The 288,358-nt window shown below is 39.7% G+C and overlaps 4 protein-coding genes across 10 annotated transcripts; 1 reads left to right on the forward strand and 3 right to left on the reverse strand.

Annotated features, from left to right (window-relative positions):
* The first annotated feature begins 17,319 nt into the window (after positions 1–17,319).
* Positions 17,320–37,341, forward strand: B3GAT2 (beta-1,3-glucuronyltransferase 2). Its single transcript, XM_050894101.1, is given in 5 exon segments — positions 17,320–17,482; positions 17,485–17,870; positions 29,507–29,651; positions 36,531–36,679; positions 36,760–37,341. Coding segments are annotated over 5 exon segments (930 nt in total). The 3' UTR covers positions 36,847–37,341.
* Positions 37,337–142,438, reverse strand: SMAP1 (small ArfGAP 1). 3 transcript variants are annotated; one of them, XM_050894100.1, is made up of 11 exons: positions 141,822–141,849; positions 114,513–114,646; positions 113,719–113,804; positions 109,689–109,764; positions 94,287–94,364; positions 90,501–90,581; positions 65,086–65,170; positions 54,230–54,357; positions 41,715–41,883; positions 40,746–41,074; positions 37,337–38,317 (listed from the first exon to the last, which is right to left on the reverse strand). In XM_050894100.1, the coding sequence occupies exons 3-11, from the start codon at positions 113,799–113,801 to the stop codon at positions 38,183–38,185; spliced, it is 1,164 nt and encodes a 387-aa protein (XP_050750057.1). In that variant the 5' UTR covers positions 113,802–113,804; positions 114,513–114,646; positions 141,822–141,849; the 3' UTR covers positions 37,337–38,182. The 3 variants fall into 3 exon arrangements, with proteins under 3 accessions (XP_050750057.1, XP_050750054.1, XP_050750056.1); XM_050894097.1 differs by lacking the exon at positions 141,822–141,849 and adding an exon at positions 142,259–142,438 and having other exon boundaries at positions 37,807–38,317; XM_050894099.1 differs by lacking the exons at positions 94,287–94,364; positions 141,822–141,849 and adding an exon at positions 142,259–142,438 and having other exon boundaries at positions 37,807–38,317.
* Positions 142,439–165,334: 22,896 nt separating this feature from the next.
* On the reverse strand, positions 165,335–171,108 carry SDHAF4 (succinate dehydrogenase complex assembly factor 4). The gene is made up of 3 exons (XM_050894854.1): positions 171,069–171,108; positions 168,312–168,464; positions 165,335–165,609 (listed from the first exon to the last, which is right to left on the reverse strand). The coding sequence occupies exons 1-3, from the start codon at positions 171,106–171,108 to the stop codon at positions 165,500–165,502; spliced, it is 303 nt and encodes a 100-aa protein (XP_050750811.1). The 3' UTR covers positions 165,335–165,499.
* A 3,700-nt stretch (positions 171,109–174,808) lies between these two features.
* Positions 174,809–249,811, reverse strand: FAM135A (family with sequence similarity 135 member A). 5 transcript variants are annotated; one of them, XM_050893811.1, is made up of 20 exons: positions 249,691–249,811; positions 228,014–228,093; positions 223,713–223,852; positions 223,526–223,596; positions 223,038–223,211; positions 220,245–220,371; positions 219,717–219,870; positions 217,141–217,218; positions 214,808–214,857; positions 212,922–213,077; positions 206,654–206,727; positions 206,211–206,365; positions 203,642–205,955; positions 201,439–201,599; positions 199,045–199,136; positions 196,891–196,988; positions 191,058–191,209; positions 188,932–189,042; positions 177,115–177,228; positions 174,809–176,366 (listed from the first exon to the last, which is right to left on the reverse strand). In XM_050893811.1, the coding sequence occupies exons 1-20, from the start codon at positions 249,765–249,767 to the stop codon at positions 176,161–176,163; spliced, it is 4,584 nt and encodes a 1,527-aa protein (XP_050749768.1). In that variant the 5' UTR covers positions 249,768–249,811; the 3' UTR covers positions 174,809–176,160. The 5 variants fall into 5 exon arrangements, with proteins under 5 accessions (XP_050749768.1, XP_050749770.1, XP_050749772.1 ...); XM_050893813.1 differs by having other exon boundaries at positions 203,642–205,390; positions 206,195–206,365; positions 249,691–249,793; XM_050893815.1 differs by lacking the exon at positions 228,014–228,093 and having other exon boundaries at positions 203,642–205,390; positions 206,195–206,365; positions 223,713–223,803; positions 249,691–249,793.
* Between the last annotated feature and the right edge of the window lie 38,547 nt (positions 249,812–288,358).

A 288,358-nucleotide genomic window follows, 5' to 3' on the forward strand; every position in this document is an offset into this window, starting at 1 on the left:
TACTTCTGAAGGAGGCGTGAGGGTGAGTGGCAGCTTCGTTTCCAAGAGCTGCCTTTTGCTCCAGCTGTTTGTTGGACTTGCCACTGGCAGGATTTGGGCTTGCATGCTGTTTTCTCTTTTGATTTTTGCTAGCTCACCGTGCCCTGGGGGAGCCTTGGAGAGCTGTTTCCCTTCCCTGTGCCCTTATTGCTGCTGCTCTCTATTTTCCTGCAAATTGTTTTCTCTGCTGCTGCAATGGGTTTTCACACTTTGAGTTTCTTTCTAAGGTTTTCAAGGCTGCGACGGCCCCCAGTACGAGGTCTCTGGAAGCAAATTAGTTTGTATCAACCAAACCTGGACAAAAGGAAGTGTAATTAACACTTAAAGTCATCAATACCCAGCTCATAGCAGCGTGGTGGTAAAGCCAGACTTTTAATCCTCAGATCATCATAGGGCTCTGCTGTAGGGCTGACCTAACTGAGCCCCCTCATAGAGTACATGGATGCCATCAAGTTGTGTGGACCATGAGGGTCCTGGTGCCGGCAGTGGGCCCTGCAGCCGGTGGTGTGGTCACCCCCTCCTCCGCTGTGCTCCTGGCCAGCCTGGCCCCTCGAAAGGCTGCTCAGAGAGGAACGGACAAGGATGCGAAGCGGCATGGTGCAAGAGGATGACTCCTTCTAGACAGGCTGTGGACATTTGGGCCGTCTCCCAAGAGAAGCACTAGAACTATTGGTTCATAAACTGAGGAAAAAAATTAAAATGGCTGGAGAAAGCAGACCCCATATTTTATTTAATATCCTCACAATTAGTGAACACCTCACTTCTAGAAAGAGAGAAACGCAGGGTCAGCACTTCCACAGCCTCAGGGAGCTCCAAGCAATACCTGCTGCCATCCCAGGTGGGAGCGCCAGGTGACATGAAATCCCTTTTTTCTCCCTCTCTGGCCCTATGATTCCTGCCTTCACTGCCGTCCCTCCGCTGGCATCACTTCAGTCAGTGTACAGAAATCACAATTTCTTTCTTCCCCTCGTTTCTGGCATGACTAGCATATATCTTCATGGAGAGGGTATGCTTCTGGAAGGTGACAAATGTGGGCTTAAGCCATCCCAGCTGGGTTTGGCCTGAAGGTAATTGCTGAGCTACTCAGTCAAGGAGAGGCCAGGGCAAAACGAGCCTGGCGAACACTGGAATCAGCACACAGGGATGTGTCCCCAGTTTAGGTGCCTGCAGGATGGTGCTGCAGCTGAAAAGAAAGGTTTGGGGGTGGCGTTGGGTCACAAAATTGGGCTTAAGAGAATCAGACCTTTCATAAGCTCTAGTCTTAATAGTAGATGGTAAAAGGGGAAGAATCCCTGGTGTGCTTTTCAACTGACTGTATGGTGGTATAGCCTCTATATTTAATTCTCCTCCAGTTAAGCTTAAGCTTGAGGAGAAACACCTGAAAACAAGTAAACAAGAAGTGACAGAATCCAGACGTTAAACACCTACCCCAATAGCCTAAAAGAAAGCTTTTAATAAAGGGGGAAATAATACTCTGACAGAAAATAAACCTTAGGGGAAAAAAACATAGGCAAAAGCTGAATATATGCTGAGATTCAAGGGAGGCAGAAGAGAGTTTTCCTTTGGGATCAGAATGGGATCCAGAAATCATACTTGAAAAAAAATAACCCTCAAACCTCCTCCCGAAATTGTGCAAGCATTTTGCAGTCCCTGAACGCCTCCAGCTTCCCCGTCCTGCAGTGCATGATGTTCTCACTATATGGCCTTCTTTGCTACGAAATTTAAATTACTTAACTATAAATTGCTTTCCAAACAGTGTTTGGCACCTTGTATTTTAGTCAAAGTCACTGGTGATGTGTCCAGGTTTCCTGGAAATGCATTCAGAAAGACTTCTATTGATTTAGACCTTCACGCAGATCTATTATTCCCAGCAAAATTCTCCAGGGGGTGAAGTTTGTTTTTTCATACCATGCTCGTGCCAAACAATCCTGTAGCACCAGTCAGACAGGGCACTTGACAAAAGTGGTTTGGGGAAGATAGAGATATTTCATTTGATGGAGAAAAAAATGTAAGAAAATTCTATTATTCTGGATGTTTAATTTGATTTTCTTCCTCCTACTTTCACCTCACCCCTAGACCTTGTTCTGGTGTGAGGCTGGGATGAGTAACTGAGCCTGACTATGGCACACAGTAGAGCTGTGAATTATTTTGGCCTCAGCCTTGCAATGAACCTTGTGCAGGTGTAGAAGTCTATCTGCATTGCTGGATTAATGAATCCATGTAAGACGAACCCCTGTGCAAGCTGACGCAAGGAGCCTGTCAGTTACCTCTGAGGGTCCTCAGTTGCTGGAGGAAAGAGCGGAGCTATGCGGAGCTGCAGGGGAGAGAAGTCCTACAGAGGAGGGAGCTCTTTGCCAGCCTCTGCTGGAGTTGGAGGAGAAGAAATGGGCTTGCCCAGGACCCATTTGCCTTTTATTTTTAAGACTGGTAGGACTGCTCCTGGTAAGATGCAGATACATTTTAAATTTGGGGTTAAGAAAATTCTATTGTCCCTTTATGCTCTGCATTAAACAAGAGCACTGAGCACAACTCTCGTTTGAACAGGTTTGATAATGAGACCTCAGGCAAACAAGGATGGGAAATTGCAAAGGAAAAAGCTTCTCCTTGGGAAGGTGTCCCTTAGGCAGGGCTGTGTGTCTGTCTGAGTGCTCTGCACCCAGGCATCACCTCTGGGTCACCACCAGTGATGAAGCAAGAGGCAGCACAACTGGACCTGGTGCTGCAGCCGTGTCTGAAGAGCCCGCCTTTGGCCAGGGCTCACTGAAGGAGGCAGAGGTGAGATGTAGGCAAAGCCCTGCAAAGCTTTGGGTTTTGTCTTTGAATATTTTTTTTTTCTGTGACTGGGGAGACTTGCTTATCGAGGGGACGCAGATAAAGCAATCGGGTCTCCTGGGCTGGACCTTGAGCCAGTGCTGTTTAGATTATTCAGGGGGTAGCACTTAGGTAATTTTACTCCATGCAAACTTCTGCAAACAGCTCCTGTCAGAAAAGTAACATCACTCCCCCTATACTTACTCTATCTAATCTTTATTTTTTGAAATCTAGGAGACTGGACAACCTTTATTTCTTGTTTGTTCTTATTTAATACTTCACACGTTCCTTACATCACTTTAGCGTCTGCTTCTTTTTTTTTTGTTGTTTTCTCCCAGTTGCAATGTTAAGAAATCAGGCAAGCAAGTTTTATTTTCCAGAAAGCTATAAGCAGTTGAAGTAAAGGTTTTAATAATGAAAATGCCTGTTTTATTGCATTGCTGTCTAGAACAGCAATATCTAGAAGGTATAAAAAGCATGTAGCTCCCTATTGAGGAGAAAAGGTCTGTTTATCACAAAAAAGCCTATTTAGCATTGAAGGAAGTATCTTCGTTTTCCATAAGAGCTTAAAAACCTCTCACGCTTCCTTTAGTTTTCTACCTCTGCGCTATAGTCACTTATTGTCTCTGAAATGAGATCATGATTTCTTCGTGACTGGAGCTTCTTTATGTGCAGCCAGTGCTGCGAGACCTTCATCCTGGTGCATTCTGTGTGATTATCTGTTCCCTGCAAAGAGGTAGTGCGCAAATGAGGACGAATGCCTTTATTTACCCTGTAGTCATATGAATTACACAATAGGAATGTTCTGCTGAAAGCTTTGGACAAACAGTGGCTCATGCTCTAACCCTGTTAAAGTCAGTGGCACAGCTACCACCAAGCTACCAAACAGTGAAAATTTCATTTAGAAATTCTAACGACCCTTAACACCTGACCTGACATTGTGAACGGGTGAATCTGCATCGGTACGGAGAGCCTGTGTGTGAGTCAAAGGAGCACACCCAGGATTTCAGGTGATGTTTTGCATCTATCACAGAAAAACAGTCTGGCATAAGAAGGAGGAGCGGTGTTAAAAAAAAAATTCTGCATAAAAAAAATGTAGAAGTGTAAATTTGACATCAGTCACAGAAAGCTGGAAGAACAAGACGAATCTGAAAAAATAAGTATGATCGTGGCTACGTGATGCATCCAAGTACAGATATTAACTAGCTTTCAAAAGTATTTTTATCTTGTGTTCTGCTTGGGCAAACTTCATTCATGCACGCTGTAACTACAGGTAGAGGTGAAGGCAATGAATTATGAGGAGAGAAAGGACTAGCAAACCCAGCTCTTAAAATGATATATAATTTAACACTTAATCCTTTAAAGGATTCTGAGAAAGAGAAATGATTCAGACTTTACAATAAATAGTGATCTACAAAGGACTGATCTTCTCATGGAATGACTTTGGTGACTGTGACTCCATCTCTACATTTTAATCTAGCCAGCAACTGTTATAATAGTGAAGTTAATATATTTGTCATATGGAGCTCAGGGTGGAATTTGAAATCACTGTGCTGCTCTTGGTCCATGGGGGTTTATATATTGCACTGTAGGTGAGGTTTTCTGAAAAGTCTATCCAAATATGCATAGCATTTTAAAAGCGATATGCATGACTGATCTTCCATGAAGTTCCTTTTTTTCCTTTATTAATAACAAAAAAAGTTATTTTTGACCAGATATTTCATGCAATTAATTTCAACAAGAGCACAGGAGCAGAGGACGGACTATCTAGACAGGCTAACTGTATTCATGTCAGCTGGCTTTGAGGAAATTTCTCCAAGAGTGTTTTAGGACTTATTCTGAGCAGCCTCTGAACCGTTAACAATCATTTCTGAAATTTGCAGGTGGACAGGGAGTCCCAGAGGGCTGGAAAAATTCAAACAAAATCTATCTTAAGAGCAAGACTAGGAAGAAATCCATGGGACATACAATAATGGATAAGTTTACCTTCCGTACCTGGAAATGCTCTCACTGAACAGTCACTTAATAACCAATAAAACAGGCAATATACAGTTCTGTTAAGCGCAAATCACATGACACCATTCTAACAAAATTCCTTAACATGGTTAGAAACCTAGGAAAACCACGGAGAACCACAGACAGAATTTATATTGACCGTACCACAACTCTTGACAATCCATCTCACACAATTTTCTCATAAGCAAGCTGAAGGAAAATGACCCCGAAAAAACTGAGGTGGATGTACAACTGACTGTGAACCACTATTTGAGTTTATCATTCAGTGGGTTACTTAAATGCTATGATACAAGAGGTGGGGCCCTGTAGAAGTTTGTCCTGAACTGTTTGGTTTTATTCTGCTGCAGAAAAGGATCCAGAAGATGACAATGGTTTGCAATTGAAAGTGCAAAATAGCTCTGTTGCAAGACATTCAAATGCCCTTCTGGGATGCATTAACAGGTATAAAATATAGGAAGCTGTTCTTTTCCTCAGCTTGGCACTAGTGACCTCAGCTGGAAAACTGTGTCCATTTTGGGGCTGGGTATTTTTAGAAGAATGTAGCTCTATGAATCAGGCAGCTCAGAGGTGAGCAACACAAATGGTAAGAAATGTGACTTCTTGGGAATGGCTGAAAGAATTGAGTCTGTCTTTTCCAGAAAGAAGACAAGGATGATGTGAGTCTTCACATGCAAAAAATACGTACTCTTCCTCCAAAATCAGCAGGAAAACAAGTAATCTCAGTTGCTGAGAGCAAAGGTTATTTAGATTAGACATTGTCCTTTTAATTGAAAAGACAATTGAGCATTGGTTACCACGGGCACTGCCGGCATCCTCTACACTGAAAGATTTTAAGAGCAGCAGAGGATGGTATAAATCTGTTCGATTTTGTCTCAAGGATGGGGATAGACTAAATCAGGGCTGCTTGTTCTGCCGACTGTCCGTAGATTGCTTGGACAATTTGCCCAGCCTGCTGCCAGCAAGAAGCCAGCGTGACCTGGGTGAGATCTTTGGGGCTGGCAGCCTCTGCCCGGCTCACAGCTTCACAGAAAGATCTCGTATATGGTGGGTGCATGTCACCTTCCTGACCAGAGAAGGACCAGAGCCATTCGAGGAGGATGGTAGTTGGGAGCAGGCTGTTGCCAGTGCTGTTTGTCTGCTTGGAGCTCATTCTCTGCTCAAGTCTGAGGATTACCTTAAAAAAGGGAAGCCAAGTATAGGTTGTGTGAAATACAAGGGTGGCAGCATTATACACTCCGAACAGAAGGAGATGACTGAGCAGCTGTTCCTGGTATCAAGATATCCATACTGAGGTCCTGGGACACCTGGTGGTCCATGAGCCTGGGGTTCAGTGGTCCATAACTGACCTACAGAATCATGATGCAGTTATTCCCCATTAAAGATGTGCCAATAAAGCTGGATGGTAGCCTGGGAAATATTCTGAACTTCAGCACTGATCCACTGGTTGCAAATGTGTGGAAATCATTAGATGAAATGACCTCTTGAGGTCATTTTCAACTTTACACTACAGAGATTTCTGTGAAGTAGTGGAATAATTGCACTCCTCTTTGGAATAACAGCAGGACTAAAAATGGAAGAACAAATAATAGATAAAAAATGGTATAGTTCCGGTATCCACTACTGATAGAGCAAGTTCATGAGGCTTTTCTCTTTATGCTATACTTAATAGAACGTCAATGCAGATTTGGAAGAGCTGGTGTGTTAAACTATGCTATTTGAGAATTATACAATATCTCATCTTCAGTGAAAACTTCTGGCAAATAGCTAAGTTTGGAACTTATGTTAAACTGGATTACTTGAGAATTACAAATAGTGTAATTTGAGAGGAAGGTTGTGACAGGTACAACTACTTGCCTTGTCCTTCCACAAAGGATGAGATGCCTTACTCTTCTCAAATGCCAAAACTGGTTAAGGATTTCTGAAAGAATAATATTCCTTAAAACAATATGATAAACCCAAATCCTTAAAGTTCCATCTGCCAGGGAAGAAAAGAAATGAAAGTTTCTGCATATGGTATCTATCTCACTGATACGTACTGAATTTCAAGCTGCAGGGCAAGAAATCTGCTGTGGAAAGACCTAATTTTCATGCTTTGGGACTTCACGTCTGTGAAAGGCATAGTATCGTTACACTGACACATAGAGTTGGATAAGGGCATTTTTTTACTTGGGACCTGCTACTTGTGCTTATCAGAGGAATCCCCTGGCATACAAACACCTGGCACAGCCCCGTTGTCTGAAGGAGGGGACTGATCTGGCTGACAATATGCCCCAAGGGCTATCTGAAGTTACAGTCCTACGTGCAAGCCTCAGCAAAGCATGGCAGGGGTGGCCCATCCCTAATGCAGGATGGTGCTTCAGTCCAGCCCTAATTATTAAATTGCGGTGTATGCTACCATGTTTCTGTATCCAGCCTTCACCCTTAAAAAGATAAGAAATCAAAGTGTTTGAACACGGTGAATAGGAGTGTAAGCTGTTTACATAATCACTGTTTACATTCTGTTAGAGGTGACAAATCATCACGAAAAAAATTGTCAGTGTTGATAAAGAGCATATCAGTAAACACCAGATTAAGCAGGACACAGAGCACCTTACAGCCCAATTATACGTAATTTGCCACGGACATGGTTTGAGAAAGAAATGCACACAATGACTTAGAGAAAATTGCTTAGCTTGGCCACATCCTTATTAACAGAACAACAGTGCCTGAGGGCAAATTGTCCTTGAAAAATAACTCCTGGGAATAATAGCGTGTCCTCATCCTTTGCCTTGTGATGAAGAAGAGCACTTTCCTCCCATTCCTGATCCCCTCTAAGGGATGAGGCATGCCCCCTCTCCCTTGGAGAGCCAGGATCTACACCGCTAATCTGTTATGGGCCTTCAGCAGCTTGTTTTTTGGGATCTATGTAGTGATTTCCTCCTATCTGGCAGCCAGGGTACCATGGATTTGGGAGGCTGTGATACCTTTCCCATCCCTGGTCTGCTCTTTTAACCAACGAGCATTCCTGCATCCTGCCCAAAGTCTTATTCTCACCTTTTCCTGCGCTCATGCATTGACTGCAAGCACAAAGTCAAATCAAATGGCCAGAGAAGTGAGTGTATGAGCCTACCAGCAGCCTAAGGAAAGTGTCTCTGCTGCTGTATTTTATCACAGCTGCTCATGAAAAATGTGCTTTTTGTTCCACCACACCTTCAGCAATGATGCCGTGGGGCATTTTGTTGATCATATTTCAGAGTGACAGTCAGCTTACAACAAGTTTTCAAAATCAGAACTTATCAAGGAGGAGAAAGATGGTGACTTGTTGTCCATTGTTTTCACATAATGAAAAGGGGATTTTAGAAAACTTTTATAATTCCATTAAACTAACATGAATATTAAGGACAGATTGTCAAGAATGACAGCCTAAAGAAGACTGAAAGGTGCAACGTCTTTTCTCATGACTTAATCTTTCCTAAAGAGATGACCTATGATCTATTGCCTAACGATCTTTAAAATTAATAACAAGAGAACAGGCTAGAATAGGAAAAGAATCTTTTAAGGAATATTTGGATGAGCTGGAATTACTCAAATTACCATTCCTGTGACAAAATCTCAGAAATCACTGAGCACTTTGTGAGTTTGTGGGGAACGGGGAAAATCCTGAAGAACAAGAGCAAGAGCAAGAGCAAGAGCAAGAGCTAGAACAAGAACAAGAACAAGAACAAGAACAAGAAGAATCCCGAGAAGGACAGGCATATTATCACCTTTAGAAAGGAGGGAGTAGGATTACGTACAGAATACCTGGCTAGGGAACAGTACCATAGAAATGGACCTATAATAGATAACAAAATGAATCTAACTGTTCCAAGTATCCTATGGAAGGCATGGGTGGTAAATACTGTCCTTCACATGACACTGGTAAGATCTTGATCAGAGCAATATTTCTTGTGTTGGAGTCCACATTTTAAGAAATATACAGATGTAATTAGAAAACTTTATTTATTATGAATTAAAAAAAGAATAGGAAAAAAATGCTTTTTGTAGAAAAGCAGAGATGAAGGGGAGGTATTGGTGCTAGTTGTGTAAAAGGTTGCTATAAATGGGAAAGCGGTCAGTTATTCTCCATTTGCACTGAGACAGTAACCTGTGAACATATAGTAACAGCAAGGCTTATGTTAAATATCAGGAGGACTTTCTTACCATCAGGACAGTTAGGTACTACATCAGGAGATGGCTGGATTGTCATCACGGGAAGTTTAGACAAATGTCTCCTGGCTTGAGATCAGTGGTTGGACTACATGACCTTTTGTGCCTGGCATTTCTAAAATTTGTTTCTTCCTAGCACACACCTTGGTTTTTAAAGCAATTCAGTTTGTGCCACATTCAAATTCCAGCTGCAAGCTCTTTGTTTTGTTGGCCATATGCTTTTGAGCACAGAGCAGTGTGCTGTACTTGACAAGCTGGAAGGCTCCAGGGACATCCTGCTGGAACAATGCAGAGAAGAAATACTGGGAAGGTGAATGAAGAGGGAAGGAGGAATACATTAGCTCTGCGGCTCGGCGGCAGTGTTACAAGTACCATCAATGTAGAGCCAGTTCCTCAGTGTCATTGAGCCCAGCTAATCATGGGCTGAGTTTGCAAGCTCAGCGCAAGGGTACTGTGCAACATATATATTTATGGTATCATGACCACTGCTAGAGTTTAATGAGAATTTCAGTGTGGGAGGAGACACCATGAACAGATGGAAAGGCAGCAGTAATCCGCAGACATATTGACGAGGCATGCAGGCCAACTGGGTGCTGACCAAGCCCAGCTGTCCCTCTCTCTGGTCTAGTCTATCTGAAAGGAAAAAAAGAGGCAGAGTTTCAAGTAACACTCCCAGTGCATGAGTTTCTGGTTGGTGTTGATATAGCATGATCCTTTTTCCACTACCTGTCTTATTTATAACAAAGATGCCATCTTCACCGCCTTGGAAGTACCACCGTTCACAGCCTGCACCAGGATCCAGCAAACTCCTCTTTCTTTTTGGTATTGGATCTGTACAGGCAAGCCTGTCTCAAGGAGAAAAATGTGAGCTTAGGGAGGAGATGGTTTGGAAAGGCGCCTGCTCTCCCCTAGCCATGATAAATCCTCAGCTGTTCTGGGACTGTAAGGTTATTGGACAGACCACACCTTCATACGTGCCTTTTCATGTTGCCTGCCTAATGCCTCCTAAAATCTTATACAATTACTGTATACAACACATATAATAGTATATGGTAAGGAAATATCCCTAATTTGGCCAGCTAGCTCCCCAAACTCCCTGGAGGTTTGGGGAGGCAGGTATATGCTCTAGAGTCTTTGAAGTGATCTGCCAGTCTCCAACTGCTCAGACACTACAGTGCCATAAAACGCTCATCAGCTCAGAGATGCCATAAACCACTTATCACCTCAGAGATGCACTCTGAACACCAGTTTTCAAAATACATCTTTATAAAAACCAGAGCAGTGTCAGACAGTTACTTCCATACAGTAAGGGCCAACCCAGAACTAAATATTATGTTATGAAACCAAGTCCCCAGCCAAGACCAAGAAACTTTCCTATCTGCTGGTTCACAATGAGGTGTCACCCAGCTGCCTTGCAAGACAGTTTGCAAGCCTTGTCATACAATACCCACTTACCATGGTGATTGCCAGCTGTCTCAGTGTCACTGCTGTCAGCCCAGGTGGGGTTTTGGACAGTAAGATAGAAGAGAATAGATTCACACAGGGCTGATTTAGTCTTCCGGCAGGGCGAAGCGTGCTCGCAGAGAAGTTTGCTTGCATTTGGTAATGCTGGTTTAAGTCCACATCTGGTTATGCTAAAACCATTTATTCTGTCAACAAGGCCTCACGTAGGTCTGAAACATAAAGGTGTGGGAGGTTCCTTTATGGTTTCAAGAGAAACTGGAGCGGATCCTTTGACTTCTCAAGGACAAAAAAAAAAAAAACAAACCCTTTCATCACTTGAGGGTCTTACAAAAAATCACAGCACAGTGAAAGAAAACATTTTCTTTATGCGGAATAACTCCAGGGAGTAACCTGGAGCTGTTCCTTTTTTGAGGGCATTTCAGTAAGTTGCTGTTTCAGACCCGAAATAAAGCTTGTATGCCTGAACACTTGTCTGCTTGGGGTTTTTTTACTGTATCATGTAGTCTACTAGAAGATGTGTCTCCTTACAAGCTTGCCTGACATATGCTAGGACACTGGTGCTACAACAACATTACCTCATTAATATAACATTACATTACAAACAAAACATGGAATAAAACATTCAACCCTCTTTGTATCAGGACCAAGGGTCAAATAGCCTTTTTCAACCATACGGCATTTAACTTTCATTTTTTCATACCCAGGCCCTGCTCAAAATACAAGCAAACTGACCAGGTACCAGGACTCAGGGAGAGCTCATGCGCTTCTGATACGAGTTATACGAATACAGGGGAGGGACAGGCAAACAGCAGAAAGACGATCCTCTTCATACTATCTGAAAAGCTAGATTTAAAAGAAGATTGAAGGTGCAAAGGCTGAATCATAAGGCAAGTGCTCGAAGAGACCACTTTAAGGTTCAACAGGCAATCTTAATTGCAGTACTTCTAATCCTTGAATGCCTGAGTTTGCATTTCTGCTAATGTTCTTGTAACATAGTTTTTTTTGTGCATGTCCTTTTCTAGGCTGAAAAGCAAATAAGCACGTTCCCTTCTGTGTAATTATGTTACCCCCAAAAGTTATCTCCAGAGATTACATCTCTCGCTCTGCCCCACCGACCTTTGCCCCTTGAGCAAATGCCGTAGTTGTGAGATGTCACCTGGATCGTGGCTCAGCACCAGCAGAATACTCACTGGCACAGGTTTCAGGGGTGTTTGCTGGCAGCAGATGTTTGGTGAGAGCGTTGATTTCCATCTGTACCCGTGCCTGGAGGACCTCCTCCGAGCAGATTCTTTGTATATCTGTTTCCCACCTCCTCCAGCCTTCATCCCTGAAGCCTCTGGCACGGAGGGGTAATTGAATCTTTTCGCCATTGAGGATTCAGCTCTGCATTTCAAACTTACTTTGCCTTACGTATATCGCATTTATTTTCAATTAAAACACTGTTTATTTTTGTGATGGCTTCCATCAAGCTATGCATAGCCCTGTTTGCTCTGCACGTCCCCCTCGCACTACGTCACACCATGTCACGCCTGCCTCAACCCGCTCTGCCCCTACGTGGCATTTCAGAGCCCTGGGAGGCAGGTATGACACCTTGCTCGTACCAGCTGCCTGTGACCACAGAGGTCCAAATGGGCATTTGCAGTTCTTCTTTCCAGGAATCTGTTGCTGGTTGCTATAGTGATAAACAAGTTGGCTTATTAGGAAAAGGAACAAAGCACTAGAGAAAATTATTTCAAAATGGCCTATGTGCATACATAAACATGCAATCTTGTTCTTCATTGTTAGCTCGGGCAGCTGGTTTCTTGTTTCTGGAACAGCACAGACCCCATATACATTATTTTAGCAAGCCCGGCCCAGTCTCCACTGCCTGTCTTTTCTGACACACAGCGTCCTGTGTGCGAGTGCAGGGCCTTCGCTTCCGAGCTGGATGATTAAATTTCTTGGGGGCTTCCACAACTGGATAGTGTAGGAAAATGTGCTCTCTTAGAAAAAGTGTTCGGTGATCTAATGAGGCTGAAATAAGTCTAAAGGAGCAGAAGAGGACAGAAGAAATTATGCTTTTGCTGCATCCTGCGCTGCTGCTTCCTTTTTTTTTTCCTTTCTTCCCCCCTTGCTGATACCAAGATACCTCTATGCAGACACTTAGGGTGGCGATCTGTGCCTGTCAGATGGCAGAACATTACTTTCTCTGTAGGATGCTTGGCTTAAGCATTGGTCTTTTTGGCCTTCACTAACGTATAATAAACCTGTTCTCATTTGAATCCCTAGATACACAGTGACTCCACTGAGATCAGGCTTGTGCCATTGAGTGTGCAGTAGACAGTGGATGTTCTTTGACACTCCTGTGAGATGCAGCCCCATCGCTCTTTTTTTGGCTAATCACACATTTTGATTGACTGAGCGATGCCAAAAGGTGTAAATTCAAACACGAGAAATTACACTGCATATATTTAATTTAGACAGGCAGGCTAGTCTTTTGCCTGCTATGATTTGAGTCACCTGGTATCTGGTTTTACCCATCACAGAAACTAGGCTGATGAGCCACCTTTACATGCCAGAGCTCATTACCCACCTTCAGTTATCACCAGTGGCTGCTGTTGAAAGAAAACCACTAAACAGTGCAAAGAAATGAACCATCCTTGGGTTTAATCTATTCATTTACAGCCATGTGAAATAGGAACTATTTCTATGCCATTTTATCCACTAGTTAAAAATAATTGCACATTTTTATATGTTTATCCAACTGGTTTTGCTTCTGCTTCCCACAAGACTGTAATAGTTCCATCAGCCGCAGAACCTACAAAACAATAAATTTTAATAGCTTTATTTCAAATGCTGTCCATAACTGTGATCATCTTTCCAATACCTGAAAAAGAACAGTCTGTAATGTTGTACCTAGCTTGAGCAAATCCTGGTGTTCGGAAACTAAGGGGAAATTCAAATGGAGCAAGCAAAAGGCTTGGCCAGCTTGTCCCTCCCCCCGGGCACGTCTAGCTGAGAGACTGGGTGGGTAGGCTGGGTCGCAGCAGAAGCCCCTAGACGGAGCCGCCTGATGGGTGGGTGACCCCGAGTGGTGAGGGTGAGAAAAGCAAAAAGAACTGAGTTGTTTTAGAGAAAGTGGAACAGTACATCTATGGCACAGCTATAGCAACTCTCCCGCCATGCCTATCCTTTTCTACAGATGTTGGAAGGACTGAAACCAATGAAGAAGAAAGAAACCAGGGCACACAACTGCTGGCTAGCATTACAATCCCTTACGACTGCGTCCAGCCAGTGCAAGACGGAGAGTCTGCAGTGTGCTCCAATTTGAAAAAAGCCTCTGTGGGCCTGTAGAGAATGTTCCCAGGGATGAGATTTCTTTTGTATGTACGTGCATATGCACACTTGCACACACACACTGCTTTCTAGCACTATGTCAAGCATTCTCCTGCCAGAGCCAGGCATCCTCCGCTGGTAAGAAGCACAAGAAACTGAAGTAGAGGTATTTTTTTAAAAAACAAATGAAAAATTGGATGCCAAGTCCTGACACATCTCTGACAAAAATCTTTGGAGAACAGGGGCAGCAATCAGCAATACCATAATAGATGAGCCAAGCCATAAACTACTGCAAACAAACAATTTTGGACCAGATCCTGAAGAGAAATGCCTGCCCACACACTCTGATACAACCCAGAATATGCACTGTACTGCATATTGTGTGTGAAACCATAGGAACAGCCTGAGTCACACAATGATTGGTACCATCCATCACAAGTTAGAAATTCATCCTTTGTTTCAGAGTTGCACCTGAGGTCTCAAATCAAATGTGACAATTTCTATAATAACCAGAGCTAAGGTGTTTGGCAGAAAAAACTATCTCTGTAGACAGTTTGTCCCCGCAAATGGAGTGGCTATTTGACGGGGTTCCTCCAATTTCCAAAGGAAGAACATTTTGCTTTGCTTATCAAGAAACAACAGTTTGATAAATAACATTTGGCTTGTACGTAGTGCCTTCATTATCTTTTACCTTTCCATCGAAGATAATCTATACCTAAACTAACAGAAAATGCTGCTGCATTATTTGATACCACACCTGATGTACCTGACTCATGACCTCCGAGTCTGTTCTGTGGCACGTGAAAGCATGTTACAACAGTTCTGAGGTAAAAATATAGTTATTGCAATTTGTTATCAAACAGCCGAGTGTCTCATATCGTTACGTTACAGATCTTGTGTACAGTTAGAAGCAGTAAATACTATGTTAGCAAGTGTACAGAAACATGTAGTTACCAGCTTTCAGGAACACAATTAAAGAGATGGAAGAACACCAAATAGTTCACCTCCCTGGTGCTGAGTTAGTGTTTGTGCTCCTTCCTAAACTGCTGCTATTACATTTAGCTATTCTTACTGCTGCCTTTATTAAGGTCTTATAGCCATAAACTATTAAGCATTCTCTCTAGGCTAAGCTCTGAATATGACATGCAAGTCCACTAAAGATAATATTTTTGGATGAAAAATAACATAAAGATAAAACCAGTATTTTTTAATATTATAATATTCTGGCTATAAAGAACATCAATTAAACACATCCTTTTGTAACCCTTAGTTTCTGGGTTCTGCCCCAATAGCCTTTTAGGGTCCTGACATGGTATCATGTAATATCTAGAAGTAACTAGCTTTGAATTAACTTTTCCAAATGACTACTGACTTTCAAACGAGGACAAGCAACAGCTTCTTGGTATGTTGCTTTGATACATATGTTTGCATTATTTGAACGAATTATCTCTGTAAATAGGATTGTGCTGTAAATGAGAAAACAATGGTATGTTCATTCATCAGACAGAGACGGTGTTTAGATGATTGTCCTCTAGATAAACTGCATCAGCACAAAATGGGCAACTGTAATTTCATGTCTGCGATGTTTTTGGATATATTGAACAATTTACGCTCACTGCATTCCTCCATATTATTTTATTAATCACATAACAACCCTTCCACTCCTCCACTAAACATGCTAACTCTAATTAGCTCTCCGCTACACAGATGTTTCCTCATTTAGATGTTCAGTGCCTGGTCATGTGTCACCCTCACTTTCAGATGGATTTCAGCTTATATTACATCACTTCAATGTCCTTTCTGTGTGTGAGCCCTCTGGGTTAATACGTCCTTTTGAATAACAAATTGATTGCAGATAGATATGAATGATAGATATACACGGTGTCCACATATTATCTGCATTTGTTATACACACACAAATGTGAAGGATGCGTATAAAACAGAAACCAAAGCAGCAGTTTAAGGCAAGGAGGCTGGTGCGAAGACATGACCGATTTCTCTAACCTGCGCTATTCCTACCAATAAGTCAATGTATCAGTGATGAATCACTCTATTTCTGAGCTCAAATAAATACTCCACAAGTCGGTGAGACCATCATTTGATCTATACGAGGGTAAATGTTTTAACCAGAGAATTACGGAGAATGCAGTAATTCGTAAATACTAATGCTGTGCCTCTCTGTTTTTATGCAACATGAAGTTTTAAAAGCATAATTCAAGCTGTAAGTAAGTGTTTAGTTATGACAGCAGGGAGCGTTGAAAAATGCATCGGAAACTTCCCTGGTAGGAAAGGATTCGTAAGAGGTTTTAGATTGTGCATTTCATGTGTGTTGCGGCACCTGATGAATGCCTTTTTCTCAAAATAAAGACAGGTGGATTATTATGAAATTCTCATATACGAATGCTTTTTAAAAAAGAACTCTCAAGTCCGTCTGATCTATAGGGAAGCAGCACGGTAGAAAAACGGGGAAAATGCGGTTCAGAAGAGCTCAGGCACACAAGGCAGTACGTGCTGTGTACACCGCGGGCCCTGGTGCCTCCGTCGGGGGGCAGGGGACGGGAGGGCGACACCGAGTGACAGACACCGAGGAAAAACGAGGGGAACCACACAAACCGGCCGCCGTGTTTACAACTTCTTACTTCTGCGGAGCTCCAAAAATATTCCTCCGTTAAAAAAAAAACAACAAAAATGAAGCGAGCGGCTGCTCACCGCTACGAGGGGTAAGTACTCCGGCCCGTACCCCTCCGTCTCCCCCAGCCCAGCCCGGCCCGGCTCGGCCCGGCCCGTCGGGCGGCCGGCGCCGTCCCGGTGGCGTCCCGGCCGCCGGCCGAAGTTGGCGGCCGCCGCAGTGCCAGCCGCCGAGGGAAGGAGCCCCCGCCGCCGCCGCCAGCCGGGCCCCGGGGCCGCCCCCCGAGGGCGCCGAGCGCGGAGCTCCGCCGACCGCCGCCCCCTCCCCGCGGCGCCCGGGGGCGGCAGCCGGAGCGGAGCGGGGCGGGGCGGGAGCCCCCTCCCGGCCCCCGCCCGCGGGGACCCTCCCTCCCGCCTCCCCGCCCGCCCTCCCCTCCCCGCCCCCGCGCACCGCCAGAGCCGCCCGGGGAAGCGGAGGAGAAGGAGCGTCTCCCCAGAGCCCCCCGCCGAGCCCCGGCCGCGACGGCGCGGCGCCCCCCGGCCCGGCGATGCTGAGGGTGAAGGAGGAGGAGGAGGAGGAAGGGCGGCCGCTCGCGGAATAGAGGCGCGGCGGGAGCGGGGCCAGGCACCTGCCCCGCCGGGCTGCCGCGGGGCGCCCCGACCCGCCCCGCCGGCGGGCCCCCGCGCCCGCAGGAGGGAGCGCCGCTCTCCCCGGCCGCCGCCGCCCGGCCGCCCCGCGGAGGAGCGCGGGCGGGCGAAGGGGCAGCTCCGCCGCCCCCCTCGGCCATGCGCTGAGCGCCGCCGCGCCCGTCCATGGGGCGGCGCTGAGGGGCGGCGCGGCGGGAGGGCGCCGGGGGCAGGATGAAGTCCCTGCTCTTCAGCCGCTTCCTCCTGCTGCTGCCCTGGGTGCTCATCGTCATCATCGTGCTGGACATCGACAGCAGCCGGCCGCCGCTGCCCGCCCTGGCCCCCCGCGGCGGGGGCGGGGGCGGTAGCGGGGGGCCCGGCCGGCGGCGGCGCGGGCGCCCCCCCAGCGGCGGCCCGAGGCGGCGCTGCCCACCATCTATGCCATCACGCCCACGTACAGCCGCCCGGTGCAGAAGGCCGAGCTCACCCGCCTGGCCAACACCTTCCGGCAGGTGGCGCGGCTCCACTGGATCCTGGTGGAGGACGCGGCGGCGCGCAGCGAGCTGGTGAGCCGCTTCGTGGCGGGCGCCGGCCTGCCCTGCACGCACCTCCACGTCCCCACGCCGCGCCGCTACAAGCGGCCGGGGCTGCCCCGCGCCACCGAGCAGCGCAACGCCGGCCTGGCCTGGCTGCGGCAGCGGCACCAGCACCTGCAGCCCCCGCAGCCCGGGGTGCTCTTCTTCGCCGACGACGACAACACCTACAGTCTGGAGCTTTTCCAGGAGGTGCGTGCGGGGCGCGGGGCGCGCGCGGCCGCGACGCTCCGCCGCCGGCCTCCCCTCAGGCGCCCGCCCTTTCCCGCCTCTCCTCGCCTCCCCTCAGGCACCTGCCGTTTCCCGCCTCCCCTCTCCTCCGCTCAGGCGCCCGCCGTTCCCGCCTCTCCTCGCCCCCTCGGGTGCCCGCCGCTGCCCGTCCCGCCTCGCTGCGCGGGGCTGTGCCCCATCCCAGCTTTGCGGCGCGCTCGGTGCCCCTCACCCAAAACCCGGGCACGGATGAGTGTCAAGCCTGCTCCCCGGCGCGGACACCTTGCCGCGCACCGTCCCTCACCGGGGCTTCCCAGCGCTGCCTGTGTGTGACCACCCTCCGCTTGATTTTAAGTTTCTTGTCCCTCCCCTCCACGTCCCCCGTCCCGTCCCCCCCGCCCCCAACTTTTTACTGCTGTTTTCTCGCTTTCCTGCCGAGCAAGGCAAGTTTAGGGTTTACATAAGGGATCCTCTGTTTTTGTTAAAACTGGGATGAAAAGCGCTCTTTGATATTTATGTTTTTCAGGCTGCATCCCTCTCCCTGTAGGGCAAACTGGCATCAAGAGTTGCCATCCTTCACAGTTTTTTCTTGGTGCGAATGAATTAATCCAGAGCCGGCTCCTTCACGTGGAGTTGCCCAGTCTTTTTGAAGCCTTTCGCTCTTAGAAGCCGCAAATCATTTGTGTAATGACTGAACACCCTTTCAGGAGTCTCTTTTGTGAAGGGACCTGTTTTGGTCTTTATTGCAGCCCCTTGGTGAAGGGCTTTGCTCCTTTTCGGTGGGAAATGGCAAGCGCTTGGGGGACAGGGTATCCACCTTTCTGGGTTCCCTCTGGCAGGAAGGAGGGGTGTTTAATAAGTGGACATCAAACAGCAGAAAAAAAGATCATGTACATCTTCTGTGACAGCTAGAAGAGTAACCTTGGCAGGGAAACGAGGGAGGGAAATGGCAAAGTAGATTGGCAGCAGATAGGGAACGTACAGGACTTCAGACAAACTGCGGTCTGTGTCTTCCGCTGGTGGACAGTACTGTATTTAGTGGTGTACACCCACATTCTGTGGTTTGGAAGCATTGCGCTTCCTCATGTGCTTTACAGTCAGTAGGTTAAAATGAAGACATACACAGAAATGTGAAGCACGTGAAATTCCCTAGAGCAAGTTATTTTAGGAACGCTTATGTTCGTTTGTGTTTAGATTCGTAATGCATCCCTTACCATTTCCAGTATGTGGGCAGGTGCAGGGTCCCCGTTCAGCAGGGATGCTCTACTTCCTTTGCTCATTTGGCATTCAGCATTGAAGCTGCTAATTTGAAGACCTTTGCCTGGAGGCTAAACCTTTGTTGTAATTGATTTTCTTAAAATCTCATGGCTGTGCTTAGCACATTATAATGAAGAGTAATTCCACGTACCCATCTTTGATGTGATGGGAGTGTCCACCTCTGTTCAGGGATATAAAACTAATCTGATTCAGTCTTAGGGAGTCTGTAAATTGATAGAGAAAATACACTTCGACAAAATGCGTAGTGTGGGACAAAAGATATTTGGAGACCAATCTCTACTTTCTTTTTTTTTTTTTGGAGTACCAACGTTAGGGACAAGCTAAAGGCACAGTATTGGCAGGCGTATCACTTGAGTCACCCACAGCTACTGAAGGGGGGTCCAGACAGGTTTATTCTTTTATCATTTCCTGTATTATTCTTCCAGTTGCTGTGAGTGATGAAACAAAAAGGTACAAATTACCTCTCTGATCAGCTACGAAATGCAGGAGAGCAAGGGGATAAATGTGTCTGAAGGGTTAACCTTGAAAATGGCAAGCACAACAGGCAGTCTGTGTTTCCTTTTGCTAACAAGAATTGTAATCTCCAGCATGCAGCTCCGCAGTCCTAAGGCTTCTCTTTCACCTCTTCTGGGGAAGAGGTGTTTATTCTGAACCCTGTGTTCGCAGGCAAACACACGTGCATGAATGAGTTTTCCCTGTGAAATGTGGTGGTTGGAAAGCTCTGTTACAGGAGCAGAGAAGGAGCTTTTGCTTCGGTTACCACTGCAAGTTCCCATGACTCTTTTCTGGAGTCACTAAGGAGCTGTATGCAAGGTCTCTGGGATGCCGCTGGTAGTAACACAGGGAATGCCTTGTCGACCTGGCAAAGTTAACTGCTTGAGGGTTGGTTTTTTTTTTTTTTCTTGTTAAAAAAACTTCTCTGTCTTTATGGATTCTGGCTTGACAGCTCTGTAGTAAATCCTGATCTCCCCTTCAGGAATTGATTGATTTATGAGGGTAAACTATGCTCGTCTTCTCCAAGCATGAAGAGAACAGCTTCAGAATGTGTTGTGTGCAGATGAAATCTGGTAGTAATTCCTGTCATGAAAGTGGTGGTAACGATACCTGAGAGGGAGTTTTTTTCAGTTTGTTACCCTGCCAGGAACAATTCTCCAGACCTGCAGTCGCATAATCCCGAAGGAGCTCTGATAAACTGTAGTCTGCTCACTGGGGAGGGTAGTATAAATGTAGAGGGACGAGACAGGAGCTCTGAATTCTGGTCCTACTGCCATCCGTGCTGGCTGGGTGACCTTCAGCGTGTCACTGATGCGGGCCCGGGGACATGTGTGTCCCAAACTGCCAGCAGCAATGTCTGCTAGCATCTGCCCGCAAGTAGTTATGTACATTTGCTGGCTTATGAAATAGTAGGTCTGTCTTCTTTGTAATGGCTTTCTTCTGAGTCAAAGTTGGTTTCAGTAATAGCAGTGAGGGCTTGGCGGGGTGGGAACCAAGGCCAGTTAGGACCGTAAAACCAACGTGAGAGAAGCATTGGCGTTAGGGGTGCATTTTGCTCAGAGGTCAAAAAAGCATTACTACGGAGCGGAAGGCATGCCAGGGAACTGCATGTCAGTGAAGGATTATGTTTAAGGCAGCTCCTTTGCTGTGGGTTTCCCTAGTGCCCTGACAGAAGACGGAGCCTTTTTAACAAAGCAAAATCAGCAAAGGTGTTACTGTGAGTGGAGGTGTATAAACCATAAGGGCATGATCAAAAAGGAGCGTGCTTTGACATGAAATGCCATGGGATACTTCTGAGAGTTTTTGATGAGGAAATTCTAATCTCTGTCCAAGTCCTTCTGTCTGGTACTTATAGGAATGAGTACCTTGTATTTGATATGGAGTGAGCTGGGCCCAATAGACCTGGACAAAACGTGTTTCATGGAAATCAGGAAAAAAAACCCCCAGCTTACAGTAGTGTTTTGCTGGAAGATGTCACCATCTGTAGTAAATCTGGAACCCCTGGTGCTGTTTATAATTGTCTTTTTCCCTAAGACATACTATGGCATATGGGTGTATAGCTTAGTTTTTGACTGGCAAAACTGTGTCCTCAAAGTCAAACTGGGAAGGGTCTGAGCAGGTATAGTTGTCGTTTCTAGAAGAGGGTGGAGAGCCTGGTTTGTCTTTCTGCTGCTACAGTGTATTCAGCATTGGCTCAGCTGAGCATTTTCTTAGGGAAGGCTGACCTTCCCTGGAAAGGCTTCAGGGAAAGGACCTATTTGTTCAGTGATTGTGAAATTCTTTAGAGTACTAAGTGGGGCTGCAGCAATGATGAAGAAATATTTCCAGGAGTGGAGGTGTGGCCTTTAAGTTATTTCCAGCTCTTTCCACTTGAGAATATAATAGTGGTCAGGTGAAAAATCATGCTTTTACTTTAATGCTGGTGGTTCTGGCATACTGTATTTTGCCATTTATTATTTTGGGATCCAGACCTTGAAAATAATTCATATTTTTTTCTGCTCAGGTATGATCTGTTCACCTGGAGGTGTCCATCTGCATCTCTCCATTAAAAACAACATTCCGCTTTCTGAAAATATCTTTTATCAGTTGAATGTCAGCCTGCATTCCTAACAAAGCCACTGAAAGGCCTGAAATCCCAACTACTGTATTTGATATGTTTTACAGACGTTTCTACATGAATCATCTTAACTTCTATTTTTTACTATTGTCATGGTTTAACCGCAGCCAGCAACTAAGCACCACGAAGCCACTCCCCCCTCCCCCCTCCCAGTGGGGTGGGGAGGAGGATTGGGAAAAAAAAGTGTAAAACTCATGGGTTGAGATAAGAACAGTTTAATAACTAAAGTAAAATAAAATATACTACTACTAATAATAAAAATATAATAATAATTGTAATGAAAAGGAATATAACAAAACAAAAAAAAAAGAGAGAAATAAAACCCAAGAAAAGACAAGTGATGCACAATGTAATTGCTCACCACCCACTGACCGATGCCCCAGCAGTGATCCGCCCCTCCTGGCCAACTCTGCCCAGCTTATATACTGAGCATGACGTTCTATGGTATGGAATACCCCTTTGGCTAGTTCAGGTCAGGTGCCCCGGCTATGCTCCCTCCCAGCTTCTTGCACACCTGCTTGCTGGCAGAGCATGGGAAACTGAAAAGTCCTTGCTTAGGATAAGCACTACTTAGCCACAACTAAAACATCATCATGTTATCAACATTATTCTCACACTAAATCCAAAACCCAGCACTGTACCAGCTACTAAGAAGAGAGTTAACTCTGTCCCAGCCGAAACCAGGACAACTATAGGCTGTTCTTTTTGGAGTGCCTCTGTTATAGTTTCTGTTGCGTTTGTGCTTCATCTTATTCCTGAATGCAAGTTATTGTAATATTGTGACTGATGCCTAGCAACTGCCAATTTCATATTTTTAGACTTCCAGAAAGAAAACCTTAGATAAAGCTGGCATTGCACCTTCATAGAGAGATTTTAAAAACAAGATTAGCCTAAGCACTGGAAACCGAAGACAGACATAGCTAAGTTCCACTTCCCTTAACTCTTCACATCATTCATGTGTTTCTATGTCTCAGCCATTTTCTCTGCCCTTTCTGTATTTCGAGTAGTTGGCCAAAGGCCACCACTTTTTTGATCCATGTATGGATATGTATGCAAGTTGGAGGAATTAGTGTTGGAGGTCCACTCTGCTGTTGATGATTGTGCAGACTCCCCTGAAACTTTTAAGGGTGAGGGGTGAGCTGCTTAAGGAGTACAAAGAACAGGAGTAAAGGTCTTCAACATGTGTGAAAAAGTGAGCTTGCTGCATTCACAAATACATTGGTTTTTAGAGATTCCTGTCTAGGTTATATCTGTCACCTTTGCTTGTATTTTGCTCAGACACCTAAACTGAGATGTATGTGAAATTAAAATGCTCATATTTAAAACTATGATCTCCCTCACTGCCACCCCTAGCCCTTTGGTCATTGGTGTCTAAAGCAGCAAGATTTGCTAGGTGCCTAGAGCATGCAGGTATGGCATATACCGCTATCTCATTTGAGTGCAAGTTGAGGATTTGCAGACTGAGTCTCCTTAGAGGAACGCATGCTATAAGGTGTGATCTGAATACAGCCTTGTAGCATGGAGTTCAGAGTAAATCACAGTGTTAATTGTCATTTCTAAGGAGAAAAAAACCCCAAACTTTAATAGTTTAGCAGTTAGCCCTGTTGCCCACTGAGTTGGGGACCAGAATTCAATTTGCTGTAGCTATTGCCTGCACAAGAATGCCCTGACTATGATGGTAGAGTTGAAGCTGGAAAGGAGGTAGGAGGAGAGAGAGCTCAACCCCTTCTCCTGAAGTTGAGGTAGTCTTTACAGGTAGCTCAAGATTCATGGAGCCACAGAGAAGGTAAGAATATGATCAGCCAGATGGGAACAAAGATTCATGAAGAACAGAGGGCAAATAGGAAACATTTTGTCTTGGCTAATGGACGTGACCTTCTCATTGAAGGTTAGGGCTGTCCAACTCTGGTAATTTGTGGCACTGTAGAGCAGAGGGCAAGTTGTGTGAGTGATTCAGACTGAAAACGTTTTCTTATGCCCCTACCCTTCACTCTCCCAAAAGGTGTGTATGAAGGTAGCAGATACTCTAATGGCTCTTAACAGGCTGTAGCCTGAAAAAATAAATCCTTGTTATTAAAAATAGAACAGAAATACTTGCAGGCATTGCATGTCACACAGGCTTCAGTTTTCCCATGATCATCTTTGTAAAATATTTTGAGAGCAACTCAAAAAAGACATTACAGAAGAGGTGAATATTTACTATTTATTCCAGCTTTGAATAGGGAAGGGTTAGTGCTCCTTCGATAACTTTTACATAACTGTCCTGATCTTTATACACTGTATTAAGCTAACTTCTGTGTATTTTTTTAATGGATGTATTTGTACAAAAGATTTAAAAGTAGTATCAGTGAATCTGTTTGTCTTTGAAAACATGAAGATCTTTTGTTGTATCTCTTGGAGCTGTTTGGAAAAATCAAATTTTTACTGTAGTCTTAAAAATAACATTCAGTAGTCTAGACAGAAATATTAGCTGGCAGTCATCAGTTATTTTCTTCGTAATAAAAAAGGATCTAAATATGAGTTAGCAGTGCATTAAATACCTTTCTAGTATATAAATGATTTAAGAATACATGACAGTTTTTAAATGCACACTGACATTCCCTTTGCACATAGACATGTAATACCTATGCTAAAGAGGCTGGATTAGAAAAGACTGGTAGAGAAACAATGGAATAGCTTAAAAATGAGAGAAAACAGTGACAAAAAAAGCTATTTGAAATGGATTTATCCAAGTGAGGGACTCTGGGTTACAAAGTACCAAGCACTGCCTGTTTCTGCACTTTGACAGCAATCTTTTTCTTACCTGTGAAACTGATACTGTTACTATGAAATTAATTACGAATGGTGGGCAGCTCTTCAGAGGTATAGTGAACACAACCTAGCAGAATAACAGAAAGAAGGATGAGAAAAAGAATTAGTAAGTAAAAGGGCCAAAAGGAAACATGAATAGCAAATGTTTTGGAAGTCTTCCCAATCTGAAGAAATTGGCTCCTAACTGCTTTAGTTAAATTTAGTACAGTTTTCTCCTGTAGGGAAGCAATATTGACATTTGTGCCCAAGTATGCTGGTATATTTTAGAAGCATTAATCGTTGTATCTGATATGTAAAATGTTGCTTGAGAGAAGGGAGAATTAATCTGTCCTCCCTCTGCAGTGTAGATTGGGTATGAATCAGCAGAAGAGGTTTAAGGCAGGTGTTTGGAAAAAAGCTTTCTAATAGTGAGGACGGTGAAGCACTAAATCAGATCACCTGTGAGGATTGCGGAGCAGGCTAGATCAGTGATTGACAATTTTTTTTATTTGTAGACCCTTTCTGCAAGTTTTCCCATGGAGACATACCCTTTACAGTCAAGTTTACCAACAACAAACTGCTTTTTGAAGTTACTATCCCCTAAGCGTCACAGTCCCTGAACCACAAAAACCACTGGCACAGATTTTCTGTGACTCAGTACCTCCTTTGAGGTAATGGTGAGTAGGGGCAGAAGCTCCATTTAATGCTTAAGTAGACAGGCATAGCATCGCTGCAGCTGAGCTATCCCTCTGACTTGTAGTGCAGTCACGTAAGTTTTGTTGAAGCAGCATTTGGCTTTAAATGACCTGTGAGTAATGCAGGATGCCTGTGTGAGAACTGATAGGGAACCTGGCTGTGCTCGTGCTTTAACCCATAACATTTTCCCCTGTGGAAGAGTTGTAGTGAAGGAGCTCTTGATCCCGTCTTTGGGAATAATAAATCAGAATTTTGCATAGAAATCTGCTTGAGTCTTGCTGGGATGAGGGCAGCAAGCCTGGACGATAAACCTGACTGGTACAGATCACGAATTACACAGGGGTTGAAGTGATAGAGAACGGGGGAGGTAAAAAGCTTACTACGTGTGGTAGCCGGGTTTGCATTTGCTGAGAGCTTTGAATCCTGAATAGAAACGCATCAACATCATGCTGCAAAGACACTAGGATGGTTGTTCCAGTCTGGAAGCCTTTTCACTGTAGGAAGTATGGCCATGTTTCCTTCTGTCTGTCATTTGCCTTCATTCCCCTTGGGCTTTTATATTTTGTTACTGGCTTGGTATCTTCCCTATCCATCAGTCTGGTGCATCCCATTAAGCAGCTTTTCTTGATTGACTAATGAGATGCTATTTTTGGCAATGCTTTTATCACTGTCTTTTATTGCTCAACTACATTTTCTGCATTTTCACTTCTTATTCTTCAGTGGTTCCTCTATTGCTACTGTATTTACTGTTATATGCCCATCACCTCACTGGGATTTCTTACTGGTCAGTTGTTACTCCTCTCTCCTGTCATTTCCTTGCCCACTCCTTCCTAATTGTGTTTCCCCTACTTCATTAGGGTTTGTTCTACCATTTTAGTCCTTTTCTCATCTTCCCCCATCCAGTACATCACTCTCCTCCTATGCCCAAGACCCCTTTCAAATAATCAAAAAGTAAATAGAGGACAAAAGCATTTCCAGAGGGAGATTCATCCTACCTTAAGACAGCTGTCTAAGCCAGGCAGGATGAATCATGTCAGTAGGTTCCTATCTCTGTTCATTAACTATAGAAGTCTAGCTAGGATAGACCAGATGCCTACCTTACAGAGAGTTAAGTGTAAGAAAGATGAATACCATTCATGTAAGCTACTAGGATTAAAATGCTGAGTACTAAGACAGCATGTGCTACTGCACATTAAAATGACAGATAAAGTGTAATTTAGGAAGCTGTTTGTAAGTTACAGGATTTTGGCAGTTGTTTAACCCGTAGCAATAAAGCTATTTAGAATTAACATGTTTTTGAATCACCTTTTTGTGTCCCAGTGATTACCAGCATCAAATTCCAGATGCAAGCTGGCCTTTTAATCGAAATTGTAGCTTTCTCCCCATCATACATAAATACAGCCTTAACACATCAGCATGTTAACTGCAGTAATGCTATTCTCAGAAGATTAAAAGAAATATTCCTGCTTTCATCTGCCTAGCATATCCTGAGGCTGTAAGGTATTTCAGAATTAGCATAAATACCGGTCTAGATGTGCTCTTTCAGTTTTTACTTAAAGGCATTGCTGTATTTTTGACACCCGCTTATTTCATTCGCCAAAAATGTAACCTGTGAGAATAAAGAAAGTAACCCAAGGACAAAATAAAGAGCTCTGTAAAGGGTTACTTACTTCCTTCTGATGTATGGTAGCTTTACTGACTTAACTCATAGACGCTGAGATGGACCCAGGACTGTAATAATTAAAACTTCATTTCATGCTGGTTTCATGAGGTCAGTGAGATACTTTTCATTGACAAGATCTTCCTACACATTGTGTATGGTGAAGTATTAATGTAAATCAGTCTGGTTCTGCTAGCATAAATGCTGTGGTCGCTATTGACCCAATTCAGAAATCTCGTGTGATCTGGCTCATTTTGCAGTACAGCTGCCCAAATGCTTGCTGTGAGAAAAGGCAGCGTGTGGGCTTACCATGCATTAGCTACTCTCTTGTAGTAGAGAGCGTGCCTGCCCCTGTCTTGTGGCATTTTATGTTTACCATGGGTACAGGCAGTTGGCACAGGGTAGCTAAAATGCTGTAAATCGGTACACGAGTAATTTGTTCAGGTATCCGTACCCTCCAGAAGGTATTAATGGCAACACAAAAAAGTTAGTGGGCATCTGTGTTCGTCCTGCGGTTAGTACTGGTGTAGCACAGTTGGGTGTATATGGCTTGATCATGCCCTTGGAAATCTATTGGAAACCTGCCTGTGTAGACAAGCCCAGCAGGGTGATGCCCTGTGTCCATGTCTGATGTGTTTGGATGTTAATATAAATACACTGTTAGAAAAATTTGCAAAATGGATGTATCATTAAAAACAGGGCTAAAAGATCTTCATAAGGTTTGACTGATTTCCATATCCAAATAGTTAATTGCTGACTCTGCATTTCCTAAATGGAGGAGTGGGAGAGATCGGAAAAATAACCTTAAGCAGGGAGAACAGTTACAGACAAACACATTTAACAACCTGTGGAGAGATTCATGGCAGTCTCTCACTGGCAACTAAATAGTCAATGGTTTGGACAGAATCCTTATCACGAGAAATCCCTATATTGCCAATTGTATACATACCCTGTTCTTATACAGTATGAACAGCTGCTACTGAGTGAGATGGTCTGACTTGCTGCAACAGTTATTAGGGTAGAAGTGAGAAAATTTTGCTAAACAAATTTAAAGATGCACAAAGAATTGGAGGGAGAGAAGGTGCATGCCTCTCTTCTGTGTGTACATACGTATTTGTGGATTTTAAAATATGTATTTTATTCCTTCCCTATATGAAAGTTCTCCTAAGAATCTGCTCGTGTTTCTAGCTTAGAAATGTGAACCAGAGTGACGTGACGTCTTTGTTTTTTCTGGTGCATCTTCTGGGAGTCTAGATGATACGCATGATAAATCTTTCACCTTGGCAGAAAGAGAGGGAAGTGTTTAATATTTAACCAAGGTTGTCTTTTACTTCAACATCTATCGATAGGGGACTGCAGTTACAAATATGTAAAACTGTGTTTGTTTTTGCTAAGAGGAGTGCTTGGAAGGAGAAAGGGATAACCTTTCCCTAAGGAATAGGCCTCAACTACAACAGAAGATTAGATTGTTTTAAAAATCAATCAAATGAAGCCCACGTTACACTGAAATAGTTTAATACTTGCTTAAACAGGACCATATTTAAGCACAGTGGCTTTTGAATTGGTGTGGTTAAATTGTGCAAGTTGCTGTGTCCGTGCACTCGTCTTCTCGAGTTCTCATGCCAGACTGTCAGTGATTTTCCCATGGGGAGCAGTGCATCAGGGTTCATGTCATGTTATCTCCTGTTTACTGAAGAAAATGGTCTACTAACCAGTGAACTAAATTCACTGACTCCCAGTCATGCACGCATTTTGCTAAAGAAAGAGTAATTTTTTAGTATCTATAGATTCCTTTAGGTTAGATGAGGACGACGTTTCCAGAATGGCATTTACTTACATTTACACCATTGGGAAAAACTCCCATTACTGATAGCAAACTAGCAGAAGCATCCTGCCCGACCTGCTTTGTGTCCTTCTCAGAAACTTAGCAGAGCTTTTCAAGAGACAATATAAAGTTAAAAAGGCTTAGCCCAAACTTAATCTTTTTTTGTGAGCCTTTAATAGATCTGAGCTGCATCTGTTGTACAAATCTGGTGTGTTGCAGGTAGGGGAAGAGTTGTGTGTCACAATTTCCTGTACTCAGTGTATTTGTTACCAGTCTCAAACTAATTGTACTTGTCTTAATGAAGTGGGTATTTGTTAATCATTATTACAATATTCTCTCTCGCTGGGCTTGTATAATACCTCAGCAATCTATAGAAATAAGCCTACTGCAAGAATGCTATAGTCTTGCAGATAAAAAAGACCTAACAAACCCAAACAGACCAGAAAAAAACCCAAACAAACAAGAAAACAAATACTGTTTTTTCATGGCTTTTAGAATTTTTGTTATAAAAAATAATATCAATAGGATATTTTCAGTAGAATTGAGATGCCTATGGGCTAGAGAGCTGGAGATTTCACAGAAAATGAGTGGGCACATGCAGCTTTCAAATACTTACTCTGTTGGGCTGAAATCTGTAAGCTAGAATTGCTTTTAAATACCTAGTCTTGATGATTAATGTGTAGGCTTTGCACCAACACTTACAAGAAAAGCCTCCTAGGAAAACATGCATGCAGTCATGCTGTGCCTGCCTCTTGCAGATGCGTACAACCCGCAAAGTGTCGGTATGGCCCGTGGGACTGGTAGGAGGACGACGATATGAGCGCCCAGTCGTGGAAAACGGCAAAGTTGTTGGCTGGTACACTGGCTGGAGAGCTGACAGGCCCTTTGCTATTGACATGGCAGGTAAGGTACCAAGTTTCATGATACATGAATGTTTCTCATAATAACTGTTCTTACCTTTTTTATGAGTGGGACAGAAACAGATGTCTCGGTGTAAGCAGCTTTTAAAACTTCTGAAGCACATCCGCTGTATGTAGCCCTTCAGCACTAAAAATCCTGGAAGCCTTAGCTGGCCCATCTTGTCTAATTAAGCTGCTGCTTGGTGGTATCTGAACTTACTTTCACTTGTTTTTAATTTTATGCGGCAACTTGGCTTTTATGTTGTATAAATTGTTTGTCTGAAATAATTGTAAATTAATTCATCCAATTAATTTTTGCAAGGAGCCCCTGCCTTTCATTGTGTCATCAGTCTACACCAGGCAGTGTAAATGCAGACCCTTCTTAGATCTCATGTTGTAAAATGCTACTTTATCATTAAAATATTCATTTTTTTATTGGTTATTTGGAATGATGGTGATAACGGTAGATGGATATAGTTTGAAACACTGGGCTTAGGGGAAAAATCACTGACAGCTATAGCCTAGTAGATGAAGGCAGAAAAGCTTCAAAATGGATCTAATCAATCTTCTGCTGTGAAGTTAGCACACTACATAGCTCTGTCTTGCTGTCAGTCCATGCATAGACAATCTTTTATATATATTCACACCTGGCACATGAATCACCACTGTGCAGAAGTCCGATCTCTGATGTAGCAGCAGCTGGTTTCCCAGCAAATAATACAATATTTGCACTTAAGCATCTTCTGTATTCAGGAAGGAGAAAAGTAGGAATACAAGGGCAAGAACAGGGTAGAAATAGCAAGCCATTTTCTTTTTTCTGATACCCTTATGTTTTGGGAGAGGGAAAAGGACAGTGCTTCCTCATCTCAACAGAGTATTTTTATATGGATTGAAATGTTTGATGAAAAATATGTATTTACAGTACAATTGGTTAAAAAGAGTAAAGGAGAACTAATAGTTGTTAACACCTCAAAGACAGAAACATCAACAGGTGAATTTTTCTGCACTGTAGAAGCATTTCAAGTTAACAGTATCACCTGACATGAAAATAAGTATCTGAGTGTCCAGGTAGAGGCATTCCTCAGGGAAGAAGTAGGTATGTCAGTCCCCAAACCCGTGCAGCCTCTTGAGGAGTGCAGCTGTGCATTTTAACGGTGTCTGCCTGTGGATTTATAGCTACATATTGATACTGTGCTGTAGAAGTGGTTACTTATGGGCACTATAAAGATGATAGCATGGTTCATAATTCATTAGCAGCAGGCAAAAAGCCATTACACAACATTGGCCAAGGGACTCTAACCCAGACATGAAGAGATACATGGAAAGTTCTTAAGTTGTTGTTTACACTTTGCAGTTGCTGGCTGAAACACTGGCATGAGGGAAAAGCAGCTCCATTAGGAGCATTACCTGCTTGTACTTTTACCAAAGTCACGGAAGGGAGGGTTATAGAGACAAAGATACAAGCATTGAGAGTATAGGAAGTTATTGCAGATCCACAAACAAGGATTTACTGCTTTGTGAGAGAACTTTTATCAGTCTTCAAAAAATAACTGATTAAATTACATTTTTAATTTCAGCAAGGAGAGAAATGGATGCTATGTAGGCTGGTAAAAAATTATGTTAAGTTTGCATCTTCATTCCCCTCAGGAATATGGTGGAAGGGCACAGACAAACGGAACAGAACCTGTAAATCCAGAACTGCATAGGTGTCTGAACAGGTGCAGTCTACAGGATGACGTGTTAACGCTCAGTTTTCTGCCCTTGCTCCCCCTGGCTCCCCAGCATACCCCTGGGGACTTGGAAGACTTGCTAACAAACCTATGTCTGTGCTGTAGTACATCACGGGCATTCCTCTATCTGCTGGCACCAAATATACAAGCAACTTAGATTATACCATACACTGCACATAAAGAAGATCAAGGATCTCTTTTGAAAATATTACTATGAAAAAAAAATAGGTGCATGTATTAAACTGCTCAGCTGTCTATAGCTGTTTATAATTAATGTTCTGATTCCCAAGGCACTGGTAAGGAGGCTCTCTGTGGTTTACAGAACTATCTTTTCGTAGTGATTTTCACAAGAATTTGATCATGAGGCTGGGTGTGAAAAGAATGACTGTTTAAAAGGTTTGGGACCACTGATTTAACTTGCGGCTATTCAGAGGATGCACATAAACTTGTTATTCTAGACTTCAAAATACAGGGCCAAATTCAAATCTACTGCAAGTGGAGACAGGTCCTGCTGATTTCATTGGGATCAGCTCAAAGGCCCTAGCTGGCCAACTTCCCTAGATCTTCTCTGAAATACACTCACACACTGCAATCACATTAGATCAGTTCAGTAAACCGGTTATTTCTTTTGCAAAGTTTGTGGTTGACACTGCTATTCTCCAATGCCAAACTGCATTCAGAAAGCAGAGCAGCTGTTTCTTGTGTTGCTTCTTGTCTGGCAACCAACACACCATATGAATTCATTCTGGTGTTTTTTAAGTTCCGCCTCAGTTTTAACTGTAGGTGGGTTCTAGAGTTTGACACAGACTTCCTTACCCTCAGGGAAGAAAAGCGAGAGAGAATTGGGTGTTTTAAGCAAAAAGTGACATTGATTCTGAGGTAAGCACTGTTGTTTATTATAGACCTGATTTAAAATCTTCGGTATTAAATGATGCTGTTAGTGTTTACTTTTGGCTTGTTCCCAGTGCCAGTTTTTGACCACCCATGGGAACAAGTTAGATCGTGATTCTCCTAACGTCAGGATTGTTCAAGGAAAACAGATGCATGCTTTACGTTAGCATTCCAGGAGCTACTTCAGTCATAGAGATTAATCCATGCCTGTGAATCACTGGACAAGCAGATTTTGGTCTTGTGGTCCAGAGCTCATCCACTGTGTCCCAAGTTCCTCTGCTAGGGCCTGAGCAACCACCTTTTTTTTGGATTTTGCTATAGTTATGAGATCTTTAGTACATCTCATCTTTCTGACGGTTCCCTGAGAAAAAAGCTAGTCTGTTAATGACACTGCAAAACATGGCATATTTTGTCTGAATCTGAAAGAGCCACTGCTGGAAGTCACAAGTGCAAACAAATTTCAAGTAAGTGGCTATGGCAGACACCACACTCAAAAAAACCCCCAACCACTCCTCCATCAAAGGGTAACAACTATTTTAAATGTTGAGTTTAAAATCCTCTTTCATGGTGAATTAACTGTCAGCAGATGCCTTTGTTCTGAACTACAGAAACTCCTGGTTGAGCATCTCTGCCTTATTGCAACCCAAATAGTATGTCACAGGGAAAAGATAACTTGAAAGAAGCGGACCTCAAGCCATGGCATTTTCAACAAGCCAAAGGTAGTACCTTGAACTGTGTGGAAACCAGTGTATTCCTTTCAACATCAGCACTGAACATTAGCATTTATACACTCCAGAAATGATAAACGCTCTCAGTTTCTAGCTTGCCTTCAGCTACTATCCTATCTAGAGCATTCAGGAAGCAAAGACATTAATCACGGCAACAAAATCTTTAAAGACCGGCTTAGTCTAATTGGATGAAAAAAAATGGTTCTGGCTTTTAACAGAAGCCATTGATCTAGCACAAGTCAAGGTGTGAATTAACAGAAACAGCTTCTGTAGAAAGAAGCACAGATGTAATCTTTGCCATGTCTCCCAGGTATCTTGTCCTCCAACAAATTAATTCTTATCTAGGTGGCTCTTCAGCCAATTAGATTTAATTTACAGCCTTGCATTAAACACAAAAAAACCAAAACACCTCTTCACACTCTGGCTGTGAAATTGTCCTGTGGCATTTCATGTGAACTTAAGCCCAATATGACCTTGTAGGAATAAGGATTAAGTAAAAGAATTGTATGCGTGTAGCACTGTTCAGTTATGCTATGCTGGAGACGGTAATCCCAGATTAATCCCTGTTTGGGGACAGAATTCAAAATAACATTGTCTTTTCATCTATTACCACAGGATCATTATCTACTGAGAGAAATAACTAGTACCAGTCTGGTCAAAACCTGAGGCATCTCCTCTCTTTTTTATGCCAAAATGATTCATCTGTGATAAAAAGTCAACTGAAAGTTGTCACTAGAAAATGGTTTTCCCTCAAGTCCATCCAAAGTCTATCTACATAAATGCAAAATGTCATACATGTGAAATTAAAGCAGTTATAAAGCAGAGCTGAAGAACTAGAGAGCCAGGAGATAAGTCTCCTTGAATTACTTTATCTCTTCAAGTTGCTGCTTTATTGGATTCTTTTAGGAAACAAAGACTGCATGACCACTGATCAAGGAAACAAACCTCAGGCCACAGGCCAGTCAGAGCGCAGTAGTCCATGTCCTTGCCGTGTACAACACTCAGTTTAATAATTTGACTTTTATTTGATGCCTGAAAACATGGGGGATTTTTGATAGTACCCTAAAATGGCAGTTTGCAATAGCATGGTAGCAAGGGCACTTGTTACATGCAGGGGGCATGGCACATCTGAAGATCTGTGCGTAGGTGAAATCCACCCTCAGAGCTGAATCCGATTTTCTCAACAGAGGAGCAAGCTTTGCAACAAGAGAACCTAGGAGAAATTAACGTATGGATAAGTATGGGCTATGGGGGCCAGGGAGCCAAGCTGAGACACACAAAGATAGGCAGCAGAAAAATCTGTGTGTCTCTTCTGCTTAAAATGGGATTCCTTCTCCACTCTAAAAACTAGGACACATTAATTTTGGTGTTTACGTCATTTTCTCCTTTATGGATGACCAGCTTAAATCTTAACAATTAAATCTTAAATCTCTTTAAAAAGAAACAGCAGCTCACACAGCCGATCAGGGCTCCAACAATGCCTTCCCTTGCAAAGCAAACTGGGGGCGGGGGGCAAAATATCAACCACACTAAAGCCCGGTTGCACCAAAAATTGTTTGTTCTAATTGAGGGGGAAAAAAAACCCCACCAACCCCTAACCAAAAATACTGAACTGAACCAGGCCAATTTGTTCATCAGTGATAAGTCTATAGTCATCTTTCAAGGTGCAGAAAGCTGGCTGTATGCGCCTCAGCTGTCTCTTGCTGAGGGAGTTTAAACTCTCAACCTCAGCTCTTCACAAATGATTACACTTGGCTACAAACGGCACTGGGATGGAGCCCCCCTTGTGCTCCCTTGCAGCCAGGCTACAAGTCATAGGAAGCAAGAAAGGCCCGTACCCTGCTGCAGACAAGCCCCTACCTCAGAAGAAAAGTCCAAACTGCCATTCTTTTGCCTGGTACGGCTTGCCTAAACCCAGCAGCTACAGCAGAGAGCAGCTGGATCCCAGCATTGCTGGTGGTGCAGTCTGCAGAGCGGGAGCTGCAGAGCTTAACCACAGAGAGTGAGGACAGGGTACAGCCGAAGTCTCACACCTCCTGGAGGTCTTTTATTCACTAGAGTGCTCTGCAAGGTGTGGATAAGCCCTTTCCATCTAGACACCTATTCTTCATCTTAGACAGCATATAAAGTTAAACGTGTTTTCTTCAACCGCATCTGTCAGTGAATTGGGACCTCAGTTTACATCCCACCCATAGTCTGTATCTGCACGGTCCAAATCTTTGGTTTTTTTTAAAAAAAAAAAAAAAATCAGTTTCTGGTGTCTTCCTGTGCTTTGCTACAAGCAAGAGCACAATAGTTAAGATAAAAGTGGTTTCAGTGTGCCTTCTTTACATGTGATGTAGTAATTACTTCCTTATATTTTCCTCTTTCAAAGGCTCCCATAAAAGCCACAAATACTTTCAAGGAAAATACAGTAGCAAGATAATTCTAGTAAAAAAGGGGACAGATCTATATTCCATTAGAGAAAGTTATACTCATTTTTAAATGAGAAAATTTTAATACTGGCTTTAGAATTAAATGTTCTTGTAGTTTTCCAGAACAGATGTCAAAACTGTTACTACTGCTGTCATAAAGGGACAGCTGGAACCACTCTGAACTGACAAAAAAAGGTTTTCTTTGGTAGGCTTGGCAATTAGACATAAGGAGTCACAAATGTAATTTTTCTTTACAAGTATATCAGTTGAGTTTTGAGTCATACTTAAAGAAGCATACATGCGACTGAACCTTGCTGCATGAAAACTGGAGAGTTCTATAAATAATGGCAAATTGGAGATTCATGAGAATTGCTTCAGAGAGGATGAGTTTGTTCAAACTAGTGATTTCTCAGTTTGCAGTCTCCCTTTGAGGGAGCTAACGTATGTTACGAGAGGAACGCATTGGAAAGAGAGGCATGGGCACTGATGAAGCCCTTTCAGTCGTGCTGTGCAATGCACAGATCAGCTGCAGACTGTCTTGCAGACCACCGTTGATGAAAATGATTCCCAAGTCCACAATAACTACACGGTGTACAAGGCAAAACATCAGTATGACTTCTCTTTCATCAACAATAATGTTAAAACTCTCTAAAGGCTAAAAATCTCTAAAGACCACAGTTGTTAGGTCTAAGTAACGTATTTTAACCTTTTTTTCTGCCTCTCACCTTTAAACCTAGAAGTTTTTGTACAGTATAAATTTTATACATTTTATTTTACCTAAAATTCAGTTTTATTTCTTAATTAAAAGTAGAAAGGAAGGATAGTCCAAGATCTTAGCAATACCTGACTTTTCAGGCAAAAAAGCATATGTTCTCTACACGATGGGAAATTGATGAAACATGTTGAAAACATGGTGCAATTAAAAAAATGTGATTGCACCTTCAGGGCAAAACAAAACAATGTAGGATGTACAAACCTACCAAATATTGTCTATCCATATAATCAAATTTACACATTTTTAAAAAGAACATGGGGGATTTCTAGGCTTAAGGGTAACTTGCACAAACATGTAAAGCCTAAAGGTTTGTCTTAACATTTTTTCCCCCTCCCTCTCTCCAAGGATTTGCTGTGAGTCTTCAAGTGATTCTGTCGCATCCAAAAGCCGTATTCAAGCGTCGTGGTTCTCAACCAGGAATGCAAGAGTCTGACTTTCTGAAACAGATAACAACAGTGGAGGAACTGGAGCCAAAAGCAAACAACTGCACAAAGGTACCGATTTCCACACTTAACTAAAACACTTTCATATCATCTCTGTAGGTGACCATACTAACACAAATGTTATTTTATAGGTTCTTGTATGGCACACACGAACAGAAAAAGTAAATCTAGCTAATGAGCCAAAATACCATCTGGACACAGTCAATATTGAGGTATGACCTGGAGACAGAGTTACACAGGACATACAGTACACCGGATGTGTCAGAATAGTCTGCTTCTGCGTGAGACCTTTTAATAGTCATCTGATGGACTTCTGTGGAAACAAAAGGAAGTTGTCAGATACTCTAACAAGCAAATCAAGTGGGTGTGCTTTGTTCTAACTTGTCTGCATGCATTTCTGAACTCTCGTCCTAATAAACTGACACTTACCTTTGTTTTAAGGCTGTTTCCACATAGTAAAAACAATCAAAGAGAAACATGGCTGCAATGGAGTATTTTCAAAATCATCATTTATGTATATAGTTTTTGTATTTATCCAGCTTAATGGTGTAATTATAAACTGATTTTAAATCACGAACTGTTGATCTAAATATTTGCATAAATGGATCCTCCAAATGGAACAGGTTTTCCTTCATTAAAAGTAGACTTCTTGAAGAAATAGCAGTCAAATAGGTCATACAATAACGAAATAAAAACCCACAATCATTTATGGATTTATCCTTTTAATATAGGGAAATAACATTTTATCATTACGAGGCACCATAAAATGTAAACACAATCACTTTCATAAACCTGGATATCTCTGCAAGGAAAAATACATCTGTTCACACTGAGTTACCTTGTATACATATTGTGCCGCTAGTTCTCAGCATTAATACTGTGTACGTGCCTCATGAGCCAGATTGGATACTTCATCACAGGAAACTCAAATGGATCAAATGCTCATTTTTAAAAGAATAAACTATTGATTTGTAGAACTACAGTAACATCCAGGTTTATCTTTCTTTCAATAACCATATTCCCTGTTATGCACACCATAATAACATCACAGTGAAATGTATGATGAAACAAAATTTGTTTGATACACTAGAAAACATTGCTCAGTGATACATTTACATTCTATTTATATATGATTAAACATTTGTTCATACAGTACCTTCTACAGGATTACTGGGTAATTTTGGGGGGTCAGGGTTCATATTTTTGGATATTACTAACATGATAGCTACATCCCTTATATGCAAACATTTGATCTAGAATTTTGAGGGAAAAAAATCAGTATGTGGTTAAGCAGCTTCTTAAATATACGGTCTATGAAATCATATGCATTGTATGAAAACGCTGCCAAGGATGTATAAATGTATTCTTGATCTGCTTTTCACTACATCAAATTTAAATCAATATAGACCACAACACGGTCAGTCAGTTATATTCTTAATCTGAACAGCTGGGGAAAAAGAAAAAGAATATGTACATGGAAGGAACAGCGAAAGTAAATGCATTTGAACAAGGAATGTTAGGTGGCTGTTCGGGGTGAGACTTCTATTGCAACTTTCATTTCCACAGTTGTGTGCTGAGAGTCTGACCAGAGGAGCTTCCAGTCCACCCTGCCGCTGTGCTGGGGGGCTGCCCAAAGCCCATCACGTTGCTGGAACTGCTGAGGTTCATTCCAGCCATTTGCTGATTCATCTGTGAAGCATACACACGAGCCTGGTTAGCACTGGTGCCGAGACACAACACACCGTTAGCCAAAAAGCAGTCGTGCCTCCAGCATGACTAACTAGCAACCCAGTTAAAGTACGCGTCCCTGAAATGAATATTTCTCATTAAATAAAAATACTGACTCAATGCAAGTTTCTAAGCATTTTTCAAGATAGCAGCTTTTCTGGAACCATTCAATCACCAGTATACATCAGCTGACTGGCTGTAGCACTTGGTGTATATGTCCAGTCTGTGTAAACACTCCACTAGCGAATTTACAGAGTGTGTGACAAAGGAGTCTGATGTGTCTCGGTTGATAAGAGCTTGCTTTCAAAGTTTCAAAGCTAACCAACAAAATTGTGGCAACTGTGATAAGAAACACCACAGCAAGTAATATAGCCTTGTCTACATTTGCAACTCCGGATGTTTTTTGTTCCAGCAGTATTTCTTTGGAGACCTCAAAATCTTGAATACACAAGTTTTTATAGAACTTGTCCATTTAGGTGGTGATCAACAAAGAATGAGGCGGATTTATAAACTTGGGTATTATCTAAATCTAACCGTTCTTGCTAAAGAATCTACTCAAGATACCATAATTTCTCAAAAACAAGTGAAATCATTCACATGAAATTAAAGATGACATCTAGTTAAAGGTGGGAAAGAGTTCAAAATTCAGCACGTTCACTTCAGGGATGGTGCAAAAATATTTCTACTCTCTACAAATATTATCTAGTCACTGGAATTTTCAGTGCTCAATGAAAAAACGTTCTTCAGGTTACTCTCCCTTGCCTTCTAAAAAATGAACACTTACTGACAAGCCAAAAACCTAGCTGTATAGACAGAGTAAAGATGTCCCCGCTCATGAGTTTGAGAGCAAAAGGGCATTTGGAGCAATTAATAATCAGAGCTGATGAACAGGGATGTTGGACAGGCAACATTAGATCCAAGTTAGAGACAGCATTAGGTAAAAATCAGAGTTCATGGAAACATGAGCAACAATACCGGGTTGCAAAATGAAACCGAAACACTGGTGAAAAAAATCGTTAAGTAAATTGCAAACTAATATTTCAGGGTAAAATTCAGTACTGGGTGCTTTCACGTGTGTATCCGCAAAAACAACCCATCACTGAACATGGAAATTTAAAAAAAGGTGATGAAAACATGCCTTATCTAGCTGTTAATCTCTTCTGGAGTAGAATTCTTAAGAAGTAGACTATATAAAGCATGCTATTCTGGTAAGTAAAGCAAGCTCTCCCCCTTTCAACTGGAGCCAGAGATTAGATTGCAGTTCCCCTACAAACTGTGGAATGTCAGCATACTGATAACATCTGATGTGCAAGGAGTACAGAAACGTTAAGAGCTTGTTCTATGAGCCAACTTTTAACATATATTTAATAAGAAGCATGATTTTAATTTCAAAGCTGATATGGGTCTTTTTAAAGTTAGATACCTAGAAAAAGACTGTTAGTAAATCCACAGATTTTTTTGGTTTGACATTTTGAAATTCTCACCTTTTAAAAATTACTTTTCAAAGCAGAATGACAGCCTGTATTTTCAAATTGGGGCTGTTTTATCCATGTAAGAAATGCTGCTTACCTTCATAAATGTTCACGCCACAGGACTGAGCAGAACAGTAAAAATTAATATAATCCAATCTAAATAAGTCACTAAGGTTCACTTCCTGAATTACTAGAGTAGGCAGCATGGAATTATTATATTGTTCTTATAATTCAAACAATAGCTATCATCCATACTGAACTCCAAGTGAATCATTAGGTTTGTTCCTCCCCGCCCCCATAACCTCTCCAATACCTGATTTCAAGATGGATACATTGGAGGTACCTTGGATAATGTACAAACATAGTACTAAGTGTACACTAACACTTTTAGAGAACCTTTTAAATATGTTTAAGAAATTTTAAAAAATAGCACAGAAATGCTACAGATAATAGATTAGCCTAAGCAAATTATCTACAGGAGAATGTCAGAGTGCGAAGCACTGCACATTCCACTGAAATTTATCCTGAAGTCTGTAAATGAAAGAATTAATTGTTAATGGCTACCCTCAAGCAATTAAATGCTGCTTTTAGTTATAAGGCTGTGTTTACATTTCAGTATTTTGTAACTACAGCTAAGCTAGCTTTTTACCTGGCTAGTTCAGATGCCAGGATGAGAGTAGCTACGTAAGCAGAGAACTGAGTTAGGTCCACTGTGGCAAAATTTATTCTCTGCTTATGTATTAGTTATCTTTAATTGAATTATTCACTGTTTTTTTTCCATGTGCCTCTGAGCAGTTCACAGTCCAGCAGTCTGTAACTTGGCTACCCTGCAACTTTCCTCCTACAGCCAAACATTTTGTATCTGAAAAGCAGCATCTTTTCTAAAGCACTCTTGTCTGGGAAGAGCAAGTCTTTACCTGAGGGAGGTTCCATTGAGCTTGTTGGTTTTGTTGCAATCCATACTTATTTTGTGGCGTGACCATCTGTCCCACCATTCCACTTTGAGGTCCAACGACATTTTGAGGAAGTCCCATCACACCAGTTTGTGTAGTACCAGTAAATCCATTGGGCATTCCCATTCCTACCATCACGCCTGTGCTCTGTCCCATGACTGGCACCGATTGTCCCATCATGTTTCCCATCATCCCAGTTGCTGCAGGCACAGGAACTCCCATGGCTGGAAAACCTTGAAAATGAGTTGATGGTTGTGTGGTAAATGGCATAGAAGACGACCCCATGAACATACCTGTACCAGAGAAGGGAAGATTTCAGCAAAAGTGTTTTGTGATTTTCTCCCCCATCCCCATAAACTCAGAAGTGCACCAAAATAATTTTGAAGGATAACTTTGTCCGGTTGTACGCCAGTGCTGTTAATTTAGTTTCCGGTAAAAGCACAAAATTCCTTAAAACTCCCAAAGGAAAGGGACTCACCACCAGAGGCTAACTGCCAAAAAGAGTTTGGCAAATCCCTGTGGTGAACCAGAATCTTTTTATCGCTGTATTGGAGGTCTTCGTTTTCATACAACCATAGCTAAAATCAAGATATGACAGCTCTGTACTGATCCTGGCAGCCTGCTGTTTGCGCAGCAGAGACTCGGACCTTAAGGAACGAATTAGACGGCACAAGCTGAATTCACAAATCTTTCAGTAAATTGTACACTTGATAATTTGAACAGCTATAAAGAAATTAAAATCACATACTACTTTTTTCTTTAGCTTCTGTATTACATGTCAGTATTTCTCATTTTTACAAATGGTAAAAATAAAAATCTGCATTTGAATATAGGTAGCAGGGTACCCAACCTTAGTTTTATTCTTGTAGGAGATAACTATTCTAGAGGAAGCTTAAAATAGGACTGCATCGAAACCTTTACAAAATGATTTACCCGGAGCATTTTGCTGCTGCATGGTTCCTGTGCCATACAGTGATAGGATGGAGTCTTTGGAGAGTTGTTTCTTTGCCGACTCTTCGGATTTTGTTGTTTGCTCAGTGAACAGATCAAGATCCCCGGATGCCGCAGACAAGGTGGCAGCTGCTGGTTTAGTGGAAGTGCTCTGGGAAATAAAGGTCAAGACAGACTACTGAATGAAAGCGGCAAATGATGTTACGTTAAATATTTACTGCACATCCTCACTCCTGAACCAAATAAAACCCAGTTCATTTACAGAAATTAACTTTAAGTAAATCAGGATTTAAAAAGATGCAGTATGACCAAAGACAAAAAAGCAGTACATACGATATGGAAAGAAGACCAGACGGAAGTTACAAAACACGCAAAACTAAAACCCCAACCAGCTCCAGGGCGTACGCATACAGATTATTCATTCCTGTTGCTCCTACGTTTTTCATCAGTGAGAAGCATAAATCATGAGCTGTAGTTAGATTATGAAAAATAATTAGGAAATCAATAAGGAGATTACAATTCGCATCTCATTAATCCTCTCATAGGCAGAACAGATTAGAGAAGAGCTAAAACAGAAGATTAAGTGCTTTGGAATATACGACTACAACTAAGATGAACAGTATTTTTGGAGAAAAGGCAAAAGTAAAATTTCAGTTGATCTACTTAAAAGTAAAAACATTTCTAAAATACCTTGTTTATAATTGGCTTAGAGTTCTTTAAGCACATTTCCTTTATTGAGAAAGCATAATTATCTAAAACTTACTGTAGTCTACAACTGAAAAACTAAAATACACGCAGGCTGTCAGGCTTTTAGGCTTTTTATTGCTCTTGCACCAAAATGTTTTGTAAACAAATTACATCCAGGTGTCTTTCAGTGCTGTTATTTTGCTGCTCATACGCATACAGTTCCGTATGGGGGCTGGCTTAGGTAACTAGCCAATACACTGCGTTCTTGTTACATTTCTTAAAATACACAACTCATCCTGTTACCAGTGGGAACTTTTAATGCAAATCACCTGTATATGCATTGAAAAAGAGCCAGGATTGCAATGCATACCTAAATTATGGCCTTATTTTAGTCCAGCTAAATGATCCCCAACTGCTTAGCATACACCTGCCTAATCCCACAGCACGTGCGAGTTTCAACTCTTTCCTACACTGAAGGAAAATCCTCCTTGCACTACCACCATGAACCGACTGGATCTGCAACCAGGTCCGTTTGTTTGCTGTCATTGCATACCAAACTTTATCAGACAGACAAGAAACCACCACAACATACGCAGATACGATCACACACCTATATTGTTGCTTAAAGCAACAACCTCCAAACTTTTCCTGGTTTTGCTGGCAGGCTGCTGACTAGGCCCTGAAAGTCCACTACGGTCACACTGGATTTGTACAAACACCACAATACAAACATTCAAGATGCAGCTTCAGAAAACACATCTGACTCCTGAAGTGCTAAAAACCTCTGGAAACACTAAAAAGCTCAGTGTTACAAATTGGAGGGAAAAAAGCTCTGCAAAACCATTCCGGTACCAACTAAATTGGCCAGAAACCATCAGGAGAAAGGAGTGCAGATTCACATGGTTGATGGTGAAAAATCTCCAAAACTGCTGTGGAAAGGGAAGAGAAAAAGAACAAGAAAGGGAAACTCGGTGGCAACTGAAAACCTTGCATTTATACAACAGCTGATTTGGGCCAAGGTCACTAGACCTTAGTAAGCAACAAAAGGTAGGGTGATGGCACTACAAAGGGAAAGCAGACAGAACAAGACCAGGAATTGTTCAACTCCCGTGAGACCTCCTCTCTGGCCAATGTACACTTAAGCTATCAACTTCCTTAGGTAAATATTATAAAAGCTACTGCCTCTTGCTTATTACTGACAAAAATTTCTGATTACAAAGCAAAATCAAAGCTTTTTAATGGGTAGTAGGAAGCCCTCCCCATTTGAGACAACTCTTTTGTCAGTGTGGCATAACCAGTCTTTGAAAGTACCAGAGTCACATTTAATAATAGATAAAAGCCCATCCTGAATAGCAGTATTTGTTTTACCGTGCATATACCTAGGAAGTCCCATTATTGGATTATTCCATATTGACATGGTCCTCCTACCATGGCATCTGCCTGAGACAGCCTCTGTACGGCAGCCGTGCTCAGCAGATTGGAGAAGTACATGTAAGCAGTGGATGCGAGTTAACAGAGGCGGCTTCCTCTGCTGCTTGCACTGCAGTAAGGAAGGGTTTTGCGTTTCTCTAGAAGGGAGAAGAGCAGACATGTCTGGGTTTGTTGTTGGGGTTTTTTTAAATAAATAATAGCGTCAGAGAAGCTGTTTGCATCTGGGATGAACCACAGTTTGGAGTGTCTCCAGGTCTATGAAATACTGTTACTATAGGTGCTTTAACGAAATAAAGCAAATCGCTACATGTGTGCACAGAAGAGAAGGGAGAGCCGAAGAGCTGGAGGACTGATCATCTATTATGTTTACGTCACAAGATAAATGTTCATTTAACGTCTCTTCATTCAGTTTGTTTTTGGAAGATTCTGAGAGGAGCCAAAGCACTGAACAAGCACTCCCTGAAGTGTTCATCAGCTAAATAAATGGAAGGTAATGCAAAATACATGGCAAGAAAACAGCAGGTGGCATTCAAGCAAAAACAAAAAACATTGACATGATTTTCACATATCTAACATTCTCGTGCTACGCAAGACCTCTGTAAAAACACGCCTGGCATACATATAATAGTTTTCCTTTAAGAAAGGCTACTCGTAGTGCTCTCAAACAGTCATTACACCAAAACTAAACGCTCATCAGGTGGTTAGGGAACATACTGCTGAGCGGTTTCATGATGTTACTGTAACAGAATTTTTCAGAACTACTGGAAGTAATCTCCAATATGCTTCATGTTTAAACATAAATAATTTTTGTCATCGATAGCTTCTGTATTACCTGTAAAAGGTAATACCTATCCAAAGGAAGTTTTCACTCCAAAATATTGGTCAGATGTGTCAGGACCACAAATATGGTAGCTGAATCCATCACTTCAACACTTGCCATCTGACTACACCAATAGTATGTGGCTGACAAGAAGTTTAGATCAATGCATGAGACTAAAAATAAGTATTTTCATTTTGGCTTTTAATTCCCAAAAGACTGCAAAACAGCAGATAAAGATCATGACATCCTCAATATTTTAAGTTGGTCTGACAGTTGTAGCAGTCCAGATGGCTTTTGTCCATTGCCTGTGGTCCTGTCACTGGGCACCACTGGAAAGAGCCTGGCTCCGTCCTCTTTGTGCCCTCCCATCAGGTATTTATATACATTGATGAGATCCCCGTGAGCCTCCACGCTGCACAGTGCCAGCTCTCTCAGCCTCTCCTCATAGGAGAGATGCTCCAGTCCCTTAATCCTCTTAGTGGCCCTCTGTTGGACTCTCTCCAGTATGTCTGTCTCTCTTGTACTGGGGAGCCCAGAACTGGACATAGCACCCCAGGGACTGAGGTGAGGCTGCCTGGCCTGTAGTTCCCTGGGCCCTCCTTCTGGTCCTTCTTGAAGACAGGAGTGACATTTGCTTTCCTCCAATCCTAAGGCGCACTTCTCCCAGTCACCACAGTCATTCAAAGATTATCAAAAGTGGCCTCATAAAGACATCAGCCAGCTCCCTCTGCACTTGTGGGTGCATCCCATCAGGGCCATGATCTATACCCAGTTTGCCTAAGTATTCCTTGACCTGATCCTCTTCCACCAAGGGTATGTGTTCCTTGCTCCAGCCTTTTCCCCTAGTCTCTGGGGCCTGAGACTCCTGAATGCTGGTCTTCCTAGTAAAGACTGAGGCAAAGGTGGCATTCAGTACCTCAGCCTTTATGTTTACATGTCCTGTTGTCACCAGGACGACTGCCCCTTTCAGCAATGGGCCCACATTTTCCATACTCTTCCTCTTGTCACCTGTGTACTTATAAGTTCTTCTGTTGCCTTTGACATCCCTCGCCAGATTCCACTCCAGTTGGGCTTTGGCTTTCCTAACCCCATCCCTGCATGCTCGGATAGTGTCTCTGTATTCCTTCCAGGTTACCTCTCCCTGCTTCCACCTTCTGTAGGCTTCCTTTTTGTGTTGGGAGTTTGGCAGGAGCTCCTTGTTCGTCCATGCAGGCCTCCTGCCATCTTTTGCCTGACTTCCTGCTCATTGGGATGGACCGCTCTTGAGCTTGGAGGAGGTGATCCTTGAATATCAATCAGCTTTCTTGGGTCCGTCTTCCTTCCAGGGCCTTATCCCATCGGACTCTGTCAAGCAGATCCCTGAAGAGGCCGAAGTCTGTTCTACTGAAGGCCACGGTTGTGATTTTGCTTTTTGCCCTGCTCCCTTCTCTCAGGATCCTCAACTCCACCATCTCATGGTCACTGCAGCCAACACTGCCTGTGATCTTGACATCCCCAATGACCCCTGTCTTGTTTGTGAGTGTGAGGTCGAGCAGAGCACCCTTTTTCATTGGCTCCTCTATCAGTTGGGTCAGGAAGTTGTCACTGATGCTCTCCAGGAACTTCCTGGATTGCTTACGTCCTGCTGTGTTGTCCCTCCAACAGATACCGGGGTGGCTGAAGTCCCCCATGAGGACCAGGCCCTGTGAGTGTGAGGCTGCTCCTAGCTGTCTGTAGAAGACCTCATCTGCTTGTTCTTCCTGGTCAGGCAGCCTATAGCAGACACCCAATACAAGTGTCACCCATTCCTGTCTGCTCTGAAGTCCTTACCCATAAGCTCTCAGCTGGCTCATCATCCATTCCCAGGCAGAGCTCCAGGCATTTCAGCTGTTCTCTCACATCAAGGACAACTCCACCTGTCTTCCCAGCCTGTCCTTCCTAAAGAGCCTGTGTCCCTCCACTGCAGGACTCCAGTCATGGGAGCCATCTCACCATGTCTCCGTGATCCCAACAAGATCATAGCCCTGTAACAGCACACAGATCTCCAATTTCTCATGCTGATTCCCCATGCTGTGTGCATTAGTGTACAGACACTTCAGTGTGCCTGTACAGATGCCCCACCATGCTGATTTCCCCAAAGGGGTCTGCTGGCTTTTTCCATAATGGTGCCTTATAGGCACTTCCTTGCTTACATGCAAATGTTTGAGGTGACACCACTTAAGACCTGTTTTGTTGATTTTGCATTCCTTTTTGTTCACATCACTGCAGGCCCTTTGCTTATTGACCCTGTCCATCACTTCCTCACAGGGCTGCTCGTAAATTCCTGACTGGCCATAGTTTAAAGGCCTCCTTACCAGGCCAGCCACCCTACTGGCAAAGATGGCTTCGCCCTGCTTGATGAGGTGGATCCCATTTCTCCCAAGCAGATGCTAATCCTCAAACAGGGTCCCACAGTCAGAGAAACTAAACCCCTCTTGCCATCACCAGCTCTGCAAGCAATTGTTGACACGGAGCATCAGTGCTCTCCTCTTTACACTCCTTCCCTTCACCAGCATGATTGAGGAGCACACCACCTGGGCCCCTGTACCCCTCATTAACCACCCCCAGAGCTCTGTAGTCAACTCTTCCCTTCAGATTATCCCTGGCAGTGCTCACATGGAAGAACGGCAAGGGGTAACAGGGGGCTGGACAAGCTTCAGCAATCCCTTCACAACATCCCAGATCCAAGCCCCTGGCAGGCAGCAAAATTCTCTAGACAACAGGTCAGGTGAGCAGATGGCTGCCTCTGTCCCCTGCACCAGGGAGTTGCCCACTACTATTACTCGCCGCTTCATCCTGGTGGCCTTGCATGGCTCAGCATCAGTTGCCTCAGGTGCTTCACTCTTCAGCTTTGAGGGCTGTGAACCAGTTCTGTAGTTGGAAGTCTTCAGGTGGAGCTGGAGCCACTTCCTCGGTGCCAGAAGTCACGAGCTTCCATTCTTCGCCTTCCCCAGAGCTTGCACTTACCGCTCCACCAGGAGCAGACTCTGCCTGTGTCTCCAGTACAGTCAGGGGCCGGGGCTCTTGAAGGAGCTGCATCTCTGAGAAGATCCCGTCTGTCTCTCATCCTCTCCGATGCTGCACAGCCTGCTCACTTCCTGCCATAACTCCTCCACCTGCTGACACAGCTCTTGAAGAACAGCACACCTCCTGCAGGAAAGAAGACCATCTCTCGTGGCCTCAGGGAGAGGCTCCAGGCACTCCCCGCAGCCTGCGACTTGCAGGGCTGTGTCCACCATCTAAAGCTCTGTCGGGGTCGAAGCCTCTGCCCTGGCAGGGACAGCTGCTCCAACACCTGCAAATTGAAAGAGAGGTGGCAGCAGTGGAAATGAAAGAGGGAAGTGGACGGTGGGACACGTGCAGTTGAGTGAAGGACTGCAGAAGAGAAAATGGCACACGTGCACTTTCCTGCTACCTGCAGGTCTCTGGCACTGGCTGGTATCTTGCAGGTAAGCAGGGATGGGCTGTAGAAAAGCCAGGCCTCTACAGTTTCTCGTTTATATGGTGATAAGTAATGGCACCACATACCATTTTTTATTTCTCCCTGCTGACTGGAAAAGCTACCTGCATTCCAAGGAAGCCAGGAAAATACAGCCTAGCACATCATTATTCTTATGTAAGCAAGTAAGGCAGTACACTATTAAGGTCTTAAATTCTGTGTACAATTCTTATCCTCTTTATCTTTGCACTGTGAATAGACTTGCTGGTTATTTCAACTCTTCCTGTTTTCGATTTTGCATATTTTGTTTTTAGGCATCTAGACAGTTCCACTAAAAAACATCAACTGTTATTTCCTGGTAATAACTGATGAGGAAATGAGCACTCAACTATATTCAGTTCACAGAATCAAAGAAAAACACTAAGAAATCTCATCTGTTCTCTTGCTTTAAGGAATTATCAGCAATACCTGAAAAAGTCAGATGAATATTTCTATCACTGTCTCAGGTAATACACAAGAACATAATTATCCTTACAGTAAGATAAAAAATTAAAATTTATTTCTTGCTCTATGTCCAGTCCTCATGGCAAACAATGTAGCCTTTTCTTTGCAATCAATCTTTTCTAGGCTTGAAAACATTTATCTCCCCTGCAGTCTCATTTCTAACTCTTTCTTCAGATTTCCCTTCTCTAGAACTTAAAATATTTTTCCTTTCCTCTAGACTCTGTCCAGCTGGTCCCTTCTGGTTCTCAAGTATGATGCCTGCTCTTCCACTGTGCTCCACTTAAGGCATTTCCAGCACCAAAGAGACGATAATCATAGAATCATAGAATGTTTTGGGTTGGAAGGGACCTTCAAAGACCATCTAGCCCAACCCCTCTGCCACGGACAGGGATACCTTCCACTAGATCAGGTTGCTCAAAGCCCCGTCCAACCTGGCCTTGAACACTTCCAGGGAGGGGGCATCCCCAACTTCTCTGGGCAGCCTGTTCCAGTGCCTCACCACCCTCACAGTAAAGAATTTCTTCCTAATATCTAATCTAAATCTACCCTCTTTCAGTTTAAAACTGTTACCCCTTGTCCTATCACTACACTCCCTGATAAAGAGTCCCTCCCCATCTTTCCTGTAGGCCCCCTTTAAGTATTGAAAGGCCACTATAAGGTCTCCCCAGAGCCTTCTCTTCTCCAGGCTGAACAACCCCAACTCTCTCAGCCTGTCCTCATACAGGAGGTGCTCCAGCCCCCTGATCATCTTTGTGGCCTTCCTCTGGACTCGCTCCAACAGGTCCATGTCTTTCTTGTACTGAGGACTCCAGAGCTGGACGCAGTACTCCAGGTGGGGTCTCAGCAGAGTGGAGTAAGACGGGCAGAATCACCTCCCTCAACCTGCTGGCCACACTTCTTCTGATGCAGCCCAGGATACGGTTGGCCTTCTGGGCTGCGAGCACACATTGCTGGCTCATGTCCAGTTTTTCATCCAGCAGTACCCCCAAGTCCTTCTCCACAGGGCTGCTCTCAATCCACTCATTGCCCAGCCTCTATCTATGTCTGGGATTGCCCTGACCCAAATGAAGGAATTAAACTTCAGCTTTCAGATACCTCAAAATTTAGAGAGGGGTAAAATAAACATAAGCAGAAGCTACAAACAATTCAACCGATCATATTAGAATAGGACTAAATAGCTCTCCAGTAAGACCCTGCTTAAAGAACATTCACAATAAAGCAAACTTCCGAAATAACTCATTTTTACATAAAAACTGAGGACTTTGACACATTATCATCACCACAATTTGTTAACAAGTTGAAGCTTGTCTGCTGATCTATGACAACCATGCTAGGTACACACACCTGGCCTCGGGGAAAATGAGTATTTAAGAACATCTAGTTATCTAAAACATACTACTACTTCACATGAAACTTTGTCAGACATGAATCATGAAGAACATATACGATCTCTATAAAAATATATTTTTGTAGCCACTGAACCAATTCTCAGCTCCCAATACAATATAATTCAAATCAGGCACACACACACACACAAAAAATCCAAAAAAGTTTAAGTTGACTGGATTTTAGTATCCTGCTTGGAGAAAGACTTACATTAAATGTTTCAGTGAATTAATACTTTCAAACTTAATACCTCACAGTTCTCCCCTTCTCCACCTCCGTACAAGTTTTAGTGAAGAACGAAGGTCACACTTTTGCTGGAAGACATACCCACACAAAGCCTGAAATTAAAATCTGGCTAAAACAATTTAGGAAATTGTTTTAAGTATAGCTAAGAATGATTGACCTTTGCTCAGCTCCTGTACAATGTCTGGCAACAAAAAACCTGTTCTAATAGCTATAATTTAGCTATGTTCACTTCACATGAAAAAGTGTCACTAAACATACAAAATGTCTTTTTTTCCTTTTTTCTGTCCATGAATACTGCATAATGGGTATATTTATAGCGTATGCCTTTTATCTAGCTTTATAATAGGAGCTGGTTAAGTTAACTCTTCTTAAAACCCCCTGAGTTAGCTAATAGGCAAAATTCTACAAAAAAAGTTACTCATTCACATATTGTTCTTTACCAGTCCTTTACAAATTCAACAGTTTTTATTAGCATCTAGCTATACAGAACAGTAGGAAGAAATATTCTAAGTGTTTTTGAAAACTGTAATAAAGACACATATCTGAAAGTGGAGAAGAAGTGCATATGAACCTGAATGCTCAAGTCACGTTTGAAAAAGGAAAAACAAATGCTTTTGTTTTTATTTGAAAACCATGTCTTGGCTATGTCAATGGTCATAAATCCTAAGGTTTGCAGACATGGTGTTGTTTCAGTCTCATAATAAAACATTCAAACAGACATTTCTGTGCTCCACAGTGCCATAAAAACATGTGCGTTTAGCACTAAATGCTGCCTTGCAGGTTAAGCTGGAACAGAATGTGAAAAATCAACAGTCATACATTGCTTCTACAAATCAGGTTGAGGAGCACCATTAAATTCCCTTCTCTGACGATGTTCACAAATCCCACTGTGGTATCTCAGAAGCACCCAATATGCACAACATCATGGTAAATATCTCCGAGTGAGAAAGCAAGCCACACTATTCCACATGCGATCCCTTCTACTTCATTTTTTTAATTTCAATGCATTCTGTTAATAGATATTCAAACAAGTGCTACTCATCTCAACGTAAAGGTTGGCCGTGGATTTCTACTCTAAATTTTCCAATTTCAAATGTAGGAACTGAATGTTAGGGTTACTCAACTGCTGGACTGAGTTCTAATTTATGTTCACTTTCCCATTTGCAGTCTTGCACAAAATAATTACACAACATAATCACACCACTTTTTTACTTCGAGAAATTAAACAGACTGAGTCCTTAAAATCTCTAACTATGAAGAACCCTTTCCGGTCTCCAATATTCTCCTGACTCTTCTCTGAATCCATACAACTTTTATCCATATTACAAAGTGAAAGATCTTAGAAAATACTCATACCACTGCCAAATGAGAGACACCCTCAACTCCTGTCCAGCATCAGTTCCCAGACTAGACAGCACCATCCTGAAATGCAAGGCCTGCAAGGCCTTGTTAATCCTAAAGCAAAACAGATTATTCCCTTTGCTCCAGTTTACCAAGCAATCCATGTAATCAGCATCAGAAACCTATCTTCTGCTACCTACCCATGTCCCTGTCTCTTATCTGGGGAAATTATCTGATTATATTACATTTTCTTTGAGATTACTGATTAAAAATGGAAGATAACCAAGAATTAAATCTTACAATATGCCATAAGGACCATGTGTTTCATAAAAGTTCTGTTTGCTGCTCCTGATTATGGCACTCAGAAAAAAGCAAAATGTCACTAAAAATCTGGTTTGTTAACAGCAAGTAAATATATTCATGCTTCTAGTATACAAACGAGGTGATACTTGCCAGATATTGAGAAAAATATTATCCTTTCTACCACTTTTTAATCCATTTAGTAAGTGCCATACTTGGTCTAGAAACTAGTACAATAAAAGATAAACTACATTTCAAAACATTTCTCTCACAGAAGGTCCAGTGACCAAATCTTTGTCATAGAAACGCACTTTAAATGATCTATGTTCTTTAATTGCTAATACATATAATTCTATATGCTTTAGCAGTCACTCCATTATTTTACCCATCACCAATCATCACCATCCAGGGAATCACCCTTCACTTTGCTTTTTCTCACTCGTAAATATTTATCCTTCTTTTGGATTTCCTGTATCATACAGCTAAATCACTCGTTTAACCAGCAGATCACGTCACTTGTTCATGGAATAGACACAAGAGAAGGCTTTTCTCTTGTTTCTCAGGCTGCTCTTTTCTCCTGAGCAGACAGTAACTACATACAGAAGTCACTTCCAGCTTCAGAAAGGCAGGAAAGGTGGAAAACCAGAATTCAACCCTATCCATTATGTGCATTACTACCACTGGCCCATTTATTTTGGGGCCAAGTGGAAACTTCATGATTCTAGATTTGAATTTACTCAATCTACACCCAAATTGGATACATTAAAAAACTCAGTGAAGCTGGAAATGGGCTACTGCTTTTCACATCTAGCTCTACAGGTAGGTTCATCTAGATCAATTTTGACATAAGGCAGTAGAATAGCAGATAACAAGCACTCAGATACTGTTCTTGCTGGTACTTTCAACAGAGACTTCCACAAGAGACAAGAAAATCTATACCAACACTTTCCTTTGCAATTTTAGCTAAGACATCCAAACCTAAATGCATGTATACAGCTCATTTCCCTCACCATTTACAGGTGGCTTAAGGCATGGTGGGAAGCTTGCTCTATCTGTAGTTTTATGTTTAAAAAGAAATGTGGTTTCAGTCTCTAAAACCCTACCTAGCATGTTGCACAGTCAGCCCTCAGCAGCAAGTAGGGGAAGGGAGACTAAAGGATAAAGAATAAAAATTACAATCAAATCTGGTGAACAACACGGATATGCTTTGAGGTGACCACAATGATCAACAGAACATTTGGAAACAAAATTACAATATGCCAGTTCAATCAGAATTCCTTTCCATCATCATCCCTTCCGTTTTATATATTATGAAAACTACTGGATAAAGAGAAACAAGTACAGATCACAGGTCCCAAACCATAAATTTAAGAATATATACAGTTCTTTCCAGTTCAGCTGAGTGAGACAGAAAGCCTTCTGCAAAAACAAGCTTCTGAATTACCTTAAAAGGGCCCCACAGATGGGGAGGTTAGCTGGGAGGAGGCTCCAAAGCCTCCCTCTCAGAAGCCAGTCTGGGTAAGGAAGCCTGCACATGTGCATTCTGATCCGCACCAGCCACGTTCATCACCAACACCTCGTTCTTTGAGGCTGACAGCTACTTTCAGAGAGCTGCAGCTTTAATCAGTTTCTTTGTGTGTCCCAACGCTGCCTTTCTCAGCTACAACATGCATGGCACTGGGGTTGCTTCCAAACTATCATGGCTATACGAGAGGAAGCAGGCCAGGTGCAGGGGTTATGTTACCCTTCCTTGAGGAAGGAAAGGCATACAAGTTCCAAGATGAGACAAAAGACAGATCAGCCCAGGTAGCAATATTAGTTTTTCTTGATATCCATTCTTGATTTTGAATATGAAGCTTAAGACCCCAAATTTTTAGCAGCTCTAAGATAGAAGCATCTGCTGTAGCCTATCCTAAATATCATCATCACAAAGCAGTAAGAGGTCTTAAAAAGTATGACTTAAAGCCCAATAACCTGAGAACATAAAGTAAAAATATATTCAGCAATACCTATTAAAAAAAGAACAAGACAAAAGAATATAAATTAAAAGAAAACGTGACTACCATCACCAGGGTAAGACAGAATCCAATTTAGCTGGATAACCAGGGGGAATCAGAAGGGAAGGCCACACTATCTCCTAATGCTATATCCAAGCAGTACGGAAGCTTGAAGAGGTGAGAAAAATACAGCCATTACAGCTAAAGGGCCTCCAGCCATAAGTGTTGAGAAGTATGCATTCCTTTTGTGTGAATGAAAAATTCCCCGAAGGAAAATATGAACGTGCACACACATATTTACACACACATATGAGTAAATAAATTTTACCTGAGCAGGAGGTACAGCAGCTGCTGGTAAAGGATTAGAGATCATTGGACCGAAGATATCCAGGTCATCATTCAGCGCTGTGACAGCAGCAGTGCCTCCATTTGTAACAGATGCTTCAGCTGGACCCTCTTAAAAAGACAACAGAATCACATTGAAGTGAAAATTGTTAATATTTTAACAGCATGAGAATATTTAAAGCTGCCCATTCTCTCCTACCCTGCCCCCATCAAGGATGTATTCAATTCCTGAGATAAGACATTTTTCAGACTGTGATATTGTTCAGATTTTTTAAGGACTTCTTTCCTGAAAAAGATGGTATACTAGTGTGCTTCAGAGAAAAAAAAAAACCAACAAAAAACCCCCCCCACAAAACAAAACACTTAAAGACTTCCCTAAGGACAGCCACACCAACATATCAGTACACATTACTCATTTTTCAAGTGTCTTTTTCAAGCACCCTAAAGTTTTTAGTGAGAATTTAAACAGATGTCTTACTGAGAAGGCCCAAACTTGGTAGCCATGTATCAGACAAAATAAACTCATCTGTGCTCTTAAATCAAAATTTTTATTTTAGAATCCACAAAGTTATTCTTGATATGGTAATTTACTCAAGGGTACATAATTAAACTTTGCATTAGGAAAAAAGTCCATCTTTCCCCCTTTTTCAAAAGTACTTTGCACCGACGTTATTCTATAGCTCCACAGGAACACCCCTACCAGGCACACTCAGCTAATTATCTGTAAGAACCTACTGCTCTTGCTCTGTACAGAGTTAACCTTCTACAGCCTTGGTGCTTGTAACCACTTTAACACAGGAATACATTTAGTGCTCTAGGTGAAAGTGGACATGTGCAGGACAACAAAAGGGCCGAAAAATTACGCTTTAAGGAGAATTGCAAGAAAATACTTTAAAAGATGTAGAGACAAAAATATCACAAAATGTTTTTAAGGAATAGAGCAACCATTCCTCATTTGATTTTAAGCTGTCCGAGAACAAGTGGAAAGAATTGGCTAATAAATTTTATTCCTAAGCATATTACAAGTGGGCTGCCATTACACAGAGCTCAACAAACACAAAGGTGAGTCTAGATTCTGCTGAAGACTACAATGACTGCATAGTGTTAACAGCAAATTTAAGAAAGCTTTTTTAAGCAAAAGAAGAAGTCTCAAGGTATCCAATACTCACTGCAGAAGTCGGACTTCTCTGGCAGAACAAACTAGCTGAACTAAGTCAAAACTTTCTCTCCAAATGAAACACTGCTACGACAACTGGCATGGCTGTTTACATATCACAGAAGGATCAGTATTCTAAAATCCTTAGATTTAAGAAAAAACTACTACTAACATCATAAAACAATTTCTACCTGATGCTTTAGCATGTTTAAAGAACAAACTTCCTTCTAGCTGCATGTGTTGTATCCACTGTTCTCATTATTCAGCGTAAGTTTCTGTAAAGCAAATTTTAACTTACCTAGGATCCTAATTAAAGGATTTGGGTTGTTTTGTTTGTTTGTTTTTAAAGTCACACAATTACACATAGGTAGCTAACTTCAAATATATCCATCAGAAACTTCAGACATATATTTACAAACTAACATAGCAACGTATTACAAATTTTAAACACAACAGAATACAGATCACCACCTTTAGACTTTACAAAGCATCAAGGACATTAAAAAATAGTTGCTATGTATTTCAGAAAAACAGTCACTTCCTCCTTTTACTAAACTGTAAGAAGTTATTTTCCAGTGTCCTACACCCATGACAGTTATCTACCTGAGTGAAAAGATCCATCTCAAGAGCAGAGGTCAATCACTGGAATATCAGCATTAACAGTTTAGTGATAACACGTGAAACATATGTCTTACTACCCTAGAGAAACATGTAAGGTTGAAGACAGATGTGAGGTTTAGACACTTTAAAGTTTCTAGAACTCTAATGTGGACAGAGAAGTGGTCTGATCAGTAAAGAGCACGGTCGAGATTCAGTATTTAATTAAAATCAAGTCATAGAAAGCTTCCAACACTTATTTAAAACAATACAATGCCATCTCTCACGTAATTGCAACATTCTTTCCCACCTGCTACAGAATCATCACAGAAGAATCGGTATTTTATTTTTCTAGGAAAAAAGACGTAACAGAACAAAAGAGTAAGTTTATTACTTAGAAAGAAGGTCTCTCTTTGCTCTCCTCTACTTTTTTATTTAAGAACACAAATAACTGGCAGACTAAGCAAGATTTGTCTCCCTGCACGTCGAATATTATAATTTGTCATTACTCTGTTCTGCCACATGCAAACTCACTGCAGTTGGAGACTACCCTTCCCGGTAGCCCAGGACATTGACAAATTGGAACAAAATAGCAGAAACAGTAAGAAGCACCAGTCACTTCACCAGTCTGGGAATCACTTGACTGAGGAAACTATCACAGAAGACCGAAAACGTTTTTGGTTAACTCATACAAGAAGGCACTGCATTCTGAAACGATCCATTCAGAAGATCACCACTCAGAGATGCCTTCTCATTTCTGTCTGCCTTCCAACTCCAATGGAAGGTGGCCCCCTTTAGCTGCCTTGCATGAAAGTATTTATTTATTCTAAAGACCGTCACTGCTGTATATTTGAAACCTTGACACAGAAGTCATGAATGTCAAAATCCGACAACATGGAACATGTCAGAAGCTACCACCATCCATGCATATCTGAATCCAGTCTTACTGTAGAGACCATAAACTTTGTGCCTTAGTATGTATAGGAAATGTGGCACAGCTATAGCTGCTACAGAAACTACAACTTTGAACTTGCTTCAGTATATGTAAAATGCCCAGCATATTTTCTAAGCACCTTTTTCATACAAGAAATTATGAAACAACCAAGCAGAAGGGTGCTGGTTTGCAATTCTTTGGGAGCTATATGCTTGCTTTCGTGACTATTTCAGATACACAAATTATTTTATACTCTAATTTAGTATCAAACATGAACATTAATAGGTTGGTATTTGCTAGTTCTCAAGTCCACTTCATGTCAATGGGAAATTGAGACCAAATTGTGCATGCTAGCAATGGTAAGCAGACCCAATAACAAGGACCAAAATACCTTGAAGGCAGGGATATGAGAAGGATAAAGTGAGTGGCACTCGCAAGAAACTGAACCTCAGCAAGTATATTTATTGTCCAAACTTGTGTGAAGTTCGTGAGGATAACTGTGCTGTCTGCAAGAACTAAGAAAGACCTAACAACTCCACAAAGGCAAAATGGCCATGGGAATGGCTTGGCAATATTAGATCTTCTATGCTGAGTAAACAGTGAGTGGCTTGAACAATGACCATAGGAGTGAAGTAGCCACCTCAGCCATTTTTATTACTATGTCGTGATTTGACTTTGCTGGGAGGATTGCCGTTCCAACAATTCTGAAAAGCAAAGTTACAAACTCATCTATGATTATACATACATATATGTATGTGTATATATGTGTGTATATATACATATACAAACCCAACTTACATCTTAGTGCAAAGGTCTCCTTCCCTTATTTCTGTTCTGATGAATGGAAGTCAGTGGACAGCAAAATGACTGTATATATAATCTGCTCCACCATTCCATCCACACCAGTGCTTTAAGATGCATGTAAATAAATACACCAGCAAGTTAAGTAACAAGCTTCTTTTGAGGTCGCTCCACAGACAGGCAGTTCCAAAAACATCTCCCCAAAGGTTCACTGCTTCAGATAAATTTAGGAATGAACCGTGCATAATTTTCATGCAAAAGGATTGTCTGGAATTAATAATTTAATGTTCTCATTGTCTCAGTGAGACACGTATTAAAAAAATATCTCTCGTCATATTCCAAAGTGATTCAGTTTCCCTGAATTTAAAAAAGTTTAACATATAAGACTGAAAATTTAAATGTAATCATTTACTAAAACAAGCATTTCACATATTTAGAACATTCACGAGAGAACACATTTGCAAGAACGTAGTATTTTTCAAGTATTTAATATGCTGCTTATAAATTAATACTATGAAAACCCAGTTTTTTGCTAGATCACTTCTGTAAGAGTGTTATTTGGTAATGTACATGCCTTTCATCTCTTACTGAATTTTACACTAAAAATAAGTATTTCCCTGTCTGTATCAGTGCAGAAACCAGACATTTTGAATTACTGTTTCCAACACAGTTTTAAGCCTGTATGAATAGTATTAACAGATGATCCTGTCTTACTGATTTCTCAAAAATGTAATAGTTGGAATATTTATATGTATTAAAAAGCAATTTCAAAAACATTCCCCCCAAACTAAAAGATTCCATAAAGAACTGAATTTCAGAATACAGAAGAAACCTAACAGTGTTTTCACTCCAGTTTATTACTTGTAGCCATATTAGTATCTTTATTTAAATATATATATTTAAATAAATATATAAATATATGCATGCGGGCATACACAGACTTGTATTTCAACACAATAGTTCACACTTCCTATATAGAGTTTACGGATATTCTCAACTTCAATGCACCAGGTCATGGAGTAGGAAGCACTTCCTCCTTTCCCTCCTCATTTTAAAATATTTCTGTAGTATAAGAAAGATAGTCCAGTGGAGTTCTGAGTTCTAAATTATTCTAAGTATATTACTTTTCATTCAACTTGTGCTGCCCACCATTAAAAACCTGTTTAGAAGAGGTGGCATGTATTTGACAGAAGGAAACATGGCTATAGTCTTTCCAGGGAACAGGTAAAAATCAGATTAAGTTATATAGGCCTGCCTGAATATTTTGAAAAATTTATAGCTTCAACCATCACAGAATTACTTGAAACAACTAACTTTTGATCAACAGTACTTCCATCACTTTTCTGGAGAATGCACCCGTAGCTAGGAATGAAGTATTAGATGTGGCAGAAGCCATTGCAACGAGAGCGTAGGCAAGGCAGAGCTTCCACACTCAGTCAGAGAAGGCAATGTGGAAAGTCAATAGATGCTGTTCTTCATCATTGCTCCTAGCTGTGGTCCCAAAGCTTCTCTTACAATTTATGACAATATGACAGATAATATGTGACTGCTGTCTGCCACACTGTCCAACAGCAGATGCTGCTTCTGATTTCAGATTAGGAAGTCCTGTTTAAATTTGATAGCAGAAACAAAAGCTATTTACCAGGATATATTTAGTAAGTGAAGGGTTCCAGTGAAGTTTACCTTTACAGTGCTTTTCTGTATATATTTTATTAATGCCTGACATGACAATTTCCAATTCAGTGCTGCCTTTTGTTATGAAAGCTTTCATATACACCATTAATCCTTAGTATATTTATCTGTACCAATGGTGAGAATGACCAGCAGAAGAGCTTCAAAGGGACAGCAAGAAAAGGAAACAGGAAGAAAGAAGATCTGCTCTTAAACTTTGCATTATGTTTCTGAAACTCATTTTCTATGGGGCAAACTATTTACAAGAACTTTGTTACTAAGCTGCCATGTATTTTTACGTATACAATCATTTATGACAGCCATACCAAGACTTGCAATAGAACGAAAATATGCATATGATTATTACACCAAATTACTACAAAGGCAGAACTGAGAGAAATACTTCAATACTTTTAAACAAAATCTGGGGCAAAGATACAAACAAGGTTTGTCTGTCCAAAATTATTGTGGAATTATTTACTGCATTAGTAAAATATTATATACTGCTAAAACCTTTGCAGAAGTGAAAAAGCATTCATAGAGAGGCCATTTCTATATAATACATCTTAAAATAAAATGTGGAAAGCCGGAAAGCTAACAGTGCTGTATGCTTCAAGTGGTTGTAAATGTTTTCATTTTGGGTAGATACATTGCTTACCTAAGCATAATCTTAACATAGCAGCAATACTATAAATGTTAACATGTTTACAAGCTCAAGAAGCGTGCCCATGCAAACCTCATGAGGCTCAACAAGGCCAAGTGCAAGGTCCTGCACCTGGGTCAGGGCAACCCTCAGTATCAATACAGGCTGGGGGATGAAGGGATTGAGAGCAGCCCTGTGGGGAAGGACTTGGGGGTACTGGTGGATGAAAAGCTGGACATGAGCCCACAATGTGTGCTCGCATCCAAAAAAGCCAACTGTATCCTGGGCTGCATCAAAAGAAGAGTGGCCAGCAGGTCAAGGGAGGTGATTCTACCCCTCTACCCCGCTCTGCTGAGACCCCACCTGCAGTACTGCGTCCAGCTCTGGAGTCTTCAGCACAGGAAAGACATGGACCTGTTGGAGCGAGTCCAGAGGAAAGCCACGAAGATGATCAGGAGGCTGGAGCACCTCCTGTATGAGGACAGGCTGAGAGAGTTGGGGTTGTTCAGCCTGGAGAAGAGAAGGCTCTGGGGAGACCTCATAATGGCCTTTCAGTACATAAAGGGGGCTTATAAGAAAGATGGGGACAGACTTGTTAGGCGGGCCTGTAGCGATAGGACAAGGGGTAATGGTTTTAAACTAGAAGAGTGTAGATTCAGACTAGACATAAGGAAGACAATTTTCACAATGAAGGTGGTGAAACACTGGAACAAATTGCCCAGAGAGGTGGTAGATGCCCCATCCCTGGAAACATTCAAGGTCAGGCTGGACAGGGCTCTGAGCAACCTGATCTAGTGGAAGATGTCCCTGCACGCTGCAGGGGGTTGGACTAGATGACCCTTCCAACCCAAACTATTCTATGATTCTACGAGTTTATGATCTATATATGCATATATGATATTTATGTACTTATAAATGTATCTTTATTATTTCCTAAATGCAGCTTTCCAACTTATAACCAACCATGCTGCTTTGGTACTTACCAAACAGTACTGACAAAAGTACATTTCTCAGTTATGCAACATTCAGCTACATTTCATGCCATGATTAAGCTCTCAAAACTTCACAGAATTCCTTCAGAGAGTATTTCCCCCACACAAGCAGATAAGCAGCTTTTAGCATATCATACTTTACCTCCAACCATTCTGGATGAATGCCCCACACATCACATTCAGTTAATAATAAGACAATAAAACTCTTTTCTTCTGGTCATTCATTGTAACTTACTACAACGGTTATTCCAGAATATGCAATTGTCTATTTTATGAAGGGCACATCTAAACATGGTAAATTATGCAGAGTATGTAAAATGCACTTCCCTTCTTTCTGATAATTCTGTAAGGTAATATAGTTTAAAAATATATATATATAGTTTAATTTGTCATTTTTTTCTGTATGTTGAAATAATTTTGAAGTGACATACCTTGACAAACAGAATGATCCAAAATTGCCTGTGTAATATTCCAAGAAAAGAATCCCACTATCGTACATAGCTATCATACAATTTTTTGCAAGTATTTTAAAAAATTGTATTTACATCAATCTGGCATAAGTGGAGACATTTACCTTGTAAGACGAAACCCCCAAAAGGAACACAGAGCGCAAGGTTAACAGCAGAGAGATGAAAATACAGCACTGCCAATGACTTAAGTGCTGAAGAACTATGGTTTACACACTGTGACTTTCAAACTGAAAAATGTTTCCTGTAATTCTCCTATTAAAAATTAATGTTATAAAATCCCATATTATTGATTTTAGCATCAATTTTAAGTCCCCACATTTTCAATAGGGCACTCTTTCAGTGTGGACAAGATCCAAATAATTGTAGAGATCACTAAAACGGCAGCTTCAGTTTTAGCCTACAGAAATAGGCTGTGATTTCTCACAGCTTGGGAAGAGAGGGAAGGAATTTCGGGTTGCACAGCAAGAACACTAACACTATTGGCTTGTGGAGAACATAAGAATATTTAGCTTGTACATGTCCATTTCCCCACCTTTCTGTGTGTGGAGTACTGAACTAAAATCTACTCTGAATCAAAAGGCCAAAAGCCACAAATGTTGTTGGATCATCAAAAAGTGAATATCCAAACAGCATCTCAATAACCCCCTGAACAGGAACTTGAGGGAACCACATGAATCTATTTTAAAAGGCTCAGAAGAAATACAAACATGATAGTACAGTCACTGAAGATATTATGCCTATTCTGCTATTACAAGATTTAAAGGTACAATTTGCCTAGGCATATTATCTTGAAAATTCGTAAAGAAAAACAAAAACCAGTTTATTTTTAGAAAATTATCTTGTTTAGCTACAATTTTCACTGGGTAAGTCCTATCTCACAGGATGTTTACCTTCTGATGAGGTCGCTATTACAAACCCAACTGAGACAAAAAGAGGAATGACCCAAACGTTAACCCCATACCCAAAGCTAGCACTGAGGCTTACTCAAGAAAATACTTTGCAAGAAGCTGGGCTGTTTTGAAAGCCAAAATTATTCTAGCATGAATTGTGATCCATTAAAATTACTTAATCTGCTATCACAAGCAATTCTGATCTGCCCTAGTAAAAGCTACTACTGTTCTTCATTTGCAGAAATGAAGTCCTAAGAGAATGACTCCTCATTAGAAACGTGTCCACTCAGTAAAAAGAATGAGCTATGCAATCATATCCATTTTAATATTGTTTGATATGACATATCAAACATTTTAATCAGCAGTGCGCCGCTGCAGCAACAAAGGCAAATGGGATTCTGGCTGCATCCGCAGGGGCATTACTAGCTGAGACCGAGACATGATCACCCTACTCTACTCAGCGCTTGTCAGGCCGCACCTGGAGTCTGTGCACAGTTCTGGTCCCCGCAATTCAAGAAAGACACGGACAGACTGGAGAGGGTCCAAAGGAGGGCCACGAAGATGGTGAAAGGGCTGGAGAACCTGTCCTATGAGGAAAGACTGAAGGAGTTAGGTCTTTTCTCTCTGGAGAAGAGAAGGCTCACGGGGGATCTCATCCCAGTATGCCAGTACTTAAAAGGCAGCTACAAAGAGTACAGAGGCTCTCTCTTCACAAGGAGCCACACGGACAAGACAAGGGGCAATGGGTACAAGTTGTACCAGGAGAGGTTTCATCTCGACATAAGAAAGAAGTTTTTTGCAGTGAGATCAATTACTGGAACAACCTCCCCATGGATGTAGTAGAGTCCCCATCACTGGAGGTTTTCAAGACGCAATCGGACAGGATGCTAGATAATCTCATCTAGGCTCCCCTTCCCATAGGCTGGACCAGATGGTCTTTCAAGGTCCCTTCCAACCTGGGCTATTCCATGGTTCTATGATATATTGGGTTGAAGTGATCTTTCTTTTAATACTATCTGAAGTAGTCTACTGCAGGCATTAACTAAAAGACAACTCTCCAAATGAAATATGCAGGTCTGCTCTCATTAACGCATCTCATTTGGAGCTCAGTGGATTCCAAGTGCTACTAGCTTATTACACTGCCTTTCAATTTGTTACTGAAAAGATCTTTAAACACTCCCTCCTCTAAAATTATGGGGTTTTAACATACAAATTATAAACTTTGCCCTTTGTATATCTCACTGAAGAAGCACAGCTGTTGAACACCAATTATAATATTCTATTGCATATGACATCTCAAGTTAGCCTATGTAATCTGAGTTCATTATCATATCATAAAACAGTGTTACCAAGATTCTTTTCAAATCATGACTAAAAGGATACAGAAGCCTAGCAATCTCAGAACCACATATTGATTAAATTTTAGTTCTTAATTAGGTTGTTGGTCTGCTAAAGGAAAATAAAGGAGAATCAGCTTTCCATCAAGTCTAAATTACCTTTTTTTTTTTTAATAGGTTCATTCTACATCCATAATCTAACTTCTACTGTGTTAATTAAGATTTGCTTGCCTATGGTAGCAGATTACTTGGAATGAGATATGGACCAGAAAACATACATAACCGGTACAAAAACAGCATTTTACAGCTACTCTACATCCAGAGGGAAAATAACATACATTTTGAATGACAGTGTGAATTCTAAAACAGAGATGATGTTTATTGTTTTGTTGCAACATTATTCATACCTTAAAACCGAAAATTAAAAAACAACAGAAAATTTTTCTACAAAGCCAAGTTTCTAGAATAATTACATTTAACAGACTTATCAGCCTCGTCCAATATCCTGTAAAAATTATGTAGAAATTTAAGAATAACCATTATATTGATATAAATTGAATACTCTTAATATCCACTCACAACTCCTAGAAAATTTTCCTAACACTGAACAAAAAAAGGAAATAAAAATAGTTACTGTAATATTTCATTCTTCCAGTGCCATTTTAAGATTCTATCAAATGGAAAAAACACACTTACAGTAACACTAGATAAATGAAAGACAGATTTTATGAATATGGCCTTCAACAAGCAGAGAAAAAGCATAAAACCACAACAGTATAGCCAGACAGTGCAAATGAAATGATTCAGGTCCAAACTGGTTTATTTACAAGACAAATACAGTTACCTGCCAGTCAGAAAACAAAAAGGTATATTAGATAAAAATGAATGATAGTCACAGTCAGTACACAACACTGAAATGCCCAATGGATTAAGTTTTACAAAACACTAGTCAGCTGCAGTCAGACAGTTTACTGTTCTTTTAACTAATACAGGAATTTTATAATATAAGGTATTTTACAGATAGACAATTCAGATGACCTCAGCATTTTCATTAAGAAGTACACTTGTACCATAAACACTGAAACACCACAGTCCACAAGCCCTTTGAAGATCACTTTGATAACTTCCCCTTCCCACAGGAGCTCATTACTTTCCTTAGCAAAACACAAGTATTGATATACCCAGATCCCTATGGCATTTTCCTTTATAGTTTCAAATTCATAGACTCAATCTTACGGTTTTCAAATTCATCTATCAGTAAGCACAGAGAAAATAAAAGTATATCTATTAAAATATGAAACGGCGTATCTGTGTTTGATTTAAAAACAGGTAATTATGTATTGCTTACCAAGTCCTAAAAGGTCAATAGTGGGTTCTGATGACTTTTTTGGACTTGCTTTAGCTTCTGATTGCTGATCCTCTCTCTTCTGTGGCTTTAACGGAAAAAAAACAAACACAAGTAACCTTTCTGAAAAAGACACAGTGCTTAAAAAAATTCTCATTAAAGATGCTGCTCCAGTATCCAAAGTAAAAGGCCTTTTCTGTATTTGTTTATCATAATGAATTTCATTTGTAGTGAAGTAAGTTGCAGTTATGGTCATAAGGGACATGGCACATGACCGTAAAAAATTATCCTTATACCTTCACTGGTATGTAATCAATTTTTAAATAAATCTAAGTTCCACGATAGGTTAAAAATAAGCTGAAATCTTAAACTGAACCACTGCATATCATGCACTAGGCAAAAAACTGTCTATAATTCGATTTATTGACTAATTTCAGCATTCAAACTATACAGTTCTGCAGCATTAAAGAGAAAAATCTTCAAGTTTTTAAAAGCTTAAATTTAAAAATTAGAAGCAGACTAATGACTTTATTTAGCCTTCCTGAAAAGAGCATCTACAGAACATGCAGACTTTATAGATACTAAGCACTGATCGACACAATCTGTGTTCATGATCTTTTCTTTGTAAGCCTGAAGGCAAATAACAGCATTCTTCTCCTTTGGAAAAGAGAACTCCTAGTCTTTTCTTGCCTAGAGACTTCAAAATGTAAGATGGTATTGACATGAAATTTGATTATGAAAATTACTTCATAAATCTGTTTATAGTTCTTCTCATACTAGTATCAGGCTGATCACCGGAATCCATCAAAACTTCAATTTTTAAATGAATACAAACTGGTTTATAGTAGTGACATGACAAATGCGTTCTCTTGCATGCATTTAATATGCATTTACTCCATACTTATCACAAAAACATGAAGTGGATTGGTTGATCAATGAGTAGAGCACTGTCAGGCTGGGCACTGGGCTGACACCAACAGAATCTGCTTCACTCCCACCTTTATCACCCCCGTAACGTGGCTTTGACAGAGTCACCGAGGCTCCTGAGGTTGCTGAAGTCATTAAATCTCAGTATTTAGTATTAGGAGAACTTTATAGTTCAACACATAGGTATAAAGTTCTCCTTATTTGGGTAATCCTTTACTTTCCTCTCCTGCAAACTGGAGATAAAGAGTAACGAGCCTGGTGTTTGTAAAGAGTAATGAGGAAACTCAAGAGTATTCAAAGATGGCCCAAGTGAACAGAAACCTATCATACTACTGACACTCCTCTTACGCGAGCAAGCCCCCAGTGAAAACCTCCAGGAAAGAGTTGAACTTCATTTCTGCAGCTACAGGGAACAGGTATCTTCACACTCAAACTGATCCTTGCTGATCTCTCAGAGAAATACTTGCTTCCTCTTGCCAAAAATCCTTATGTTGACTTTACATATCTTGTTCAAGACCAAAATTGTTTGGGAAACCACCTGCTAGAAAAACATTCCATGGATTCCCTGATTCTATATTGTATTACAACTTCCATCTTTGAGTATGTGATCTGAAGAATAGCACACTGATTCCAAATGCTACTCAATATTGCAGAGAAAAAAACCCTTGTATTTGGTATGAGAAAAAGTATGTTTTTTGAAAGCAAATTTTTGCATATCAAGAATTTTTTAAAAGTGACCACTCAAAATAAAGTTTTCTACAACTGACCATACCTCCGTAAATATGCCATAAAATTTAAATTATTATGAACATCAATCAGAATTAACAGTAAGTATTTCAGAACAGAATTTATTATAAAAATTAGCACATTTGGTTCTTCTCCAACTCTGTAAGGAATATCACGGGTCACAGAAGCTGTAAAAAGAAGCGTTTCTGACATGTTGCTTGACCTCATGAAACTGACTTTTTTTTGCTTAAACAGTTTAACAATTCTGAATATAGAACAACTTCTTTAAACGGAAAAGCAAAACTGTTAGAACTATATTAAATGTGCAATTTTTCATTACTCCAGATTAGATTTATGATAACTACCTAAAAGCACAAGTTTGAAATAAATTAAAGCTTGACAGGGTTGATTTAGAATGCAAACTTTTCACAGAAATCAAAACACTTTTGCATACATTAGTAAGAACTAAACAGATAGAGTTCAAATAGCACTCTCTTTTATTTAGTACTTATTACTGTAGCAAATTAATCTCATTACCTGAACTAAAAATTTAAAAATATAGAAGGAATAATCTACTTAGGTCCTCTACTTTGTCAAATGAACATTTTCAGTAATTATTAAATGCATATTTCTGTTTCATCACTCTCTAAATAAGAAAGGCAATGAAGATACAAGGTATAAAAATATGAATTTCTATAAAAATAAGATCCTTTAAGATACCCTTTTCCAATATCATTACTGTATTTCTTGATCAGCAGTTTCTTTCCCATTTTGCTCCCTTGCCAGTACGTAAACTAATAGGCCTTAAGGTTACTTCATAGTAATTACTTTAAGAAAGACTGCAAAAATTATTTTCAAGCTTGTTAGTACAGCAAATATTTCTAGACATTAATACTGCATTCGTTTCCTCGATGGAGATTTTCTCCTTAAAGCACTATTCAGCTCCTTTACAGCTACACAGTTTTCACCAACACACTAACCTTCAGTCTGAAAAATGGAAAAAAAGCTATTAGTCATCTAACAATTTACCAATACTTCATCTGTACAATAGTGGTCACACAAAGCAATATTCAGCAGCTATCTGGAACAAAAAAACCCTTCCTCTTAGCCTTAATTTTACCTGCAATACTATGTTGTTCCCCCCATTCTCTCACCATAACAAACACCAGTTGCTGGAATTTCCTATCCTTCTGTCTGAGATTTCAAACAATTTTAAAATTTGGTATACCTTTATTTCTGGTGAAGATATTTCATGCCACATATGAGGGCTTTTGTGCAAATTCAGAAGACACTTGTTTGGTGCTTAAGGTCTGCCATGATTCAGAGATGGACAGGGACTTCTCTAAAGTCACCTACACTTAGGTATAAATTAAGTAAGGTTGGCACTAACAGGAAGAGTGAGAACAAGAAACTTGCATGCACGCAATTATTCTTAATTTAAGAATACCTAAATAACCCCCTTTTACCATGCTGTTTCTTAAGACAGTCTTGTTCTCTCTTTGGCCCCATGGATTTTGGGCTACCTGAATGTACTGTGGTCCACTTGAAGAAAGTATAATGAAAAGCAATACCTTACTAAAGCGTTCTTTAGTAGAGATCATGCCATATTTCTGGGTCTGGAGCAGAGGACCTCCAGAGGTCCCTTCCAGCTTATATAATTCTGGCGTAAACAAGGTGTTGAAACTTTCAGAAAAGAACAAAAAGGGAAGTCACACTGGAGCCACTTGAAAATTTTATTCCAAATCATAAAGAGAAATGTGATGTTTAATTTCTTTTTAGTCGTTTTGTTCCAACAGGACTCACACATGACTAAGCTTTTTGTAGAGAGTGGTCTTTTGAGATGTTAAAGCTAACTATTGCACACAGTGAGCACAGAATGTGCAACAGGCAAAAACGTGCATAACAAGGCAGCAACACTTCTTAAACTTAACGTTTAATTTAGTGTAGTGCTTTATCTAAAAATTACCACATTTTGTAGAGGTGCAATATAGCATGACAAATGCTTGGGAATCCTGCTGCACTAAGATTCATCTCAGTTTCTATTACTAGTCTGCTTGACTCCCACAGCAATTATTTTTAAGTATTGACACCAGTACTAGATAAACTATTCTTTGTCGAGTCCTTTGGAAAAAGGCTGCATATAAACACGAGACTAAGCAGCACTAAATAAACTAAAAATGGCATTAAAAATCCGCTATGAAAAAGCCAAGTAGAAGGGAACAGGTACACAATTTTGTGCATTTATTTTCAAGTGGAGCCTTCAAGGTTACGGGGGCTACTATTTTTTTTACAACATTCAAGGTTGGCTTAGCAATATACGTGGTTTTATTAAGTGAGGTATGTGGTTATAACAATTCCTAGATATATGTACTTCGGGTCGTATATTAACAGCTTCTCATTCAAAATCATCTTTATGGTACTAGTACATTCTTCTAAAACACTGTCCTCAGAAACAGCAGAGCATCAAAACATCTTTGATATGCAGGCCTTACATTGCCATTTTTCACAGTTGTCACTAATGGCTACTACACTATTCTTCAAGGTTGTTCTCACGTTGGAGTATCTATTGAAAGCAAGCAATGTCCTCTGCCTTAAATTATTCTGAGACTACTAAACACAGTTTATTTGCAAATATCACTGAAAGAAACTGAGGCCAGAACAAGCTTCTAGGAAGTCAATTCTTTTGCATCCTCCACATGATCAACTTATTATCTAGCATGACTTAGAATTTTCTGCCTTAAGAAAAACTGAGCCCCTGTTTTGAAAAGAGCCACAATAACCTTGTGTTATCCCTTGTTCAGCAGATATTAGGTACTTCTACCAACTTAAGGAGGCAAATAAAAAATTAACCTTGCAACCTCTTACAAATATTTTCACCTATAAAGCACATCTCTTCAGTAGCGGAGCAGGGACACACTCGTTATTCAGATCCAGTATGAGCATCATAAATTTTTGCAATCACATAGATGACAGGTAACTGGGATACAGTAACCCTTTATTGTTTTTCTTCCAATGCTGTCCTTTTAACCTTTTACTTAAGTATATTCTTTTGTCACTCCTATCTTCAAGGGCAAGAAGGAAGATCCAGGCAACTACCGGCTACTCAATCTCACCTCGATACCTAGGAAGGTGATGGAACAACTAATCCTGGAAACCATTTCCAGGCACATGAAAGACAAGAAGGTGATTGGGAGGAACCAGCATGGCTTCACCAAGAGGAAGTCATGCTTGACCAACCCGATAACTTTCCACAATGTCATGACTGGCTTGGTAGACAAGGGGAGAGCAGTGTCTACCTTGACTTCAATAAGGATTTTGACACTGTCTCCCATAATATCCTCATAGAGAAGCTGATGAAGTATGGGCTAGATGAGCAGGCAGTGAGGTGGATTGAAAACTAACTGAATGGCCAGATCCAGAGGGTGGTGATTAGTCTAGCTGGAGGCCAGTGACTAGTGGTGTACGCCAGGGGTCAATACTGGGTCCAGTCCTGTTCAACATCTTCATTAATGATCAGGACGATGGGGCAGAGTGTACCCTCAGCAAGTTTGCAGGTGACGCAAAACTGGGAGGAGTGGCTGATCTGCCAGAAGGTTGTGCTGCCATCCAGAGAGACCTCAGCAGGTTGGAGAAATGGGCTGAGAGGAATCTCATGCAGTTCAGCAAGGGGAAGTACAAAGTCCTGCTCCTGGGTAGGAGCAACCCCAGGCACCAGTACATGCTGGGGAACCACCAGCTGGAAAGCAGCTTTGCAAAAAGGGATCTGGAGGTCCTGGTGGACACCAAGTTGATGATGAACCAGTAATTTGCCCTTGCAGCTAAGAAGGCTAATGGTATCCCCTGTGCTGCATCAGGAAGATTATTTATTGCCAGCAGGTCGAGGGAGGTGATCCCTTCCCTCTTACTCAGCAGTGGTGAAGCCACACCTGGAGTGCTATGTCCAATTCTGGGTTCTGCAGCAGAAGAGAGACATGGACATACTGGAGCAAGTCCAGCGATGGGCCACAAAGATAATGAAGGCACTGGAGCATTTCTCATATGGGCTGAGACATCTGGTACGGTTCAGCCTAGAGAAGAGGGGTTGCATCAATGTATATAGATACATGAAGGGACGGAGTGCAAAAACTCCAGCCAGGCTCTTTTCAGCGGTGCCCAGTGACAGGACCAGAGGCAATGGGCACAAGCTGAAACACAGGTGGTTCCGTCTGAACATCAGGAAACACTTTTTCACTGTGAGGGTGACCGAGTACTGGCACAGGTTACCCAAGGAGGTTGTGGAGTCTCCCTCCTTGGAGATATTCAAAAGCTGTCTGGATATGGGCCTGGGCAACTTGCTCTAGGTGACGCCTGCTTGAGCAGGGAGCTGGACCAGACAACCTCCAGAGGTCCTTTCCAACCCCAACCATTTTGCGATTCTGTGATTCTCTCAAGTGACAGAGCACACAGAAATTGTCAGCTATTTTATTCACTCTTGGCAGACGTTTTTGCCAAGGCTGAAGGCCTTTCATACTTTCTGGCACCCTAAGAATCTCTTCATTTTCTCACTGGAAGGGGCTAAAGCTATCTTCTCTGGAATACTGTGATTTCTCAGGGGCTCATCCATCTTGGCTGGTGCAATGCCCAATGCATAGAAACACTGTTTCAGTTTGGTTTTGTAGTAACGAGCCCTTTCCTCTACGAGTAATCATTCCTCCTTACTGGATTTTGTCTCATCTGTATCTACCATAGCCTCTTCCTGAAGCTCTCTCAGAGATCATTTTAGTAGCAGCTCTTTAGATTGCTTCAGCAATTAAGTGCAAGTAAAAAATAATCAAGTACTACTGCAGGAGAGGTAACAATTGCTATGAGGATCCTCTGAGAGGCATGCCATGCTGATAGTATGGCAAGGTGAGTACTGAACCGGAGTCAAGAAAGAATGGACTAAGGTCAAGAGCAGTTTTTTTCTTCTATTGTCTGATCAGAACTTCTACTTTTTATTCTTCTGAAAAGACTGTGTGTGATACATAGAGGACTAATAAAAATGCTACTCCTTCATAAAATATCTGAATTTTGGCTTAATATTTAGAAGGTAGACTAATTACCAAAATATTAGATAATCACATGGATAACATTTCCTTAAGACCTGTGTTGACTGTATTTTATTAAAAGTATATAAGACAAACATATGTGGCTGTGTGCTAAAAATTGATAAAGGTGCTATCACAGAAACAATTCCCTCTTCAAGTTTCTACTCTCATTCAATTCTCTGTTTAGTATCCAGTGATGACTGACTCCCAATTTTATACCCCAATCAAGCTACATCTAAATCCTGCCTGCTGTACATCTACAATACAACAAAAACATAATGTGACATCATGGTACTAATACCTTATCCATAAGTAGTCTTAGGTAACAAGATTAATCATCTTTCAGTATCTAAAGAGCAAATATTTTAAAATAGTTAGGAACTTGCCATAACTTTACCTCTAACAAAATGAACAGTTGAGAAATTATGTCTACAGATAAGCAGCAGCATCTCTTTCCTATTTAAATAAAATGAAAATACAGAAATGAATATTTAGATCTTCACTTAATTTCCACACACTCTCACTGGAGTCAATTGGCTTGAAATTAGTGGATAGAACTATATATGCTGGCAATCTGCATATATCTCCACATTGCACCTTGGTCAACTTTAATGTTTTGTGCTAAGAAACCATCACAAACAAAATTCAAAAGCAGACAACTGTGGAGAAGATCAGGCCACCTGTAATTTATTACAATTTTAAAGCAAGCAAGTGCATAAGCCTGCTTTAATATTTTTATGTAATGTAAGTTTCTTAGACTCACATTGAGCTGATGCCTTCATTAGTGGAAGCTGCACCAGTCTGCTTGTAATTCATAAAGATACTGACTATGATTTAATCAATCTTGTTCATTTTCCTACCATTAGGAAATGGTAGGATTAATCACTTATCAACCTTGTTCATTTTCGTACCATTTCATCTCTAAGATTTTAAAGTAATTTCCAGTCCATCAGGTTTTGGTGGAAAAGTTACAAAAATTTGTACCAAAGTTTTTGAGTTTTATTTTGCTCAAATTCTGACTACATCCTTAAAGAACAGAAGAACATCGTTGTAGAAAACTTCCCAATTTACATAAAATGAGAAGGTTTTCCATTCCATCTTTAAAGACTATCTTTTAATTCAGCAACCTGCATTTAATGTTGCATTGCTGTGGTCCCCCCATTTATTCTTTCTTTACTTATTCTGTGCAACAACAAAAGTTATCTCAGGTTTAATTTGAAAAATAGGGTAAGAACACTAGCTTAGGCCAGGAAAAAAAAAAAAAAATTATTTGTCCCTACTAGGTCTCAATTTAAAAAATAAAGCTCAGTTTTATACAAACCAATATTACCTTTTATTGAACTCTCACAATGCATTGCTCTCAATATACCACTAGTAACACCATTCTAGTTCAATCTAATTTATGTGAAACACTTTTCTTGAGTTAAATGAAACCAAATAAATTAGCAAGTAACAGTGTTAATTACTCCATTCACACATTAAGTTATAGAGTTGATTTTACAGACTTGTTTCTTATATGTTCCTCTAAAGCAAATTATCTAGTAAATAAGGACGTTTCTTTGACAAGGACAAGAGAACTGATATCTACTTTATACCATATATTTTGCGAACTAATTGCCTGTATGAGTCTGGCTGGGATGGAGTTAACTTTCTTCATAGCAGCCGGTATGGTGCTACGTTTTGGATTTGTGGCTAAAACACTGTTGATAACACACTAGTGTTTTGGCTGTTGCTGAGTAGTGCTTGCACAGCATCAAGGCTTTTTCTTTTTCCCCACTCTACCTTCGCAGCAAGTAGGCTGGGAGTGAGTAAGAAGTTGGGAGGAGACATAGCTGGGACAGCTGACCTGAACTGATGGAAGGGATATTCCATACCATGTGATGTTGTGCCCTCTGAACTTCACCCCATCGACACATGCGTTATTGACGTAATACTTTTGATAACTGTATCATTTTAGTTTTGCTAGTTTTGCACAACCGTATTTCTCGTTTTGCTAATTAAGGCAAGCCAACCTCTGAGCACCTCGTTTAATAAATTCAAGGACTATATACGCACACACACACACACACACACACACACACACACAGAGCCAGCAATACTTCACCACTGTTGGTCCATTTTCTTCATAACCACCTTCTCTTCCCTTTCTCTAGCGTTCTATAGACTTTGCCAAGCAGGTACAAGGAGCACATTAGTCAAGTGAATCAACCTATATATGGAACTCACCCTACAAACCACAGTGAATTCCCAAGTTCTGTTTTCCCATTGAAGCTTAGCATACACAAGACTTAAAGCCCTGAATCTGAGCGTTATAGTTTTGCAGTAGACTCATCCAAAGGTAAACTTCCACTCCCTGGAACAGACAGCTATGTTTTCTCACAGAGACTTAGACAGCTAGTCTGCAGGAGATGGGATTGTGAAGAACATTAAGGAACACCTGAAGCATAAGTCACATACTGTAGGAAGTCCAGTGTCTCAGTCAGGCATTTCATGAGATTTTGTTCAGCCAGCTATTTTTGGAGATAACTATTAAATGAGTAATTCATTCTGCCTCAGAGAAAGAAAAATAATGAAAGCATTGCCAAGTCAATCCTCCTCCTTCCTCTGTACAAAGATTACAGTACAGCACATACAATGTTGTCTAAAAGGGATACAGTTATCTATGGGCAAGACAAAAAGGAGGGTCAGTACCACCATGACTGACAGTCACACACCTATATAAATTCACATACATAACAGGATGATATGAGGTCTGTTGCTGGTGTTACCGATGCTCCCTTTCTGCGAAACAACAGCTTGTCCTTCCCCGACTCTCAGCACTGTGCCCATACACCTGTCTGGCTACTAGGCGTAGAAGATGGGTAGAGGAAGTGGAAAGCTTTACACCAGCTTGCTTGGTTGACAGAACAGACAACATACATGAGGTCTTCTGATAAGTGTTAGACTTTGAAGGAGAAAAAAATAAGAATATTCACATCTAGCAGCAACTACATTGCTCGGCAGTTAACTCCATTCTCTTTTTTTAATTACGATAGCAAAATAGGAAAATAATCCAAGTTTGTGAAATGATTAAGGACACCACAATCCTTTCAGAACACTTTTTAATATAAGCATACACTCCAGAGCCTATGGTCAGTCTAAACTCTGCATTTATGGGCTACTCTTCTGCACATCCCTCTTCACCAGATTACTCTCCTCTGACAGAGGCAGCTGAGGGCATTTTGCACTGGAATTGACAATGGTGAAACAAACTTGTTTGGTAAGGCCTGGTTCAAAAGTGCCAGCACGCAGTGAAAATATTGTGGTTATTTTTCATTGTAAATGAGTGACTTTGGGAAAAAAGAATAATGTTAGGTAATTCAAGTTTCTATTTTCTGCTTCTGTAACCTTATGCGAATTATCTTCATATGTACAAACTTTAAGGGTTTAACAGTTCTAAAAGACATATGACACCCAATAGAAATGTAAACACCCCAAAATACTTTAAAAATAAGTGGAACTTTTGCTGAATTCACTACTACAAAATATTAATGTAAATAATTTAGCAGGTTTCAACACCAGCATTTAGGATTAACGTTGACCTTATTCTCATTTACATTACCTGAGAGCATTAGAAAGGGGAGCATACATGGTGCAAGACATAAGTCACCTGACTAATAGCTCTGGAGTAGAAAAACTCTCCAGTCAGAGTAGTCACAAGTTACTACTGTAAAAATCTCTCCTACTCTGAAGCAAGACATCAGTCACTGTCAAAAATCTGATCCATCAGCTATCCAGTCCAGTTATCTGCTTCTATTTTGTTTCATACTTTAACATTACACACAAAAAAATACTTCTCTGCACGTTTTCCTCAATTTTCTACTTCAATGAAGAATTCATATGAATCTAGAATTCAGTCTGTTTCATACATATCTGAATACCCATACATTTCTTATTTCTACACCCTACCTTAACTACAAGAAGCTTTATAAAAGCTGAAGATCCATCGAATAATTTAGTGAAAAGCACTTCTAACTTACTTAAAAGCAATTTCCAGTTTACTCACTAGAGCTCAGAGACGCTTCTATGGTTACTGAACCAAAGTCTTCCTTTGCTCTTATTAGATAGGAACTGTATGCCTTGTGCATAAAGTAACTGGATTCCTTCCCTCTTCATTACCTGCTTGCAATAAAATTTGCAAGACAGCATCAACATTTGAGAATTCTCATATGAGAAAATAATGTTAGTAATTTACTATAAGCTTGCAATAGGTTTGTAGATATGATTTTTCCTGACAGCTCATATACTTCTACTATAGAAGTTAATTTAGTCCATATCTATTTAAAGCATTACTAATGTAAGTATCCTAGAATTTTTAAAGAATGTTTTTACAGCTTTTGCATCTGACATATAAGTAAAAACTAATGCTTTCATAATATTGAATTTTAATCACATTAAAGATAAAACGTGTTATTCTGTTTACCCTCCTATAAGATACCAGCGTTTTTCTTCAGACTTGCAACTAAATATGAAGAAACTTAGAAATCAGACTAACTCTTCAAAACTTAGGATACTTTTAGCAAGTGATGAACTTCTATTTTGCCTAACTGGCAAAAAAGCCAGAAAACAAGTATACTATATTGAACCACAAGATATACTACAGTGGTATCATTATGAAGTTGTACAGACTACAGTGACTCTGCAAGCAAACTCTGATGCATTTCTAATCAAGAGAAAAAACTGCATGTCAACAACAAAAAAAAAGCTGCCACTCTTATTTATAAAACTAGAACTACCTCAAACAAACAGCTAACCCAAGGGGAAAATATAAGTTTATTATTTAAGAGTCTATTGTGATTATTCCAATGAATCGCTCTCAGACACTGAACTACTCGCAATGATGTAGGTAAGCTAACTTAAGGCATTTACACAAAGCAAACCAACAAAACCAAATTGCCTTTTTTTTTGTTGTTAAATAGGATTCTGTACACATGAAGGTCATTCAGTTGAAACACGCTACCGAAGGAAAACATTTTTAAGTAGTCCTTTATCTACATCTCCACTTTAAAAACCTGGGTATATGGATTTCATCAGATTTTCATAGTTAGGGCAAGGTACTTGTACAAGATACGTAAACATGTGTTATATCTTTAGTCATTTGAATTAAAAACTTCATGGCAGATCTAACAAGACAGCTGCACCGTAATCTTATTCCATTAATATAATTTTATCTAGGTCTAGGCTAATATGCTAATAATTTCTATGGAAAGTGGATTAAGACTATTCCTTTGTTAGTACTTATTGGCCACCCAGTACTACTATTTTATTTTAACTGAGTTTAAAACGTTAGCTCAGATCTCATTTACTTTAGTCAATGTATTCCAAGAAGGCTTAAAACCTTTCATGTCTCGTACTTAGCTGAATCAGTTTAGCTTCTTTCTAATGCATCAGATGTTCTCAGAGGCCCTTTTACCTTGCTCAAAACAAGGTATGCAACTGTAGAAGCACAATTTCCTAAAATGAAGTTGTCTTTCTTTTTATACTTACTGCTGAGATGACGGCAAAATATCAACGATTAAATCTTTCTCTTTAAATTCTTATATTCATGTATTAAATCTATATAACAACCACCATATTTGCAATACTAGTTGTATGCATTCATTTTCAAATATATTATGTTCTTAAAGCTGACAAGTTCAGAATAAGGTCTGAAAAAAGAGAGCAAGCTCTTTCTCCTAAGTTTGGCACTTGAAGAAAAGAGTCAAAAGATTGCAAGATGATTGGTAGGTAACAGTCACAACAAGAAGTAGGAACCTGAAGCCAAGCTAGAGATGGCAAGACTGCAGAGAAGGATAGGCACATAGTCTGAGTGCAGAGGTATCAAAGTTTTCTAGGGACTCTGGGGGCAAGGATTTGAGCAGAGTTTGATGCAGCTCTAAATCTTTGAAATGACTGCATTTGAGCCCAGAAGCAAGGACTTGTTTACAAGGACACAAAAGGCAGAGGGAAAAGCTGTTTATCAACCCTTTTCCTATTTTGTATTATCTTGTCATGGAACTTGATTTAGATAAAACACAAGCATTCTACTTTTAATCCAATAAAACCTGTTTTTTAAATCTTTTAGAAGAAATCGTTATGAAGTAGAAAATCTAGACAGATCCATCTTAAAGCTGTAGCTGATCCAGTGTCCCACTACGACATCTATAAATGGGATTAGGGTCATTGTGTTTTAATGCATCTCAGTTTGCAAGCTGTGAAATGCAATAAACATGGTTTGTATTTTTATAAGCTGTTTTAAATACATCTTCAGTTTTAGAACCACATATTATAGTTATATGAACTCAGCTTACATATTTCTACTCCATTTCTATTGAGCTCATTAGCCTGGGCAAGATTACAATAATGCAGCTATATTAGTTCCAGTTCCTCATTAAACTGTTTTCTTTTATAACTTTCCTTCTAAAAACCTTTTGAGTCATATATAATACAACATCAGTGTACCCAATCAGAACTAAGGGATATATATTTGTAATTCCTTCTTCATACATCGCCAGACAAGAATGAGCTATTTCAGGCACAGCAACTGACTGAGCTCATAGTGAAAAACCAATCCAATACAAGCATTGCTTTCCATCCCTATCTGTGAAGGTATGCTTTGCAATCTTTTCCTTAACTATAGCAAAAGTGCTTTTTTTTGCTGAAAAATGCTTAAGTTCATCCAATATCAAGACCCTACACCCTCAGCCAGTCACCAGCTCAGACCTTGGATCTTTCCAGATGCTGATATCCTACTCACTGGCTAGTCCAGCATGAAATTTGCTAGCTGTTACACACACGTGTGAGCACAATATGGGTGTCTCCAGTAGCTGGTCTTAGACATGCTGCCTTTGCAATAGTTCGCTTCTAGGTCCTGGTCTCTGCAGTTGCTGACCCTTAGGGTTCTTCAAACGTGCAGTCTGTTTCCAGTGCGCGACACCAACCTTTTATCCTATTTGTCTCGTAGTCCAATTTAAAGTTTGCTAGTATTCACACACACACACAGAAGAGACAACGCACTCAAACACAACATGGTTGCAAATAGAATTTGGCAAGAATATAGGATAGCCTGCAGTGATCAAGTGCGGGGCTCAGACAAGCATACTGCCCATCAACCTGCATATATGTGACTGCCCCTTTTTATCCCCTTCCCCCCTGCTTCCTCCTGCTTGTTCCACCCCAATCCACCTTGATTCTTCCATTTCCCTGCTTTTGGTCTGTCACCTAAACGTCCCATAATAAGCTTCATACAGTATTCTCTGCCCTATCCCTGAATTCTTTCTCTCTGCATCCCATAAGTCCTATAGCTTGGTATGCAATCACCCCTTACTTGCCTGGGGTTCCTGGGAGAGAATCTCTTTCCATGACCCACCTCACCACTCTCCTTTGATGGACCTAGGAGAAGCAGATCACTGTGCTCTGTTTTCACTCATTAGATTACTCCGGTTGTCCTCCCTATTGTTGTTCCTCTGATTCTTGCAGTCTTTATGTTTTAGTCACATAGTCTTACAGCATCACACTGAATATTGTTTCATATAAACCGCCTCTTTATTAGGACTTTTCCTAATAGAGTTCTGTTTCTTAAGTGTTAGACTGATACTCTGTACTGGCATCTTTTCTATCATTATGGCAAGCAGTACCGTACAAACACTTTATGAAGTCTAAGCGTACTATGTCTATAGAGATGCATTTTAAAAAAGCCTCTCAATTAGCTCCATGGACATTCAGTCCTGTCACTGACAGCTAATTAGACTGAAATAACCCCACAGGTTAATTTTTCTTACTTCTATATCAGCTTGTTGCTTTTCTTTTGCTGCTATAGAAGTTAGGCACAAATTGACGAGTACTTTATCATCCTCATATACAAGTACGTAATTCTGTTTCACAAATGCAGAACTTAGTAAGAGGGAGAATGTTTAATAAATACTTATGCATCATTAGCTGTTCATGTCTACGACCATTAGCTGTATTAGTTTCTTCTGCCAGTCAGGTTTTTTTTCCTCAGTTTTGTTCTCATTTCAAAGTTAACCAGTTTGAAACAATTACTTTAGAAGCTAATTAATTTTAACCTATCACATGCAATACCAAAATGGATTTCCCTTTACTTGAGTAAACTCCATTTTCTTTGTCTTCACCCTCCATATCATCGTAATCTTTAACACCAACTATCAAGAAGCATTCTAGCCACAATCCAGTCTAGCAGTCTACATCTCAACTGGAAATGAGTCAAACTTCTTTCTGCTTTTATTACTCCAGTTTAAATAATGTGAACCTATATGAAATTTCTGGGTATTCTAAAAATGCATACTTAAATCATCCTTACAAAACGTAAGGATCACTAAAACTTTTTAGATTCACAGCTTCAAAGATTCTGAAATTTTACAACTGACCCTTCAAAGTGACATTACAAGGGCTCTGACTTGCTTGTTCAGGCACCCATTTCAACATTTATGCTGAAATTCAACCAAACCAATTTCTTTTACACCACTAAAATAGTCTATGTTTAAAGAAAGGAAAAATATATTGATACCTACTTACAGTGTAAACTGAGGATTAAGTATATAAGAAAAAAAAATCTGTAGGTTATTTCAGGCAGAAGTTAACCATGTTACTACACAGTGTAAAATACACTATCTGCCTAGCAGACGAGCCTGCAGTACCTTACTCTGACATGCAGTACAATACCCTCAAGCTGAGAGAGACCATACTTGCTGAGCAGAAAGGCAAACATTTATTTTTCAACAGTACACTGACATGCATGGGGACCAACCTCAGAACTGCCCTCATTTTCTGGCTGCAGGTGCCAATTTTATAAAGGAAAAATTTCAAGTAAAACTGAAAGACAAGCTCATCCAGTTGCAACCCTTTTTTCAACAGAGACAGGAGGCAACTGACTGCAGATGGGTTAACAGTGTTGACTGATATATAAGGAATTTAGCATTAAAGAGATGCTAGTTAGTTGAACTAGGTAACTGGTGACTTAATTTTGTACCATACTTACCATCTCACAAAATTATCTAGAGCTAGAAACTTGTCCATTTCCTTCAAATTGTGTTAAAAGATCCTGCCTCTACCTTATCTTGCTTTTATCTCTACCACAGCTACAGTGCTATCTTCCAAACACCTTTGAGTTAATTTTGTGAAGACATAATTATGTAACAGGATGAATGCCAGAGCCATAAAGTTTTCTATGCAACTGTTCTAGTGCCATGAGCAACTATCAAAACATAATAAATTCAACAGTCCAAATAAATACTCTTATTCCTTTTAGTAAAAAGCCACGTAATCAATACTTATGTCAACTACGAATTTAAACCGGAAGACACTGAAAGTTGCATGACAGTGTATGGAAGCTTGTTGAAACCTCTTATGGCATTTTTTTTTTTTTTTTAAACAATTTAAAGCATAAGCTAATGTTGGAGCTTTTAATATTGTCAGTGGCATCTAAAATTATTTTTTATGGAAAACAGAGTTACTATCTTTACTCTTAAGTAAGATTTGCACATCTGACAGTGCCTCCCACCACCCCATTGCCCTATCTTGTTGGTCACAGACTGGAGTGAGATCTCTCCCCTGAGGAGTTTAAGCACGTTCTAGCTTAAGCACAGTAAAATGAAACAGAACACACAAACACACTTGATTGCTTTGCCCGTGCTCCAATACTTGCATTATTAATAGAAAACAAAGTAAGTTTATTATTCAAAACAAGATAGATTATTATTTTGAGTGACATTATTTAAATTAAATGTCTTTTTCCTGTTATCAACTTCATCTCATCCAATCCTTACACAGAACTGAATGTAAAGAAGGGTATCAGTACCACTTCTGTAAAAATGTCATGCTTTTTGTTCTTGCACATTTGATTGATTGTACACAGTCTCCTAATTAGCACTATAATTTTTATAAAACTTTTTAGATGAGACTGTATACTTGCACTTTCAATCATGCATGCTCCTGTGGTTTCAAATGTCTCAGAATGAATGAGTCTTGGTCATACAGATGTTTTTATCTAAAGATAGCATCCATCCATGAATAAGGCTGATTTAGTTCACGCTTATTTAAATGTGCCCACTTTTTTTTGTTCGACATACACATAAGTATATGTAGATGTTGCCTTCCTAATTGTCTCAAAGTCACCAGGAAAAAAGGTGCAGCTTATCACAAGCAAGCAGGAGAAACCTGAAAATGCCATTTGTTAATAAATATTACCAACTGAAAACCCAGGGTAGTTTTAGGTTTTGACCCTGCATGGAGCAAAAATATAACTGAGGATCAACTGAAACTAAGTACACTTAACAGTACCTTTTTGTTAAAAATAGTTTGGCAAGTTAAACAAAGGCCAATTTAACCAAAGCAGTCCAAACCTAAGCCTGTTCTCATAGTTTTAAGATTCCATTTCTATAGAATTAAAAAAAAAATACATTAAAATACCGTTCTGCTGCAGACTAGAGTTGAGAGGATCAAGCTGATACAGAGAATACGCACTGGGCTGAGGAAAAAAATGTGATACCCTTCGTGTAGGTTGACTCCTTTTCCAACACTAAAAAGACAAATACCCTTCTTCCCATCTGACAAAAAAAGGGTTTTCTTTCAGTTGCTTCTACCTGCAATATCTATTCCTTAATTTCTTTGTCTACAACTCCCAATACGTAATAAGAGCCATGACAGATTAATTTCATTAAGTAAGACTATTTTTCAAGGCAATCCCCAAACATAAGGAGTCCTTTGTTACGTGCAAAAGGAATGAATTGCACAGTTTCAGGAAGAATCTAATTTGATTTGCCTTTCTTCAGATTAGCATTAGAAGCAACCAAAGAACCCAAAATAATCTGATCTCTTCCATAAGACTGAAAAGGTATGATTAGAAACGTAAAACCAGGCTGGGACAGGTCCATAAAATGCAGACTGAGAGAACAAGAAGCCTTAAAACCCTTCACCCTCTGTGGGGGTAGGAGGCAGGGAAACAGGTTGTCCTATGTCTTATCACATACTCCTAAATCCTGAGCTTTAACTCATATCTACTTAGTCAGAATTTGTGAAAACAAGGACTAAGAGTAAAAATAAGACTATGTATTCAGCCAGAGGGCAAAACATGTTTCTGTTTTTCTGTTCCTGTGATAAACACTTGATTACTTATATATTATAATTTAAATTTATATTACATTTTATATAAAATATTTTTAAAAAAACATTTAAAAATTAAATCACTCAGAAAGGCAAATAATTTTTTAGAAGTCTAGGGAAACATATTAACAACTACTCAAATGATTTAGCAAATATATCATCAATACGGTATCAAAATAAAGAAAAAAATTTAGAATATTTATAATGTAATTCTGTATTTAAATTATCATTCAGGTCAATATTTGTGAGTCGACTTATTCCTACAACTTAAAAGTAAACACCTAAATATATCACTTCCACCTAACTGGTGTTCAAGTGGATACCAAAAATTTTGCGGGCTTTCATTCTTCCACGCATTCTCACAACGCTACTCAGTTTTAAAGTGAAGAATACTACAGCACTATTTGCTCCAACTCATTTCTCCTTGTACAAAATGATTAGGATGATAATTTGGAATACTTTGGGTAAGTAAAAACCATGCCCAGAGCACTAATGGGGACTAATAGTTCGTCTTCTCTCTCTTGCCCAGACAGGTTGATTTTTGTGGGAGTTTTAGCTGTCTTTGGGGTCAAAGAAAACAAACAAACAAACAAACACCCCACCCTAATAAGCTACATTAAGTTCTTCCTATTTGGTTAAATGAATATTTGACACATTGTTTTTCCTATATGAAGGGGAAAAGCTGCTAATATGATCTGCCCTCACTTTTATTTGAGGGGTTCTCTTGCACTTTTTCAATGCAAATAAACTTATGCCAGTACCTCCGTAATGCAGGCCATCTGGTGCTGGTTGGTACCAGCTGACTGAGAGGCAGCAGTTCACTTTTATTGCTGAGTTTAAGCTGGCAATTTAGTCTCCAGTTTGGGGAAGAAAAACAGCATTTGATATACTACCAGTGAAAGATAACCTCTAACTAACCCATTCCTGTCATTTAAATCAACTCTACACACAAAAAACAGCCAATTTCAAACTCAAAATGCAATATAATAAAACAAACTAAACTTACAGTGTCAAATAGTACTTCAGTTAATCAAGTTTAACTGCTGCAATCCTTCGGAAACATTAATCATCCTGATATGTTCAGCAGAAAGAAAAAAGTCTTAACTTTGAATGTCAATATTAGTTTGCAAAAGCACAAGTAGTTTGCAAAGAAAAAATAGTTTGTTCTTTACATCCTAACCATTTCACTTTACTGTCCCAATACAACACAATCTGTCGTAAAAGGGCTTACTTCCAATAAATTAGATGTGGTTTCACGATAACTACGGCCTTCAATATGCAGTATTTTACAGTGAAACCATCACAATCCTTTCATGAAAGTCTTCAACTGATGCAAAACCTCTAAAATAAACACCACAGAAAGCTACACAGTGCTGAATCCAAGCACTGTCAAAGCATTCAGTGCCATAGACTTAGCTGAACTTTGTAATTTTGGGTATCAGAAATACTTGTCAAGTTTTCCAGGGACAGTTTTCCAAAACACTGCTGGCTTAATTCTGGATTGCTAGCACTGAAGCACATCAAGATTTTCTTTATTTAAAAATTAAAACTATATAAGAAGTTGAACTCCACAAAAATCTGAAAGTTTTAGGCACGTGAACTCTCTCCTCCTTTACTTTTGGAGCATGCCAAAGCCTCAAGACGTCATACCTAGTTATGCCTTTTGTTGTCTGAATTTGTACTGCAGATGGACATAACAAGGTATGTTTTGAAAAAAACTAGAATTGTCCTAGTTGCTCTGAAACTCATGAAGTCTCATTCATACAACTCAATCCAAGTTCTCTGTTCTAAATCAAATATTGTGCAATGGAAGTACTTTACTAAGTGAAGTACCTAATGCAACCCACTTTTATTAGCAGTCTTCCCAAATGCATGAAGAGTTTCCTGTCCATTCCGTAGAGAGCATACCATTTGATCATCCGCAAACACAGTCTTTCTCAATCCCTTCTTTGCAGCTCTAATGGCCTCATTTATCCTTGGGGCACCCAAACTCCACAGCTGACACACCAGCCATTTCCCTCACAGTCCTGATCCTTCAGCCCAGATGACTAGACCGCACCCCATCTCCTTCCCTTCTATGCTTCCTTTCAGAGGAAAACAGGTACAAGGTGGATGGAGTGCACACAGACCCTGCTCCAACATGCTGCACGAAGAAGCAGCGTGGAGCTTACCTAAAGTGCTCCTCTGTGCTATGAGCAGAAACTCTACCTAAAACAACCTCACAGTTTAAATGTTAGTTCAGAAAACTACTATGAGGTTCGGTAACTCCCTCACACACCAGTAGAACATGTAGGCTACATATTCTTTTTAAAGTCACCAAATGACTGTAAATTGAGCACATTCAATTACCTAAGGATGAACAAAAATCCTACTCAGTAGACACACTAGAAATAAAAAGGAGTTCAATGTTTTACTCTCTTCCCAAATGGAGAACTCGTTCAGTCAGCTTAGGCAGAAGAAAAAAAAAAAAAAAAGAAAATCATAGCTGATTTGGGAAATTTCACCAACTTCAGTTGTGCAAAGGAGTAATTAATAAAAAGGGAAAGCTCCTCAGCAGTTGATGAAAGGGTGGGCAGGATGATGAAGTTTAAAAAACAGCTATTAAAAGCCTAGCTGGTTTTTCTTACCTACAAACTAAAAATTTTTATGTGTTACTATCAATGAAACAGGTAAGATTGGTGGTCAAACTACCAACTTTCTTCCCTCCTCACTACTGAAATGGGCTGTTAAAGTATTCAGATTTATTTTTTTAGTCAATTTCAAATCTCTTAATCTTAGTTGGGTGTACAGAACATCTAAAAATTGCTTTCATTGCATGACAGTCTGCCTTGTGCTATTATTCTTGCTACTGGCCCATAAGAAGCATTAAGAAGCATGCGATTAGCTCAGTTTGATTATTTACTCTTGCAATTCAACACATTTTATATCGCTAGAATTGGCATTTCTGTTGCTTGCAAACAAGCTGGGCTTTGACTGGACATCTCAGCTCCACGTAACCTGGCCCTAGTTTTCATGTCATGAAGAACTGTATAAAATTGTTCCAGCAGTTTTCTTGCAATTTGTTTTTTCCCCGAAGTAACTGTAAGGGTAAGGTTATTTTAAGCATGAGCACTGACAAAACTTGAGATCTGTAATTGTGGAAATGGCACAGGGAGAGGGGGAGGAGGGACCGTGGGTAAGTTATGCAAGTTTCTCAACTTTCTTCAATTGGACTGAAAAAAAACATTACAGCTGCCAGTAGTTTCGCAATGTCACTTATTTTATTTTATTAAAGAATACTGCAGATCTGATGTGGAACATCACACTGTTGGCTGCTTCCAATAAAACGCTCATCACCAGACTAGACTCAGTCTCTAGCTGACATAGTAAGATCTTGTTATATTAAAAATTACCCATTAATTTTGTCACAGAAAGTGGAAAAGCCCAGAAAAATAGAGTCAAACAAGTATCCTTGCTACTCACTGTTCTGCAGTAGATCTCTCTGATCTTGAGGAAATTCTACTCTACATCTGAACTCAGTGTCTCCAACTCAAACGTTCATAAAAAATGTTTCCCATGAAACCCACTTCAAGGACATGATGATTCTTACTGAAAAGCCATTTCAGTAAGAAAGCCCACTATTGTTAAATCAGTTAAAAGATGATTTTCTGTTCTTTTTACTTACGAAAGCATGCTAATCAACTAAGTAACTTTTATGCTGTAATTACCTGACACATTAATGCAATATTGGAATAATGCAGTTTACTAAATCAATGCTACAAGCTTTCAGCAATATTTGAAAATGCAACAGAAATCATGCTAGACATTCAGCTTGTTAAAGGCTAAAGATCAGTTAGTCACCGGAGAAAGGCTCTTACGTACATGTAGCAGATTAGTCAGTTCTGTGAAGCAGAGATCAGAACATGAGAACTGAACTTGAACATTTTAATTTTTTAGGATGCATATTCTTGTTTTAAGAGCTAAGAAACTTAAACTCAATATACGATATAAAAAAGAAGACACCAGGAACCTAAGACCTCTAGGAGTACATGACACTTGTAAAGAGATCTGAAGTTTTCTATAGCTTCATTTTCAACTTTTTACTAGTTTAAAGCCTGTCATTTTTTCCATCTTTACTGATTCCTCTACAGGATGGCTAAAACACTGCTTGAATTACCTTAATCAAGAGAAATCTCAAAATTGTGGTAGAACTGCCAATTGCTTGGTGTGCTGGTTTCGGCTGGGATAGAGTTAATTTTCTTCATAGTAGCTAGTATGGGGCTATGTTTTGGATTTGTGCTGGAAGCAGTGTTGATAATACAGGGATGTTTCCGTTATTGCTGAGCAGTGCTTACACAGAGTCAAGGCCTTTTCTGCTCCTCATACTGCCCCGCCAGCGAGTAGGCTGGGGGTGCACAAGAAGTTGGGAGGGGACACAGCCGGGACAGCTGACCCCAACTGACCAAAGGGATATTCCATACCATATGACATCATGCTCAGCATATAAAGCTGGGGGAAGAAGAAGGAAGGGGGGGGGACGTTCAGGGTGATGGCATTTGTCTTCCCAAGCAACTGTTATGCATGATGGAGCCCTGCTTTCCTGGAGATGGCTGAACACCTGCCTGCCGATGGGAAGTGGTGAATGAATTCCTTGTTTTGCTTTGCTTGTGTGCACAGCTTTTGTTTTCCCTGTTAAACTGTCTTTATCTCAACCCACGAGTTTTCTCACTTTTACCCTTCCGATTCTCTCCCCCATCCCACCAGGGGGGAGTGAGCAAGCGGCTGTGTGGTGCTTAGTTGCTGGTTGGGGTTAAACCACGACACTTGGTCACATATTTTTAATTCATTAGCTTCCCAAGCCTGGGATGTCTAGACTGGAGGTATACCATGCCTGCAATAGAGGCGACCAGTGACTTCACATATGAAGTGTCCAAAGAATTCTCATATTCTGTTTCCTTCTCCAGAAAGCTGAGAACTGGGACAAATAGCAATCTACTGCTTGATGTGGTTGCTGAAAACATGATACTACAGTCAACATGCCAGCATTCCCCCAGTGATTCAACATACAATATTTAAAATATCCTATAGACAGTCTCTAACCAGATGTGAAGTGTATCATTATTAGTCAAACTAAGAAGAATATTAATTAGCTCCCTGAAGCAGATTCACACCACAAAAGCAGCAATGTATTATTCCATACATAAAAATAAAATATTTCGGTCCTCTGTTTCACCAGTACTTTCCAATGGAAACACAAGCATTTGATATAGGTCTCTCTCCTTTGGATTCTAGAAAGTGACTGCGATTTTAAAATATGTAGCTGTGTCTAAAAATAATTTATTTTGAATGATCTTTAAAAGCCTTGAAAAGCCCAAGCTTAAAGAATCTCTTAAATTAAAAAGATGACACATAGATGAGTTCCATTTGAGCAATCAGTGCTGACGCATTAATAATGAAATAAAATATGCTGCAGTATTTCAAACATTTTGCAGCTGTTACAACAGCACTATTATCTAATGCAGATATATTTACCAAATTCCACATTTTGTAGTACAAGCATTTAAAATCAAAATACTTCTTTTTACTTGCTTAATCATTAACTGGTAATCTAATGACATTTCAAATGTAAATCTAATCAGCGGCATTTGAATTGGTTTTTATTTCAAGTATTAGGGTAGTCCCTCAGCTGTACCTATGCACTGTTGTCTTTTCTCCTCACCCAACCAAGTATTCCCAGCCATCTGACAAGGTTCAGGCATCCTTGCAAAGGGAAACCCTCTCTCCCCCAGACCAAAACCAGACCTTTGGGCTTTAGAAAGTTAAGATTTCCAAACCACAGCAATGTTTTTAGCCTTTATAACTAAAGTATATTGTTCTAAGACCAGAATAAAGCATTCAATTTGACTGGATGCCGTTGTAAAACTTCAATAATCCACAATTTTAGTATTTTTGTCATCCATAAATATGCTTTAACCTCCTGCCATATGAATAAGGATATCCTTTTCCACTAGTTCAGTGAAGCCACACAAATTGTCATAACAAAGTTTGCTTCTGCGCTTATTCCAAAACTGCTTTCCAATTTCAGAAGACAGATATTTGTCTTGGGGAGGGGCTTTTTTCCCCTCCAAGTGTGCACTTATTTTTGTATCTTGTTTTATTATGCAAAATAAACAACTTCTATTTGAAAACTGAACCAGAAATACATCTGCAATCATAATGTATGAATACACAACATTTTTCATAATTGTAACACAGCATTATTGGGGAATAAACTGACAGATGGAGACTCCAATGCACTCTGCAGACTACACTGCAGATCAGAACATACTAATGGATTCCCATCATCTGAGAGGGGACATCTGTCTTTAAATGCAATAATTTCTTTTAATACTTAAAATTACCCATTTCATTTTTGTTTAATATTAACTCTATACAGAAGTTTACATGATTTAATTGTACCTACATTGCTAAGGCTGCTCATTATGCCTTAATATAGCTGTGTAAAGAAGCACCTTAACTGGTTTGTCTGTCATGTTTTGTGACTGCCGTGGTTTAACCCCAGCCGGCAACTAAGCACCACACAGCTGCTCGCTCACTCTCCCCCACCCAGTGGGATGGGGGAGAGAATCAGAAAAAAAAAAAACAACTCATGGGTTGAGATAAAGACAGTTTAATAGGACAGAAAGGAATGAAAAATAATTATAATTATAATAATATGACAATAATAATACTAAAAGAATTAAACTATACAAAACAAGTGATGCACAATGCAATTGCTCACCACTCGTTGACCGATGCCCAGTTAGTTCCTGAGCAGCGATCCCCCCTCCCAGCCAACTCCCCCAGTTTATATACTGGGCATGATGTCATATGGTATGGAATAGTTCTTTGGCCAGTTTGGGTCAGCTGTCCTTGCTGTGTCCCCTCCCAACTTCTTGCGCCCCTCCAGCCTTCTTGCTGGCTGGGCATGAGAAGCTGAAAAGTCCTTGACTTAGCAGAAACACTACTTAGCAACAACTAAAAACATCAGTGTGTTATGAACATTATTTTCCTGCTAAATCCAAAACACTGCACTATACCAGCTACTAGAAAGAAAAGGAACTCTATTCTAGCCGAAACCAGGACAGTGACATAATCCAGTTGAATATTTTCAAGTTACCTAGAGTTATTAATCCAATTCTATATACACTTACGTTTAACATGGATTCATTTATGAAAGACAGTATTAAGTGACCATACAGCGCTCAAAAAAACTGAAAATTTTCTGTGCAAGAATAGCAATGGTACATCTTAAAAACCATAATTATCTGAGCTTAAATCTTACCAAATCTTAACTCACTTCCCCCAAACACATTCCTTATCTTACGGTCAACCAACCTCTGTATGCAAGCAACAGCACTAGTAAACCATTCATGTGGATTATCTGGATTACTATTCATACATACACACACACACGTGTGTATATATACATACACACATATATACACACACATTTAAAATTTCATTTTTTTCAAATCTTTGAACATGTCTAATACTATGTGTAAGTTTTAAATAACTGGAAAATTAATACACTATTCTTACCTTTTCAACTGCTAATTGTTTTGATGGTTTTTCTGATTCTCTCTCTCTCTTTTTCTCTTCTTTCTTTTTTTCTTTTTCCTTCTGCAAAAAAAGGCATTTTGCTAGTACTCAATAACAATGCATTTGCAAATACATTGAATGTCCACAGTCATATGGAATACAGAGATCTTCAGTTACTTCCTTTCAATTCAGAGTTTATGCTTCTATCTGCTCTGCTTCCAGAAGTGACTCATTTTGCTCAAATAGCGCTACTAAAAATATTGTAACTCTGAGAATTCAAGAAATTCACTATTTCACCTGCTCATCTGCATTTCTTCTTATAAGCAGAAAGAAAAAAGAACAAGTGTTGCTTCTCCTAAGCTAAGCACATCCGAAAAGTACTAAGCAGATCTACAAGTACTCCATTAACTCTGATAACCTCTGTCGTTAGGACAGATGCTGGTCTCTTTGACCAAAGAACTACAGTAAGGTAATCTGCATGCAGCTTTCTGCAGAGAGTTACTAATTTTTAAAAGCTAATCTAATGGTCTTTAAAAAATACTCCTGAATATAAAAAGTTGACTTGGGTCATATGACAGACCCACTGAGTCATAAGACATTAAGTTGTTCCAGAAAGAGAAAACATAAGAGATCTCTTTACTTTGAATGTATTATAATGACATTACGGAAGGTTTTTCATTTTAGTTTTGAATTAATAAATGGGGCAATATTACAGACCTAGTCTGACTGAAGAAAAGCATAAAATATTCCTTAAGGCATCATGACATACAGAAGATACAGACTTTTTAGGCCAGCAATTGCTTTGACATAGTGTTAGTAGTGATTTTTAGACCCAGTAATCTGTCCGCATTTACCTTGTACAACTACAGTATAGTACTAGTGAGTATACTTGAACATTAAAATGGATGGAACAACAGTTTACCATCTGTAATAAAGGTGATGAGACAGTAGCTCCTAAATGTTCTTTCAGTCATTAGACTTGGATCCCTTTGTTCAAAGCTTCGAAATAGCTTTGTTCCACAAAACACTGTTTTTTAGCAAGCTTCCCAATATTAGGAGGAAGGTTGAGAGAATAGACTGAGAGGGTAGATAACTGTCCATGCAGCTCCAGTATTAAAAATAAAACAGCTTACTAGGCTACAGGTTTCTGTCAATAAGAATTGGGGTTTTTTCTTTTTAACATCCAATATATATAATTTTTAAATCTGTATAACATGACATTTGGTTAAAATAGTTCTAACACTAAGATGAAGGGGGTATTTTCTGAGTTTTTTGGGGGCCTGGGCACAGGGGGACCCAAGTAACACATTCTTCACAACTTCAAATTATCAATTTTCAAAACTTTCACCAGATTTACCAGATGGATTGGGGTTACTCAATTGAGGTTCCTCAAGTCTCAACTAACCCCTTTGAATTATTTCATCAGGCATTCACTGAACACTCAGGTCCTGGAAAGTGAGACTATCACACCAAGTACCTGCTTAAATGTGGGTGTCACTCAAGCAACAGAAAGCAATGACCACAGTCATTGCAACTGCAGTGAAGGGGAATTTGGAATGTCTGTTTTGAAGAAAAGAAACAGAGACCAACTTAGATTTTAGTGAACATTAGGAACACAAAAACGAGCATAGCAGTCCAAACCAGAGGTCCAGCCAACACCGTATCTCACCTGTGGCAGTGCCAGGTGTTCAAGAAAAAGTCTGTATGACTGGGACAAGTACAAAGCAGTGTTCTATTTTGAGGCCATCACAATAACCTGAGACTTGCAGGCTTACTGAACTAAGATTACAAACGCATAGCCATGCCTTTCAAACGAAGTTTAGCCTTTCTTCCATTACTGTGTCACCGATCCTAGCACCAACCTGCATTCTAAAGACTCCCAAAATCCTGTGACCATAAACATGTACTGCACGCAAATATACTGTCAAAGCAATAACTTTTCCAAAAGTCTTTCATTCTCTGTCCCCACTCCAACCTTCCCAAGTTGAATAATTTAAATAAACCTAATCTCTTCTCCTGTGGAAGCTTTTCTACATCTTAGACAACTGTGATTTGTTTCCACTCCTCCTGGGAAAGGTTGTTGGAAGTGTCATAACAGTACACTTACTTTTCAAACACAGTACCTTAAGTTTACTTGAATATGTTAAAGTGAAAGCAGAGTAAAAGTTTTTGCATATGATCATCTTCAGGATGTCCTGATTTCCAGTTTCACTGCAACATTTTTTTTTAAATATGTTTTGTTAGAGAAACCTCACTTCTAGAGGAAAAAGTATCTGGAAACTCTTATTCTTCAGGACTTCGAGAACAAGGAGGACTTGCAGTAAGTTTCTTATGGCAAACACTCCATAAAGGTGACCAAATATAAATAAATGCCTCTCATTGCCCTTAACAAATCCCTGACAGCCTCATAGTGAATATATGAAAACTTAAAATAAACTGTTCACCAGTGTTTCTGCTTCCACACCTCACAAAGCCTACAGGAACTCTCTCAATTCCCAGCGACTTTATTTTCCTTCACTTCATTTTCACTGTGGGCTTGAAAACCCGTAAGTCCTTCATCTTCACACTTCACAATTTCAATATGCAAGCTTTCTGCTTCAGCTCCATTAGATAAAAATGAATTCAGACTAAACAAAAACATTTCTCAGATGCTGTATTCATGCCAGAACTTCAACTCAAGTGTTTCATTACTTGCAAAAGCAGTCAAAAAGCACTATGAAGATAATAAAATGAAATTGGCTTTATACTGGTCTTAAATTCTAAGCAAAAGTTATTCGTTTTTTTCCCCAAGATTCATTTCTAACAACATGGCATACTAGTTACACAGAGGAACTTTCAAATTTGAATGCATCAAGAGAGGTGGGTAAGAAAGGAAAGGCGAGTTTCATTCTAAGTGGCTGCTGCTATTCCTAGTACAACTTAAAAACCATGTCAAATTCACCAAGGCTTGTGGTCTAGTCCATGACACAGTCATTTAAATTTTATTTGTTTAAATATAGCTGAACTAAAATAATTTATAACATCTGTCCACATTTTCTGTATTTAGAAGAAAAACCATGATTTATGTTTAGATCATAAGTTATTTCATATACTGTATACAGTCTCAATTTAGAGTGAAGTATCCAAAAGAGTCTAACATTGAGCATTCACATTGTAAAAAAAAGTTTTTCATTATTGTTGCAAATTGTGACATTTACTGAAAGTTCATACAAATGACGCCTCATCTACTACTTGTTTGTGTGTTAAGTTTTTCGAAGGCCCTTGTAAACAGTAAATGTAACGTCAGCACATACACACATATCCCAGCTAGAAGGGACATTAAAACCAGTATGAGTTACCAGAAGTGTCACCAAATTAATTCTGTATTTATCTCCAAGGAGATTGAACTAAATGGCTGGAACAGTACTGATAATTTAAATTCTGAAACAAGCAAGTAATATAAAAAAAGATACCAAAAATTATTACTGAGGAGACAGGACATTGTCACTCATGCCCATTAGCTGGGAATGAAATGGTGTTTCCACAGTTTTGTGACACTAAGCCAGAGCAGAACCAGAATTTTGACATATAAACACCAAGACGTAACAATCACACATGTGCTTTGTCCCGCTGTATCGGTTCTTTTCATTTATCTAGTCCAGGAAGCAAGGAGAGAAGTATTTTAAACGCCTGAAGGATTACCAGCAATTCAAATTCTCTAGTTAGCTCAGTGAAGTTACTCTACAGAAATAAAAACATTTGTGCAAAGCAGTAACCTGGCAAGAGTTACACCCGAAAACAATATACCTCTGCTTTGCTCTTCTCAGCAGCAGCTTGCAGAGAAGGAGAGGATGCCAAAGGCTGAGCAGCATCAGAAGAGGATATCTGTACAAAACAGAGGAAAGAAATGAGAAAGAAAATAAGCAAGAACAGCTGAGAAGGGAGGGAACAGAGGTGGCTAAGAGACATGATTTTCATTCTTTTTTTCAATAATTTTTGGGATGGGGGGAAAAAATACAACATAGAAGAAACAAAAAGAGGAGACAAAGTATCTCCTTTTTTTTTCTTTCTTTTTAGCAGTATGATTTTTAAAGGAAATCTGTCAGGTAGGAATGAGTGACTTATAATGAAACTCACTAGAATAGAATATAAGAAAATGAACCTGGATAAGATCATATCACAGGCCTAAGAAAAATAATTAGGTTTCATCCATTGTTCAATTTTATCCAGTGTGACTATTGAAATATTAATGTCCCGAAGCATGAAGGCACACTGTCCCAGAGGAGGGGGAGAGAAGAGAGCGTCTTTGTTCTTGTTCACTGTAACAGAATATTTTATTAAGAGAAATTCAAAATAACTCTGAAAGTTATACGCTAATTAAAGTTCTAATTAACTCTTCTCTAAGAGCACTCCAAATGAGTAAAGAGCTTAGGGTTAATATAAAGCTGCATCCTAGCAGTAAGGAAGCCAGACCTTCCAGACAGGGGATACTTCTTTTCTAGGAATCAGTATGTAAAATTGCTATTAGCACCACTAGACTTCCAGAATTATCCAAATGGTGTAAGTTATACATGCAACAGATGCAGTTTGCTCAAGAAAAGAGGATTTCTCTAAATGCATTTTCATACATCTTCCTATTTCTTTATGCATAGTTGATCACTTTAATGGGAACATTATCTTTCTATTCCCTTACTAAAAAAACGCAACTGAATTACATTTACCAAACATGTAGAAGATCTTCAGAGCTATAAAGCTGACACTTCTACACTGTCTTGTATCACTTCTATCTACAAGGAAAATATAAAAATAAATGAGGCTATTACAGAGCAGGTCATTATGCTGGATCAAAATAACCAATTTAGATGATGTGTTTTTACTTAATTTAAAAAAAACCAGCTTGCACTAAAAGGAAACTGAAAGCTGAAAAAAAAAAAAACCAACCCTACCTCATGTCTACATACTCCATATTTCTTACAGAAAATCCTACCAGTACCATAGCTTATATAGCTGGAATATTCATAGAATATATATATATTCAGTATTTTTACAAACTCAGAAACTATGCCTATCCTGGAAGGTGGTGTAGAGCTTCAGGAAAGATATTTATAAGGTTTAATTTTTAAACCAAATTTTAACTGCAGAAATATGAAACAGAATCCTAATTTTTAAATTTACTGTTTTAAAATCCTCAGGTTATTAGAAGAGTTGTGGATACATCTGCTGCAATGAAGCAGTTTCTCAAACTGTAGCATTCTGTTGCTATAGGAACACAGGGATCCTGTTTATTCCGATTACACCACATTGCAACCAAATGAAGACGTCAGAAAAAGGATTAGGTAACTACATATATTAAACTATGAGCTCTAACACCATCTTCCTTACTAAGATTTCAATTAATTGCAAATGTGTGAAATCATGATAATGGAACATCTTAGGTATACTTTCAAGTTTCTAAAGATAAAGTGGGATTTTGGTTTGGGTTTTGGGGTTTTTTTAATTCTTTTGTATGCTTCAGATTTTAAGAGAATTTAAGCTTGATAGCTCTCACAGGTGAAGAGCAGGTAACAGCTACTCACCACACAGAACCAGGTAAGCAGAATTTCATTTGGGGATTGGGGGGAAATCAGCACTATAGATGTTTGTGTCACATTTCCATCCTCCCATAATAGTTCTTCTCAATCTGCGTATCATCTTCATAAATTAAGGGACTATCTAACCTAGGATAAGGTAATCCTATGAAGGCCTGAAAGTAATTATTACAGTTTTGCCAATCAAGTAATGGAATCATAGAATCTATGGAAAAGCGTCATGCAAGCTATAAGCAGGAGACAGAGTGAAAAGCAGTTGCCGTCTAGCCTGGGATATGGAACAGGATGTACAAGTTGAGAAATACCCAAGTGTAATGTTTAAAGACAAACAGCAGCACTACATTCACTTCAGGCTAAAAACCAGCACTTTAAAGCACACTTCACATATGTAAATATTCAACTAAGCAAGAGTACAAAAGGCACATGACTGAAGCTAATCTTTTAAGAGAAGACACATTACAATGTATAAAGAACTGATTAAGTTTATATAATGAAAGCAATAGCATGAGTATGGGCTGCTGAACAGCTTTATCACCACTGCATCGTGTTAAATTTGTTATCTATCATGCTGCACCAGATAAGGAAATGTGAATGAAAAAATCCAATCAAGTCAAACCCAGTGGCTGGATAAAGCTAAACATAAAACAGGATTAAAAGAGAGGCTGGTGCAGTCCATTGTGGTGAGTGGTTAAGCAGTCAAGAGTATCAAAAGCCGATCAGGGCTCCAGAGAAGCCTGGAAAAATACTTGCCATTGGGACAAACTGATGCTTAAGGGACAGCTGACCTGTTAACTCTGTCAAGGTTCCCAGCTGGCACTGAACCAGCCGCCTCCTGACCTCAGAGCAATCCAGCATGGCCCACGCTGAGTGCAGAGGAGCCTTAGCGAGAGGCAGCACTCTCCAGGTAGAATCGACTCCCTGCAGTGCCAACTATTCTGCTCCTAGTCTGTGTTCACGCGTCGTATTGTGTCATGTTGTGGCAGGTGCACCCGCCCCGATAAAGACTGAAACTTCTCGATCGCTGAAAGGAAAGAGTTAAAACTAGAAGCCGCGGTTTGGACTGGAGTCACGTATCCAGAGTCCCCCAAGTCACACACCCCAGCTGCCCGAGCCCACCAGAAACACCTTAACCAGTGAAACACCTCGGTTAAGAGAAGTTTCCAGACCGCTGACCATGTATGATCACGAGCCCCAATCTGACCTAGGGTATAAATGGAGCCCTGCCGGAAGACCCCTTTGAGCCAGTGTTCCTTGGAGCAGCGGGTCTGCGGTTGGAGACTCTCCTTTTAGATCGGGACGCCATCTAAGGAAACTCCCCGGGGCTGAGTGCCTCGCCGTATTGGTGAGTGATTGTGCATTTTGAGTCATCATTCTAAGCTTAGATTTGGTTATAGTTCGTGTAGTGATAGTTCCCAAGTGACATCCTGAACTTGCAAAGAAGTTGTGTTTGTCGCAGTGTTTATGACCTAATATTCCCGTCTAATCTGGCTGTAATATCTCAATACAACATAACATTCCTGTTCAATTTGACCGTTAAATTTTGATATCATTAAAGAGAACTGACTTTTGAAATATATTGCTATCTGTCCAGCGTTTCTGTGACACATGCCCATATACCAGAACTAGCACCAAATAAAACTAAAAACTATAATAACACTGCAATGTAAGGGTATTCTTTTATAATCTTGGGATTTTTTCAGTTAGAAGATTGAATTTTCACTAATATCCAAGTCTTTATTATGGATACTAATACCCTCTTCAAGCATGAAGAGAAACCAAACACCTTAGTCATCAAGTGCTTGGTTTTCAGGAGATTTCAAAATGCTCATTTTTAACCTGAACTAACCCCGTATTTTATCATATCAGTGAAGTTGCTTGATATTCTGAGATGTCAGCAAAACCTCACAGGTTTTGTTTTCCCTTGTACCATCCCCCAACTCTTACTTTGAAAGGTTATGGTATGTTCATATTTTCAAACTGCAGCAGACTTTACAGATGTAATGTATAGCAAAAACCTCAACAAATAATCCTTCTCATTAGCATAAGTCAACCCTTAACAATTTCGATGCTATTCTGATGACTTCGTTGCCAAAACCCAGGTCAGACCATTCAAAGTTAGTGTTAATAGCTTCTACATCCTGTTTGCAGTGCAGACATACCATTAGCTATGGGGGATATTAGTTATTGAACAGCTGAAACATCGGTAAGGAACAGTGGTTGACAACAAGTTGTGTGCTGCTGGCTTATATTTCCAGTAAATCTTTGTTTTCAAAACTACTGCAGTGGTAAAGCGGCTCACAGAGCTGTTCCCGTTTGTAGTCAAAAGAGATTCATTAGCTTGCCAACAAATGGCAAATGAGAAAGCATCTGCTCTGTGACCTATTTCTACATTTGCGGCCAGTAGTGGGAGCGCTGAGGTTAGACTAACCCCTGGATCAAAGCACTCACCCATGACAGGTATATGCATCCAACTCTTGCGGAGTAAGTGCTGCACTCAGTCCTGGTGAAACTGCCTTTAATTAGTTGAAAGCCACAAATGCACTTTAAATATTTATAGCAGAACCCTGACGACCACTCAGGATTGCCAAGCAAGGTTTTAATAATAATTTTAAAACTGTTTTTTAGGAGACTGAGAGCACTGAAAAGCAGCACTATGTAATCCCACAAAGTAACATATGGGTTTTCTATTTGGTATTTATCAGCCTTCACTAATTATGACTTGTTTCTATAAGCTTGATCAGAGGCATCAGTAAACGAAGATCGACTCCATGCTTGGGTCCAGTCTGAGTACCTAAAATACTGTTGTTTACAAGCAGACATCCCCTCTTTAGTGCAGGGGGGAAAAAAAAAAAACTGGTTTGCAAAAAACCACTATTCCACAGCAATAACTGTCTTCCGTTATCACTTTTCTAATTTGTCAGTTTTAATCCAATTGTTATATTCCAGTGGAAACAAAGAGGAAAAAAGCTAAAGAATCAGTTTCTAGAAAAACTAGAAAATATCTAGAAAATACCTTTGTTTAATTTAGATCCAATGGAAAAAAATATTCGAGCACGTAGGTACTAAGAGTAAGATTTGTCATTACAACCACCGAAGACAAGTGACCAAAACCTCCCCCACTTTTGGCCACACGTATAAAGCAATAAATTCATCTAAATTTCTACATCAAAATCCAAAAAGCAATTTCCAGCCATCTTCCATAATTCAAGTAAAGAAGCACACACTGATTTACTCTGATAGCATATGTTAGCACTACGCTCTGGAAAGTTGTCAACTAAGACGTCCTTGATTATTGGCGCTTTAAAGTATCAGACAAAACTGATGCAACAAACCATACATGCTGCTAGATAAAGAATAGTTGACGTGCTTGTGTGCATTAAGAATGTATTGCAAACTGAGAACTATCATCTGAATATTTCATTTTAGTTTTTACCTTAAGAGTAGTTGTGTCTTTTGATTAAGAAGCGAATTCAGAATTGCCTAAAGAGGGAATGAAGGCAAGGAGTTGTTTCTTAAGTTTCCACATTTATACTCATATGTCCACAAAATTTTGATTGCATTTCAGACCAAAAGGCTTGTATTCATTTCATTTTTAGCAATTCTTGAATGTCTTTCCATTGTTTATGTTTTGGGACTCCTTTTTAGAAAGCTGATAAAGTAAAAATAACCATCTTGCATAATGAAACTCAATACTGTCTTTAAAGCATCATGTACATTCAGTGCTGAGCAAGAAAATACACATGCAATAGTACTGTAAGATTTCATTTTCACCTATGCTCTGTAAGAGACTCTTTGGTTCACAAAAACCATAAGATCGGAAAAGAAAGGTTCTGCAGGTTTACATTATTACTTCAGTTCCCTGCCTCTCTTACATGGCAATGTGTTACCTGTCCCCATTTTCTCCATTAAAAACTTCTATAGTATTTATTAAGTTATTACTTAGTAGTGGCACTATCCAAATACACGCTATATTAATAGTTCACGTAAAAGCATCAATACAAACAGTATTTGGCCCAATAGCTTTGATGTAGTCTGTGCACCATACTACTATTTCAAGTGAAAAAAGTAAGCTTAAAAGAAGCATTAAATCAAGCTATCAGAGAATGTAACATACAAAATCTCAGAATGATTTTACTTTAGTTCAGTTTGCACTAACATATTTCTGATGGTAGATAACATTCATACAAACACTATTGGTCATTAAGGTCAATGTACTAAATAAAGTTTTCACCAACTTTTATTGTAGTTTTTCCAAAATCCTGCTCTTGATGTAATGTGTGTTATTATTTAGCCTTTTATTAAAAAGGATTCAAGTTAAAGCTTTAGAAACCTATATTAAGCTTCCATTTAAATATGAAATTTAGGGTGCTATCACTCAGAAGATTCAAGAGATTAAAAAATGAGTGTGTTATCAAACCATGTCAATATATTCAGGAAATTAGCAGCTGAACCAAATACAAAGGTGCCCTCGAGTGGCCATTTTATATGCACACAGTATATGGGGAAATAACCTAAATGAAGAGGACTACTCTACGCTCATTTGACAGGTTTTAAGTTCAGCTACTACATATGTTTTTCTTATTTCAGCAGACTTTTGACTTTATTACTGTACATCTCCAATGAATGTTGACAACGCTAAAATCAGTATTTTATTTTAAAGCAGTAGCAATTACAGACTGCTATTAGATGCATATAAACGCACAACCAATTGCTTGCCATTTTTTAAAGAGGCCTATTCTGGAAATACTGAAAGGAGTATAAGAATACTAATGCACTATTAATAACACTTATCCATTAATTTCTGCGGAAGTTCATTAGGCTAACTGGCAAGGCTTTTTTTAAAGTCACTAAAATGTCTCCCCTGTTCAGTGCTCTAACCGCTGGACACCACATAAAAAAAGTTGAGTGTCCTACGTTTCACAAAACACAGCAGTAGTTGGCTTTTCAAAGAAGCTGGTACTGCTTGTCCGTCAATATTCTGAACACGCTCACCACTCCTCCATCCCTTCAGAGTGCCCATATTGCGTTAGAGGAATACAGTGAAGCTTGTGCACAAGCTAGCTGTAGTTCTGAATGTGTGCAGAGCTATAGACGTTCATAAAATTTACATCAAGCAGAGATGCAATTACTCAATGTTCTGGGAAATACAGATATATTTAATAGTATTAGACTTGAGTGCAAAATATTTTTCCAACTCTAACCAAGAGCATCCATACCTATTGTTGCCCACATTTTTTTTTTAAGATTATTTAGCTCCTCCTTTAGATAACCACCTCTTGAGATATTATGAAGAGTCATCATGGCTTAAAGGCTGACACAGGATAAACAAAACAGATGCTTTTCATCTCTTACTGGAGCGCCTCCATTTCCCCTGTCCAACCTAACCGATGTTTTCTGTATTTGTTCCAGGGAAAACTGTCTTTAGTGAGAGCTTCGCAACACTTCAGAACAACACCTTTTTTCCTCCTAAGTGGCTTGCCCTGCTGCATGCAGGATCATTTACATTTTCATGATCCATGTTAAACTGGCAATGCAGTCACTACAGATTTCAGCTTTGGCAGAAGTTTTGTTTACTTGGACATAGTAACTTGTAGCTAGGCGGTCCAGCTGTGTGAACTACTCCTCAAATGAAAGTACTTTCGGAAGTGAGGAAAACAAGACCCTGCACGTGGGAGCTACTGGGAATGCAGCCGGCATACTGAAAATCCACACCCTGGCTTCTCTAACTCATTCATTTAACCATTGCTGGGCAAAGTCCAGCTCAAGGGCAGTCAATAGTGGTATACCCAGGCATTGATACTGGGGCCAACACTATTTAACTTCTTCATTAATGACCCATGCAATGGGATAGGGTACATCATCAGCAAGTTTGCAGATGATACAAAATGAGGAGGAGAGGTTGATACACTAGATAGGTGTGCTGCCATTCAGAGCACCATTGACAGGATGAGCCAACAGGGACCACATGAAGTTCAAAGGGAAGTGCCCAGTCCTGCACCTGCGGAGGAATAACCCCATGCACCAGTACAGGCTGGGTGTCAACTGGCTGGAAAGCAGATTTGCAGAAGAGCACCTGGAAGTCCTGGTGGACAAGTTGGACGTGAGCTAGCAACGTGGCCAGTTCTGGGCTCACAAGTACGAGAGAGACATGGGCAGACTGGTGCAAGTCCAGCGAAGGGACACTAAGATGATTAAAGAACTGACCACTTTTCAGACAAGGAGAGTCTTAGTGAGTTGAGATTGTTTAGCCTGGAGGAAAGCTGGGGGGGGGGGGGGGCGAGGAGGAAGAGGGAAGAAGTCTTATTAACATGTATAAATACCTGGTGGCAGGGAGCAAAGACTGAGGCAGACTGTTGCCTGTGGTATCCAGGCCAAGACGCACTGAACATAAATTGAAACACAGGAAATTCCATTGAAACATAATAATAATAATTTTTTTTTTTTTTTTTACTGTGGGGGTAGTTGAATACTGGAACAGGTTACCCTGAGAGGTTGTGGAGTCTCCAGCCCTGGAGATATTCAAAACCCAAGTGGACACAGCTCTAAGCAACCTGTTCTAGCTGACCCCACTTTGAGCAGGGACAATTGGATCATCTCCAATGGTCCCTTCCAGCCTCAGCTATTCTGCGATTCTATAATTCAACCCATTCTAACAGCATGATCTTGCAAAATAATTTATCCCACTTTCACTATGCCTGCCCTCAAGTCATAATTCTTGTTTGGTATTTCAGTGCTTCCTACTGATGCCTAGCATCATTAGCATGTTTCAAAATACTTCTTATCACTTGATTCACAAATTCTTCACAGACCACTAAAAAACCCACTAAGGTTCTTGCAATATTGGGAGGGGTAACTGATAAGCTCTCTCCAAGCCAACGACTAAATGCTTCTGAATGCTAGCTACTGTAAACTACTGTTCACATACCCTATCATATCCCAATTTATCCATCTTAAGGTGCGGACGTGACATATTTTAGTGCGGTAAAAATATTATGGATTTAATCTCCTTTAAGATAACTTCCTGGAAAATGTGCCATCACAATCTCTAAATTCACGTCCCATTTTATCCAGTTGCCTAAGTTCATACTTCTTAAATTATACACAATGTCTTAGGAAAGCATGGAAAATGTAGACCCATTATTCTTTTCCTTCAGTGAACTTAAGAGTTATATGAAACTTCTGCTCCATGCATAATTCACACCCTTTCTTAAATATAGAAACTTTGTTTACTATTCTCTAAACATTGTCAGGATGTGATAATATATTCCCACTTTATGTAGTGGCATAGATTGTGCCAGTTCATAATTTTTGAGACTGAAAGTATCTGGAATCCACTTAAGTTGATTCACCATCCACCCTGAATAAAGCAATTTCCATATGCATTCTGAGAAGTTGTGCTCTTTCTTCTCCTATATACGTATTTTTATTAAAAGCTGCAGAGACTGTTTGTGATAATACCTATATAGCTAATCTTTATCCACACTCAACACAGTGACCTCACTGCTTCTTCTCATTACCTGTATGGCATAAGGGTCATTGTATTAGATATAAAAATAAGCAATAGTTTAGGAAAGATTGTCTTTTTACAGTTTTTATTTTACATCAGAGGAGGTGCTAAGTTTTTAAAAACTTTGGAAAATATGATCGCTTCAAACTTGATTTCCTGAACCTCTGTGCAACTTTAGTACACTTTTAACTTAGCAGCAGGTAGATACAGTAAAATTAAATGATTTGGATTGGGTACCAGAAAACCCTTCATTAGTGCAGTCCTGTCTCTCAAAGAATCACCCCAGCAGCTGCTACTCAGTAGCATATTTTAGACAGATTTTATTTGTTCCGGAACCTCAGTTCTAAAAATTACACATTTCCTCTTGGCTTATTGGTAAACTGTGTAATCATCTACTTCAAAGCTTGCTTCCTCGAACCAGTAATTTTGGGAGATTCTTACTAACTCCCAAAAGCCTAAAACAAGCAATGTTTGCTGTTTCTCTTGGCCACTGCATCTAAGATCATGAGCCTCATCAACAACTCACTCTCCACCTTACCAGTTGCATAGCTTTGATTACAAGTATTTGGGACTCAATACAGAGATCATCAGTCAAGATGAATACTCTGTTCAGACATTACTTTCATAAAAACGAACATCTCAAAGTGTGTCTCCAACAAGGCTCACATTTGTTCCACCTGTATTTACTGCAACAATTCTGAAAAAGTCCTTCGAGTCATTTATTTAAGCATACAAGTTCAGATTCTTGGGGAAAGATGTTTGTATAATTGTAAGCTGTGCTCTTCTAAGAGTGCTCCAGGAGATAGTAAACTAAAGGAGCACAGAGCTTAATGAGAGCCCAAAGCAAACAAAAGATTTAATAAGCAACAGTCTTCAGGACTAAGATTGTTAGAGGAGAAACTGCTTTGCATGCTCTACCCTTCAGTTCTAGGATTGTTGTGTACAAAAAAACCCCTATGATGAATATAAAAGGATTTGCCTATGCTTGAAAGTGATAATCAGGTGCAAGTCTGAAGTGTAACAATATTCCTGAACAGTTTCATGTCAGCACCCACCTGAAGGGGAGTTTTAACATACAAAATTACCTCATACCACTTGTCCTATGGTAACTGTCTGTAGTTAACTACAGAAGTGATGCAAGCTCTCAATTGCATTGTACAAGCTTGCAGGGATAAATCAAGTCAAACAGCATAGCGTATTGCACAGTAAATTGCTCATGTTACTGTATCTTAGACGCATCACATTTATAAAGATGCCCTAATCGTTTCACTACTATGTGAAGTTTGTTTTGTTGGATTCCATGCTATACTTTGCATCATTCACAGCTCATGTGTGCCTAAAAATCGAGAAGGGGGTTTGGCAGAAAATGAATTCTACGAGGACAGTATTATGCTGAGGATATTTAAAATAAGTTGACTTGCTAACAGCTACTGCTACTCCTAAGCTGATTATTCAAAGAGCAAAAAAAGTTCCTGCTGTTAACAATACCAAATCACATCTATTATTCACAGAACAAATATATATATATTCCCGAGTAACATCCTGTCAGCTTCTAGTGTTTTTACTTGTATTATTCCTCTTTTTAAAGCATAAAAAAACCATGAAGTCCTGAATGTTTCAAAATTACATCATACCAAAGCAAAACAGGAAAGCAGCTGGCCAGATCAAGAGACATGGGTTTCTTAAGCAGTCGGTCTTTAGAAGCCTCGACAAACCGAGGTTGCACCACAGTAGGACTATGAACTACTTTCTGAGAAAGGAAGTGTTGATCTTTTATACCAGTGTGACTCTTGTTAATGTTGGGAGAGAATTATGATAGGCACTGGCTTGAGAAATACTACTTCTAACTTTGTCATGGGCTACACTACTTAAAAGGAATATACTTTGATAATAAGGATACATTTTCCTAAATATCATAAATACCATACCGTTGTCTTCACAGTTTTAGTCATAATATCACAACCCTACAACTGTATCTAAGCATTTACAGATAATTTCAACTATAAGAGTTTTTCAAAGAGCTGACATGCATCTGAAGATACTTCCATGGGGTACAAAAAAAAATCGGTTTGCCTCCCTGGGTAGGCTAATTTATTCAAAATTCTCTTCTTTATATTGATCAGAATAAAACTTAAAAGTAAATAGTGCTACTTTAACAGCAGCTAAATGGAAAAATTTTCAAAAAATGGCAATATTCCAGTACTCTGGAAATAAAGTATTTCTACAAATGCATTGTTAGACATTTTTCTAAAATTTTTTCTTCTTGTCTTGCAACATTATGAAGCAGCAAACACATATGGAACTGTTAAAAAAGTTTCTAATGATTGGAAAAAAGTTTCTGTTCCAAGTAAGATCTAAAAAAGTATAAATATTCCAAAAAACCTGAAAGGCACCCATAAAACTCATCCACATTAACATATTCCTTAAAATATCAGATTGATTTTAACTGTATTATCAGTGTTGGTAAAAAATAATGAATACATCATTTCCTTTGGTATTTTTTCCCAGGCTTCCCCCCCCAGCTACATTGTTTATTGTGAATTGGAGCTCCTGCTTTTTGTTTCACCTGAAGTACATGTAAAAGTATGTCTGTGAAAAGAAGGGACAAGCATAGTGTGATCACTTTGATAGATTCCCTACCTACATGTCCTGACCCGACCCAGAGCACCATAGTTCACCTATCTGGGGCTACCATTCCTGCTACATTCCAGAAGATTTTTCTCAAGGCTAAAGCATAAGACTGTGGTTAAGAATTAGGCCTAACTGGTACCAGAATGTTTCCCAGTACCAAAAAACCACAAAATCACAAAAAAACCAACCAAAGAAAAACAAAACCAAAACCAAACACACCACTGTTCAAGGGTGTCAGCCTCTCAGGTCTTTCTACAAACAAGTCACAAGCCTGCACTGAGTCTGAGCAAGAAAATGAGAGTAACTATTTACTGATAATCCACTTAAAACAGCTGAGTAAATTGTACCACTCATTTATTCCTGAGCAGTGATACAGAACCAGCATTTCACATTTTCCCAATAATGATGGATCAGAAAACTCTGAGATCTATGCATTTTAATAGATGTTAAATATTTTTTAAAGTCAGGCTGCTTTCAGTCAGCATTAGATTTTTCTAATGTATATTTGATTTCTACTTAAATGCATTATTCTATTTAAAATGTAACTAGCCAATAAAACCGCAGATGCTTTTTTTGCCTATAGCTTTATCCTGCATTGTTTTTCAGTGAACTGTGAAAAAAACGATTGTTCATACTCACCTATTTCTAGTCTGCATGTTTGATGGCACTACTGGTCTCCGCACTAGCTAATTTTGTCAATATAGTGTGTTTCTCTAAAAACCAAATTTAGTAATACGGCATTCTTGTCAGAAAACAAAACATCTCCTATAATTAACAATTATAAATAAAAATTTTGTAACAAAAGAAAAGATACATGAATCCTGAGCATCACAGAACCAAGAACTGAACTTTGACATACACTCCTGGGCTCCAACAGACAGAATACATTAACACAGATGTTGTACTGTTAGACGAACATGAAAAGCTTATGATCTTGCCAAAATTAAGCTAAGAGAAATATTGTACTGCATGTTTTAAGAGAATCTGTTCAAAACAACTTTTACGCTACAGGAAGCTTTTACCACAAGCAACTTATAACACTGGACAAAACCCGGGAAAGCCCCTTAAATTTTTAAATGCCACCTCAGTGAAATTACCTGGTTAAGGAAAGTGAACCTTCGGGCATAAAAAGCCTGTTTCTGCACTTCTGTATTACCTGCTCATACCCAGAAGGGATTCATTTTACTAAATGACAACATATGTACGCATCTCCAACTTAGATTAGTCCTAATCTAAGCAGAAGGCATTGCTATTTCAAAGGTGATAACAAAAGTAAGTGTGCTAAAAAGCTCACATCACCCCAACAACACTGATCTTGATTAAAAATAGGACACAGGGTGCTCTCTGCAAAAGTAAGTGGGGTAAAGAAATTTTCCAGAAGAAAAGAACTTGCCATGACGTAGCACAGACACCCCACCTGAACAGTTCACAAGACTGTTACTCATGAAAGTATCATGCTAGCAAGTGCTTTGATGCTACCAAAACACTTGGCAGAGGGCTGAAGGCTACAAGCAGGAATCTCCCCCTTCCTCCACAGCTGCCCCTCAGTTCCCAGGGAATCTTGGCCACCTCCTGGCAGGGTGGGAAGAGGGAAGGTGTCTCAGATGTCGTCAGGACTGCAAAAGGAAAGCTTTAGAAACTGTCACCACCCGCTGCACGGGGGCACAGAAATGCGTACCCCCGCAGAACTTCCTTCCTCACCCCATTCTTCTCAAACTCCCCAGAGACCTCCATGTGCTGGAAGTGTAGGGTAACTCCGCCTCTTCCCTGCCAACAGTATCCAGGAGCAGAAAAGCAGCGTATCAGACATGCAGAATGGAGGCCAGCTTCACCTTTTCTTTCCCTTCCCTGTTGGTCCCAGGCCCACTCGAAAAATGATCACTGAATACCAGTCAGCACTACACGTGCATGTGAGCTGGGCTGGGGCCAGAGCCAAGGAGGGTAACTCAATACAAGCAGCAGACTAGGACTATAGGCGCTATGCTAGTTCAGCCAATTTAGTGTCACGTACTTTTAGGATTTTGCCATAACTGTGATTTCAGATTGCCTACCTCAAACCTGATGTTTGGTGGCCTTGAAGAAGTGCAGGTGAATGTGCATAAGTCATCTATTGCTACAATATTTCATAATTAGATTTTGTTCCTATGTCAGAGAGATTATGCCATTTACATTAGTCAATGAAAGAAAAGTCCAAGTAGGAAGAAATAAAATGGTGTTCCCTACTCAGCAGTAACGTGCGTCTCTTCAGCTTGTCTGGATTCTATCCTTGCTACTATGACAGGTAAGCGATTCATTTTAGTCTGCAATACAATAAAGTAAAATCTGAGTACTCCTTCAAACATATTAAGGCAGCAATGGACTACTATATTAGACACCTAGGTTCTCTGTTTAGAAAGATCTCGGGAGTCTTTTGAACTTTTTAAAGAAGTATAATTTTAAACAATTCTTCCTATTCTCTACTTTGGAATAAAAGTAAAGAAGGGTAGCTGACAGTGTAATTCAAACCACAATTGTATTTTACCTCTTAAGTGAAGCAATTTTGCCCCTACTTCAGCAATGCTTAATGAATACACTTGTCTAGTTTCCAGGTTTGATTTTTTTTTTTCCTTCTAAAATGAAACTATCATTCAAAGATCCATTTTCTCAGATGGGAAAGGCAGCATAAACTCCCACTCTTTACGCCCACCCTTGCACTCATTTCCCTGTCAAAGTTCACTGCCTAGTAAGATGGAGTAGTAAGTTATGTGTTAGGCCATATTTAAATAATGTAGATAGAGGAGTGTGTGTTTAAGCATAAATACACCTAAATAAATAAAAATATATAAACTAGATTGTATGCCTCAGAAGTAGCCGTATCCAAAAAAACCAAACAAGGCTGTGAACTTCAGTAAAAGCTGACATTCTCAAAACTGCTTTGCCAGAAAAGCACTCACCAACTTACTGTAGTGAACACACAGCTACATGATTAAACAGCTGGTTTGCCATACTGCCCATGTTTGCTATTACAGTGCACCTCGCTGCAAGCAACAGTCTGGAATTCAGCAGAGCAGTAAGACCCTCAGAAGAGGGGCCCAAAACACCCTAGGATTTCTCATCAAGGTATTACAGAGAATGAGGGAAGACAGTCACCAGAAACAGTAACTATCTTACCCCTGTAACATGGAAAAAGATACTCAGAAAGGACTCAAAGTATACTGTTGAAGAACTACCCATCACTGAAAGAGAAAACCACAATATAAAGAGTCGGAAGCAAGCTATTTGTTGGATCATAACATTTTGCTGTTATATATGTAATAGACAATGTATGTTGAACTTACAGAACCTAGGAATAGCTTTCAAGAGATACAAAAGAAAGCATTTAGCTCTGTATCAAAGTTTTCAGCTGTGAAAGACATTTTAACATATGTAATGTTTTCTACATTTCTCTTACGTAGCTTTCAAAAAAGAAAAGTGACAGAATTCTTAGTGAAACTGTTTACTTACATTGAAGGCATTAACTGCATTTTTATCATAATACTTCTTCTTTTCATACTTATCCCTGATGAAAAATTCCACAGCTCTGGAAGTAGCTAGTTTAAGGAAAATATGCATTCAGATAAATATCAACATTAACCTAAAAAGCTGACGGGTTATTCAAATTAAAGAATTGCACCAGATTCTTGCTCCATCTCATTTTGTAGTTTTAAAACAACAGAACAAACTGCTCTACACAGAACAACTGCTATTGCAGTGTCCAAAAAGAGCTTCTTTTTACTACAGAGAATTAATCAGTTTAATCTCTTAATGAAACAATATGAGAAAGGTATACTAGAAGTAACTCAGTGTTCCACAGTTAGGACATTTTCACTTGGTATTTATAAGCCACAGGGCTGTAGTACTGCAAATACTTGAACAAAGGTACTCATATACAGTAAATAATTAAAGTATAGTTTACCATCATAACTTGGGAAAAAATACTTTCTCTTCAGATAAAAGGTGAAATGTATGTACCTGTTCTCTGATCTGCACAAATTATATCATGCATCAAAAGCTGATCATAAACAGTTCCCTGAGATCAGTAAGTCCTCCATGAGAGTCTCCTATTACAAACATCTCTGTGGAAGGGAAAGAAAACTAAAACACTAGTGATAAAAAGATATTGAAGAAAAGGTGGAAACAGCAGCAAGCATATTGATGTAGAAGACCAGAACTGACAACTCACTAGCTCAAACACAAAAAGGACAACTAGTTGTTTTCCTCAATTATTCTCTCAGCTTCATAAAGCAGCTCATCCAAAGCAGTGTGAATACTTTAACTTTAGTAAAGCTGATTCTCTGGTATCTGTAGAATAAATTTTAACTGATTTGTTTGGCAATATGATTATCCATTCAAAAATCGAAATTGCAACTGTGGAAGCTCAGGTTCATTGCATCTTAAATTTCCATAGCAATATTTCCTCAATCAATGGAAAGATACCTAAGCTCCACGTACTCTCTTAAGATTAACACTGAGCTCAGAGCACTCAGTTCCTTCATTCTGTGCATCAAATTATATCAACAATCACATTTAGTTTCAAATTGCATGCAAGTGTCACCTGAAGACACTGCTTCATAAAAGTTGCAAAAAACAAAACATTCTTTTGTACCTCTTTCCAAATATATCTACATTCTATAGGGCATCTTGAGCACTTTGAACGTACAACTATCTTAGTACTAATACAGCATTATTCTTTATACATACCAAAGGACTGTCATTTTGCCAAAAAAATCAATGTACATTATCAAACTACAGATGAATGGAACTTGTGTACTATGCAACTCCCACTACTTTTCAAATTTAGCTAAGACTAAACAGGATTCCCTCAGAAAGTTTATTTTCAACTTGCAGTACAAATTACTGCATTATATAATCTCAGTGGGGGGAGGAGATAGAGAAAGGGAATTTAATTTTTTTCCATGCTTTTGGGCTGGAACTGGATAACTGTATTAAATTATGACTAATTTAGAAGTAAACATAAAAGATTCAAAACTTGATTGCTATAAAATACGTTAGAACAACCTATCCTTTCTTCAAATAAAGTTATTTGCCAAAATTAACATTTTCAGATGGCACATTTATTTTGTCAAGTGTTCTAAGTTTTGGTTGCTCAGATTTTGGTGTTAGATATTTTATTTCTTTTGCATAAATATTTCCCTATTTTTAGCAGTTTCCCAGAATGCACACTTGATATTTCAGACAATTAGAAAGTTTTAATTTGAAAATTAACACAGAATGATAAGTATTTAAATTTCATAGGGTTTAATTTTTCAGGATCCTATTACACTGGGGTATTAATTTGTGTATTTTCAAAAATATCCACTTTATTCAAGTTACCCCACTTCAATATGTGTGAATTTTTGGACCACGTCTAAGTTTCTTTAGATCAATAACCTACTGTGTTCTTGTTAACAAAGGAATTTAAAGCAACCTCATCAGATGCCAAAACTGTTTTAAGAAGTGAGTAAAACGAAGAGACAAAAAAATGATTCACTGTACTCTTGGAAAAAAACACTTTCAAACAGGAAGCTAAAGCTGCCATACAAAAAAACATCAAGATGATCCTCAAAGTTAGCTTCTACGCCAGAGCATCCCTGCCAAGTACAAGGGAAGAATAAAAAAATGCCCAGAAAGGTCAGTCTTGTGATTAAGAAGCAGAAGTGATGGGGAACCTTTAGCAGGAGATTTTGGGCAGATCCCACATACACTTTTCTCCTGTGTCTCCATTCTACTACGTAAAAAATAGAAGTAAGTATATTATAGTGCTACAGGAAGTTAAACACTCATATAGAAGAACATATACAAAAGTGATCATTACATGCAAAGACTTTTCATAGTTCATCCAAAAGAATATTCAGAATATTGAGAATATTCATAACCAGAATACTGATGAGACACAATGCTGATTTTGTAGTGATACAAAGGGCAAAGAGGAAAAGCAAAAAAAGCCCATAACACAACAGCTTGTCATGAATGCCAAGTAGGTAAGGAGCTGCCAAAGTTATGGGGAAATTGAGAAATAAACCATAAAACGTTGGCATTCTCTCTCCTGGCACTGTATTTTTAATAAAGAAAACACACACAATGAAATAAATTCAGATGACCATGTCCACCACTTAGAAACTGACAACTGTTCAAATGGCTATGTAATTATTCCAAGGTATACAGTGTCAACAAAAGAATTATTTTGAAAGTCTAAAAGTGAGACTTTTGGTCTGATCTGACAAGAAAAGCTTAGAGTAAAGCATTATTGCTTCTCCTGCAATAGCACCAGTGAATTCAAGTTAGCTGCAGTAAGAACAAAATATACACCTTCAAGATCCACTTTTGAGTAAGTTTTAGTCAAAATATTTCAGTCTTGTGGCTGAAATAAAGTTCTAGAATATTACGGCTGGAATACTACAGTGCTATCTGGTTCCAGTTACTTTTTTCTTATGCGTATGTATGTTTAATTTAAAAGCTACTGGAATATGAAAAAACATATCTGTTTTGCTCAAGTGCATTTTATAACGAGGAGTCTAACCCTTCCAAAAAAAAAATCTTCTGCGCATAACATATCAAGCATAGCATCTACTAAACAGAAGACCCAAAATCACTTTTGGATATAGGAGAAAATCCAGATCCAGTTACAATTAAGTCCATTTATCAGCCTCCATAGCCTGTATCATCATCAGGCTAAGAGAGCTGGGGAAAGATTCAGCTCACTTAACAGTAGGTGTTTACGATCTTATTACAGTTAAAGAGTTCCAGTAAGATGAGGTGAAGCAAATCCTACCGGTGGAGTAACTTCACTAAATCAGGAGCTAATACAAATCTAAATTAATGCCACTATACGTTAACCTAATGATTCAGTATGTTTGAAAAACGTATTTTTTGAGGAAAGCTATTTATTGGCGGTAGACAATTTTTCTTCCAACCCTCCCCTTCCAGGTACATGGTGATAACCACACACCAACACAAGTGGTGGCTGTCAGGGAGGTTTGGGTTTTTTAGATATTCCCATGCTAGTTGTCTGTGCTCACACACTTCATAGAATGTATACACTTCATCTCCAAAAAATTACAGAATACTTAATCTAGAGGAAGAAATCCATACTTCACTTGAGTAAGATCCAATGGCTTATTTTACTTTACCATTCAGCTCATTATTTCCTGTTCAGATGCTTCTAACTTCAGCTGGCAGTTACTCAAGATAAAGACAGAATATTCAAGAGCTCTCTAGTATCACTCTAACTTCCTACATACAGGCAATTTATGAAGTCACCTCTTATGAAAGCAGAAATAAATGGGTCTTGCCAAATCTCATTACAAAATAGATTTGCTATAACTGAAGTAATTTAAACCTTTTCTGAACCATTCCCAACTTCCACTGTCATTTCTTATACAACAATATCAATGAAATAAATAAGGTGAGTTGTCAAATGTAGCAGTTCCTTGAAACAGTCCTAACATCTAAATTGCATTAAAAGTCATTTCAATGTGAAAGATAAAAAGGATACTGATCTGTTTGAGGTCTTCGGAAGTTCTCTGGTAGATTAGCTTCATAGAGTAGTCTTGCTTTAGTATTTCCCATTTCCTGCATGCACTAATGAAAAGTGGTAGAAAACAGTTAGTTCATGTCCATCAATACTTTAAATCCTGAAACAGTCAGAATGCTGTTGGTGTGCTCAAATGACACTGCAAGTTTTTAACTTGGAGACCTCTCTGCTGCCATATGTCTTGGGAGATGCTCCCATGGCACAGGAGGGCTGTCTGCCAAGACTTGCTGGACAAAAGCTAACAACATAGATGCTGTTTACAGTGTAAACTAAGCCATCCAGTGAAAGACAAGCTTTCATCTCTCAGGATGGCTCTTTAGACCAGGATGAACAGGAGTAAGAAAATTTGTCTGGCAGCAGAAAGAGGCTTCAGACTGGAGCATACCTGGAAAAGTCAGTACTTGGTACACCAAAAGAATGTAATCAAGAATCAGACAGATGTGTGAATGCTACTTTATTGTCCCCTACTGAAAAGGAAAAGGCTTACAACACATTTTCTACAGATACAACAAAGCATCAGCTTTCAGAGTCCCTGTGGCGAAGTACAATACATCTAAAACGATACAGAAAAGATAGCTAAACCAATTTCTGAAGTGAGTTTGCCGAACTTAAATTCATTACAGTAGAAATACAACATATTAAGAACTACTTTGATTGTAAAACATTGAAGTTGGGGCATCATGATAAACTCAAATCCTTTCAAAAGGACTCCTGGCATTCCCTCCAAATTGAAAATATATTTTAGGATATTTTACCTGTATTTGCTCTGGTGTCCATTGGTCCAAGTTGACAGACTTGACCCTTGATATATGGACCCCAAGATTTCGATGTATTCCAGCACATCTGATGCAAATAAACACACCGGTGTTCCAAGAGGCCCACCTTGGACCTAAGGGGAATGGGGAAATAGATTATTTATTTTCAAAATTCCATATACTGTTAAGAGTTTCTTTGGCATAATTTTATACTGACAACAGGAATAAACAAGTCTGAATAAAGGTTCACAGCTGTTTCTCTAGGATATCGATTACTTCCAACAATCTCCATTGTTAGCAATTTTATTTACAGCTTTCTACTTCTAAGTGATGCCACATAACATTTGAGTTAGCCAGATTAAGCTAGGAATTCATATGTTGTGTCCACTGCCCTCCCCCTCTGCCCCCAAAAACCCAAACAAACTTTAGAAAGTTGGCTTACTAGTAACAACAATTTTGCTTACATCTTGAATAATCGTTACAGCTATGCATCAGATGCAAGCATCAGCAGAAATCTGTAGAAGTTGCCCTTTTTCCTCCAATTAAAAGCTTCCTAAGACATGCATCTGTACTTAATTTGAAATTAAATGCAGGGCAATCTTATATTAATGCAACAAATCCTTTAATACCTCATACAGCACCGACTTTACAACAGTAGCATGCAAGCTCTTAGGGAATGATTATACAGAGATTTGCAAAACCAACTGATGGAAATATCCATGACTAAGAATGGTGGAAAACTGAATACGTTCAGTACCCTTGATTCCTAAACTACAGTACGAGTTGCCATTCACAGCCCAATGAATTTTCTCACATAATCAGGTCGATTTATGAACTTTACCATTGTTTCTCAGCTGTGGTGGCATGTTGAGACAGACCTATGCTGGCCTGAACTCCCACAGTGACACTTGGGATGTTTGACTTGAAGTTACTATACAGTCTCAAATTAAACACATTTATATCGTTTTATTCCAGCTCTGTACACCACCACTGTTAAAGACACTGCTTTAAAGTCCATCTAGTTCTGAGCTCTAAGGAGTTCAGAGATTAAATAATTAACCATCAAAAGCAAGAAGGCACACTGAAGAGCTGGAAAATGTTTTGAGCAATTATTTTCCATCTTTGTATGACAGATGCACATCGAGACCACTCACGCAACTGCAGCAGTTTGCATTTCAATATTAATATATTGTACGAACGCTTTCCTGGGGCCTAGAAAAGAATTTTATGCCTCCCTCTCCTGATCTTTAGCTTAGGACTGTGTTGGGTTGACCCTAGCCAAACACCCACAGAGCTGCTTGCTCACTCTCCTCTCCTGCAGGACAGGGAGAAAAAGAGAAGGAAGGTGAGAAAACTTGGAGACTGAGATAACAACAGTTTTAATAAGTGAAGCAACAACTGCACACAAGCAAAGAAAAAAATAAGAAAAAAAAAGGGATTTCTTCACTACTTCCCATCGGCAGGCAGGTGTCCAGCCACTTCCTAGAAAGCCAGGCCTCAGCACACACAACACTTGCTTTGGAAGACAACACCATAACCAAGAATGTCCTTTCTTCCTTCTCCTCTTCTTGAGCATTTATTGCTGAGCACATCATCATATCGCATGGAATGGTCAATTAGAGTCAGCAGCTGTCCCAGCTGTGTCTCCTCCCAATTTCTTGCCCACTCCTAGCCTACTCATCTGCGGGGGGCAGAAGAGAAAAAAGAAAAGCCTTGATGGTGTGCAAGCACTGTTCAGCAATAGCCAAAACAAGGAAGCAGGAGAAATCCTTTTAGTTACACTCCATTCTTTTGAATTGGTATTTGAAAATCCCAAGACACATTCACAGCTCCCTGGATTTGTTGCAAGAAGCCTTCCTCTTACTAGTGGAAATACTATGGCTATATTTTGGGTAGCCACATTGCTTTTAATTTGTCTTGAACAGGATCTCAAAAAGTCAGACCACCTGATATCCATTGCTTGACCTTTAAGACCAAAATGATTACGATGACTGGCAGTTTTCGAAGTGCTACCATCATAAAATTAGATTTCAGGGGTCAACAGTTACTCATTGAAACCAACACTTCATTTCCCACATGGCACTTCTACGTTAAAACTACTACTTGTCAGGTAAGAATGAACAGTCAAGCTGTTTGCAATGTGTGTCTTAAATAGTTCAACAACGAGCAACCTGTTGACCTGCCTTTTTATTTTCCCCTATAAAACACTACAGACACAAAATACTCACCCTGTCCTTACAGTCTGTGTAGATCTATAGAAAATCCCACTTAACAGTTTATACTACTTCAAGTTTTAGTGCTCCAGGATAGAGTTTTGCAGGCCATTTGCCTCAACATATTAATCAAGTTTCAGCTAAAGTAGTACACCAGAAGAAACTTAATCAAAAAACCTCCTTAGCCACTCACTGTAGATAAAGTACCTCAGCTTATGCAATTGCTTAATGTAGCCATGATGGTTTAGAAACAAAAAGGTAAAGCAAGGTCCTGTGTGCCCAACAGCTTCTCCAGTTTTCCCCCAAGCTATAACCCAGGGATGTGCCTTCTAAAGAGGGAAGCCAGTTTTGATCAGGTTACTAAAGAGACAGGAGATGTTTACCTGTAGTATCTATATGCTGTCCGTATTTTTATCCTATAGGGTGTTTACACAGCCACTATAAACTTCTTACTACACCAGAGTTTGTACAGCTACACATCACGAGTTTCCTATTCTTCAGGTTCTTCCTCAGCTATGATATCCCAGATAGGCAAGTTCTACATTAATGAGACAAGACCAGAATGAGGGCTTGACATGACTGAAGTGTATCTTAATAAATGGAGAGGGAGATCATTAGCTTTGTAGTTTAATATTTTAACTTAAAATTTTGTTAACAAAAAGAAAGATCATAACACAACTTGTGAATTCGCTGGTTTTCTCCCGGAAAAGAACAGTTCTGTATTTTCCCAGAAGCTCAGATTTCATTATTCTGTACTTATTTCTGAAATAACTTAGGGAAATCAAATATATTTAAGCAATAAAGTAACAAATTAAGCAGTGGAATAACAGACAAACCTGAGGCCAGACAAAAATGTTCACGTGTAATCTCTGAATTTATTTCAGACTAATGACAATATGCAATATTAAACACTTCAAATGAAAAAAGTTTTAATTAATACAAATCAATTACAGCCACAGTTAAGCAGTAGGCAAAAGAAGTTACAAAATAATGTTTTCTGTGTGGGCATCAAATCAGCTGTGCTTGACTTCACCAAACAGTCAACTGTTAGGTGACTGTTTAAAGCTTAGTCTGTAAACCCTCCTGTGGGAGAAATGTTCAACAGTAATTTGGACTGATTCAATAAACAATTTACAGTTATCTCAATCCTGTATGAAGTCAGGATCCTTATTTGTTTACACAGGAAATATTTTGCACTTAATAGAAATATTCACAGATTTCTTCTCGTTGGGTCCTTAAAAATACATTTGTTTTTCTTCAGCAAAATTTACGAAAGTAACCTAGTTTATCTGCCGTATGTATTTTGCTAGCCAATTAAGACGACAGACATTTGGCTTCAGAAATGAAGACTGGACGTTAAGAATCTTGATGACTGCTATTTTATGCTATTTAAAACACCTTTATATGTCAGCAGTAATGCTATCTTACCTATCAAGAACTGCATTATACAGTACAACTCCAATCAGCCAATATTAACACGAAATACTGTTTGACATAAGTTTCAATACAATCGTAATTTTATTCTTTTGAAAGCCATTTGAATACAAGCTTTTTACTAGAAGAGCCGAGCTGCACTTCAGCAGCTTGCTGCACCACTCTGACATAAAAATACACTTCAAGTAATTTCTGCAGTCATTTAAGATACAAATAACTGCTTAAAAATATTTTCAGCCTCTTTCATCCTTTGCTAAAGTTAATTTAAGGAAAAAAGCCATAGGACTTGTGCTGTCCTGAAAATGACCAATGTTTATACTAGACTATATACCAGGATACCATGAAGTTCCTGAAACACCGCCTGGATGAACCAAGGAAAAAACTTCAGCAACCCAAAGACAGATTGCTGCTTCCAAGATGAGAATCTAATTTTTTTTTTCCTTCAATCTATTCTTTTTTTTCTATATTTGTCTACTGATTAGACTTAAATTTCCTTTTCTGTTCTTAATAAGTAGTTAGGTAAGGTCAGCTGTGAAGGTGTGTGCTATTTTCCAGAGAAATTATCAAGACAAGATTTTGAATGCGTTAGGTCACTCTTGTGAACACCTGATAACCTTCCTTAGGATGATCTGACATTAACAATTGGAGTAACCCTTAAAATAACTAATCCGGAATAAAAACCCACAAGGTTTATTGTGCATATTTAGTCTTACTGGCAACTGTAATTCAGTTACCTTCATAAAAAGCAGTGATTAAGTTTTGATTTGAAATTTAAACACAGTACAAGTGCAAACTTCTTGTAAGAGCTAAACAGAAAGATGGATTTGAGCTGTCATATGGCTTCACACAAATTATTTTGGAGTCTTGGCTATTACATGTTAAATGGAGAATACCAAATGACATTTCCTGCTGTACTGGGCCTGGCTGGGATGGAGCTAACTTTCTTCATATCAGCCCGTATGGAGCTGTGCTTTCGATTTATGATTAAAACAGTGCTGATAACACTAATGCTTTGGCTACAGCTGGACAGCACTTGCACAGAGCCAAGGCTTTCTTTCCCACCCCCACCCACTAGGTAGGGGGTGGGCAAGAGGCTGGGAGGGGACACAGTCAGGGACAGCAGACTCTAACTGACCAAAGGGACATCCCAAACCTTATGACATCGAGCTCAGCAACAAAAGCTGGCAGCGAGAAGGAGGAGGAAGGGGGGACATTTGTGGTTATGGCTTCTGCCTTCCCAGACAACCATTACACATGCTGAGACCCTGCTTTCCAGGACGCAGCTGGACATCTGCCTGCTGATGGGAAGCAGTGAATGACTTTCTCTTTTCGCTTCACTCGCGTGCGCAGCTTTTGCTTTCCTTATTAAACTGTTATGATGTTGAGCCACAAGTCTTTCCACCTTCCTTCTATTTTCTCCCCATTCCACAGAAGAGGAGAGCATACGAGAGGTAGGGTGGGTGTTCGGCTGCTCGCCAGGGTCAAACCACCACACTCACTACTACATTAGTTTGCGTTCAGGAATTGTATACCAAGTTTTGAGTGGAAATTAGAATTCAATTAGATGAGCAGAAACAGCACTAATTGTGACGTATTTAGAGTATTTAAGGACTCATTTATTAAAGACCTTTAAGGAGTCCTTTATTAAAGACCATCCAGACTCTAAGAATGAAAGAAATATGCAGCCACAAGACACAACATTTCCTGGTATGTCTAAGTTTTTAGAATTGCTAGATAACTTGTGAATTTAAGAAACAACCTGAAGAGAGTTTTTTCCAGTTACAGTAGACTTTCATGCCAGCACAGTTATTGTACAGAATAAACATTCTCCCTACTTGCAGAAATATAAAAAACTGAGAACATTTCAAAAACTGACCTCAGCTGTTTAAAACTGAAGCAATAAAAAGCTTGAAAGTAATGTACATAATTTTAGACACAAGTCTTCACATAAGTAGATTTCCAGCCGATTTTTAAATTGCTGAAAAAGTTATCCATCTTCACATGACATTCTTTTATTCTAAAATGCACTTCAAAGTATGAATTTTGTGAAAAAGGCATCATTTTTACATATTCTCCGGTGAGGCGAAAGCTTTTGTCCCAACATATTTCAAAAATTTTCCCACTTTTTCCCCAACACTTTCCCCTCTTCAGGATATAATTTTTGATGAGATATTTCTCCTCCATATTATTTAAACTGGACTAGTACCTTGCATATGCTTAATGTGTGTGCATATACTCCTTTATATCCCTTTCTTCCCCATCCCCAGAACTCATTCATTTTGGGCCATATGTTCTACTCCATTATATTAGAAAGCTGATTGAAGAAGCTGCAATACATTCACAGCATTGCTGACACACCCTGCTAATGTAATTACAGCTGATAAAACCAACTTTTTGTGGGTACAGCTGATATAGATCTTTGGGCAAGAATAATGAAAGGAATGGTAATGCTGAAGCTAGTATAGTGCATTTCCAAAGGAAACACAAGACAAAGCATGTCAGTTTTTAGAAGTCCAAAGTTTAAGTTTTATTCTGAACTGCTCAAGTTTTATTTTGCATCAGCGGATGCATACTAGTGTATCTCATACAAAACGAGGCTTACATGATACTGCTCATTTAAAATGCTGAGGAAAAAGTACTTTTATCTGCATTACAAAAAACATGGAAGCTTCATATACTAACTGTATATGAATCCAAGCAGTCAATACAGTGTGAAACATTGCTTTAGCTCTCTGTTTGATTCGTTTGTATAAAAATACTTTAACTGCTTTAAACATCTCAGTCAACACTCCATCCTCTACTCAGCTTCTATCTGCAGTAAGAAATTGGTGAGAAAGGTTATACACTACCAGACAAGACTAGGCAGGAGTAGGAGTACCTGTCACACTGTTGTGGTTTAACCCCAGCTGGCAACTAAGCACCACACAGCCGCTCGCTCACTCTCCCCCACCCAGTGGGATGGGGGAGAGAATTAGAAAAAAAAAAGCTTGTGGGTTGAGATAAAGACAGTTTAATAGGACAGAAAGGAATGAAAAATAATTATAATAATATGACAATAATAATACTAAAAGAATTAGACTATACAAAACAAGTGATGCACAATGCAATTGCTCACCACTCGCCGACCGATGCCCAGTTAGTTCCTGAGCAGCAATCCGCCCCTCCCAGCCAACTCCCCCAGTTTATATACTGGGCATGATGTCATATGGTGTATTGGGTTTGTGTGGCAAGGTTTTGGTAGCAGGGCGGGGGGGGCGGCGCTACAGGGGTGGCTTCTGTGAGAAGCTGCTAGAAGCTTCCCCTATGTCCGATAAAGTTAATGCCAGTGGGTTCCAAGGCGGACCCGCCGCTGCCCAAGGCCGAGCCCATCAGCAACAGTGGTAGCACCTCTGGGATAACATATTTAAGAAAGGCAAAAGAAGTTACAGGGGAGTTGCAGTTGCAGCCAGAGAGAGAGCGGAGTGAGAAGATGTGAGAGGAACAACTCCGCAGACACCAAGGTCAGTGAAGAAGGAGGGGGAGGAGGTGCTCCAGGCGCCGGAGCAGAGATTCCCCTGCAGCCCGTGGTGAAGACCATGGTGAGGCAGGCTGTCCCCCTGCAGCCCATGGAGGTCCACGGTGGAGCAGATATCCACCTGCAGCCCATGGAGGACCCCACATCCAGAGCAGGTGGATGCCCGAAGGACGCTGTGACCCCGTGGGAAGCCCATGCTGGAGCAGGCTCCTGGCAGGACCTGCAGACCCGTGGCCCCGTGGAGAGAGGAGCCCACACTGGAGCAGGTTTGCTGGCAGGACTTGTGACCCCACGGGGGACCCACGCTGGAGCAGTCTGTTCCTGAAGGACTGCACCCCATGGATGGGACCCATGCTGGAGCAGTTTGTGAAGAACTGTAGCCCATGGGAAGGACTCACATTGGAGGAGTTCGTGAAGGACTGTCTCCCATGGGAGGGACCCCATGCTGGAGCAGGGGAAGAGTGTGAGGAGTCCTCCCCCTGAGGAGGAAGGAGCGGCAGAAACAACGTGTGATGAACTGACCCAAACCCCCATTCCCCATCCCCTTGCGCCGCTCGGAGGGGAGGAGGTAGAGAAAATAAGGAGTAAAGTTAAGCCTGGGAAGAAGGGAGGGGTGGGGGGAAGGTGTTTTAAGATTTGGTTTTATTTCTCATTATCCTGCTCCATTTTTGACTAGTAATAAATTAAACTAATTTCTCCCCAAGTCGAGTCTGTTTTGCCCGTGACGGTAACTGGTGAGTGATCTCCCTGTCCTTATCTCGACCCAGGAGCCTTTCGTTTTATTTTCTCTCCCCCAGCCCAGTTGACGAGGGGGGGTGATAGAGCAGCTTTGGTGGGCACCTGGCATCTAGCCAGGGTCAACCCGCCGCATTTGGCATGGAATAGTTCTTTGGCCAGTTTGGGTCAGCTGTCCTGGCTGTGTCCCCTCCCAACTTCTTGTGCCCCTCCAGCCTTCTTGCTGGCTGGGCATGAGAAGCTGAAAAATCCTTGACTTAGTATAAACACTACTTAGCAACAACTGAAAACATCAGTGTGTTATCAACATTATTTTCCTACTAAATCCAAAACACTGCACTATACCAGCTACTGGGAAGAAAATTAACTCTATCCTAGCTGAAACCAGGACACACACAAACAAGTTTTTCTTAAAAAAAAAAAAAAAGCAGTGGAGACCAGAACAAACTAAAAAGAGGCAAAAGGAAACAAAGTACTGGGATATGACAGAATTGGGAGATATCCACAAAGGAGTAAGTGTAAGATTATTGCAGATATGACTACAAAGTAGGAGACTGATAATGGTTGCCTCCCTTACCACAATATTTCAGTTTCCTTCCCTCCATCAGTCCACTATCTGTTCAGCTTACTGTAACTGCAGGTTAATACTGAAACACTTCTTTTGCTGCAACACAGGTGCTGCCCACTCTTACTAAACATCTCAACTTACAGAGAGCAAGCAGAGGTCAGAATTATGGTAAAAGCAGCAAGCACACAGCCTTTAAATTTTATACTTGCTGTCAAAGGAAAGGGTGACTGTTTTACATCTCAGCAAACTACTCTGAACCCTTTACACTATGTGCATAAAACTAGTTAGCCAAGAGACCAATAAGTTTGAGATAAAGTTTTAGATGAAGAAAGCTTGTCAAGACTAAGTTTAAATAAGATTTGTATTGCAGAGGCACAAAGTTAGTTTTCACTCTACATTCTTGCAGTTACCAATTAGCAATTCTACAAGGAAGGAAGCCAAGTGTTACATATACCAGCACTGCCTGCTTTGCATCTCAATATAGTCTGTAGCAAACTTATCTTGGGCCAACATCTTCAAAGACTTCTGACAGACTACAGTTCTTCCTTTCACTCAGCTGCACCCTGCCTGTCCTCTGGCCATAAAGCATAGTGAAGTTATTTTAATTCTCTTCTGTTTCTCCAAATTCTGCTGCTGGGTGACAGAATTTATTTGTCAAATAACTGGCTCCATCTTGTGGAATAGAGAATTAACTGCAAGAAAATCTACACATCTCTTCTGACTCATCCTGAATGGTTGCTAGCCAGTTCCTAAAAACTATCACTTTTCGGCCAAAGACTTACCAAAAAGCCTTAGTACAGTTGCATCAGTACAAGCATGCCCATGCAGTGCTCCCCCATGCAATTCATACTGCACAAGTGTTCTGCTACTCAAGATTTCAACCAGGTTATCAATGAATATTTTCCAGAAACATCTGTAATTTCTCCAAGCTGAGATACAGATAAAGATCATGAACAGAAGACAAGCACTCTCATATATCAGATACAGAGAAAAGAAGGAAAACAAGTAAGCAGCAGTTGTATTTTGTGTAATTCAACACAAGAAGAGCTAAGTAACACAGAACAGTCCCTCCTCCAGTGGCTACCCAGGGAAGAACAAAAGAACAAGGCAGAACTATAGTGACTCTTCTGAGTTCCTCTCCTTGAAACATAATACACTAGAGACAGGGATTAAGTCAAGGTGATACTAAAAAGCTCAAAAGCAGTATGATTACTATCATCCATTTTCAGTCTAATCTTGCCGCTTCAAAGACCATCTCTTCCTAACTTCATTGGAGGCTGCTTAGTTCTCCCCCAAAAAGGTAGAATCATATCCACCATCTCCAACCATTTTTGATTCACAGACTCTCGGGGGGGGGGGGGGGGGGGGGGGGGGGGGGGAATCCAACAAGAAAACACACAGACGCCCCCCTGCAACACAAAAGTTTTCATTGCAATGTTAATCATGTCCACTGAATCAGACTTTGTGAATTAAAGAACAAACCTTAGAAAGAATAAAAGATCTTGCAGATCTTGCATAAAGGTCTTGAAGCAAAGGAAACTGTGCAAGAACCACAGTACAAGAATCTTTACTCTCAAATAAAATGTTCTTCAAGGTCGTTGAACCTTTAGTCTTTTGAGACTACCGATAGGGGACTATCTACCCATCACTTGATCCACTGAATTAGTTTCTGATTAAGCAGAACAAACAGCCTGAAGCACATTCTTGTGTCACATCTACTCACCCACATTAAGCTTGATTTCTTTTCCTCTACAGTACAAGAGGTTTCCTTGCTTTACCTCCATACCCAAAGACTAGGAAAACCATGCAAGTGCAGTCTTTACGTGCTTTTCAGATGTAAAAGTCTAAGTATGCAGCAACATACTGTTTCATACAAACAAAGGCAACAAAAGGCCGTAGCTTAAACGTATCTCCAGTCTTTAGAAGTCTCTTATAGTGGGCTTAGTAAGTCTGTGTTTTTATAGTCAAGGCCAGAATTTGAGAACTTAACAATTTGCCACATTAAAAGAAAAAAATGAGAAGGCAGTTCACACAAGAGGGGCCGTTTTAGTAGTTTTAAATAAAATCAAACCCAACAGCATAAAGTTACACCAAAGGCAGACAATTCAAGCAACTAAACACACTGTTCCAGAGCCCAGCTTGATAACAGCTGAGATGTGTGTGGTTCAAGGTGTACTGCAAGAACAGCGGGAAGACAAGCCTTAGAAGCATCACTTGGCTATTTTTAGCCAGTGGTATGTGCTCTATGCCACGTATGCTAAGTGGTATAGAGTTTCAGGGTCAGAATTCCTCCAAGTTTGTCTTCTCTATCTGGATAAGTGTTTTTCATGAAAGTCATCAACAAATCCATTAAGCCCAGTCCTATTCATAACTCCAAAGAGGCTGTGTAGACGTATTCTGAATGAAACTCTGCCCCTGCACAACCTGTCCCACCTCTAGAAGAGAGAGAAAAATACGTATCAACCAGTTCCAATTATTCCTTCAGCTCACTGATCCATTTGCTTCAATAGCATCATTGCCTGTTAGCAGCATTTGGTACTTTCTAAAAAAGACAAGGTTACGTAGCATGTTACAGTATTAGTAGGAAGCTTCTGGAGCTGCTCTTGACTGCAATTTTTCCCTTGTCAGCAAGGAACTGCTAAAATGCTTACTGTTTTAAGTGTACAATTTATATTCCTTTTATATGCAAAAATAAAAAGAAAATGGGGGAACAGTGAGCTCTTACAAAACATTTTCTTAAGTTGATAGCTAAGCATCAAGTAAAAGCATCACTGATAAGAAAAAACGTGTACATCTCCGCTATTCTGTTGGGATGTAGCAAGAGCCCCCCTGCACAGCCAGGCACAGGATAAAGCTTATATAAACATCTGCTGCAAAAAAATCTTCAGCCAGCAATTGAAGTTCTTCCTTTAATGATGACAAAAACATCAGAAATAAGATTTGTTTGCAAGATGGGTTTATAATGTAGCCTGTTTGCCATAAACAGGAATGAAAGGTTACCTTTCTCTACCAGAGAGAAATTACCTAGTAATTGCATTAATCAGCTTCCCTTTACCATTTTTACTCAAATACAACTCAAGAGACTCTTAAGTAAACACTCCCCAAACTATACAACCTCTGTGCAGCCCTCAGTGACTCTGGAGATGCTCTCCCTCGTACATTCTGTATTACAAGGCAGGTAAATGCACTTCCATGACCTCTCCCACATGAACCTATGTTTGAAAAAGATGGAGAGAGAAACCAGAGATCCAAGTCCGTAGACAAGAAGCAGAGTGCCAAATTTCAGGCTCTGGACTGTAGAAATACACTGAAACCATCTGTAAAGACTGGCCAGTTAGTTTCTTGTACCAATCTTCTCTGCTATACTGGTTTGTGCTGGAATACAGTTTATTTTCTTCCTAGCAGCCCATATGGTGCTGTGTTTTGGATCTGTGACCAAAACAGTGTTGATAGCACACCAATGTTTTAGCTATTGCTGAGCAGTGCTTGCACAGCATCAAGGCCTTTTCTGCTTCTGACTGCCCCATCAGCAAGTAGGCTGGGGGTGGGTAAGAGGCTAGGAGAGGACACAGCTAGGACAGCTGACCCCAACTGACCAAAGGGACATCACATACCATACAATGTTGTGCTCAGCATATAAAGCTGGGGAAGAAGAAGGAAGGGGGGGACTCTCGGAGTGATGTCTTCCCAAGTAACCGCTATGTGTGATGAAGCGCTGCTTTCCTGGAGATGGCTGAACACCTGCCTGCTGATGGGAAGCAGTGAATTAATTCCTTGCTTTGCTTGTGCGTGCAGCTTTGGCTTTACCTATTAAACTATCTTTATCTTGACCCACGAGTTTTCTCACTCTTACCTTTCTGATTCTCTCCCCCATCCCACTGGCAGGGGGGACAAAGCTAGTGGCTGTGTGGTGCTTAGCTGCTTACTGGGATTAACCCACAACATCCACATTCACTGCAGACACTTATTCACCTACTTTCCTCCCCTACATACTGTTACCTACAGACAGCCTGTCTGTTCACCCCCAAACACTAATATATTGCAGTTTTCAGGCACAGGAACAGCCTAGCATGCAAATACAACTCCATTCTTGGATGATCCCCAACTTTTACTGTAACAATATTATTAATCTTCAGAGCAGCACTTTGTGGACCTCAGGGTATTAACTTAACAAAAGATCACAGGAAAGAACAGGCTAAAAAGGACAGACAGAATCAAGCCTTTCCCCCACTTTAAACTCCAGTGGCATGGACACAAATCCTTTCCACAAATCCCCAGGACTTGATTGCCAGGCTAGCTACATCCCAATACCGTACTCTCCCAAAGTCTCAGCAAATGGCTCAGACCTTAGAGTGCTTCAATACCCATCCTTGTAGCTGGGTTGGGCCAATCCACAAAATACAAGGTACATGTGCTCTGTGAGATGTGTAACACCTGCTCTTTAAAAGATATAGCTACTGTATGTCCTCAGTCAGTGAATAAAAACTATAAAATAATTTAGGTGTGAATAGACTTCCTGAGGTCATTTAGGCTAACTTGATGCTCCAATCAGATCTAATTAGACCAGGCTGCTCAGGGCTTTGTTCAGTTGTCTGGAACACCTCTAAGGTATGTTCTACCACCTCTAATGAAAACTTGGTCCAGTATTTGACCACTTTACGGTTTAAAAAAGGAAATAACTTCTTTATATCCAATCAGAAAGCATCATGCCACATAACACTGAAATGTGCTTTGCATTTTTCTAAAGGCATCTCCTTGCTTCCTAGAACTATGGTGGTCTCCTCTGAGATGATACTAAATTAAATATAATTCAAATTAACACAGTTAAGCATTCCAGCATGACAATCATCACTCAGACATCATACATCATTATATCGGCTACATGTGACTGGGAAAGGGAGAGACAAATTTGCTTTTAAGTAGTGTTCTTCACAGCTGTTTTAACTAGATTTGTGTTACACAAAAAAAACTTGCTCTCCATTTTTCTGAAAGTTATTTTTCCAAAGTGATTGCTACCTTCTGTATTCATAAGAAGTTGTGGCTGTAAAATATTTTTCCTCAAAATACAGTTTTCTTCAGAAGCCAGAAGAGACATTGAATACAATACCAAAGTACTCAGCTACATTTAGTCTGGAATACAGAATTGTGCGTAAGTGTTCAGACTGGAATTAAGGTTGCTTGAGAAGTACCAATTCTCAAAATGTCCTCCCAAAACTTTGCAGGATCCTCTAGCATGTGATCTTGAATCTGTTGTATTTTTTAAAGTCTCATTTAAGACCAAACACTTGATAGAATCTTTTTGCTGTATAAACATATTTTTGGAGTAACCTTTTTAAACAGGAACTCCATGAACTCCTAACTCCATGGAAATTGCAGTGAACAAAACAAGTGTGAAAGGGCATTTAGCATCACTTCTTTCAGAGGCTGCTTGCTATGGGCTGCAGAACACCCAGGAAAAGTGAACCAAGGCTTCATAATCTTTATTAAGGTGAGTGATAGTTACTTTTTACTTAGAACCAACAAGAAACCCTCAGCAGTTGTGGTGGGCTAACCTTGGCTGGCCGCCACATGCCCACCAAGGGGGAGAAAATAAGATGAAAAAACTTGTGGGTCAAGATTAAGGCAGTTTAATAAAGAAAAGCAAAGGCCATGCACAGAAGCAAAAGGAAACAAAGATTTATTCTCTACTTCATATAAGCAGGCAATGTCTACTTCCTGGGCAGTAGGGCCTTAGTAGACATAGCAGTTGCTCTGGAAGACAAACACCTTAACAATCAATGCCCTCCCCACCCCCCTCTCTCTCAGCTTTTATTGCTGAGCACAACATCATACAGTACGGAATATTCCTTCGGTCAGTTTGGGTCTGCTGTCCTGGCTCTGTCCCCTCCCAACTTCTTTCCCACCCCCAGCCTAGCGGCCTTTGCAGGGGAGATTGGAGAGACAGCCTCCATGCTGTGCGAGCACTGCTCAGCAACAGCCAAAACACCAGCATGTTATCAACACCTTTCTAGCTACCAATACAAAGCACAACACTATGAGGGGTGCTATGGGGAAAGTTAACTCCGTCCCAGCCAGACCCAATACAGCAGTTCAGTACATTTAAAGTTGAGAATAACTCACCTAGGTATCACTTGGCAATGAGAACAAAGACCAAAAAGCCTACACTCAATGCGTTATTGGTGTGTCTCTTCAGTTTAACCACTGCTTAGGAGGGGAGCTCAAATGCACAAGCACACTTCTGTTGAAGATGTAAAGGGTGAACATTAAGTATGGTATTTGCCATGTTTGAAGAAAGGGATGTTTTTGCCGTCATCTACAGATAACAGGCAACTAAACAAATATCCTATAGGTACATACCCTCAAGGGAAAAAAAAAAAAAAATCAGTCCCTATACTTAAAAGCATCATTACTTATTGATACACTGGTTGTTTCTAGAAGTTGTTGTGAATGACAAATCTAAACCCAAATGACTTGAGCACACATTACAAGGAGCTTATTTAAAATAATCACTCAGTCCCAGTTGCCACTCACTGCCACGTTTTGAATCCACTTGCAAGTTCAGCTGCATTCAAGCATAATAGGTTACACACAATGAATCACTTCCATCTTCTTTTGCAGAAATTCTTATGGGACTACTACTGCCTTTAATCCTACTAATGAAGTCCTGTACTGTGAAGCTTTATCTATTTTCACTCAAGCACTTCAGTAAAATTGCATTACAGATTCTTGTTCCCTCCTCCTTAAAAAGGAGATAGTATCCAAGAAGAGTATGGCAATCAATAGCCAAACATGGAATATCACATTCCTTTTCTCATCCATGCAAGAGGGACAGCTCCCTCCTCCTCGTCAATATATCATTTTCTTACACAAAACCAGAGCCAGGCATAGCTTTGAGAAACAGAACTGCTCTTTTACCAAATCACAGCTGCAAAGTTAGTTGCTTGGCAACATTGCCTCTAAGTATCACACATCACTGTCCACAGCTCCACTCTGACAGGGACTGAGCTACATTCTCTACCTCTTTTTCCTCCATGGTCTACCGGAAGTAAATACCTTTCCTCAAGAGAGAGAGGGGACAACTGACAGTTTAGGTTTACTGAGATAGGCAGTACATTGACCTGTGCAGTTTTCACTTCCCTCATAAAACTTGTTACCATCTCCATAAGCTACAGAATTAGTGCTCTCTATATCCACATCTACCACAGACTTTCAGCACTAGGATGTTCTCTGAACCTCCAAGTTCTTCCTCCTCTTCGGACTGTGACCCCAGAACACAAAAGCATCTAGCTCCTCTGACCAGAGGAACACAGATCTACTCATAAGTACTTTGGATAAGCTGGAAACAAAGCAGGAAATCAGGTTCTCCAGACTGGGTCAAGTATCATAACGCCAAGCAGAACTCCATGACAGTATATACTCAGACATATACATTTATCACCTACTGGAAAGCAACAAGCGATCAAGACAAGAGAGTGGAGGACAAATAAGGGTTAGCATTATACCATGTAATCAGTCTATTGTAAACAAAGATGAACATGAAATAGGTATCCATTCAAATCTAAGTTTGCCAAGTTTCCACAAAGAAAATTAAAGTTTTGTGTGAATGTTTTTTTGTGAAGCAATTCAAGAGAAAAATGTAAGGAGTAATATTGCTCAAGCTCTCAGCACTCATTAATCAGATGAGAGGCCACAATGGGAGGAGAACAGGAATTTGTAGTAGTTTGTTTTGCCCCAGTCTTCCAGGGGACATCATTTGTAGTCATAATACAGAACTCCAACCAGCAGTTTTAAGATAGAGAGATTTCTGACACAAGAGACTCCAGTTCTAAGCAACTTTCTACCAGCTCTAGGAGGCAGTTTAAATTGTAAAGGTATTCTCCCAGCTAGATTTAAACAGCATTTCAGTCAAAAGACATCAGTAACCTTTCTATGTAGCCCCTCAATTCCCACTTGCTTCAAGTGGCCAGATTTGGTTCTTTTTACCTATGGATGCACAAACCACAGCAAGACTTCTGTATCAGCTCTTTCAAGAAAAGTCAAGACTCTACTACAGTCTGTATTTACTGCTGTTTAATCACTTTCCTTTCTCATAAGGACCTCAGCTTTAAACAAAGAATTACTTTTTATCTACATAGGCAGATGCTTGCATTGGAAAAATAAAAACTTGCATGGTATCTGCAGTGGGACTCCATACCAGCTCATAAGTGATACAACAGCTGAATTGGATCTGAAGTAGCTGAGATTAGAAGGGATCCCTGGAGATCATCTAGTCAAAACCCCCTGCTCAGAGCAAACTACAGCAGGTTGCTTAGGGCTGTTCCCAGTCAGGTTTTGAGTATCCCCAGGGATGGAGACACCACAGTCTCTCTAGGTAACCTGCTCCAATATTCAACCTCTCCTAGAGTAAAAAGTTTATTCTTATGTTTCAGTGGAATCTCCTGTGTTTCAATTTGTGTTCATTGCCTCTTAGTCCCATCATTGGATACTACAGACAAGTCTGCCTCAGTCATTTTTGCTCCCTGTCACCAGGTATTTATACACATGATAAGATCTCGCCAATAGCCTTCTCTCCTCCAGGCTAAACAATCCCAGCTCTCTCACCCTCTCCTTGTATGTCAGACACACCAACCTCTTCATTTTAGTGCCCCTTTGCTGGACTTGCTCCAGTCTGTCCATGTTTCTCTTGTACTGTGGAGCCCAGAACTGGACACAGTACTACAGACGCAGTCTCACCAGTGCTGAGGAGAGGAGAAGGATCACCTCCCTCCAGCCACTGACGATGCTCTTCCTGAAATTCAGTCCAAGATGTTGCTGGCCTTCTTTGTGGCAAGGGTGCATTACTGGCTCATGACCAATTTGTGATCCACAAGACCCCCAGCATCTCTTCTGCACCCCCAGCACCCCCCTCCCACAGGTAGGGCTTTGCATTTCCCTCTGTTGAACTTCATGCAGTTTCTGTTGGCCCATTTCTCCAACTGATCAATTCTTCTGCTCTGAGTAGCAGAACATCCATCTGGTGTATCAACCACTCCTCTGAGTTTTGTATTACCTCAAGCTTGCTGAGAGCACAGTCTGTCCTATCACACAGGTCATTAATGAAGATGTTCAACAGTGCTGGCCTCAGTATCAACCCCTGAGGTACGCCACTAGTGACTGGCCTCCAGCTCAACTTTAAACTGCTGATCACAACTCTGAGCCTGGCATTTCAGCCATTTTCAATCCACTTCACTGTCTGTTTATCCAGACTGCTCACTGATAACTTGATGAAGTGCATGTTACATGACAGAGTTTCAAAAGCCTGACTAGAGTCAAGGTAAAAAAATATCCATTGTTCTTATCCACCAAGCCAGTCACCTGGTCATTGTAGAAGGCTATCAGATTGGTCAAGCATGATACTCCCTTCATAAATCCACACTAACTATTCCCAGTCATCTTCTCCTTCCTATGTTTTCAGGATTATTTGCTCTGTCTCCTTCCCAGGGACTGAGGAAAGCCGACTGGCCTGTGGTTCCCTAAATGTTCCTTCTTGCCCTTTTCAGAGATGGGAATGACATTTGCTTTCTTCCAGTCCTCAAGACCCTCCCCTAGTCACCATGACCTTACAGTTATTGTGAGTGGCCTCAGAACGACATTGGCCAGCTCCATCCGCACTCATGGGTGCATCCCATCAGAGCCCACAGACTTGTGTACATCCAGTTTCTGTAAGTACTCCCAAACCTGATCCTCCTCTACTACTGAGAGTAAGTCCTCCTTGCTCCAGACTGTCCCACTGGTCTCAGGGACCTGGACTTCCTGAAGGCAAGTCTTACTAGCAAAGACCAAGGTGAAGAAGGCATGGAACTCCTCAGCCTTTTCCACATCCCTTATCACCAGGTCCCCTGCTCCATTTAGCAGCAGGTCCACATTTTTTCCAGTCTTCTTTTTGCTGCCGATTACCTGTAAAAGCCGTTCTTGTTGTCATTCACATATCCCTTGTCAGATTCAGCTCCACATGGACGTGGTCTTTTCTACCTAAATGCATCCTTGCATGCTTGGACAGTGTCTCCATGTTCCCCACAGGTCACCTGTTTCTGCTTCCACCTCTTATATGCTTCCTTTTTATGTCTGACTTTTGTCAGGAGCTCCTTGTTCATTTAAGCAGGCCCCCGGCTGCCTTTGTGCCATTTCCTGCTCATCAGGAAGTGTCACACTAGAGCTTAAAGGAGTGACCCTCAGGGAAAAAAATAATCAACCAGCTCTCCTGGACCTCTCTGTTCTCTAGAGCCATCTCCCAAATGATTCTCCCAAGCAGATCCTTGAACAGACCAAAGTCTTCTCTCCAGAAGATTATGGTTGTGATTCTACTCCACTTTGTTCCCTCCTCTTCAGATCCCGAACTCTTCCATCTCAGTCACTACAGCCAAGACTACTCCTAAACATGCTCACTCTGTCCTTCCTTGTTTGTAAGTAACAGGTCCATCTGAGCATCGCCCTTTGTCCTCAATCACTTGTGTTGATAAGTGGTCATCAATGCACACTAGAAGCCTCCTAGATTGCTTGTTCCCTGCTGTGCTGTCCCTCCAGCAAATATCATGCTGCTTCAAGTCCCTCACGAGCACCATGGTCTGTGAATGTTAGGCTTGAGTTGCCTGAGAAAGGCCTCATTACTACTTCTTCCTCATCAGGTGGTCTGAAGCAGATACCCACACCATCACCCATGATGGTCTGCCCTCTAATCCTAACCCATAAGCTCTCAACTGGATCATTAGCCATCTCTAGGCAAAGCTGCATGCAGCTCTGCTGCTCTCACAGAAAATGGCAACTTCCCTTTATCATCATCCCAGCCTGCCCTTCCTAAAGGACCCGTACATATCTATTGCAGTCCTCCACTTGTACAAGCTATCCCACTCTGTGATGCCAATAAAATCATAGCTCAGTCTTAACTCATTTTTACTCTTCCATAATATCTGAACAGTGAAGATGGATTCAACTAGTCATGGGTTCAACAGAGCTACTCTTCAAGAACCTCAATGTGAGAATAAGATATCACTGAACAACTTTACCTGTTCACAAGGCAAAGTCATTAAGCCTTGGGGAATTTAGTTGTGGCCACAAGAGAACAATACAAACATCTAAGTTCCTAATGTAAAGCTGAATCATGCTCAAATGAACTTTACTGAGCCAGTCTAAGACAGTGTGACACCTGAGCTAAATTAACGGCTGACTACACCCTGAGTAATGGCTGATAATTGAGTCTTTCTTAAATCCTATAGGAAGCATGGATTAAAGAGGGAGTCACCCCTCCAGGAAAAGGTACCTCCCTAAAAGTCTATTTATCACATACATATATCTAATTGCTTCCTCTGTATTGTTGACAAGGACTTCTTCAGGCTGCAGCATAGTTGCTCTTTCTTTACAATGTTCAGACCAAAGAGGGCAGATTCACAAGACAGCATCAGTGTCAGTTCCACAAAATGATATTTAGGAACAAAGCAAAGATCAACAGTTGGTATCAACAGCATCCTGCAGTGGCATCTTTTTCATGTCACTAAGAAGTGGCAGAACCACAGCTTAGGTACCATTAGGAGACACACACCAGTAGCTCCTGAGCAAAAGAACAGGGTGTCTTGCACTTCAAAAAGCAAGAACTTTTGCCAGTATCTCATCAATACTAATAAACACTTTTCAGGAACTGTCCCAGCTTTATCGTCCACACAAAGGAAACAGCTTAGATTGCCAAGGCCTATACTTCTGAACGTAAGACAGCAAGCTAAGGATGTAAAGATTTCTGCATCTGTATAATCCACCTCGGAGAACCTAAAAAGTTACAACATAATAAAAAACCTAAGTCCCACAAACATTTTTATCAGTGATCATAGAAAAATTTAGGTTGAAAGGAACCTCCAGAGGTCATCTAGCCCAGCCTCCTGTCAAAGCAATGCTAACTTCAAAGCTACATCATGCCACTTTGGGTCTCATCCAATCAAGTGGGGTTAAGTCCTGAAGAATGGAGACTGCACCCACAAATACCATTTTAAGGGCTTTGGTAAAAAGCCTTCAGGCTGTGCACACAATTTCAACAGCAGGCACCTGTATTTGCAAACAACCTTGTTCTATTACAAGCTAAACAGATTTCCTGCGACTTATTTCAGAATGTTTTTCTGCACTATAAGAATCAGGAAACAAATCCCTTCCTTACAGGCAGAAAAACACACCACTAGAGTCACCCAATACTGTAACACCCAGCCCACTTAACAAGTTTTAAGCTAAAGCTGCCACGCTCCTCTTCTCCCAGGAAGAGAGGTGTCTTCTGAAGAGCTCTTTTCTTGGGTGAGAATTAATTGTAGCTCTCAGGGCAGCAACAGCAACTAATTCCTAACAAAGTTTCAGTCTCATGCAACCAGCGTCAGCAATAGGTAAAAGGGTATAGAACAAAAACAGAGCATTGGGGTAGTTCTATCTAGTAGCAGGCAATCAGGAAAAAAATCCTGGTGATACAGTGTCAGGAGAGACTGAAGGGAGTTTCTGGTCCCTTAAGGTCTTTGAAGGTGCTATCTTTCACAAAGAGGCCAGAAAAAAACAACAGTCTAAGTACCAGATGATCACTAGGATTTCTAGTGATACAGTTCCTTACTATTGTTAGAGGTCAAGATATATCATTCCAGTTGCTATGCTTAAGCAAGACCCACCCTGAATCAAAGCAGTTTCCCTTCATTATTCCTTGTGGAAGGATACTGCAAAGCCTCACGGGACAGCTAGAAGCCTCCAGTTGTTGTATCTGTCGATTCATATTCTAGTCTGTTATGCTTGTATGATCTTTACCAATCTGATCTCACAGCAGCAATACCAACCTTGTAACAGAATCACACAGAGAAGTACTAGCAATTTCTTGATCCAAGTAACCTGAAGTCACATCTGATATTTGCAACTATATTCACTGGTACAAGATAGCCATAGAGCAGTAATCAGCTACTGGTTGGTTACTACTCTGTGTTTGAACTTCAGTATAGGGCTAGAAGTTGCACTTAAGCTGATGGGTAGAACTGACCTCCAACGTAATCCAACTGTGTTCCATTTCCCCTGGTGTCCTACTTTAGCAGTTTCTCCACCTTAGGAGGAGGACAGGGAAGGCCTTCACCTGAGGAGGTACAGCAGCCAGTGCCTTGTCCTAGAGCAAGCTGTCCCAATGCTTTCTTACACTGACAGTCAGAGGCAAAAGCTGAAGCCTTGCACAGGCTGAAGGCAGTGGGCTATGAGAGTTATCCATTTGCTTTAGGTTAATTCCTGAGGAAGAAGTACACTATTAAAGTACACAGGCAAGATTAACACAGCGAGACCAGCCATCAAAACAAGTAAACAGCAAAAGCAGCTTCACAAGAAGTGATGTTCATACACATTTAAGTTGGTCTCCCAGCCACAGAAGAGATCATATGCAAGACTTCATTGTCTACCAAAAAACCTGTATCTGAACAGCTATAAACATACCTGGAGTATTCCAGATTTGTTTCGATAGCCTGTTTGCCCATTTCAATTTAAACTAGATCTTTTTCTCCCTCACTGCTAAGAGACTTTGTGTTTGAGATTGGCAAGTTGTTAGGGAAGTTAAAGTTAGGTTTACTTGAAGCCAAAGCTGTAATAATTGGTTCTGGCTACACACATTTCAGTACTGCAGTCTTTCCTGTTCAGTCTCTCCCCACACTCCTAAGAGCCTGTACCTGCCACTCTTCAGACAAAAAAGACCAAGTCTTCAGTGATACACAGATATCCAAGGATTGTATAGTACAACTATAAATATTGAAAAGTATTTTCATTAACATTATAATCAAAGTAAATCAATCTTAATCTGGTTGAACAAGCAACAGTGTCAATGTGACTCTTTGCACTAGGATTCTAGTAACAGAGCATTTAACCAGGCTTCAAGCACTACCAGGCATGAAGTAAACATACAAAAAACCAAACAAAAAACAAGAACACCTCCTGTGATACAGAGATTTATTCACCTTTTCTGAAGGCCCAAGACATCTGCAATTGTCTGTACAAAGGTCTGCAAGCTTCTAATTATGTTATTTTAACTTTGTTACAGTTAAAATTCAAAAGCAATTGACAACTCAGGTAATTGCCTTCCTGACAGAGAGATGAATTTACAGGCAGACTTCAGTAGTCAATCCATTTGTACTAAAGCCAACATCCAAATGCAAGCATAACAAACAGAAAAGGTACATCAGAGAACATTCACACTGGTTTCAAACATCTCTCTTGTTCATTGTTAGGAACAGTAATCAGAGTCTTATGGTCCACATTTGCAGAGACTGTCACACTAGACCAAGACTGCTTGCCTTCAGTTTACTTTACAGATCTGCTTGCTTAGATGGCTAGTCCTTTGATACTGCTGAATACCTTGTACCCTTCTAAGAAAAAGCATCTCCTTTTGTGCTTCATTACACTCTTCAACTTCCAAATACTTGATTCAGTATTGTTTCATATCAGCACCCAAATAATACCAGCCTTGCTGCCAAGCAATAACACAAGCCTAGGAGACTTCTAGCAATGTTATAACTAGATACTAAGTACACAGAAATAGCAAATTATCCCCCCTATAGTCAAAGAGTAGTGACTGAAGCTAACAGTTTTTGATTTTGGCTCCATTTGACAGATCCCTGAGAGGTGCTATTGCTTGAGAGATTCAAATATCAGCATTGGAACAACAATAAAAATGCATTTAGTGTCCCTCTACAGCGAAAGGGGAAAGAAAGAGTCACGTGCTTTATAACAGCTTTCAGCATAGTCTACACACGAGACAGATGGACAGATCTATAGCTATTTCCTTCTCCTAGATCCTTCCAATTCCTGCTAGCTTTACCTAGTTACACACACAAAAGCAGCACAAAGGAATTTCAGTTTCTTATCTCTTTCAAAAATTGAAGATGACTTAAGTTACTGCCAACATGCCCTACTATTTCCTACAAATATTAGGAACAGTAGTATAACTACTTCCCAGTAGTATAACACTGGGAAGACATCTACTGCCTTATGTAGATGGCTGTTCAGATAGGGATGTAAAAAACAGTCAGTACACAGACAAGCACTGCCTTGTCAAATATCATTCCGACCTCCTCACTCTTGCAAAAATCTCAGTGATTGCAAAGACAGTTCCAGAACCTTTGATTTTTAGGCTTCTTCCCCACAGAGCTGTCATCTAGTCTTTCCGGTAGCTTTAAGACTTACAGTTTGAAGGTGACATATGGCAACTACAGTATGGCCCTACAGCAGGTAGTTTCCAACACATTTTAGCAGTGACAGTCAAATTCACAGCAGCTATTTCAACAGTTAAAAGACAGATACAGAATAAAAAGCACTTCCAGAAACTGTTGCCAGAGTCAGCAATGCTAATTATTGCTTAATGCTTACTCTGGCAGATGTGTCCTCAGCTGTATTCTCCACCTTCCAAAAGACTTGCAGAACAAATCTGTCTAATGTATCTGCATAGATCGTACCTAAAAAAGTAGGCCAGAAACAAAAGGATGAGTTTGTTGTTGATAGAAAACCACTAACACTGACAGCAAGATTGAGGAAGACCAAGAGGTAGCTTTTTCAATTCTTACTCAGAGCGAGCATGTGATAATATAGGAAAGGTGCATGCTTGAAACTTCCTCACAAGCAATGTAGATGGTGGTCATATACTGAGAGCAAGGAGTTACTTCAGCAATTTAGGAGTGAATCAGCAGGACAGCAGTAAGTTCTGATGATCTTTTTGACACGAGAAGTAAAAGCTAGCAGAGAAGCCTTAATGATATGAAGGAAGAGTTCAACAGTGGCATTACAGTAGATACGATCAAAGCAATGAGTGACAAATATGCAAATAGGACCACATTAAATTTTTTAGGGTCAAAAGGATATTTATAAGATTTTAAATGATATCTAGCTACCTAAGAATTCCCAGAGCCTCAAAGAATAGCAGTTAAAACACATAAACAAGTACAGTCTGCAAGATTTCAACATCCCTTGGATGTGACTACCTGAACAGAAGCCTAGGGTAAATATAATACCTAAGCTTTAAGAGGGACGACAACATCTACGGTGAGAGGAAGGAATTAGTGATGATAGCCTCTTAGCTTCGGTTAAGAACCCATGCTGAATTGCCAGCTATCTGAAAGACCACACCGAAAACAATGGTTTTAAGTATTGCCAGAGTAAGACCCAAGATACAACTGCAACTCAGTTAACACAACCAGAATTAGTCATGAAGATAATGTTACCCAACAATTAGGTGAACAGGAAGAAAGCAAAACACAGAACTCAGGGGATCCTACTGAACAACAAAAAGGAGGATGACAGACAAAGCTTACACAAAAGAGGAAAGTAACAGAAACTGAAGCAGACAGCATTTCAAGGAAAAAAGAATCAATTACATTAACAAAAGGAAAAACATACTTTCTGAACTAGGACTGACACCAGAAGTCCTAAATATTTTGTCATGAACAGCTTCATGTTCATGTCTGCAGAACCCAGGATGAAGAGAATCTCTAGTGGAACTGGCCATAAGGAACTCCAGACTAATGACAAACACAACCAGAGATGAAAGGGATGCTGCTAGTGATGCAAGAGGTGAAGGAGACTGTCACAGTCTGGGGAAAACCACGCAGACAGCTCAAAGACTCTGGTTAGCTAATAGAGCCATGTTAAAAATTGCTGTCTCAGACATCACTGCATACCAGGACTAGCAAAACTACAACTTTGCCAGACACCAGCAAGTCATGAGCACTCAACCACCATGGACTGATTAAGTGTGAAACATAGTAGGAAAAACACAGCTGGCTGCAACTGAAAGAAGTATCCTTCACTTTTCCTCTTTTCGTCAACAAGAAGTTTCAACAAAGACTGATATAACAAGGAAGAGTTCAACAGTGGCATTATGTGCTCATGGCAAGCTTGATTTTCAACTGAACAACTGATCATGTTTTTTCTTCTGAGTCACATGTCTTCTGGAAGTATACAGAAATCTAGATTTCAGGGTATAGCAGAAGCATCTTAACATTGTTCACACAAATCTCCTTCCTAGAAGGAAACTTCCTAAACGTAAAGAAAGAAATCTACAGAGAGTGTCCATATATGACCATCTCTCAGTCAAGTGCCTCTAGAACAGCTGAAACTAAAATAAGTTTATCATTCCACACTCTCCCCTTCAAGAAAACCACACACTTAACTACAGGAGTACAGGCAAAGGCAGATGGCGCTACAAAGCTAATACGATACAAGATTTAAAATAAGAATTGCCAGAACAGGATTAGGCAAGTGCAAACTCAACTTGAAGGGAAAAAGAATAAAAAACCAATTCCCTCAATATTGTAAGCTCACATTGCATCACACAGTATTTTCATTTCAGCTTTCCTGGGGACAGGGTGAAAGCAAGCCATGCCTCTGGCATACAGAGAGACAGCAAGGGAGAAGTGTGGTTGAGCAAAAAAGAAAAGCCTTCAGAAGTGCAGTCAGATTTTAATAAGGTAGCTAAGTAAAACAATTTACTAGAAGGATGGAAACTGAATTACAGGTACTAGCGGAAGATAGCCTGGTCAAGAGATTGGTAGGTCCTCCAGAACCCAAACAGAAAAAAACAAACTCAAGATACATCAAAGCTTGAACTTATGAAAGAAAGCTCTTGTGACAGAAGAGAGGTATGAAAGCATCAAAGAAAAGAACAGTGGATAAAGATACTCAATAACACAAATATAAGGAGGAGCAAGCTGAAAGTGTCAGCATTGCTGAACTGAAGTGGCAAAAGATACCAAGCTCCAAGGGCTACGGAGACTTACAAATGATACTTTGACTAAGCGATGGTTAGGAAGAGGGAGCTCAGAAGACAGGACAAAAATTAGCTGGAGAATTCCAGACTCTGATCTTGAGCAACCCAGCTCCGAGGCCTACACTATGGAACAACACACATATGGAATTCCATCAGCAAGCAACTCAGAGCAGCATTCAGCATGGAAATCTCAAGTGCCAATAATACACAAAACATACAAGCATGATTTTTCCAGAAAACCACTGGTTATGATGAGTCTTTTACACAGTAACCAGAAGTCTGGGGGCAAGAATAGCTGTGCTAGAAAATTATTAAGAAGAGTTACTTGCAAAATATAAAGATCTATTATCTTTGGTGTAATCCATATTATATACTTCTTAGGGTTATAAACTAGGAAAATAAAGTCTTATTTCTGTGTTTCTGATGCATCAAACAACAGCATCGTGCAAGGCACTGCACGATTTACATCCATGGCAAAAAAAGTAGCATGCACGGACTGGAAAGGGAAATTACAAACGTAGTGCCATTTGTTGTTGCTCAAACTAGTTCACCGTACTTAACCTCCAGTTGAGGTGGAAAAGGACTGAACAAGGCAGTTCTGGAGCTAATCATACAGTGCAAACACCCGGTTGTTATTCAGGAAGTATTATACTTAGAACAGTAACTTACTGTGCAATCATCTTATTTAGGGTAACATCTTAATGAATCAACTCTACATGAAAGAGGGATGTGCTACATTTTTCCATTTCAAAGCCACAGAACCCAAGATAAATACAAATGCAAATACATATCTACTTTTGTGCAGAATAAAACTATTAGACTAAAGAGAGGTAAGATTTGACAGCGATATAATCTTTAAAATTTCATTCATCACCAAAGCTAGATCCGTGACATACTGAATTAGACACAGACATCCAGACTCAAAGAGCCTGGCATTTACATGACTGAGTCAACACTGAAGGGCATTGTTTCGGACACTCAACATTCAACCCATCTGACACCTACCCCACGCATCAGCCAGTGACTTCCCGAAGGCCCACTGACACAGCCCACTCCTGATCAATACCTGGCAGCGCAGGAAGAGGACGCGGCAGTGAAACTTCAGGAAAGGGCTAGGCCAGTCATTGCATAAAGCCTCAGTTGGGGGGTTCCTCACTTTAGGATAACGTAGCTACAGCTCATCTGATAGAATCGGTTCACAACGAAACCAAAGGTTATCTGGCTTCCATCACCGCTCTCCCCAAGCCGCGCAGATTCCTGCTGCCGCCCCTCGGGCCCTGTTTCGGGAGGGGGCCGGTCGCCGCCGCGGACGTGGAGCGGGGCGGGGTGGCGGCGCCCCTCCCCGGGCCTCGCTGCCGAGCCGCCGGCCCCCCGCCCCGAGCGGGGACCCCGCCGAGGCAGGCGCGGGCGGACACACGCAGGGCCCGGCGGCGGCGGCGCCTCACCTGGGCCGGCCCGGCCGCCCGCCTCCCCCGCGCCCAACGGCCGCCCGCCCCGCCGTACCCTTGGCCTCGCAGTCCGCGCAGTACTTGTTGTCCTCCTCCCGCAGCAGCTTGGCCAGGATGGCCTGGTGCTGCTCGTTCTGCTTCTGCGCCTTCTCCCGGCAGGAGCGGGTGGCCATGGCGGCGGGCGGCTCCCCGCGGACGAGCGGCGGCGGCTGGGCTGGAGCTGGGCCGGGGCGGGCTCGGCACCGCTCGGGACGCGGCGCTCCTGCCCTGGCGCAGCCACGGGAACCGGCTGCCTCGAGCGCCGACTTCCTCAACCGGAACTACTTACGGCCGCAGACGCATCCGCCTGCCTCCCTCCCCGCCCGCCCGCCCGCTCGCTCCCCTCCCGCGCGCGCACACGCCCGCCACGGCAGCCCTGCGCCGGAGGTGAAAAATAGTCCGTCGGGTCCTAATGCGGCGCCGACATGTCGCCCTTCCTCGCGGGGCTTTCCAAAGAGTGGCGGCGGCGGCGACGCCCCGCTCTGACTTGGCTTTGGAAGGGCACAGAGGGATGCCGGGGATCAAGGGTCACCGCGCGAGAGCAGGTGATATCCATCCGCCGGCGGGTGACCCCGCCCTCCAGGTAGCGCTGGGGGGGGGGAAGGGCGGGGCTCGGCGCGAGCCGCCGCACCTGTGCGGGCGGGGCGGGGCGGGGCGGCCCCGAGGGCGGCCTGAGGGACGGCGCGCCCCGCCCCGCCCCGCCCCGCGGCTGCCGGTGGGCGGCCGGGGCTGCCTTGTGAGGCGGGCGGGAGGGCCCGTCCGCCGAGGGCAGCGCCGGGTTCCGGGCACGGAGCCCGGGAGCAGCGGGAGGTTCATCCCGCAGGCAGCTGCGTTGTTCCCGCCCCTGTGCCGTGCGCGGCGGTTCGGGCGTCGGGGCCCTTCTCGTAGCCCCGGGGCTCGCTGTGAGGGCCGGTACCGCTGCCCTCGGGCCCTGCCGGCCTCAAACCTGCCCGTCTTCGCCTCACCCCACTGGGGAACCCCAAGCAGGAAGCCCTGCCTGGGTCGGGCTCCCCAGAACATGGCAGCGGTAGTGCACGTGCCCTCAGTGTGGTTGGCCTAGACTCAGCGCTTTGGCTATGGCAAGGGGGGTCTGCACCTTCTGCGGCTTAAAGCAATTATTTTACCCTTGGACGATGGGGTATCCGGTAGTCTGTGCCTCTCCAGGTGGCAACCCACGGGTGGTAAATACCCCAAAACATACAGCCAAGTGATCTGCCAGTGTCGGTGGTATTAGGTAGTGCTGTGTCCTTGGGGCAGGCGTCTCTTTCTCCAGGCCAGAGCTGGGGGGGAAAAAAGCTGTTACAGCCTCTTGATTGAATGGACACTGTCATAGCGTTAATTTGCCCTCTGACCTTGCTCCAAGAGTATGTGTTTCTGTCTGTAAAAAAGTACTGCGGGCAGCAGAGACCTTACAATGAGGAGACTGGTGCTTTTTCACTCCTGCTAAGGTGGTGCGAGGCTCTGAAGAAGGCAGAGTCGGATCCCAGGGCTGCTCTGTGAGTTGGACCCAAAGTACCTGCAGAAGGTGTAGCCCAGGCTGATTGTCTGTGACTGAGGCTGCGTACCTCTACACTTCCCCCTCTTAAGTACCATGTCTCTGATCTCCCCTTTCTCCATTTTGTATTAGGTCCCTTTGCCTCTGCTGAGTACTCTGTTGAGTTTGTTCACCAGTAACATCCTTTTTGTCAGCTCAATTTTAGCTTGCTTTATTTTTTTCCCTCTAATCCAACCCTTCTGGAAAGAGCTGAAGCCTATATATAGCCTATAAAATACTTAAGTGAGGCAGATGGAAATTCAGGTCTTTTCTCTCTCAGCCATTAAATTACTGAATCATTCTCTGTATCTTTCTTTTTCTCAGATCCAATGGTGAAGTAATTATCCCCTAAGTTTGGAAGAGTTACAACGGAAGGAACTGAGAATACTGCACATCAAGTTAATTAGTAGTTAAGCTAGCACCTAACATGGGAGAATTTCTTTAGATCTCCCCCAAATAAAGCAGGGAGTTAAGGTCTGCTCATAGGCTGGGAGAGTGTCCTGGCCAGTGAGTTATTGGGTATGAGGTTGCAAAATGAGGATGTGGTATTGATGCTTAATTCCAAGAGATGGTTTAGCATCCTACTTCGAGGCAGGCATTAAGGGTTAAAACTAAAACTACAGAATGGCACAACAAATTTGAGCTCCAGCTGCCTTACCATAGTGCCTAAATCCAAAGACTTACTGCACCAGAAGGAGTGTAAAACAACGTTAATGTAGCCTGATGTTAGCCGTACTTGGCTAGGGACTCAGTTATTGGGGCGCAATAGTCCTGGCTGCTTAAACATGACATCAAACAGGACTGACTTCTTCTAGCTGAATACTTTACCTACAGTGATACAATTGTTTTCCTTTTCTAGCCCAAAGTGGGTTTAATTATTGGATCTTTTGTAGAGAAAACCAGCTTCAGCTAGAAGGGCAGCAAATACCTCTACTCCTTGCTGTCATCTCAGGGCTCTGAGGAACGGAATGCTTTTCAGAAAGGCAAGAGCTGTGGGTAGGAGTTCCCTGAGAGAGAAAAGGAGATGAACTTGCCTCTCATACACTAGGTAAGCAGCAGCACTGCCATTTTAGAAGAAAATAGTAGTTGCTTTTGTATTTTGTGACAGGCTTGACCTATAAGTTACATGTAGTCTGAAACTCTCTACCATATTGCCAGAAGGTATCAAATAGCTTTAGGCAATCAGTTTAATTTAATGTGCATCAGTTTCTCTGATTCTAAAATGAATACGCTGATACTTGCCATGAAAAGTGGCTATTGATCTAGTTCCTGTGCTTGAAAAAACCTACACAAGTGCAGAGTAAGTGTATTGTTTGGTGTGTGCTTTGGCCCTTAGTGCCTTAAAACTAGATGTCCTGATTGCATATTTCCTGGGTCTAACTCCCACTTTGTGTGCGTGCTTGGGTGGATTGATGTGGGATATCCTCTTCTGTCGAGCAGGAAGATGTGCTTCTTGTGTTCAGGTCTGAAAATTATCCTTTCTTTCGAAGTACTTATCCATGCTTCTGTAAAGTAGTAGAAATACGAAATCACCTGCTTCACTATGGGGCTGAGACGAATAAGTTATTAATATTTTAATAGATAGTGCTTTGAAAACAGCATGCTGTAAATGCATTATTAGGTATTTCCCTGAGAGCTCAAATGAATCTAAGGAAGACAAAAATGTATCCCTTCTATGCCTTTGTTGCTTTTTCTCGATCCTAAAGAGAAGCAGAGTGTTGTAGATGCAAAGTTATTGCCTGAAGCATTTTTCAGAGGGAAAAAAAAAAGGAAGAAAAGATATCTTTCAGTATGATGTATAGAATGAGTTAAGGTCTGCCCACACCATGCCGTGAAATATAGTGCAGAGAGACCAGAGATGTCACCACCTAAGGCTCCTTCAGAAGGAGAAGATACACAGTTGTTGTGCTGAGCCTGTCAGCTTCGTGCCCTTTGCTTCACCTTTCATTAATCCCTGCAGAGCACAGCCTATACAATCCAGTTTTGGAATTGTTTAAGTACATACTCATGTGTTCCAAGACCTGTATCTTCAGAATCGAGTGAGTTTCATGTGGCTAACTGCATTTTCCGTAAAGTAACTTAAATACTGGAGTTCTCCAGTTTCCAATGCTAGAGACTGTGTTGTGTTCAGTAAAAGCACAGATTTACCCAGCATGAAAAAGACCTCTCCCTAGCTGTCACTACTTGTCATCCTGTAGGTTATTCCACTGTTTTGCAGGGATACCTATAGATAACTTGTGAAGTTCATGTTGTGTTCTAATCTGATAGTTGAAATTCACTGAATATAATCTTCTTGGCTGAAATTCACTGAATCTAGACACCTACCTTATTCAGAAATCATCCCATAAACCAGCTTTAAATAGTATTAGCTAATCAGGACAGTATTAGCATAAATTTGACTTAATGGGGGAGAATGTATCAGGTGCAAAGTTATTAACTGGATTGAAACCAGGTATTAAAATAGCTGTGTTTTTCTAATGCCTTATTCTCACATATCAAAGTCCAGAAATAAACAGCATTCCAGTTAGAGTTGTTGAGTTTGAGAATTTCTGATTCATAAGAAACCTTGATGCTTCAGATGTTTTCATGCTCTTAAGAGAAAAAAAAAAACAACAAACTTCCTGGGAAATGAACATTTCAGTAATGTTTCTGAAACTCAACTCTTCAAGTTGGCTCTCCAGGCCCTGGAGTCTGGCCAGCCCACGGTGTCAGATAATGTGGTACTTGCAGTCCTTGGCTGGCAGAGAATGGCTGAACCTGAAAAGTTAACCTTAACCACTGTATTTCAGCTAACACTTTAGATGGAATTTCTATCACAGACTTAAAATCTTGAGCTATGAGCCAGTCACCCTGTCTACCCTTGATAGCCAGTGGAGAGAAACAGACATTCCTGGAGGTGGTTTGTCTTGTTCTCAGACAGGTGTCTGACTGGGGTAAGCTGAATTACCATCTGGAAGGGCCTGTGTTAGAAGGAGGCGAATCACTTTCTGCATCGTTTGTGTCTCCTCATTGACCACAAAGGGTAGAGAGGGTGACCGTCTTGTACCCGAGTGTACAAAAGTTAGACATTGAAGAAATGAATTCTCAGTGTTGTTTTTAATTAATGAGAATTTTTCAGCAATGTACTTTGTGTAGGAAAATTCCTGCCCAGCTCTAGATCTGGTATCTTCAGTCAAAAAAAAGAGAGGAAGCCATCGTAACTTCACATTACATGAAATAACATCTGTATCAGGGAATCTACAACTATACCAAGGGTTTCCTCATATTTTTCTTCTTTGCTTAAAAAGAAAAATACAGCCCCACAAACAAATTCAACAAAGTGTTAAAAAATGCAATATTTTTACAAAAATACCCCAATAAGCCCCAGCCTTTGAAAATCAGAAAGTTCAGAGTTAGTTTTCAAAGCTCAATTTTCATTCTGCTTTGATAAACCTTTTTAATGTTAATATACAAACTATATGTATATTTGAACATGATATACATTAATTTATGCTTTACAAAATTTGAAGCATACAGGACAGAATGTATTGATCCTATAAAAAGAACCCTTATTACAATGCAGAAGTTGTTAGGGACAAGATTGTCTAAACCATAGTTGAAGATACTATGTGCATAGGAGTAACAAGATTATATCTCATCATCTCCAAAATGGGTATTAAATGTTTGACAGCCTTGTAGGGTCACTGCATTTGGAAGTCTGATCGATAACCGTTGTGGACTTGCCCCAGGAGTGGCATGAGTCATGTATTCTTACAGTTTGAGCACTTACTGCCTGGCTCATGAAGCAAACAGTTATAGTGTCACTCCTGAGATGGTTAAAAAGTATAAAAGGAGTAAGATTTATAGGTGAGGCTGCATTTTTGATGACTTCTAGTTTCTGTACAGCAACTTGACCAAAGAGATGAGATATTAGAGGTAGTAAATTTTTATTCCAGTTTCTTCGTTCTTCCTTTACTTCTACGCAGAGACTGCGTACCTGGTATTAGATGAATTATCGACATTATGACATCCCAGATAATGCAGTCTAATTTCTATAGGGGCTAAGCATTTGAAATACACTGAAATCAAAAGACTGTGGTGTGTTTGCACTTCTGAAAATTAAGACAGAAATTCTTAAAACTAGAAAGGGATCTCCATCTTTTATGAAGTGGCATCATCTAATGACATCCCAGCACAGGATGATGCTCACCAACAATCTTGTTTTCTTGAGAGTTATTAGTAAATCTGCATTATAATTGTAAATACAAATGAGTACCTGGGAGGTAACTATAAATTAAATAGATGGATGCAAATGACTAAATACATTTCAATGAGCTTTGCTGTCAGTCATAGTTGTGTAAGCTCAGAAAAAAAATACCACACTGTAGAGCTAATATGCATATATACAATTATGTTTTAAACTACTGCATGTATTTGGCCACTATATTTTAGTGTGGATTATAGTGTAGGATTGTGTAGGTGTAGAATATAAGGAAAAGAAAGCTCCATATGGTTCCAGTGGAAGCATGAAAGAGAACTTAAAAATTAAATGCTTTGCACTTTCCAAGCTCACGGCGTATTTTCAGCTATTTAAGGCTATGTGTATGTTTCAGCCTGAGTCTTTTCATTTCAATTTATCTCATTCTAAGATTGGGCTTTTTGAACAGAGAGACTGTTAGATGGAACTTTGTGAGTCATGCATTTGGCTCACTCAGGCTTTGAGGATAAGAATACCAGCCTTAGGTATCAGTAGTCCTTGATATCTAGCCAAGAAGAAGAGCAATAATCAGATGTAAAATCAGTTGCAAAATCATAAATTTGAAAGATAGGGAGAAATATGAAAAGAAAATACAAAGAGGGACAGCTGAGCTCCATTGTTATTACTGTTTCATGTGCTACTGTGCAAAAGGTAGTCTTTGAAGCTTAAAAATATTTTGTTGACTGGGTAAACGACCGGATAGACACTAAAGCTAGGACAGTTTTTGATCTTGGCTTCACATGGAACAAATCTTAATTTTGGCTCTTCAACAATAGGAACTGTGATTCATGTAGCCCATTTTTTCATCCCAATGAAATCATGAACTTGCAGAGAGTGCATGTTAAAGACTAGCTGATGAATTGCAAGCTTCACTGTTGCAGACAAAAGAGAATCTATATATACATAGCTTTTGAGATGGTTTTTCCTCTGTAAACAGTATGTATTTCCTTCTCTTTTCTGTAGTACTGTTTAAATACTAGTGTAAATAAATCAGTGTGTATCTTTTCAATGCCCCTTATGATGAGGAGCAATTAATAATTGCATGTTAGATCTTACCTGTTTGAAAGCCTGCAGAGGTCCTGCCAATGCTACCTATTTTTGTCTTAGTAGAATCTTCCTTAGAGAAGTGGAAATGTTGAGGAGAAAAGTTTTAAATACTTTCATTTTACTTTTTCTCCTTCAAGATAATTTCATACTAGGGGAGACTGAGGGGTGGGGTCACAGCAAATCATACTGGCTTCTGAGTTTCTCTGAAGTGCAGAGATGCTGAAGAAGGATCATTTCTACTTCAAGCTGGATATTTTTAGTGAGCAGTGAGTCTTTTATCAATAAAAGAATGCCCATAGCACTCACAAGCTGAGCTCATATCTGCAGGAAGACATGTTTCTCCTCAGCCACTGGATACTAAAGAAATGAGAAAAGTTATTTTCTGTAAAAAAGAAAAAAAATAATCTCTTCCTTCAGCCCTTCTGTGATCGATCACTTGAGGAGAAACATACTTGGATGTGTTCACAGGGCAGTGGCTGTATCTGGCAGCTAAAAAAACCTTCTGGGTGGCTGCCTCTCGAAGCATGAAGTCAGTGATGGTTGCTGTGACGTTTTCCTTGTTTTGTGTACAAAACTTGCAGTTATACTGCACATGAAGTGTGATGTCAGCAAGAATTTGCAGCTCTTGAGGAGCTGCATGGCCCTATGCAGTGTGTGCAAGAGAACGGTATCTCTCTGGACAGGCATCTGACTGTCTGGGATTCCCTCCAGCTTGCTAGCTTGCTCCATCTTTTTACTGCCTCGCTTTAGCCTGACTCTGGAACTCCCTCCAGATCAGATCAGGTTTTCACGGAATAGGGAAGTTTTTGTGGAAACCCCCTCGTAACTGCATTGCTTTTCAACAAGAGTTTTTCTCTCCATACAGAACCTATGTTGGTCCTTTGCCCCTCAGCTGTTTCCTTTAACTGTTGTGCTGTATGGCACTGGTTACTCCTTACCTGGCATGTTTGTCTTTACTGACACGGGCCCAGATAGGTATGTCATGTAATAAAAAAGAAAAATTAACATTGCAATGTCTGTGCTTTTATTACTACAGCATCTTTGACATCAAAGTCCTGCTCAAAATACTAGTACCGTAAAGCAACGGGGATTTTCTAAAAGCCATATTATTTTTATTGTTTAAAAATAGACTTCTATTTCTAGAAAGTATATTGAATTTTCTCTTTTATGGCTTAATGATTTGCTGTTATGACAGACTTAATCAATCTGATGAGTCCATGTTCAACGTTCTGGCAAACATAATCAGCCCTGGAGCATTTTCTTACTCCCCAAAGGCACATTGTTTCTGTGTTTATTTCATTCTGATGTTTTATCTGGAAACCATATTTCTTTTTCTTGAAGAAAAGTGTACTGTTCTGAGACATACATTGAAAGCCATGTGTTTAATGTACTGAATATGAAATGATCTTTTTATTTAGGAAGTGAAAGGAGAAGGTTATAGAACAAAAAGTCCAGCTAGGTAATGGGTGCAGAAGTTACAGAGAGAAAAAGGAAAAGATTGATCATATAAAAATCACACGGCAGGTTTAAAGACAGTTTGTAGAATAAAAAAGACTGTTAGAGACTCCAAGACAAGTCCTATGTGGCATTTCTAAAAATGATCTACACAATGTCCATTTGTTTGACTGCAACATCAAGATCTGCTTTCCATAACTCATTTCTTGCTTCTGAATCTTCATTTTGTGTTCTTTAATGTCACTTGTCTGCCAGATTATTCTAGGGCCTTTGAAGTGCAGAAAGATGGTCTATTTTCAGGCTTTACTCCCATGCAGAGTACCAGTATGCACTGCAGGTCTTTGGGGGAGGGATTTGTCTCCTGAAAAGTATGAAGCATGTTACTGAGTACTATAAAATAATGAATAAAAAAGAAAGCAGAGAGATTCTAGGCTAAAAAAAAAATAAGTAGATGTAAGTGTATCTTATATGTGATGTTGAGTCTACTAAAGAGGATCATTATTTAACAAGCACTGCTTTTTTTTAAATTTCAATACCTGATTCTGTGAAGACAGGAGTAAGTGCATGGAGCAGTAGAACTGACCGTTTCTGTTCCTCAGAAAGTGCAGGTCAGAGCCTGTCGTATGGAGTGGTATGTACCTTTCCTATTGCAGGAAAGGCAAGAAAAACTTTTAAGTCATGCTGTAACAACTGCTGCTTCAAACTAATAGCTTTAGTACATTGCTAGACGCTGCTCGTGTTCTTGGATGCTGTGCAGAAGGGGCCTTTCTTAATTGGACCAGTTGCAGGAATGACCTGGAACATGCAGATTATTGAAATAAGTTGTCCAATGTTACACTTGAATACTTTGTGTGTCAGGATAATTTAGACTTGAAGCTCTATTTAAATGTTGTTTTGTGAATACAGCACATTTAATAATAGTCTAGTGCCAGGCAGGACATAATTACTTGCTCTCTAAAGGATAATTTGTAATGAACAATGTTGTCCTTACAACTCTGATGATGTGAGATCATCTCTGAATCTTCAGTTTAAATGACACACCCAAGGTCAGCCATTATCTCTATGTATTCTTACTATCATATAGTCTGACAGGAATTGTCTTTAATATCCACGTGTAGAGCATTCATGTCCATGACAGCTCTTCAATGCCAGATAAGACTTTTGGTATTCTCTTTATTATGAAGTACAAGTGGTCAGCCTTAACAGAAGGCTCTTAATAAGTGAATTAACAATAGTTAAGATTAAAATAAAATGGTCGTGTACTTTTAACTGATGTCAATTAATTTAAATTTATAGTTCCAACAAATCTTAGATCTTACCTAACAACAACAGTTCTTAACTTCTGATAATCATGCAGCTATGTAAAATGTCATCCTTTTGACACACTGTTCAGTAGAAATCTTAATCAGAGGGCTAAAATGTACGGCTGAACACCTTCAACTCACTCAGGGGAGACACGATGATAGTATGACTTTTAACCAATGGAAAAATGCAAAATCAAAAAGGATTAAAATTGCATCTGACGGAAAGGTGTTGCTGGACAGGTGTCTTCCTCTGCTATTTCTATGGGAGAGGGTGTTTTTTAGTTTGATTAGGCTTGGATGTTAATAAATATTTAGTTTCATTTCTAGTTTGGGGCTGTTTTCCATGAAATTTCTCAAGATCAGCAGTAGGTTTTTCTGTCTCCGTGATGATTCTGAAGTCCCCTGTAAGTCAAAACACTGCAAGCAATTCACAGCTTCCTCTGGTTTCAGATGAATCTTGCTGCCTGCACCTCAGATAACCAAGGAGCAAATTTCCCTGGGTGTCACACCAGTATTGAAATTTATCCATGTCAGTGTTATACAAGTTCCTTATATTCTCTGTGACTTTCTCTCTTTACATTTCAATAGTTAAAGACGAGGTTTCATGTCCTTCGAGTTGCAGCGTTTGGACACATGACACATTAACTAAGCTCTTTAAGTGGTGCTCTGATTTCAGGGTGGTTTGCATGACACTAATGGTGTAATTTAAAACAACAATGCTGAGTTTTTTCATCTTTTTTGTAGCACACATTTCCATAACCTACTTGTATCATATAAAAGGAAAGAAAAAATAATTTCCTGTGGCTTTTTTTTGGACTGAAGATTTAACTTACCAGTTGCATCAACCTCACTTCTGCACCGCACAATATTGTAAACAGGCAGATTTGTCAACACATGTAATGTGGGTTTTCTTGTACTTTCCTGTGATGTGTCTGGTGGTTGTAGTCAGAGATGGCATTTTTGTCTGGATGAAATGGGTCTAATCCAATAGAGGCAGACCCAGGTCCAGTTTTGGCCCAGTCATTCCACCTCCAAGGGCTTAGTTTCGCCATCTATAAGATGAAGATAATGTACTGGCCTCCTTTTAGAGCGATATTAGATTTATAGAGGTGAAGTGCTGCTAAAGAACATTTTATTATCAAGTCCTGCATCCCTGGAGCTTGGATTAAGGTGAAGGCGTTTGCCTTGTGCTCATTTGTTCTTTCTGAAATATCTGTCTGCTTTGTATTTATTTTTAGAAGATGGCATGGATTTTGAGGTTCAAGGAAACGCTTCCTGCACTTGAGAGCAGCTATTTCACTTGGTTGACCCTTTATGGCATCAAGCTGTCTCAGATACAGGAGAGTTTCTGGCATGACTCATCCTGGAATCGCAGCTCCCAAGAATATGCATCAGGGGAGCAGAACTGGAAGGTAAGCAGATTTTCCCATTTCTGATCCCATTTGTGGCTGAGACTAAAATACTCCATGTGTCTTAGATTCTGTATGTCTTAAGTTGAAGACTAGTAAGTTGAAGACTAGTACTTTTAATGTACCTAATTCACAAACCAGTTTAGGGGCATTAGAAAACAGCCTCATGCGTGTTTCCAGATTACTTTGTCTGTGAGAAATACTACAAGAGCCATCAGTATGAGAAATAGCAGATGATAGAAAAATGCTACTACTGCGTGATGATGCGTGGAGAGTTTGGCCAGCTCAGGCAGGGGACCTATGGCAAAAGGCTTTGTGAGTCCCCAACACTCTGAGGTAAGTATCTGGGAGGAGGCTGCAGGACCCTGAGCTACAACTAAAGCCAGTTTGCAGCCAGTAATATTTCATGAAGTTTGAGAAGTTCTTGCCCCTCAGAAAGGCAGGGTGAAGACTGCAGAGCCTGCAGAGCTGGTCTCCAGCTGAGAGGTGCCCAGTTGGTGAGTACCAGCTGGGCTTGAAAATGCACGCGCTGGGTGCTCTACATGCCTTGCTTTAGCTGTGGAGCTTATATATGTGGAAGTACAGCCTTCTGTTTTAGTCCTAACCATCTTTCATCTGTGGTCAGAACCAAAAGGTCATATTTTCTGCTATGGAAAAGCCCCTTTTTAGTAAACTAAAAATAGAGAACAAAAATTTTTTTAAGTATTTTTGCTTTTATTAATACAAATGTGGATGAAGGAAAACGGTTAAAAATGTATCAGATGAAATCTACATGGTTGGTAGAATTTGAAGCTTTGTTATTAGTGAATGATTGCTGTGAGGAGTCCTACTCATTTCCTTTAAATTTTCGAAGATAAACAACTTCCATAGATGCAATTTGTTTAAATTGTACTTTTAGCATAAACACTATGAAAAAATATTGGCTGTTATTAGAAAAGCAAAGAACTTGATAGTAAATTGAAATTAAGAAGAAATGGGATTTCTCCTCCTTCAACTAACCTGATTTTAACATTAATGAAACCCCGACAAAAAAAGAAATCTCCAGAAAGGGTAAAAACTGAGAAAAAATATTGAGTGTTACAGAAAAGAACCGCTTTAAAGTTGTTAAAAGAGCCTAAGGTGTTGCACAAGCACTGATGAGATTGCTCCTTCCGAGAAGAAGTTTTATTCCGGTCACACGCAGACATACTTGTTCTGAGGCAGACGCATAAGAACTGACAAAGTATCCACACACTGTAGACAGTCCGAAGGTGACACACGTGGTTTAGTGTGTTAAAATCAGGGGGTTAGCTGATGTTTCCAAGAGGTCACCTGCATGAGGACAGTGTGTGTTTGTTTTCACCTCAGTCTAACTGATAGATGCAGCTTATCAGTCTTCTCCTGTTTCTCTCTCCTCCTGTGTGGCCTTTAGTGGAGCTCAGTTTTGTAGCTTTTTCTGACATGTACCGCTGTGCTGTATGAAATAGCCTGCAGATGTTGACTGCTAGGGAGTCTGAGAAACAGACTCTTTCCTTCACAAACAGGTTGACCTTCACCTGGCTGAACAGTGTTATCTCAGATTTTGTTCAGACGTCTCCAGTTGTGCAAACTGTTGTTGATGTTATGTGTCGTCCTGGCCAGGACGCTTGTGTTCATCATTGATTCATGTATTTCAGCTTGCATTGTCTTGTATGTGCAATGAAAATAATCCTTTCTTCTTACGGTAAGGGTTTAGATCAATAATTTCTCCAAAATTCTGCTGATACCTATTTCTTCTTTGAGGGAGAGGAGACACATGTTAATGTAACAATGAACCCACAGCAACAGCAGCCTGGAGAGCAGAATGGGACCTCAGCACTTAGTCTTTGCTCTGATGCTTTCTCAGGCTGCACACAGTATCCACATTTCTTTGCCTTTAAAAATATCTCAGATTAGTGTCCAAGAGTATTAATACCTGCACACTTCTTTAGAGAGGTAAACTATGTGAATATGTCACATTTGAGTTGATTCTTACTCAAGAAGTACGTAAGAGGTATGTGTACAAGTGTATTTCCAAAGAAATTTTTAATTACTATTGTCCTCTGCAGACCCTAATTCCTTACTCTATGCAGTAACTGGCATTCCCCACCATCAGCCAAGTATAATAAATTCATTCACACACACAATCTTCATTGTTCTTGCACTCTTCCTTGTTTTTCTTGTTCTTAAACACACTTCAGCTACGACTGACGTGGTTTAGGTCATATGACACAGCCCTCTGAGCACTGTTGACCGTAAACTGAGAGAACATTGATTACTGAGTATTAGGCTTTACGTATTTTCCAAATTCTTCCCATTGTTTACTGATGATGCAAAGGAAGCATTTTGTGCTAGTTCTGTGACCACTGCAGAACAGCAATACACCCTACAAGTAAAAGAGCAAACACCACGAGGTACAGAAGCTGCATGAGCCTCAGCTGGATAAGAAGAGTAAGAAATATGGGCTATATTTGGCCAGGCATTGTTTTTTAATGTGAGGGATACAGCAAACTCTGCATACCTGGGGAGAAACCAAGAATGACGTAGTCCTCCAGCCTCTTGTTTTGGCACATGCAATTAGAGGGCGGGATACAGATCATGGAAATTAGATGCTGTTCATCTTAGAATTGCAGGTGGAAATAAGAGTCATAAAAATAACATATATGAATAGGATTGAATGCCATATGAATAGGCAAAAGCAAGGATTCACCTATGAGTGTAAATTTTGAAAATGGAACTAAGCAAAAGACTGACAGAGAGATTTCTCCACTGAGAAATATAACTGCATCTGACAGCATTTCAAATTTTCTTCTCCCATTACTCTAACAGCATAATGATGTTGTTATTACAAATGAGAAATACCCAGCATGCCTTCTTGTGGCTTCAGTTGAATATTTGGAATGAGGAAAAAAAAATATTCACATTAGATTCAGTCTCACATACATTAAAGTCAGTACAAATGTTACAGTTGATCAGGTCTCTAGTATTGTAAATTTATTCTCTATATTACTTTCTTTAATGATGTTTATCTTTTTATTGACTATCTTTTTCCACTTAGGAAACACTACTAGTCCTCTTGACTAATCAGAGCATTAAAAAATCAACTGTAAGAAACAAGTTCAAAGGAGAAGCTGATAAAATGCTCCTTAAATTGCTTCCAAAGCTAACTTATACCTTTGTATATTAGTTCTGTCTCTTGCCAATTTATTTTCCGTACAAGACTTAGGACTGCTTGAGAAACACGGGGCCTGAAAGACCGCTGTACTGAAAAACTACATATGCTTAAAAGCTGAACTGTAAGACCATGGTAAGAGAGAACGGAAGACTGAAACATTTGTAATTGTCCCACCATTGTTCCACAATGCCTGCTACGAGGGGACTATCTACTGGGTGATACCTCTGTCAGATGAAGGATACTGGCCTGGCTGGATTTTGGGTATAGTTCCAGCAGATACTATCAGTTCTTTTACAGTTTGGTGTGTCCCATCAGGATTCCTCTTTCATGACCACAAAAATGTGCATTTGCTAAACAACTTCTCAGTTGTTTAGCAAACAACTAATTTTTGTCCAACTAATGTCTGGGCTGCTATTCCCAAATTAGGTTGTGTGAGAATTTCCTACAGACCAAGCAGCCTGAAATGGTAGAGAGGTTTCTTGCCAAATTTCCCCATCCCCACTCATCCTCTCATTCCATACCTTACCATTTCTCTCCCAGCAATCAGCAGATGATGAAGCAAGCTCCATGCATTAATTTTCTCCCAAATACCAGGAGCAATTGTTCTTTCCTCTGCTCAGGGATAACAAACCAATGTCATGTTTTCCAGTGCCACTGTGGTCTAAAATAATGCCAGCACCATCGTTAATGCTGCTCTGCCATCAGTCCCCTGTTTCAACACAATCTGAAAGGACATAACCCTTTTTTGTTCCCATAAACCGAAAGAAAAAACACATGCACTGCTGTGACAGGGAAAATCCTGGGATCATGTGAAAGCAGAGATGGAAGAGCACAAAAAAGAGGTAAGAATTGAAACTTTTATTATGGTATAAAATAAATGAGTAAGTTTTCCATTTTCTTCTGATGACTAGACCTGAAAGATGTGCAGCACTGTAGGTCAGGACCATTCTTCTTAGTGAGGGACAAGCGCTTACCTCCACATGCTGCCAGTTCAAGAGCTCAGAACATTTCAGGCTAAAGGAGGTGCATGAGGAGGGACCTGCTGATGGACATGCTGAGGGACTTCCTTGGTCAGCTGGGGTTTTTCTGAACTGCAGGAGTCCCTGCCAGACCAGGACTGCAGGACTTGCTGCAACAAGGAACAGGCTAGGAGAAAAGGTCAGTTAGATGTTACAGTGGCCTTGCCATTCATGAATGGAAGGAAGGACTCCAGAAACGGAGACCTGTTTGCTGGGATTCAGGGTCCAGCCCCTGCAGCAGTTTAGCCCAGGCCTGGTGCCAGTTCGGATGGGGAAACCTACTTCTGCCTCCCCTCCCTCCATGCCTGCAGCCAGCGTCTGCTGGCAAAGGTTAGCCCATTCGCTGCTGCAAGTGCACGTGGACCTCTGCACTGTGCACACAGGGCAGGCAGCAGAGGTGCTCCCACAACACTCCTTCGGTGAATGGTTGTGACCCCTTCCTGGGCATCCACCTCTCCCTGCTCGGGTACCTGTCTGCCCTGGCACAACTAAGCTGCCACTGGTGGCAACAATCAAAAAATTCTTTTTCTCTTCAGCCCCAAAGTATATGAGGCTGTGGGCCAGAAAACAGACAAAATGAGGCATTTTAAGACACAAGTATTGCAATATATAACAACTGGTTAGTAATACACACACAGAGGGTTATCTCAGGTATAGTGACACAGCACGCTACTGTAATGCTCTGGTCATCTCATTGTCCCCCCTTATTTTCAATAATATGGGGAAATGAAATACTTTTTCTTCCCTCGCATCCCTGTACTGTTGTGCTTTCTGGGTTCCTGCAAAGCACCACAATCGCTGTGCGAATCCTGCTTAGAGTATTCCATTATTTCTCCTCGCGCAGGGTTTGCGGAGCACAGCAGGCCTCTGTGATACGGCCGGTATTATCCACACTATACCAGAAATGGTTTTACAGGAGGGACCATCTGGTCGTCAGCTGCCCGAATGTGCATTTGCCTGCCCTCCTGCACCTGTTCAGTGTGTAATTCAGCCTCTCTCTGCCAGGTGCTCTCCCACCAGAGGTCCTCCCGAGCAAGGGGATGAGAGGACGCAGCACATCTCCCGAAACAGCGGCTGGTACAGACGCCTCTTTGAGATCTCTGTTCTTAAGGAGGAATAAATCCCAGCTTATCTTCAAAATGGAAGCGACGTATAGGACCAGAAGGTGACTGCCTGGCTCAGAGATCAGCCTCGCGCTATTCCAAGCAACTGCATCGGTGCTCAAATGGAAAGGTCAGGTCCAGCGTCTGAGCTGACATCATGCATAGCAGGCATGCGCATCACTGATGATGTCACTATGTTCTGGGAAGCCCATTTACCCAAAGCTCTGTGCCATTTAAGAGATGTTTGTACCCCCAGTCATTCCCAGGTGAGCCAACAATGTACCTGCCAGTCAGATCTGTACTACCTTAGCACTGGGTTTCTCTGTGCAAACTAAGGCATCAACCTGTAAAAATCATCTAAGTGACTTGTTTCGGGATTGCCCCGACATACCCGCATGTCCATACTGGACAGACTGGACCACAGCCTTGTGCTCTGAAAAATGTTTAATAACATAACTGTAACAGCTAAGCCACCTTCAACAATGCCCAGTTAAAGGCGGCCTTAAAATGAGTTTGGGTTTATGTGTAAAACTTTCAGGGAGACTGGTGCTACTTGTTAGAGGCATCTCTTTCTCCCTCTTTGCATCCTTGACTTCCCACAAGAGCTACATTTTACTAGAATAATGAACATGAATGTGAGAGTCAGATGCAACTCAGGGATGGAGGAGTTCCAGTCCGTGGGGTTTACCTTTTTTATTTGACTGTCAACAAGATCTTCACGTACAAAATACAAATTATCAAAAGATTTCCTTCAGAGAAAGGAAGGAGAGGGAGAAACATCTGCAATTTGTGATTAATTTTGTGAAGTATCCTGTTACTACTCTAAAGGAACTAAGGGTACCTATCAAAAAAATGGCTACAAGGATGGCAAAAATTAAAAGCAGGATTAAATAACATGCAATTTAATAATAAAAAAGCTATGGCTGTCATTACCAGGCAGAAAAAATGACATCACCATATACAGGGAGGATAAAGCAATATGCCTGCCAAACCAGTTACCTGTCATACTGCAGTCCTATCTCAAGAAAAACATCTGGAAAAAAATCTGTCTAAAGATCACACATACATACTGTAGAACTTGCAAGTGAAAGCCCTGGGGGAAAAAAATAGGCTAAAAGCAGGACATTCCCTGAGCTAAGCAACATTTCTTCGCCTGTCTTCTAGGAGATGGTGAAATTTTCCCCAGCTTTCAAAGGGAAACTGGAAACACACCATCCTTTGTTCTTTAACCTCTCACGAGGAAGTCACACAGACTAAGGGTTTGCTGAGCAAATGTATTAATTTTTTTCTAGTCAGACAGTTTTATCTTGATATTGGCTCCCTCTCTTTCAGCAGCACATCGGATGAAGACAGCTTAGTTGTTAGTTTGACGCACTTCGCCCTTTCCTTGTTGGGGAAAAAACCCCCACAAATTCCTAGGTTTGAGATACTTGCTGTCACCCAGATATAAATATATCCAGTGTTACCCTCTTGGCTATATGATGCCTCAGCCTTCTTCCTCTCATTTTAAGGGAAGCAAACTCCCTTGTACAAGGTGCCTAAGAGCTGGCCCTGAACGTCCCCTTCCCTTGCCAGCAGCGTTTGGGAAGGACACAGGCAGCAAAAGCACTGCAGGTCCTGTTGCCTCACTGCAACCCTCCCTCTGAGAAGGAAGCGAGTAGTTCACACCTCATGTTCACTGACACCCTGCCTTCTCTGCTGTCACCACCACGGAAGCTGACATCTATCTAATGGTATCTCACTTAGGACAGCTATTTACGCAGCCTTTAAAGTTAATGGAGAGGACACACTTAAAACTGCCTCCCATTCACCATCTGTAATGAAGAATTAATCTCCCCGTACTAAGACAGACTCCTTTTTAGAGGCACCTCCCTCCATTGCAACAAACTGCGAAGCAAGCACAGATGGCGAGGTAAGTCACTTAATTTTAAAGCAGCTGATTAGGAGAGAGTCCCAGTGTAAGTAATAGTTCAATATCTGGCTTCTAGAACTAACCGGACCACCAGTTCATTTCATAGCTCACCTAATTTTGTCAGAGACTAACATCTGAAAATTACAACTCTGTTTTGATGGCCAGGTATGTCAGCTTTATTATAAATTAATTTGTTAAGTAAGGACCTTAAAGAGCTTCTTTGAACATTCTCATCCTAAAAATGGCAACATTAGAATATCTGATTTTTTACAGGCCCAAGACTATAGCTGACTGGGAGACTTAATGCCTGGAAAATGCATGCCAAAAGTCTTACTGCTGTAAGCTTTAATTGGCACTTTTGATGTTCTTTGAGAGAAGGAAAAAAAAAAATCTGTTCTCACAGTAGAAAAATGCAGAGAGATGCTGAGTATTTCTGAAGAAAATATCTATGGTCAAAGTTATTCATCAGCTTGGTTTCCAAAGGATGGGAGGCCAATATCTGCGCAGCCCCATGACTTTAGAAGCCAGTGAGTAACTTCAGCCTATTCTGAAAAGGTGTCAAGGAGAGAAGAGTTTCCAAGGTAATTAAGTTCTTGCAAGCTCTGTGAAAATCAGTGGCTGGGAAAGAGGTCCAAATAATGCCCCCGGGGGAGGAAAGATGGGCAGAAAGATGCCCTGTCTCTTGCCTGGTGGAGACACGTCAATCAACAAGGGAAGATGGAGAAAGACACTGGATCTACAGGAGGTGTAAGACATTCACAGGAAACTGGACTTCATTAGTTCCGCCCTTCACAGCACTTGTTTTAAATAGAGCTCTTTTCCCAGGATTTGCCAAAACCTAGTTTTATAATTATGATTCAATTTCTACTGTGCCACCCTTTCTGCAACAGAAGTCCTTGGGAAGATTACACATGACTACCCCCTACCACCAGTTACCAAGATGTAAGAGGGAGCACAGCCATACCAACATTTAGAATGTAGACTGCTCATCTCAGCTGGTCTGGCATGAAACACCAGGCACCAGCTGAGCAAAGGTATTTTCATACTGCATGTTATAAAACCATGAAAGCGACCACAAATTTTTATGTTTTTGATCACCATCAGCACACAGAAACACATCTCAAATCATTTCCTTATGCTTTGATATGCTTGATGCTATGTTAGTGACTGATGAACAATTACAAAACCCACAGAACTTCCAAATCCTCTTCTCTTATAAATGAATACACCATTCTGCTATTTTCCTGACACTTCAGAACAAGGTGGTGTGGTCCTTTTTAAATAACAATACCAAAATAACTGTCATAAAAAGACATGGAACATATCTGTCACTACAGACCGCTGGAATTTGTGATCATTTATTGCAGTCAACTGAAAAAGTAGTAAAGTTTTACAACAACATTCTATGGTCCTTTACAAACATCTGCTACCATAAAGGGTAATTTTACTCTGATTCAACTATATAATAAACCTTGTGTTTTAACTTAGTAAAATCAGCACTGAAATATATACTTTCCAAACAAGACAATATATAGCAAACATTTTCTTTAACTGTAGAGTGCAACTTTATATATTTTGTAATAAAGTAATTACAGAGCAATTCCTTTAAACAATAAAGGCTTCATAATTTTAATAATGTACTAAATGTATCTATGTAAACTAGCCGAAACAAGTTTAAAAGAGAAAACCTACTGCAGAAATGCAACATACAGCTTTTCAGTAAAGAAAACAAAATGGAGCAGCAAGCATCCTCCAGTGCTACAAGAATTTGCTTACACACGCCGAACAGTTTTCCTTTGTCTCTCAGAAATTTAACAGAAAATGGATACAACCCCTGCTGCTTTACACTGTTACACTAACAAAGAGCTACAAAAATAGATTCAATCAGTATTTATGATAAAAACATACCTGTGGCTAATCTAATGGCTAATGCCACAAGCCATCGCTTTACCCTAATGCTATATCCCAGTAAATTGCTAATATTAATCATCTGGGAAGAGCAGGAAGACCGCACTGAAAAAGTGCTGAAGTGCTTCTTTCCTAACTGCAGACACTGCAAGAAAACAAAACAGAAATGATCATTTATGCCCTACAATATCATTGTATCGGTTGTTGCCTTCAAACCATGATTGGTTTTGACAGGTACCACAGGATGTTATTTTGGACTTAATTATTACCGGAGCCTAGGGCTCCTTTTTTTGGTAAATGCCACATTGGCAGACCACACAGAAAGGCCCCTTGGCATTCACGCTTTGGCCATTATGTATTATTTTGCCCCAATGTTCAGTTTCTTATCTCTTATTGACACAGTCCGTAACCAAATTAAGCAAATACTTGGTGGTTACTGGCACTGGCCTGGGAGGTGGTAAAAAGGGCCTGAAGCTCCTCAAGACTGAAGTGGTACCCCGTTTCCTGAGTGCCCGCTCCCTGACAGCTATCTACAACACTGGTTAGCAAGAGCCTTTTTATTTTTTGAAAGAAAGCAAAATCCCTGGCTTTGTGAGGCACTCTGTCTTGTTGGTACGGACAGCGCTCTCAGAAGTATCTTCCAAATCCAGGTGCTCCATGGATGCGGGCAGGGAGTGCCTAGGACCCGCCTGTCATCGCCTGCATGAAAGCAGACAGGCAGGGGCCCAGACAGCACTCGGGTCAGCACTTAATCCCAAAGCAGGGGGAGACTGAAGATAACTAACTGAAACATACAGAAAATCACAGAAAAGTGAGACCAGCTCTTTGCCAGATCAAAAGGTGCAATTCAGCAGCCAGGGAGGACTGCAGCTGCAGTCTATGCTGAAGGTAGCTATTAGAACTGAAAATCAGGACTGCCAAGAAGCGGCACTAGGTGAACATTCCTGGAGCGTGTGCTGGGAAGGGTAAAACCTGGTAAGAGAAGATCATGAACTCATGCAACAATCCATGGGTAAGGAGAGTAAGATTTAGAATTCAAAAATAAAATAACTGCGGTAGTGTTACTGCCTCTTCACCAATTAAGATGTTAAGCCTATTCATAACGATGCAGAAAAGGCAGAAGTTTCCAATTAAAATTTCTGCTTCCTATTTGAAAAGGTGGTGTATTGTGTGATGCAGTACTTTCCAACCCACTAGCAACTGAAGAGGCAAAGCATTACTAGAAGTAAGTATTTTAATAACCAGCATGTATTAAAGATAGCTGGCCCAGCATATCTTTAGGTAACTGAAAATGTCAATAGATTTTGGGAAAACGTAACTGTTGCACTACAGAAGGGAAACTAGAATGAATCAGGTATAAATACAGACCAATTTTCCAAAATCCAAACCATGCTGCAGAATTTAAATTTGTAGAAGATTAAAGGTTCAAAATGTAATTACTACTAGTTAACATCTTTTATGAAAACCAGGCTTTAGTAAACCTCATTTTGCTCTTCAGCAAGGTATTTGGTTGATAAACCTAACTGAACAGTCTTAATACTTTTGTAGGGCATCATCGCAGCAAGTCAAACACCGTAACTCACAACTAGCATGATACTATGTCAATAAAATACACACCGGGTATACAAACGGGCAGATTTCCATGAGGAGCTCCCCCACTGGCTGCAAGTTTTAGGGAGGTTGTGCAGATTTGTGATAGGACTAACACACTTTAATGCTTTAATAAAATCACGCAAAAGGCAAAGCCGGACAAAGCCATGCATTCTTACACAGAGCCAGAGTAATGCAAAACAACAGAAATCATGACGTAAAGCTGACTTTCATTCAGGTACAACTTGCTTTGGCATAGCAAAAGGCAAAAATATCCATATAGGAAAAAAGAAATGTAGGCTATAAAATGGGAGACTGTCCTGGGCTCTCCAAGAAACTTTTATTCCGTTTTCATGCCCACTGTGGTGCTGTGGCAAAAGCAGCTAATAGGAATTGCGAATATATAAGCTGGAGCGTGTAAAGTAAAAGAAGTGAGGTTGAAAAATCAGCAAAACACCAGGAAGGAAACACAAAGGGATGAAGAAAACATTTACAGTTAAAGACTACAGAAGATCCATTTGTTTAGGCTATCAAAAAGAACTTGCACAGAAATAAATAGAGCATGTGTTCACACATTTTAATAATGACAGCTTATTCTCATTAATAAGTACCCACGCAGGTGGCAGATTTGCACTCTACTACAGTATTTACAACTAGGCAAATTCTTGAATGAAGAACTGAGCTCAGTCTGACTGAAAGGTATGTAGTTCAACGCCAGATAACTTAGATTTTAAGACCTGCAATATTAGATCATCTAATGTAATTAGTCCCCTTTGGCCATAAGGTGTCAGAAAGCAATGTTATTTTTCTCCCAAGCAGCATTTGGCCAGTTTTCAAATGGGCATCTCCATTTATCAAGGAAAAGGTAATGCAAAGAGCATGTAGTAAGCTAAGTTATCAAGAACAGTATTCTACACCTGCCTATAGAGCACCCCTACACTACTTGCAATCATGAGCTGACCCTCTCGGAATTAAGCCTCCATTTCCATCATGCCATTTACAGCCGTCAGTCTGAGATGAGCTAAAACGGAGTTTCCGTCCCCTCTCCACAAACAGGAAAGGACCCGCAAACCCACTCCAACAGAGACAGAGGGGACGGTTCTTGATAAAGGGGGCTTTTACCAATGCACCACTGTGCTAAGTGCGAAGACCAGCCAAGTACTGATCTCCTCGGAGGTGGCTGTACTTTTGATGAACGGTATCTAGGTTCATGAACTGCAAAGCTCTTTCAGCACTTTTAAGACACTACATAAATGTTTAAATACATAAAGAAATCCAAGCCCTTATATATCTCAGTAAGATCCTGACTACCAATTTCACATCGCTATACTTGCATTTATACTCGCACAGTGTAAATAGCATTAAAGATCAGGTGTACATTGAGCAAATAACACCTCCAAAATTTGAGTTGCAGCATGATATTTATTTACATAACATCTCTCAGAAAATTCATCACAAGCATGACAGAAACAAGAAGCTTCACAACAAATCCAGGTGAGATTTTTCTGTATATTATATTTTTCAACAACTAGAAATATTTTAGTGGCAATACAGACACATTTATACATTAAAAATCTATACAACGTCCTTTTCTCTCCCAGTCTCCAAAACGTGTAGGTTCAGGGCCTTTAGGTCCACCCCTCTCTTTTGTAGCAGGATTGATTCCATCAGGGAATTCTAAAACAACAGGGAAAGTTCATTAAAATGCCTCTAATGTTGACAAATATAAAGATGTCGCCATCAACGATGCTTGCCTCTTAGTTTCATTTTCAAATAGCAAATCAATTATCTTTTGTTTTGAAAAGCAACCTGGAGTTAAACATTTCCCAGAGTCACACAAAGGTAATTTCAGACAGTTTTTTGACTACAGGCGGCAATATATATGATCATATTCAGTTACGCAAATAAAAAAGCAACTCAATGTCCAAAGGCACTAAAGCACCAGTTTCTCCTGAATTCATAGTGAGAACTTGCGTCATTCAGGTATACTGTACATATGTTCACTACCTCTAAAACACCAGGTCACTTTCTGTGTTTGTTTAGGTCTCTAATTTTAAGCACTCACGTTTTAATTTTAGCTTGAATTTTAGTCAAGATTCTATTATTCTTGTATTTAAAACACCATGTTTTCATGGATGCTGGTATGTTTTTCAAGAAATAGCGTGTTGATATTCATCAACACCAGACTACATACCAGAGTCACAGGAGGTACTATAAAATCCTGAATAGCTAAAATTAGACTTTTTACCTTCTAAAACTTAACCTAAGCTCGCTAAGTCACTGTGATGCCCTTTCGGGAGAGGGAGACTCTTCGTAAGTGGGGTATGAATGGGACTTTCAGATCCCTCTGGTAAGCAACGCGCTAAGCTTACACATCAGCAGTGCTTCTTCTATTCCCAGCACCCTACGAGCTTATGCCACCCACTCGAACACCATGGAGCTTTCTGCACCTCACAGTCAACGCTCTTATGCTACTCAGTGCTCCCTTACTCAGGGCGGTCTCTGAAGAGTAGTAACTCAGGCCACCCATGCTGCACAATGGCCATCCCAGTAGGCATGGCCAAGCCACGAGGTACTTTTTGGCACAGCACCATCCTAGGCTAGTGTTTTCTCATCCTGCACTAGACTGCAGGGCTCCCTGAAGCTCACCATACCCCACGCACCCGCTTGCCACACTGACCCTCCAGAGCCTCCCATATATACGCGTATATATCGCATCGTATCCCTAACTCAGCCCTGGTGGGCAACACAAGTAATGAGGAGCAGGGTTGAAAATGAGAAAAGACAACAACAGAAATCCTGGAGAGCAGAGGAAAAGGACAGTGATGGAGGGAGACTCACGTAGCTACAGGCTATACAGAATGACATATTGGGATGCCTGTTTAAAAATTCATGCAGATCAGGGTAGGAAATGTCAGTATTTGAGCACCTCTGACAGTACAAGGAGCGCAAATGCATCTAATATTATTTTGTACATGTCATCATCCCAATATCCAAGCACTGCTGATGTGCTGACAGTGGATGCAGAAGCTCAAAAGATTTCTCCATGATAGCTACACAGCAGTGGGAATTCAAATAGCCAGCTTAAACTCTTACATTTTTTCCTAATAATACAACGGGCAGTTGGCATTCTAACAAACTATTGCTGGTGTTACGTGTAAAAAATACACAGGTACAACTAAATTTAAAGCCAAAAGAAACCTTGGGTCTTGGTCTAAAGCTAGAACACCTAAGCAAAAAGCAAAAGATAATAATTATGCATTTGTTTTAAATAAAGCAGTGATGGCATTTATTTTCTTGGGAATAAAAGGACAAGAATTAAATAGCTGCTTACACAGTAACTCCAACTCTGAGTCAGTTCTCAAGTGAGTCACAATCTGCAATTGCTTGCAACCATTTCAGAGATGATACTATAATTTTTCAGTCATTTTGTCATCTGGATATTCATAGTAATCTATTGATATATTTAAAAAGTTTGTCCTAGAGACCTCAAAATAGATAAACATGGGTTATCACTACTGGTAAACAGCAGCAGAACATCACACTATGGTGAATACGATAAAGCACGACTAGCACGTTTAGTTAAGGGAAGATGGCCAATTAAAAAGAAGGAAAAAAGAGATTCTGTCTTTTTACTGTCTGATAAAAAACCTGTATGTTTCTAGTGACTTCAGCAGCGATGTATCTGTGCCTCAATCTTGTCAGGTTCTCTAAATGCAGCCCCACTAAGGTCACTGGAACGCCACACAAATAGCAGTTCATTAGGTCTCCCTGGACCCCACTGAGTGGCTCAGTAAACGCAGTATTTGTTGTTGCTTTTCAAAACACTACCTGCAAGACTAAGAGAAAGACTGACCACAAAATGCAGCATGAATCAGAAATCTTTTGTGGACTAAGAAATAGAACAGGCTTTTTGGATCATAAAAAGTAGCTGGTGCCCTCATGAGTTTACTACCACCATTTATAGCTATACTATAATAGACCAATACCAGCTACATTTCTCAGAATCATGCAGCCGTTCATGGTAGAAGGTACCTTTCGCAGACATCTGGCCCCAACCCTGCTCAAAGCAAGGCTGGTATTAGGTCAGGACATCCAGGCAAACATGAGTACCTCCAAGAGGAAAGGGATCACAGATTCTCTGGGTGACTTGTTACAATGTTTGACTACCCTTGTTCTGAAGACTTTTTCCCTCATACACCATTTGCTGCAACTTGTGCCCACTGCCCTGCCTCTCTCTTTTTTTCAGAACCATTAAGCTTAGACAGCGATTCTGAAGAGTGCTGAATGCCTAACCCTCTTCTTAAACTGACCTTTGCACTGCATCTCAGGGTCCTGCCTTTAAAAGATGGCTTTCAATTTTGTAAAACATGACTTACTTTCCAGGGGTTCCCTCTCTATACTGGACTCCTCTGGTTCATCAAATCGACCTAGTGGTAACTTCGGTTTCTTAAGCGATTGCTTAGCAGGTTCAGATCTTCCTCCTGTCTTGGAGCTGGTGCTCCTCAGAGAGCTGCAAAGCAGTGATGACTCTATCAAACAAATGGACACATGTAGCATAAATGTGAGAGTTTAATACTGAGTAGCTCTATGATGTTCAGAGCACCTCTGAAAAACTCTCACTTCAGAAACTAGGGAGCGGAGGAGAGGAAAACAAACTCCAAATATTAGTTTAACATTCAACTCACGAACACCTAAGAAATCAGCACAGATAATTATTTTTGGCCCTAGAAACATATGCAGGCAAAGCTGTGTTAGTTGTATAACTCAGTTCACATAAACAGTGTATTTTAAACTGCTTGAACTTACCTTCACTGTTATCTTCTTGTATTTTAGACTCTAAATAGTAATTATGCTAGCATAGACCAGTACATTCTGTTTTCCTGGAGAAGTCCTAACCTCCCCCAAGAAGCCTACTGATTTCCAGGTCTTGGCTCATTTCCAGTAGCTTGAGTCAGAAAAAGCTTCTGGTTTCCCAAAGGAAAGTTTTAAAAAAATAAAACGTTGTTCCCTTAGTAACAGGTTTTCCAGAATGTTGGTACAGAATAGTTGGGCTTCCCTTATGATGGTAAAATAATTCAGCTGGTAGTCAAAAGCAGGACAAACTTTGGGCACATTGAAGTTCAATTATATGACTGCATGCAAATGCTTTAATTAAAAGCATAAACTTTTTTCCTTTAAAGTCCTACTAACATTTTTTTAACGTAAATGTAGGAGAAAGCCTATTAATGTGCATACCTAGAGTTCTTTCAAGAAGTATAAAACTGGAGGTGCACAGGTATCATAAGTCATAAATAATTCAAGAGTCATAAACAAGTCAAAAATTACTTATGAAAATCTCTCAAAATGACTTGATATTTCTGCATTTGGTTAAAAAGCCAAATGTCCACAGTAAGCATAAACTACCCTCTAAAAATATTTTAGCTACAGACACGTGCCTAAAGCAGCTCTGACTTTTCTTAAGAAGGAAGATTCAAACAGAAATCCTCCCTGTACCAGCCTGGGTGCAAAGTACTTGAAAGAACTATTATTCTACCTTGCTGAAGAGATCATATCAGGAAACCTTTTCAAGCAGTGTGGATTTGACTCACCTATAGATACACCAACTAACAATCCACCTGTATTCCCAGAATCAGCATATTCATTCATCTTAAAATACCACAGCCTTAAGATTAAACCCTACAGTCACATAAACTATATTATGCCTGTCAACTGTTGCCAATGCCCCAAAGGAATAATTTTTTTTTTTTTTTTGCTTTAAGTATGACATAATGGACTATCAACAGTGAGGAATCTAATCCTTGTGCAAACATCTGATCTTTCTACTCCTGCCAAGTATCTTGTCATTCTTCAGCAAGCTGAATGAGAAGCTAGCTAGAAAATTTAATTAAAGCTGATATTCTAGCCCAAGTTCAAATAAAAGTCAGCTTAAGGTACTGATATGAAACGGATTATCTCAGTCAGAAGAGGCAAAATCCATTTTCCTATTTGCAATACTTGATATTGTTGACCAAAATATATTCTTCTTGACACAGAGGTGATAGAAGTTCAACATTAAGTACCTTTGAAAAAGATGCGATGAACAATCAACTTCATCAGTAAACCACATTCTACAAATTGATCTTTGACTATGGGCAGTCACAAAGCCATTCAATTTATTCATTATATAGCTGAATTTGAAAAGAAGTTGAAAACCCCAAGTCTTTAAAGTTGCTGCACAGCCAACATCTGCAATATCCAGTCTTTTGAAGTGGCCCACAGACCGCGATTTACCATAACAAAGCCATTCATGCAGTGGGAGCTGGGCACTCATAGGGATGCTCAGGGGATAGGAACATCAGCCAAATCTTGTCATGAACCTAACGGCCAAACAGAGCCTAGGAGGGGCCACAAGCACTTAGCAATTTTTTTTTCCAGCTCTTCTATTAACATATTCTGTACTGGTCTGTTTCAGGAATATTATATCAACAGAATCACAGCTGTTGATGGAGAAGGACGTGGCCTGACCTGCAGCCCTACAGAACAGCCTAAGCTGAGCATGCATGTGGGACACACACTGTTATGCAGGCTACTTTATTTGTCCTCCAGCCTAGGTTTCTCCATGAACAAATCACCTGAATTTCCTCATACATAGGACACAGACCAATAACTTCCAAGGTCACAGTAAGTTCCCTCCAGCTATTCTACAAGTATTAAACCACGGCTTAATATTTTACTACCGTTTAAAAGTTCGAAGCAACGACAGGGAAAGAAAAACTCTGGAACCGACAGTGAGGCCTGATAGCAGTAGGTTTGCAATACAGGGGAGGATATTAATATCTACAGGGGAAAAAAAAAAGGCAGGAAACCTGTAGAGAAAGGGGGGGAGGGGGGCGGGGCAAAAGCTGCGGCACCCCACCGCCCCTAACAGACGCCGTGGGCTGAAGAGGCGGGGGTCACACCGCGGGTCGCACACGGCCCCCATCACCCGCCGCCATCTTAGGCACCCTTCAGCAACCCCAAAGCCGGCAGTCCCTGCCGGTAACCGCCCTTCTCTCCCTCGCTCATAACTCCCCTGACGTGAGGAAGGGGAGGAGAGGCTGGGAAGCCCCTCAGCGGCAAAGCCAGGCCCCTCCCGCCCTCCGCCCGCCTCTTACTCGCCGCCCTCGGCGCGCCGCACAGCAGCCGCAGAGCCATGGCCGCGCCGAGCCAGGACCGCGGCGGGCGGGGAAGCAGCTCAGGCGTACCGCGCATGCGCAAACGGCGACGGCTCCCAGGCGGGAGCGGGCGGGCAGGCGGGGGCGGGGCTCGCCCCCGCCTGCCCGCCCCCGAGGGGGAGCGGTGGGAAACGCGGTTCTAGTCAGGGCGGCGGCTTCGGGCAGCGCAGCTTCCACCGGCGTTAAAAACAACTCTGTTCCCCCCGCGCTGCTCTCTGTCTCCGGTGAACGGAGGTGAACGGCCCCTTGGAAGCCAAGTTCTGGATGAAGGCACCTCCGGGCTCTTGGAGGTGCTCGAGAAATAAGCTATAACTCCCCTCTTCCTCCCCCCCCAAACCTGGAGCAAAGGTGTCTTCGTCTCTTCCATGCAGTGTTTACCGCTGAAAGGACCCCTCTTCCCCCCAATGTGTAGTGCAGCCCCGCTTTTTTTTTTTAAATAATGAAAAAAATTGTTGAAATAATACACAAAGGCTACTTGGGACATGAAAGAATTTAGGCTGATGCCACAGTGATGTACAGACCCGGTGTTTGTCCTTACAAACTGAAGGCTATATAACTTCAAAGTTACCAGAAAATTATTTAAATACGGTAATTATTTTATTAATTTAATCATAAACTTTATCTCTCTCAGTCCTATACCCCAGCTGGTGCCTTTTCTGCACTCAAACAGGCATTATTCACCCTCCCAGGAAGAAAGCAGCAAGAAACTGAGCAACCAAACCCAAGTGCTGAACCAGAGGACTTCAGACCACATCTTTTCAGTTTCCCAGTTTACCCAGTGAAGGCGCTTTTAACACTCTCTACTCTCTCTCAGTATAAACCTAACTCTGGGATAAGTAACACCCGGGCTCATGGGGAGGAGCTCTAGTTAATGTTTTGACAATGGCAACATTGCTTTTTGGGCACAATTGCTTTTTGCCACTCTTCAAACTTCTCCAGCTAACTTTGTTCTTCCATAAAACAGAATTCAAAACGCTCTGTCCACAGATACTAAACTGTAGGAGATAACTTCACTCAGCCGTTCTTGGAGATCGGAGTCTGAAATAGCATTTTGTGTTCACATCTGAAGAGTTTAAGAAGGTAAATCTCCTTGGAAAATTAACAGCAGCAACGCTCTGTTGAGTTTATTGCACTACGTCTGGCAATGCCTACACACTGAAAGTGATTAAATTTAACGGACTGCCTTATGTGTGACATTTTCTCAATCAGCTTTTTATAACATGGTTAATTGGACATTAGAGACCGAAAATAATGGGAAACCCTTTTCTTTATTCTAACAGCAAGATGCTGGGCCTCTAAATCAGAGAGAATAAAGAGGAATATTAGTGGCTCATGCAGAAAAAATGCTCTTCTGCCTAAAAGCAGCAAGAAAAAATACCCAGATCTATGCCAAGTTCAAGAACATATCATGCATGTGCTCAGTACAGTAAAAACTATCATGAAATCCTTACCTTAAAAAATACTCATACCAAGCTGTCTGCAGATACCAATAGTAAGCTCTGTCCCTAAACAGCTTAACACAATCCATGAAAAATCATGCTTATGTGCAATCTCAAATGGCAGTGATGAAATAGCAATGTAAGATTAATTAGGAACTGTTCTTCCACCTAAAAATAAGCTGAGGTCTTCAAAACATTTTTTTTCTAGTCTTCATTTATTGTATTGCTGTAAAAATGCAAAATTCACTTTTAACTCCTGAATTATGTATTTCTAGATCTTGTGGCTGACGAGGTAATAAATCTGAACATTGGCAAATACAAATGTAGCACATTTTCCACTTTGTGATTAAATGCAATGTTTTCTTTTTTTGTTTTCCTCCTTCTATTACCGATCATTTATGTCTTACACCGCAGCTTGCCTTGCGAGGACTCAAACAATACTGTATATTGCTTTGCTGTTCTAGAAAGTGGGCAATAAAAGACTTGGAGCTAGCACAAACTCTGCAGCAGCTCAATTCAGATGAGCCGAATGTAAGCTGGCCATGGGGGGGGGCTATCTGGAAAGTACCACAGCCAGCACTGCCCCAGGCAGCGAGCATGCCGATGATTCTGCCTAAATGCCCCCTCTTCCTCTCTGACCATGTCAAGAAGCTTGGTTATCTGACCACCACACCTGGGCAGGGCTGTGCAAATAAGACTGGCTTGGAATGAAGCGTGTTCTGTGGTTACAGAGTAAGTTTTCCATCTACGTGAAATCTCTTGGCTCTGCTGCAAAGCCTGGTGGTTTCCACAGTAGAACATGAGCTCTTTTTCCAAATTAGTAGCAATTTCTCGATCTACAGGATCAGAAAGTTTAATTTTGATGGAAGAATCCAACACAAACCAATGAATTTATATACACTACATGCAAACAAAAGTTCAGACACCATCTCACTTTATGCAGTGACTGCCTCATAATATCGCTGGGCGCTTTGTGAAATAACAGTAGCAGCCTACTGCCTTCAGGGAAACGAGACTGGCAGCTTTCTAAAAGAACGTTAAGACCTTAATTTTTATCTTTCATTCTCTAAGCAGCATAATTCTCTTTCAAGCAGCTGTAGGATACCTGCATAAAGGAGAGGTCACTATCACTACAGGAAGATGAAGCCCTGATTCAAACAGAAGAGGGGTGAGATGAGCACTTTATAGCTGCTACTGCATCAGATGACATTGAATTATGTATGTAAGAGTCCATATTTCTATCTAGTAAATAGAAGGCAGAAATGTGCAGGAGTAGGGGGAGTATGCCTTTGCAACACAAGCGCAGTTGTCCAGAACATCCAAGATTGCATGTGTTGTTCAGCAAGCAACTGCAAGTGTACCATACAGTCTGTAAGTGCAAATATGAACTTCATATGCTTCAAGGACATGTTGGGGTCATCATGCCACTCACTACTGTCTTGCGGCACACTCCTTTGGGACTTCGAGATGTCAAACAGCCCCCACAAAAGCTACAGTACTGAGAGGGCGACCAGACCACATATGGACTGCACTGGGCAATACAAACTAGGGGAGAGAAAACGAATTTAATGTTCTCTTAGTTTGCCCTGCTCCTTGATAAACTTACATGCAAATATCCGATGATTTCCTGCACCATCCGTTTTCCTCAAAGAACAAACCAAATTCAAGCATCCTTAAATGGATGGGATCTATTATAAAAAAAAGGAAGTGGCTATTTCTGCCAGGATATTTCTGCTTTGCTAATCACAAAAGCATGCTTTATACTTTCGGATTTCCAGAGAGATGCAGAAAGACAGACATTTTTCAATAGTGACAGAAACATCTGAATACTTATGTACTAAGAGTAGTTCGACTTCCTTATTGTAAATCAAGGAAAATTTTCTAGATCTAGCTCCCTAAACTGATACTCAAAATTTAGCCACTAGCCAACTACTATAATACTGTTAAACAAAAGACAGTTGAGATGTCAGAACATAATTTAAATACTTAGAACTTAGTAGCACCATTATACTAAAAAATTATTAATAAAAGTAAACATTGTTATAGTGGGAATGTATTTAAGATATCTTTGTGCGTAAGGATTTGCCTAACACAACTCTAATAAAATACTCTTTTAAGTGTGTACGTTGCCAAACTGTAGATGCTCACTGGAGCATCTTGTAAGCAATATAGAAAAAAAAATTATATATTACAAAGACTGTATTATAGAACAAACCATATCAAATGCAAAATCACTTCATTATAAACTATTATTGCTATATTAATTTCAAATAATACAAAATTATTAATTATATACAAAAAAGCCTCCCCAGAATTTTGGTAATTAGCAGAACATTTCAGTTTCTTTAATTGCTTCCATTAGAGTCATTTGTTCATTTTATTAACACCAGATGCAATAACACAATGCTAAAAATAAACATGCATTATACAACAAATTTATATTTTTCAAAAAAATGTTCATTACAATTAGTGAACGCACATGTAACTCTTTTCTCCCCACCTTTAGTGAATTATTGTTTGAAACAGAGAAAAGGGAAGGAAGGAGAAACCAAACTTAATGCTATTCAGCACCAGTAGAAAGTCAATAGACCTTTAACATTCCTGTATATCAAAAACATTTTATCTGTATCACTAAACAGGTAAAGTTTACAATATTGTCCCATTTGAAGATGTATTGATTTATATTTACAATACTTTGTAGTCAATAAAACATTTTAACAATATTTAAAAATTGCTTAAATTCATAAAAGTATTGCAGAAATTTATAACATTTACTTATTTTACGTACATACAAGGAAGTCCATGTAAAACTGTCCATGTTCATCTGAAGAACTGACAGAGTAAGGAGCAATTTTAATACAGTTTGCAAAACCTCAATTATTTGAAGGCAGCTATCATTAAACATTCAAAAATCCTTAGTTGCCATTTGCTTCTGAAAACTAAAGTTCCAGTAATAAAATTGAGCATGTAAACTAACGTGTTTTTGAGATCAGTAGAAAATATATTCCCACAGGCATAACATATTTAACAATGATGATAATGATTTTGTAGAAAACCGTTAAGCTGTAGAACAGACAAGTCGGTAACGGTCTTTGCGAGACCCACAGATATAGTCATTTTCAAATATCCAGTATTTTAGCAGCTCATTGTGTTTCCAGTTAAACTTCCTACAGTGCTAAAATACGACAACTGAACATGTAAGACCTTATTAGAGTTTTAAAATCCAATTTATTTTGGCATCTAAAGCCTCTTGTAAAATGTAGCCAAGTAACATTGACTTCTGTAGTCTTAAGAGCCAGTAATAAACCAACCAAAAGTACGCACTGTGCTTTAATCTCCAAATAATTAGGTACCCAAAATTAAGAAAAAGTAATAGAAAAGTAAAAAGAAAAAATAAAAAAATATTGCACAGCCACATTACCTAGAAAGTAAAGTTGATGTTAAAAAGCCCTAAGTGTGGATGATATAAATTATCTTCCATATAAAAAGTATAAATATCTCTTAAAATACAGCTGCAGCTATACTTTAATACCACACGTTATTTGATTCATCTGTTAATGAGGTAATAACCAAGTCTCTTACAATGCTCTTCTCTACTGAAAATATTTTAGGGCAGCAACAAGAAAGAATTTTTCTAAAAATATTTCTGAATCAAGAACAGCAATGTGTGCAGCTCTCCCTATGAGAGAATCTGCTGTATTGGGTAATGCATTAATTACATTATAACGAACCAAATTACATTCCTTATTTTGAAGAACTGGCAGAAGCAGGTTCTGGATCATTTCAGCATAAATTGGTCCTGTAGAGGAAAAGAAAAGTTGTACTGTGTGAATCACCAGAAACAAATATAGTTCTTTGACCTTGAACTCAAAATGAATACATTCCAGAATGAGAGAGGTAATGATATGTGTTATGCTGTTGTTCTGTTAAGATATACAGGAAGTTTAATTTCCCCAGAAATATTGGAAAAATAATTTTAAGCTATGCATTTTAGTATTTGTACATTTATAGTCAGTATGTGCTCATCAGTATTAATTTACTACACTATGTAAAAGGTATTTATTTGTCAATATATAATGCTAGAATGCAACTGTGCTAGGATGTCTCAACAGTAAATACAACAACCAGTTGTCACTGAAAATGGGAAAACTACCTTTTCTTTCAGTGCTAGTATTAAGCCTCAACTAAATACAGCCCACATGCTCAATGCTACAGCTTGATGTCCTCAAAAATCAAAGCTATTTGTCCTCCCTATTCATGGAGTAACACACCAGGGGCTGTGTTCACCCCACTTAACTTTCAGCAAAGTCTATAAGCTAGCGATTTATTCAGTCTCATCTCCTTCTGCATGTAATAGAACAGGACAGGTCGAGAAAGCAATTCAGCTCCCACATGGATTTCCTCTCTCCGTTACTACAAAGCAAGCCCAGAGTGTCTAAACACATAATAGAGGTGCCTCAGTGAAGCACTCAAAATTAAATGGTATGAATCTGAGACCTATGAGGTTTAACCTGAGTGGTCTGTTTATTTTGCAGGGTATTTATTACCTGATTGTTTATCCTTTAAAGCTGTTTTACACATCTCAATGCGAGCGGAGTGGTAAGGAACATAACGATCCTGCAGAGAGCCTACTAACACAATGTTTTTGAAGTAATGAAGACCTACAGGAAAAGAGAAAAAGGCATCTATTATAATGAATCCCTTCACAATTGCTGCAGAATAATTAAACATTTTACAACTGAAAACTGGCACAAATTTATTACAAGATCTTGCACAAAAAGGCAGACAAATCAATTACAATAGGTAGTGCTGCAGAATAACGAGATGCTGGGTACTGGCCTTCCCTCTGTATGTATTTTAATACATACAGGCGTGACCCAATTGTGATGTTTCCCATTTAAACAGAGTATGCTTCAAATCTTCGTCTTGCTTCTTAGGAATAACGTTGTCGGTTTCTGGCTGACAAAATGGAGTAAAGCCTCCTCAATGCTTAAAGAAACCTGAAGATGGATGGTGCCTTGTCTTCACTGATGTTTCAGTCAACAGCCTAGCTACACCAGGATTAACGCCTAGCATCAACAAGTCCACGATATAGCCCACCTACTGCAGGTGCCTCTATTAGGCACTGCCTCACTGTAAGGTTTGGCCAGCTCGAGCACAGGTGCAGGGTCCACCCAAGACAACTCCCCAAATAGAATTAAACCTTTATAATTAAACCCTGACTTCTTACTTCCTGGACAAGCACTCTAATAGTAAGATGATGCAAAGGTAGGAACTCCCACTAATGATGGAGTTACAGTCCTTAAGACATTTAATTGTGTTCTCTAAAAAGCTTCAGCAGATTTCTGGTGCTGCCCATCTGCTTTAGGCCAAATACAATGGAGCATTTTAGGAAAATAGGTTGCCTTTGCCTTAGAACAGCCCCTTCTGAATATCATCGCCATCTACAGTTAAATACAAAGGCAACTGTTAGGCAAAACCAGAAAATGCTCAAACACTTCAGGTGTATATAAAGGTAAGCTATACTGAAAAGTAGCCTGAGTGGCTCTCTGGGAATCTCCTAAGTGTTAGGTGCTTACATTGATCATTGGTAGATTTGATCCAACTCTACACCGATGCTAATGAGTTTTGCACCGGTGCTATTAGCCTCACTTTTAATTTCTAGAGAATAATGGTCAGATCCTGTAACTGTTAGTTTTTAATTTACAAAATGTACTTAGTCCATTCTGAGAATTATAGAAATACTGCAAATAAAGTCATTCTTCAAACGTGCTTCTTGGAATCGGCAGCAAACATTTTCTGCGTCAACCTCCACAAATCAAACTTTTCTTTCATTAAAAAAAAAGAGATCTGATTGTGTAGGAAAAAGAAATTATTTGCTATCTGCTTTTCAGAAGCTATACTGCCAGAACAAAGTTCTGGATTCTACTTTCCCTGTTTTGTTCAGACTGAATATATACTAAGTATTAATACATATCTGTTCCTAAAGCCGTCAATGGAGCCCAAAGTGAAAAACCTTTCATTTTTTCAGAGGTTGTTTCCTAATTTTCAATATTGTGTACACTCCATGTGATGAAGACTACATCTCCAAACCAAGTCAGTTACAGAAACAATGCTGAACAACTTTAGCATGTGAAAAAGTAAATGTATCTTCCCAGATTTCACAGAAAATTGAAAAAAAAAAAAAAAATTCTGTAAATCTATAAAAACATACAGAAAATGCATCCAAACTAGATCCTGGTTCCAGTGTTCTTCAAATAGGAAATCTGTTTGGTTTTTTTTTTTTTTTTGGTCTGTGCCCACTGAAAAACAACACTGTCTCAAAAGATCCGCTAAATCACTGGAGTCTTTTATTTGACATCCGATGAAAAATTACTGCAGCAAACCTTACACGAAGATGCAGATGCCAGTTCCAAAACTTTGTACTGAGTTGAAAGGAATGCATTTGCAATAAATCAAGGATAGGAATTCTCTGCAGGCTAATCTGTAATAGTTTTGTAAATTCCTTGGGAGTCTGTCTATCTTGTACTAAGCTTTTTTGATACGCGCTTTCCCTAGAGAAATATCCATTAGCATTCACGTAGAAGGTACAAAGAAGTGGACTGCCTAGATCTTTTAATCAACCTGAAGAAGGAAGAGATATCCTGAGGAATCTTTAGAGGAACATCAGTCTACATCAATCAACACTTACATAGACTCTCTTCATCCTCATGTGCAATATAATACAAACCAAAAAAACCCTCCAAAAAACAGGCTTAGAGCATCATAGTCTAATAAATTAGGCATCCCCTTTTGGTCACAGCGACTCATTTTTATGCTTTATATTCTGGTTCATAAAAATAATGCCTTGGGCTTCCCTTCATTTTAGGCATGATAAATATCAGGAATCTTTCATTACGAAAAACTGTTTGAGGGAGCTCTTCAGTAGGAGCAAAGAAGGCAGATAGAGTATTTCATATGCATGAATTTTATTGCTTCACTGTTCTTGGGTGGTTTTTCTTCGGACGGCTCTTTGTGCCTATTTTGAAGAAAAAAGTCCAAGTCTTATGTCTTGAAGTTGTTTATTCTGACATGGTTCATGTGTTATATATATAGACCACATACGACTATATGGATGGGAAAAAGAGGAGTCAAAATGGTGTACACAAATGTACAGAGCCCAGCAACCCCTTGGATTTCTACAACATGAGATAACTCAAACCATTTGTTAATGAGAAGGAAGTGCATGGTGTTCAACAGCATCCTTTCTGGTCTCCAGACAGGCTATGGGACTACTCAGGACATAGGCGTGGAATGATCTCTAATATGGAAGTGTGCAGTGCTAAACTGTGCCTGAATTAAGTGTACTTGTGGACAAAGAAGCAACTTATCACAATCTTTCATTTATGTAGCAGTAAAAACTGGCCCACCAGTCATCTTTACATGTTGTTCTTTCACTTACTTCCTAGACTTTAAATATATTCTGCCTTTAATTAAATTAAAAATTCAGGAATAAGTTGTGAACAATACAGCTCAGTTAATTCCTATAATCCACATCTTTATTTTCCCATGCCACACATAATACAAGATCTGTCACGCATACTGTTAAGTATTAAAAAAAAAAATCCCAAACTTAAAAATTATTCTAAGTAATTAATGAATCATTTTTCTCTTGTGCAGCAAAATTTTCAGCTGCTGAATTAAGAAACCAACCCCAAAATTTCATTAGGCCAAGATTTCCAGACTGTTGTAATTAGGCAAAAATGCTGGAAGATTAAAACCTAATTCTATCAGAACAAAATACATTTGAACTCATGACATCACATAATCTACTGAATAGATAACACATTTTTGCAGAGTACTATAAAAACCACTGAGGTTGTCATTAACTAGAAAGTATTGACTGTATTTTTCAACAGGATTTGAGACAGCTTGGGAAAGAACAATCCAAGTGAAAGATCACTGCTGAAATAACAAGCTTTGTCCCATATAACAGAATGTTCTTTCCTGTCGTAACGAACTTTTAATGGGCTTTCCAAATTTGTATGATGAACCTTATCACCTAATAGAACTTCAAACTCAGTCAAAGTGAATTTAAGGATACACAGAGAGCACATTTTCTATCATTCAACCATTATGCCATTCATGTCCATCAGTGAATTCTGAATAGCAGCACTAGTCATTATTGAATTAATGATATCTATAAATTCATGAACAATTTTTCCAAATAATATGTCAAGTGGAAAAATCTGTCTGGAACAGCAGGTATAGAGACCTGGTAACTCATAACTAACTGCAATCACAGAGGATTACATTTTTATATACGTTCAGGCACCAGAATCAGACGTTAAGTCTGTCCTCTAGCTATAGCCAACATCCAAGTAGGGAATGGGAGATGGAGCCATTGGTACAATGGGCTGCTGGTATTCTCTGAGACTTGTATGACAAAAAGGATGACAAAATTCCATACCACTGCCCTTTAATTAATTCAAAACAAGGCTTCAGTTATTTGCAATGGACAATATTCACTGTGGATACCACAGAGTTCTTGAGCATAATCAAATCAAACACTTACAATAAGCTTATTTAAAAAAAAAAAAAAGTACAACAATCTGATTCCATTAGTAAGCTGCCATTTTCCTTAGGAATATACTAATCACAGAATCCTAGAATAGAGCAATTTATGTTGGAAGGGACCTTTGGAGATCATCTGATCCTACCCACTTGCTCAAAGCAGGGCCTACTTTGATGTCAGATCAGGTAGCTCAGGGTCATACCTGGTTGTTTTGACTTGAAGGAAACGTCTCAGTTTTGTCCAGGTACAATACTCCCAACGTCTTCTACAATTCTGTCCATTTACATACTTGTTTGGAAATAGGGATCTGGAAGCTTTGCCATAAATGCAGTCTGGAAATAGGGACTTCACAAATTATGCCTTGGAAGGCAGCCATCTCCTGCAGCTGGTCTTCCACACTGCTTTCTCAAGTTAACATATGATACACAGAGCTAGAATCATGCCCCAAAAATTCAAGCATTGAGATCTGAGTCAACTGAAGTCTCAGATTAAGATGCCATGATACAGATGCAAGGAAGCTCAGACTTTCAGCTGCAGTACCACAAGAAGACTGATTAGGGAGCTAGATTTACATCAACTCAAGAGTTTCATGTCAGCTCAAACTCTCCCTTGAAGATTTTACTTTAAAGAACTTGGCTCCAGATGCTATAAAACCTACCAGATTCTTCCAACATTGTTGGAACAGAGCTACCAAGGGCTGGGAAGTCCTTCCTCTTACCAGAGCTGATCAGGTTAGTCTCCATGCCATGCTACCCATAGGGATGCTATTTCAATTCTAGTCTCATCTTCATCACAAGTTATAAACAGGCACTCCCTCAAGTCAAGAGCTGAAATGCTTTTTCCCTCCACAAAGCCAGACAGCACCAAGTAAGCTAAGCTGACACCCTGTACATAACAGACATCTCAAAGAAGAAAACATGTCAACCATGCTTATTCACTGCTGATCTGTTGTTAACATGGACGTAAACAAAAACCAAAACAAACGTCTTTTCTTCCTTTCAGAGATTAGGAAAATGCACATTTTTAAAGGGGGGAGATAAGGCAATAAACAAGCACATCAGAATTCTGCTAATCAAGACCTATGGAAGTACTAAGACATATGAATCTAAGCCTACCTACGTAAGTACAAAAACATCCTGGAAGAGACTATGGCTGTACAGTCACATTTGTGAACTCTGTGGTGTAAGAGGAACAGAGCTGTAGAGCAAACACATTGGTATTAAGAATCCCTCATCCATCATAATGCCCATTTTCAGGAGAGTTTACTTTGGACTAGCTCTAGTCTGGTCCTGTGGATGCAACGTGCATTGGCTGCTAAAGCTCATTCATTGTGTTCTGAAGTAAACAGGGATCATGAAGAGATTTGCTTCTGAAAGCATTCCCGAGTGCTAATGTGGGCATATTCTATGGCTGAGAAATGGGATTTAAAAACAGTTCAGAACTACAGCTGAGGTAGAAAAACTTGCAGGTCCAAAGTTTGTTGCAGGAAGCACTCCCGCCAGTGAGCAAACAATTCGTAACTGGGACAGAAAACAGCATTCTGAGGTTTGCTTTATGGAAGCCAGTCTCAGCAAGCCATGCTTCTGACACACATCATTATTCATCATAGGAGAACAAGTTCTGTCCAAAGTTTTGGAGTCAGTCTGCTCACCCAGTCCTTAATTGCAAGTGATCAATCACAATTTATATCAAATTGGGATCTACCTCCACACTGTTCAGTTAATGCTGTTTCAGGTGACTGACAAGCTCAAGTTTCTGCAGGCAAAGACCAACTGATGGAACTGGACTCTTTGTTTTTAATACTTGTACTGACCAGTGTATTGGCATTCTAAACAAGGTATTTACACACAAAAGTCTTGTCTGAAACCAAACTAAAGCCAAATGTTACATGTCACTGACATTTTTCTTAGACGATCAGAACATCAAAACCAGCCTACATATAAATGAAACTGTTTGCTCACTGCTAATTTCTTAACATATAAGGCAGGGTCTCTGAACCCATCAAAAACAACCATCTGAAGTACCACGAACAAGAAAGTGAAGATTTGTTGAGTGGCGATGACTACAAATCAAGAATTTACAGTTTATTTTCCTGGAATCCCTGGAATATGTTAATTTTTTATGATAAATGTAACTAGCTGAGAATAAAATGTAAATGAGGTAAGAAACAAATATTCTAATTGAAGAAGAAAAAAAAAAAAGAGCAGCTTCTCTTGTTTACCTTGCACAAAACAAAGTGAATTAGAGAAGCTGGGAGAAGTGCTTGGGACAGTGCACAAGTTACACCTCAAAGGATCTTCAGTTTCACTGGAGCTACTGCCTTTCCGCTTCCGCAGACAAAAATCACAATGTGCTCCAACTGGAATCAATTATGTATTTGAATACACTGATCAAATACATACCCTTCCTTAATTGCTTAAAAGAAAAAACTTCTGATTATTATTATTTTGGTGATGTGCCAAAAAATCAGTTGGCATTTCATAAGCTAGCTGATTTTTAAATTTGATGTTAGAAGGTAAACATGAAGGTGCAGTTATCGCTTGTAGAAAATATTTAAGCATAACTAATAGATTAAGTAGAAACAGAAATCAGGAGCTGTGCAAATTCCAGAACTTGTCACTGAATCCCTACATGGTGCTATGCTGCACAACGCACTGGTTTCAAATAATACTTAACTCATTCCCAGTTATCCATTTAAGGACAGGTCTGCATAATTACCATTTTGTTAAGTTTTATGGAAAATGTCAACTGTTAAGTTACAAAAAGTACTCATTTCCACTAAGTGGATAGACCATACTAACACCTAAAAGCCAAGCAATTAGAAAATAGAGGACTATATATTTTTTATTTTTGTGTCTAAAGATCGACTTATCAAGTAAATTTCAAAAAATTAAACTCTTATTTTTTGTTGAAACCATAATACTACAACATGAAACACTATTTACACATAATGCAGAAATTTTCATGTATTTTTTCATCTGTGCAACTACAATTGTGTTTGTATTGAACACATGTACTCATAGCTGGCAACCTGGTGTAATTTCTTGTCACAGTATGAAATTAACAATCATCTCCAAGACCCCCAGAAATTATCAGACAGATTGCTGCTGCTGAAGACATGACAAGCAGATTTCAAGGAGATTATTGTCAAGAACATAATCCTAAACATTATCATTATGAAGAAGCAACATCAGAAAACTAAATTTTTCACTGGGTTAAAGATGGTATAAATACCTCAACTGCCAACATATGCCAACCAGTCCTTAAAGTAACTTAAAATTCAAGAAACAGCATAAACTTGAACTCTCTTCATTTTGAATAAATAATCCTATTACCTTTTGTTCCTTATAAGCAAGTAAGGTCAGATTTTGGTCCTTATCAGCAATTAGCAATGACGGTAATTGTAAGAGAGAAAATAGCTCTGACTAGAATTTTGAAAGGTCAAGTCCAGAAAGAAAACATCCAGATTTTTTTTAAACAACAATCCAATCAGAAATTACAAATATTTAAGTCTCAATTTCTTCCCCTTACCTGCTATTATTCTCTGAAATACAGATTTGTTTTTATAGGGTAACCTATTACATGGCCTGAAAAATTATTTTGTTTTCATAATTCTTAAACTTGAAGATAATATATAAGTGGGCTTTTTAAAGTTGCTTTAACAAGTTAACTTTTTAAGGTCACTCTTTCTGCTTTAACAAACTTGATAGCTGGGCAATGAAAGAGTTGTACTTGACTTTTAAGAAATATTCTACAACTGTTACACTCCATTAAGTGCATAAAAGCAAAACTAGTTGACGGACAAGCCACATACAATGCTATAGAAAAACAGAGACTTAGAAAAGCAGACACTTGGTTAACCATCATCATCACTTGTAATTTGCTGTAATTTATTGAATCAATAATTTCAAAAGGCATTTACAATTTTAAGAAACAATTCCTATTTATACACCAGAAACAGATAAAGAGAATTGTTAAAATAAGTTATCTGTCATTCTGCCTTGACAAACTGATTGAAAATGAAACTGAAATGTTCCCTTGTTAAATGAGTTCCCTTGCTAAATGAGAGCTAACTGTATCTCCAATACGAGAACTGAGGAAATTCTGCAAACAAAACTCTTATCTGGATATAATTCTGAAAGAACAATCCAACGAACCCATTCTAAATCATAGATACCTATGTTGTGGTGAACGTATTCCCTTTTAATTTAAGGATACTAACAACCATCAATGACAACAACAACTTTGTAACGCAAGTTTTGTCACTTAGATGAATCACTATTCCAGCACATAGTTACATTTACCAGGTACAACATAACATGTCATGTTAACCAATTTACACCAAGTTTTCTGGCAAATAACAAACTCGAGTTGGTACCAGCTGTTTTTAAAACAAACAAGCAAACAAAAAAATAATCAGATCACGACTAAAGATAATAAGCATCTACTGCTTGAGTATGAACCACGTATACATCATATTTTCAGCTTTCATCTCAGAACTGAATAATTATCATTCACTCCTTTCAAAGGATGAACTACAATACACAAATAGCAGCACTGTAACAACTGTAACTGTTAGGAAAACCTGTTTGTTTCTTACTGGTTGCTTTAAAAAAAAAATCCTATCAAAAGATTAAAAAAAAAATCCTATCAAAATATTTTTACAGTACAGGAAAACTGATGTAGAGAACTTAAAGAAACTGAAAAGAGCAAGTTCTGGGTAACTATTCCTTCAGCAAGAAATGACAGACTGACTTACGCTGTACAAAGGAAGAGTTGCATAATATAGATGGGAGGAATTTATTCATGATATATTTATCATTTTTCAGTTTCATTTTTCAATTGCAAAGGTTCTTTTAAAGTCTTAAACTATTGTTAGGTGAGAACTTTGCATATGCTCAGAAGACTCACAGTTCTTCTTTTTGCAGTGTCACATACAAAACCTGCTTCTCCTGATAGAGTATTTTGTAAGCTCTCAACATTAAAACTCCTTCCACAACAGATTCTTTTGAGAGAGATCTCTGGGAAGAGAAAGTCCAAAAATTTTGGGCGCGGCAGAGAAGCTAACTGGTGCTGCTTCTGACTATGAGATCCAAGAGCATGAGGTGACGTCCAGCCATGAAGCGCAACCTGGCCCCAAACTTGGAGGAAAAAGCAAGACTAGTAAAAATGTTTGTCACAGATCCTCCTAGACGCGTTGTTGTGATAGAAGCAGCACTGAAAAGGAGTTACCAGAAATGTGTCCATGATTGCAAAATTTCTGGTGTTAATTGGTACTGCTCCAGGATTCAGAACAGAGAACAGATATGAGCAAAAATCTCATTTCTGAATGGTGCTAAGCATCAGTACTTACTGCAGCTTAAAGGGTGGAAGAGGAGATGCTGAACTGTACTTTAACCTGCAATGATCGGCAGAAAGTAGGGACTTCATCCATTTTGGGGTTAAGCAACAACATGATGTGTTTAACAGCTATATTCTCTGGCAAATTTGAGAACTAGAGCCACAAACCACCATACAACAATGTGGCTGAGACCTAGACCCTCAAAACATCACCTGCTGGATCCATGGCCAGTTTTAGGGATGATCTGGAAACCAACTAGACCACAGCAGAGTTGAAATAGCAGCAAATTTTGCTGCCTTAGGGGTTTTCCCAGCTGCAAAGCCAACATCTGAAGAAGACACCACATTAAGCAGCAACAGATCCTTCTGCATCTTAGGCTTGTATTTTCCTATAGGATTACAAAAATCAACAGAAGTAGCAAAATCAGGGCTATACTTCTCAACAGTGTTGTCAATCTCTTGCGTATAGCCTGCGGTAAAGTGAGTTCTGGAAACACCTATGTGTAGAATCCCTATAGAGAACAGTATGCAAATTCTCTGGATCGAAAAATCTGAAAAGAGAAACTGTACAGTTAGGGGAATCCCAAACTCCTCTCATCTGATGTTTGAGAGTCAAGCACAGCCAATACTGTATGCCCACTGAATGAACAAAGAGATGGCAGGACAGAAGCATGCCTTATACAGATATCAAGAGTTAAAGACACCAACACCTACAGTGTACATACAGTATATTAACTCACCCCTCAAAGGAAACCTTTCTTCCTTCTCTTTTAGGGAAGCGTAAAGCTTGTTTTCTTTTCTCCTTAAATAAAATTATCAAACTTTCACATCTCTTTCTCCTTCTCCCCCAACCTTTCCTTCTCCCTCACACCAAGCTCACTGAAGGACCTGGAAACAAGATGGTGTATGAGGCTGTGGCCCAAGATACACCTCTTTCCATCTCTTCAGTAAGAAGGTAGAAAGAGGAAACTGAGCCCTAAGACTTTTAGGCTCCTTCTACAGTTTATGGGGAACAAAGACTGGAATGCATGTCGTGACTCTTAAGACAATGCTGTCCAGGTCTTTCAAAAAGCCTGTCATATAAAGGACCGTCATAAGAAAATATGTCGTATTTCTAGAATAGACAACAATACTCAAATAACAGCGTCTCTAGTCATGTTGAGATATATACACATAAAACCAAGGAATACCAAATTCTTTAAAGCCAACTGATTAATTAATCTGATTATCTCTATAACACAGGTCCCACAGTCTTACCCAGCATCCACTGTGTAACTTCCCAAAAGCTCATAACTTCAGTTTAAGATCAAACATTTATTTTCAAAAGACTGCAAAGCTAGATTGAGAGCACTTCAGTTGATGGTGGTCCAGTTGTTCCAATAATTCTTAGCTTTGCAGTTCACCTTTAAATACCAGTTCAGCCTTAAATATTACCTTATCAGCAACAAAATCACTTTGTGGTAGTAGATTTTGAACAGAAGGGGAAAAAAATCCCAAGTTTTTCTAAAATCAGTTTTTGATCAACATTCATATCTTATCCATGATTTTTCTTCCTGCTCCTTATTCTTTTCTGCTTCTTCCAAGTCCTGTGAGTTTCATATTCGAACATCTCAAGAGCTAGATGTCAGTCTTTTCCTGCCCATATCTTTGTACTGCTTTGCTCTCAACAAAATTTCAGCTGTGACAACCTACAAATACATTGATAGAGAAACGTGCACGGATTTTTCACAAAACACCATGAGCATCTCTGGCTCCACAATTGCTTGGCTGACACACATTCAGACACGCTCATCAGATGAATCCTCAATAACTTTATAATGATTAATAGAAACTACCCCCCAACTGGCACATTATCCACTAGCAAAACTGGCTCTCAGCCAACAGCTGAAATAAGAATATTCAAACCAGAGAAAATTGTATGAATGGTATCATATGAATAATCTAATCTGGTTTTTAGCTACTAGGCTAAATGCAACTTCTCCTTGCTTTATCAAAATGAGTTTTTGTTTTCCCTGACCATCTTAATGAGGTAATAAAAGACTAGTTAGCAAAAACTTTAAAGCAGAATTTTACATTTATAGAATAGGTAAGAAAGACAGATACAGAAACAGGTAATCCTAAATGAATATATGTACTTGACTCATCACACTGAAATCACTAGCTTCAGTGGCTCAAGAGAAAGCTGATACATATATCTCTATCTATATACACTGCTCTATATATATATATATAGTGGTTGCACTCAGAACTTCTGCTTATTAGTTAGGAAGGAAAGTCTCAAAGTAATGGTCCACCTCTGCAGCAAAAATGGTTTACTGTTTACTTGAAGAATATGGGACTTAAGCCAAAGTAACTCTTAAATAAACTGAAACAGGAGCTTGTTTGGAAACATTTTTTTTTTTTTTTAGGTTTCCTATTCACATTTATATACAGTGGCCTTTAAAAGATACTAAGTATTAACAAAGCTTACCTGCTTTTTTACTAAGTTTGTATAAGAATGTTTGTCGTGGATCCGAATGGTCTCGACACGTCAATTGCAATAAAGAACCAGACTTCTTCCATTTCTGCATAAACCACAGTCCTGCATTGTTAGGTACAACATGAGTATAGATCCACAATAAAATATGAAAACTAATTAAATGTAAGTAAAATATGTAAAGTCCATATATTTAGCCTCTCAGATGTTAATTTTATGTTTCATGTCAGCATTGTCAAGCCCAGAAACATTTTAAGTTTTTGTTCATTACTCTCTCCTGTCTCTATATATAATAAAGCATGAAGGCCGTTATTTCCACGAACGGACATGCTTGCCTACAAAAAATAACTATACTTGCAAAAAGTGAAAATACATGCATATGTTAGCCATAAGGCAATATACAAACTCTATTTCAATAATTTTCAGAATATTAGAACGTTTTGATGTTCAAATATGTAGCACTAAACAACAAGCATTACTTCTCAGATTTCTAAAAACAACTTTATAGAACCACTTAATTCATTAAAAATAACTTGAAAAAAGGAAGCTGAATTTTCTCAGAGGAATACCATATTATAATATTTTCTATGATGCAGTACCCTCTTTATCAGTCCATGAGCCAGTTGGCTAACTGGCTTTTCAGAAAATCTTACCTCCCTCGCCAAGCAAAAGAAAAGCAGGCAACCAAGCCCTTATAGCCTCAAGAATGTCTTTATGTGTTGATTCAACTCTCAGAGAAATAGTTATCTTTTAAATAGCAATTTATTGGCAGTTATTAATGTATACATACAGTATAGTCATTTAGACTTCAATACCCATTACTTATTACTATCTTGGTATTTTCCAAAATCTTAAAAAGTCTAAAATGTAGAGGAAGACTATTATATGAAAAGGACATTCTGTACAGTTTTCAACTATAAAAGAGATTAAATATTCCAGAAATCCTTATTTTTTCAGTGAATATATTCTGGATTATGCTTTGATAGCTTTAACCTTAGTTAACTGAAAGTCATTTGCTGGTGATTATATAAACAAGCAAACAGCCCTGTCTCTTCGTATCCTGGAAAACTGCAACTTCTAAAAGCAAAGTAACGCTAACACTTTTGGGTGATTTGGGTGAGATTCAGTTACAGATGAAAATACTTGAAAGAAACTGTCCATAAATACACTAGGTTAAACGCCCAGTAGGTGCCCGTAGTGAATTATATTGTAGATGTCTTAATCCTGAAGTGAACCTCACTGCTAGTGTATTGAGGGCTATAAATGGTACCCTTTCAACCAAATTCAAAGAGCTCTCATGTTCCCCCTGCTTCTATAAACTCCAACAGTAACTCCAGTTAGCCACCAATTCCTGTCCACTTCTCTTAAGCTTAACACGAGTTAATTTTTTTCCTCCTCATTTTTGTATGAAACAAAATAATAAAACAATCAATGAATAAACTGGCACTAAACAAAAGTAATTCATGATTTCTAGAGTTTTTTTAAAGAGTTTAATGAGCATGTTTCTGTTCAGTGAAAATAAGTGTTACTCATTTTGGGTTTGGGCTCTCCAAGGTAGGTGGTAATCTCAGAAACAAGTTTTCATTTAAAAATTTGATGCTACCTGAAAATATTTGCTAACATTTACTTCAAAGTCAACAGTTTCTACAAGCTCTCCTAGAGCTACATTTAATCTTTAGAAAAACAGACATTCATAAGGTACAAACACATCTGCAGAAACACACTGCTGGTTGTAAGGTTGTAAGACATTTTTGAGAGAGAAAAGACACTACTAGTAGTTCAGAATTATTTTAATGCATCTTTCTTACTTGTTTTGCAGATTACGTATATTAAAATTCAGTTTATAATAAATTGACCTCAACACATTAAAATTGGAGTTTATTTATGGTGTAATAGAAAACCTGAATCAAGCATACTGGAAAACGCTTATGTCAACCATCTCTGGCACATCCTTCTATTGATACTTTATTTTTATAACCCTTCTCTCTTTTCATGACAGTGAAATGTGCACTTTCTCGTAATCAAAGTAACGCAGAAACGTGCACCCCGCATGAAACGGCTAAGTGCATTTCAAAGACAAAATCTCCCCTAAAGTTATACTACTGAAAATCATACTTCACCTGTATTAACAAGAGCACTGCTGTTGTAGAGGGTACCAAGATGTGGTCCAGACAGAGACAAGAAGGTATGAAGTTTGTTGAGGTAATATTTAAATCGAGGTCTTGTGAGCACTGAACGGATTATTAAATTACCCAGTGAGTGTCCGATAAAGCTGTTTAAAAAGAAAAAACAGTATAACATAGAATTTGATGGCAATCTTTTCTTCTTTTAAACAGAGAAAAATAAAACTGGTGTCATAAAATGCTGAAAGATCATAGGAAAAAAATTATTGAAAAGTTTCCATTCACAAGCCTGTATTTTAGGTCACACAGAAAACATAGCTTGTCCATATCTCCCAAGCTGCACAAACTCGTTACAAACATTTTCTGAGCTTCTCCAGAATTATTTTATACATCATTTTTGCAAAGCTAATGAAAACAAACTATCCTTCCACCAGCATCTCCCACCCAAAACCAAGATTATTTCTGGGTGTATTTCCCTTAGCACCAAGTATTCAGAAAATATTTTGAGCTGTGCATGACTGAATAAATCACTTCTTTGGCATGTGATGGCATTCAATATGATAAATGCGTGAGAGTTACTGAAACAACCTAGTGGAGAAGGATTCCAAAAGTACTCCTATAAGGGGGAAAAGCATTACTTAACTGAATTCGATTATTTTAAAATAGAAGCAACATCTCAAATCTGCTTAGCAGTTGGACCAAAATAAGTGATTATCAGCTTGAGCAAGGCAATTGAACAATATCTGTCTGCCAGGAGAATATTACATTTAGTTGTTTCCCTGGTTAAGCGAGTTAGGGGAAAGATGGATGGGACTCTAGCTTCATGTATCTAAGAATAATTATTACTTAATCTGAGGTGCCTACTGTCATATCCACAAGTCTGTATAAAGCATTTCTTTAGAAGGGACACTACAAAATAAAGCAATTCTAGTTATTATGCAGTTATGCTTACAGATCCCTGCTGAGGTAAGGACCACACCATCCTAAGGCACTGACTTAAAGAGGATATGGTAGAGACAAGACTCACAAAATTAGAAGGAAAAAGTGCCTTCCCATTTTACAAATGTTATCTCAGGACATGGAGAGAACAGACAACCATCCAAAAATATATAGTAGAACTATCGTGGCTGGATCATATATGTGCCACAACATTATACCCCTAAGATCATCCTTCCTGTTTGCTCTGTATCACTACATCCGTCAACAAAAATAGCTAAAACAAAGCTACCAGTAATATCTGTGTAAAATACAATGCTAAAAAATTACTTGACTGTTTAATTGCTTCCCAAGCAAGAATTACTGACTCTGAAAATTCCAATTTAAAGCTAAATGAAAAAATTCAAACATTAGGTTATAGAATGGCAGGGCCACCCCTGAACTCCTAAACTCTGACATAGTTATACATTTCTATGACAGAATAGGCTATTTGTTCCTTACCAATACACAGTTTAAGCATATCTGTATATTCTTCCTGTTCGCTTTTACTACTAGATTTTCAAAATTGCTGCAGTATCAGAAATTCTTTGCCGCAGCTTGCTATGTTTGCCTAACTAATTTAGAAATGAAAGATATGTATCCTCTGTGCTGTCAGCACAACAGCAGTGCATTTGCAAAACAAAATACTGAGCTGCTGACTCTCTTGAATACTAAAATTTAAAACCATTCTCTCAGAGTACATCATAAAGTCCACACAAGAAAAACAAAATCGTAGATTTCTTTAGGAACAAGAAAATGTCCACAGAAACCGAGTGAGTTTATCTTGAAGATGATCTGCATGACATAATTGCTCCTGAGTAGAAGAAATTATTTTCTAAAGAAGATCTGAATACTCGCAGAGATGTTCTCCTGACAGTTCTCTGACAGTTCATCCACTATTTACTAAATGTCATAAAAGGATGAGAAACTCTTATATTCTACCATAACAAAGGACAATTTCATCACTGGAAAAAAACAGTGATCAATCAATCCTATCATCCTCAAGAACACGGGCATACCTGAACCAAAACTTCAGAAACATGAAAGATCCATTTGAGGAAAAAAAGGTGCTCACAATTAGCTATGTGAACATACCTCAAAGATTAAACACTTGTTCTTAATTTGGGAAGACTTATAACAAAGGTTACAGTAATATATTGTGTTCAAATTCAGGTGTTTAGGTGAACACATAATAAGCCTTTAATATTGTTTTCTAATAGAGAAAGGTTTAAGGATTGCTCAAATCAAAAAGGAAAGGGGAGGAAAAGGAAAACCCTTCAAGAAGGGTTTTGAAAGTGTAAGACAAAAACGTAACCCATCCTACTCATTGTTTCGGATACCTGCAACTGTGGGATGCTCTGCAAAACCAATGCATTTCTGAACAGCAGGTGGCAATACTACCATCTTTTGAATACAAGATATCATTAACTCAACACACTGAAGTAACAGAATTATACTGTAGTATTTATATGTGCTTTATGGCACAAGTCTACCAATTCAGATCATACTGGAAAATTAGACACAATAAAACCTCATTACTTCGTGCTAACAAACGAAAAATCCTGACCAACTATAAAAATTCATGGAAGAAAAAACAAAATCCATCAAAAGCCATAATCAAAAAGGTGCTGAAACAACAAACAGATGTTTTAATATATGCATAGCATTAAAAATTGCTTTCTTTTTTTGTGAGCCAATGTTACTTAGGGAAGAGGATGACAAGCTGAATAATCCAACTGAGGCTGAAGTCCAATACAGGTCATCAGAAATTTATGTAAGACCTGACATGAGGAAATCTGTTTCTGAAACTACACTATAAGACCATGTGGTTTACTTCCTAGCTATGTGATGACCTGGAAAGGCTTCCATCCTCACAGATACTCAAAACTTGAACGGGTAGGACTGAGCAATTTGACTTGCTTCAAAGTTGCATTAACTTTGAAGGTGGCACTGGTATGAGTGGGTAACTGGTCCAGATGACCTCCAGAGGTCCCCTCAACCTAAAGTATTCTGTGATTCTTTACCAGACAGTTGTTTTATAAGACAAATTGCTGTTGGTTTGAATCAAGCTTCCAGTTCACGCTTGCTACACACTTGTAGTGAGCACAAAGATTTTGTTCAGAGGAGATCAAAGCACATGTTGGGTAGTGTACTGGTGCAATAGCTGGTATTAGCTTTGGCAGTACCAAAAATGTTGGTTCACTGAAGTTGACACTATAGCATGGCTCTGGGTTCTGATGGTACAGGGAGTGCCTTTTCTTATCTCAGTACAAGAATGTAGCACAATAAATATGATTTTGCCATTACTTGAAGGCACGAGGCTTTGCATTGACCCGACAGCACAGAATCTCAGAACTTCTCTTGAATTGTCTTGGCCTCAGCTGATTTTAGTTTGTTTTAGCTGTGGCAACAATTGTCTGGCAGTGAAGTAACAAGTCAGGCCTAAAGTTGCTTTAGTTTCACTATAGTTTCTATTAATAACAAGTAGTTATTCTGTGTGGCTTGAACTGTGTATCACTGAAGTGTGGTGTGGAAGAGTGCAGACACAAGTATCATATGCCAGAGGTCCCCAATGGTCTAATAATGGTCACTGCAGAAGCACGATCTTACAGCTCAGGAAAGAAAGCCAGTATTAGGGACAACAGAGAACAGGGGAGGGTGGGAAGGGAAAAAAGAGTAAACGGGAAACAAAAGAAAGAGTGTGTGGGCAGACTGAAAATATGAAAGTATGAAAATAAATCCAGGCAGACTCAAGGCCAAGGAGGCAGAAACCCCAACCATGAACATCATTCTGCTTACACTGAAGCCCCAGGATGCTGACGTCCCATTGCTTAAGGAAGACAGAAACCACCAATCTTAGGATCGAGACAGCTGCTGGAAGGGGAGCCTACCACCTGAGAAAAGGTACTAGAAAGTTTCTGTGTAACAGCTTTAGCCATATTAATAATGGGACTTTTCTGCATTAATTTGGACTATGAATTTTAGTAGTACTGTAACTAGACTAATAGTAATTTTTTGCTGCGTTTTTTATGAGATTATTAAAACACTAATTGGACTAACAATAAATTCTTAGCTCTGCATATGAAGTGTGTTCGCTTTTGCCCGTAACACGACTTTGAGTGTAAAAGAGGGACTGAATAAGTATTTCTGACACACAATGCTGTCGGCTTTTTGCCATACAAAATCATTATAGGTCTGGAGACTGATTTCGAATTTGACTCGGCTACTGAGCAGCACTTGTACAGAGAACACTTCCTTTAGCAGACAGGGAGATTTTATGAGGAGAGACTAGCCATGCTCTCCTGAATAATGCTAACCAGCACAAAGTCCACTTTCTTTACAGTGGGACAGCCAAAATGACGGTAGGAACGCATTGGCTACTTGAACGCAGGATTTCTCAATAGTACTTTCCTGGGCTTTCTAGGTCATCCCTTCAAGGACTTGCATATAAGCACATCTCTTTCTGAAAGCTCTCTCATGTAGCTACCAGGAACAGCTGCAGGATTTGCTGATAGGTTTAACTTTCTCATAAGAAAAGCTAAAGTTGAGAGATGGAGGCTTCTGCTTCGGCAGGGCCAAAGACAAGTATACACCTTGAAAAGGACACTAAAATAAAAATTGGTAATTTCTTTTTTCTTTCAAGTGACAAGTAATAAATAAAACTGAAAAAATATTTACAAATTGAAAGTCTTATGAGAGAAGCAAACCAAAACCAAACAAGAATTCAATTCTCAGGAATGAACAATGAGAAGGTAACTGGGTGGACCTGCTCATTACAGCCTTCAGACCACAGCATGGGAGAGAAGGTATCAGCACGTGCTGGTGGGTTACAGAACTCTCCTCTCCCGTAATGAGGGTGCTAACACGCAGTCTGCATAACACAAATACGATCACACAGTGGTTTTTTTTTTAAATCATCAATTTAGACAAAATTAACCATGTCAAATCTTGCCTATCTCAAAACAGAAACATTTGTTTAAAAAGTGAGATTATGTTTAAACATGTTAGATGTTTTCTCTAGCTGAATAAGGCCTACCAAAGACATGAGTATGTAGAAACTTGTAAGAAATGCATGTGACTAGCAAGTCAAAAAACCTTCCAGATGTATAATTTGAGGACAACTAAACAAATGGATGAAGTCAGGCTTGAATTTGCTCCTTTCATCTATCGATGAGCTAAGTCCAGCAACACAGCTGAGTTAGTACGGTAGTCTGCCCAAACGGTGTACCCTACTTTGAGAAAATAAATGGGAAAGGTATTCCCTGGAAGTAACTGAAGAAGGAAACAGGAATGCACAGACTGGGGTGAGCCTTCTATTAAGATGTAAAACATGCTTTTTAGCTGATGAAAACAATCAGAAAATGTCAAAATGATGAAATATTTTTTTCATGCAGCTGCCCTTCAACGTCACAGGTAAGATGGAATTTCCCTGTAGGAATGACAAGATAGTCTGCTCTGTCATACTTGGTGAAGAGACTACAAAATCAGAAGAAACCTAACTTTATCTTGCCATAGCGCTATTACAGTTTCCTTCAACTTTCTCAGAATATTATCTGTTTTTCTGCAGAACGCTACCATGCAGGATCTGAGGAAGCACAGGACAGCAGTTCCTTAAATGTAATGCTTAACTCTGCCCTAAAACCACCAACAGGACTAGGTGAGCTTACAACACTGTTCAGTCTTCTTTCAGCTGGGAATTCCCTCCCTCTCCTTTGTCCTCCTTTCCCCTGCTCCTCCCCCTCCCTAAATTTCTCCTTCCCATCTCTTTTGGCCTGCTCCTGAGCATCACAGTTCAGAACAACACAGGGCTCTAGTTGTAAGTTTATTTCTATAAATAGTATAGAACAGATATTACCTGATTTTTGAAAGGGTTAGATTATAAATTTGTATATACTGTATAATTTCATCTAAAAGGCGATCTGTCATGGAATCAAAATCAGCAAAGGTATCATTCTGTAAAATAAAAGAAATAAAAAATAATAACTGTATTTTCTAATGCAGCAATATACACTCTGCATTCAGTCTGAATTCTTATTCCCCAGTGTTTTGATCAACAGCACACAAATAAAAGCATCCACGTTAACTTTGAATAGAAACACTACAACTAGTTATTGTAATTTTTTCAAGTTTTTTTTCTTGTAACATGGAATAGTGATACACATTTTACTGTAAGACTACTTTCTTCTAATACACCAAAACAAATCTTAACATTACGCAGCCAGCCCTACTTCTAAGCCTTCCCCTACACATAATCTTATCTGTAGTGAAACAGAAGACCAAACTGCATATTCAGAACTAAATCACACTGCCCATGAAATAGAAATGAGACAATTACTGCAACAGCAGAAAGAGTCTACATTAGTACTGTTTATCAAAACAAAACAAATCCTTAAAGCCTTATTCCCAGTTCGTAGCTGATCCTCTACAATGAATAGCAGTAAGAAATTAAAAAAGAGGTAGGCAAAGGCTGCCTAAAACTTTTCAACACAAGTTCCAAAGGATCTGTGCTAAAATCTGTGATGTTGAACATATTGATAAATGATCTGGGAAACGGAAGAAGGAGATGAGATCTCAGAGTTTGTAGACAAAACCAAATATCCAGGATAGTCAAATCTAGAACCGACCAGCATTTCAGAAGAATCTTATAGTACTGCATACCTGGGTGATAAAGTGGCAAGAAATGCAAAACAAAGTTACATAGGGAAAAACAGCCCTAAACATATATGCAAACAATAATCTATACATCCACGTTCTATATAATCAGCTACGTTAGGAAAGCAAGGAAAGAACAGAAAATATCAATATAGCATTTTGTAAGTCCATAGTGCACAAGCATCTGAAATGCTCTGTCTAGTTCTGATCAACCTATTTTAAATGACAAGAAGTTTGAAAGTGGGCAGGGAAGGATATCATGGATGACCAGAAACTGTTTCACATGTGATCCTGAGAAATACTGAATGGACTAAGTCTCTTCAGTTGCCTCCTGAGGGAGAGATTATACTTGTTTATAAAATACTTAATTAACTGAAGTGGAAAATGGGGAATGATTATTGACTACTTTTTTCCCAAAACAAGCTGTGGGGAGATTTGTTTAAATTTTCTTGTTTGCAACTGAATTAGTAACGTATATGAACCATAGAATTAATCTCAATTGTATGCTGTGGAAACTGAAAGTAAAAACATTCAAAAAGTATCAGCCAACATTAAGGAGAAAAGTCCGTGAATAGCTATTAGGCTCAGTGGTCTCAATGGAATTCCCGAATCAGAAAGTTTCAGAACTGCTGACTGCCAGAAATTATAGGGCTAGAGAAGAGAAAGCACGGCTTGCTGCCTGTCCAACCTGTTTCGCAAAGCATCCCAGCAGCTATCGCCAGAAAAACACCACTGGACTAAATGAACCTTTCGTTTGAGCCGTTGAAGAGACTCTTTGTTCTAATTCTTCCCTGAAGTATGTCTAATACAATATGTAACACACACAAAAAAAGTAAAAATTGGTCTTCTGTGCTTTGTCAAGTTTACTGCATCTGAAAATAATAAAATTAACACAAGAGGTAATTTGATATTGGTTCAGTGTCATGATGCGGACCTCACAGTACACTGACAAAAGAATAAGAGACAGGTATTTTGTATTTCTCAGATCCTGTGAAATAACCCATGTCCCTTCTTGCCACACCAGTTTTCACTATCACCATTTTTACCATTAATATCAACGGTATTTTATCTACAATCCTAACTGATTATGCTGAGAACTTAAGAGATATCAGTACGCACAACAAAATGGCAGCAACAAATCTTACTATATTACTCCTTATATATTTACCTTCAACATCATACTAGGTATTGTAATTACTCTAACACAAGCCACAGATCAAATCACGGATTCCATGAGAATACAATAAAAATATACAGAATGTGCTAAACCACAACATGATAGTGCCATTAAACAAACACATCTGAAGATGTACACTGTTTACTGCTTCTCAAAAATTCTTTTTTTGTTGGCAAATACCTGATTCCTTTCGGACATAAGAAAATCTATTCTCCCTCCAGGCAGCCCTAGCTCAATGTAAGTCTTCACTAATCTTAGATCTGCGCTGTTACCTTAAAAGGAAAAACAATCAAGAGTTAGATACTGCAAAGTTAACTGGCAATAAAAGCACTTAAAATACTGAAATGAACCTACGGCACAACTTTATATTTAAACACAGCTAATGATATTCTCAGCCCTAATTAAAATTCAGTAAGACTCCGGAAGATAAACTGCAATGCCAAATGCAGTGACAAAACGGTCTATAAAAATGACGTTCAATGCAGACACTGTTTTAAAAAAGTAAGGATTTAGGAAGTCAGGTTTGATTTTGTCTTAGCATCCAACAGATACATAGCACTGTGAACACTACATTCTTGAAAACCTAATTAATTTTGATAAAAGTCAATTAAAGAACTCAGAGCTAGCTTACAGAATTTAGTGAAGGAGCAAGGAATAAGGGCAAGTCGTAAACATTTTCATAGAATAAAAAGGCAGAGTGGACTGTCAGCAGATAAAGATACATTTAGACTGGTACCCAAGACAACAAATGCTAGTTTAACTAGCATCCTTAAGATTTCTCTACATCAATGACCATGTATGCTTTTGAAGAAAGAGTACCCTTTCTGCCTTAATTAGAGAACAAGATTTTTATTTAAATCTGTTATTAATAGGAAAGAACTTGTATGAACTCGCCATTTCATAAGAAAATTTTAACTACATGGATTTTTCTAAGGCTTCAAAGACGTGTTTTCTTAACAACAGGGTTTTGGCTAAGTTAACTTTTGTGTCAATTCTAGGTACACAATAGCACTTGAACATCTACGCTAGTAAGAAGGAATACCTCTGAGTTCTGTTTTAAAAGTGTTTAACAGGCTGCTTTCTGCCCAGAGGAAGAAAGAAAAGCTATTAGAAATTCGAAAAATGAACAAGAAGGCTGTGCAGTATCGATCCAGTCCAATATTCTATCGTACTGCCCTCTTGTGTTTCCTTACATTGTTAATTTAAGAAGCTCAAAAAAAGACAAAAACGTTGATGGCAGAAAGCTATGAATATCTTAACTAGAGGGGATACTATTTCTTAACATGCACATATGCTTTGAACTAAAAGCAGGTGAATATATTCAAGCTATTTAAACTTTCCAATCCTTTCAATTAGCAAGAGATTTTCTCATTTCTACTACAGTAGAGTCTCCGTCCTTGGAAATATTCAAAAACCCAACTGGGTTGGGTCCTGGGCAACCCGCTGCAGGTGACCCTGCTTTGAACAGGGGAGTTGGACAAGACAATCTGCAGAGATCCCTTCCAACCTCAACCATTCTGTGAGCCAGTAATCTAACCTTCTAAAACCTTATGAACACTTGACTGCATTTTACATATACTATTTTTTTCCTAACAAGATACATACATTTTATTTTCCTTGACAATGTAACATTACAAATTCTAAACAAAACTGTTTTGTTAGTAACTCCATTCTATTACCACGATACGGACAAATACCTATATGACATAAAAAACTGGAAGATGTATCTAATGTGAACTATGGCATAAAATGGGTTTATGTGCATTAAAGTTTTACTAAAGACAAATGTTACACTGTGCTGGTTTTGGCTGGGAAAGAGTTAATTTTGTTCATAGTAGCTAGTATGGGGCTATGGTTTGGATTTGTGCTGGAAACAGTGTTGATAATACAGGGAGGTTTTCGTTACTGCTGAGCAGTGCTTACACAGAGTCAAGGCCTTTTCTGCCTCTCGCACCACCCCACCAGCGAGCAGGCTGGGGGTGCACAAGAAGTTGGGAGGGGACACAGCTGGGACAGCTGACCCCAACTGACCAAAGGGATATGCCATACCATAGGATGTCATGCTCAGCATATAAAGCTGGGGGAAGAAGGAAGGGGGGACGTTCAGAGTGATGGCGTTTGTCTTCCCAAGCAACTGTTACGCGTGATGGAGCCCTGCTTTCCTGGAGATGGCTGAACACCTGCCTGCCGATGGGAAGCGGTGAATGAATTCCTTGTTTTGTTGTGTTTGTGCGTGCAGCTTTTGCTTTCCCTATTAAACTGTCTTTATCTCAACCCACGAGTTTTCTCACTTTTACCCTTCCGATTCTCTTCCCCATCCCACCGGGGGGGAGTGAGCGAGCAGCTGTGTGGTGCTTAGTTGCCGGCTGGGGTTAAACCACAACTTACATAAAATTCTTAATTTAAACGATTCTGCAGAACACATTGTCAAATGCAGCAGTGCAATGTTAGATTCCCATTTCCCTGAAGTGAACCTATTTCAGAAACATTCAGTTCAGAGTTCAAATGACAAAAGCTAAACCTGACCGGTAATCTGAACTGCTATCTCATTCATTATCACATTTCCCAGCATACCATCTAGGCCATGGACGCAGACTATAAGATGTATTCCTTCTTCTGAACAGTCATCCTCTTCCATACTGAAATAAGGTATTGAAGAAGCCAGTTTGAAAACATCACTATACATAAATCCAGGCAGTTTAAGTTGCTTCAATTCTTCTTTAGCCTGTAGGAAACTGGAACGAAACCGTATTTACGATAAAACAACATTTACTATTGCCAGACAAACGTAGCATCTCCTAGGATACAGTTTTCTACTGTCTTTTTACTTTGTCTTCTACGTAATTGATACAAAGGAAAATATATTTATAAAATTACAATCTTCACAAAACAAGCCAGTTCCTCAAAATATTTTTATTGCAGCTTCGTACAGCCCCTCTGTAACAAAATCCATATCTCAAGCTCTACTCTCTTCTCTCCTTTGAACATTTCTGCAAACTCTGAAGTATTTCTGAAACCACTGAAGATTCGGGATTAGTTCTGGTCTTGAGCAAGGAACAGCTTTGTTTAAACGCAATAACAAAATTACAGGAATTATAACCAATCAGAAGTCAAGGTAAAGATTTCCACTGACTTTTGGTAATTCTTGCCAAACGTAAAATCTATTTCCTAGGTCAGCAGAGAGCTGGAGCCCAGTACTGTAACTGCTCACCAGGAAGTCCCTCTGGTAGGCTGAATAACTTGATACTTGCTTCAGAAGAAGCCAGATCTAGACCTCTGATCTTTTACACATTATATGAAGGCATACACTATACGCTTTCTAATAGTTGAGCTCCCCACATGCTAGGAGTTCCTTGCGTTCCTCCCTTTCTTCTCCTTCCCTTAGTTTTTTGTGTATGACCTTCCTACCTAATTAATTGCCTATCAGTTTCCCTGCAGCACTCCAAGCTTTATGCTTCCTTATGCTTCTTTCCCTCCTTAATCCGTCTGTTCTGCATGATCCCTCACAGCGTCACGCTGTATCCCGTCCTCTTCTGCTTCCTCACTGTTTTCCTCCCATTCTACTTTTTGTTCTCTGTTTTCCCAGCTTTATCTTTAGCTCATTCCTCACTAACTGGCAAGAGCAAGCCTCAATGAAGTCAGCCTAAACAGAAACCACTGCAGGCAGCTGGTCTTATCACTCCGCAGCAGAAGTTACTTAGTTTGTATTCAAGGCATGTTTTCTGAACTGAACGTACCAAGGTTGGTTCTCTATGGAGCAGATCGTACCCTCTGGAATCCCAGTTATCCCATGCTCCGGGAGACTCTGCTTTCCCCAAGGCCAAGTCCTTGATTTACTCCGAGTTCCCTCTTTCTTCTATTGTTACAGAACACCCTAAATAGTCTCTGCTTTTCATCCCTCCCATTCCACACCAGTACCCACTCTCCAGTATTTCAGAAGCTACTTTTCGGTCCACTTCTAACTCGTTTTCCTCTGCCACTGCTCAATCCTTCCTCCTGTTCTCAGTTGCTTACCACAAACTATCTGGTCTTTTATCTCTTCTACCTGCTTAGCATTCTCCTTGTTTCTGCCTCTCTTCTAAGCTTTCTTTTGATGGCAACGTTTTACTTCCAACACAACACCTTAAGCTGCTGCTTCCCATGTTCAGTTAGCAGCAGGGGGTTATCAGGGAAACTCCTATGTTTACAGCAAGAGAAGGTGCAATCTGGGATGCCTGATGTTCCTCTCAATTTGGCTTTCCTGGTATCCAAATTGCAGTGTAGTTTAGAGCATTATGGTCTCTGAGGTGTTACATTTTGGATATTTGAAGTTAAGATTGAAAAATAAGGCCATCATCTTGGCTTGCACTGCACATTTGCTTCACTTAACTAATTAGATGGAAAACCAGTTACAGAATGTTTTTTAAATCAAAGCATATTTTCCTATGCTTGCTATTTTAACATAAATACCGTTTTTATGCTCAGTAGCCATTACGACATCACTTTTCAGCCGAGTGATTATATTTTTAAAAAGGAACATATCAGAGAAACAAAAAAAATCGTGTTTTGCTTGAAGTTTGTCAAACCACATGAAATTACAAGACAACCAATAGAAGGAATTCAGTGCTAACACACTATCTACCTGAACATCCAAAATGTGATGTTACTTGAGCATGCAGAATCCACAAGCCACAGTCCTGCGGACACTCTAGAGCCTAACCACGCTTTTTTTCCCCTTCTATACTATATTAACATAATTTCTAAAAGTAAAAACCTTTGTTTTAAAACAATCACTTACGCTAACATTTGAGGTTTTGTGGAGCTTTCATACCAGGAAACAGATGAAGCTGAGCTGTAGGATGTGCTGCCTGGCTGTTGTGTAATTGCATCAGATTTATTCCTTGAAGAACAGATAACATTGCAAGGAGAGTCTCTCAGAGAAGAAGGAAAAGACAGACAACCAGGAGTACAGACAGGAGGCATGGTCATTCCGTCTCGCAGATGCCCGCTATCAATCCTTTCCGATCTCAGGGCGCTCTCTTCTGCTGAGCCATGATCCTGGTCAGCACTGGAAGCTCCATCTAATATACTATAGTCTGTTTCTTCATAATACCCGTTTTCAATCATTTCTTGATCCTCCTCTTCATCCTCATCTTGTTGGGAAGAGCAAATAATTTGTTTTTCATATGTTTCCCTTTGAGGGCTAACAGGATTGCTGTTGTCCATAGGCCAAATATCTGAAATATCTGTACTGCTTCGAGAGCCAAAATAGTTTTCGACAAGCCCTTGCTTTACCATGTCGGTACTACTGGTTGGAGAAGGATTATCTGCACCTGTTTCACTTTTAGCTACTGACAGTTCTTCATTTGTCTCCTTTAGTTCTAAAGGCTCATTATGTTTTCCTTCATTTGTTTTTTGAACCTCATACACTGCATTTACAGATGAAGAACCTGAAACAACAGATGGCTCACCCATACAAGTAATTTCCAAATGCAATTTAACTGTTTCTTCTGTAGTGTCAAGATGCCTTTCAAGGTCCTGAGAGTCCTTGCAGGTTGTGCCAAGGTCTGCCTGTGGGCTGTAACTTTTCACATCGGTAGACATATCCTCATCTGAAACTAAGTGTAAAAGATCTTTTGTTCCTGAGAGCAAGGAATGTATAGACAGAGTTTTGTTATCCGAGTGCCCTGAAAATACAACACACGGTTGCTGCAAATTGGTGGCTGATTTTTTACTGTCATCACATTTTGGCAAGTCAATTGCCCCGAGATCCAATACCGTTTTACTGTCACTTAGCTGGCATTCAGGTACAATAGATATCTTTGAATTCTCATCAGGTGAGAGCTCATCATCATCTGAAGGCAGAGAATTTATGGATGTCAGGGATGACTGGATTTCACTTACGGCACTGGTACTCTCAGTGCAATGGCTTTCTATTGTGTTTTTTATAGCACAGTCCGGTTTTAGTAAAAGCTGAGGAAATAGTCTCTCACCATTGTTTGCACTTTGCCCTTGAACATTTTCAAAAACCTGATCAGGGTTGGGGTGAGTTGCAAAAGAACTTGGTTCACTTTCTACACCTGAATCTGAAAACCTAGAAGAGGCATATGTCACGCTAACATCTGGTAATTTAGTCATGTCTCCACTTGCAGAAAGATGACTTTCTTTTGTAGAAAGAGTAGGCTGATTACTTCTCATTTTTGTCAAGATGTCACTAGTATGCCGGAAGTTTCTTTCGTGGACATCTTCCTTTTCAAGCACTGGTTCCTGTTCTCCTGAATTCAATTTATTTCCAGATTGTGAAGCCTGAATATTGGCTGTCTGCAAATTCTCTCCTGGCACTCCATCTTGCGGAAACTCAGCCCATGATCCAATGTGAACAGTTACTTTCTCCCCTTCATAGGGATTCTTATTACTTGGTTTGACCTCAATTGTCCTGACTCCTGAGGAAGCTGGTTGACCTCCATGACAACCTTCAAGTGTACCTCTGGGTTGCAGAGCACTATCTGCTTGTATAGTTCCAGAACCTGTCTGGGAGATAGTAAGTCTACCAAAAATAGCCACATTTTCACAGTGCACGGGGCTACCCAGACCTGGCTGGACACCTTCAATCTTGGCAGTCTTTTCCTCAGTTCCAGATGGCAAAAATGGAAGTTCTCTTTGACTTACTTGCCTGGTGCAGGTCTTTGCATCGCAAGGAAATCCACCTAATGTAGGGTCCAGCCCTTCGTTAGCATTGTATGAAGGCCTGCCTTCTGAGCTTCTAGAGGCATCTTCCAGTGCTGCACTTTTCAAACATTTGTAGCCTACTAAGACCACAGAGTCCTTAGAGTTCTGTTTCACGACTTTTTTTGTGTTTTCAGGTTTCATTGTTTTCATGAGCTTAGTAACCTTAACTTTGGATTTATTTGCATCTTCATTTTTCCCTTTCAAAGTTTTTGTTAGCGTCTTTTCACTTTCTGAATGCCAAAGGTTTGAGGCACCTGCAGGTCTTATTTTCAGTTCTGGGCTAGTAAAACCAGCTACAAAACCTTCTTCAGCTTCAAATTTATCCAGTTTATTGGACTCCGACCTTGGAAGACTCTGAACTACCAACCAGGGTACATCCAGATCTTTCACCAAAAAAAGCAAAAGGAAAAAAAAAGAAAAACTATTGTTTATAACAAGATTATGCAGGGAACTGAAGCTATAAAACACTAGTAATTATAGAACTTTACACATCCTCAAAACTCAAACTAAAGAAACATTTCCTAGCAAATAAATGTACTCCTTTAAAGCCAGCAAGAAATGTAAAGAAAAACACTCAGGTTTTACATAATTTCTGGTCATTTCTTCAAAAAGAAAACTGCACTGTGAGGTGTGTTTACCTTCAGTAATTGAATCTAAATATCGATCTTCAAAGATTATAGGCAAGGAGTTCGTGTCTCCATCTAGTTCACTGCATTCAATGGGGAGGGGTGGAAGAGAACTGCAGAAGGAAGTGTTTTTGATAGCTGCACACATCTGCAGATGACTTTGAGCACTGAAAAAAAGGAAGTAGTCCTATGTGAAAAAAATAGAACTATTTATTTTTACATTAACAGAAATTAGCAGTAGTTTAATTAACTTCAATAGAAGCTTTTCTACTAATTAGTTATTTAATAACTTCTTATATAACTTTCATTAAAAAACTTCAAATCTATATTTAGAACATAAGTTTCTCTTGAACTTGTTATGTAAGTATTTTTGCAAGACAGTACTTCTACACAACATAAGCTACAGAATAGTAGTACTACATGCTACATACTGTGCACTTCAAAAGGCTACTCACTGTAGTTCTTGATAGGCAAGGGCAGCTTGCCTAGGATGCTCAAGACAAAAGAATGCTTCTGCAAATCTGCGCACCTGCAAGATCCAAAGTTAGAGCTTATTTTATATTACCTACAATTTTTTAAAATCCACCAGCATTCCTACACAGCAATGTTATTAACTTGTATGTGTCATATAGACAGTTACTTTTTTTTAAATGTTCAGCCTGAGTGTGAGGGCAGAGGATGCCACAGACAAGATTAGTGACTGAAATGAGAATTTTAATTTGTGCACTGGATGACTGAAGGGAATTATATTGGATTCAACTGTCTGCTGAAAACTTGATTACCAAGAAATCAAGCATCCAAATCAGGCTCACCTGAAACAATAACACACAAAAATATTACGAGAAATTTCAATGAGAAGAAAGGAAATGACTGTTTGATGGACACTTCTGAATGTGCTTGAGGATTACCTTCAGACGTAGAAACCCATTAAATATTCTGCAGTCTCAAAATAGAGACGTATGTGTTTCAAATTTTCCATGAATACTCTAGCCCACAGTAAACTACTGTGCAAAAAAATCTTTTGTTTGTAAAGATTTTAGCTGCAAATGACAAAGACAATAACAAAATGTATGCTAATTACAAGCAGTGTATTCAAGACTTAATTGCATGCCTGAAGTCAAGAAACCATACAATACTAAAATGGTATTTTATAACATAGGGGAGCATATTTTTTTAATCATCAAACACATACTGTGGAAAGAGAGTGTGTCTTATACAGCAATTTACTACAAAGAAACCCATAATCAATGTATTGAAAATGCAGTATCTAGAAACCCCAAAGTTAAGGTTTTGCAAGATGAGATTTCTCAGATTTCCAATATTACATAAAAATATTAATTCAATCTAGACGCATTTTTAAAACTTTTATTTTTGCAACTGCCCAATTACCTGCATCAAAAAAAATGCAATTCAATGCAGTATGACAGTATCTTGTTTGTTGTAACAAGACACACAAAAAAGAGAATGTGCTGTACCGTGGCTGTTGGCAACTGCTTGTGCATTAACTTAGGCATAAACTTTGTTTATATCAATTAAAACAAAATTTCTATCCCACTTAGAGAGCCACATATGCAGCTAGTCTACTTAATCAATTATTTATTTACCAACCACTTCCTTGCCCCCTACTCCTTTATTTCCCCAATATACCCTGGGTCTTCCTCTTAAGTGATCTAATTTCCCAGACCGACCGTGAAAGTTTGCAGTGTATCTGGTGGAGCAGGCATCAGACCTAGTTCAGTTCCCTCAGCTCCTTCACTTCACTCAGAGCTGCGGCCAGCATCTGCGTCCACCCTGAGCACAGACACGACACTAGGAAAATCCTGTGCATTAACTGGCAAGCATCAGACTTCCAGGACCACATTAACTTTTGTTCAGAGATAAGCACTTGCAGGGGAGTTAGTTTTCCCTCCTGATACGCTACTTTTGAGAGTACCATTTAGATGAAGTTTTATGTTCTGTGGCTTCTACTTTTTCCTCTTTTTTCTTTTAATAAAAGAAGAACTGGAAAAAAATTGCTCCAAGGTGCTTAAGAAAAAAAAAAACCCCACCCCAAACCACAAACATTAAACCACCAATCTGTAACCTGCACTAGAAGCTGAAAGTCCTGTCCCAACCTCCCAGAATTCAATTTACTGTATTATATGAAATTAATCTCAGTTATAACATGATCTGTGAAGTGTCATGGAAAATGTTTTGAAGTAAAAAGAAAAAACATTAAATTCAATACTTCCTTGTAAATGCAACTTCCACTTTCAGCTGTGACCAGACACACACACAAAAGATATATCTGCCTTCCTTCAGAAATTATGTTAGGAGTTTACGCATACACATGTAGGATTAGAATTGGTGTTCCTAAGTACTCCTCTGCATTTTCCCAGCTGGCTTTTCTAAGCAGACACATACCTTCCAAATACATGATTTTGTCAGAGCTAATCCCCACCCAACCTTTCCCCCAGAAAGGGAGAAGACTATTATACAATAGACTTAGAGACAATTTTACAGGTTAAAACCTAGATTGTAGAACAACTGATCATGAAGAGTAGACTGGTTATCATTCTAAATTAAGCAATTTAAAAAAGAATTAAAGATTGTAATCAAACAGGTAATAGGAAATAAAATAGTAACAGGAATATTGCCCAATTAGTAGATATCTGTGGTTCAAGTCAAGAAAAGAGCATAAAGCTGTTTCCCAGGATGCAAGCAAGGTGGTTTTGACTTTAGATGCAAGCAATCTTGTAATACTTTACCACATAAAGTATCTGGAGTTATATGGAGACCAGATCTTTAGAATTCTGCCACTCTCTTGAACAGAAAAGGAAGGCTTGTTTTGTTTGCAATAGATCCCATTCGTAATTAAGTAATTCCAGTGCTTTTGAAGAAAATCTGATTACCAGCTCCAGACAGCTCTTAGCATAATAGCAACGGTATAAAACTAGTTGAAAGCAAGCTCCAAAAGCCCACATAAATCAATATTAAGGAGAGAAAAAAACCCAAACCAACAGTAGTTTATTATGTTTAATCAGTGCTTAACTTATGGAAGGACCGAGGCATTTGCTAGGATGCTGTTAAATAGGCTCTGCAGAACCAGAACGACTAACGGCTGGTGCTAGTGACTCAAGTGCCACTGACGTGGGCCGACTCCACAATGACTTTGCAGGAGGAAATTGGATCTGCTACTCCTAGTCCTTACAGACTTCCCAAAATTATGGTTTTTATGGTCCTCCCAATGTAAACAGAAGAGGAGGAAAAATCAGATAGAAAAACTGCCATGGAATATATATTGAGTACCTGCACATTTATGAGTAGCAGTCCAAGATCCTAGTTCTCAGTTCTCATATTTTAGGACTAATCAAACTGAAAGAAATCATTTTGGAAGAGCATGTTCAGACCTACCAGAAGATGTCACTATGGAACAAAGAGGTGAACTAGTTTAGTGTGCAAACTTTCTGTAATATAAAATAACATACTCTAAGCAGTTTTTTCAATAAAATGCAGTTGTAAACCTTATCAGTGTGATAATGTAGTTGATGGATGTTCTAGTGTACCTAAAGTGTTACTGATTTTTTTATGTATTGCTTAATATTCAAAGTATTTGAAAATAGTTAAATATTTAAATACTTAAAGTAAAAATAAGTAAAATTATTAAAATAATAATTTTAAATACTTAAAATATATTATTTCATTATAACCTTATTTTCTAACAACACTTCAGCAGAAATACCTGTTTTATAAGCATCTATGCAAAGAGGGTGAAAGTCATTTGACCAAATACAGATGACAGGCATTTCTAGGGGGTATTTTAACACAAATATCTAAGTCAGTCAGATTAATGACTCTCTAAAAGGGTTCATGTATTTTCAATTAATACTAAACTTTCCCAGGGAGAAATTTCCTGTGGAGGGTATAGTCTGTAAATATTGTAAGATGAAAAGGTAAAATTAGAAGAGATTTAGCATCCAGTAGTGAACATACCAGAGTATCGAACTCCAAAATAAAAAAAGATTACTTCGAAGAATAGAATTTTGTATAGTACAAAAATCTTATTCCAGAAAGGACAGATATTCTCTCAAGAGGAGAATTAGTAGGTCATCTCTCAAATCTCAACTAAATTCAGCAACCAGAAAGCCTGCATCATTTGATATGTGTAGATAAGGCCTCTAGTGAAACATCATCATTGTAGGTTTCCCAAAAGAAGTTTATACAAACCCTCAGAATATAAATCCTCAAGAGATTAGTAATACAAATTACAAATTATTATACTAAGCACTGCAAAACAGGATCCAAAAATCAACCACCAAACATGCCCTGAGAAATGTCACGGCTCAAAGTTACCATCTCTTTTTAATTTAAAGGTTTACTGAATTTATGGATTGCTGGCTCCTGCTCTACTGCCATGTGGGAAGCCCAGTGGAGCTATGGTTTCTTACATATAATTTAATTACATATATTTGCAAAGTGTTCGCACAAGCTTGTCACATCTTGGAGTACAGAAAACAGGTGTCACATTTGCAAATTAGTGTTTGTAAAATGAAGTAACATCACATTGCTGGTTCTCTATAAATTGGCTCAGGTAAAATTTCCTTCTCGATGCCATCTTATTCGATTCTTAAACAGTCAGCCTGCTTGCTCTTCGCCATCAGGCCCCAAATAAAAAGGTAAGTTTAAGATTACCCATGTCCTGCATCTCCTTTTCAGTCTTTGAAGTTTGGGTAGATAACGAAGTATCCAGTAACTGCAGAACTCAATAAGAAATAGCAATTAGCCACTTCTTTAAAAAATAAAATAAGCTCAACTTTTTCAGTTATAAGGAGGGTCACCTCTGACCTCAACTTAGAAAAGTTTATTTATGCATAGTGACAGATGACAAAAGAAGTGGGCATAACAGCAACTCGAAAGGGAAAAAATGCAGGCATGAAATCAAATGATACTTTTTTTTTTTTTTTTTAAAGAAGGGAAGAAGGGAACTTCTATTCAAATTCTGTACAAACTGGAAAGCATCACAGATATAATTTTAATATGCACAATATTTCAATTCACATAGTATAATTAACTACCTTGATTTATACTCCCTAAAATAACTACAGTAAAATTCAATAATTAAAGTATTTGAGAGCTAGAGAGAATGACTTACATCACAGATTTTAAAAAGAACCACATTTAAGAAGCTAAATACATAATCACTAGCAGTATCTTTTCTTTTTTTTTTTAAATATTGGAGCAGTAAAAATAAAAATATTAGTACTTCTTTTGGTTTTATTAAATATATACTTGTACAAACACTGACATACCAGCAGCTGAATGCAAGCGCAGGTTAAGTGAAACAGTATTCTTGTTTCATACCTTCACCAGTTAACTTGAAGGATTCCAGAATTTATACGAAAAGCATAGAAAGGTGAGTAGGATTCATAGATAGCCAGTAAAACGATCATACTTTCCTACGGCTAGCATGTCTAACAAATAAGCCTTGTGCTATTTCTGAAAGATTCTATTTATTCTCCAGAATAGGCCATTTCCACAACCATGATTCCCTCATTAAACAATGTGATTTATCAAGTCTGTCCATAAGACCACAGTCCAAGTATCCTCCAAAGGTTTCCCCTCCAGAACCAAAACAGAAACGGTTTTGATGCAAGTGACAGAAATGCTGGTGAGACAAATCAAACCTCTGAGAACTAAAGCCTTAACACAGACTTTGTTTTGGATTGTGACTATTACAAAGCACTGGTAACGTGTATTCTCATTAACCAGGCCTTCTAACAAGCTCTCTGTAAATGGCTGTACAAGAAGCGCCTCCAGATAATGTCTTAAAATGACCTATTCTATAACGTGTGTGAGATAAATGCACAGACTGTGATGTCAGACAGTAAAGATGCCAGGCCAGCTGAAGATCAAGCTATGTGTTTGATGAGTAGGGGTGGTGGGTGTCATTGTTTGTTTGTTTTTGTTTTAATGCATCTTACTCTCTGAAAACTTTAAAATGTTAGGTTTCTTCAAATCCTTGGCCACAAAAGATGGAAGGGAAAAATATATTTTGTAGAAAGTAAGGGTAACGCTTTAGTTCATACTTGAAAATACTTCACTATGGGAACCAGCATTGCTGTGGTTTTGCACGTAGAAAGCCCACAGCAACTGTATATACACGTATACAGATCAACTGTGTGTGGGGTACTCACTATATATATTTTTATACATATACACACATACTCAAATGCCAGATCATTTCCGATACAACTCTTCTTTTTTAAAATCCCACTTAAGAGACTTTTCAAAGCTTATGAACATTATAAATTCTTAATTCAGAAGGAAAGTACGCTTTGTATAAGTGTAAGCAGGTAGCCTAAATGCAGTAGGGAAGTAAAATGCAGGGTGGGCACTAGGCATGGCTCCTGCAGAAAAATACATCATTCTGCATAAATACATCTTATTCCACAGACCGCAATTTGCCTTCTGAACTGCATTTCTTATTCAAAAGATCAATGAATTAGTTGGTTTGTAAACATAAATAATGTATTTTACGTATTATATTCCAAGAATAAGATCTAACAGTACGATACACAAGCTAACAAATGCGATACAACAGCTCCCTTTATGATTCCAACTAACTTTCCTAAATAAAACTAGAAAAATTAGAAACTGGAATCTCATTTTGATACACATTTCCATAACATGTCCCAGTAAGAGTACGAACGTGCCAGAGTTCCTAAAGCCAGAGTCAATACTTACTCTTAACGTGTGATGCTCTTGTGCTAGCAATGCTGTGACCTCCTCTTGTAAGGTAATCACCTCCAGAAATTGCCCCCAGAGAGCCATCAGAAGTGAGCAAAGCTGAGCAAGATTCATATTTATAAGTTCTGCCAGTTCATCAGGATTTTCCATTTTCTGAAGTCAGGAAAAAAATATTTACATGATTAACAGATGAGACCATAATGTACAGACAAGAATCAAAAAAAACCTACTTTATCTTAGTGAGAATTTTAATTTAAAAAGTAACTTCCAAATGAGAACTGTTTTGTCTAAGTATCAGAATTGAATTAATCTATGTTACAACACTAATAGATTACTTTATGTTGCTTTAAATATTATCCAGTTGTCTTTTAGAATTAGGACTCTTGACCTTAAAGCAACAATTCTATTTATGGCAACAATAACTGAGTTGCAACTGTTGTATTTTCTAACATGCAAAAATACAGTGTACCTGAAAAGAATAGGAATCAGGAATCAGAAAACAGAAAATCGATACTCACTATGTTAGTTCAACTTTGATACAATCGTAAAAATTTAATAAAGACTTCTCCATTTCAGAACAGTCACAATTCACAATAACATTTATTTTATGCTTAAAGTGTATGTAGATATATAGCATCATCAGGAAGCAGTGTTATAGTATAGGCTTCCTAGAGCCAGATCACACCAAGACAAATTCAGTGCGAAACCAGTTTTTCTTTCTTAACAATGTACTGTAATCCTGTGATCCATGTAGTCCCATGCCAGTCAATTTTAGACTGCTAGGCTTATGTTCCCTGCCATTTTAGAAGAAAATATAGTTTTTCAGAAACTCATTGCAGGCACATAAGGCACTGAGGCAAAGGGTTTAAAAAGTAAAGATAGTAAAGACCCTACTCTAGCAATATTAAAGAGCAAGTAGAAAAAAGGATTGCAAATACTGAAACATGAACTTAGCAAGTGAGAGTGGAAATAAGAGGAACTTTTGACAAGAACTACACAAAAGAACAGAAAGGAAAAAACGGAAAAAATATAAATATACTTTAGCAAGCTAAGGCAGAAACTAAAGAATTCACAGAAGCTATGTAAATGTAAAAAACCTTTTAATATATAAAGTAAGATTATTAGTTGCCCACAGAGAGCTAACTGTGCTGGCTTTGTCTCCAGTTATACAAATGATATCCTTTTAAAGCCAGTATTACATTTCCTACTACAGTAATGAAAGGTGAGCCTGCTGTTCTTCAAAAGCTGGTCAGATGGCCCACTGAGAAGTAAAGCATGGACAATCTTTCAAAAAAGTTTTAAAACCTCTGCTTTAAACTTCACCGTGACAAGGAAATTAGCTATTCAGTTGGGGCTACTTCTGACTAAGGAGAGAGTTGGGGAGACAAATCTAAGTAATGTGAAGTAGATGGTGTTTCCTTGAGAATGTAGGGAAACCAGGAGAAGGAGACAGCATCAGGACAAGTCCTTTCAGATGAGGGGATGACTTGGAGAATCTGCTTTTGTACAACTTATTACTACTGCTTGATCTTCTAACATTGTTATTTGATACCATCAAAACCAAAGAATTTAAATTATAAATGCAGAAAATTCAAACCGTGTTTTTAATACAAGTAATCCACCTTTCTATAATCTTCAGTTTCATGACATACAAAAGTTACCATGGCTACTACTGACATGCCAAGCCACCAGATCAATAGTTAAGTTTTGGAGTCAGTTGAGCAATTTCTCTTTGAATGAGGAAGATGTGAAATAAGTGTTGGCAAAAAACATACAGGATGTTATCACTGAAACAAACAGTTTATGCCCCAGTAGCACATGAAATGAGCATTCTCTACTTTTACAGTTATGTCACTTATTTAATACATGAAAAAAAATTGTACCTTTACTTCTTCACACAATTCTGTAAGACGAACTTCTACATCTATGTTTTCTGGAAAGATGAGAGGACATATCCATGAAAAATGTACTTTCCACGTTGCAGAGTAAAACCAATTATCTCACAAAACAATTTTAAAACATGAAAAAGAACCCATCAAATAAAACTTGAAGCCATATTAAGTGCCACAGTCAACTTTAAATCAAGTAAATTATAAACTCCCATTAAAATAATTTCTTAGTAATTTCTGAGATTGAGGACAGAACACGATTAATAAAAAAAAGGTTTGCAATTGAGTATCATGATCACTTATCATGATACCTTGTCAAGGATACCAGTGTTCCATTCAAAATTATACTTGAAAATACTGTAATTTAGATGATACAGTTTGCAGATTATCCATTAAGAGCTGCTCAGCTATTCAGCAGCAATGTCATCGTTCACAACCAAGGTAATACAATTCCTCTTCTACCTGAGATTTTCCAGAGATACCTTATTCCAATACCATTTTCTACAAGTATATTATTTACCTGATTTGCAAGCTACATGAATATAAATACAACTCTTGAATTGTCTGAGGAATTATATTTTAGTCAAATAAAACTGTTCTTTAATTGATCTTTCTCTGAATAGCTCAATGTTAAGAGCAAATCAATCTTCCATGGTATGGCAGCTTAAACTGGATCTGAACCTTGAATGACTTATTTATAAAGAAAACAGATTTATTCCTTCATGTACGATGTTTTTCCTTGTTAATCATTCCTAATCTACTTAAGGGAATCTGATGAATTAAATAATAACTGAGTACTATGTTTTGATTTCCTTCTACATCTGAGGTACCAGTAACAAGGGAACAATTTATAAACCCTAAAATTGTCTGTAACAGGTATTTATATTTAAATTCATTTTTGAAACACAGTATTAAGGAAAAAACCTACAATGTTTCTTGAAAACATACACCAACAAAACATGCCCTGAAACCCACAATAATAAATTTAGGATACGGATAATGAACATAGGTTTACAGAACGGCAACAGTGTGTTTACTCAACTTGTTTTCGAATGATACCACCTAGATTTGGTAAGTATATATTGATTTTCAACTAACTGCATCTTAGGTTTAAACTAAATGCCAAACAAATTAACTCACACAACTCAAAGTTCTGAGAAAATATGCAAATTGCAGAAATGCAAATTGCAAAAATGCAGAAATGCATGAAGTTCTCAGAAACAAGTTTAGAAATGTTTTTGAAAGAAACTACATACACCTGTATTAGCTAAACAGTACTTGATGATAATTATTATGAAAATATATGAAAATATATGAAAACAGTTTAAGATACAATACTACTTTTGGTGTGTTTGTGGCCACACAAATTTTGCCATTAGTGAAAACATTAAATGGTTTACTTATGGAACACAATACTGATTATTTATCTTGTTTATCACACTGCAATTGAGAATAGGCTTTGAACAACATTTAAAACTATGAAGTCTAAAATCATTATGGAAAATCCCAAACTACAATGTTCTATTAAGAAAAAAGAAAAAAAAAAACAAAAGACAGAATAGAGACAATACAAGACAAAAGGAAATTAAATACTAACATTCTACAGCAGTAATGTTCACCCAGCAAACATCTGATGCCATTTTGCTGGCTCTGCTAAAAAATAGTTTTGTTTTCTTTTTAAAACAAAACCAAAATGCAGTTATAGATTATTAAGCTGGTGACCTACTATGAGACTGAATTGCCTTTTCATTCTTTTCCCATCACAAATGTCCTTGTGCTTAAACAGCACTGTCGTCTCTTGTCCAGCATCAGGCCAACACTGACATTCTCCAAAGGGAGAAATGGCCATTTAGATATGGACAAATGCATCTTAAGCTTTGAGAATGTCTTGTGTAGTGTTTGGAAGAATCAAGCTTTGAGATACCAGAAGCAACCTAAAAGATTTCTCAGGAAGAAAAGGTATTAGTCTTTAATGATCTAAAAAATTGAGTCTGTGATGAATTAAATGAAACTATAATTTTTAGCTGTTTTATTTAAAAGGTGACAACTGACTGAACTCTTCAATAATTTTTTTTTAGTAAAGTAGAACAACACTAAACCAAAAAACAGTAATAATTTCTCATTTTATTATCTATACTCAGCCTAGAAATAAGTAGCTCAATTCTGCAGACTTCATCAGAGTTCAACATATGTTCACTATGGCTGAACAGTGAAATAGTCTTCCTGCTTACAAAAGAATGTAATGTTTTATATTATTAATAAGAATATAATATTTTATATTATTAATAAAAATCTGAGGGGTTATATCACTTGCTTTGAAAACATACCTAGGTAGGCGTCTCTCTGGGTTCGTGGATATTTTCTTCTGAGAAGGCGTTCATAAAGGACCTGCATGCTGGCCTTGGCTAGTTATAGGGATTGCACACACATGACTAGTTACTACACTCCTTTTTTCCATCTGTGATTTATTATTTGCCTTAAAGTTAGTAAAAAAGCTTATTGCTAGCCTAGCAATTAGTGCAGTTAGATCAGTACATGAAAGCATATACTTTTAGTGTAGTTTCTAGATCAGGTATCACTCGTGATATACATTAAGCTAGCATTTTTTATTTCCTGAAACCAATAATACTTAAATATTCAATTACAGTTACCGAGTCCAACAGTTGTCTGCACATGCTTCTGCAAAATCACTGTCTTGTGTTAAAATTATATGACAGAGCAATAGCAAAGCAAACACAAGAAACAAAATTAAAGAGAATTTAATTTCAAAGAAAAAAGTGATGATTCTGGGATTTAAACAGGACTTGAGATTCTTTTCTGTAATGCCCATTTAAACTTCACACATAAAATCTCCACTATAAAACAGTTCATTTACTTCAAAATTTAAAAATAAATGCAAATTACAATTGTGTACTTTGTGAAGTCCAGAGAGCTTCAATTTATTTATAGACATCACAGAAACACAGCGGGTTTTTTTTTTACTGTTGACGGATTTTAGAAAAATTAGCGTTAATGGTAGGCGTTAGTTATTTTTCATGAGCAAAAGGTGAGTAATAGTAGCATAATTAATATTTACATTATTAGTCCTTTTTGTTATATCAATTGTCTCAATGTATATACAAAATAACTGAAATAAATGAAAAAAAGATTTACAAACAAGAAAACAAAGTAATTCTAGCAGAGGCTTAAAAAATAACAAAAAAACCCCCCACAGGAATCAAACTGTCAGCAGAATATGTACAATGAATGTTAAATATAAGTAGTAATTTTCTCTTCATATATTTATTTTGAGCGTTTCTGTTCAAGCTTGCATTCCTAAAGGTAAGCTAAATTACCCACAGAAATGACAAAAGGTCTGACTCAAGTTCCACTGAAGCTTATGAAACTGGTTTTGGTGACTTCAACGAGGTTTGAAAGCTACAACCCAACTATGCAACTCAATGGCCAGCTTTTTTCTATTGCATATATATTTTGTAGGAATGTTTTAGCGGAATTGAAGGTCCTATCTGAAACATTTAAGTATCAAGATTTAACCTAAGCCTATCCTTACAACAGTGCCAACAGATTCTGTTTGGGAAAAAGCACATTTTGTCCTTAAAAGGAAGACTAAGAGTTGAGTCATTACTTTAATAGGGTGTTCCCCTCCATATCAAGATTAAGATAACTGACACAGAAATATTCTTTGCACCATAACTGTAGCAGTATTTTTGCTTCTATAAAGAAAAAGCCTCAGTTTCTGGTATTTTTCTATGCACAGATTTGTAATGCACTCCCTCCCTCAAAAAAAATTTTTTTTTTTCCAAAAATAGCTTTGTATTTTCTAACATACAAGTGAAACATTCTTTGCTTGAATCACTAATTGACCACATCACATTTTTAAAATAGCTTTCATATCTCAACTTCCAACCTTATTGTTTCATAATGCTTAGTTTTGACATTGGTAAAATTAAACAATACAAAAATCAATAAATGCAGTCAAAAATCAATGTAAATTCCAAAAGATCTATTTTTTGGATTTAAATAGAACTTTACATAACTAAAAAGGTATATGCTTGACAAGGAAAAAGTCTAAATCATCCTTTATAATGCCAATGTATTTTCCTTTTTTAATGCCACTGCTCTCCTAGTTCACAAGTTGAGGCTTGGCTCTCTAATATACTTGCATTCTACAGAAATGTAATGTACTTTTCCATACATTACATTTCATGTAGTATTTTCACAGTTACTTTTATCAAATGTAGTCACTAGAAATCTTCACTGCCACAGAACTTAAATTTCTTTCTATGAGACTGTCCTGTAAGAGTTTAATTTTAACTTTATTAAAGAAATAGCTTCTCTGAAAGTATATTTTAACTACTCAGTTTTATAGAAACAGTTCTTGTCTATTCAGATCTTCTCCTAATTCTTAGGTAACTAAGTCCGTTTAAAAAGTTACACTACAAACTGAGCCAGCAGCAATTTCTTCTTGTAGGTCTTTTTTCAGGGAAGTTTCCATTGTAATATTCTTCTCAAATCAAAGCTTACAGAGTTCCAATTTTTATACAAATATACAATGTTTCCTTATAACAAACCAACAAACAAGTGCAGCATGCTACTTGGATTAAGAGTTTCTCTAACTTTCTCACCACTAAACACAGTGATTTGAAGTAACAGGGCAGATCAAGACCAACAAGAAAAAAAATATTTGCCTCAATTCAGGCTGTTATCTCCTCATTTTATTAGTAACGTGACAGTACTCGTTTCTTTTTTATTTTTTTCTGGAGTTATTAAATTCCAGCTCTGTTCGAGCAAAAATATTTTAGATATACAAGATGTATGAAATCAATGCCAGTTTAGTCTAGAAGAGGGGTACTCTTAATAAACATCGACAGGAAAGTGATACATTTTATTAAATTCAGCATACCCAGTTCAATTCGGTGAGAAGAAGGGAGCTCCTTTGTTATCATAATGAAATAGCTATGTAACCCTTTGAAAGCAAGCAGCAAACTGGCACAAAGCGTATAGTGGAAATTATAGGCATGGCTGAGGAAAGACTCTGAAACAACAAAACTGCAACCCTGAAAAAAAAAAAGAAAAAAAGATGAGGCACATACTAATTTTGTACAATAAATGAAGTGTTAACAGAATAACTAAAAAGACAGATAAGCAAATTGCCTCTTTTCACAAACCCCATCCATATTTTTGCTATTTTCAATGGATTGCAATATACTAAAAAAGGTGAAACACTTAATATTGTAAGCTTTCCATCTGCGTGTTCCTGAAGCATGTAACATAGCCTTTTGGAACAATTTTTCTCATTTCCCATATCATGTGGCACACCAAAGTAACTCTAACAAAGTTCATTCTTTATCAAGTAATATTTCTGCAGAAAAGATAAAATCCACACCGCCCAACAAAATACAAATAAAATCTTAAACTGATATACTCTTACATCTGCTGATAACTGTTTTGTGTAGTTATTGCCAAAGACCACACTTTCAAGAGAAGGAATCACAGAGTCCCTGTTCTGTGCTGGTGCATTCCTGTTCAACCATGTATTCTTGACTGGGCGAGGAAAACTGCAAAAAGCACAAATGAACTGGTAATTTGAACATAATACGTGTCACAAAACTATCATAGTTAAAACAAATTCTTGATCTTTCTTGAAAAGTAGTAGAAACAAGGACCTTCAGTAAGATCCTGGAAGTTCCTAGCATGTTGGGCTGCCTTTTTAAAACCCCTCAGGATGGCCCAGATACCTCAGTTAGGACTCTAGTGCTGCATTAGGGGAGCAGAGCTTCTAAAGCAGTTCTCTTCGAAGCGTGTCTCCAGCTAGTTGGAGGAATTTAAGAAATTGTTACCCTCAGCTGTTCTGTTGCCATCTCTCACCATGAAGGTCAGCAGACTCTGTGCTACGAGACTGTGGAAGCTCTTCCTCATTATTTCCAATGCAAACCTCAACTAATTTAAACAATATTCCTGAAAGTTTAAGCCATAGAGATAAATTTTGAACTGTAACAAGTAAGAAGCATTCATTTTCTGCCAACTTTGCTGCTGGAGCAGTAGCAAGCAGTTGGAGAGCTGTCACATAAACTGCCATTGCTGTTTTCCTAAGGGATGCCTGACCTCTGCCTACTGAGGAGGAGAGCCCATCCTGAACCTCTGGGAGAACAGAGCATCCTGCAAACAGTAGCCTTGTGAGAACAAAGAACTAGGAAAAAAGAATGAAAGACAAATGAACGCAGAAAGTGTGGACTTTTAGATAATGTGCAGAAATAAGCAATGACAGGTTAATAAAAAGAGTAGATTGTACAGGACTCCAGGGCTGTAACCAAGTGGAATTATCTCCTCTCTTTCAAGGAAAGTATTAATATTGGTTGTTCCCGAGAGAAGGTGAACCTGGATGCTACTCTGAAAATGAAAACACTCAAGAAGTGACGCCCTAGGAAAGGAAGGGGTGCCAATAATGTGAGCGTGACCCAAACAGAGGAGCAAACTGTCACCCAGGAAAGCCTAAAGGACAAAGGGGAGCAAAGTCTGCAATGTTCAGGTTTTTCAGAAAGAGGTGCTCCAGAAAAGTGAGCCGGATATGGATACGGCAACTATAAAGTATTTGCTAAATATTACAATATGGGGTAGCCCAGCGGAAATAAAACACTGTAAATCTGAAGGTTTCTTCCTCTCCCCACCCTAAACTGATTTAAAGGACAACTTGGATCCTTAAAATCATTTTGTGGACACCAGTAACATTCTACACTAAAGATAAGGGAAGCAGCACGGAAGTTGCTATTTTGTTTCAATATCTCCTTACACAAGCTGTATCAAGTTGAGGTTTAAAATTAAATAGCACTATTGTATCATCACTTGAAAAGCCAGAAACAGAGGAAAAAAATGTATGAAAACCCTTAGACTTTCTGCAACTTTTTAAAAAGTCAGCAGGAACAAATAAATTTCTGACTGAAAATTAGTAACAAAACCTGTTTTTCATTTTCTGACAATGAAGTGAAGTTCGACCCTACAGCTATGGGATGAATACAGGTGAAACACCTGAATTTCACTTGTGGTACAGTGTGACAACTTACACTTTACATACATGCTGCTACTTTAAGTGCATTTTTTATCAGATGAAGTATTCAACAACAATACTAGCTTAAGATAATTCCCACCTCCTCAGTACTTGTTCCTCTCCCAAATAATGCTGCACCATCCCTTCAGATGTGCGGTTCAGTTACTATATAACCATGCCTAAAACACATCATCAAAACAACCCAACTTGGAGGGGAAAAGACGACAAAAAAGAAAAAAAGCCAGTTGAATCCTCCAAATCAGCACAGTCCTACTGCACAGAACAGCTGTCTAACATATATAGAGACATAGGTTTCCATGATGTGAAGACAGGGACAAGCAGTGGGAATACCTTAAGCTAAAGGTTTGGACATTGATGGCACAGCCTGAATTTGAATATGAAGAAACTTGGGGGAAGTAGCATGGAGTATTTGAAGACCATGAAAGAAGGCAAAGATAGGTATGCTAAAGAAAAAGTTGCGCAAAGAACACTTCATATGTGTGGCTGACTGTATGGCCCTTTTTCACACTTACTTTTGAGATAGAGAAGTGAGGTAAACAGAGATTGCAAAGGGTGACACAAGTCAACAAAATAAAAAGGCTTCAGTAAAAATTAGGCAAAAGCTTTTTTAAAGAGAAAATGAAATTCTCCAGTTCCATTTACTTTAGAAAATGGTAAATGCATCATTTGCAGACATTATTGCCATTACAGTAGTAACTGAAAACTGTGAAGATAGCTAACAGAAGACGTCCTATTTGTATTAATGGCACCTATTTCAGTCACTAACTAGAGTGAGCAGCAGATCTTCCCGATTAAGAAAATGTATAAATATTTATACATATAAATATACATGTATAAATATAGATATTTATATCTCCTGTATATATACATTTATACGTATAAATATAGATATTTATACATTCCTCCTCTTCTCTGGTCTTGGGTATTATCTCTCTTCTATACTACATAGTCTTATTTCTAACAAAAACAAACTCAAAACTTGTTCCAAGTAACTTTGAAAACAAGAAGTTTCTCACCCCTCTGGGCTCTGAATTCCAAAATCATCATAAAGAAAACTATATTGGCCATAGATTTAACTCCTTCCTAAGTATTCTATTTTTATAACATTTCCATCTGGACACTCAATAATTTATTTGCATATGATTAACAAGAGATTACCTTATCAATGGCTGATGCAGAGCAACCAAAGAAGCATGGACTATAACTGATATGACAGAAAGGTGGAAGTAATCAAACATAACATTGACATAATGATGAAGGCCCCGGTGTAAGTTAAAGTGCAACTTTAAAGTTCGGCTACTAATTGGCTGTAGTGTGCTCAGGTCATCTGGTCTAAAAAGAAATTAAAACAAAACAACATACAATTAGAACAACCATATTTAAAGTGCAAGACAGCAATTTAGCATAGGTCTATACCTTGGAATGCAACGACATCTCTCCCAGGAAAAAAAAATATGAAAAAAAAAAAAAATCAGAATGAGACAAACCAGTTATGAAATCTTAACAGACTTCAGCACTGGATTTCTTTTTTACCCTCATGTATGTCTAATATGAACACACTACGTCTATATATAATACAGATTTAATCAGTTTAAAAAGTTAACATATATTGTTGCTTTAATAAAATCTTCTACATCTAAACTTACGAATAGTCTGTATCCGTGAAGTGTAGATCTAATGTTAGCAGAAAATTCATTTCATTAAGAGACTCCTCAATCTAAAAAGAAATTGTAGAAGCATGAAATCTTTTCAGGTCCCTTATTTATACTAATCCAAATTGTACATAACGAAGATTTAATTATCTGAATATAGTGAAGCTGAATGGCAGATTACCTTCCTCTCATCTAAGAGCATTTTAATTTTGAAAATCATCACGTCATTCACAGAAACTTCCTCATTTTTGTAAAGAATCTGAAATGTTTTACTGCAAACTATATTGTCATGGATTGAAGCAGGGAAGGCAAGATCTGCACCTGAAAAGAAAAACAAGTATTAATATAATTGGCCTAGAATCTGGAAACTCCAGAGCAGCTAATAAGTGGAACTATCATTCCTATCAGTTTCATGACCACTATTAAAACTGTAACACCAACAATATCAGCAGTTTCCATTTCAGTCAGCAACTGCTGGAGTTTGAAGGAGTGCATTTTGTTTCAAAGAAATACTGTATCAATATTTTTAATGTAATTTGCTTTTAATATAAGTTCTGGACTGAAGAATTTTCGCTTTGTTCCAAATTGGAGTAAGACATTCTAGGCATCAAAAATTCTAATCAAAATCCGGCAATCTGTCTTGTTTCATCCAGCATTCATGTTGATCTGCAAGGTTTAACCGCACTGAGAACTCTTAATTACCTACAGATGAGGCAAAGAGGTTAAATGACATATACCACTCCACTGAATTAATCAAGAACAGAAATGGTTCATTATTTCCTTCCAGATCTTTGCATACTACTCTGGCCAGACCAGTTCAAAGTGTATCACCTGAACTTTACATTTCTCATTCAATATGACACTTCTGCTTTCAGTCCAGAGGCTGCTCATCAAAAAGAGTTCAGAAAAGTGGGATAAATGGTTGGAGAATCCTTTGCCAAAAAATGGTTAAAAGACTTGTAGAACAAATGAGAAAGGGAATGGTTTAAAACAGTTACTGAGGAAGTATTTAGCATAATAGCAAGGGGTTATCACACAGGAAATATCTTGACGGGCACTATCCTGTGAAACAACACATAAAAGAAGACAGAACTTGGAAGAACAGAAGTAACAGAAATACCGACACTTTCTTACTACTCCTCTACAAGCAGGCTCAGTAACATTAACCTCTTCGAGAATACAAAGTCTTAGAAATTGTGTAAATGGGGGTGTAAAACGTTTTTTAAAATTCTTTTGATTCTTCTTAATAAATTACTTCAAAGGAATCCACAAAAGAAAAAAAAAATATCTGTAAAGTCTGCGCTTTACAGATTTGGGGTCTACAGGCCTCTGATAGAAAACCACTGCACCTGGCAAACATTCCCACTCTACAACCTTTGTAACATCTTAGTTCAACTTCCCTTCAGAAACTAGAAACAAGTAAAAATACTGGGTTTTGCTGAAGTGCTTTCATACATATCATCAATCTAGGTCTCCTGGACAAAACGCCTACAAAGGCTGAATCATTAAAGTGTAATTCCCCTATATATAATGCCACTTTCAGCTTATATCCATCCGTGTCATCTGTTACAGGTGAAGGGCAGAGCGGGTATGGTTTCACATGACACGTAATCTGATATAACCGCACCGCATCAGCAAAAGGGATCTTCCACTCCACTCCTATACAAAAGAAGTAACAGAGACATGTGGCCGAGGTCCCACTTCCTATGCAGCGTCCAACTCTGAGTTACAGCCCTCAGTTCTGCTGACTTCAGTGTAACGTGAAACGGCACCCTCAGAAGTGAGAGAGAGGAGTCGAAGAGGAAAAGCTGATGCCAGGAACAGGCTGAGCCACATCTACGTGGGGAGCAAGGTCTCACAAACGTGAAGTCAACAAGGCAGAACTACTATTTTTTAAGTCAACTATGCACTGACTGGCCAAGACTATTTCTAGGCTTCTATCCACACAAAAAGCCATCTGAGCAACGGAGGGGAAAAAATAGTGGGGAATTAATTTATTCTTGCATCGTAAAAACGGACATCTCATTCCTAACCTGCTTTTTTCTTTTTTTTTCTGAAAACCAGCCACAAGTTTCTGATAGAAGGAGGAATTCAGAACAGCCTCAAATCTGAAACAACCTCACACAGGCTAGAATTACATACTTTTTTATTTTAACTTTCTAGAGCATGACTACATCTCCCTTCAAATTACAAGAACGGCAGGAGACCTTCACAAGGCTGGAGCTAAAGCAAGTGGCTTGCCCTATCACATCTGTAATGACACTCGTTCTGGGTCCCAAGCAATTCTAGTGAACTACTAAAGGACGTGAGAAACAGAAATGGAAGAAAACTGTATTTAAATTATTACAGGACCTCATGAAGAGCTGGGAAGGGCTGGGCAAGGGGTGGAAGGAGATGCAAAGGAACAGGAAGAACGGAAAACCTGAGACTGTATATTTGATTTGGGGAAATAAAAGGAAGAGACAGATCAAACAGTCTGTGGGAGAGGGGAAAACACACAGCTAAGGTAAGGAGACCGCAGGTGACTTGTGCAGAGGCTAGGGAGAGCTAGAAGTAGGCAAAATGACTTGGACTGGAGTGGGAAAACCATGACACTGTCAAAGGGAATAGGATTTAGAACAGGTAAGTACGAGGAAGACAGAACAAGAGATAGAAAAGTACAGGAAGAAGTACCTGACCAACACAGGACTTCATTCTCAAGAGTGAGAGTTGTGGGCTCCTGTCCAGCCTCCTCTATAGTCAACAAGCAACAGACACTTTCAGATAGAGGGTCAGCCCTCTTAGTGCTAGTCCATACGTAGCCTAATAGCAGCTATTTTCTACAAATAACAGCAGTCTCAGTAACTGGCATCAGCTATTCCACCACCTTGAGCAGGACAGCTGTGAGTTAGAGCTACAGCATCCAGCTCTGCTAAATTAAGCAAGAAGCTGAAACGAATGGAAGGCAGAGATCCTCAGCAAGACCAAGCACTATCATATCCACAAGAAGGACAAACTAATGCCCTTTCATTGACCAGCTTGTACCCTTCTCTCCACTTTGTTGTGGCACAAACGTTATCGGTAACTACCTGATAAACCAAATTGAGAGACTCATCTAAAAAGAACCCCAGTTTTTGGGTTTGGAGGGGTTTGGTTTTTTGTAAAACGGCTGCTTGTCAGCCAAATGAGTTCCCCAGTTGAGTTCCTGGGCCAAATCAGACACTTGTGTCAACAAAGCACAGAGCAATATGACGGTAAGAAGGAGTGGCCAGGGGGAATCATGAGCTGATTTTTTTTTTTTTGACAGCACTGCTGATCTAAACTCACGTCAAACTGCAGGCTTAATGTTTACATCCTTTAAGTCTAGTAACAAGAGACAAAAGAGCTAACACATATGTCACAATTTACTAACAAGATTGCAGCTTTCTGAAAAAATAACTAAAGACCATTCTAAAATATACCATGAAATGGAAAAACTTTTTTTCAGCAATATTAAACATATCATTAAGTGACACTATTAAAAAAGTACGTTTTATTAAAAGATCAGTTTAGCAGAACCAAATTCCCTAAACCACACTAAACTTTGCCTTTGAAGTGGAGTAATCTTGGTTCATAAGAATTATTTACTTATTTCACACAAATCCAAGAAATATTCAGGAAGCTTGACTAAAATTCAGTATCTACATAGTTGCTCTACTCAGAGTTACTTTTAAAATAGCCTCAAAACTTTGGGTTTCAGTAATCTCATATCACATTTTCTCAGACTGTAGTAGGTGTTTCTTCCTTGCAATTCCAAGAATTCCACCTGACATCTGAAAACTTAATTAATTTTTTACTTTTCACATTTTTACAGCATGCTGAGGTGTGGGCTTCACAGAATTAGGAGAGCACTAACAGGTTTCTCTGGGTTCAGCTTGCCTGGACAAAGAAATCAAAAGTGAGTGCCAGGTTAAAAAAAGAAGAAAAAGATGAGGGAGTGGGTAATGCTGTTCAGGAGGTTAAATCAATTTTCAGCTTTGCCACCAGACAGCAAGAGAGCAAGTTTGAAAACAGCAAGACTGGATCCTTTCAAAGTCTTTTTGGAAAAAAATGAGCTTAGCAATCTGTATAAAAGTCTGTATCTGAAGTTCTCCACCACTCTGAGGTATCTACTTAGATGAGATCTGCTCTTGGTCATCTTAGCCTGAAACATGGAGAAGACTGAGCAGATCAGTGGAAAAAACAGAAGACACTAATATAAAGGAATCACCATGTTTTGCTACCAGCAAAGGGAATTAACAGAGGAAAAACAGTAACATAAATTCTGTAATCAACTTTTAAGTCTCATTGCTAAGAACAAGCTAGTTTTTCAGCAGGTCATCATGACACAACTTATATTTTTCTTGTGTTAATAACAAAATTAAAAACACTTTTATATTAGTTACAACAATAAGACAAAAAGCATGCTCCTGTAATTAGCAAGGCAAGATAATGAGCTAATTTACTAAAAGTTTTTGCACTTACCAGTTGCATGTAACAAGCTAGCTTCTAATTTGTGTGGAATTCTTGGAGGAATTTTCATAGATGCACGAATCTGGTAAAAGCTAAAGCAAAAGACAGTGATTTGCAACACATGCGGTACAGTACATCTCATTTACCATATACAGATACATACAATGACAAAGGCAGGAACGGAGAGTGGGAAGGAGGAATAAGGCAAGGAGGTCTACAAAACTTAAAACTGTCTTATTTTGACTCTTCATCCTGTTGGTTTTTTTTCTTAATCATTAACCAGAGTGGCAGCTAAACATGTAAATAAAAGAAGGAAGCCTCAACACAGAGCTAGTCTTTCCACACCCCACAGCATTGGGGCAAATATTTATGGAGATACACGGTAAACTACACTGGAGAACTGATATGAATGAAAAATCAGGATTGTCAGCTACACTACAACCATCTCAGAATGATCTACCGTGTAGCATATCTACAGGACTGCTATAGCCAGTTCTGCTGCTGAAGGAGCTATTTGTGAAACTGCAACACACGCCCCTCTCCCCTTCCAGGATCCCCAGAAAACACACCGCTTACCAGGCACTCTCTACATTGCTTGTGGCCACCAGATATTGAAAAGTGCAAATAAAGGGTCACACTAGGCAAAATATGACAGTGCTTGCAGTGTTAAGATACAGTACTATTGCCTTTATGCTATCAAAGGCAAGAACTGCAGGCTTAAAGCCTAAAATTAAAAAAAACAACACAAAAGTCTTTTGCGTCTCTGCCCCCATCTTTAAACAGCTTTTAATCTTCTCCAGCTCCATACTGTTTCCAAATTTGATTTTCATCTATGAAATCCCTAATTGTCACCCATACTGATTTTATGGAAGTCTTTACATAACACAAGCACCCATAAATACACTTAGATGACACATTCTATCCATCTCATCCCATTTCAGAGAATTTATTTTTGTTCGAAGGGGTTAGCTTCAGCTCCTCAGTGAGCTGGCATGACCTACCACACAGCTCCACAAACACTAACACCAACGAAAGGGAGGGAGCAAGAACATTCACAAGCAGAGAGTAGGAAGACAAAAACGCCTTTTTAGGCAGAAGCATGGTCCTAAATGCCCTTATGAGAATGCAATTTACCCTCTGTATTCCACTCATGGTGTACACCCACTCACAGTCTTATGGTTCATTTAATCATTCCCACTATCCAAATCCAAACTACTCTAATCTATTGTGTTGTTCTGATTTTGGCTTCTAACACTTCAGCTAAAGCTGACCATCCAGGACTTTGCTAGCAACTGATGCAACTGTGTACTAGCCTAACAATCAACCAATAAAAAAATTCTTAATGTAACCCTTCCACAAAATTAAAAAGTCAACTTTAGTCTGGTCAAAACTATATCTCAAAGAATGCTTTATAATAGAGGATACTTAACGAATCAGTGATATGGCTAGAGATGACAGCAAAATGATTCCTACCTTTTTAAAAATTGAATAAAACTTAACCTATTGCAAACTAATAATTATGTATTTTGTTTTCAGAAACCCACAGGTCAAACATGATTCCATATACACTTCTTAACTGATTCATGAACAGTAAATGAATTAATTTTGTATTGGATTAAAAAAAAACCCAAAACATTAAGCTTCCACTGTAGTCATCTCCAAGAGTGTAAGGAATTGAGGAGATTAAAGAGAGCCCTCTCAACGTTAATCCAGGTGGATGCAATCTCGTACACTGATGTACTCCTTTTCTCTGGGTCAGATGTGATTTCTATCATTCAATTAGTTACTCATTTCACCTATACTGAGGACACATGATACATTATAATGTATAATAGTCTCAGCAAGGAGATACTTACCACCAGCCCCAGATTCACAGTGTCATTTCTGGATCCACAGTAAACATTTACCAGGAGCCTGACACCCTACCATTACAAGCTGCATCTTTCCATGATCCAAATGACTAGCCTGCCATGGCAGAGCATACTGCTTGTTCCTTCAGGTATTAAGAAAAGAATGCAAAATCATTGGTATGGTTTATATTAAATATTATGTCTCAGTAGTTCGGAGACATGCCAGATATTTTACTTCACCTCACCCTAATCTACCAAACTAGGTCTCTTTATTAGACTTTAAAATATCCAAAGTCTGCATCATTCTCAGTTCATGTTTAGAACCACGTGACAGCTCTACAGAGCATAAATTTAACTAAGGCTTAACAACTTCACCGAATGTGGATAGATTAATGAATTAGGACTGTAACAAGGTAAAATGAAAGGCAAAGGCAAAATAAAAACTGAGCACTGAACAGAAAAAAGGTGCAATGTGATATTCCTATTACTTAATGCAATAAGACTCGTTTGCCCTAAAGATGCTATTAAGTGACTGTTTACAATCTGGGCCTCAAAGAAAGCAATTAATAGAATTGTTCGTGCTTAGAATGTAATTTGTGAAACCAAAAGGCTGTTAGGACATCCTTCCTTTTGCTATTATTACTTGCTAGCAATTAATCAAAAGCAGACTATTCTATCCTTTATCCAGTAAATCCTTTACCTGCCCGATATATTGTAATTTGGGTTAATGGGGAGATGAAGGTGTATTTTTTCCTTGTTTGAGACAGGTGGCTTTGATTTTCAGCAGATTTATACTTTAAGCAGTTTATAACATAAAATGTTCACCTGTTAATCTGAATAATAAAATCCTGTAGGAGTTCAGCTCAGGGCAAATACGTAAACATTAATTCAAAATCTTGTGCCTAGATCTTTGAAGCAATTATTTAACTGCATCAAGATATTTTAATAAGAAAAACAACCTCCTACACAGTATTTACCCAAATTATTCACTGTCACTCATTTTTAAATGCTGTATATATTAAGGATCTATCTGCAAATGAAGAGCTGTGATACTGAAATAGGGTACTTTATCCACAAAGGAATTACATTTGTAATACATAAAATAAGGAAGTGCTTTCTAAAGTTAAGATATACATTCCTCATTTGGCAGAAAATTTTCAAAGAAATGTCAAAAAAACCCCAACAAAAAAGCAGCATCAAGCCTCGTCATACTCTTCCCCTCAAGCCCTGCCTTCCTCATCTTCCTTCCACCTCTGGTTCAACTAATTAATCAATTTGTGTTGCAATGCGTCCTTTCCTATTTAAAAAAAACCAAAACAAAACCAAGTCACTTTCAACTATTTCCCAGCTACTGTTTAGTTCTCTTATACACAAGAACTGACCCATAAACCCGATCTATTCTATTGTATCTGCTTGGACCTCCACACAACAATTCAGTATCAAGGACTTGTTACTCGCCTATCACATTCAATTATCCCAAATATCCTTAAAATACTCTGTAAATAAGATCTGAATACAATCAACTCTCCATTATCTTATGTAACTAGAGAACTAAGGTATCCTGAGTAGTGGAAAACCCCAGACAATACCAGTGCTACAGAACACACCACCGATGGGCTACCAAGGCTTTCAAACCCCAGTCCAGCATCTTCCAAGAGGCGGCATGTGCAGACCTCATCAGGCAGTTGCAGGCTTAGTACTACAACTTTTCAGAGGGTGTAACAGTTTGGGTCCATCAGTGTGCCTATACTAAAATGCCCTCCTGAAGCCCACAGGAATGGAGAACATAGTGCAAACATTTGAGTGGCATGGCTTGTGCTAAAGCAAAGTCAGTTAGATTCACATGCCCAACCTTGATACAGCACGTTTTCTCTGACACGTACCTCTAGGTCCCAGGAACGTGACAGAGGAATACTCGAACTGACCCTGCACCAGTTTGGCTCCTTCTCAAGTCCTGACTGACAGCAACCTGGAAAAATGCCTTATTGATAACAGAGACAAGGGCTCTAAGTTCATTTCAAGATTTATGTAAAACTGTTTTCCGGAGCAGAAATATTAAAAAAAGAAAACAGATCAAACTCTTCAATTAGCATCAAGATTCCAGAAAAGTGCTGGGATTCTTAAAGCTTAGAGTAGTAGTGATTTTTTTGTGAAGACTTTTGAAGAACAATTTGAAAAAAATCTGTGTTATAACCTGCCCCTTAATCTCTCCTTTTACTGCATTAAATGAGGAAAACACCATTTTCAGATTTTAAGGGTTGCAATTTTCAGATAACAAAGAAGTCAGAAATATTTTGACAAAGATGCTTTGAAGCTACTCTCCCTGTTTTGAAGAAAAGAATCAATCGTATTCAGAAAGGTGGTATACTGTAAGAACACACATTAATCACCCATGAAAGTGGCCGCATCCATCAGCTTAAGGACCTTTTGCTACCTTTTGCTCCATTAGCTGAAGCAGGATAGCTGAGTATTTCACTAAACAGAGAATAAAACAACAGAAATACCACCAAGAACTGTGATTTACACTATGATGAAAAAATGCACTAAAAAATGGATCAGAAGCAAGAACCTGATATGCAGTAGTTGCTAAATTACTCTGATAGATTATGCCGTGATATTTAGAATCACCACCTGATAATTCAGCAAGATGCATTTGGATTGTCTTTGATGATACAACTCCGGTTTGACATTTTAAAAGCCTAGGCTACAACAGCAGCTAATGAAGTAGAGTCTTAACGTGAGTCACTGCAGCATGGGCAGTGCAGGGAACAGATTTGGGATGAACAGCAGACTGACATTTGGATGAAGGTCTGACACCACACAAAGAAAAATATTTGAGTGCGTCTTTAGCATCATTTTGTCAAGACAATGAGCAGGTTGCAACTGCTCGAGGTTCATGTTGCTCATGTAAGAGTGATTTGAAGGACAGTCTCCAAAGGGAGACTGAGTAAACTGAGACTTCAGTCTTAAGCATACTTAAGCATTGGAACAGGTTGTCCAGATAAGCTGTGGAATCTCCACCCATGGAAGCTTTCAAGACCTGAGGGGACAGAGCTCCAAGCAACACAGTTTGGATGGAGTGCTGACCATGCTTTCGACATGAGGGTGGCTATATGACATGCTACTATCCCTTCCACCCTGAATCAGTCTATGATCCCAGAGCTTAAAAGAAACCTATAAAACAGGGTTCAGCAATTTACAACATGATGACTGAAAGGTAACACAGCAAGAAGTGCATGTGGTTGGGAGATGGTACACAAAACAAGCTGGAGACACATCTGTGAATAGAGCATATTCCAGCTCCTGGCTTTCCCTGAGTCCAAACTCAGGAAGACATTCCTGTGTGTACACAGGCAACATACTTCTCAACAGCTGATTTGCTTGCTTCTCTGAAAGGCTCTATCTTCCAGTTCCTATTAAATTTCCAATGTCATAGACCTGAGGAAAAAAAAGACAATCTACAACACTACCTCTGAAAATCTGTCAACCTCTCCTTCTCTAAATGCTTCCAGCATTTACCTTTACTTATCTTGGCCACAGACATGAGGTTGAGGATGAACACCAGATCTCTTGCTCTGTTTGCACTGCTTAAAAGCTTTGTCCTGAAACAGTTCCACATCCTTCCCCCTACCTTTGCATTTGCTTCACAATGTGCGAGATAGCCTAAATATTTGAGATGTTTACTGAGACAGCATACACAAGCAAAGCCAAAGTCACCAGTGGAGAGCTTATAAATATCCAGGAGATTTCTGCCAACCCCAGTCTATGCAGTCTTTCTTCAGTAAATAAATGCGTGTACTTGCTGATGTCCATTTATCTCATTTGGTTCTCAATATAATCATATGCAAATCCATAACCATGCTATTAAAAGGTTCAAGGATATCTGGAGCTTAGTGTCCTTACTACAGACCTTGTAGGAAAAGGTCTTCTGAAAAAGGTAGTTAGAATTACTGCTCTCCTGTAGGCAGAGGAGACCTCTACTGTCCATCCTGTATGAAGGATTAAATCTTTTCCATCGAGCTGCATTAAAATCTTGAAGATTCAAAATCTGACATGTGCCAGAAAATGCTTTCTCACACAGGAAAATTGACAGGTTTCTTTTTTCACTGAGATCATCATTTAGACAGGAATAAGTAAGTTTTTTTAATCACATTTGTTGGAAAACATAATTTATAATCTGAGCAAGAAGTAGGTTTATCAATAACCAGAAAGTATCTTCCTACCAACAAAAAAGGAAATGTAGGAAGTAATGGTTATTTGACTTTTTAATGCTCTTACATGGAACCACAGGCAGTAATGTGTGCAAATGCAGTCATAAAGGACAACCATTATTAAAATAAAAATAAATCTCATGCATTAAAAAAGCATATGTACTTTTACAGAGATAGCTGCATGAGCGTTTACTTGAAAAACCACTTACTTTGCCAGCTAAAGTACATTCCAAGGGAAACATATGTCCTGAAAAAGCTTCGTAATACAATTCATCGTTGAGGTGAAGCTTTTTTGAAGTTCCTCTTGCCAGGCACAGGAAAGACAGAAGTGTGCATGGCCGAGTCTGACCTTTCCTCTTCCCTGAATCCCAGTATGCTCACTGCACACTTAAATGCGCTCAGTCACATTAACAAGAGCAAGCACTGAACATCGTGGACTGCAAAATTCACATGCACATTGGGTCACCTGCAGGGCAGCTTCTAAATTTATCAGTTCACCAAATGAAGGAACAGCTGTGACCCTGCATACGCAAAACCTCAGGAGAGCTCTTGGGATCTACTGAATGCAAGGCCCCGTTGAAAACACACCCTCCACTGCAGACCACCACTAAGACTTCTCTCTTCCTTTTTCCAAGGTGAGCAGTGGCTCAGGCAAGCATGCTTCATTTGGCGCACGGGGAAATGGAGCTGGGGATGCAGCACTGCTTTGTACATACAGAATGTGGCACTGAAATGAGGAACTGTGAGAAAAATGGACAGAGGACCGAGTCTCCTGAGGAACAGGCAGCTCTGGAGGCAGCAATGCCATTGTAATGGCTGCGTCAGACTGACCCTGGCAGAGCTGTGTCTGCTACAGATCTACAGATCACACCTCTTCCCACAGAAGCAAACCTGCACTAACAGAAACTCCTGCTGTGGTGAGAGGTTGAGTCAGCAAAATATTGAAAGAATCCAACAACGAGAGAGAACGTTATTTCTGTTTAACATCCCTCTGTCCTACAAGCTAAGCCCCTTGCTACTGCAGAGACTCTACACTACTAATTCTTTCATGGATTTATAAAAATCCATCTTAAAAGCAGTAATTTAGCATTTCACACAACCAGTCACAAGCTTGTATCAACAAAAGCCAGCATACATGCACTTTTCAAGGCAATCTGAGTATGCTTCTGATGCTTAAAGCATTTCAAGTGATCGTGGAACACAAATTAATCAGAATTTTTTGGTAACCTCATAAGTATTCTGCAAAAAGGCAATCCTGGCAAAGGCACACAAATAAGGGGTAAAGAGGAAAATCAGAAAGGGAGTAAAATAAGGTGTAAGGGAACAGAAATAAGAGAATATAAAAAGACACAGAATAAAGCGCACACAATAAAATGCTGATTCTCGAATTGACAAATGTAAAAAGAGAAGAGAATTGGTTAGACTTGTTCCTTAATTTTCCCCACCAGGAGAAATGCAGAGTCATCTATAAAAATTTAATTCTACCAAACCCAGCTGGGGCCCACAGACTACCAAATGGCCACCAAACTAGTTACAGGGCTTATCTAGACAGGGAATTATTTAATACAGGTATAGAACACACAAAAAGATTCTTATCTTGCAATCACTTTGTAATAAGTACTTCTAATATGGACCAATATGAGATTACACTCTGCTATAATTGTGGGGTTTATCTCATTTAACAAATTCTATTTCAGATACTTGAGCAGCAGGAAAATTATCGTGCCCAAAAGACTTTGTTTAAAATCTTTTATCAATCCCTTCTATGAAAAATCCAGGTATTTCCCAGCTGGCTAACATATTTTTATTAAAATAAATAAAATGAAGGCCAAACTTACAGGAAATAGATAAAAGGTTCCCATTTATTTGAAGGCAAGTTTCTTTGAAAGTAAATTACTTAAAAGTTCCTCACATGTCTATGGCATACATTACTTCTGACAATTAAAGATATATATAAACAAAACAGTTATTAGATCAAAAGTGTGATGAGAATTATTTGAGAGACTAATACGTCAAATAAGTCACAGCAGCTTGTTATGAAACAGGATTAGGTACATAAGACAGGAGAGAGGGGAAAGTAAATGCAGCTGGGGATTTTGCCTTATTATTGCAAAAGCCTTTTCTCCATGTTCTTACCACAGGCACACTCAGGCAGAATTCCTGCAGTGGTTATGAACACTTATTTTAAAACTTGAAAGGGGAATACTCTCAAATAAGTATTTCTTTTTTAAAGAGCCATATAAACATACAATACTAGATTAGCTCTTATTTAATCAAATATATCTTAACTTATATTAGTCTATGTTTCTAATGTTAGTTCCTCTTTTATTTCCTGTTATTACTGAAGGGAACAAGAAAGAAATCATACTAAATTACCTTGCATCTTTAAATTTGAACAGCTCTGTGAAGCTCATCTTCAGGGTTAATGATTTCCCATGTTCTCTTGTATGACAACTTTTTAACTCTATTTAGCTTGAAAATATTTTTCATTTGACTTTTTGATTCAGCATACTAGCCTCACAAATGACGTATCACAAGTGTTTTACCACTGAGTAGCTTGAAAATTTCGGTTTTCTGGGGACAAAGGTATGGCACTTTGGGTTCTCCTGGTAACCAGGGTCACAATTTTCCAAAGTTCCACCCCTTGCAAACAGGCAGCAGTTTTTACTCAGACACATCATAACATGTTAATTTTGAAATCAAGGTTTAGCAAACACAACAGATGGGAGACCAGAAGACAAGTCTGACAACTCATTTTCTGGCATTTACTGGTCTTTCAAATTTTTTAAGTTTTGCAGCTGTGCAATTCTGTTCCTCTCATCTGTCAGTAATCAAGTATACAAGCCTTACGATTCACTTTGCAGCTTATTTTAATGAAAGGCAATCTCTGTTTTAATAGCAAATACATCATACATTTAACCAGAGAGGGAAATTCAGGTACCACAAAGAAAACTGTTGCAAAAAATCACAACAAAAAAGCCCATGTGAACTGTTGTGTCTTACATAAGATACATCAAATAAAGGTCATCACACTTATCCCTTACCAATGTCTTCATCTTTTCCCCTGTAGAAAGCTACGTCATTCAAGGAAGTCACATTAGCTCCTCTAGTTCAATTTTTTAAATTGAATCACTATAGTTTCAAATATAACATACTGCTCTGAGATGTTATTAGGACACTAAGAAAGAAAAATAGTCTTTCAGAATCAGAAGCATCTATCTTTTTTCCTTCAAGCGAGGCACAGTTTCATGATTCATTTAAGTCAGCTTAAGACTGTGCTGCCACCAGTAGGAGCAATCTGCAGTCCAAAACCCCTTTTATATGTTTTTGCCCCTCCTCAAACAAGTTTTGATGTTCCAGCAACTGTATGGTAAATCAGATCAATACACTCATCCACCTGGAAAGGGCAAAAAAAGAATCCAGTAAGGGCTATTACAGGAGCCAGGGGAGGAAGTGGGACCATTCCCTTCAGTGACATGACATGGGCTTAGGTCAGGTTGAGCTACTGGTGGGACTCCACGCTCAGAAATAATGTGAAATTGTACTGCCACTTCCTGTAAATTATTTTTTTCCTCAACTTCAAGAGTTTCAACTCTAAAAAGACTGAGAGAAGCAGATCTGCTCACTGTGTACTGTATTTATGCATTCATTACTAACATAATTCTTAAGGAATAATCTCAGAGAATATTACCAGAACAACGTTACAAGCAAGCTATGAAAACTTAGCAGCAAAAGTCAAGACCTGTTTCTCTAAATTCCAAAATTCACATTCTTATTAAGATGATCCTAAAAGCTCATGAATATCAAAGAGTAAGGTGAGCATTCAAGATTTGAAAGCAACAGACTCCCAAACACTCCACTTCTTACCCCTTCATGAAAAGGAAAAAGTTGCTGTTCTTGAATAGACTTTTTATTTTTGCCACAGTAGAGCCACCTCCTACAGCAAAAATATCTTCAGTCTCCTAACACCTACCCCATCTAGTACACAGCAGCAAATATACTCTTAGAAGAACAAAGCTAAAAATCCAAACGCACAAGAGTTAACCTTCTGATGCCAGTTTAAATAAACAAAACAAATTACATGGGCACAAACAGACTAAGTAGCCAAACCCCTTTTTCTCCCGCCAGGCTCCACAAGCTGGATACCCCAAAGACACATAGTGCCCACTGAATCTGTTCAACAAGTCTAAAAAATTAAACAAGCAAACAAAACAAAAAAGATTGTTTTTCTAAAGTCTGCGTATTGTCAAAGGCTTTTGTTTTGAGAAAACTGTAATGAACATTGCAGAAAACTTCAGATGGTATCCAAAATAATTTGAAATAAATTGCATGTAGGAATGTATTCAGGAAAGGTAGGAAACAAATTGCTGAAGGGAAGGCATGCAAAAACACTACGAGATGAAAATTGAGAAGGGCAGAACACTATGATGAGGAAAAGGGACAAAGTCCATAGAAGAAGCACTAACCATAGTAATAGGATTGAACTGCAGAGATGATCATCAAGGTGGTAGTATGATTTACCGTATACATACACTGAGGAGCCTCAATCTTTCCATGCATATGGGTATCTGAATCCTTGTGTTCCCCTTACGAGGCTGACCTCCCACCACTGCTCCCTGTAGGCTGAGATCTGCAAAACCCACTGAAGAAGAACCCAACTTCTCCTTGGGGAGTTGGAAGCTGAGGGTCTCTGCTGCTCTGGATGCCTGCAGACTCACCTTTCTATCATCTCCTCCTTCCTCCTTTCAGAGCTGACCTACAGAAAGGGACTTGGCATTCTGGGGGTGATTAGGGCCCTTTCCCCAGCAAATATCAGGGGTGGGTCCCTCTATCTTCTGCAGTTGTCCGAGTCCTTCTCTTTGTCACTCATGCAAGCTGGCATCTGGGAAACCCTGCCCCTCCTCATAATAAGGAAATACCAAGAATAATGTCTTGAAAATGAGACTATACTTTTACAATATAAGGATTTTTGCAAGAAATCAAGCTTAAGGAGTTCTGTTTTCCCCTCTTCCTCTGCCCTGTCCTCCCAGGCACTCACTCGTGCCCCTCCACTGCAATACACTGCCACCTTCCTCAATTACACCAACACACTACTTGCAGAGCAGTTCTGCAAATTGGACCGATTCAGCAGCTCAACTTACAGCAGGCTGCTACAGCAGCTCAGCCAGCACAACCAATAGGGCAGTGCACTGCGGTGGCACGAAGCAGTCAGCAGCAAGGAATGTGGAAACTCTGCAAACTGGCATTGCCAGGCAAGCTCTGTATCTCTACATGACAGCTTAGGGAAATTAGAATTGACATACCTGACGTCTGTCCTAACTCTGTATCCTACGGGCAGGGATGCCAACCGAGATGAATGCAGAAGTGCAAACAGAGGTTTTGTTTCAAAACATACTAATCTCTGGGCTGCTCTCACTCAGCAGAACATACTGACATAATGGCCTCTCCTGTTCAAGAGATGTCTTTCTAACACAGAGTTGGAACTTTTACAGACATTTCTCTCAGAATGCAGTCCCGCATTACAGTTATACCAACCCAAAAGCTAGTTGGTGACAGAAGTAGGGATCCCATTCCTCCTGTGTATTTTATACTCCTCCTGCACCAGCACTGACCGAATATCTGATCCTGATGTGGGCCAGGCAGATGATTCTGGTTTTGCCAGTTTATATTCTGTGGTTTTTTATTTTTATGCTGGCTTACCATTTGAGCTGACCAACCGTAAGGTAGAAGAGCATTACTGCAGGCACACAGGAAGCACTAGAAGCAGGACCACCCTGTTCATGCAGCTGCTATCAAACAGATCTCCCTACCTGTAACAACTACACCCTTAGCCCAGGTGTTCCTGCCCCCCAAAAGCAAGCCCGTCTTACTGACCACAGAACTGCATGACTGCAAGAGCAAACAAAACAGAAGACCATGCATGTCACACCTTTTGGCAAACACATGCAGTTGTACTGGCTCAAGCCAACTACAAATCCATAGATGAGAACGCTGTTTCACAACAGATTCAGGTTCATGGTGCTAACAGTGGGCCATGCTGGGTGCACTTTCTTACCCTCTCCCTCCACCAAAACCAGTGCTCAGGCAGTTACACAACCATCCATATCAAAGAAACTGGCACAGGTGAAAAATATGCCTCTCTTTTTCTCCCCAGTCTGATCACCTCCAATAGCCTGGAAGTTACTTCTTGCATTAAAAACACAAAAAAATACATAATGAGTAGCAGCAGAGGTCTTGATCATTTAGTGTATGGTATTCGTCATCTTTTTGGAGAAACAAGACATGTTTTTGAAGTAATTTTAACACTTTGCAAAGAAACAAATGAAGTTATTTATGGATAAGCACGAACATGATGGTCCAGTCTGGAGGGCCTCTAAGTCTCTGGAGGTGTCTTGAGCTTCTTTCCCCATTGCCAACATGAGTCAGAATCTGGGAAAGGGAGAACAAGTGGAGGGGGATGAAATAAGGTAAAAAAAAAAACAAAAAAAAAACCAAAAAAACAAAAATCTGAGAAGTTACTTTATATGGAGTACAGTAATTGGCAGGAAGTTTAAGGAGTGAAAGAGGAAGATATTTTGGAGAGAGCACCTGATAGAAGCGGAGGCAGCAAGTCTGAGTTTGGTGGTGGGACTGAGCCTGGTTCCATATTCAGATAAAGCTACGTGCTCTCTGAAGTATGTGATGATCCAGTAAACTGCTATTTGTGATTACAGATACAGGTATACATAAAGGTATGATTAGATGTACGTGCAGCCGAAGAGACACAAAAAGACACCATACCAGGAACTTGTGTCATACCATGAGGCAGTCAAGACTTTGGAACACAGAATGAGCATCTTTCTCCCTTCCTTCAGATAGCTATGGATGGCAAACTAACTTAAAGAACTAACATCATCACCCTTCTGCTGTAACTACTATGTGTATTAACCAGGCACACGTAAATAGGGCAGAACACTTAGGAATGACGGATTTTTCTCCAGTTTTTGCTACCATCACACAGGGACAGGTCTGAACATGCTACACACTTCTGCACAAAAGAGTGCTAACCCATGAAAGAGTCTCAAAATTAGCAATTTTAATGACTAAACATGTATTTAATGCAGAGTTAAAACTGCTACTGCTGTCACATGCCATTCCAGAATACTGAACTCAGTAAAACTCAGATTTGGAAAGAGAAGGTACATACTCAAGAAACCATTATTCTGATGTCTTCAACTAACACCTACTCCCATTCTACCTTCATACTACACATAGAAGCTAGCTATATTGTTCTGCAAATTACAAAAATGGGCCTTCTCCACAGAAAATCCTTTTATACTCAATACTGTCTTACACTGTTATTTACTCCCTCACTAAACTAAACTCACTGATCATGTTTCTGCTGACAGTCTTCATGGCAAGGCATGCTGATATACAGTCTTTACTTTGCAACATGAAATGGTACCTGGTCGTACATACACAAGGCACATCTTTCTTTGATTGCATAAAAGAAAGAAGGAATTACACAGACCCCCCAAATACAGTCCTCAAAGGAGGACAAATGACATAAGCCACATCACAATTACACATAACCTTGCTGTCACACAAAATATCTGCACATACCGCAGTGCTGTCAGGCTCCAGCAAGACATTAGGATGGCGTAAAGTACACATCTGAGCTCTTTACTTTTTTGTTCTTAAAAAAATGGAATTTTGCCAAATTCAATGCCTGGAGGGTATGGGATGCCATCAGACAGCTTTAATTCTGAGCTGACAAAATATTTTCAATTTGAAAATAACAATTTCAATTGCAAAAGCTATGATGTTTAAAATTTCCAAAAGTACTATGTGGGTCTAAAAGCTAAAATCTGAACAAAATTCAGGTGATTTGAAATTTGTACCCCATATCTCAGAAGTCTAGACTATGCAATAAGTACCCATCAACATTTGACAAAATGTAAGGTATATTTTTTGAACCAATATAGGGGGGATGCAGGAAAAAAACCCAACACACCTAAGTTTTTATAAAACATACCTTCAGGACAACTACAATTACCAACTGTTAGCTGAACCTCTATGAATAATGATTGAAGAAATAAGCAAATAAGCATCTGTACCGTCATCTTTACACATCAGAATACACACCTAAAACAGGTAGCTTCAGGATCTGATTTTAGCTGGAGGCTAGTCTTCTAGGAATTAATGGGGGGGGGGGGGGGAATTCTCTAGGCTTCAGAGTAGAAGCCCAATTTACAATGGCTCTAGGTGACCCCTAGATAAGCTTCCCTGTATGACTAGAAGTCTCCTAACAAGGAATTGTACTCAGATATCTGAAGACAAGCAGTACAACCTCCCCATGTCTTCAGTTCCACTCACATAGCTAAGGCAGAGTATACTTCAAAAGCCTTAATTTCTCAGCTAACTCAACGGAAGCAGTGCTCTATTTTCCACTTACTTTTCCAACGCCTATTCTCAACAAATACAAGGCTTTTTATTTTAAAAGACAAGATTCTGAAGTACCATCATATGGTACTTCAAATTGTTATTGTTCTTTGGGACCAGACCATGTCATTGGTCTCTCAGACATCCTGCATCAGAAGGACTAATGGGATATTTGATGATATTAACTTTTAACTTCTGAAGCAATACCAACTTAAAATACGACTTCCCCACTGCTCATTCCCAGTCTCACCCATTCTTGCCTCAGAACAAGCAGAACCTGTGTGCGTGTATCCACTGTTGAACTAGAATCAGAAACTGATCCACTTTTAAAAAATAAAAATAAAACCAAAAGAAAAGTATTTGCATTATTTTTCCTAGACAGACTAGTCCCTTGAGTTTACAGTCCAGCCCTCCAAATCTTAAACCAGTATTACTGCTATTCGTATTATTGTAAAACCATAAGCTGGAGAACAGAGTTCATCTTGCAACTGTTAGACAAATTTGACAGCTTTCTTCTCCCTTTGTAAAGGCCGTATTACATTAAGATCACAGTACAATACTTCAGAAGATAAGTTACACGTCAGAAGGTAATTCACAACACGTATTTCCAGAAAGCTATATCATACAGAAATGTAGTTTGAAAGTAAAAGTATGAATTAAAAAGGGCTGTATGAATTAAAAAGAAAAAAACAAACAGGTGAGCCTGAATGCTCCTTGTCCATTAAGAGTTTGTTATTTGATTGTATGCTAACACCACAAAATATTAGCAGAGGCTACTTCTTTATTTAAGGACAAAACCTTTTCATTCCTGATGTAGTCAGGAGGAAGAAAAGTGGTCCTACTAAAAGTGTACCCTTCAGATTTTAATTTCCTGTTAATAAATTATAAAACTAATGTAGACAACTCACTGGATCCAGGGAAAAAATCCAACTTTTCACAAATTGCATTATTTCTCATGAAATTACTGTGTAATCATAATAAGATTCATTAAAATTCATACTCTGATTCAATGTGTTTTCTTTTACACTACATTACACAACCACACACACGGAAGCATAAAATGTCAATGCTGCTCAGACACACCAGAAAGTATCTGCACATGGAAAAAACATAAATCTATGGAACAGAAGAATACCATAAGGCTAAATTTCCAGTAGTCTCTGAAGCTTAAATTCCTTTGACTTCCAATGGGATTTAGCTTCACAAGCAACTTAGTGCTACTGAAATCTTACCAATAACCTCATTTCAGATATGATACACCTCCAAAAATGTGTTTTATGTTAGAATCTTCTGAAGTCTCTTCTGTGGAAGGTATTTAATATTCTTCCTCCATCTGTTAATCAATATTTATAAAGCAAAAACACTTTAAAAAGTGTCGTAGACTTACATTACTAATCCATATTCTTTATGTGCTTTTGCAAGAATCTTTTAATCCAAAACAAAGTCAAATAATAGATAACTAGACACACTGAGCACAAATGTAAACGTGCAGCTATAAGAAAGAGTTACTGCTAATACTTTATTTTACCTGCACCGTTCATAGTCTACTTGGGTTAACAACAAATCTACACTTAGCTGAAATAACCATTACCAAGTTCTGTTTCTGAAATTCACAATGAATTTGTGACAGTCTACTTCACAAAGAAAACTGCTACAAAAAAAAAAAAAAGACTAAGCACATACATAGAGACATTACCACTGAAAATTATCCAAATACAGCTTTGGCCAGTTGTGTGTGCATGCATATTACTGACTAACAAATGATTAGTGACAAAGTAAGAATTTAACATTGGGATTATAAGAATGCACAGAGATAGGGAAAACATAGACTAAAGCTGTTTTCAAAGCAGATCTTGCAGCAATGTGTGCATTATGCTAAACTACAAACCATCAGCTAAGTTTCTTTAGGTCATTAGATCTGCCATTTCACAGGTGAAAAAGCAACACATAGCTCCAGAGAAATGAAAAACCTCATCTTCTCACAATTGAGGGTTACCAGGAAACTTCTCTCACTACCCACAGGAAAGGTGTAACTATTCCAAGTTAGACATCAGGATTCATTATCCAGTGGTGGAACACTGCAACTTAAACTGAGCACTACAAAGTACTGTGGCACTTTCAATAACCAGTTGTTTGAATTCAGAAATGCTCAATACACTTATATCTCAGTTCAGTTCAGGATGCTGACACATACAAAACATGTATGTAAATGTGGAGGGTAAGCATCCACAGTCCACAGCAGAAAAATGAGTAAGAGACAACTTGCTCTCACAGTAACAACATCTTTGAAGAACAGCATTGTAAGTAACATTCATAATCATCAGGAGGCAGTGGCAGGAGGTAGAGCAGAAAGTGTTATAAGTAAACATCCCAAACTTCTGTTACAAACAGCGCTAAAATTGCCACTGGTGTCCCCCAACCTTCCACCTGCACAAACTTTTAAACATAGGAAAAGATAGGTCAAAATCACATTACCAGGACATCATATATTCTAACAGTCCATCTAAAGCTGATAACATCACCACTAGAAAAAACAAGCATGCAATGCTCTAAGTGCATATGAAAATGTTTCAAGAGAACATGGTCATCTGTTCTACGTCCGAAACTGATTTTCATTTCAGTTCCCTGGAACAAGCTTGTTGACAAAGTATTAAAAGGTTATTCTTATTAATGATTACCATAAGTAGGCAGAATAGGCCTTTCAGTAATAAATCTAATAAATTAACTAGCTGTCTGTTGTGCACAGAGAAGAGTCCTTATGCTAAAGGACTTACAGAAATAGGAGACAACATGTGAAGGGAAATGTAAATAGGGAAGCACAGTGACACAGACACAGTATTTGTCAGTGTGGCAAAAAATGATTTCAGGAAACAGCTTTTGTCCAAAGATACTGGCCAAACAGAAAAAAAAAAAAACAACTTCTCCCCATCTCCGGCACAGAAAGTAATATTAAACTGATCATACATGTCCAGAAATCCCAGACTCTGGTCAGTAACTCTCATCACAGAGAAACCCTGTATCTCTAATAGTTCTCAAGTGTATGAGAGAGTATTTTTGCAAAAAACATAAATGTACTGAGCATCTATTTTGCAGATTTTTCAAAGAGGAAAATCAGTACAGAAAGACAAGTATCCTGGTTTGAAAACTCAGTAAGTGGGAAATACAGCCTGACAGCACTGCTAAGCTGCTGGCCGGAGTCAGGCAGCATAATACAGGAAGGATGGAGACCTTGCTTTTCCAAACTATGCCTGCTGCTACACTCTCGCTATTACAGCTCAGTATGCAATTGGCCTTCTTCTGCCACAACACCCTGCTGGCTCATGTTTAACCTATTGTCCAGCAGGACCCCCAGATGGTTTTTTTTTGCAAAGGTGCTTTCTAGTCAGCTGGTGCCCAGCCTGCACTGACATATGGGGTTATTCAACCCCATCTGGAGGACTTTGCATTTGCCCTTAACTTGATGAGATTCCTATCAGCCCACTTCTCCAGTTTGGCTAGATCCCTCCAAAGAGCAGCTCTGTTATACAGGGTATCTAACCATTCCCTGCAATCTGTTATTCAAAAACTTGCTGAAAAGGCACTCTGTCTAGGTTGTTAATCAAACCACTAAACTACTGACCCAGTATCAATCCATGAGGGATGCCATTAGTCATCAGCTGCAAGTTGGACTTTGCACCACTGACAACTCTTTGAGCCCAATCATCCAACCAGTTTTCCGCTCAACTCATTCTCCACTTCTGCAGTCCACATCTCACTCAAGCTATGTTGTTTCCCTTTGTATTTATAAAAGGTCAGCACCACAGAGCCCAAATCTAACTGGAGCTTTTACAAGCCAAGATGACAATATAGCCTGAAGCCTCGCTATTTCAGACCATCACTCTCACAGGTCCCAAACAATTACATTTCTTTCTTGAAAGGAACAACCTTTCTTGAACTAGATGAGAAGCAGGGAGCCACACATACAGACAAGTCTCATGCATTAGAATGAAGTGTCTGCTCTGTGTATTTCTCCTCCGCTTAGAATAGTAACAGTTATCTAAAAGTAAAGAAAATAAAGAGTCTGCTTTAAAGGGTCAGTTAGGAGAATAACATGGTTATAACAGTGAGTCCGTCAGAGGACCCTTCAGGAAAATTTGATCTTGAGTGAAACACTATGAGCAATTTTGGCTGAGTCTGCACTACTGATTGGTTTAGATCAGCAGAGTGGGTTTGAGGCATGTTCCCCAATGATCCCGGTTTGCTGTATGCTGGTTCAGTTCACCGAGAGCTTTCCACGTATATAACCTAGATGTCTCCTGAAGAAAGCTAAACCACAGGCTCTGATCTACTTGTCACAAAATGCACTTCAACCCTCAGGGGGACAAAAAGGTCTGAATCAATTACTGGTATGAACAACTTCAAAATACACTCACGATGCAAAACATCTGGTCCAGAGGACGAGATTAAATCTAGTCTGAAGTAACCCTGGAACCACATAGATATAGGGACGTGAACACTGCTTCTAGTAATTCATTCCTGAAGTACCAAATTAATTGTTAGTGTAAACACAGTCATAAGTGCTTCTAGCAATAGTGTCACTACAGATACAGATCCAAGAAAACATGCTACAGTTGCATGCAATAGCTGGCAGATTTATTCAAATAGTTATAAAACCAGGAAGAGATAATAATGGTTTTGATTGGTTATTGGGATATGTGGACTCTACAGAAAGTGGAGGGTGGGGAATGTGCCACAAATTCAAATGACCAAACTGATTCTGTTTATATTTAATACAGGAGACAAAAGACTAACATCTAAAAATACATCAGGGTGAACACTCGGACTGATAGAGTCATTCAAAGCATAGGACAAAGCTGTTAAGAAAAACAACTAAAAACTGATCAGAAGGAAATTTAGGCCAGAAATTATGACGTCTCCAACAATCAGAAGAGTGAGAATCTGGACTCACTCTCCAACCAAACAGTTTGGATAAAAATCTACTAACTTTTAAGGAGTTTGATCAGCTTAATGACTTGCAATAGCCAACATCTTATTTTACACAGAAGGTCATTATGCTTCTAACACCATGAGACGGGCACGCTAAATTGGGCAGGATTGAATGCACACAATCCCAAACAAACCCAGAATACAATCAATTCTATACCTGACTTTTGGTGAGAGAAACCATGCTAAACACAGCAGTAGCTCAAAAATAGTAGGCTAACAATGAAACTAAAGATTTCCTTTTCTGCTGATTCAATCCATCATCCAACAGCTCCTCCAGCAATGTAAATATTACATCCTGTCTCCAATAAATACAAAGACAGTTCCCTAGAAAAATAATAGAACTTACCTAAATTGACAGAAATTACTGCAATAGTCACATTACTCAGTCTTTCGAATTATTCTGGAAGCTCCTTCTCCTTCCCAACATTGCTTTCTAAGGGAACGTGCCCAGAGTTAAAGGTTCAGCTTGAAACCAGAGAGGTAGTATCTACTCATGTCACTTTTCTCATTATGTCAGCTTTCCACCTCTCTGAACTGACCCTGTGAATTTACTGCTTTTTAAAGAGTAAGCTAAAAAGAAACATGCCAAGTAGATCACTAGTAATTATATTGCTATGCTTTGCTTCTCAACTACCTTTCTGAGGAATCATTTGAATTGTAAGGTTAACACAACCAAAAGAGTTTCTTCTCTTCAGGCTCTTCTCTGTTAGAGTTAACTTGCTGCCATATTCTACCCTCTCCTTCCCCACAGATTTCAGAGATTAAAAAAGGCTACAGTTCAACAGACTGTGCTTTTTTGCTGAAGTAATTAGAATATTCTCAGTGTCTTTCCAGACCTCTTAAGCCTTCCTTAATCCTCGTCTTCCAATGAAGAGTGAAATTACAATTTTCCCTAAAAAGGGGACATAGACAGTTTGTTGCATATACTCTGACTGCAAATGGTAGCAAGCATAATGGGTAATCACTTCTGTCAGCACCAGCTTCAGGTCAAATTTAGAGAAAAGCTAGCTTAATAAAATATAGATGAAAACTAACAGTAACATGGCAAAGATAGAGGCTAGCTAGCCAAGATATGTTTTATAACAGTATTTTATGCCTCTTTCTCCTGAGCTCCTTCCTAATCCTACCTTTTTTTTATATCACTCTTCCCCAAAATATCCACCTCAGAGGGTTAATACAAGGTGGAGGAACTATGTGTATCCCAAAGCAATGAAATTTTCCTGTTATTTTACCTTCATCAACTCACCCTGTCAAAAAAAAACAAAACACAAACAAAAGAACAACCCAACCCTACCAAAAACAATAGCCCTCCCACCTGTCTTGAATGATGACAAGGTTAAAAACAAGAATGGATTTTCTTATTACTAAAATGTTTCTAAGAAAAGTTATTCTACAATGTTTTGGAGAAAGGAGCTATCATAAATCAACACTGATAGATATTGTTCTCTGTCTGTAAACACTGACACAGCCTCAACCAGGTTTATCTAAAACAAACATCATAAGAACTACAACACTGACATATATTTTTACTGTAGTCTATTAGGCAGTGTACCACAATGCTAGATGTCCAGTAATCTTTAATAACTCAAAAATAAGCTATAAAGGATTATTTCCTACATAGCCATGGAAAAGGAGGACCTTAGAAAGCAATCTGGGGACAATCAGGTAATATCAAATGAAAGGAATTTGAAAAAGCCTTCTACAGAGACCAGGTGGAGTAAGACGAGGTCAGGAGAGTCTAATGAGGCAGTATGGAGTCTTCTGTAACTGTGGAGGCACAGCACAGTGTGAGGAGGAGAGAAGCTGGTGAAGTTCTCCACTGCCAAACTGATAAATGAGTAAGTTAATTGGGGCAGCAACATTTTTAAAAGATTCAAGAGAAACACCTATCATATTTCAAACAAAAGGGATTACAGAAATTAAGACATGAAAGGGTAAAGGCCTGGATAAGAATATAATCTACCCTCCAAATCTACAGAGCTTCCCTCTTCTCCAATTAAGACAAAAAATGTTTTATTACAACTTAAGCTTTAGGCCAAATTATTTGAGTATTTAATTTTAATTCCTAGAAAGTATATGCCTTTCCAATAAGGAATAAAAATTTTTCAAATCACTATAAAAATAGTCAATACATGAAGCAACGCTACAGGACAGTACCCATTAAGATCTTTCCATCATCAGCCATCCACCACAGTAAAGTTTGAAAGAATGCACTACCTACCCTCTTTGAAACAAATCCACATTGAAGAATTTGTGGAGCTCCACGGAGAATTCTACCATAGCCTGAACTTCACTCATGTTTATGAGGATGAAGAAGTCAAAACTTGTCAGCACCTTAGTTACTGAAAACAAAGAGAAAACAAACTTTTTAGAACACAAGCTGGGGATAATGCCTATCTGGTCCCTAAAAAGGACAACGCTATACACAATTTTGCACAGCTTCCTTAAATATATGGGCCGTAGGGTAAACAAGAACATAGGATGTACCAAATCCAGCCCACAATAACTTCTATCTTTATTGTGAAGGAATCAAATGTTATCAGAGAAGTATAACAACACACCATCAGCATAATACAATCCTGGCACTTACTGATACCTACGTACTGCAGCTCTGCTCTGGCACTTGGCTGCAGAGGGAAAAATACTGCCGACAAGGAGAAAAAGAGCATGGTCTGCTTCCAGCCCTTGTTGAAGCAGAATGACTGTGCAGGCAGCAGTGCCTCAACTCTGACATGAGGACAGGGACAGCTGAATTACAGTGTGGCCAAACAGTGCAGAGAAAGTGCTTGACCAGGTCACGTAGGGCTTTAGATGGAGAGATTCTAGAGGGAAGGCAGGAGTTAAGGAGGGCAACATGCCCATTTTTAGTCAATCCCTGTCAGCAGTAAAGTGTTAATTCTCACTGTCTTCTTCACAGTCACAGACTGGCACCTTCCCGCTAATTTACAACTGCCTGCCGATACTTAAATTAAAATCCTACAGACTTTACCAAGTTCTGCTGTTTTTCCTTCAACAATATCAACTACATTAATAAGATAGACTACACCTTCTGCAAATACTTGTCTTCAAACTTCCCAGTTACTGCAAGCACTGTCTGGTTTGAGGAATACGCAAACCAAAAAACCTAAATCAGACTATCCTTCATGCACATTAGTCCATCTTCTGGGTCTAATGCAGAAGCATTAAACATAAAAAAAGCTAGCCTGGCTGGAGCTTGAATGGATTTTGGGTTTTTTTGTTTCTAAAATTTTGAACAGGCATTGGGCGTTTGTGAAGCACCAGGCAGTATTACTGAGACTGAAACAGAGTAGCTGGCAAAAAAAAAAAAGTCATCGCCACAGCAGGTATCAGTCACCTGAAAGCAAAGTTACCTTTAGGCGCTACCTCTAGCCTATCAACTAAATTATCTTGGCATATGACTCAAGATAAGATTTACCTTTCTGTACTCACTCTAGAGGAGCTGGAAGGCTTCAAGCACCATAGTACAGGTCTAGATTTTTAACTATAAACAAGAAGTTAATTCTGACCTTGGTTTAACAGCCAATACAAGGACTCTGCATCCACTTTACAAAAACACAGAAACAGTATGTTACTGAAGTAACAGGGGACAGGGTAAGAGGAACTTTGCTTCTGAAGCTGAGTTATGACAATATGAAGAACTCAGATCAAGGGCCCTTACTGCAAGATCAAAACTACAGCATCCAGATGACGCTATTAACCCAGCTTGTCTAAAAATCCTGTCATCATTCAAATTTCAATCAAGGGACTTCATCAGATTAATTAAATGATACCACAAGTTTTGCTACAGCATGCAGCATCAGGACTGTTACTGATAACCTACAGGGCTTTGCAACAATTCCCTCTTCCACTGCTTTGTCTATAGGATTGTGCAGGGATGTCCTCAGTGGTCTTTAAAGCTGGAATCAAAAAGTTCTGCACTTTAATTCTCTGGGGTTGCCATACTGCATTATCACATGTGCATCACCTACCAAAACGCAAGCGTATCTTCTGCAAATGGAACCTGACCTGCCACTGAGCAGAGATCCTAGACCTGCCGTGACCCTTGGCCACTGGGCAACAAACCTTGTGGGCTGTGCATAAAACCTGTGATGAAACTGTCCAATACCTCAGAAAGGAGCCCACTTTAAAACACTCAGGAAAAAGCAAAAAGATTTATACAGACAAAGGATGCCATGGGGCAGTCTCATCCACCTTGCATTCCGATGAAACTACATTTTCAAGGGAGGAAGACATCACATGCCTCTGACTCCTCAGCACAATGAGTAGCACTGTCTCTGAACAGTTTGCCTGCACTAGGAGAAGGGAAAACTGTTCCTGCAGGAGTTGTTTGGCCAAGCAGTCACTCCCAAATGCTTCAGGGTCCCTCAAGTGCCCAGCAGGAAACAATCCAGAACTAGTCCAATTAGACAAGTTCAAAGGTCCATTTTATGAATTAGTTAATTCAACAAAAAAAGCTAGGAAAGCCACATCTTGCATTCCTGCCAAAAGGGCTGTCCAGTGAACTTGTGGTATTTCTGTTGTGTCTAACATGGCTCTAGCTGGGGCGACTCCCTCCCTCCTCCATCGAGCTGACTTCGCATCCCCAGCCAGCCCATTAAAAATCGCCTGGGCAGGCAATCCCTGCAGACCGAACACAAGGTCCAGCAAACACAGGCCTGCACAACACAGCACCACGTGTTTTAATCCAGTAACACAGCCCTTGCTCAACTAGCAGCAGTATTTGGAAAAGTGGCACCCATGCCTTGCTCCAGTATCAACTGCAAAACCAGTAAGAAATATTGAGCCACAGTTCACAAAAAAGTGCATCCAGAAAGCAATGCTGCATGCCACTGCAGGCACCCGGGACTGCAGTCTATTAGCTGACCTTCGAGGATGGCTTTTTCTTTGCCAAGCATCAGCTTGTTCCACATGCACCTTAACGTGGGTGAAGGGGAGCATTCACTGCCCTGGGCTGCCAGAAATCTAATCACTACTTTTCTGTCAAAGTCCTTCATATCAGTGCAACGGAAAACAGTGTTCTTTGAACTATATAATAGAAAGTGTTATGCAGTGATTAAATATTTTACAGGAGAAACTCAAACTTGGACAATGTCTTTAATTTTTGTACGCTAATCATACAAAAGCCAACCAAAAAAGTTAAACTCATGTAGAAGTATTTATTTGTATAGATTCCATTCAAATTTACAGCTAAACTTCACTAACTTCAATGACATTAAATGTTCATAACTCATTTTAATACTTAATGAGATTATTGTTGTATTTTAAAGAATATAATTAGCATTCAGAAACCGAGTGATTGAACTGCACATTTCTTCTGTCTGCCTGTAAGAAGCAGAAGAATCCTTCAGTAGGAGCACTCTACATATGAGCAACAGAGGTTTATGCAGCACATAAACATGTATCAGAAGATCTGATAATAAATAGGAAGAATAGCCTAATACACAGGTTAGAACAAACAGAGGGTGTCATAACTTCTGGTAGCTACTTAACACTTACAATCAAAACAGCACTTCAATATTCAAAAATATTTAAGCACTGAGACTGAACATCTCCAATAGTTAAAATGTCAGTTAAAGCCACTTGATCCTATACTGAGGGCCAAAACCTTACTTTCCTTCACACTGCTGGGGGTTTATTTATTTTCTTAAGTTGGAAAATCTCCTACGTATCCTGGCCAGTCCACGCTGTCCCCACACTAGCTCACTACTTCTTTAGTTATCCAAACTAATCTTTTCTGAGGTCACAATACAAAACACATCACAGGATATCAGATTTTAAAAGACCATCAGAAGGAAAAAATGTTTCTTGATTCTGTTTTTTTCTAAACTGATCATTTTAGTGATACCTTACAGCAGCTGCATCACAGCACCTGAGAGTGCAATGAAAAGACAGATGGAGGTGTACAGAAACCTAAACCAGCTTTGTTCTCAGAGAAATGCTTGTGTAACAGTGCCATTAATCTAGCTACTTGTATTGGGAACTGCAAGACAACGCTAAGAAACAAAACTGCAGCACGTTCAAAGAATGTCTTACCTCCACTGGTAAATGCTCCATTTTAGTATGTTAATTAACCAGTCTTCCAGTTCTTCGCTATTGCTGTCAAAAACATACTGCTTGAACTAAAAAACAAACAAAAAAATGTTTTACTAAGAGCACTATCTCTAGAACTTTTCAGTACTCACGTTCTTCACTCTCTTTTCCTGTGTCTTAATAACAGCCCCTATGATGTCCTCTCCAACAATCTTACATGTACCACCTACCAGCATTCTCCAATCTGCCCTCAGTTCCTGCACTACGGTTTTCAGCTTTCTGCAAGTGTAGCAGTCTGATACCTCTTTTTCCAAAATAAAGTAAAAAAATAAAACTTCTTGTGAAGCCCATGCTCTGGCAAAGCTGACGTTGCCATGTTCAGCCAAACTATCCCTGTCTTCACCAAGGAATTCTAAAATCCAGCTCCCAGAGGACTCCAGTACGCCCCCAGCCGCCCCACAGCCTCCCCGATCTCCAGAGAGACTCTCGGCTCACCAGCAGCAACACATCAATGAGGAGGTAGGAGGATATTCTGGCCTGAGTCATCAAATACAGCTCATGCCCCCACGCAGTCCTACATAGCTACCAGGGAGGAGACAACTTAGAAGAACAGGTCAGATGAAATTCTCCTGGTAAATCTTGTGTCCCTTCTCCTCAGGAGACAAAATTCAGGGGAAAAGGGGGAGAGCCCTAAGACCATGAACCCACTTCCTTAGAGCAAACATTACAGGTAGGTCAACGCCACCTAATATTCTGAAACTCTCCTTGAAGCTCCTGCTAAACCACTACCTTAAAACTGGTAAGAATCAGTCTATCTCCCCTGTATTTTTAAATCATTAGGGTATTTAAAAAAATACCCTAAAAAATAAGCAAAGTCTCCCTTTTATCTGACAACCTTTATATTTTGGACACAAAGAAAAGAAAACGCTTAGTTATCCCTTCTTAGAGGAACTTTGCCTCCTTTCCATACTTATGTTTCAGAGAAATACAAACACAAAATCTATCACAGCTTGTGCAGGCAAGCCGTGAAACTAAACTGGTTTTGCCTTAGCTTCAGAGAGAAGAAAACAGTGGAAGTGGAGCATAAAGAAATACATTATCTGGAATTTTTAAAAATAGAAATCACTTGTGCATGTCATGTGTGGTACTACATCTTTGATACCACAAATTATCAATAATGCCCCAGTAAAATCCTGATACCATAACATCGCGTCAAAATGGCATCGACATTTATTCCATTTGCTTAACGATGCAATACAGCCCGTGTCACACCAGTTCTCTTTTAAAAAGGACTAAGTTCTTTTAAAAAAGGAGAGAGAGAGAGAACAAACACAAAATTCTGAGTAGTTGAACTTGTTCTAGCCTTAGATTTAATATTTTATATTCAGTGGAAGTCAGAAGCAAAAATACAGAATCCTACAAATGAAAATAGAATTAAAAAAATGTTTATTTTCCTCCAGTTTTCTTCTAGCTGCTCATTTAACACAGTCTTCAGATAATATTTTTCTTCTAAGTTGCTGTAGGAGCTTTGTACACCTCCATCCCTGACCTTTTTTCCCCTGTCCTCTTCTCCTTTATGCTCAGAGATCCAGCACCTGCCAACACAAATTCAGCCACCATCTATCTCTGTGCTGATGACTCACAGGTTTGTCCCCCCACCTGAGAACTGTCTTCAATTCCAATTTTAGCTGTTTCTTGGACACAGCCTTCAGCTGAAACTCAATGTGGCGAAAACAGAGTTCTTGACCTGACCTGCAAGGCTATTCCCAATACCTACTTCCTGAGCGTGCACAATAGCACAACCTGACTGTAAACCTAGACAGTATTTTTCATTTAGTTTTCTCTGGGTTCTCATAGACTTTGGCAAGACTATGCACAAGCCCTGCCAATTTTTTCTGCATGTGATTAGAAATATGTCCCATCTATCCATACAGCCAAAATTCATCCAAGCTAATATCCTCTTTTGTTTTAATTACTGTGAGGCTGAAAAAGCATAATTCACTGCATGTATTATTTCAGCATGGTGCTGCAAAGAACCAGCCTGTTATTTTGATCATTTCACCTCTCTCTCTGCATCCCCTGCAGAGAGAGCGTGGACTACTGCATCAAGCATAACCCTCTTGTCTTCCTTTGAAATCCTTTTGCAGCTGTGCAGCACCCAGTATCACAGTGTTCTGATTGAATACTAGAGCTTACCAGCACTACAAATAAACGCTGGCTCTCTGTAATTAAAAAGGTGAGGGGGTAGAAAAGAAATGCTAATTTAATTTTGGATTGCATAATCATCATATTGTAAAACAAGGAAACAAACAAGCAAACAAAACCCTTAAGTGGAGGTATCTAGGATACCTTATTCAATTCATTATCCCAATTTTAAAAAGGTAATATGACCAGCACTCAGAAAAAGACAACAGAATAGACTGCTTTATATCAGGATTTATTCATTAAATTCTTTTTAAAGCTTCACAGTTATAAATAATTATATGAATGTAAATAACCACAGTTACTTAAATATAATTAAACAATGACCTAATTTCATGGGCTCAGGGCAAAACTCAACTATTACAATTTGCTTCTTGCCTGGTTCTCTAACCCTAGATTACTTCCCAGATAGCCATTACAAGGTTTGATTCACCATTTCTAACAAAGCTAATGCAAGATATCTATGACATTTTAATGGGCTAGATAAACAACCAGCTTAATCAGGCATTAAAATTCAAATTTTCCTACTTTTTGCTTTAAATTTAGCACCAATATCTGGTCCTCTATGCAGCATACTGATAAAAACAACATACTCGCTACTTTGAGCTGACAACTTGATTATTCCCACTGAGCATGGAAGTCATTAATATGTTGCATTTATTTCTTTTCTTCTCCCCTATTAATAGATCACGTATGTGATACAATAATTCATCTTGAACATTTATTAGGCTTACTCCCTTCTACCCTAGCATTGGTCTTTGTCTGTCTGACAAATGACATGTTATTTCTAAGCTTTCTCATTAAAAAGTTTAACATGAAAAGTTCTGTGAGCAGCACAGTTAAAAGCTTGCTTTCCTACCGATGTGTCCTTCTCCCTCCACCACAATAACCCCCTACCTTTTATGGCCCCTTCACTAGGCAAAAGATCGCACATCCCGCAGGTACGATGAAGCTATATCCACAGCAACTGGCGAGCTGCTGCAAAACGGACCCCATGCTAGCTGACTTCTGTATTTTTCCTCCCAGTATGGGCACTAACTTCAGTGTCTTCTCTCTTCAGCCACCAATTTACACTAAACAAAAACTTCATCATCTCTGAGATCCCTTCTCCTCTTCCACATCAGGCTGAATTGAGCAATGGTTTCAACAGTAATTTGCAAAGAAAGTGGAAACAGAACATGAGCAAACCAAACTGAATGTTTTATATGCCTTTTACAAAGACGTCCCCCAAAAAGAAAACCCACATTTTAAAAGGTATGATTAAAAGGGTATGAAATAACTGGCACAAATGTGACTGCCTTTGAGTCAGAACCAGCAAAATGCAGCATTTTGATGAAAAGCAGTGGCAGTTCAGGATATGTGCTACCACATTAAGCCAGCTCTTTGTCCCACTTTGGTCCCGCGTACCAGCCGAGTGAGAAAAATGAACCAAATACTACTACACTCTCATGCTAAGAACCAAGGAGAGTGGACAGTGTAAATCAGCAGTTAAGCTGTCCATTCACCATCAAGCTACCTTAACAACAGTGATGACAATAAATACCTCTAAAGCAGAAGTAATGTATCTAGAAATACATCTGTAAATCAATTAATTACTTATTTTGCTTATAATTTTCAATTAATGCAATCAATCTATCTTTTCCTAACAATCTATTCAGAAGAGCAATACAGGGGAAAAAGAAAAATGAAGTGCTTACTCTAAATACTTAATTAAAAGTCTTCTGGAACTTTACATAAACAGCATATAATGATCTTACAGTAAACTAAAAAAAACCCCATAAATCGCAAGGTGTAGTATTTTGGCTTAAAGAACAAATTGCATAGCTTAATACATTCACCTCCTCATAATCTCAAGAATTTATGAAGGATGCACTAGGTAAGAATTAATAAAGTAGGAGAGGGAAGCTTACTAAAATTATTTTATTCTGCCCAACTGAATAGGTTCTTCATAAAATATTAAGGGTCTATTTTAGTGTACTTAAAACACATTTCATTTTCCTACTTATACAAAGGAAGAAAGCGATCTCTCTTTGAATTCCATGTCCCAAGCAATGCTATTAAATGAAAAATAACTCTCACATGGATGGATGAATTTGGCATTAAAACGTCTGCAATGACTGTTAATGTCATTACTCTGCCATATTTTATGAATCAGAAGAGTGTCCAAAAGAAAGTTGTTGCAACTTCTCTCCCACCTCAAGCAAACTTATTGTTAAAAAAATAAAGGTTTGACTTCAAGAGAAATGAAAAATAAATCTAACTGTACATGCTCAGTAAATTATTTTTAATAGGTAATAATTCCATATTATTGTCCTCTGTAAATAAAACAGAGCACAATTTACAGAGTTGAGTCATTGTTCCAATATCTGCTCTGAGGTCATGGTTTGACAAGACAGTAAATACAGTTTAGATTTGACAGGTTGATTTTTTATTGGAAGGCTTTATGCCAAATAGTTACTGTCTTTCCTCCCACAGTAGGCATTAAGTCAGCGCAAATCATATACTGTGTACTCTTACTAACTTAAGAAATGTGATAGTTTGCCTGCCTGATCAAAGTTACATTAAGAGATAATCTGACAGTAAATCTGATTGAGGATCAGTGGTCACAAAACCACTTCCTTGGTAGTTCCTACACTAATATCATCTGTGGTGACAGGCTGGGTGGGCCAACATGGAAAAACAGTGACTCCGCTAGGACTTTCATACAGATATAAGCTATTTTAGAAACACATGGGAGTACTGTATCAAAACCTATTTTATTTTTCAACACCTAATGTTAATAACCTAATATAAAGTCAGCTGATTTGGGGCTAGCTTTACAGTACCACATCTTTAAAAACACAATACTTGATTTCACTTTTTTTCCTTGTGGTTTGGCTTCCAGTTTCCTACCATTTTAACAAAACAAATTGAGACAAGCATTATAGCACATATATTTAAGTTAAAAGTTTGATTCTTTGATTTTCAATGCAAAAAAAATCTAAAACCTCTGGAAATATAAAACATTGTTTTCATCTTCTCATAATTTCTGTCCAATAGCCGCCAGAGAAATGTCATATTCTTATTCTGTTCTTCCTTTGTTAATGATTTTCTGACCACAGGTCTTCTAAGACCCTCCCTCCAACTCTTCTGTTACACAAAACATGCATTAATTTTACAGTCAAATCCATATTATTCTAGTACAAAGTGCAATTTAGTTACAGTTGTATGATACAAGCGTAAAGTTGAAGGACAATTAAGCAGACTGCCATTGCAAGCAATGACCTAACATGGTCATGGGAAAGTATTTCAGAATATGCATTAAAGCTTTTCAAAAACATATTGTAGCAAACAAACATCTACATGTCAGTTTGGTGTAAGACTTTAAGCTCTCGCTGCTTGCTTACCTTCATATTGACCAGGTGAGGAAGAGCCATACTTTTCTCTGCAACTTCAGGTGGCACCTCCAGCAACTTATTTCCTGCTCGCCTCCAAATCTAAGAGCACTAAATTGAAACATATCTAACCTTTTAAGTTTACTTAGCTACTACCAAAACCAGTCAAGCACCGTATTTTAATGCTCTATCCTTGATGTCCCCCACTCTCTTTTCTACCATTGAAGCCTGGAGCAAACTAGATTTGACCCAACAGCTACTAGCAGCAAAAAACCCCAAAGCCAAACAAACAAATCCCCCCCAAAAACCCAAAATAAAATTAAATCACTCTGTGCTTTCCTTTATCTGCTTTAGAAGAGAAGGGACTAAACACAGTACGTAGAGTACTGTGTGTGCTTTTTGATCGACAAATGCTCAGCAAAAGAAGTTTCTGAAGAAACAAGTGTCAAGTAAAGACGACACTCATCAGCAGTGGTGGGCAACCGTGATGGCAGCTTGAACAAACTGAGCAGAGCTCAGCATATATGCTATAGGAAGAATGGATGTCAGTAAGCACCATGAGAAAACAGCACATTATATATTATCAGCAGCAAAGTCTTTAAAGGATTTCCCTCTGCTACCCATGGACACTTGCTCCCACCCACCCCACAAATAGCCATCTCTGCAATTGTGCTGGCAGTTGTGGGGGGCAAAAACCTCACCACCACCAAAACAAACATTTACCAGTATTTTGGAGGTTACTTTGTAAGTTTTTTGGGTTTGTTTTTTTTATTTAAACTGCAACATTTCACTGATTTAAATACAGCACGGCTCCACAAAGAGCTGCACTGATACATGTGAAAGAGTACGTCAATATTAACATCTAACCCTGAAAAAGTGAGCAAGGGCACGGCAAGAATTTAAGCCAACTTTGCCCGTGAAACTACATGAAGTCTTCCACACCAGCAACAGCTTCAGAAGCTTCTGCCCCAGGTGCTCATTCCCATCTTCACAGCATCAGTACATCGCCCCCGCAACACTGCCAACACAGTGCTCGTGGGACAGCATTTTAAAATTAATTAGTTACCATTTTAGAATAATCTATTTTTGCAGGACTTGATCAGATCACTTCCTTATCCTGTTTCAAAGCACAGCTCCACAAATAGCAGTGCCATCGTAGCGACAGGGAAGGGAAGGTGAGCAGCAGCACGACACAGCAGTTCCTGTGGCTGGCTAGCTGTCCCCTCAGTGCGCCCATCTCCTTAAGCCCCAGCCTCGGCACAGCAAAGCAAAGAGGTTTAAGTGGCAGGGCGAGAGAAACTGCCCCTTCTCATGGCCATTCTTGAGGTAAAATACCCTCCATTCCTTCCCTATATTCACTTCAAAAGTTGAAAGAGGAAGGAGACAGTACTCCTCCCCCCCAGGGAAGGACGCAGCCCCAGAGCCCAAGCGCCAGCCCAGTCCAACCTCTCCCCTGCTCAGCACGGCATGTCCTCCTCCCTCCTCATAGGCCTAGCTTCCCAGGAAGGCAACCACTCATCCAGGAACCCTCCCTGGCAACCCGGACCAGGGATATTTCTTTTCCAAAGGACACATGGGAGGCTGGAAAGCTGAGCGGCTTCCAGCAGCTCTTTGTCCCAACAGGCCCAGAAACACGCCCTGCTCGCAGAGTTACTGACCGACAGATTTGGAGTCAGGGGACAGGAACAATTTCTGCTGAAGAAAGGCTCATCCATTCCCTGTCATGGAGGAAGAGAGAGACAGGGCCACCCTGGTCACCACAGCCTGCTCCACCCCCACGCCGACCCAAGCTCCACAGGCTGCAACCCTCATAGCACTGGCATTGCTTGCCCCCTCACTACAGTGCCAAGATAAAAGTTACTTAAAGAGTCCCTATTAAGCAGACAAATATAGCAGCCTTATCAAATTCAAGTTTTGCTTTTGTTTATTTTGCAGCTTGAAGGCTTTATGCCCCTCTTACCTCCCCCTCCCCATGTGGCATTTAACTGACAGAACAACGCTGACACGTGAGAAGCCGCTAAAAAAACTGACACAAACCTAAAATGGCATAGCTCTGTTTCCGAAATAACACATTCAAAATAAAACAAGTCGAACGATCATCTTCAGTAGCTTCAACGGGTAGACTTGAAGGTTTACATCAAAACAAAGCAGTAAACTGATTTTTGAATTAGCTTGAACCGTCACCAATGCTATTTCAACAATTTTTGACAATGTTTTATATAGAACATTTTTTGTTCACTCCTTTTCTCCTACCATTTACTTGTCATATTCAGTCAGAAATTCTTGTACTAATGTTTCGTCATCATTAAATCCCTTATATGCTGCTTTCAAATTTGCTACAACTAGAACAAGCAAAAACACCTATTAGATACAACATAACACATCCATGGAAAAAGGCCCAACAACCAAGAACCAAAGTCATCAGAGGCTTTCCCTACCCTGCCGACAGCATAGCTGGCTTGTTTTCAAACAGGTCCTTGTTCCCTCCTGTCCTACCCGAGGAGGACTAAACGACAGCTGACCATACTAACTGGCCATGAAAATTCATCTAAGCTCCATCAGCTTTTACACCTTTCACGAGTCAAAAGGCAGGTACGCATCTGCTTAGAGCTTCTAGTCACCAACCCAAATTCAGACCAAACGTTTGTAGCATTAGTTGGCATTCAAATTAATTTCAGAGCCATACAATGTACTTTCCACAGAAGAGGCTGTATCTTAAGAATACGCAAAGTAAAATTAGCAGCAGGTAAAACCTGATGGCTCAGAGCTTCTGCCCCAGCAGCATGGGCTTTCATTAGAAAAAGAAGTCCAGCCTGACAGAATGGCCGCAAACTTGGAGATCTAAGTCTTGCCTTCCACCTTTAGGTCTAGTATTGACCTTACAAGGTTATTAACCGTTACAAGGTTTTTTTCCTCTATGCTGTTTTACATGTAAAGCAGTAAAATGTATGTTTTTTACTATCTATGCCTCATTGTTTTGGCACTTCAAATATCCTCAAAAACTTGGCACATTTTGATCTGAATTATTTCACTGAGGGGAGGGGTTTAAGGTCAGAGGTACGTGAAACCGTAGGCCCTAGAATTATCTGATAGCTAGTATAATCTCAGAGTTTGCCCAAAAAATTCAGAAAATCTTTAAAAAAAAATATATATATGCATTTATAGAAATCTAGATGGGCCACATAAATAGGCAGGCAAACAATACATACTGTAGTTTAAGAGTACTAGATATGCAAATACCTCTACTACTAAAAGACAGCAGCATTAGTTACACTATTTAGATGGAATTTTTTTACATGGAAATATACAATCATTATGCAGAAAATTCACCAAGTGACAACTGAACTGACAGCCTGGGAAGAAAGAACAGTTTCTTTGAACAATACTTCTTAAACCCGCAGAAGAGCAAATACTATTACATTTCTCTTGTAAGTTTAAATAGAAAGAAGATAAAAGATACACTGCAAGCCATTCTGATACCAAAATTTAAAGGGAAACCTTGCCTATTAACTTTAGAAAATCATGTAAAGCATAGAGAATTCAGTTTATTTTATAGCTAGAAAGCGTGATAAGCTTCTCGAGCTTGACATCCTGTATGCAACACGTAATGAATGATCTATGTCATGAGCAGTAACAGCGACAGATTTCATGAGGCTACAACACGTGAACAAGGTTGTGATTACAGTAAGCAGAGCTAGATCTGAAAAACAAGCTAGTTTATTATTTCAAAATGTCAGAAGTCAAGCATAAGGCTTGCTGCACACCTGATGAATGCTGTAGATTTTTTTCTTCTTAATTCTAAGAATTTGGGAGTGTGGTGTGCACAGGTTTGTGATTTATTTTATAAATGAGATTCAGCAGACTACATGCACATATATATGTATATATATGTATAATTATATAGTATTAGAAGTAACAAATTTATAACTTTTCACTTGTAAATTAAAAATAGTAAAAAGTATATGTTTTCAATTTTCCTGATACAAGCCATGCGATTCAGAAATGAGGACATTTTAAATTTATTTTTAGTACGAAATATTGATAAGGGAGACTTCATCTTGTTTCCAACAAAATTGCTTGCAAAATATAAAGTTCAAGATTCTTAGCAGTAATAATGTTCCTAATTCCAAAACCTCTAAAGAAAATCCATTAAAAAGAAAAGAAGATGGCACTGAGACCATCTAACAAAAAATAGAACTGATGTCATTTCAATCTGCTTTAGCGTTTTCAACTTTTGTTCTGCTTGTAAGTTGAACCCTGCGAGGTTTCATTCTGTTCCTTATTTCTCTGCCTGTTCTTTCCAAGAATAGTGCTGTCACCGATTTCCTGCTTGAAGTAAACACAATTTGCTCACCTGACTTCCCCCTGACCCCAAACTATGGCAAACTTATTTCCTCCCTTTCAGATTTTTTTTCTTGTATACTCTTTGTTGTATACTTTTGTTACCACAAATGTTCCATGTATTGTTCTTTGAGGAAGACAATTTGTATGACAGACTTCTACAAATATCAGTGACACCGCATTACCAACACACCAACTCCTTTTGCTAGAAATGAATGCATAAATATTTAATCGCTATGTTCATACTTCTACAGTGACGTAGTTTTCTATACACAATACTTCATGAGATGTATCCCATGAGTGAACAGGATCAAAAGGTGCTTAGTAAAGTGCTAGAGTAGGCCAAAATCAGCAGATGCTTAACAAACATAAAAGCATGTGTCTTGCCACACAGAAAACACACAGTGCATGAATGTTGACACAACGTAAGGACATGCTTTACTGTTTTGCCTAGCTGTGGCACAAAAACACTCAAGTAGTTATTCAGAAACAGTCTAACTGTTAGCAAGCTCACAGGGACAAGAAAAAGTGGCTTTTGAGTGCATTTAACCAGTCAAACCCAGTTTCTCGCTCCTGATTTAAAACAGCAAGATTGTGACTTGAAGGTTCCTATATAGGATCCTATATCCTACATATAAAGCATTGCTATATGTACATATAAAGGTTGCTATATAAACAAACTTTTCATTTAAAACAAAAAATTAAAAATCACATTTTTCCAAGCTTTTTCACTAGGAGGGAAAATGAATGCAAGATTAAATAATTCATAATTCAAGAAACTCTAAGTTATGCTCATAGTTTAACCAAAAGAGAAATTGAATGTGCTGGTACTTCATACAAATACTTTTGACTATAAGCTCTCTGAGCCGATGGCCTGTCAGAGGTACCTGACATACAACAGCAGGCTCGCAAATATCCATCACAAACAACTGCTGGTCAATATGCAGATGCTACTCATCTATCCTGTCACGAAAACAATTAAAGCACTAGTGAGACTGTATTTTTCCATATGGAGGAAAAGGGGAGGGGGGAAACTCCACACAACAAAAATGCAACTCTTCCACCTTGGTTAACAAGAGGGTATATTCTGCCAAGCCTACCCTGTAGTATGTAGGGATTGGGGACTGAAAAAGAACAAAAGGATTTCAGGACAGAAGACACTAAGCATAAGATGAATCATTTAGCAAGCAAGGATGAGAAGCACTGGTCTGTATCAATAACAACTTCAAACACTGAAACAAGGTCAAGAGTAACAAGAATTCACAACCATTTATTATAATTCTTACACTGAGATCTGTCTTTGGTACCAGTTTAACTTCCACGTTTGTTCAGGACAGCACCCAGGCCAAGAGAGAGACACAGGCACCAGTACTCTCAGCATTACATTAGTAAACATTTAGGTACCTGCCTCTTAGGTTGGTGTGGATAGCTAGATTCTCTTCAAAGAAATAAAATAACAGTACAAGAGTCAGAGCTCAGACAGGGCTCCCATATCTTTACCTGCAGTAGTTCAAAACCTTGCCACTCACAGTAATCTGCCTCACCCCTCTGCCAGAATTTGCTTTCCTACTACCTCCACAGCCAGCCAGATGGCTGTGGCATACGTATCCCATCCTAATCACTTCCAGCACCCTCAAAGAGAAGCTTGCACCAAAACATCAGACCGTAACCTGGTGAGAGTGAGATACTGACAGAAACATCCTGTCACAGGGTGTTCACAACGTCTTAAAACCACAACAAAGTCCACCAGAACTTGTCAGAGTCTTCCTCAGCAGAGAACTGACTAGCAAAGTCAACAGGGAACGCTAGAGAGAGCAATGGATCTCGATTTTCACATCTCTCCCTGCCTGGGAACTGTATTCACTAATTCTTCTATGTGGGATAAAAATGTAAGAGACAATCCTAGAACCGAGCTTTGGAACCCAGGTACTTCCAAGGGAAATGTTAAAACCACAAAACTAGAGAGCCAGGTAACAGTTTCACATCCATCACTGCAGCTTCAGAAGAGACACCAGGGCTTAGTTCTTCTGAAATGTGAACAGAACCTGAGGTGTTATTTTTGTGGTTTTGCTGAACTCAAAACAGAACTAAATTCTATAGCAATGGAATTAAATTGAATCAACAAACGTGTTGGGTTGTCTGGCACATTTTGAAAATCACAGTTTTGAAGACAGATTTTGGTTGCTGTGTGCACTTTACTATTACTGATTACTATTCATGCCAAACCTCACCCAGGCCAGTCATACCAACTATAATTTAAAGTGAAGGTAAGCAATCAATTTTATTAATAAAGCGTTAATTTAATATAAATAATACTAGTATTTTCACATATTATATCAGTCAACTCTTACCAGTTTTGTAGGATTGTATTTCACATAAGGGAAATTTAAACTATTCCAAAGAAAGAGCTCGAATTCATATTCTGTGATTTTTATTGATTACTGAGGGAAAGCCGAAGAATTGACTTATGCTACTTACAGGGCAAAAAATGAGAGGCAGGAAAAGGAAAACAAGTTGGTCCATCCAAGGTAAACGGAGACTAAGATTTATAGCTGTGTTCTGACATACCAAATGCAGGTACTCAGACTGTGACTACTGGCACAGTCGTATGGAAGAAACAGAGCAAGATGATGGTTGTGTTTCATTCATTTAAAGTATTTGCAAAGATACAGCCAGAACCTGGATTATTGTTCACTTCCTACAAAACAGTATTTTCAGTTCTAATGGGCAATGAATTGTTGAATGGAATAATAAAAACTATGCCGAAGTGCTTAATTTGCTCCTCCACAAACCCGGAATCCTTTCATCCTGAAAAAGCCGTAATGTTCCAGCAAAACACAGCTTTACTGAACCAGGTTTGGACTGTGGCAGTTATCCTGTAGCAAGGACCAAGCAGTTTTTTCTTCACAATCAAAATGCTAAGTAAGAGAGATTCTATGGATGAAAATGTAATACATTCCCTTCCAGAGTAATAAAGATCACACCAGCAGCATTCGCTACTTGTTATCGGTCCAGCAAACTAAAAAGCGGTGCATGTGGCTTTTAGCTCAGGCTTTGCCCACGTATAAGACATCATTACGCTAGCTGACCAAATTCCTTAAAAAACAAAGCAAAACCCAGTAAAACAAAATAGACATTTATGCCCACTTACTTGATAAAATGTAAGACTTCAAACAGAAGTTTGTTTACCTTTCAATCAGAAAAATCCACTGCAACCAGGAGAAAGTGGAACTGGGCTTAAACACTGCAGCACAAATACCTCTTTAGTTATAATATCAACATGACCGTAAATCCCCCCAATTACAATTTTTAAAAATCCGTTATGCTATGAAATTTCTCTTCCAAGTCTGCAACACATAATCATTAAATAAAGCTTTCAAATAAGTTCTACTGAAAATTTTGCTTAAAATAACACAAGACAGAAAGGAAAGATTATTTCCACGAGAGTGCTTACTGATCATGCAAATGCTGCCGTTAGCGTCCTAAGGTTAATTCACCCCTAAAGATATCCTACGGACGGCAACAGGAGTTACGAGCCCGCACCGCGTAACTGCAATGCCCTGCCGCACACACTGCAACGCACGGCCGGCGTTTGGGAGGAGAACAGGCTTTCCCCCTGCTCAGACGGGGCGAGCAGAGCCCGGCCGGCCCCGCCGGGCAGCAGCCGCCAGTGCCGCCCTCTGCGCACCAGGAAATAGCTGGGAGCTATTCCTAACGCTCGGCCAGCAACTTTCCACGCCGCACGAAGAAACGGTGTTAAAAAAAATAAATAAACCCAAACACTGCTACAAACCCTGGGAGAATCCGGTATTTCTCAGGAAGGCAAGGAGGGAGAAGGCAGCAACACCTCCGACTGCCCCAGCACCGCGGCCGGTACTCGGGCACTTCACGGAGGGAATGAGGTGGACATTATTTCTGACCTATTTTCGGCGCCGCCTCAGAGCGATAAACAACAACGGCGGCGAAAGGCTGCCCGGGCAGAAACTTCCCAGCCACAAGCCCCCCCACGGCCGGGGGGAAGCGGCGGCAGGCGGGAAGCCGGGGGGGGGGGGCCGCCAACCCCCCGCCTCGCCCTCCCCCAGGCCGGGCTGCGGAGAGGTTCCCGGAGTTTTCGGGCCGGGACTGCCGCGGTGCCGCGGGGGGGGGGGCGTCAGCCCGACACAAACAAGTCCCCCACCCGCCATGCCCGCGGCGGGCACAGGCCGGGCACGGAGGAGCGCGTTTGGCGCCCGCCGGCCCCGGCCCCAGCCCTGCGGGAGGGGCCGGGACGCACTCCCGCCGAGTGCCCCGGCCCGCCCCGCCGCTCTCCCCACCGCCCCGCGCCCCCTCGCCGCTCCCCCGCACCGACCTGGGACACAAAGAAGCGGCCACCGCTGCCCGCCGATTGCCCGCCGCCTCCTCGCCCGCGCTCCCCGCGGAGTCCAGGCCGCGGCAGCACCGGGATGGCGTAGCGCAGGCATCCGACGCCAGCGCCTGCTGCTCCCGCGGCGGCCCGTGCCGCCGGCGCCCGCTCTGCGCTGGGCGGGGAGGGGGAGGGGGGCGCTGGGAGCCGACCGAGCGCCGCTTCCTGCTCCCCGGCGCCGAGGGGCGGCGGGTGCCGGAGCCTGGCAGCTGCCGCAGCCTCGCAGCTGCCGCCGGGGGGGCCGCGCCCGCGGCTAGGCAGAGGCCGGCGGCGGCGAAGCCCGCGGCCGCCGCCGCATCCTCGGCTTCTGCGCCGGGCTTTCCGCGCCGCCTCCGGCTCTGAGGAGTCGCCCGCGCGGCTCCTGCGGCGGCTGCTGGCAGCCGGAGCCCCGGCTCGCCCCGCTGCTGCGCCCGGCTCGGGCTCGTGCTCCCCCTGCTGCCCCGCCGGGCCGGGCCGGGCCGGGCCGCCGCTCGGGCTCCTCCTGCGACTCCGCGGGGCCGGGCTGGGGCGGCCCCGGGCGGGCGGCGGCGGAGGGGAAAGGCCGGGAGCCCCCGGGGGCGGCGGCCAGGGCAGGTCAGGCCGGGCTGCGGGCGGGAGGGAGGGACGTGACCCACCCCGGGCTTGCTTCTGGCTGTCTTCCACCCGCGGCCCCGTTCCCCCAGAGCCCCCTTCATGGCGCACACTGGAAGGTGGAGGGGACATCGCTCCTGCCGGCGGCCCGCGGCAGCCAGCGCTGCCCTCCCGGCACCCTCTGCCCTGGCCTGGGCACGGAGCCCCCGAGCAGCCGCCGGGGCTCGGCTCCGCAGGCCGGTGCAGGGAGCAGCCCGCGGGGGAAAGGCACCCCGGGGCTCGCGTGGAGGTGGTGGGGGGCAGCGGGGGGACGGGCCGAGCTGTAGGGCACCTGCCCGGGACCAGGACTGGAGATGATGAGCTGCTTTTAAGCCCTTATGGGGAAAAAGTTCTCATTTCTGGAGTAAGGCGTTTTAGCAATATATGATGCAAGTAAATCGGCTGTAAGAAGCACTAATAAAACTGATGATAGTCTTTAACACTGAGGAGGAGAGATGCTGGATACTACAGTCTCATTAACAAGTGCGGTGCGTAGCTTGAAAATTAGTTGGTTCAGAGAACTACTGAAAACAAAATGATCGGCTGTCTGGAAAAAAAAACCTATTCTTCTTCCCCTTCTATCTGTTTAGCTTCATCTGAAAAAAAAAAATATCTTGGATGTGAAGAAAACTTGCATAATGATAGTTTTTCAGACTCCAACGTGGGCTTCCTGTCTGAAAGCCAAATCTAAGCCTGTAGCTGTTCTGCAGAAAGAAGAGTTATAAAGCAGTAGATTTGCTTTTAGTTTAGGGAGTCTTTCAGGCTAATCAGGTGGCCAGGCAATGTTAAATTTGATCTGTTAGTCTTTGGATAGGAGTCTTTCAGTAATTTTGTCACCAATTGATTTAGCATCCAAAAATGCAGACAGAAAATTAAGAGTGTGAAAGCAGGAAGCCCAAGTGATGCTGGGTTGGGATAAATGACAGAGGGATGAGAAGCTGATCGCCATGGAGTACCAAGACCAGCTTTGTGAGATATCCTTGTGAGTTCTCAGCACCTGTTTGTTTCTGTAAAGTCTTGATTGAGATTGTACTGATCACTGCCAGCAGAAACTTACTGCAGGCTGAACTCATGGCTGTCTGGGAATTTAATTTTCATAAAAGAAATCTCAGTTCATGGGAGATTAATGATTTAAATGAAACTTGCATCTGATTTATCAGGACCATGCGAGTGTCTCAAGGCTTTTTAAAAAGGCAGTTTTGAAAGCATTGGTATTGATCCTTGAACCTGAAAACACATGGCTGCCGTTTCGCTTTTTTACCCTTGGTTATTTCAGGATAGGCTTGAGCAACTGCTTCATGGTCCCACAGAGTCGGTTCTGACATACCAAAAAAATACTGGAGCCGTTTGTGCGTGGCTGACAAAAGGACCCACTGGCCTAAGCACAACACACCTCAAACTTGTCTCAGAAATACAGCAGTTTTGTACTAAAAGATGCTCAGCACCAGATAGTGCCTCTGGCTCTCAAGAGCCAGATTTTATTGAAGATCTTCTGGTTTCTGAATAGTCCAAAGGCCAGGCTGACAGTTTGGATGGGCTTTATATATTTACACAGATAAATACTTGTCTGGCTTGTTATTTTTGTTATTTTACCTCTCCTGAACCTTGCCTGAACTTCTATTAGGAAAATGTATCTTGCAGGCTTCTTTCCCATTAAATGGAGGAAGCATTTCTTGGCAACAGTCTTTTCCCCTGAGACGAGCAGAAAACTGGCAGCTTGTTCCCATAAATGGCAGAGCTCCCATTAGAGAAATCTAATTTGCTCCCTCACCAAAATCCACTTGTGGAGATCTGTCATCAATCAGCCCAACTGCCGACCATGCCCTTCTCTTGCATGTGGCAGTGAGTACTGTCTTATGGGATTGGGCCCACTGACCCTCCTGCACGTCTTTCTGGTGCCTCCCTGTTTGTTCAGGTAAAGAAGGATGGTCTGACAGCCCTTCTGAATGAAGACAGCCTTCTGGAACAGCAGCGCTCTCAGTCTCTATGCAAAGCTGCCCCCATTTCCCAGAGATTTTTAAAGTTTGGGTGCTGTACGTAAGAACTGCCACAAAATGGGTACCCTGTTCCAGACTGGTTGCACTGGTAAGCATTACAGTTTAGAGGTGCCTATCGGGAAGTTATGGGGTATTAGTTATCCTCATTAATAACTAGCATAGAGAGGCTTAGAAGTAATTCATTACTGAGGTATGATGCAGGAGACCCTAGAAGCCCATTTCTGCAATTTGAGTTCTGCCGAAGCTGTCTTTCCCATGGGAAATTAAATTAAACCCTAAGCTCATATTGCTGAGCATTTTTACTAGTCCAGGATTTTGTTAAAAGAATAGTTCACTGATTTATGGCTATGTCTGCATGGCTCAATACAGCACTAATCCTGGTCTGTATCCTCCAGCTAGCACCAAACTCGTGCAGACTAGGAAACAAACGCCGCATAGCCAGCAGCAGCTGAACTGAGAAGCAGGCCTGGGAACCCAGATGTGATACCACACGAAAGCAACGGCACTGCTTCCAGTTTCAGAGCAGCTCTGACCAGTGATAACCTGGGGATCTCGTCACACTGCTCCAGTGTGTGGTATAGCAAGCACACCGTGGGAGAAGAATAACGTGGTAAAGGGCCAGTGAGGCAGAGTAGAGCCACACAAGTCTTGGAAAATTGGGTGAAGCTTAATCTTGATTCTTGGGAGAAGAAAACACAATGGATGTTCTGGCAAGGAAGCTTGGTAACACTGTGCACAAGTGGTTGGTGTATCAGGAGGTCATTCAAGAAGAGTCTGGAGTAAATAAACTGAGGGAAAACAGTTTTTCTGAGAAATCTATATAGATGGACAAAGAGAAAGGCTGAATCTCAGAAAAATTACCAAAGAAGAAAAAATTGGACATAGAACAGGATAATAAAGATTGCCAGATTTTGAGTCAACGTTATATCACGGGGATGGTTCATGTATTACTGTGTCTAGGATTTAAAATTGAGCGAGTATGAGTGGAGGAACGATTCCTGTCAGAGAAGCAGCTGTTGATTGTGCTTCTTTGCTGTCAAAATATGGAAAAATGCTGAATGAACGTTCAACTGATTGCCCAATGAAAATAAAATTCTAGACAACTGCCAGATTTGGCTGTGTGCCCCAAATGAATATCCAGATATAGGATACACAGCACTAAGCATGTTCATTTTCGGATAACAGATTTGTGTGAAACATCCTCTGCAATGGCTTTAATCATAAGAAAACATAGAAACTAATTACATCTTGAGAACATTTTGATAACTGTGTGTTGAAAATACTGAATGAAAAGATACTTTTGTCTACTGCAAGGGATTGCAAAGTTCTCATTAGAATATATAATTACAAAATCACAATTAAAGTAGTATGCTACTAAAATAGAAAGCGTTACAATTGTAGTGTTATTTTTTACTTTAAAAAATTTGATCAGTACAATCTAAAATTAGCTTTTAAACTTTATTACATAATAAATGCATGCAATATATATTTATAGGATTCACAGAAGATTGGTTAAAAGCTACTTTTTAACAATTGTGATTGTTTCCTCATATGACAAATAATGGGAGTTTTTTGGTCATTTGGGGATTACAAAGCAAAAGGGGTGAAGAATCACAAATCACATATAGAGAACAAACTAGTGATATAAAAATATGGCTACAGAATTTAAAGGGTCAGCCCCCACTTGTCAGCAGAGGCTCTCTAAAGGCTGCCTAAAATGGGGAACCCGGTGCTGTAGCTACCTTCATCTTGCATGCTGTTAGGTTGATGCAAAAATAAGGAACTTCCTTTTTTAACACACCGCATGCTAACAGTGATATAGCAGACCACTGCTATAGTTGGTGGTTTCAGAGGAAACCACCTTTTTAGGTTTAGATGCACTGACTTTAAATAAAGGACCTTCAGGAAGTGTCAAAGTGACTAGATACAGGACTAAATGAATGGACACAGGTTAGGTGTTGGAAATGTGCAAGTAAAGATGGGAACAGAATTAATGCAAGGAGATCAATTAATAAGAAGTTGAAGTTGGAGAAGGAGAGGGAGAGGAAATGATCCAAAGGTGGAAGTACATTCAAAAGGGGAAAGGGAAGGAGAGAAACCACTAGAAGACAGCAATGTGAGGCTTGCAGAAAAATAAGATTTTAAATACAGCATGTCAATTGTCCTTCAAAAACAAGAGAAACAAGGATATGGAAGAAATATAATCCATAGGATGTTGGAAGAAAATACCTATTGTCAGTTAGAAATGCTAGGGAAGACAGATTCTACAGAGAAAACTGCATTTGGTTTTGCTTTTCTTTACAAGTGTAATAGGAAAGAACTGCAAGAGTCAAGGGCACAGCATATGTTATATTAGTGTTCATCAAATGAAAGCCAATGAGGGAAGGAGATGCAAAAAAATAATTCTGAGTCTTATCGAGGACTTATGAAAGCAATCTACTTGAAGATTTGCTTTAAAAACTCTAGTGCCAAGAGAGGCTACAGAAAATACGTTTGCATTAACTGTCATTGCTATTTAGCAAGTTATGATGTATCAAACCTAAATATCTCATTGCAGTAATACTTAATAATCATATCGACATCTAGCAATTTCATTTCTCATCCTTTTTTGGGAAAGCAGCAATAGGAACTAATTACACCTTTCAGAGTGCAACAGCAGTACTGTCAGTGCAAGTTCTCTTAGACAGTGATGAGACCATAAGTGCCCTGTTTGCAGGCTATGGGTACGCTCTTCTGCAGAGTCTCTGAAAACAGTTTTCTCCAGGTCGTTCCCTGGCCCTGTCATGGGAAGGACATGGCTCCCGTGTCTCTGGCCCCAGCTGCACCCACACTGAAATTTTCCCCTCCATCTCGGTGACAGCTGGGGCCGGGTTCTGCTAACACCCAGCTGTGCAGGAAGCGCTCACGCCTGTGGTCAGGTCGCATGTCAGATGATTTCTGCCTTGGAGGCTACTGACCTGGCTGTTGGAAAGATATTCCGTAGCCTAGCAGGTCCCACCTTAATACTAAGTATTTCTTCATACTCAAATCACATTTTGCTTTGTCTTAGGTTGCACTTAGCATTAACAGTTCTCATATTACAGTCTGCGGTGAGTACTATAGATACTGATGTTCCCACCAGAAATCACTGTTTATCATGTTGAGCTGCACAAGTTTAGGACTACCAGCTCTTCCCATAAGATAACTTCACTCAGTAACTGATGGTCTCTGTAGTATTCGTATGGAGGAAAACACAGTATTCAAGGTATAAGCCTGCTGGTGTCAGACGGAGAGAGACTACTGTATGTACTAATGGGTCAGTCTGCGGATACAAGTCAAATGCCCTACAACTTTTTAATTTGTGTTTCAGCAATATCAAATGAGATCTTCATGAACAATTTTCTATCCATTACCAACTCCACGATATTTTGGAGTATTTTCTCTCTTGTATTTGCTTGCATTTTTCTGAGCTCAGTTTGTTTTTGCCAGTCATATACCTAGTTTCTCTGGAGCTATTCTTTCTTTGTGCTGATTGTTTTTCTTAATTTGGCTATCATTTCTAAGATTAATTAATGTATTGTTTGATTTTGCTTGTGAAATACAAATGAGAATCGTTAATTAAGACCAAACCTAAAAACAACAGTTAAAATATTCAACTAGATGCTTTTCCCCGACTTTCTATGTTGCTATTTATCATTGTCTTTTGTGTACAGTATCTTTCCCAAACTTCTGTCTGATTATGTAGTATAAGATTTACTGTTATTCTTTTTTAAATGAGAGTATATACTTCTGAGAGCTGGGGAGCCCAGCAATACAATAAATCCATATGGATTTATTCTACAGCATGTGATTGATGGTTGAAATGAGCTCTCAGCTCTCATAATAAGCTTGAAAAGACGAGAGAGAGAGAGAGAGAGAGGTATGGTGTAACAAGCATGAAGAAAAGAGAAGAAAAACCTTTCGGGACTCAACCATGTTTTGCTCATTCCTTTGCTCTGTGTTTGTCAAGGACTTAAACAGTCATGTATGCCCTGAGGCCAGGGCTTAAAGAACATGAGTCCTGTACTGGTTTGTTACAGGACTGGTACAAGATATCCCCACCATTGTAATTGCAATCACAAAAAAAAAAAAAAAAAAAAAATTATTGAGATTTGAAGGTGAAGTAAAGCATAGGCCTCAGTTAATTACGTGATTTCCTGAAAATGCAGCTCTGATAGTGGAAATGTGTTAAGAGCTTTGTGTACCTTTTTGGTGTCTAACTTCTTTCAGTCAACAATGAAGTTTCTAAAGCATGGGAGTAGAAAGATAGTTTGTAGATAATCTCAAATCTATGATTTTTTTTTATTTTAAAATGTGTTAATATGAGGTTTTATATACAAACAGCTGTGAATTATTTTTTAATTTAAGTGGCCATATTTTCTATTTAGTTAGACTATGAAATTCACTAAGACTCCTGATAGTCTTTCATTGATTTTTTGCAATGCTACTGTCAAGTTTACAACCTCAACTGTTAAAAAAAACGCATCTTGCAGAAATTAAATCATGTCGCACAATTTCAGGACTGTCAGGTCACTTATTTGAATCTACCATGGCTATACCTGTATTTTGGATTAAAAAATCATGTCTTCAGAGAGAAACAATTGCTTAACTAGGAACTTCTGAAATGCTGGGGGTTTAAGATCCTAATGATCACAAAATTTGAAAGGTATGAAAATGGAAATTCACAGGTGAAATGCCATCCTGAAACAACTAAGTCAAAGAGACACATTTTTTTCCTAATATCAGGCAAGCATTTCAACAGACTCAGTGGAAATACAGATTTTTTGCAATAAAATGTTGTCTTTTTCAGGGTTACTATATGAGAAAAAATATTCTGAAGGTCTCTGGCCTTTGCATAGCATTAAATGTCGTTACAAGATGAAAGGGAAGTTGCATCTGAGGGGAAGTACTTTCATTATTACTACGGGTGGTCTACTTCCAAATTTCTCTGACTAACTGTTGAAGTCTTCTCATCTCCACTGTGACTCTGAAAGTGGTTTAGGTTTCAATTGCCCTGGAGAAAAGTGAGCATAAAGTTTGGGAAAAAAGATGATGCTGTGTTGGGGTGGGCCACCTTGTGTCTTCAACAGAAGAACATTTATTCATTTTTCTCCTCAGCTACCTCACATATGAGCTGGTTCAGGTTTCTGCTGAAGTGGGAAGCTGTAAGACTCATTTTATAAAGAAGGATGAGCAAGAACATCACAAATTCTACTCACGACCAAAAGTCACAAAAATACTGCTGCTTACAAATGCGGAAGAATAAGTGTTTTGCAGGTTATTGTTCAAATTTATGCTACTGTATTGCTTCAGACAGTTCTGACACAAAATTAGTTTTGCGACTAACTAATAAAATGGAGGAAAGGTCCTTGTCCTTTACCATGTCTGCTACATTTTTTTTTCTCATTATTTTATTATAAGTCTCACATTATCTGGGATTTTAAATGCTACGTTTCCCAGAAATACGAATATAAACACAGAGTCTTAGGTAGTGTCAATTCTCATTAAACCAAATGTCTCTGCTCTTAGACTTATAGAAATAGGCTGGAAAACATGAGCCCCAAAAGCTGAGAAAGCTACAAAGCAAATAAAACTCATCCATGAATGCAGTTTTTTAAATTGCCAGATCTTTTGGATGATTGAAGTGGTACTACGGAAAAAATAATATATTTTTGCAGGTAAGCAAAAGAGTTCCAGGCAAGATTATGGCTTTTACTATTGTCTAGACAAGACAGTAAGAGTAATTGGTTTTCTGCCTGTTTGTGGTTGCCCAGACATTGGGTCTAAGCATCTCTTTATATTTTTATCATAGCAGGTGGAGCTGAAATGGGCAGTAGCTTGGCTATCCCCATCCTACTCCCTACCCAGAACAACACAGCCAGCAGCAGGTGTCTTTCTTTACTGCTGGTACAGATCCAAAGCAGGCTGCCATTAACCTCTCAGAGAATATGTAGAAGGAGATAAATGAACCAGAAGGGTTTCTGCAAAGTATAGTACCTCAAGGTAAGGTGCAGATTATGCACAGAGCCCATCACATCCAGGTGTTTCTAGATGTGTTCATTTCTTTGCAGACATCATGCAGTTAGTCGTCTGCATTAACAGATCTTTTTCTGAATGCTTGCAAAGCTACCCTACCATTGTATATACAAGCCAGACACCAAAAAAGCTTATCCAGCCACTGCTAAATCAAATTAACTGTTGCTAAAATCAGATCAAAATGGTGTTTTTTCACAAGTTGTTGTACATCCAGCCTGTGCACTGGTATAGGGACCCAGGAATAATACCATGCAACTACTTAGCTGGAAAATGACCCCACGATACAACTTTGGACCAAAGGGAGAAAGAAAACATGGTTTTAGTTCTTCAAAGTGCAACATTGGATTGTCCAGTATTGGGTCTATACACTTAGGGGCTTATAATGGTGTCAAGGCAACTAGACATGAGTGCAAGAATTAGTTAAAGAGGATGCAAAGTATTAGAAGATCAATAATTATAATATACAGATACAGCTATACTACTTACTGTTGTGTGGTGCAGAGATCTGTGAGCTAGCACTGATGGGACTAATTGGCTGGGATGTGCACTGAGTTAACATGAATGTGTCACCCTCAGGACTGCTGCTAGTAGATGCGCCTTCAGAAACCCAATATGGCCTCAGCAACTTGAACCAGGCTACAGGCTCTATAGTGCTGTGAGCAATGAGCCTCATTTAATGAAGGGTACATGTTCAAAACTGGGATGTCTGCAAAGACATGTCCCAACCTCTTCTTCCGTGCAGCCCCCCATAAAGGCTGATCAGATCACTCTCGGTTCAAATGATCTCTTCCTCAATTTGGACAAGGAAGAACGTAAGTGAGCTTGAGGGAGCAGAAAAGGGGAAAATGATCATCACCATGGGGTATGATAGGCTCATCTGTATTTGTTTTCTACAAAGAATGTGAAATTTGTGGGTGGGTTTTGTCCTACAATCCCTTGCTGCTGCAGCAATGGTCAGAGGATGTTTTCCCCACGCTATAGGCCAGCTCCGCTCGGCCTTTATTCCTTGCTCATGCTATTATTCTGCTTATAGTGGTGATGGGAAAAACTTTCCTGCAGATTGGCAGCAGACAGTGGTGGAATGCAATAGTATCTTTTAATGGAAAGCATTAATGCAAAAATAAAAAGCTTCATGGAGCATACCCCAGCAAAGCATGACTTACTGTAATGGTCCTTAGAGACATTTCCATACTTGAGGTATTAAGACATTATCCCCTGCTGCTCTTACTCATCCTGTTCCTGAAGATTAAAAAAATATAGCTCTCGGATCATAAAAATTTCCAATGCATTTCTGAGTGTCTTTGATACAGAAAGTGTCTCACTATCACTGCAACTTGATATCTAGTTATATGACAAGACATGGGAAGGTTTTGCCTGCACAGGTGGATGGCTTCCTTTCTTAAGTAAGACCTTTCCTCCATGCTCATATTTGAACAGCACAGTATTTATGAAGTTGCAGCATATTGAAAAGGATTTAAAACAGTTACTTACTGCTCTTCCTGTTGAGATCTAAACCCTATCATTACACTAATGTATATTTTTGAAAGATAACTTACAGATAATTAATAATTAACTTTCCAGTTGCTTTCCTGGGGAAAACAATTCTGTTTTAGAAAGTTTCACAATATGCAGAAATTTACTGTCTCGGAGATTCAGCTAGCACAATGGATAAAAGTCACTACTTCTCAGTTATGGCTGTGTACTGCGAGTAGGGAATTACATTATACCTTTCCAAACTGTATTTTCCTCTGTCACGTTCACATGCAACAGGATCAGTTCCTTCAATGTTAGTGACATGCTTCAAAGAATGAGGTAAACATAATGGAAAACGAGGATGTGACACAGTTATACACAATGTTTTCATAATTTTTCACCACAGTCGGACAGCTATTTCACTCACATTGAACGCCTGCAAAAATGCTGAATTTAAATACAGGCCAAGTGCACCAGTGAAATGTAATCTCGTTGACCGAGTTTCAACACGTTACTGATAAGCCTGGGAATTTAAATACATACAGGTGTTCCTTGTGTCTTTGCTGAGACAGACAATGCACCTTTGACAGCCTTAAGTATGCAAAGCTGTTTCTTTGTTCCCAAAGATATTGTGAAGAGGAAAACATGCCCAGTATCCAAACAAGAAACAGCCCCTTTTGTTGTCAGTTGGCAAGGATCACATTCCACCACAGTGCTCCGAGCGCTATTACGCTGCCACTTGTCCTGCTGGCACATGTCAGGACAAGGCGTCTGCAATCAAGGCAGCAGATGGTTCTTTGGGTCGCCTAAAACCAGGGTTGGCATGGACACATCGTTTATGATGCTGCTAAGAGAGAACAAAATATTGGCATGCATGTAGTAACAGATCTCTGGATAATGAAGGCATCCAGTATCCCGCTAATCCATTCACACGGAACAGTAGCCCCCAAGTTTCTGAATGTTTTTTCTGTTAATGTGCTTGCTTGTTTCATATCTGGTGATACATACCCATTCAGTCCATAACCCATCCATTTAAACCCAATTAAAGACAACTATTTGGGGAATATTTCAGGTTTTGACTATGCTTGTGGACAGCACAGCACGAGCTGCCTTGAAAACACCTGTGACTGCTGGGCCAATGATTGAATTGCCAACACTCAATTCATGGCCAATTCATTTCTTTCTGTTTTGCCAGGCTCCACAGAGTGAAAGCAACACATTTCTGAGCAGTGGTTGGCACAATGGTTAAACCCCACAAAAGTTTCAGCATTGCAGAAATTTCAGGACCCCACTGCTGCTCGTATCCCATTTTCACTGTGATATTTCCAAAAGAAAGGAATGAAAGGGAGAAGAATACAGACCTTCAGTGTGCCTTACCTGCCACATCAGCTTGAGTTGTTCTGGGAGATGTTTCCGAGTCTTAGACCTTTTCATGTTTTAATGCTTAAGATACGTTGGCTGAGAGCACTCCACAAGTGTTAATCTAGAGCAAGGCAATGAACGATGATACCACGGGTTAGAGAACATGCACTCTCTTAGCTGAACTGCTTGTTACAGCCAAATGCAGATACAGAGTGCTGATATCGATCACTGCACTTACATTAATGATGTGATCCTTCTGCAGTGGATCAGGTCACCATGCCTTAAATAATCTGCAATTAGTATTAAATGACTCTTAGTGTGCATTTTCAGTTAAACTCCAAGGGGGAGGCCAATTGTCAGAACCTCACTCAGATACAGCACAAGAATGTCTTCTGAGGGAGGGAGGGAGGGGGGAATGGGAGAAGGTTTTCAGTTACTTTCTTTTCAGAGCTGATGCTCCCTTTAGTCCTACTGTGTAAGGTCCTCTTCACTTTGGAGTGAGGTGGTCAAGAACACAAGGTTTACAAAAGAAAGGAGAACACAGACCCAAATACATATGGCCAGCAATCATTCAGGGAGCAGAGATTTCATTCTTCTGTAAGGTGTTTCTTTTCTTCTACCACTGTTTCCTGCTCAGTTCATCTTTTGGTATCTGCTCCTTGTAAATGGACCGAGTACTGTGGTTTCCTCTATGCCTATGAAAAATTCACCTGATGGATCCTATGCTTCTCGGCCTCTTTATTGGCTGTTATATATGGAAATGGGTAGGAAGGGAAGCAGAAAACCCTTGTTTGCCTCCTGAAATACGTGTTCCTTAAATTACCAACACTGACCTTTTAAAAATGTTGAGGTTTTAACAAAATAAACTATTGTGTGCCACATTAACCTTTTTCCCCAGGTTTTGAACCTTTAGGAATCACTGCTTCCAGCTTACATCCGTAACACAAAAGCCACAAACATGATGTACTGCAAGTAGATGGTGAGATTGTCATGACTTCATGATCAAAAACACCAGGTAAAACAGGACAAAAAGATCAGAACAGTTACCACAAAAACCCTGTGAGAGTGAGCAATGACAGTAGTGCCAGCTATAGCACCTTGGCGTTTCACTTAGCTAAGCCAAGGCACTGAAATACATGGACAAGTACCAGTTACTTCATTCTTCACCTCTGACACCATGTCGTCATGTGTAAACCTGCGTGCACACCTACAGCATGCAGCAAGGATTTCAGTGGCCTTTTAAAAAAATCTGGCCTTTGAACTGTAGAAGGCTCAAAGTTTAATGCTTAGTGGAAAAAGGAAAGAAGACCGTGCTGTAGGCAAAATAACATAATCCAAATATTCCTGAAAATAGTGCTATGAAAATATGAATGACCCATGAATAACTGGAATTAACAGGATGTTTTATAAGCCATAATAGCTTTGCCATCAGACTTGTGGGGTTGCAGCGCTGCCTGAACAAAACTGAGGCTCGCAGAGGTATCCACAGCAGGTCACACGTCTCACTGCGGTTCCCCAGTGCCACTCCTGCTTTGTGGGGTTCGTTGGCTGCGAGTGTCAGGTTAAAGGCTCATCTTCACAAACAAAATGAGGCACAGAGGAACCGCAGCGGGTGGGGGCCCCATAATCTAGTCATGGAAATGGGGCTTCCGCCCTGGCCTCCCCATGAGGGCTCTCCCTCGGGAGCAGTGGGGGCTCCCTGTGGGGTCTGTCAGGGCAGGGCCTGGCAGCCAGGGCCCGTCCCACCGCCCCAGCCAGGAGCAGGGCAGCCAGAGGGCACTGGGACAGCCCCGGCCCTGGGCATTGCGCACCTCCCCGGGCTGTCATGAGGTCCATGGGCAGGTGGGGGGCACCCCGGGGGGGGCCGGGCAGGGACAGTCAGGCCCATTAGTGCCCTGGCACGAGCCTGTCGGGTGTATGTGCTCAGCCCCGCTACTGGCAGCCCCCGGGGACGTGAGGCTGGGGCAGCCTTGCCTCTGCTGGACTACCCCGTTTGGCAGCTCCTAATGATAAACCCAAACTATTGTGAATAATAAGCCACTCCGTTATAAACTGCATTTTTCTTAGCATGCCTAAGATCCAGCAGTCATATTTCCTCAGATGGCATTTTCCAGCTTTATAGTTTGTTTTTAATACATGATAAAGCTCTTCTGAATGTGCAGTATTTTTTCTTACGGAAGCGTATGTTAAACAGTTATATAAAACATAGAGAAATTACTATAACCACTAAATTTCTCTTCTCACTTTTTATGGGTTATTTTAATTACTGTATTTGTTTTCTTGTGGATCATGATCACAGTGTATTTTGAATTACTTCTGCTATGGAGGTTGGTCTCCATTAACAGGAAAAGAGTTTATTTTATGAATACAAAAAGTGCATAGATTTTCAGCAGCTAGAACATATTTTAAAATCCCCAAACTTCACAGTATCAGGAACAAATTTTACCCATGCCATAATATTGCTAAGTTGGATAAGTGTAGTCCGAGTTCTTTAAAGATAGCTTTGAAGCATTAAGTACAGGTGGAAAACCAGAGTAATATATTCAACAATGTGTATCATTGGTCTGTTCTAATATACGTCCTCCTGTATTTCCGTAAGTAAAACCTTGGGCCTGATTTTCTGACCCACATGGTCTTGGGAGAAGGAGAACAGCAGCAGGAGGAAGCAGTGCAGAAATTGCTGGGTGGCATACAGCACCTTTGAGACCATGTCCAAGTAATAAGTTTGGCACTTGAGCTCAGACAGACGCAGTAATTCTGGGACCTGGCCATACCTGTTCTAGTTTTTCCTTTCCGTTTTAATTGCTTTGTTGGTTTTTCCCCCCCCCTTTTGAACAACAGATTCTGCTTTGTGATTTGCAAAGCAGCAACTGGAAATATGACTCTGCCCATTTTCTTATCTTATCTGGGCTCTGACTGCATTTAAATTATCAACAGTGTTCAAATAGGCTGTGGTAGTGCCGCACCAGCCTCTCGCTGAGGGATGAATGTGGGATCAGCACTTTGGAACAGGAGAATCAGCACATCCATTGTCTGTTTGACACTCTGCACGTCCGTAGTGTTCAGCATAACAACAGGAAATATTTAAATTGCAATAATTTGCTATGATGTGTCTAAACATTACTGGAAAACAACTCATTAGTTCTGCACCTCTCAGACTGTGAGGCACAGCGCTGCAGTGAGGAGCTCTGCACTGGCAATCAGGCATGAGGCATTCCCTGCCTCGGACTTGGATGGCGTGCATCATGATGAAACTTGAAGATCCTTAATCAAGTGAGCTCTTGTGGGAAGTGAGGCATGACTAAAAGGGTCGGCAGACACTCAATTTGCTTAGTTGAGACAATTTATTAATATTTATAATTTGCTACATAAAATATTAGGAGTAGTATTTTTAAGGACACAAGTGCAATGTTTCCCCTCTATCATGTCTGTCCATGCAGGAACAACTTACAGTGACAGGAAAAATGGTATGTTACAATCACTTTTTTCCCCTAATTGCCCAGGAAAGAGAAACTATTTGCTAGTATTAGCCAATAAACAGTGAAATTAATAGAATACAATCTGTTTGTAACCTGATAGGGAATTATTTTGGAAAATTGTTTATCCAGGCCCAATGATAACTACTGACAGTCTACTCTCGAGTACCAAATGGAATTTTATTATCATGATGAAGATATTACCCCAAACAAAGTATGTGTTGCAACCAAATCCAGTGATGAAATTTTATCTGTGCTGTCAGCAGGCCTTCAGCCCAGTTTCTCCTGGATTCAGTCTCCATTTGCTGAACAAGCCTGGACAGGTCAAAGCAGCAGAAACTAGCCTGGATGCGGCATGGTTAGGCATCCAGTATAGAGGAACCCAGAGCATGTCAGGATTTGTGCTCTGCTCTTCACGTTGGGAGCCAGCTCAGACCTAGCTCTTGCACAACGTTGTCAGGTTTTGTATGATCAAAGCATTTTATGTCTAGATGGGAACATCATCACTGAAAGACATGATTTAGCCAGAGTATGACCTATCCACACTGAACCCTGAAGACTACCTAAAAGCTTAGCTATGGGTATGTATCCTTTCCAAAACCTCTCTGCGTAAGAAGTTGCTATGCTCAGCAGCAATAGCTCACGTGAGGACTTCTCAATCCATTTCATTTGCAGTGACATGTATTAGCTTAAGTAATATATTATTAGCATTGCATCTTTTTATTAGTCCAAACAATGCGGTGGCTTAAACTGTTAGCTTGAACTATTCGAACAGTCATTGCTGAACTGGAACTTCTGTGTGAAATGTGAGGAGCTCTCTTGGCAGATCGGCAGGGGTGGGAGCAAGCACAGAGGGCAGGCAGAGCAGAGGGCAGAGCACAGCGATCATCTCATACACCAGGGCAGATGGTGAATCCAAAAAGGGCATCATCCACAGCCATAGCCAGTAAGCGTTTAAAAACCCCAGCTGATCTGGACTGAGACAGTTTACTGTAAATGTAGTTTTACACAGTAAATAATTAATTCCATATGCTTCCTACTTCATATTCTTTTCTTTGCCTTAGCTAAATCATGTCTCACTTTAAAAAGCAAACAGAGTAAAGCTAAATGTCAGAAGAGTTTATTTCCAGATGAGTGATACAATTATTAACAATCAAGTAATCAAGCCCTCAGATAATATACAATTCAGAGCATACCTTTGACATTTTGACTAAAAGTATAAAAAGTGCAATTAAATCAATGCACTTCCCTAATAGAGTTCTTACATCAAAATTCTGGATGGCTAAGGTTAACTCATAATGATTTAATTCATAATTTTTTAAATTACACTTGATCACTGCTATCTGTTTCTGCAGAAAATCGTTAATGCTCTTTAGTGAAACTGGTTATCAATCACAAAGATTGTCTTATTAATAAAACTTTTCATGGAAATTTGTATGTATTATAAATTTCAGAGGCAAAATTATATAAAGGTGTCATAGAGATAATATGTAGAGCCAGTTTAAATAAGTCAAGTTGAATACCCTCAAATATATTTTATTCTCAAGACAAATACAAATTTTTTTTTCAGGTCCATAGGCACAAATTGTATCTCTCCTTTATGCTGAGAAGTCACAAAAAATAAATCACTGTTTGAGAAATAAATACATTTGGTAACATGCTTTGTCCTCACCAATCATAAAGATTAAATTAAATTGCAAAGCTGCTGTAACTTTCATGAAATTCAGATTTCACAGATATATGTTGTCTTAACATGTCAGACAGATAATACGGTCCAAGGGATTTAAATACCCATTTCTGTTTTTCCTCTCCATATCCCCAATTTTCTTTTCCTATCATCTGGCAGTTGAAGAAATAGTCACACTACAATAGTATGCCAGAAAAATATGTCATTTAGGTACAATTACTCTTATGCAGTACTGCTATAAGCCACAGGTCCTGTTGGCCAGCTGAAATCCACTGAAATCACATACAAAACTTGTCAATCTGGCATTTTAGAGTAAAACTGTTCAATAAGCCAGCTGGTTTTGAAATTCTGAGCTGGTATCTTCCTTCAAAACTAGAGTCCTGCCAACCTTGTGGAGGTGGTTTAATCTTACTCTCCTGATTAGTCTGGGTACATTCAATCTTCCTGGCATTTCTCAAGGGAAGTTTCTCAAGGAAACTTTTTATTGTAAATCTGGGTAGACTGATAGGGAATAGAAAACAAGAATAGACAAAATGGCTATGAGATGATAATTTGAGAAAGTGAAGATATTTCACTGTTTTCCAAATATGTAAAATGTTTTGGAAAGCCATTGTTTCAAAATAGGTAGGCCTAGATACTACAATTAAACAAAACCAAAAAATGATTAAACCTGAAGCAGGGTCGTGTCTTTGCCTTCATTACTATTTAGAAAGGTTTGATTGTTAGTGTTACAATGACTGAAACCTGATTTTCCCGTAGGAAGAATACATTGTCAGTAGACAGGTAAATACTGTGGCTCTTTGTATCTGAACTATCTTTTTCTGCTGGCAGTTCCCGTGTGCACTATCTTCATTCATACCTCTGCCTTTTTAGAGTTTTATTTGAAAGAAGAATCCTAAACTCAGACTCATGACTCCTGTGGGACCAGGATAGGAATATTTGTTGATAAATATTCAGGGACTGCAATATGTAACTGCTGTAGCTACAACAGAACTAATAATTGAGGCTGCTGATCAGGAAGCTGTGAGTAAACATTTGAAATGGACTTGGGCTGAGGTACGTATCACTGATCAATGCGCTGTTCATCACACCAGAGTAAAGCTGCCATTGCTTATGCTGTGCTCAGATACTGCAGTAATTACTGTGCCACAGATGAGTCGTTTGATAGAATAAATAAAGCAGTGAAGACACATAAGGTCCATTTTTGATGAGTATAGTTAACGTTTGCTTGTTAGAGGGAAAGCTGAACATCCTTACAGGAAAAGAAAACGTGGCATTGTTTAGCATATTGGTTTGAACTTTCCTCTAATAAAAGGTTAGCAAAATGCATTGTTTTTTTCCCCCCACGTTTTCCCTTGTTCTCTATTAACATGTATTTAAGTAAGGGTGTAGAGAATAGGGCGTGAAATTGCGATTGCAATAATATTTAGGACTGATGATAAATAAAAATATTAAAATGCATCATACAGAATCTATTATTGCCTCTGTTCTTGATACTGTTAACCAAAAGTATAGGAAATTCGCTAACAGTAACGCACAGAAGTGGTTATGGTTGCTCTTTACTAGGCTATCTCTTTTTTTTTTTTACTTGTAGTTTTACTGGCCATCTTTTTCCCTTCTAATATCTTCTGTGTATGTGACCCCTGGGTTCTAACTATCATCCCTCCATGTTTACGAGCCTCTCGTCAGAAAAGCAAATTATTTTAGCTGAAGCATCACCTAGATGCTGACGCTGTGTTTGATCTGTGTGTAGATCCAGCAATCTTGGGAAAGAACTCCATCACATTAAAGGGTCAGAGGGACGCATAAGCTTTGAGACCGCTAATAGCAGCCTGGAGGAGGACACTGAGGACCCTAAAGGAGCGTGTGATGTTGGCATGAGGTAGCGTTGGTGTGGAGGCCAGTAGTTCGAGGTGAAGGATGGAAGTCTGTTTGCTCTGCAGTGCAGACATAGTGCTATAGATGATACGACAGCCCAGAATGCAACTTGTAACTTAATGGCCTCCATGACCATTTTGAATGGTGTTAGGAATCACTGCCATACTTTCATAGTCCAAGCTGAGAAGGACGCAAAGGTAGCCTAAAGCTACTTCAGCTCTCTGATGTGTGCTTGATCATCAAGTTCTTTATTATGCCCGTAAGGTACACAATACAGATTATCTCCTGTTTGTCTGAGGGAAAAAGGGATCTAAATTTAAAGCAGACTGGCTATATTTCAATGATGATAGCATTTGCCCTGGCAAAGGCAGTTCAGGTTTGTTTAGATACTCTTCTGACTAATTTCTAAGCTTGAATGCTGTGTGACCTGTGCAGACTTCTTTTCAGCTGAAGCAGATCACTCTTCTTGACATGCCATCAGAGTCACAGACTACTGACCTGCAGGGCACAGTGCAACAGAAGCTTATTTTATTGAGCAGCTGATTGACTAGTTATGGATTTTTTCCTTGATTTTGTTTTTGCCAACAGCATATCTAATGTGTGATTTAATCTTTTTATTCAATGCCTAGCTGCCTCAGCAGTCCACTTTAAGAACTAGCATATGAAATATATACATTTTATGTCTGTTGTTTGCAATTAATCATCAGTGATTAAGCTGTGTAATTATCTATCCCATTTAATTTAATATCAGTAATGGATGTATATTAAAGTTACTTCTGCCATCTGCATATTTTCCCTGCCAACTGCTATTCAGAGACCAGCTTTTTAAGGCATTTTCTGAGCAGAGAAAGATGGCCATCTGCTAATCTTGACCATGCACATATTTTAAGATTTGTTGACTTGATTATGTAATGGAATTGGAAGTAGGGAACATGATATGTGCAGTTGAAGACTTTGTCATCAGTTTATTGATCAATAAATTTTTAAGTAATTTCTTACCATTATTTTTCCTTTCTAAATCGCTGAGATTTCCCATTTCTTGTTTAGACATTTTTGAAGCTTCTGAAACTGTTTACTATTCAAGACAGGATATTTTAGAAAGAGCTTACTGTAGTCTTGTAAAGGACAGCAAGTTTTCCTCATTTTATTAATCCGATCCCTGTAGCAGTTTCCCATTTTCAGTTTAAAACCCACTACGTGTATTTATGGGTAAAAGTATATTTTCACGCTATTTTCATTACCCATGTAAGTGGTGGTTTTGGATGGTAACCACTCAGCATGTCAGGAGTTCAGTTTGAAGTCTACGTTAGATATCATTACTCACCTTTAGATCCCACCTTCCTCCCGAGCCTCGGAAGAGTCCACTTGAGTAAGGATCTAGGTTCATATCATATAAAACAGGCAGTGGGAACAATCTGTAATATCCTCTACCATTACCATGCACTGTCTGAACATTGTAGAAAAAAGCAGATCTCTTCTGTCAGGTGACGCAAACTCAATAAACCTCTTTTTCTTCAACACAAATCTGACCCTTTCCAATTTCTTCCTCTCACTGTGAATCCTTTTCAGTCTTTTCCTTAAAATCTCTAGCTGTTCAGGCAAGACCTACAACTTTTATTCAGGGAGAAGTCTTTATAAAGGGATTGGGTGCAGCCTATAATGGGATAAATGAGTTTCTCTGGATGCCCACTCTGCTTTATTCATTTTGTTTTGTTTTTACATGAAACTAGTTTATTCATCTGTTCGCTTACTGGAAACTGAACTTCAGTGATGAACTTGAATTTTCACTACACTGAACACAGCCAGCCCTTCTTCTGACTCTACTTTCTGATTAAATGTAGACTTTGGACAGAAATAGCTGGCTATTTCCACCTACTAGAAAAAGCCAGAAGTAAATGCATAAATAAAGTTTACTTGTAGCCCATTTATAAATGTAATGAAAAATATTTTTTCAAATAAATGATTCATCCTTGTGAAAAGAAA

The sequence above is a fragment of the Gymnogyps californianus genome, chromosome 3, assembly GCF_018139145.2.
Source record: "Gymnogyps californianus isolate 813 chromosome 3, ASM1813914v2, whole genome shotgun sequence".
NCBI lineage: Eukaryota > Metazoa > Chordata > Aves > Accipitriformes > Cathartidae > Gymnogyps > Gymnogyps californianus.

Bases quoted from the DNA above. Each gene is read 5' to 3' on its own strand.
- SMAP1 (XM_050894097.1), bottom strand. From the start codon at position 142,376: ATGGCCACCCGCTCCTGCCGGGAGAAGGCGCAGAAGCAGAACGAGCAG. The intron at 41,075-41,714 runs GTAAATCATTTT...TCTCTGGTACAG, and splicing joins GCAGCAGCAAAATGCTCCGG to GTATGTTCATGGGGTCGTCT. The intron at 38,318-40,745 runs GTAAAGACTTGC...TATGCTTCACAG, and splicing joins CTCAATGGAACCTCCCTCAG to ATGAATCAGCAAATGGCTGG.
- SDHAF4 (XM_050894854.1), bottom strand. From the start codon at position 171,108: ATGGCTCTGCGGCTGCTGTGCGGCGCGCCGAGGGCGGCGA. The intron at 168,465-171,068 runs GTAAGAGGCGGG...TTTGTTTGATAG, and splicing joins CGGCGCGCCGAGGGCGGCGA to AGTCATCACTGCTTTGCAGC. The intron at 165,610-168,311 runs GTAAGTCATGTT...CTGTTGTTTTAG, and splicing joins AGAGAGGGAACCCCTGGAAA to AATTCCCTGATGGAATCAAT.
- FAM135A (XM_050893811.1), bottom strand. From the start codon at position 249,767: ATGAGTGAAGTTCAGGCTATGGTAGAATTCTCCGTGGAGCTCCACAAA. The intron at 228,094-249,690 runs GTAGGTAGTGCA...CTTTTGCTTTAG, and splicing joins GTGGATTTGTTTCAAAGAGG to CTTTTACCAGATTCGTGCAT. The intron at 176,367-177,114 runs GTAATAAATACC...TTTCCTCTACAG, and splicing joins TTTAAAGGATAAACAATCAG to GACCAATTTATGCTGAAATG.